The sequence below is a fragment of the Gymnoscopelus braueri genome (assembly GCF_963280865.1).
Source record: "Gymnoscopelus braueri genome assembly, chromosome: 5".
Classification (NCBI taxonomy): Eukaryota; Metazoa; Chordata; class Actinopteri; order Myctophiformes; family Myctophidae; genus Gymnoscopelus; species Gymnoscopelus braueri.
The window spans coordinates 41,352,023-41,613,374 of record NC_137606.1 but is presented as its reverse complement, the minus strand read 5'-3'; the positions used below and the strand labels follow the sequence as shown (position 1 = coordinate 41,613,374).

At 41.4% G+C, this 261,352-nt stretch overlaps 6 protein-coding genes and 1 long non-coding RNA gene across 11 annotated transcripts in view; 4 read left to right on the top strand and 3 right to left on the bottom strand.

Annotated features, from left to right (window-relative positions):
- The first annotated feature begins 14,393 nt into the window (after nucleotides 1-14,393).
- On the top strand, nucleotides 14,394-28,461 carry nek3 (NIMA related kinase 3). 3 transcript variants are annotated; one of them, XM_080428524.1, is made up of 13 exons: nucleotides 14,394-14,696; nucleotides 17,078-17,165; nucleotides 17,623-17,720; nucleotides 20,009-20,092; nucleotides 20,810-20,877; nucleotides 21,267-21,353; nucleotides 22,195-22,249; nucleotides 23,202-23,402; nucleotides 24,337-24,463; nucleotides 25,314-25,454; nucleotides 26,657-26,788; nucleotides 27,427-27,544; nucleotides 27,876-28,461. In XM_080428524.1, the coding sequence occupies exons 1-13, from the start codon at nucleotides 14,580-14,582 to the stop codon at nucleotides 27,940-27,942; spliced, it is 1,383 nt and encodes a 460-aa protein (XP_080284650.1). In that variant the 5' UTR covers nucleotides 14,394-14,579; the 3' UTR covers nucleotides 27,943-28,461. The 3 variants fall into 3 exon arrangements, with proteins under 3 accessions (XP_080284650.1, XP_080284649.1, XP_080284651.1); XM_080428523.1 differs by having other exon boundaries at nucleotides 17,072-17,165; XM_080428525.1 differs by lacking the exons at nucleotides 14,394-14,696; nucleotides 17,078-17,165 and having other exon boundaries at nucleotides 17,690-17,793.
- A 32,260-nt stretch (nucleotides 28,462-60,721) lies between these two features.
- LOC308085335 lies at nucleotides 60,722-61,739 on the bottom strand. Its single transcript, XR_013933157.1, has 2 exons — nucleotides 61,160-61,739; nucleotides 60,722-60,934 (listed from the first exon to the last, which is right to left on the bottom strand). It is a non-coding gene; the product is annotated as an uncharacterized lncRNA (long non-coding RNA).
- An 89-nt stretch (nucleotides 61,740-61,828) lies between these two features.
- Nucleotides 61,829-65,091, bottom strand: lpar6a (lysophosphatidic acid receptor 6a). The gene has a single exon (XM_080428418.1). The coding sequence runs from the start codon at nucleotides 64,138-64,140 to the stop codon at nucleotides 63,004-63,006; it is 1,137 nt and encodes a 378-aa protein (XP_080284544.1). The 5' UTR covers nucleotides 64,141-65,091; the 3' UTR covers nucleotides 61,829-63,003.
- A 26,116-nt stretch (nucleotides 65,092-91,207) lies between these two features.
- Nucleotides 91,208-116,030, bottom strand: rcbtb2 (regulator of chromosome condensation (RCC1) and BTB (POZ) domain containing protein 2). Of its 2 annotated transcripts, XM_080428416.1 has the most exons (13): nucleotides 115,825-116,030; nucleotides 114,836-115,003; nucleotides 111,896-112,046; nucleotides 110,948-111,114; nucleotides 109,990-110,148; nucleotides 109,482-109,589; nucleotides 108,464-108,606; nucleotides 105,815-106,005; nucleotides 103,975-104,101; nucleotides 100,665-100,804; nucleotides 99,715-99,845; nucleotides 95,051-97,352; nucleotides 91,208-94,626 (listed from the first exon to the last, which is right to left on the bottom strand). In XM_080428416.1, exons 2-12 carry the CDS (start codon nucleotides 114,959-114,961, stop codon nucleotides 97,212-97,214), a joined length of 1,584 nt encoding a protein of 527 aa, XP_080284542.1. In that variant the 5' UTR covers nucleotides 114,962-115,003; nucleotides 115,825-116,030; the 3' UTR covers nucleotides 91,208-94,626; nucleotides 95,051-97,211. The 2 variants fall into 2 exon arrangements, with proteins under 2 accessions (XP_080284542.1, XP_080284543.1); XM_080428417.1 differs by lacking the exon at nucleotides 91,208-94,626 and having other exon boundaries at nucleotides 97,254-97,383.
- An 18,143-nt stretch (nucleotides 116,031-134,173) lies between these two features.
- On the top strand, nucleotides 134,174-245,534 carry fndc3a (fibronectin type III domain containing 3A). Of its 2 annotated transcripts, XM_080428413.1 has the most exons (26): nucleotides 134,174-134,225; nucleotides 140,239-140,384; nucleotides 167,599-167,674; nucleotides 198,657-198,733; nucleotides 200,905-201,142; nucleotides 203,632-203,961; nucleotides 204,950-205,008; nucleotides 209,113-209,279; nucleotides 212,289-212,348; nucleotides 213,669-213,807; nucleotides 215,168-215,221; nucleotides 215,337-215,461; nucleotides 216,312-216,486; nucleotides 218,042-218,128; nucleotides 222,231-222,369; nucleotides 222,996-223,064; nucleotides 224,392-224,510; nucleotides 226,741-226,846; nucleotides 227,621-227,778; nucleotides 229,106-229,219; nucleotides 229,831-229,980; nucleotides 232,215-232,582; nucleotides 233,318-233,530; nucleotides 234,893-235,059; nucleotides 237,587-237,711; nucleotides 242,479-245,534. In XM_080428413.1, the coding sequence occupies exons 2-26, from the start codon at nucleotides 140,274-140,276 to the stop codon at nucleotides 242,806-242,808; spliced, it is 3,756 nt and encodes a 1,251-aa protein (XP_080284539.1). In that variant the 5' UTR covers nucleotides 134,174-134,225; nucleotides 140,239-140,273; the 3' UTR covers nucleotides 242,809-245,534. The 2 variants fall into 2 exon arrangements, with proteins under 2 accessions (XP_080284539.1, XP_080284540.1); XM_080428414.1 differs by lacking the exons at nucleotides 134,174-134,225; nucleotides 140,239-140,384 and adding an exon at nucleotides 158,669-159,080.
- Nucleotides 245,535-250,059: 4,525 nt separating this feature from the next.
- Nucleotides 250,060-254,084, top strand: mlnr (motilin receptor; the record flags this gene model as incomplete). Its single annotated transcript, XM_080428258.1, has 2 exons — nucleotides 250,060-250,852; nucleotides 253,531-254,084. 2 exons carry the CDS (start codon nucleotides 250,060-250,062, stop codon nucleotides 253,839-253,841), a joined length of 1,104 nt encoding a protein of 367 aa, XP_080284384.1. The 3' UTR covers nucleotides 253,842-254,084.
- A 7,210-nt stretch (nucleotides 254,085-261,294) lies between these two features.
- LOC308085328 (capZ-interacting protein) overlaps nucleotides 261,295-261,352 on the top strand; it is a 32,443-nt gene continuing 32,385 nt past the window's right edge. The window contains exon 1 of the mRNA XM_080428420.1: nucleotides 261,295-261,352. This exon is cut by the window's right edge and continues 77 nt beyond it. The gene's annotated coding sequence lies outside the window, so the exon portion shown is untranslated.

Genomic DNA, 261,352 nt, shown 5'->3' with positions numbered 1-261,352 from the left:
CCCAATGCCACAGATAGACTGATGCAGCCTGAGGGGTTTCTTTACAATGTACAAACACAGTGGAATTTATCACAGTAAAACGCTCAGCGTTCATTTAACCACTTGAACCATAGTGTCCCTGTTCTGGGGGGCATTCGGCAAAAATAGCAGATATAGAATCTAGAATCTCACAACATGTCGCCTTCTGGACGTGTTGTGTGCTTGCAGATCGGCTACTTTTGCCAAAGAGATATGGTGTAGAGAGAAGAAATTCAATGGACCAAGTATAGCTAAATGTAACGAAGTGTAAGCGGTTAAAGGTGGTGTAAGTGATATTTTTTGGGTTAAAACAAAAAGGCTTTTGTTAAAAAGTTAAAGCTCTATGTTATGATAGTAATCATTGCTGTTATGTTTGTTCAGTAAGAGGGTAGGCTACTGCTCTTTAATAAACAGAAAATACATTTTATGGGGCTTTGCCAATTTATACTATCAGAAGAAATATCACTCACTGCTCCTTTAAGCTGCAATTCATAACTTTTATGTCCAACCCCAGATTTGGTGTGTGAGAGTCCAAACGCAGCAGCAGTACTACCAGTCAACCAGTAGGCATCCTACCTGACACCAGGGTCTATCTCTCTAAATGGAGAGTGTACGAACACTCTCAAAGTTACAGACCTGTAAGGGTCCATTTGGAACCCCCTCAAGGAACCCTGAGGGTCCTTGGACCCCACTTTGAGAACCACTGCTCCATCATACAGATTGGTTAAAATCATCTCTTATTCATTAGGTTCAGATTGCAGCTTTAACACTGAGAGTTTATAAATGGATACATTAACCGTTCACAGGATTTTTACAGTGAACAAGGCACAGTATGGTGCTATGGGATTTGCAGTTCTTATTATGCTTACCAGTGACTGCAAAAGAATGGAGCTTTCAGAACCACTGACAGATCATATTAGCGCCTGCCTTCCCACTAAGACTTGTATTTTGACATGTTTGCTAACGATGCATTTCAAAGTTGCAACTGCTTTTCCTTCTTTTTTTTAGAGGGCCAAGCACAAAGTTAACATTATGTTGAGACGCTGTTTGCTCGTTTGCTGCTGCCCATGGCAAATAATAAAATAACCTGCAATGAACTTTACGAGAGTGCCGGTGATCTTTTCCTTTTTATTGTGAGTCTTTCTGAACCGTGCATTCCAGTAAGACAATGGTTCTCAACCTGTGGGTCAGGTTAAGTGTTCAAGGTGGGTGGGCCATGGATGCTTTCAAGATTTTCAAGTGGGACCTGATCCAGAAAAGATTGAGAACCACTGCAGTAAGAAACTATTGTTTAAGACGAGTGCTTGCATTCCTTGTGAAGTTATTATTACATTTTTACACACATGCCTTTCCTCTCGAGGAGCACATGTACAGTATAGGTTCCGCCTCTTGCATATTACACCATTTTGAATTATAGGAAGAACACTTCATCCCTACGTCTTCCTAGGAGTTTTGAGCAATCTGCACCTAACTGTCTACACACAACCTCCCAGTTGACAAAAGTTTTGTATGTCCATTAATGAAGTCTCCATGCGCAATGGCTATTATAAAGGGCTGGGCTTTTCACAAAAATGTGAATAACACAAATGTCTTCACTAACACTATACGTCTATACTACACCCCATCCTTTGGAGAGAGAAGTGATCACACCACATGCGATGAAGTCCTTCACTGCTGTCCAGTTTGTGTACTTCCAGTAAGTGATACAGCTCTGTGAGGAAACATAAAACATGTTTCAGTATTACTGATATCATTGCTGTTGGGCAGAAACCTCTTATCTCTATGTTTTTTTTTAATGTTTTACTTTTTGTGTTTTTTTCATAAATTAATGCCCTACTTGATAATACTAACTACAGCATCACAAAAGTATCAAAAGTAGCAGATCTACAAGCTCGCGCCGCGTTTTGAGCTTGTAGATCTACTACGTAGTAGATCTACAAGCCTTAGTTATATACTTTATTATAGATTTGAATTATTATTACAAAGCACACATTATATATATCCATAGTATACCCATGGATACATTCTCTGTATACATTTCGGACATTTGAAAATAGCTGATCTACAAGTTGTAGATCTGCTATTTTCAAAAGAGTGTTATACATTTTAAACCTGTGAAATAGGACATTTTGTATAATGACTACTTTTACTTTTGGTAATTTAAGCATATTTAGATGCCGCTATTTTTTTTTTTTTACTAAAGTACATTTTACGGGACGGGAACAGAGTATATCTACATTGCAGTATTGATACTTTCGATACTTACTTTTTGTAAAACATGCGAATACTTTTTCCACCACTGTTTACCTGTACTCTGTCAGACTGCAGAATGTGCAGATGTCTTGTTGTCTGATTCCACAGCTGACCAAACTGAACTCTCGCTTCTCATCCTTGTTCTTCTAATCTAATCGGTTTTCTGTCTTGATTTGGTGAAATAATAACTTCTGAATCGGAATTTGTAACCCTATTTGATGCGCAGAACGCCACACAGCAGCTTCATTGTGGCTCATTGACAGCTGATCAGATCCCCACCAGTCAGTCAGTCAGTGCCCCCCCCAAACAAACAAAAACAAAAACATCAATATATTTACAAACTGCTTTACAGAAAAAAACGCCGTCGCTTATAAGCAGACATGGCAACACTGGAACACAAGCACAGGTAAACCGGATGTGACGTTTGTTTGTGGGCGTTGCTCTGTATCGCTAACAAACCAATCTGGGAACCCATAGCCAAATGAAAACGAAAAATAGCGCCCTCTGCTGTTTTTGACTATCTCAGCAGAGCAGAATCTGTTCTTGAGAGATTACTAACCAACAGATTTGAAGTTGCAAATACAACAAAGTTAGTCAGTGGTGTAAAGTACATTTACTCAAGTACTGTACTTAAGTACAATTTAGGTATTTTTGACTTTACTGGAGTATTTCTAAAATTTTCAGTAGCCTACTTTTACTTCTATTTCTACATCGCGGTATCGATACTTTTACTTAAGTATGTGAGTACTTTTTCCACCACTGAATTTAGTTTCCTTGAACAAATACAGGAAGTGAAGTTTGTGAATCTTGCTTTTTGTCATTCTGTCTTTGATGTTCACCGCACCCGGCGCATCGTCCACACTGCAGTGCGTGTGGCGCCACACTGTGGTTACCCAGGCAACAGCAGTGTGGACAAGCGCTCTGTATACAATGACGCGCGCTGCGAGACGTTGGCCGTGACGTCACGTTACATCGCTCCATCGTGGAGCTCTGACGTGGGCTATTTAAACGGGTTGCACGTTTGCTGTTAATGTCAGTATTTTGTTGACGTCTTTCAGAGGAGAGCTCTACATTTACATTGTGTTGGAAGAAGAAATACGTTTAAGTAGCTTAATTCATTAAATACATTTCTTAAGATGCAAACCACTATGGATTTTCACCGGCCTAGCCCACTTTCAGCTATTTATCAAGCTAATACAACAGCATACAGGCAACAGTCAGGCTATGACAGCTACAGGAAGAACAAGCCAAAGGTCTCTAACATCTCTGGCCAAACTAATGGCCCTGACTCACTTTCAACTCATTTCCAAGCACTTGGTCCTGAAATGAGTCCTTTTCCGAAGGAATTTGTAATTCATAAGTGTGAAGATGAGGCCACTGAGGTGGTTGCAATCTATGGAGCCGATCTAAAGGAATCTATGATTGATGAGGATGAGGGCACCAAGGTGTTCAGAAGCTATTATGGAGCCATTCTCTGTGGAATTCCAAAGGAATTTATGATTGATAATAAGCATGAGAACAAGGGCAACACAAGCTATGGAGCAGATCTCTTTCAAATGTTTCCTGAAATGAGTCCTTTTCCAAAGGAATTTCTGATTGATAAGCGTGAGGATGAGGGCACTCAGGTGTTCTATAGTGACGCAAGCCCTCGCAGTCCTGGGATTATTTTTCCTCCAAAGAAAGTTCTTATTCAGGGAGAAGAGCAGGAGGTGAGAAGGGCTGCATACTCTGCACTCACGCAGCGTTGTGACACTCATCGTCGTTCCATCTCGACAGTGAATAAACGTCGCCATGATGAAAGCGAGGAGGCTGTGATAGAGGAAGACGCCGGCCACAAACGACGAAGACTGCAGGAGACAAATGACCGCAGCAGCAACACATCTGTGACTTCTGTGTTTCCTTATGTTGGACCAATACATGGTTCATCTCCTGTCTGCATTAGGCCAGTGACAAGAGGAAGGACCAACAACTCTTACCCAGCTTTTGTGAGTGCCTACAGCCACCCTTACTTCAAACCACAGCCGTCCTCTTACATGCCACCATTGGAGGCTCCTGTGCACCCAGCTCGAGAGAGTGCCTACAGCCTCACATACTTCAAACCACAGCCGTCCTCTTACATGCCACCATTGGAGGCTCCTGTGCACCCAGCTCGAGAGAGTGCCTACAGCCGCACATACTTCAAACCACAGCCGCATGCGCCGTTCAGAACACCTCCCGTCCCGCCATTCGCACGTGCACCGTTTGCCCCACCATTCCACCCGCCATTCGAGCATGCGCGGTTCCCCCCGCCATTCTACCCGCCATTCGCTCACGAAGAACTGTTCCCCCCTGGGACACAACGATTACGCCCGCCATTCGCGCATGAACGGTGCCCACCACCATTCCTCCCGCCATTTGCAGATAAACGATGGCTCCCAACACCATTCCCCCAGCCATTCCACCCGTTTCATCGAATGTCCTGAATTTGGCATATGAAGGCCAAGGAAGGAGCACGGGGCTGTGAAGGCCTAAGTCAGCTGCAAATGCTTAGGGCTGGACAAAAGACAATACGACATCAGAATGTTGACCAGCGCTATTACTAAAACAATTCCTACGAATATAACAACTGAGTGACTTCTTAGGACTGTCGGCATGGTGGAAAAGAAAACTGTACATATACGTATTTGTTGATGATGGCTATAGGTATAAAGTATGATATGGGAAGTGACTGAACCAATAATTGTGAAATCTCTTGCTTATTTATTATTTTGGCTTGTTTCATTTATGTATAAATAAAGGTATTTTAAATAAATATATTCTTTCAATCCTCAAAATGTATTTTTGTCTGTTAAATCCCATCAACACAAAATGTATATTTGGTACATTGAGAATTTTATGAAATTACTGTATCAACAATTTGTATTCTTGATTCAATATTAAAAGTTTGGGTAATATGGCATCAGAACAGGTTAGACATTATTATAATGATGATTATTACCAGGGTTGGATTTGCTCAGAGGGATGATGGGGACAATCCATGCCTTCATGACTGAATACATGCATACATTTCCTTTTGTGAAATGTAGACTGCTTAATATGTTTGTTTGATAATTATATTTGATAATACATACATTCCAAAACCCTGGCATCCCTATTTTGGGCACATTTTCAAAAGTTATTTAGCATAGGTCCACAGTTATATATCTATCTATTGTAGGGGAGTTCCATCATATTCTAAAACTAGCACGTATATTATAATGTACATTAGTGAAGTAAAAATGTGAGTGAAAACTATAAGGGGGTATTTACAGATTGAATGCAGTTTGTTTTGTCAGGCGTGGGTGAAATATGACGTCAGCTTTTTGCATACCTGTACCCAGTGTTATTGCATGGTAGTTCAAGGTCAGTCTATGGTGTCAATCATCGATGAAGTATGAAGTCAGCACTTTTCCTTTTATAAAACAAAATTATGAAGAAAAAAGGGCTGGGTTCTTAGATCTTCGAAGCAAATGTATCAAACATACACTTTGAAATTCAAAGTTTGATACATTTGCTTTGCTGTATTTTTGCTGAACAAAATGGAACCTTTTTGGCAAAACTAGTCTGCCTGGTGCTGTGAGCAGATGTAAAGGGGGTGGTGGTTCTGGAACGGCAGAATTCACTGCTGAGCCTTCTGCAGGTATCGAGGGAGGGCTGATTCAAGAAGACATCTGTGATGGCAGGTGCCAACATGATAAACCTAATGATATATACAGTACCCCCCTTTCTTCAAACACAAAAGGATCTCAAGCTTTTTCATGTCATGCCAAATTGATATGTATTTGGCCACAGACCCCCATCTGAAAAGATGTTGTGCCTGGGACCCCCTTAGAAGGTTTGTGATGTTACAATGTTTAAAAAATATAAAAAATTCCTCAAATATGTTCACGATTTTTTGAAAATGGCAGATATACTAGACACATTGTGCATGAAGATCCGCTATTTTCAAAAGGCCAATAGGGTTAAAGTTATGATAATATATTATCTAATTTCGCTGGGGACCCACTGGAGCACCGTCAAGGACCCCCTGGGTGTCCCCAGATCCACTTTGAGAACCGCTACTCTAACATCCAAGTCAGGTTTCTATGGAGACCCTGGTAGTGGTTAGTTTAATCACAGACGTGCCATCAGGTCCTGTTTGTATTAGCTAATGAGAAATCTGGCATGGGAACGTGTGCAAGCAGTGCTTCTGAAAGTAGTGTCCGGGGACCCCCAGTGGTCCTTGAGGTTGCTTCAGGGGGTCCCCAGCTAAAGTATTCATAGTCAGGAACTTACAGCTCTCACTATGAGAGTGTACAAATGGAACCAAATGGAACCATAAGGGTCATTCGTATGGGGGTCTGGCCTAATGCATGCCAAACTGGGTGTCCTTGAAATAAAAAAAAAGTTTGAGATGTAAAGGAGTAAACCAAATTTCAGCTTTTAAAGGTTAGCCAATTTCTCCATGCTGGTTTTATCTGTATTGATGGACATTTATCTATGCCATGTACCACAGAAGACAGTGTTGGCTGGTTCATATACATACAATAGCTCTCGGAGAATGAATTGAAACGAAAATGATTATAGAATTCAAGATTATTTTTTAGAGATCAGGGTAAACTTTTAGTTTAGAGATTGCTTTTCTATAATTATGAAGCTCATTTTGGAATTAGTAATGTTCAGATGAACATTGCACCATGTCCACAATGTCAAACTGCAGAGTGGCTTCAGATGTAATATTGCAGTGTGCGTGAAGATGCAGTGTTATTTGGCTTCTGGCTTGCAATATATCAGTTATGAAATTGACCTTAATCTTTAATGACTGTCTTCATCATAAAACAAAATGTCCTTCAGCTAGTAAATAAATCATAACATCGGCATAGATTAATGGTTGTAGCTCAACTATGAAATCAATTTCAACAATATGAAAATGTAGTGTTTTTGGTTGGTTTTGTTCTTTATGATGTTATTTTGGGCATTTCTAGGCTTTATTTCAGGGTAGGTCAGTGTAGAGAGGAAACAAAGGGCAGAGACATGCAAGACAAGACGGTTTGGGTTTGAACCCAGGGCCTTCGTCGTACGACGGTGCTGCGTTTAAAAAATAGATGCCGCAGATGCTATACCAGAAATATCAAGGGGCTTCTGGTGGACTTAATTATTCTGCTTCTTATCCACTGGGTATATTTTCCACTCAGTCAAGTGCTGTTTAATGGCTTTGAATCTAGTTCAAGATCTTTGAAACTGAAATAAATGAAGAAATACATAGAAAATGTATAGTTATTTAATGTTACAGGCATGTCTTTTATTGATGAGCTCATATAAGCGTTGATGCAACTCACAAATCAAATTTCTTGGTGATAAGCTTGTGCTGATTGGACATGGTAAAATGGTTTAAGCTTTCAGTTTCAATTTGCATTGCTGCTCCATTACCAGAATGAAAAAGAAAAACAAAATACTTATTTTATATTATAATTTATATATCATTATTAATATTAATACAATATAATAATATTAATATAAGTATTGTGATTTAGAATCCCCTGTTGTGGTCCTAAAAGCTCTCCTTTATTAATTCAGTTGAATTCCTCATTTGTAAGCAAGCCTGAGCTGGGAGATTAAGATCTTAAGAAAAAAACACAAAATGTTCTGAAGACACGCAGACACACAGAGAATAATGTACATTTGCACAAGCTACATTATGTGGTTGGAAGATATGAGAGTCATGACCGATAAGTAGGCGAGATAGGATATAAAAAGGAATAGTTAGAAAACATGACGTGATATTGTGTATTCTTGGTCCTGCAGTATCTTGGAGGAACGCCAGGTTGATTAAGATGTGATTAAATATAATTATAAGATTATACGATTTTGTACTGACAGTGGAATGTGTGTCACGCCTGGTGTGTATTACAATATGAGGTTCATACAATGATTTACAATGTTGGTGGTTGATGCAGTGACACAACATTGATTAATAATGATTAATATGCTGTACTGCATTTCAAAAATATGTAAAGTATTCCAGAAGTGGGTTGTGACATGTTCAGACGTGGTGGAAGAAGGTCTTTGGCAGAGGAATATTGTGACATTTAATACACTGCACTCTGTGCAACATTCACACCCTTCTACCCTAAGAAATCAGTTGAAAACCACTGACCCCGAAACATGCCACAGTCCAGTAAAACATGATCCGTCTTTCTAACTAATCCCCCCAAAAATGAAATGTTGGAAGTGTGGTAAAGCCTCAGACACACTATTCTGAAACTTTCTATGCTACTGTCTTGACCAGGACTCCCTTGTAAAAGAGATTATGAATCTCAATGGGAAATAATTCTGACAAATTCTGATAAAATAAACAACGTGCATAACATTGTTACCCTCTAAAGGAATCCATATATGGGCATAAAAGTGACATGGACTGACAGATACAGAGATCTCCATATATGGGCATAAAAGAGACACAGGTAGACAGACAGAAACAGACATCTCCATATATGGGCACAAAAGGGACACAGGCAGACGGGTACAACAGGTACTCTGACAAAGCCCCTGACACTATGACTCAGACATCAGTGGTGCGACGTAGCTTTGAGGGCCACGTAGGAATAGAGAAAGAAAAACAAGTCATTTTACGAAAAGACACTGTCAAATACACATAAGGAGCCTGCCTCATGGTTAGCATAGAATAAAATGAGGCAGAATATCGTTGTGGTCTTAAATGTCCAAAATTGTCACTTTTCAGGATTCAAATAAAAAAGATCTACAAGCTCAAAACGTGTCACAACGCTTTGAGTTTGTAGATCTGCTATTTGCTACTTTAGTTTGACACTGTATAGGACGAAGTAGGATAGTACAGCACTGATTTACAGAAGAAAAATAAAAGTTAAAATATGGAGAAAATAGGTTTCTGCCCGACACCAACGATATGCATTGTGTGCAAGTAGAGACAACATTTGCAGCAGGTATAAATAGCAGAAGTCTCTTGTGCAGATGAGAGACATCACTTACAGATATCAAGCAATGTTCCACACGTCCCAGACTCTTCTCCCTTCTGGCTCCCAAACTGTGGAACGAACATTGCAGTTAGAACTGCAGACTCACTACCAATCTTCTGCCGTAATCTGAAGACTCACCTCTTCAGACTTCACTTTAGCCCGTAGCACTTGCCCTAGCCTTGACGACCTTGCAGGCTAATGCAAAGGCTAAAATGTAATTTAGATAGCATGTTATGTAGACTAGCCAGGTTCATTTGTAGACCTGGCATCCTATAGTGGGTAATAGTAATAGTTTCAATGTACAGATTATTTTTTTATTTTATTATTGATTATGCTAAATGACTAAATTGTATTGTGAATTGTAAGTGATAGTGCCAGTGTATTCATAGTCATACAGAATAATATACATTAAGTGCTTGTGCGACGAACCTGTGTCACCATAGCTGACATGACGGCTCAGGGCCGACTTGTCCCATCGACCATCAGGCCTATCACTGTCGCGTTGTCAACATGCTGACAACCTTTGGGCTTTGCGTGGCCACACAGTGTGTGTACAGGGAGACGGGTGACAGGCCCACAACAGAACTATTGTGTTAAATGCAGCACTGTATAGTCAACATAGCCTATAGCCTTCATACACAGCTGTTCCTCAGCTGCAGGTGAGAGAGGGTGGTGTGAAGAGCCATGGCAATTGCATTATCGGTACGTCATAGGCAGATTATGAGACAACAGGCCCCTAGGCACGGGCTTGTAAAAGCCCCCTCGCCCACACTGACTTGCAGCCAACATCACAATAAGCTGTTATTGTGGGGATCAGACTACACACAATTAACTGCAAAACAAATGCGTAATTAATGCTCCGTCATACAATGGTGTCGAAAATAGCTTTAACTTTAACTTGATGCAAATCAAGTACGGTGTGGTGTGTAAGTCAGGAACGACGGTAATGTATGTCCCACCTGTTGAACTTGTTGTGATTGTGGTCAGAGTACCCAGTTGTATCCACTACCATTCGACCGATCGACCAAATATGGAGATACAGGGATACTTAGCATATTTGGAGTTCTAATGGGCAAGCGACCACTTATACTGGTGTGCGTCACATGTATATTTTGATCCCTATATGGATCAAAACATTGGTAATCGGTGGCCTAGGACTCTCCAAAGTCGGGGTCGGCATCCGACCCAAAAATCTGGCATCTGTCAGGCTCTAATCAGCTCGAACATCGCTGTTAATCCGTTGTTTCTGGTCAGGAGAAATCCATGGCTACATTACAGCCTTACTGCCTCAGAAGACTGTAAAACAGACACTTCACAGTTGTATGCGTTTTCCCCAATGGATTAGACGTCATGTATGACAAAAAATGGCATTCCTAATACGCTGGCCTGATAGAGAGTGCATACGAGATTATCTGAAATTAGATTTCAGTTTCCCCCGTCTGACAAGCATCATTGACTGCTTCGAAATACGAATAGAGCGTCCGAAGAGACTGAAAGCTCGGTTGCTAGACCAACATTTCAATTCACTACTATTCAGTCAAAAACTCACACATGGAATTGAAATGTTTTTAATGAATATAAAATGAGCAATATATTTGGTTATATTTGGTTTGGCGATGAATGGATTTGCTTTTAGGTAGGGTGCACACCGCATCTCCCCTACCAAACAGGAGGCCTTCTGAATCTCCCCATAGTACTTAAAAGAAGGTCCAAAACAAGCTGGTGTGCGGTGGAAGGTGAGTAGCAATTCATAGAGGGTCAGAAGCAGCAGCGGCGGAATGAAACAACACATTAAACAAGCAAATGAACAATGCAAACTTCATCGTTTAACCACATGAACCCTAGCGCCCCTATTCTAGACATGTCATAGGCGAAACATTCTGCAAAAATAGGTGAACATTTGACATAAATTGTAGATCTACAAGCTCATGACATGTTGTTGTGTGCTTGCCGCCATGTCCTCCTTGCCACCATGTCCTTGATCCTGGTTCAAAAAAGTTCATTTGTGAGAGTGTGACAGTTTCGTTGCTGCTTCCTCACCGCAAGACAGTGAGACACACATCATTTTTAAATACTGTTTTATCAGCTGCTCCCACTCTGTAAACCTCTGTTCTAACTGTCCATGAAGTAGCATCACTCTGTTCCTCTGCTGGTCCCTGTCCAGATGCCATCTCTGCCACCACCACATCCTATGCTGCTGCCATGACTCCTGTCCATGACTGCACTCTTGTGGTTTGCTGCTGTTTCCGCTGCTCATTGCCTCAAGCTCCATTTATAGCCTACTCTGTAGGTACAGAGTGATTGATGTAGTTTATTTAGAAAGACATGAGAATAGTACATGACAGTACATAACAGTACATGGAAGTACAAATTCACAATACAAGGTCTACTAAACTGGAAACTCTCATTAAGCACTAAGCTTGTTTAAGATGAGAACCCCATGCACACAAATCATGATGTCATATAAGAGGCAGACAGATATACACACTACTATACAGAATGTCATACAATCAGCTTTCAGGTTACTGGTATGACGAGAGAAAAAAAATATATATATATATACAAAAGAGGAAAATGAAGGAGGGGGGGTAGGTTAAGACTTAGACAGGGGCCATTTTCGAATTGCAGCCTCCTGAAGGTGTATCTTTAGGGCAGTTTTGAAAGTGAGTAGGGTTTTACACTCCTTTACTCCTTTTGGTAGGGCATTCCACATTTTTGATGAATAGCATGAGAAAGAGTTCATACCCTTAGTTGAGCCAAATCTGGGTTGAACATGATTTGTGGAGCTGCCTCTGGTGTTATGATCATGGACTGCATTAACATTTTGGAAGTATTTTGACAAATACAGGGGGATCCCAATGTTGTGGTGTATCTTGAAGACCAGGCCCATAGCAAGTTGCTGTACTCTGTCCTCAACCCTAAGCCATCCAATCCTAGCAAAATGAGCAGGGGTTAGATGGGTTCTGTGATTGAGGCCAAGAAGTAGCCTTAAAAGTTTGAGTAGGCTATATTTCCTATATAGGACCCCCAGTTTGGTATACATTAGGGCCATGTAGCCCCATGACTCTCTGAGTAATAGACCTGAAAGGATTCATTTAGATCCTAACTATTAATTAACTATCAATCATTATGCTAAATGAAGAATGACTGGTGCTAGCCATTTTCAACCTGGCATAACTTTTGGGCTTGTTTTCAGGAATTTTCAGAAATGTGATGAGATGGGAGACATGGTGCTATTTTAGAATTGTTGACCATGTTTTATTTAGCCACTTAACCACTGAGCCTCCAATTAACCACAAAATAATTCTAGATGATTTTTAAAAAATTGCTGATGTACAAGTTTATGTTTATTTCCGCTCATAATGACATGCCCAAACTTGGGATACCGGGGTTAAAGTGATGTAATGGAAATGTGCGTGCGCCTCTGACTTCAGCAAATGGGCAGGGGCAATGTTTTGCCACTGCAGGAAAATATACGAATGAAATTGTATATTTTTGTATATATTCCTCTACCTCAAATCTCAGCACTTCATCCATCCAGCAATCCTGCCCTCTTCTTCTCATTCTCTCTCCCCAGCAGGGCTGCCAACACTCCTGGATCCCGCAGGAGTTTCTTGGTTTTTGACCTGGTTTTTGAAGTGGCAGCGGTGGCCTAGTGGTTAGAGGGGCGGCCTTGATACCGGAAGGTCCCTAGTTCGATTCCCCAATTCATCACATCAATCATGAATCACCGCTGAATAGCCCTTGAGCAAGGCTTCCATGCAGGGCCTGGCTGTAAATAAGTGTTAACTTAGTCCAACACCCTGGGTAAACAACAAACTTTGCTTTGCTTTGCTTTGCTTACTTTGACCACGTCTCCTGAGTCCTGACACTCTCCTGGATCGTCATTTCTTCTGGTTTTCTGCTGGATTTGGTGTCAAACTCCCAAAATTCACCAGAACACAGGAAATGACATCTACTATGTTTAAAAGTTTCTGGGGGAAGACCCCCAGACCCCCCAGTTCGGGGGTGTGATCAGTGCATGCCATCATACAGAGATATTAACTTTTAAGTAATGAATGGTTATTATTAAAGATGGGTCTTACATTGCTTCAGTCATCAAATCAATTTCTGTAGGCCTACTTTTTTAATGGATTAAATTGTACACATTATTTTCCAATGCTAGTAGCCTAAAGCAAGCCTGATAAAAGTATCAAACTCACAAAATTCACCAAAACACAGGAAATTTCATCAACAAAAATTCGGGGGGAGGACCCCCAGACCCCCCGCTAGACACGCCCTCAACCAATCTCGTGGATTCTGACAGTGCAATGTTGGCAGCCCTGCTCCCCAGTCCCCAGTCCCTCACTCTCTTTTTCGCTTCAGCCAGCTCTTTCCTTTTTCTTTCTCTTGCAGCTACTTCTTGCCGTACTGGCTGTACTCCCTCTCGCCACCACTCTGTCGGGTCTGCCCACTGACTCACTCCCCCAGGGGGTCCCCAGTTAAAGGAATATAGCGTCACAATCATTGTAACTACTTTATCCATTTATATGTTGGCTAATGGCTAGTCAAAAATAGCAGATTTACAAGCTCACAGCGCAGTGACGCACTGACGTCATTTATTTATTTTTGACGAGGGGGCCACCCTGACCCCACCCCGCCGCGGGAGGTGAACTCGAAGAAAACGAGCACTCCTTTTTCAATCTGACTGGTTTTTCAATCATACTGTAACATATACAATACATTTTACTAACATACTGGGTTGTGCTTTGCTAAATAATTAATAGGCTACAGCAATTGATGTTTATTAAAAAAATCTACTGAAAATGTGTTAGATAATTTGTTTATTTATGTTAATGCTTGAAAAATAACATATGTCTCAGACATAATTTATGCAATAATACAGACATAATGTCAGTATAATAATAACACAGACATAATGTCTGTATTATTGCATTGTGAACTTGTATGCAATAACGACAGGCACGACGATGTACATGACGTCATACAATAATAAGGAAGTAGAGCTCGGAGCTCGGAACAAGGGACTTTCTCTTTCTTTGGTGCTTCGCCCAGGTAGGCGTGGTTATAAGCCTAAACCCAACCTAAAGACCGCGCCCACCTGGGCGAAACACCTGGGATAGAGAGAGCCCGCGGATAACCATGGGGACAACTGGTCTGTTGACTCGGTTTCATTTTATGTATATTATCGCGTATCTCAAATCTTAAAATACAGCACAGCAAGCAGTCCTTTTGTATGAAAAGCCAAGGGGCTGCATGCGTAAATAAATCCATGTGGTTATTGTACTCTTAGTGGGGTTTGTTTACATCAGTATAATGGAAGGCTACTCAGTGCAACGTGTGGTTGGTGAGGGGTCTTTCGGCAGGGCTCTGGTGGTCCAGTGTAAACACTCTGGTGACCACTATGTACTCAAACAGATACGACTTCCAACGGTAAGCAACAATAGCCTTGGGTCGGATCAAGATTATCATAGATGTATTTTATAGAGACTGACTTTTACTTTCGTATCTACATTAGTCTTTCTTGGGCTTCACCCACGAATTGTCACTGGACATCCGCACGGACGGCCGTACTTCTCGTACATATACAAAATAATATTTAAAAAATCATATAAAGTGCTGACGCTGTAGCCACGAATGTTAACTCGACATTCGGATTCAGTGTGCACTGTATTAGTCCATATTTGTCAATAGATATGTGTTTTAATCCAGTCTGTGTCGGATTCTGTCGGAAGTTGTCTGTATTCCTAATGGGTGGTACTTAAGGGAGCGCATCCGGTGAAAACCGGAATTACACCAAATAATCTCTTTGATTACACTCAATATAAACAGGAAGTAAACGAGGGGGGGAATGGCGTTCGGCCACAGACGGGATTAAAACACATAATTTATTGAAAAATACGGACTAATACATTGCACAAAGATTCCGAATGCCGAGTTAACATTTGGGGCTACCGGGTAATCACATTATATTTTCCATTTGTACGCTCTGGGGGGTGCTAGCCAAGACTATCGTAGATATAAAAATGTCAAAATTGATAAAATACACCTATGATGTTGAAGTAAGTAAGTAGTACATAAGTAAATGTTATGTACCTTGTTCACAAGACGTAACAAAAAAGGGTAACAGGAAAAGTTGGCACTAAGGAAGAGTGGGCACCTCAATGTAAAATTGGCTATTTGGTCCAAAATGTTTAAAAATAATATTGGAAAACGGTCTTAGGTAATGTAAAGTATACATTATTAGAACATTATTGAACATTTCAACAATTAAGGTCTTATACTACTTAATATGGCTACAATTAATCAAATTGCAACAAAACCTGTACATCCAATTATGTTGGGCATAAACAAAGAAGCTGAAGGTTAATTTAAGTCTGATAATGATGTACTGTGCATGTTCAAATCATGTATACTTTACATGACCTAAAGACCATTTTTCTGATATTTAATTGTTTTACATTTTGGACAAAATAGCATGTATTACATCGAGGTGCCCACTCGTCCTTAGTGCCCACTCTTCTCGTATCCCGATAAAGAACCATGAACCACAATGTAGAACATAATCTGTTTCAAGTATTCAAATTTAAACAGAACAAAAGTATTGTCAGCGAAATATACTTACAGTACCAAAATGTGAAAGTAGGTTACTCATTATGCAGACATCATAATGTCATAATGACATTGTATTGTAATTATTAGTGCATTAATGAGTTTGTCACTTTAATTTTGCAGCTGGTAAAGGTTGGGCTGATTTTAATTACTTTATTTGCTGCTGCAGTGGCTTAACATAGTAATAATACATAATAATGTATCGGTTAATTTATGTTTAGCCTATATGATCTAAATCTGCAAAGTAACTAGTAACTAAAGCTGTCAAATTATTATAGTGGAGTAAAAAGTACAGTATTTGCCCCTGAGATGTATTGGAGTAGAAGTATAAAGCAATTTAAAAAAAAAAGGTCAATACTCAAGTAAAGTAATAACCTAAATATCAGAATCCTATACAGTAAATGTACTTAGTTCCTTTCCACCACTGCAAATAAATAGCACAACCATCAAAACTACACAGTTTAATTCTGAGTGGACCCTTATGCGTTCACACTGGCAGCTACCATTCGTTTTCAATGGCAGCCAGTGACATGAAGATACAAAGATTAAAGCTACATCCGACGTTTGTAGCTGCTACAAAAGCTACAACAGCTGCAAAGCTACCAATAAGTTGTACTGGTTTCAACTTCAACTACAAAGCGACAGATGTAGCTTTGTGTCTTTGTAGCGTTACAGGTCCATTTGGTTACATTTTGTACACACTCAGAGTTACAAATGGATAAATGAACATACAATCCCATAGAGTAGAAGTATAAAGTAATTCAAAAAAAGAGTAAACAATCAAGTAAAGTAAGTACTTAAAAAAAAAAACTACAGTAAATACTCAAGTAAATGTACTTAGTTACTTTCCACCACTGCAAATAGCACTACCATCAAAACTACACAGTTTGAGAGTTATACTGACAAGGAGGTCCCCAGCAAAATGAGTTAATATAGCATCACAATCATTTTAACCACTTTATCCATTTATATGTTGGCTATTCAAAAACAGCAGATGTACAAGCTCGCAGCGCGTCACTTCCTGCTGCGCTGCGAGCTTGCACAGCTGCTATTTTTGAAAAAGTTTGTAACACAGTTATAAATGGATACATGAACGCTGAGGATTTGGCTGTGTACTTACAGCTATACTGTCTGTCTGCAGGCAGCAGAGTGTTAGTTTTGCATGATGACAAACAGCATTCATTGCATTTTGACAGAACCAGTCCAAACGGGGGAACTCACGGAACGAAGCTGCACTGTTGTCCCGAATGAAGCATCCCAATATCGTTACCTTCAGGGAGGAGTTTGAAGGTAGTTCAGCCATTCTCTTCAAATTAGAGATGCAAGTTATCGATTATTTTCTTTGCGATTATTTTCTATAGATTACTGTTTTTATTATTAAAAAATAAGCACTCTTTACATTTATTTTAAAGGCTTTATATATCAATAAATCGATTAACCACTTAAGCGTTATTTCATTCTTGGTAGCACAACGTTGTCGTGCACAAATAGTAAAAAGAAAAAAAGCAGATAGTCTATTTGAACTCTTTTTGAAGATCTTAGAACATTTTTGAAGCTTTTTGCACAAAATAGGGACAATTATTAATCGATTATTTTATTCAATTATCAATTATTTAATCATCAATTAAATCAATTATCTGTTTCGCATCCTTACTGAAAATGTAATATTTGGAGTGTTTAGACATAGTTATGTTCATAATATCTTGACTTGAGGTATTGGATGACTGTGTTGTTTGTGTTTGTTCAGCTGATGGACACCTGTGCATAGTGATGGAGTACTGCAGTGCTGGAGATCTGCTCCAGAGGATCCGGCAGCAGAAAGCCACACTCTTCTCTGTGGACCATGTAGGTGTTGATGACTCTGTCAATCTGTTCTCTAAAATCAGGTGCTTCTCAACCTGTGGGACTGGACCCCCAGGTGGGTCCCCACATGTTTTTTTTTTAATGGGGGGGGGGGGGGGGGGGGCAGATGACAATTTTAAGGACTTTTAAGACAGTTTTTAATACCTCAGAAAAAAAGAAAGAAAAGAAAAAAGACCATTAATGCATTAACTCTTTGACTGCGGACGACGCGATAACGCGTCAAGTGCTACTTTGTCCAGTTGGCCGTCGACGCGCTGGACGCGCGTTCATTGTTTAATCTCTGATTGCGCTATGCTGCTTAATATTCAATGTTATTCTCGAGTTCCACTTACTTCACGGACATCTGCATCCGGTTTCATGACCTGGATTCCGTTTCCGGTTTTTGATTCTTTTCCCCAGTCATTTTCGTCCAAAATAGGTAAATAAACGGTCTTTCACACGGTATGACGGACAAACGGACAGTTTCTCTTCTATAATCTATGGTCTGGGTGACGATCAGTCATCGCCGTCGTGTCTCACATCGTAATTTTGGCGATCAAAACAATCTGGGAGGACGTCACATCCGTTTTCATGTTTTTCCCTGTCTAATCTATCAAGAAGGGTGAGAGAGACCTAACGACCTGATCAAGCAGTCATGTGCTGCACTCTAGTGGCGGATTTGTGCTGGGTCTTTATATTATGTGCCCTTAAATTATTTTCATGAGAAAAATTCAAAATATAAAAATAAAAAAACACGAAAATTGCTGGCACTGGGGGAGTACTTTATGAAAATACTCTGGCAGTCAAAGAGTTAAAAGTAATCAACAAATTATACTATAAAAACTGGTCAAACATTGGACAAATTGTCAAATAAATATAAGAAACAGGCAAGCATTTTGAAAATAGCCGATCTACAAGCTCATAATGCCTCGCAACGTTGTGAGGTTGTAGATCGTCTATTTTCACAATATGTATCTGTGGAACAGAGTCAAACAAAATGTAATGCCTCAACTCCTACAATTCCAAGTGCTTGTCAGAGTTCAAATATGATTATTTTGGGGGGTCGTGGCCTGAAAAGGTTGAGAACCACTGCTCTAAATCAGTGCTTCACAAAAAGTTTGAAATAATAGTGATATTGATTTGAAGTCATATTGCGGCCCAGCCCTACAGTGTAGTTCCAAACACTACTGTATTGTTCCAGTGTTGAATCTCTATGGGTGTTCATGAAGCACGCTCTCTACATGAACCACGTGGTCGCGTTGTGGTGAGATCAAAGAGTATCATAACTCTGTTCCAACGGGTCTGGGCCAGACCAGTAACTCTAACCACCATAATGTGGGATGAATATCATGCCATAATTTTAAACTGGAAAAAAAGGTTTAAACACTGTTTGAAAGCTTGAAATGCACACAAAAAAAAAACGCTTTTGCAAGATTGCATTTTTTTATTTTATTTAAAATTTTAAAGCTTGTATAAAGTTTTGATAGGCTGAACATTTTTCAAATCTCTGCAAACATGATTTTGAATTTGAGTTTCCCGTGACATTAGCGTGACGGTCCTGTAACAGAACAATCCTAGGTTTAATTCCCAATTTTATATTGTATCAAAGTTTGATTCAATAAGACTGAACCCCTCCCTGACCATTGTTTGTCATTTGCCGTGTATAAATAGATAGACAGATGTTGTACGGCAGTAAGCATTATGTACAGATGCTTACTGACACGTACAGACTATCAAAAGTGGAGATGATGTGAGGCTGATATGCATGCAGTCTGCAAAACAGCTTGCTGCTCCAACACTTTCACTGTGAAATGGAGGCAGTTTTGCTTGTGTTTTTGCACAGTAAAATTGTCAGCAAGCTGTTGTATGGACTTTTTCCTTTTGATGTTTATTCTGTCCTGCATCAGCGATAAAACGGATATCGCTGCTGTCAGGCAGAAACCTCATATCTCCATATTTCAACTCTTTATGTCAAGAGTGTCACACAAAAATACTGGAAATAGCAGATCTATTTCTTGCTACCTTTGTGTGACGCCCTTGTATGACGAAGTAGGGCATTCATTTAAAAAACATAGATGAAATATAGAGATACAAGGTTTCTGCCCAACAGTGACGATATGGATCGATGTGTACATTCAATCTGCAATGAATAAAGTGAGCAATATACAATCTATCGACGGTGGAACATCTACAGCCGTTAAAGTGTCAGCTAAATGAGCTAAAATGTGATTTGTTGGTTTTGACTCATTTATGTATTTGAAGTTTGTTATCTCCCACCCCCCTCCCCCCAGATTCTGAGGTGGTTTGCTCAGATGTGTGCAGGCACAAAGCACGTCCATGATGAAAAGGTTCTGCACAGAGATCTGAAATCCAAGGTAAATTTACAATCCTGTCACACAAATAAAGTCAGTTCAGCTCTGTATAGCGCAATAGCATGTTTGACACGCAGGCTTCACATTATGCTTCCCAGGACATGCATGTAAAATAACCTACATTTATTAATAATAAATTAATTGATTTATGTTAACCACTTATACCCTACAGGATATACTTTGGTGACCGGGGTTCCCCAGGGGTCTATCCTTGGCTCCCTCCTTTTTAACCACTACACATGGCTTGTAGATCGGCTATTTTCGCAGAATGTTTGCATTTTATGACATGCCCAAAATAGGGACACTAGGGTTCAACTGGTTAATTTGTTTCTCACGGGTAAATGCTACACAAACCACATTTTAATTTGTTGCCAAATCCTCCATATAACATATTTTAACACATTTATAGTGAAGAATTCTATTCGCAGCAACAGAAAATCCAATATGAGAATCCTCTTGATGTTTGTACCCTCAGAGCCATAACAGTCACCAGCAGATATTTTGGCACTCTGTGTGCAGTGAGTTGACAGAATCTCATCAGTATGTGCACAACATAACACAACAAAACAAGCAATGATGGAATTGCTGATGGAGATAAAGTTACTGCATTATCTCCACTTGGACACAATATCATCATTGTTCCACGGCTGGCCGCCCTTCTTTATACTGTATCACCAGTGCGTTTAGTTATCATTTCTTGTCTTGTTTTTCTTTGCCCAGAACATCTTCCTGACAGCTAATGGAACGATTAAACTCGGGGACTTTGGCTCAGCGTGTGTTCTGAATAGGTAAAAACTATCACTCCTTGAATCCTGCTCGAAAATCTGCCAAGTGATGTCAAGAATAAATGTTCCTCCATTATCACTTTATGACACTTCATTGCATTGTTGGTCAAACCCCCCCCCCCCCCATATGAGAACAAATTGCCGATCACAAGCTCACACCGCGTTGCATCGTGACGCGTTGTGAGCGTGTAGATCGGCTATTTTTGAAGAGTGTTTAAACTGTTCCTCGTTTTGCTGTGGACCCCCTTGTAACCCCCTCAAGGTTCCCTAGGGGTCCCCAGGCCCCACTTTGAGAACCACTGCTTTATAGTGTCTCAAAAACAAGAAATATTACACTCATGTTATTATACAGAGACAACATACTTTGTTTTTCTTAATGTGTGCTTTTGCAGCTCAAGGGCCTATGCTAATGCATATGTGGGAACGCCGTATTATGTCTCTCCAGAGATCTGGGACAATAAGCCATACAACAATAAGAGGTATGATCATGTTCCCTGGGCTATTTGCTTGGTCTGGATAAATAACGTGCATTCATTCATCAGTGTAGATATCATACCATAATTGCACGACTAGTTGGCTTTCATTGCTCACTTAAAACTTTGTGCTGATTCTTGTGTATTTTGTCTCCTATTGTGTGCTTTTCTCTGCAATCTCAGTTTTTTGTTTGTACCAAGTTTTCATCCCCACCAACAGCTACGGTGATTCCCCCAACTTTGTCCTGGAATTTGTGCCGATGAACCACTTTGAATCTGGCATCCTTATGTCATTTAACATTATATGTAAAAACTAAAAGAAAATAAAAATATATTTTTTTTGGCAAAAACACCGTAAAGGGAATTCAAAATAATTCATAATCTTTCAATAAAAGAATTATGAAAATAGCAGATCTACAAGCTCAGACCGTAGACCAGCTATCTTTTTTTGATATAGTGTTTCAGTGGTTAATGAAATCTGGGTTGTGTTTGATTGGAATGAAAAACCTGTACACTCTTGGCCCCTCACGTCACATGACACCACTGTTTGATCCAATATACATAATAATATCGCTGTTGTCGGGCAGAAACCTCTTATCTCCATATTCTAACTTTTTTCGTTTTTTTTCCAGTATATAAACGCCCTACTTGATCATACTACAGCGTTACTCAAAAGTAGCAGTTTCGCGCCGCGTTTCGAGCTTGTCGCTCTGCTACCTTTTGCCGTTTTTGAATTTGAATCCCGAAAAGTAACAGTTTTGGACATGTGAGGTTTCCACCCGACAGAGACGATATAACTTGTGTGTAGTGAATGACTAACCTGCTGTGTTCTCTGTGTGTTGTGTAGTGATGTGTGGTCTCTGGGATGTGTCCTCTACGAGCTCTGCACCCTGCACCACCCGGTACTTCCCCATATCCCCCCCGTCCCCCCCGTCTACCCTCCACAACACGCCCTGGGCCGCCACCGCAGGCCCCTCTCCAAATATTGTCAATGAATCATTGTGCGCAAGACGAGTTGACAAGACGTCTCCCTGCACAGTGGGAGATACTGTGAGCTGTTGTTGTGAAATGACAGAGGGAGGACGGTGTGCTCTCAGCTGAGATGAATTATCTCACTGTGTGTGTGCTTGTTGTTTTTTTGTGGCTCGGATGTTACAGTCGGGGCCAAGTCAAGACAAACCTTGTTATGTGTGTGCTGCACATTTTTATACACAGGCTTCACGGGAAGGAGGTTTTTGTGTAAAATACACGAAAACCCTGCGAACCGCCATGTAGATGGAAGAATATAGCATACTGATACTGTATAATATCGCTGTCGGGCAGAAACCTTATATTTCCATGTTTCATCCTTTAAAGTTTTTTTTCGTAAATGAATGCTCTTATTTTATAATTCGGCATGAAGAAAATGTTCTGAGCTTGTAGATTGGCTATTTTCACTATTTTTTAATCGTTTTTTGAAAAACATGGATTATTGACATGCTTAAAATAGATATGAATTAGATTAGTATAGATGTAGATCAGCTATTTTTGAAAAATGAACGTGGCTAAGACAAGTTTGTCTGTGGATTTTATAAATATTTAACTAATGAATAGTATTAACATGAGCTTCTGACTAAATATGCATTGGATCCATTGCAACGTTGCATGTTATTTTTTCCATTTCCTATAAGAGAAGGGTAGGGATGACATTGGAAATCTGTTAGATTTCCAAACAGATTAGTTTGTGTGTCCAAAAGATCCTTCAAAACGTTTACAAAAGCACACATCAATGGACAGAAGAACGTGTATGTTTCTATTTTTCGTCTTTTCCCAAAAGACCCTTCCTCACCCAGTCCATTCTCTCCCTGTGTGCAGTTCCAGGCATCCAGCTGGAAGAGTCTTATTCTGAAGGTGTGCAGGGGGGCCTACCCTCCCCTCCCCAGCCACCTGCCCTATGAGCTGCACTATCTGCTCAAACAAATGTTCAAAACCAACCCCAAGGACCGGCCGTCCCTCAGCACCATCCTCACCTCTCACCGGGTAGCCAGGCTCCTGCGCGCACATCTGCCTGCCCAGGTAATAATGTTCTCCCCCTCTCTAAAATGGCATTCCTGGCAGAACAGTGGCACCTTGTGGACAGGGAAAGTAACTACATCAAGTGAGCCAAACATCACAGTTGAATAAAGTAAATTTAACCACATGAACCCTATCATCCCTATTCATTATAGGGGAAAATAGACAAACAAGCGGCAGAAATACACAAACATTTGGTAAACAAAATCTATTCAAAATGGGCACATCTTCAAGCTCATGACACGTTGCAATGCGACACAACGTGAGCTTGTAGAGCTCATGAGAACAACAGTACATGACATGAGACATGAGAACAACAGTACATGGAAGTACACATTCGCAATACAAGGTCTACTAAACTGGAAGGCTCATAAAGCACAAAGCTTGTTTAAAATGAGATCCCCACGCACACAAGTCATGATGACATATAAGAGACAGACAGATATACACACTACTATACAGAACGTCATACAATCAGCTTACAGGTTACTGGTATGAAAAGTGAAAAATATGAGAAAAAAAGGAAAAAGTTCGCTATTGACGTACAACGAAGTATGCAGGGTTCAAGTGGTTAATGATGCTCTAATGATCCCTAAAGTGTAATAAACCAGCCACAAGAGGAGAGTTTCTCCACTCACACACTCACTCACTCACTAAACCACTCACTTCTGTGCAGCGCTCTCACCAGCACACCTGTTTGTCATGACGTAAAGCCGAAATGGAGAGTTTCAACTTTGCACTTGGCTTATGGGGTCACGAGGGGTGAGGGGTGGAGGGGGAGGGGGGGGGGGGGGGTCTCTTACACAACAGTCCCAGCTGTGGTGATCCCATGTGGGAGCTGACCCTGGACAAGCCAGGCTGTTAGCTCAGGTGGTTGTGTGAACTGACGTGATGTTTTTCTCAATTCCACCACGTTCCACTTTGATCCCTCCCGCAGGCGATGGAGGCAGGGCCGCCGCCGGCGCGGGGCCGACGGCGGTCGGGTGGATGGAGCAGAGAAGAGGGCGAGAAGGTGGTGGCTTTTCTGGCACAGAAGAGCTTAATAACCACGTCCACGTCTGGAGGTGAGGTAGCAACGTCCCAGAGATAAGACTGCTTTTAACCCATTAAGACCTGGAACTGTGTCATTTTTAGATTTGAGCTAAAAAGCTTTATTTTACACTTTGGCTATTCAAAAATAGCAGATATACAAGCTCATAGCGCGGCACCGAGTGCCGCGCTACGAGCTTGTAGATCTGCTATTTTTGAAAAATCGTGAAAATGTGTGCAAATCATTGAATATATATATTTTTAAGCGAACATTTTTAACTCAAATCTTTGCTTCTGGGGGGTCCCTGGAACCAAATATTTTGATGGGGGTCCGCGGCCAAATACATATAGTTTTGGGGGTCCTTGACATGAAAAAGATTGACCACCACTGATATAGAAACATACGTTTTTCAGAAAACTGTTGAGATTTAGGAGACATGTAGAATCGGCTTCAGGTCTCAATGGGTTAATGCACTGATTATTAAGAAGGGAAATGGGGAAAACAACTCAGTGCGGTCTGGGACGTTTCTCTTACTGGAGTATAACATTTACCGTCATTTATGAGCCTATAACATGTCACACCCCTGAAGCCCTTGATTTAAAAAAAATACTGTTCCTGTTTTGTTTTTGCAGCTACATGGTGTACATAAAACAACGTTACAACATGTGTTACTTATTTAAGTTGGTGAATGTAATGGTGTACTGTATATGCAGCCCTGCTATGGACTGACGTCTTGTTCAATGTATCTCCTTGCGTTCTGCTCAATGCATGCTGGGATAGGCTGTGGGGGGGGCCATGACCATGCAGGCAGTACAGTGCAGTACAGTAAAGTCAATACAATAAAATAATGAATGATAACAGAGTATCTTCTCTTCTTCCCCCAGGCATAGAGGCCCATTGTGAGAGTGAGGAGCTCGGCGCTCGAAAGCACTGGTCGGCCGTCCCCTCAGATACGGTGCTACAGGTTCTGGGCGATGCCAGTCTCTTGTCTGACAGCGTACCATCTACCAGACAAACACACACAGGTTCTACTAACCTAACATTTACCCTGTCATCTGTCTTACATTCTGACATGTGCCTGCACCTGATCTAACTATGAATCACCTCATTCAACGGAAAGGAATTGCATCCAAATTTGGTGATTTATTGTGTAACCCGGTTGAGCTGGGTTGTAGAGATTGTGCAATTCCACCCGATAGAATGGGGACATTTGGATGCAATTCCTTTCCATTGAATGAGGTGATTCATTGTAGATCGGATGCTGCCTGAGCAAACCGTTCCACCAGAATCCACTGGATGTCTGAAGCTCGGTGGACAAACATTAGATTGTAGGTCACAATGTTTTTGGAAACTTTAACCACCAACAACAACAAAACATTTATCACATTTTCATCTATAATGACGTGCCCCTAATAGAGCGTCGCAGTTCCCGCCCACTTCCTGTTTTTTTTGGTGCCGGAAGAAAAAACTCAATGCATTTTTCCATTGACATTTCCAAAAATATTTATATCTATTAATTTAAGCCTCGAATCAAGCCATCACGAGATGACATGAATCATGACCATAAAACGGTTTTTTCTGTGATTTTTTTTTATTTTATATTTAATTATATGATATACTATATTTAATAAATACCCTTTGTTTTGCCGTTTTCAACAAAAAAAAAATCACAAAATCAAACGTTTATGGTCATGATTCATGTCATGTCATGATGGCTTGATTCGAGGCTTAAATTAATAGATATAAATATTTTTGGAAATGTCAATGGAAAAATGCATTGAGTTTTTTCTTCCGGCACCAAAAAAAACAGGAAGTGGGCGGGAACTGCGACGCTCTATAGGAATGCCAACGTGAAAGAAAGTGGTTAACCACATGAACCCTAGCGTCCTTATTCTGGGCATGTAATAATAGGTGGACATTCGGCGATCTACACGCATTGTGAGCTTGTAGATCGCCTGTTGTCGGCAAAGAAGTTTGATGTAGAGTGGCAAAAGGAGGGTTTTGCTGGCTATTAATAAAAGTTAACAGTGTGTAATGTTATACAGTATGAAATGTAACATGTATTACCGCAGTTCAAAAGAATACAGACTAATATTGTTTTTTTGTCATAAAGCTGAGACTCTGTTTCCTAGGCAATGCTTTTCAGGCACATCCCAGCGATTTTGATAGTACTGGTCACAAATAAATGTGCAAAATATTGTATTTTGGACTGTTTAAATGTCCTCAGGGGAGCAACAGGAGGCCAGACGGAGGAGACAGTGGGACAAGGATCCACCAGCTCGACTTCTGAGTCTACTGGAGAAGGTCCAGCTTAGCTCAGCCTTCAGAACCTACTCCATCCACAGAGAAGAAGAAGAAGGTCAGTGGAAGGTCCATGGAACATGCAACCGTGTGACAGAGGCAATTGAACTTCGATCAAACTACTTTATACATTAACCTACGTTCAACCTGGCATCCCTATTTTGGCCATATTATTATAGCTGAAAATGTTCAGAAGCTTTCCCAAATTTCCAAAAAAAATCCGAAATATTAAAAACTAGCAAAAATAGCAGATCCACAAGCTAACAGTCACGATGTGACGCATTGTGTTTCACTAACTGCTGTACGATGAAGTTTACGTGGTTAAAATGCAACACAATGCGCTTTGCATTAGTGTAAGTGAAAGTTCATAGAGGAAAAGTAGGTCATGATAAAAGAATAAAACACAGGGAAGGAATTAGTAATTTAAATAAATTAGAATAGCCGTGTCCATGCGCTTATGCTTGCACGTCCTGTGGGTTTTGTGCGTTACACTGTTTATAGTGTTCCCAGAAAACATTAAAATGTTACGTTTACGAGTCACTGTTGTTGTCCTTTAGCAAGTTTAGCCAACATGATAAGAATACATATAAATGTTGTTCATTTTCAAACCATCAGTCATTGTTGCATGCATATATGGTCATGTATATGCTATGGTTTAACATCAGTATGTATCTGCTGTATCCCCCCCCCCCCCAGGTGACAACCCTCTGGTGGGGCCTCTGTCCCTGCCGTGCATTGATCAGACAGATGGCCCAGAGGAGGAAGTGTCCCTAGAGGAGGACAGGCTGGAGCCACGCTCCGATGACGAGGACACGTAAGCATTTACAACTCACACGTCATTTAAGCATAGATTGTCTTTCCTTCGAATGGAATTGTGATAATACGCAGAAAATAGTCTTACTTACTGTATCTGAGCAAGTGAGACGTAACTCATATTCTTTGATGAGTAAGAATTTGTGCCAATTGATTTGTAGTCCAGGGAGTCTGTAGTCTCTATATAAAAAGAGTCTCTCACTATAAAAAAGTCACATAATATAATACAATATACAATATATAATATAATATGATGAAAAAGAATTACCACCTGCTGCAGTTAGGAAATCGCGGTGGTCAATATTGCCACCAACCAAGCTTTCTCTCCACAGGGACTTTGAGGATGAATGTCCTTGTGATTGGATAGAGGAACTCCACAACATGTCTCTGGAACACTGATGGGTGCATGGAGGGTCCACATGGCTCTACACTGCTGGACATAAAGAGATACGTAGAGAGATACTGTACAACAAACCGGTCATTATTGCAAAATAAACCCTGACAAGGTGAAACAGGACCGGCTTGAAGCAGACATTATCTCACTTACAGTATTACAATACTTGACTTTTTTTTCTTTCTTTTTTTAAGAGTTCCGATGCCATCACGTAATTCCTAGTGACCCAAAAGTTCTCCGTTATAATAATAATGATATTACTATCAGACACTACAATCTCTTAGCATGCCAATATCACTGTTTGATTTAAGATTATTTTTTCTTTTTGGTATTGTGTTTTGAAAAGGTAGTTTTGAAACTGATTACAGAGCAAGTATGCACTATGTTTTTTTACCTCGTACGCTTTGATTGTAATTACGTCAGTGCAGGGAAAACTATGTTCTGTTTGTTAATTATTACTTGAACGGTTTCAAGCGGTGCACACATGTCCAATACTCGGACAATAAAAACTCCCACTGATGGTATCAGGATGTCTGGTGTTTGTGTGTAAATGCTCCACACCCCTCATATTACACTGAACAGCTGCTGCGAGGCGTTCAGGTTGCCTGGGTAATGTCCACGCCAGATTGAAATCACTGGACATCTGGGGATTGACTTGGCTCTGGGAGGCAGGAAATCACGGAACGGCCCCCGGAGCAGCTGTCTCTCTATGGGGTCACGTGGGTCCCCAGCCCTAGCCGCACTTTTTGATGCTTATTATTATTTTCTGCACGGTATCTGTTTGAATCAGTGATTCTCAACCGTGTAAATTTCAAGGAATCCATAGTTGGATATCGTCTCTGTCGGGTGGAAACCTCATATGTCCAAGACTGTTACTTTTCAGGATTCAAATTCAAAAATATCAAAAGTGGGGATCTACAAGCTCAAAACGCGTTGCTTCGCGCCGCGTTTCGAGCTTGCAGTTCTGCTACTTTTGATGCTTTTGTACGACGCTGTAGTATGATCATGTTGTAGGGTATTCATTTACGAAAAAAGACAAAAAGTTTAAATACGGAGATAAGAGGATTCTGCCCGACAGCAACGACATGCATACCATTAGGCCACCATGGACCCCCATTCTTAAAATACGTTTTCTCTCTGGGACCCCAATCTGCACACCGTAAAATCCTCAGTGTTATTTTAACTCTTGAGAGTTACATACCCATAAGCGTCCATTTGGTTCCTAACACTCAATGATTTAGCTGGGGACCCCCTGGAAAGAAACCCCTCGAAGGACTCCTGGGGTGTTTTGTTCCCCTGTTGTTCTGTCCCTTTATATTATTCTCTGTGAGACAGTACCAATTGACGCCTTCAGTTCAAAACTACAGCCCCCACAATACTGTGTCCCATACTTCCTCCTCACCCCAATTTTTTGACATTGTGACACACAATGGGACCGCTAAGAACCAGAAGAAGCTTAGAGGATTTGTGTACAGTAAGCGAAGGCTCTGTTGGGATTCGATCGTAATCCAGTAGAGGTGCATGTGGTCCCTGATTTTGGGACCCTTATCTATTGAACTCTGGGCCCAGAATTGATGGCCTTCTCTCCATTTCATTTGCTCAACTCATAAAACATCTGTGTCCTTTGATTTATCTGCATCAGGTGTGACGTATACATTGCTGCCCGAACCAGAGTTTTGTCACCACCTTAAAATATATATCGTATTTGTCATATTTTCAAGTAAAAAACTAAACAAAAACATAATAAACTGAACGATATAGAATTCAATTATTCAACAACAACACAACTACAAAAAACGGTTTGCATCCTAGTCCAAAGTCCATCCAGTCTGTCGTTGTATCCCAGGAGAACGCACACTGTTTCTGTTGTTTTTTCAGCCCACAACACACCACCAGGGGGGGTTGTTGAGGCCAGCGATGTGAAACACTTGTATATGGAGTGCAGACAAAAGTCAAGACTCATCCTGGGAGAATGGACTCAGACATAATTAAGACTTCATTCGGTAAAACCCAAGACCGAGATCCTTGTCATCCAGCCCCTACTCGATCCCGGCTGTGAAAGCTTTTTGTTGGCAATTGTACTCGTCTGAAACGCACATTCAAAATGTCAGTTAAAATTACAGAGCACGTGTGTCTACTGTATGTATGTATGCGTGTGATGAAGCAAGACAATGACTTACCACACAGTGGGGTGTAGCCTTGCCACTGTGGGCTCAACAGGATGCAGTTATATTTATAACAGTGGTTCCCAACGTTCGGTCCAGGGGTCCTTGACGGGTTCCAGGGGGTCCCTGGCTAAATTGATTTTTTGATTGAATATTTTATTAGGCAAAAAATGTAAAACAGCACAGTTACATTTAAAATACTTTGTCTAACAGGTCCGTTCATAAAAGTCCTTGCGGACTTGTTTCCAATGAGGGCCTTGGTATTTAATTCATAGGCATATATAGTGGCACCACAGTTCAAATATCATTACAAAATAAACAGCCAAAAACAATATATAACACTATGTACAACAAAAAAAATAAAAAAGAGGGGAAAAAAATGATTGAGTTAGGAACCAAATGGACCCATATGGGTGTACAAATGGAACCAGATCGGTGTCATTTGTGCACTCTCAGATATATGATATGATAAATAACACTGTGGATTTTATGGTGAGGATTTTGGGGGTCCCAGACATAAAAAAGCGTTTGAAATGGGGGGTCCTTGAAATTAAAAAGGCTAAGAATCATCACTGATATACTGTATAATACACACAGTGGCTTCAGTGAACAAAGTCCTGATGTTGCTGATTCACTAACACTTTTAGCAGGGAGGGAGAGAGAGGGAGGTTGTTATCCATCTGGGAAAATGATGTGACTCCCTTGGGGAGATGGAGGGAATCATTTGCCCTTCCAGATAACTCCCTGTGGCTGTGAGAATGAGGAAGTCTGGGACTGCTGTTTATCCTTTATCTGAAACACACATTGGACCCCTACCCCCCTACTACCCCACACACACACACACACACACACACACACACACACACACACACACACACACACACACACACACACACACACACACACACACACACACACACACACACACACACACACACACACACACACACACACACTAGCCCCCTGCCTGCGGTTTTTCGACACATCTCATAAACGCGGCAATTGACGATTTGCCGCGTTTGGTTTCACCATGGTTGCCGTTTCATTATCCACTGACGAAGACATGACTGACATCAGCATTTTGTGCCTACAGTATATAGTGCAACATGAGCAATGTGCCAATTGTGTGGGTCTATTACTTTGGATGCAAGACACTTCCCATTGCAAATCCTTTTTGTTTGTTTGCAAACAACTGTACAAATTACAGTAACCCTCCACCCACAGAAAATGGAGCATTTAACCAGTTACACCCTATATTACTTAGTTGACTGGGGTCCCCCAGGACTCTATACTAGGTCTGCTTATTTTTTCCCTCTGCATATAAAATAGCCGATCTACAAGCTCACGACACTTCACAATGTGACGTGTTGTGAGCTTGTAGATCGGCTATTTTTGCCAAATGTTTGCCCCTAATAGGGAGGCTACGGTTCATGTGGTTAAAAAAAACCCATCATCCATACATTCCCACTCCACCCCACAACCCATATGGTACATACTGTACATACTGTACACAGGATACAGCAATGCCACACAGACACACAGACAGACAGAGACACACACACGCGCGCGCACACACACACACACACACACACACACACACACACACACACACACACACACACACACACACACACACACACACACACACACACACACACACACACACACACACACACACACACACACACACACACACACACAGAATAAACAGAACAGACAATGGGGTAATTACAGTACAGTGTAAGTGGCCTGTTGAGAAATGTGGCATTAGAAGCTGTAATTTAACATTTGGGGAGCGGGTCTGGATGTCAGGCTTTTGGATGCTTCATTATCATCTCTCTGATGATCTTCATTTATCCTTCATGTAACCGTGACGCCACCTTTCAGGACAAAAGTCTCCTGCATCTCCACATGAGACCTGGCAGGCCAAGAAATGATGTCAACATCTATACAGCAAGCATTAGTGTTTCAGACAAAATGACATCTAGTAATATACAGCAGTTCATATTATATGATTTTGCTTGTGGGGGTCCTCGGACTCCACTTGGAGAACCACTCTCATAGGCTTTAGTAAATTCAGGGTGACGTCTATATGGAAGTTGGCTAAACAAAGTAGAAGCAGCTCGCAACATTGTCATGGCCAAGGCCCTTTACAAGGATATGTACACTATGTACAGTACATAGCAAACTGTGGAAACTAGGGTGACATTTGACAGAACTACACGACGGAGAACAAATGAAGTTCAGTTGTGAGAATTCCAAACCAGCCAACACCTTGTTTGGAGAGTTGGGTTTGATGTCTTGGCTGTGGATAAAACAGTGGTCGAGGGTGGGGAACCACGGTTTAGTGTTGATTATGAAATCAGAACTCAACGTTAAATAAACTCAATATTCTTTTTTCCCCAAAGTTGTTCTCAGCGAGGTGATCTTGTGGTCAATCTTTTTTTGTGGGGGGGGGGGGGACGCCACCTCTGGGATAGGTTCCAGTGGGAAGTTTAGAGTAGCCAGTGATGTATAGCTCTGCTTTTGTATAAAGTTGTACATCAGAACAGAACTCCTGCAATAACACACAGGCAGCTTAAGTAGATTAACAGCAACTTCCTCCTACAGGAAGTCATGTCTGTTGTAATCCAAGCACCAATAAGTGAATCAAATGACTCATTTCTCTTTGAATGAATTGTTCCTTCACTCAGGAATAACGATGGGGGCCAAGAGGAGGCTGCCATTATGGGGGGGACTTTCTTTAAATCCGATAGCAAGCAATGGTGGAAAGTAATGTGCTTGAGTGCAATTTTGAGGTACTTATACTTTACTTGAGCGTTACCATTTTTCAGTACGTTCTGCTCAACTACATCTCAGAGGCAAATATTGTACTTTTTACTTTGCAGATTATTATTACACAACAAATATTAAGCAGTCACATTGAGAGTTGGGGAGTCGCACTTCAGTTGAACAAAACTTAAAAGAGCAAACTTAAAAGAGCAACATTGAATGTGAAAATGTGTGCAAATCTTTGAATATATATATATTTTTAAAGCGAACATTTTTAACTCAAATCTTTGCTTCTGGGGGAACAATATATTTTGAGATGGGGTAGCAGATATACAGGCTGATAGTGTGGCACTCGGTGCTGTGCTATGAGCTTGTATATCTGATATTTTTGAATAGCCAAAGTATAAGATAATGGTTAAAGTAACAAAGTATCAAAATATATTTTACAAAAGTAGAAAGTAGTCATTATGCAGAATGTCCCGTTTCAAATGTTTAAAATCGGAGTACTTCTTCCACCACCAAGTCAAATGCACAATTCCACTGCGACACCTTGCAAGCTGCAGCACACCACTTTGCTCAAGGTGACCTCTACCACTGTGTGTTGTTGTGTTTTGTTTTGGAGGGGGTGGTGAGCAACAGTTCTGCACTGTGCTCGCTCACGTGTAGCTCAACGGCTCTCAGAACAGGGAACTTAAAAGAATCAGTCACACTGGGCTGAGTGTTAACAAACACAGGCGACGATTTCCGCTCTGCACGTTTTGTTCGCCTACAACAACATATATACCTCAGATTTCTCTGAACTGCCAAGCGTGGTACTGCTACTTGTTAACCCACAGGGGTTTCGATATCAATCATCAATCCCCTCATCAAACCCCTCATCAAGTTTGAAACTGCTTTTGTTACTGTCGTCTTATTTCCCCCACCATATAGCCGTGAACTTTACTGAATAACCAAACATATCCACTTATTCAATATCAAATATCAAACCATTTATTTATCATCATCATCATCATCATTTATTTAACTCAAGACCATGTTCACATGGTATAGAGCACAGATTAATATATAGACAGTATACAACACATAACAATATATTCGTACAGATGTAGCAAAAGGCATGGCATGCATTATTTGAACAGAGGAAGAACGTTTTTCAGAAAAGCACCCAATTTACAAATACTTTTTTTGTAATTTACCACTTAAACCTTTTATACTTGACCAAGATTTGGATCCTTGTCCCCTTCAGTATTTCCCTACATCAAATATCTTTAAAAATACTTTCTTACATGTTCACCTATTAGGAGCCATAATATGAGTCATGGCCCTGAATAGACACGCTATGGTTGAAGTGGTTAAACCACGGTGGCTTTCTGTTTCTCTCATCACATAGCCTACTCCCTCATCACGTTTGAACCTGAACGGTGTGTTATTGTTTTATGTCTCCTACCTCCTGATAGACTTGACATAAAACTTGACATAAACAATATCACTATGCCAGTGTACTGTAGGCCTACTGCATATCGCATGTGTGCGGTACAGCAACCGCAGTAACTGCTTGTGACGTTGGTATGTGGTCATGATGCTGAGGCACCGTTGCCTCATAGACTGAACGTTCTAGCATCAAACCTGACCTGGGCTTTTCTTTTCTGCATGGAGTTTGAAAGTTCTCCCTGTGTTCACATGGGCTCACCTGTTGTGGTTTCCCACCATGTCCCCGTTAGGGACATATACTCCTGCCAGTGAGCTGGAGATCTGGGCCCCAGGAGGCTGAGAAATTGCTGCCCACTATCAAAATATAATAAATAATTTTTTTTCAAGAGAATCAACTTTAATTGTCACATCACTGGTTTGGTGTAACTGTAAAAAGGGAGAATAAGAAAATGGGGGGGGGGGGGGGGGGGGCAGGGAGAGGCAGAAAAAAATGGAACTGCGAGGGAGAAAAAAATGGAACTGTCAAAGACAGCATAATAAAATCCAGATACCTACATAATACACATAGCATGAGACCAACACAATACAGTATGTTAAACATAGGTAGGTAGGTCCACATAGTGGCATGTATTTGCAAACACATATAGGGCAATAACTACACAGGTAAAAAATAAAATCCACATGGCAGGTTCACAGGGAAAGTAGAGTCAAACCTTCAAGTAAAGTGTTCCAGGTGACAGGCCAGTCTGGTGACAGGCGGTGATCAGGCCTTGTTCAGCAGTCTGATGGTAGCCAAGGGTGGAAACTGTTCAGATAACACCAGAGAATGCAAAGCAATAATATGCAAAATCCATATCCCATCCAATTTAGCACAATGTACAAAATGACCAGGTATCACAGGAAGGCCCTTACGGGTCCATTTGGTTCCATTTATACACTCTTTAATTTACAATTAGGATTTACTGTGTAGAGACCCTGCCTGTCTGTGGCACAAGTTCTCAACATCAGGGTCAAATGGACCCTTACGGGCCCTCGACTCTCAGTTTGTGAACCTTGTCCTTGTCTGGTGTGTGGTGTGCATGCGGTGTGGTGCATCCATCCATCACAGTGCTCTGTGTGTCTGTCATCCTCAGCCTCTCTCTGTCAGGAAGGCCTGAACAGCTGCAGGCTGACCTGCTGATCTCTGTCTGGCTACCGATGCACAGGAAGACGGTTTGTGCCCATAATTTAGTTTTTATTTTTATTGGTCAGTTATCCTATTAGCGTCTCTCACTGAGAGAAAATTACATTTGTATATCACTATTCTGTTGTGACTGACTTGACAGTGTGACTGGGTTTCTTGTTGTCCTAGTTTAGTCTTCTTTGTTTTCTCCTCTGTTTTCTCTTTCTCTTTCCTCGGCCTGCACCCCAGGCCAGCGTAATAATAGCTGCTTCATTTAGGATTTCAGTTTGCCATTTGAGTTCATTCCTTTATTATTTACATTCGATTTGTAAAGAAAAAGGTGGGAGACATTTTCTTAACCACTGAAGTAAAAAATAGCACATCTGCTCCTAACACGCACTGCTTGTAGATATAGTATTTTCACTATTTTTGAAAGTTTTTATGAAACAGCCTTCATTTCCCAAAAGGAAATGCATGGTCTTAATTCAATCTGACCAGAAGCAGAGATAAACATTTCCCCACCGGTGATCAAAAATTATGACCAGCGGAGGGAAATAAAAATGGTTCTGAGACTCTGCACCTGGGGATTTCAGACTCCTTAACCTTTTCAGACCAGGAAAGAATCTGTGTCATTTTTTAGGTTTCTTTGGGCTATTCAAAAATAGTAGATCTACAAGCTCATAGCGCAGCACCGAGTGCCGCGCTATGAGCTTGTAGTAGATCTGCTATTTTTGAAAAATCGTGAAAATGTGAGCAAATCTTTGAATATATATATTCTTCAAAGCAAACATAACTCAAATATTTGCTTCTGGGGGGATTCCACAAATGTCTTCTAAAAACATTAAAAAAAAAATATATTATGTTGCTATAATCAATGGTTCTCAAACTTTTTCATGTCAAGGACCCCCAAAATTATGTGAATTTTGGCCGCGGACCCCCATCTCAAAATATTTTGTACCATGTCACCCCTGGAGCTCATAGCACGGCACTCGGCGCAATCTGCTATTTTTGAATAGCCAAAGAAATCTTAAAATGACACAGATGCGTTCTCGGTCTGAAAGGGTTAAATCACCTCATGATATGACGGCTTGGACGAGAACCAACGGTCGTCTGGGTCGGGTCCCCAGCACAGTAACCGGAGGTGGGAAACCCAGTGGTCTGTACTGCACAGAGAGCGCGACACAATGAAATGTAGCTCCCCGTGACTCACCCAGTGAAGTGGCTAACGTAACGGGGCCCTCATGGGAGCCGCCCTTCCCTTTAATAACACGCCACTTAGGCTCTGAAGCTGGAGTGTGTGGAGGATACTGTAAATAACCTTACTGTCATTGTTATGATTATTCCCAGTCCCCTCCGTTATGATGTGTTGACCCTGCATTGTCTGGCTACTGCCAGGGTTTTTGTTTCTCCTGTCCTTTATAGACAATAGAGAGGCTGGTGTGGTCGCGCGGGGCTCGTCGTTAGACTGGGTGTAATTCATCAGGCGCTCGCGAAAAAGAAAGAGTTTGTCGGCGGTTAAATATGGACAGTGAGCTATGAGAAGTGGGACAGGGCTGGCCCCCATGCTGGGTCTCAGGGCCACTGGCAGATAATGCACTGCCATTGTTTGTGTCTCGCACGCCTGTTGACTCCTAATGGGGCCATCCACCCCTTGGAACAGACTGTGTTGTCTTCTGCATCACTGTCTCTGTTGACCCTGTCCCTGTGCCTTCCTTCCTTTCAGCCAATAATAGATCAATAACAGACAAGGTTGACCGTTGACCGGAGGCTCTCGGCGGCGAAAGAAGCACTTAGATTGCAAAGATAAGCATTTTATGGTGTTGGTGGCAAAAAAAACACTTCTTAGTTTAAAACTTTTTGTTTGGCTACTTTCCTACAGTGATCTATTTCTGTCCATCTCAAGTGGTGGTCTCAAGAGTGTGTATGCCTTGTCCAGTGTGGTTCTCAAACCTTTTAATGTCAAGGACCCCCTCATTTAATATCTATTTGTCCACTGACCCCCATCTGAAAATATTTTGTGCCAGGGAAGATGTGTGTTTCAATAATAATAATAATGCTAGTTGAAAATCACCTGTTTAGACATTGCACATGATGCTAGGAGGCAGCAGGATGTTGCGTTATTGAAAATGAGCACTTCCAAACTCCAACACTTGGAAAAATAATCACCTGCACAGACTGTATTGACCGAAAGTAGCTCATAACATGTCTACGGTGGAATTTTATGAAACAAAAACTTTGCAGATAGAAAGAGGATAATTCAAGCTTTCCGTACAGCTGCAATGTTGGTGAGTTTAACGTTGTTTAATACAATCAGATAGGACTTTTCTGTTTGGATGTATGGGCTGTCAAGGTATTGCAACTCTAGATTCCAGACATTCAAAATAGAATCTAAGAGTTGCTTGCGGCTATACCTGATGTTAGTTGTACAGTTCAGTATGTGCAATTTAATGACTGCAAACATACCAACTGGTTTAAGTCAAAAATTGGAGCATACCTCCTAATCTTGTTCAAATGTATCTTATGAACTTGGTGCAATAGAGTGCAGGCCTTTAGTGCAACAACAACAAAAAAAAGCACATACCGCATAAAGCCAACGATCGCACATTCATGTTCTGCTGGAAAAGAACGCTAAATCTCCCCCACATGTTTGCACTTCTAGGCTATGTCACGCAAACCTTAAGCCAGGCCTGGGTGTGTGTGCAATCACAGAACGTTTCTGAAAACAACAGCTGTAGTGAATATTTGTTCTACTCACAGTTTGATTGTTCAGTGATTATGCTGCACAAGCTGTTTGGAGTCATTTTTGTTGGAACTCCTAAGATATGCGTGGTCACCACTCACCACTGACTTCAGTTCATTTGGAGAACGATGCTGCAGCAAGGCTCTGCTGGCAAACAACTCGTCTTGTCGTGTGGACAAAGAAACTCTCTCTGTCTTTCAGGCAGTGGTGGAAGAAGTACTCCGATTTTGGACTTAAGTGAAAGTAGTAATACCGCGGTGTAAAAAAGACTTTGTAAAAAGTCCTGCACTAAAAATCTTACTTAAGTCAAAGTACAAAAGTATTCAAAGTTCAGCATCAAAATATATTAACAAAGTAGGAAAAGTAAAAGTACTCATTATGAGGAATGGCCATTTCAGAATGTTAATTGTCATGTTATTGGACTATAGAAGGTCCTGGGTTCGATTCCCGCCGGGGATGCTGTGGGCGCTGGGGGCGTGTCTTCTCCTCCGCGTCATCAGCGCCCATACCCTATAGGCCTGTGACAAACAGCCAAAAAGGGCTTTAGTTTTCGAGATACCCCTACCGGAGGTAGAACCAAACACAACATAGTTTTTCTTCATCTTTAAGGCCTCCCATACATGAAATGGATTGTTGTGTAAAAATATTTTACTGCAAAAGTGGTGAAATTGATATATAAAGTTATAGTAGGGGAGTTTAGAGGCTCCGTGAGCACCCCAAAAACACATCTCTGTAACCTGTTTTTTTAGGACCCTAAAGGTGTCTAGTTATGATTTCTTCTTGTTGCCGTTGTCAACTAATGTCCCATGGGGTTTATTTTTAACCCTTTCTGACACCTACCCCCAACCCAAACCATAACATGGAGATAACAGAGAATACCAAAACTCTTGAAGTAACATACAGCGACAAATGAACAAATTTCTATATCATTTTGACCCAAGGAATTCATTAAAGTGGTTAATATGAAGATTCAAGCTCATTTTTACTCTATTTCAGGACAGAAACAGCAAAATAAAAAAGCAGAATATTTTGAAATCACATCTATATTTCTCTGTACTACATTTTAAGGTGTATTCTTTTTTACCATATGTCTTTTAGGACCCTAAAGGTGTCTAGTTAAGTTGTAATCGTGTTGCCCTGGTCAAATAATGTCCCATGGGGTGTATTTTAACCCTTTCTTACCTATTCCCAACCCGAACCATACAATGGAGACAATAGAAAATACCATAACTCTTGAAGTAAACGACATACAGAGACAAATGAACACATTTCTATTCATCATTTTGACCCAAGGAATTCATTAAAGTGGTTATTATTAAGATTCAAGCAGGTCCTGACTCTATTTCAGGACAGAAACTGCAAAAAACGAACAGAAAATGTTCAAATCACATCTATATTAATCCTTGTATTAAATACTTAAGGTGTATTCTACTTTACCCCATGTTTTGTAGGACCCTTATGGTGTTAAGATGGTTAAGATGTCTTCTTGTTGCCCAGGTCAACTAATGTCCCATGGGGTTCATTTGGTGACCATTTTAAATCGATGTCCACAGGAGTGGCGTTTTCATATCTGAACCAGACAACGTACAAAGACAAATAAACCTACTTTTTCATAGAATGTTTACACCAGGAATCTAATGGAAAGGTCACTGACATGGTACAACCATTCTTTACTGGTGAAAACACACATATATCAAATTCTGGCTTATATTTAGGCATAACATAACTTTCTTAAATAATCAAAACACAATTTCACTGATCAGTATCATCCATCTCATCATCAAACTCCACCTCATCCTCTTCCCTCTCATCATCATCATCCTCACTGATGACACCAGCAGCCAACAGGTCAATGAGAGATAGGGGCAGAATTGGCCCACAAGACCAGACAGGCTCCAAAATCCCTCCTTCCGTCTTCTGCCACCCCTGACCATCATCATAGGATTTAGGCCTCCAAAAGATTGGCTCAGCTGCTCGCTTGTAACAGGTCACTCTATAGTTCACCCACTGGATGTGGGGGATGAGTGTGTCCTGGCATGGGGGCAAACAAGCTGGTCCACGCCTCAGCCTCTACTGCGCCTTGATGGAATCAAGACTCAGTATGGATGGACCACTCTTGATTCCATCAAGGGCGCAGTAGAGGCTGAGGCGTGGACTTTCGGAGAAATTCATAGTGCAAGGTCCAGCCACCAGGAAACCCCAGGACTTTAAGTTCTTTCTGGGCAATGAGGAAAAACAGCTCTGCCAGTTGATGCTCAAGGTCTGGGGGAGTAAGGAGGCAGCATCCCGGCTGGTAAAATGTGAAACAGCTGCTCTCATCGTGGAAGGAACAGCTCATAAACTTGTGGGATTAGATTGAGAAGTGAGTTGATTGATCAATACCTAGATAACTTTGGTGAGTTCTTGTGTTAGCAGATTTGCCAAGAATGATTGTTGATGTTAATGACGACATCAACCTGCTCATCTACCTTGACACTGGCACAGGCAGGCACCGTCAGCTGGTAAATGTCACGGAGCTAGCAACCTCTCTTGGGCAGCCATACTGTAGCACCCTGCTTGGGTACCATTCAAGGGCAAGGGCAAGGGGGCACCACTCAAAAAGCTCCAGAAGAACCCCAAATTTCAAAAGGCTTTCAGGTTGGTGTATGATCATCCTAACAATATTTAATGATGATGATAAGAGGGAAGAGGTTGAGATGGATGATACTGATCAGTGAAATTATGTTTTGATTATTTAAGAAAGTTATATTATGCCTAAATGTAAGCCAGAATTTGATATTTGTGTGTTTTTCACCAATAAAGAATGTTTGTACCATGTCAGTGACCTTTCCATTCGATTCCTGGTGTAAACATTCTATGAAAAAGTGAGTTTATTTGTCTTTGTACGTTGTCTGGTTCAGATATGAAAACGCCACTCCTGTGGACATTGATTTAAAATGGTCACCAAAAGAACCCCATGGGACATTAGTTGACCTGGGCAACAAGAAGAAATCTTAACTGGACACCATAAGGGTCCTAAAAAACATGGAGTAAAGTAGAATACACCTTAAGTATTTAATACAAGGATTAATATAGATGTGATTTGAACATTTTCTGTTCGTTTTTTGCCGTTTCTGTCCTGAAATAGAGTCAAGACCTGCTATTCCTTGGGTCAACATGATAAATAGGAATGTGTTCATTTGTCTCTGTATGTTGTTTACTTCAAGAGTTATGGTATTTTCTGTTATCTCCATTTTATGGTTTGATTGGGAATAGGTGTCAGAAACGGTTAAAATGAACCCCATGGGCCATTATTTGACCAGGGCAACAAGAATAAATCTTAACTAGACACCATAAGGGCCCTAAAAAACATATGGTAAAAAAAGAATACACCTTAAAAGTTTAGTACAAAGAGAAATATAGATGTGATAATTGTGATTTGAACATTTTCTGCTAGTTTTTGGCTGTTTATGTCCTGAAATAGAGTCAAGATGTGCTTGAATCTTTAAAATAACCACTTTAATGAATTCCTTGGGTCCAAATGATATAGAAAAATGTGTTCATGTGTCGCTGTATGTTGTTTACTTCAAGAGTTATGGTATTCTCTGTTATCTCCATGTTATGGTTTGGGTTGGGGGTAGGTGTCAGAAAGGGTTAAAAATAAACCCCATGGGACATTAGTTGACAACGGCAACAAGAAGAAATCATAACTAGACACCTTTAGGGTCCTAAAAAAACAGGTTACAGAGATGTGTTTTTGGGGTGCTCACGGAGCATTATACACACTATTATACACCCCAACCAAAAAATAAAGCCTGGCCGTCTGGGGGTTGAGGCATAAAAACTCATGTAGATTCACAATGGAAGCTCTGACAGGTTTAAAACTTGGCACAAATGAAGTCAGGACATTCCTCTACATTCTAAAAAAAGACTGAATGTCAATATCTGAATGTAAATAGGAGATACAGTCATTTGAACACATACCTACATAGGCGGAAATGTAAATCTATGTAGAATGTTCTCTTTACCTTGTAGTGACTCTGACATGGATTGTCATAGCAGGACCTATGATGTCTTGTTTGAAAGTGGTTCTACTGAATCCAGCAATATCAATTGTGTAAAAGTAGCTTTAATACTCATGGAGTTATGTCACTAAACGTATATGGTGTCCCAAATGGGGAAAACATGAAACAGTCCTAATGAAATCTACAGTATCACACAGATTAGTTTTATTTTCAATTCACTTATCAAGGGTGGAAAATATTAGCACATTCACTTGAGTAAATATATAGTCCATACATAGGGGGTAACGGAGGTCCCTGACAGCCGGGCGCCTGATGGAGGAGAAGGGAACTGGTTGGAATAACGTGTTCCTTCCACGCGCTACGTCCTACCAGGGAAACTCCCCCCTGTCAGCTGACAAGAAGGTCACCTGAAGGAGGCATGAGCTCGACCCTGCCTTCCCTAGGCTGGTGAGGGGAGTGTAGTGCCCAGGATCACTTAGAAAATTGGCACCAGGTGAAAAATAAGGGTTACAAAATCGCGGGATAAAAAATGTAAATAAAAAAATAAAAAATAAATGTTATTGGACTACAATTATTGATCATTAACCACTTAAGCCCTATTTTGATTCAAATAGCCGATCTACGAGCTCACAAAGTGTCACAACTGTGACACGTTGTGAGTTTGTAGATCAGCTATTTTCTTTGAAGATCTTTGATAATTAATAACTAATCAAATGATTCATTAAATCTGAAAAGTAACTAGTAACTTAAGCTGTCACATAAATGTAGTGTAGTAAAAAAGTACGACATTTGCCTCTGGGATGTACAGTAGTGGGGCTGAAGTATGCAGTATCACGACCTGGAAATACTCAAGTAAAGTAAAAGTGCAGTACCGTGAAATTGTACTTTATTGCAGTACTTGAGTAAATGTACTTTACACCACTGCTTTCAGGCTGAGTAGATAATGACATTTTGGGATGAAATCATTCCTGATACCTGGAACGCATCTGTGTCACTTTAGATGTCTTTGGCTATTAAAAAATAGCAGATATACAAGCTCATAGCGCGGCACCGAGTGCCGCGCTATGAGCTTGTATATCTGCTATTTTTGGAAAATCTTGAAAACATTTTTTTTTGATTTTTTTCCAAAAACTGCTATGATTTAGATTTTTTTTAAAGAATCGCCTCAGGTCTTAATGGGTTAAGTTGCTCAACTGACATGTTGCCTCTCTCTTATCTCTACTACCTGGGTAAAAAAAAAGAAACCCGGTTCCCAGCATTCCCGGAGTTCAGATTGAGTTTTGATTTATTGTAGTGATTGTATCTGTTAGGATTGCTGTGAAAATAAACACACACAGAGTTGGCTGCCTTTCCTTTGCAGATAGTCGCTGTCGGGCAGAAACCTCCTATCGCCACACCGAGACATAATCACGGTGGTCTGTGGTCAAACCAAGGCTGCTATTGCGCAGACGCCCTGATGGCTCAACCTGACAACATAATAGCAATATCAGGGATTTGAAACAAAGTCAGGATCTGTTTGGCATCTCGTTGCGTCTCCTCTTTTCCATGATCTCTTTCCCGGTTTTGCAACAAGAATTGTTACAAGTAAACAAGAACTGTTACAAGTAAAAGGTATTAAAGTAAAGTATTGGCATCAAAATATACTTCAAGTACCAAAGAAAAAGCACTCAAACTTTCTCAAAAATAGATCTTCAAGCGGCACAACTAGAAAATATGGGCTTAAAGGGATATTTCACTTTCAAAAAAACTTTTGGTCATTTTATCATCTACTCAGGCCTTTGTGAGCCCCCCAGACAGTTTTTAAGTTGCTTGATTCAGTATTTAGATATTTGACATTCATTTTAACAGACACGCCCCCTTCCTATACAAACCCATTGTAACTTCAAACTTCATTTTAACCATGTTAGATTCATCAAAAACACCCGTCCTTGGTTCTGGTGACTCACCCTGCCCTCCTAATGCGTGAGGGGGCCGTGTTTTTCCGATAATTTTTTTCATTTATTTTATTAAATTTTTTTATTGTATTATATATTTTTTGTTTTCCCAAAAAAATATAAAAAATAAATGAAAAAAGTAATTGAAAAAACACGGCCCCCTCACGTATTAGAGGGGCGGTATGAGTCACCAGAACCAAGGACGGGTGTTTTTGATGAATCTAACATGGTTAAAATGGAGTTTGAAGTTACAATGGGTTTGTATAGGAAGGGGGCGTGTCTGATTAAATGAATATCAAATATCTAAATACTGAATCAAGCAACTTATAAACTGTCTGGGGGGTTCACAACGGCCTGAGTAGATGATAAAATGACCAAAAGTTTGTTTGAAAGTGAAATATCCCTTTAATTGGTTAATGCAATGTTTTGTAAGAATACGCTAAATCTGCAAAGTAACTTCAAACTAAAGTTTTCAAATAATGTTAGTGGAGTATGAAGTACAATAGGTCTATTTACCTCTGAGATGTAGTGGAGTAGTATGGAAATATTCAAGTAAAGTAAAAGTACCTCAAAATTGTATTTAAGTAAGCACAGTACTTGAGTAAATGCACTTAGTTACTTCTGCTGACAGACATACGGGTATTAAGCTAGACAGTGTGTGTATTATCAATGTGTGTTACACCGGGCTAATTGTGTGGTGTGTTTTTTTTTGGGAAGGGTGGAGATAACCTATAGGATGGTACCAGGTCCTTCCAGTGGTGTAAAGTAACTAAGTACATTTACTCAAGTACTAGACTGTTACTTGTTACTTGTTGCTGTCGGGTGTCCATATTTTAACTTTTTGTGTTTTTTCGTAAATGACATATGAGGTTTCCACCCGAGCCATTATGCAAGTGACATTTTTAATACAGGCCTTTTACTTACGCAATACATTGTTTGTGTAAGTTGTGCAAGTGTGGTGTGTGTGTGTTTTTTTTTGGGGGGGAGGGTGGAGGTAACCTATAGGATGGTACCAGGTCAAGACACAGATTTACTGCACAGTCAAATCCTCAGTGCTGAAGTTACACTGTATATTGTGTAACCAGTGGTTCTCAAACTTTTTTAATCTCAGAGTGTACAAATATGTACACTCTGAGAATTACAGACCTTCGAGGGTCTATTTGGAACCCCCTCAAGGAACCCTTTGAGAACCACTGGTCTAACCCTTTAAATTTTCTGTAAACTATTTTTATTTGTGAGTGTCGGCGCCCGACACTCACACGTGACACGTGAGTGATGTAGGTACCAGAAATGTAGTTTATTTATGTATTTTACAGTTAATAAATACCGTTTCCAAAATATCCGCGGGCACTATAGGACCCCAACAACATTCCTTGTCACATTCAGGTCAGGATACCTACAGTATTTTGATCCAATCAGGAGAGAGAACTCTTACAGGAAAAAGGACAAACAAAAGTTGAAATTGGAAGCAATGAAACCCAAACATGAGCAGACTACATTTGAACACATTTTAAAATTGAAGCTGATAAATGACCTTTGGGGAGTTCTCTCTCTCCTGCTGACTGGATAAAATTGTTATACCAACCTGAAAATGTATTTTCTGTTTACTTTAAGAGCAGGAGAGACCCCTTGTTACTGAACTAACACTCTATTGCAATGATTACTATCAGGATATAGAGCTATAACTTTTTAACAAACACATTTTTTTACGTTTTATGGCGTCGGCAGCCGCAGGAGTCTAACCGTCTAGAAGAGGGTCCGTGGGTCTGGAGCTAATCTCACAAACCCATCAGAGCAATGTCTTGTGCACACACACTGCCAGTAGGCCACAGAAATACCTCCATTACCCTTTTCCCACCTTACATTTGTACGTTCTCAGAGTAACGGATAGATAACCACACAATTCCCTCACACAATACGGATGCTGGGGTTAAAGTGGTTAATTAACACTGAGCTGCCTGGGATCCAGCATGCAACAGCACAAGAGGATGTTGAGGCATCAAATTAGTTCTTTTAGATTGTGAAGCTGTTATTTCACACAATAGTGGAGTGATGACGGAATTATAAAAGTAAGTCAATAAAGCAATACGATGTAATGAAGTCAAATTAGCAGTCCATACTTTGCCGTGCACTTTCAGCTATACTAGGACAGCCCTGTGACATTTGGCACGCTTTTGAGTTATGAGGAGGATACAATTTCGATATCAAACCGCAACCGTTGCCATAACCCAGTACTGGCAACATCACAGAAATTTCAGCGAAAACAGGAAACCAAATGCGCAACCGAAAAACTTTGCTCTGACACGACCAGAGGAGCCAAATGTATCTTTTTCTATTGGATTACAGAGAATAAACCCAAACGGTATAGCTGGCAGTAATCATATAATCTTTAACCACTTAAGGCCTATCAAAACTAGCTTGTAGGTCTGCCAATGTAGCTATAAAATATATATATATTTAAAATATTTTTGTTGTTGTTCAAACCTTTGCCTAGATACTGACATGGCCAAAATAGGGATGCCAGGTTGAAGATGGTTAAGGCCTCAGTCTCCATCTCTCATGGGTACCAGCTGCTGTGTCTGGGATTTAATTCCCTCTCAGATTTCAGTCAAAACTAGAAAAATTTGCTCCTCGGAGCACAGGTCTCCACCAGGCCAGGTAGTAGAAGTCAATCTTAGCCAATCAGGATATGAATATTCCGTCTTGAGATAAGTGTACCGATTTGCATAATGTTTGGACAAAATCTGTAGGAGTAATACTGTAGCTAAAATGTGTTTAGCAAAAACCGGCCTCCTGGTGGCGCTATAACAGTCTAAGGTGAAGTTTCATGGCAATCGGACGCTGCGCTCATGATTTGAGGCCTTTTGTTCAAAACGAGCCACTCCTGCAAACTTAAGATGCTAATCTTACCCAATCAGGATGGAATGAAAAATTGGACAGAGCCGTCTTGATCACATGACTATAGAGATAATGTGTACCGTCTTGCATGATGTTTGGACAAAATAGTAATATCCAAAAATTGCCTACTGGTGGCGCTTCAACAGGGCAATGTGAAAATGGTGGCATTTCTTCCTCGGCCTAGTGGGAATGTGCATGCAAGATTTCACGGAAATCGGACGCTGCGTTCAGATTTGAGGTATTATGCAGTTATACTAAACGGGCCACTCCTGCAAACTTTGGAAGCCAATCTTAGCCAATCAGGATGGAATATGAAATATCCAACAGATCCGTCTTGATCACATGACTATTAGAGATGATGTGTACCGATTTGCATGATGTTTGAAGAAAATGTGTAGGAGTAATATCCAAAAATGTGTTTTGTCTCGGCTACACCTTCGGCCTGGCGGAGACAATAAATGAATAAAACCAAGATGACAGATCTGGGGAAAACTGCACTTTCCTACTATGCACCTTGGGCATGGAAAAAGACCTAAAATTAGAGACATTTATGAGACATTAGAGACATTGTTAGAGACAATTAGAGACATTGAAGCATTATGCATTTAAGCCTTTTAAATGCACCGAGGGCATAATAAAGGATGTGGTGATGGAGGCATGTGATTGTTATCGCCATCAGGCCAGAAGACTGTGAGGTGGAGATTATAATTTACCCCTGTTTGTGTGTCTGTGTGTGAGAGTGTGTGTGTGTGTGTGTGTGTGTGTGTGTGTGTGTGTGTGTGTGTGTGTGTGTGTGTGTGTGTGTGTGTGTGTGTGTGTGTGTGTGTGTGTGTGTGTGTGTGTGTGTGTGTGTGTGTGTGTGTGTGTGTGTGTGTGTGTGTGTGTGATGCCGCAGCTTATCTCCGAAACTGTTGGACCGATTACAGTCAAACCTTTTTGTGCACACTTTTGTGTGACAGTTTGTGTGACAAGGAAGACACTCCACCCCAAATCTTCAATATACCAGGCCACTTTACGTTTTGGCCTATACCTCTATATTGTACAATCACAATGTTTGATTCTCTGATTCCTTGCATCATGACGTAACTGCTCATATAGGCCAAGGCTATTTCTTCCTAACTAGATTCATGTGTTTTCTTAAAAATACACCTTTTACCACTCTTTTAGATTTTGGCCAAAACTCTCGCGCACGCACGCACGCACATATTTCAATTTTCCATATTCCATTCGAACTGGCTATAATTGCCTTCCAAAGTTTGCAGGCGGGGGCCTACTTGATAAAAAATACCAGAAATCATGAACGCATCGTCCAATCGACCCCAAATTTGAATCACAAATTGAGGGGCCTCTAAGCTACACTAAACATCTTCGTCGAAAATAGCCGATCAACAGGCTCTGCTGTTTTTGCCAGATAATCCCCCCCAGAATAGGGATGCTATGGTTTGTGTAGTTACGGGGACTTCCTGGCAAAATGAAGGTAAAATTAAATAAATACAAATAAATTGAACAGAGTGACTATATTCCTCTTTAAGGGTTAGGGTTTTATGTTAGGGATGAAGCACCACAGAGTTGTGTACAATACAATGCCAGAACTCATCAAGAATCGATACTTTCTTCAGATGATATTTTCTGTGAGGTAAAAAGGACTCTGCATTCTGCTGAGGTGAAAATGTAAAGTATGCATTGCAGGGTGTTACAGAGTCATTATGGGAATTCCTCATGGGGAAGCAGATGACCTCAGTGCTGACCTGTACAATTCAAACTTTATGTGTGGTTTGTGCCAAGGGAAGTGTCATGGGAATCTGTTTACGAGTTCACATGTAGAGTTCTAGGGCCTCATTTATCAAAATACATTCTAAATGACATTATATTACGTGAAAATGATGTCTATAGCATGCAGTGTTAACAGACAACAGCTTATCTGTTGATGCATTACCAATAGCTGAGGAAAATCGGCAGACTGATATGAAATTGCTTGAAATTGCTTGTGAGCACAACATTGGTATGAAAGAGCTGTTTGTGTCTGTCAAGTGGTGTAAAGTAGCTAAGTAAAGTACAATTTTGATTTACTTTTACTTTACTTGAGTATTTCCATTTTTCAATACTTCTACACCACAACATCTCAGAAGGGAAAGGTTGTGCTTTTTGAAAACTTGAAATGGGACATTCTGCATTATGAGTACTTTTACTTTTGGTACTTAAAAGTATATTTTGATGCCAATACTTTTGTACTTTTACTCAAATACAATTTTGAATCCAAGACTTGAAAAAAAAAAAGAACAAACAGAGTATTTCTACACTGTGGTATTGCTACTTTTACTTCATTGAGTACTTCACTGATCCAAACATGTGTTCAGCAGCACAGCTGCTGTGTAAAACTTGATATTTGTGGAGATCAGCCTCTTGGCCAATCTGCTTCCATTCAATCTGGCAGACCTGCAGAGGAGGGGGGGGCCTGAGGGCTCATCATGGTTAGAGGCCCAATGGAAGAAGGCCCACTTGCTTACTATACTTTTTATTTGTGCTTTTTTGCGATGTGGTACTATATAGGGGCTAATCTCGCAAACTGCTGGCCCTATCTGCGCCAGAGTTCTTGTGCACGCTGCCAGTAGGTCAAGGAAGAAAATCCCAGAATATTTTTCACATAATATATCAATTATGATATAAAGATTCTTCCTTTTGTTTTTCACCTCTGCCATTATGAGTGTTCTTCAAGAGAAATTTCAGTGTGAGCTGACAATAAAGGATTATCGTATCGTAATTAATGAATGAAACCTGTGTATGCATCTGTACTGTATGTCTGCGTGTCCTGGGCGCCATCCGACTGAACGGCCTCAAACTTGGTGTGTTTTACAACACAAATCTTCTCTTACTGTATGGGGGGTCCCTGGCACAAAAGCTTTTCAGATTGGGGTCCGCTGCCAAACACATATTAATTTGGGGGTCCTTGACATAACAAAATTGTTGAGAACCACTGCCATAACCCCTACCACAAAACCCTTATTTATGAATGATGCAATTTTCTAATAAAAATGTGTGGGGCTCACCATTTTAAGTGTTCATGAGCCCTGGTGCATTGAGGCCTATGCAGGCTTATTGGGGTCTGCTCTGGCCCGGGTTAATGTGACTGGTACAGGTAGCCGCGGGGTGAGGGCTAGTAAGGATACAACAGCAGTTGTCAGTCACTCCCTCAGGAATTTCCCATGACAACACTCACTTCCAGGAAAATCCCGACGTGCCACCAGGCAGAACACGCCTTATCAACGGCTGTAATTTGTTCCACGGCTCCTGACACGATAATGCTTCTAGTCAAAGAGTCAGACTAAGCAGTAAGCACTACTTTTATGTTGGCTTGAATTTCTATTGTGCTACTGCGCTTCACCACTCAAGCCCTGTTTTATGCTTCGTCATACGGCGGTTTACAATAGTGAAAACAGATGGTGTGTACAAGCTCACTGTGAGCTTGTGGGAGCTGCTATTTTGAGTGATAAAATGACGTGCCCAAAATAGGGACACCAGTTTGGAAGTGGTTAATAAAGTGCATTACTTACCTACAGGTACAGGTGATTTCTATTAAGAACATTAATTCTCTAACTCCTAATCCCTGAACCTCACTACTCCATTGATCTCATTCCGTGAGACTAGTAATTCAGCCTTATGGAAAACCATGGAACCATTTATTTTCACCAAAATGACTGTATCTTCAAGTCAAATGAGCCATTGAGCAGGATTACGCGCATGGAAAAAATTGTTCCTTTCAAGAGCTGTAAAATCTTATCTTGAATATGTATCTTAAAGGCACAGTGAGGGAGAAAGCAGGTAAGTTCAGAGAAGTTTCAATGAATGAGAATGTAAACATTCACAAAACCTACAAAGGGCATTTATGGAAAAGTGGTCTAGGAGGTTGTGTATGTGGTAGAGTTGTGAATAGATGATGACATGTAGTGTTGCTGCTGTGGTCCTTTAACGGGATTCTAACCCCAACCCTATAGTCTCATCTCATGTGTCCAGCCCGCCAATCTCACTTACTCTTATTCTCTTTGTTTTGTGTATATTTCTTTTGCTGTTTTCTTTGTAAAGCACTTTGTAACCCAGTTTTGAGAGGTGCTATATAAATAAAGTTTTATTATTATTATTATTATTATTATTATTATTATTATTATTATTATTATTATTATTATTATTATTATTATTATTATTACTCTGGATGGAGTTCTAGTGATAGAATGAGTGAGCAGCTCACTCACTCTGGCGTGGCTAAACTGCGTTTGAGGGGTGACGTATTAGAGCAGGGCAACCTTAGGCACGGGTGCCAACATTGGCACAGGGGAGGGTGATGATCACTGGCATATGTGTGAGAGAGAGGCGTTTTTCTTTTAGTCAGTTAAATTAAGTTCCCTAGTCTACAGTATATACAAATTACATCCTGCACATAATTCTACATTCATTCAAACTCCTAAATCTGACTGGGGATGGAGTCTGGGTTATTGCTCTAATGAGTCTAATGATCATACAGTACATCCTGATGTGAAAGAAAATATTTCTAAAGAAGAAAAGGTTGTTATGTAATAGCCTATGGACAATCAAAATAAGTTGGAAATATTTTATTTTGATGGTGTCATACTTCAATTTAATGTTGATATGGCACACTGACTATCAAGAAAATGAAAACATGGCACTTCATGTCAAAAAGATTGCAGACCCCTGTACTAGAGCAAGGGTCCTCAACTATTTTTGCATCAAGGACCACTTCCATGTAGTACATATTTTCACGGGCCATCTGTGTTTGTGTCTGTGTGTGTGTGTGTGCGTGTGTGTGTGTGTGTGTGGGGGGGGGGGGGGTGTCCCAAATGCATTCCATGCACTTGGAATGGAATGCATTTCATCATGTCCAAGCCATTTTAAAAACAGACGCAAAACACTGATGTCAGGTGGTCAGGGTTTAACATACTGAACCTGACATCATAAAGTTGGATGGAATGGAATGCTTGTCATTTTCATCACTGAACGTCCAAAAACTATAGCACGGAATGGAATGGAATGCATGTCATTTTCATCACTGAACGTCCAAAAACTAGAGCACAAAGCACATGGCCAGTAGTACCAGTGCTTATGCATCTTCCAGGTGAATGGGGAAGTGAATTACTAATGATTACGTTGCAGCATGCAGCCTGCAGAAAATGCATACATAAAACTGCACACTCAAGGACGGAAATAAGCAGACACAATTCTTTTTATCAGATTTATAAATCCTCATGTTCGCCTGACTATGGTTTTATACATCTCAATCATTGCGGAACTGGTCACATTACACGCGCGAGTCGGCTTGACATTATGCACGGCTGTCCATTATAGACTGTCCATTATGTCCATCACATGCACATCACGCTGAGTGACTTGAAATGACTATGAATCTCCAGTTATACAGGTATTTGGTGACTGAGGCCAAATCTTTGAATATATATATATTTTTTAAAGCGAACATTATTAACTCCAATCTTTGCTTCTGGGGGTCCATGGAACAACATATTTTGAGATGGGGGGTCGATGGCCAAATACATATAATTGTGGGGGTCCTTGACATTAAAAGAACCCCCCACCACTGATATAGCAACATAAGTTTTTCAGAAAACTGTTAGGATTTAGAAGACATTTTGTAGAATCGGCCTTAGGCCTTAATGGGTTAAGCGTTGGTCGGAAATGTGTTGACTTGTTGACTCTTGGCAAATGCTGCACAAGGTTGGAAAGTCATCAGCAACAGACTGTCTTACTAGGTGGTGCTTGTTTTTCTTGGTTATGTAACCCACACCACAGCTATTGTTGCCGTAAGGTTACTTGTTGCAATTGTTGCATGTTTGTTTCACTAGAGTCGTTGATTTGCATAACTAGATGAGCCCGTAATGCCCTTACCGCCAATGGCCCACGCCCCATTCTATCTCGCTTAATGATTCAAAATTCCCCAGGCTTTCCTTTTGAGAAAGCAAGCGTGGGATCTGAGGTTACCCAAACCCACTGGTTTTAAAACCTTTTAATTTCGAGGACCCCCAGTTTGTTATTATGTCACGGACCCCCATGACTCTGAGAGTGTAGAAACGGAACCAAAATTACCTCACTCTCTGTCACCCTTACATGACTCTCAGTCATGACTCGGCCACGTTTACACGGTAACGATCAGAAGTTCTGTTGTGTTCTCGCTTTTTAGTCTGCGTTTACACAGAGACCCAACAGTGATTGAAAACGCTGTAGTATGCATGCCAGGTGGCTAGGTGGCAGAGTGACGCGCTGCCAGATAGACTAGTCACGCATGCGTAGAACCACTTCCGTTCTACTTCCTATCACAGCTGTTTGTTTACACCGATGTAATAGCGTACGCGACGTGAGCCATAACGGCACACGTTTAGCGGTTTCCCCTGTATTGCCTGTTTACATGGAGACGAGAGGCGGAGTGTTTTTCCACGCTGGAGATTTCCACTCTGGATGGGGGTTTAACCTTTTTGCGTTTTCAACCCCCGAAAATGCGGTTGCCGTCTAAACGGAAGGCACATCTGATAATTATTCATTTTATTTTGCCATTTTCTCTAGAGACCGTTGTCGTCTTAACGGGGCCAGTCTCAGCTCCTTGTCAAATACAAGACTCTCAGTCATGTAACGGTTCCTACCTATCACTAATTTAGCTAGAGACCCCCTGGTACCCCCTCAAGGACCCTTGGGGGTCCCCAGACCCCACTTTGAGAACCACTGCCCTAAAAGAATCCTATGAACATTGAGGTCAGACAAAATGTGCCCTCACTTTTCAGGACTGACCTCACGTGTCCATATTATATCCTTGTGTGCACTATCATTATTATGAGTAATGTCACCCTTCCCGGACGGGAACGCACACGAGCCATCAAGCTCACAAAAGTGAAAGTAAGGCGAGTGCGAGATAACGCGCGTGACCTTTGCAACCACATTTTTTCGTCCCTATGAGGATAGACACGTTGGTGCCATACACTCCCCCTCTCTTGGTAAACATGAAGGGCCCTAGGCCTCGCCCTGTGGAAGAAGGGGAGTGTATTTTATCAACACTTTGCTTATGCTTTCTGTTCCATTCCGAAGCCGTTACGCAACGGAGTGCTGATCTGTTCAAATAACTCCTCCAGGGATTGATAAGGCCCACCGAGACAGACAGAGTTTGGGGAGGAATTACATGCGACTAGGTTCTGTGCAGTTATTTTGTCTCCATCACTCCCTCGTTGCACATACTCAGCCCATTCCGAGGCCTTCGAAATTAGTCTGGTGGTGCCTCTGATTTTGGAATGAGCGGAGACTGCTGTGCTCGCACGACCGAGGGCCTTGTTTTCCTTGACCGCTTCCTGACAAAACCCATTACTTAACACAATGTTCTGTCTCCCACGCGGCCCAGCATGTTTTTATTGCATACTCTTTCCCAGTCGAGGGAACTTGTCCTCAAGGTTGTGAACAAGCAAACGATGCCCCCCCCCCCCCCCCCCAGGAGGTTGGCAAACATTTTTATAGACCATTAACTACTGTTTACCGAAAAACACTGGGCGAGTCAGAGGGGGCTACTATACTGTGATTGTCTGAGTCGTGGAATGCAATTCAAGCGCATAGTTTATTGTGGGTCAAGGTGTATCCGTGTGTCATCTTTTCCACCACAAGGAAACTCAAGTGTGTGCAAGTTGCTACACAATTGTAAAGCCTAGTATAAGCCAGCCCTTAAAAGAATCGTGTCTCATACAATATATGTACACACAGATAGTTACACAGCCTAGATGTTTTGTTCCTAACTCCTATATACATTTATTCCTATTGAATTTAAATTTGTATCTGTCTGTCTGTCTGTCTGTCTGTGTATCTCTATCCATCTGTCTGTGTATCTATCTAGCTGTCTGTCTGTCTGTCTGTGCGTTGCATGCATCACATATCACAAAGTGCTGAAATCCTAGGTCTAAACTGGACACAGCCCTCAGTCTTATCTGCCAAAAATAATGCACATTTCCTGTGTGAGTCCCTCCTGTGACCCGAGGAAGATAGGTGACACACACACACACACACACACACACACACACACACACACACACACACACACACACACACACACACACACACACACACACACACACACACACACACACACACTCACACACACACACACACACACACACACACACACTCTTACTTAGTGGAGTGGGTGTGTGTGAGGCACCTCCACCGCCTTCCCCACCCATCATGTGATGTGAGTCAATCTGGGGATGAGGACACCCTCCCCCCCCACCCCCACCACCACACCCTCCTCTTGAGAAAAGCAGAACATATGCAGAGGTTCTTCCCGGCAGATATTTACTCTTCTTGACCCAAGTTCTCCTTCACACTTCTCCTTCACAGGCTTCTCCGGTGAACTAGGACAGAACTTCAAAGCGGCGATTTCGAGAGGTTCATTTGAGAAACATGCTACATTGAACCACAAGGGAATACAGCGCTCCGGTTGAGGTTAACTTGGGGATGCATGATCGCTTCCCCACTTGTTTTCATCTCCTCAAGCACTGGTCTTTGTAGCTGGCCTACATTAGTATTATTCATATCAGGCTAAAATGTTGCCATGGAAATTTAGAACCCTGAAGGTTTTTCTTTTGTGTGTTGTATCTCTTAACAATCACAGCTTTTGTATAGTTTCTTATTTCACTTGAGAAATCCTAAAAGGTGTAATTATTTGGTCGATTAATTCCAGTGGTTCTCATCAAAGTGGAATCGGGCGACCCGACCCCCAGGGGGTCCTTGAGGGTGGTTCCACTTCCAGGGAGTCCTCAGCTAAATGAGATCACGTAGCATCGTAATCAGTTAAACCACTTTAACCCTGTTATTTGGCTATTAAAAAATAGCCGAACTACAAGCGTGTTGTGAGCTTGTAGATCCACTATTTTTGACGGCCAAATACATATCAATTTGGGGGTCTTTGACATGAAAATGTGTGAGAACAACTGCATTATCAGGTTTTTCAAAAAGTTGATCGAACGCCTAAACCCCCCCCCCCCCCCCATGTGTGTTGTACCAGAGTATAATTGCTCTACAGATCACCAGCCAATATTACCCACACATTGGAGAACAGAATGTATGTGATGACGTCCAATGTCTGCGTTTTCTCACCATACTGCCTGCTGGGACAGAGAGGTCAGTGTGATTAGATAACAGAGACACATGAGACGCAGTCTGCCGCGGGCTCACATGAGGGGTCCCGTCCCTGAGGCGTGATGATGATGATGAAGATGATGATGATGAAGATGGGGGGGAACTTATACAACCCTGCCCCCCCTGCATGGCACACACACAGTCAAAGCTACGCTGAGCCATATTTTTCATAGTCACACAAGGACTGAAACTAAAATGCACTGTAAGGGTGTTTCATTGAGACTTTATGGTATACTGCCCAATATCTGTGCACAATATGTCAAATTCCAGTGGCACCTCCACCTCTCACACACACACACTGTGATGTTTTTAGGTAGACATGGGGAACACAATGGTGATTCCCCTGGTGTAAGGCTAGTGGTTAGCTTTATAAGACCACAATGGAAACCAGGGACCTTTTCGTGCTATCTGTACCACGTGCTGTTTACATTTCTGACTAATAAAGTATTCAATTAATTCATCAAAAATGTAATAATAATGTCAAAAATGAGGACCAGGAAAAACATGGTCTATTAAATAAAGTCCACACACACGCACGCACGCACGCACGCACGCACGCACGCACGCACGCACGCACGCACGCACGCACGCACGCACACACACACACACACACACACACACACACACACACACACACACACACACACACACACACACACACACACACACACACACACACACACACACACACACACACACACACACACACACACACACACACACACACACACACACACACACACACACACAGGCTTAACAGCACAGCAGCTGTTTGTTTTACTACGGTATCAGTGTCATCGGGTGACTACCGTACTGTCTGTCTCACTCTTTAGGTCACAGTGACAAAGAGTATAATCATGCTATGAATAAGATTACGGAAACACTCTAAACAATATTGAACACCAACCACAAGAGCAGCCGTTTGGAAATGATCACTGTGTTTGAGGAAGCATGTGCCTCCTGTCTCTGGCTAAATGTGGAAGCTTGGCATTGTTGAACTTCTGTTAGGAAGCCTTGTCCACATGGCACATCATTCATCTGGTTGGTGGGTTTCAGTTTCGTTTTGGCACCTGTCTGAATCATAGGCAGATTATGGGGGGTTGTAAACTCTCTGACCCCCCCCCCCCACCCCCACCCACCCCGCCCACACTGACTTGCAGCCAACAACACAATAACTACAGTTACCTGACCGATAACTAACAGGATCAACAGCGCAACATGCACACAATTAACTGCAAAACATATTAACTAACGCCTAATTTATGCTCCGTCGTACGATGGTATTTGCGTGCCGAAAATAGCTGATCTACAAGCTCACAGCGTGTCGCCCATGCAGCACGTTGTGAGCTTGTAGATCAGCTAAAGTTCGTCACCTTCACATGACGAAGTACAGTATAAATCAGACTTAAACACTAAACTCTCACTTAAATGGTGTCGTGAGGGATTTGTTCAAAGTGAATGTTTAGGCTATTCCTTCAGTTTTCAGTAGCTCTGTTATTGACGTGAATGACTAAGCCCTTTAGACGAAGAAATATACATTTAATAGCCGTGACAATCGTGCAAAGGCTGTGGCTTATAGGAGGGGCCCGCTGAACTCTTGGGCCCCTGGGCCAAGGCCCCTTCAGTAATCCACCCCTGGTCTGAATAAACAACCTGCGGATTGTGCTACTCTGTAGTTTATCAGGAGTGATGCTTGTTCTTATGCTGGATGGCATAATGAAATACTGGGTCTATCCATGCTTAGCATAGCTTGTCAAATGTTAGTCCTTTTATTCTGGTGATCATCACAGTGGGTGGGCTATTTTAAAGTCCACTTCCCTGTGTCCCCTGTTGTGGTTTAAATCCTTTAAAAAATAAATCATCTCTGTTCAATAAATGTCTTTGTCTGCCCCCCCCAACACCCCTACAGGAGCTTTAAAGTAACATTGTCCTCCTCTAATATGCCAGGATCTATGAACATGCTAATGTAGCAAGGCCCCGCAGTCCCATTCATATAAAAATCAATAATAATAATCCCCCAGGAACAAACATCCAAACAGAAAAACCAATTGAGACTAACACCAAACGCACTGTGGCAAAAGTCACTTCCTCATTGATCCGAGTTGTATGGCCTGTGCCAAACCTGGATCCAGTGAGTTGGCAAAATACCAGATTTTGTTACAGAACACTACTATATCAACGCTTTGGAGATGTGCGGAGCTCAAGAAACTACCAGGATTTTCCACAGGGAAGTTTCAAAAAGAAGGAAAAAAAATATTCTTGGCAGAGCGGGTCTTTAAGTGAGGTAATAAGTATTAATGACACCACCACTGTAAAACGATTTAATTAAATAATCATGCTGTCCCTGTCTCTTAGGCTTCCTGGGTAGCGGAATGGCTCTAATGTCAGCCTGCATGTAGCATATTGAATTTGTTGGTCTGTGGGGAGAAGGTGTGGGTCTAGTAGTGGTCAGAGACAACATCCTGTGTAATATAGGTCACCGGGTTGACACATAACAGCCAATATTATCCATCAACAACAGTCAAAGCGTCCTTGAGCAAGACACTGAACCCTGAACCCCCCGCGCCCCCCTGCTGTAGCAGTTGATAAGAGCTTCTGATTAGACCACTTACTTACTTCTGATTCAGAAGTAATGCAATCAGGATGTGGTGCAGTCTTTTGTCAAGTATAAACAATGATGACATAGATAACTGGACAAGATTTCACACAGAAAACATGATGTTTTGACATTGCTTACTGTATGTGTAGATTGCATTGTATTGTACCCATTCTGGTAATGAGTAGTCTGAATCAGTGAGTGGTCTTGAATGAGGCAACATTAATGACACATTAAAAGCCTTCACCCTAACAGTGAAAATAGCAGATCTACAAGCTCACAACACGTCGCGATGCGAAGTGTTGTGAGCTTATAGATCGGCAATTGTTTGCACGACACAAATTATATAAAAAAAAGGGGCTTAAGTGGTTAATGGCACTTCAAACCATGCCAAGTAAACAAACAGTGGCCTCTTCATTTCAGTGCAACTTCCTGTGAAGATTAGACACCACCAGCCACAAATGTTTTTAGTCAAAATTTGACGTTTGTTCACACAGCTGCTGTCTGCGCGCCGCTTGTCCTTGTCACGCTAACTCACATGGTCTCAGAGACACAGGAGTTATGTGGAGAGAGACCTTGAGGTTATGTCAATAGTAAATGCTGTAGCAGCGCCATGTGCTTCATGTTATACCCTTCCTCCGACATACAAGTTGTCGCCTCGCTGACGCAACAAACATCTTTGTCCGTGTTTTCAAAACATTTCTGTTCTGAAACACTGATGTTCTCTTTTTTGCACTCTGTCTCTTTCTTTTTTAAATCTTTTTACGGTTTTATCATCATTATTGTTGTCATTATCTATGCTGCCGCATTGTCTGAAGGAAGCCAAACAAAAATTACGTTTTACTCTTATGTACCTGTACGCAAGATGTACAGTAACAATAAAGCACAGCCTTGAACCTTGTTTGGGCTGCGAGTGCCTTCTATTATGTAAAACACAAAATGCTTTTTTTAATGTTACAATACAACTTTATGACTTTCAGAGTATGTTAACTGTCCTTTTTAGAAGTTTGCCTTGCAGGGAGGCTGTACGGAGCATCTGTGATTGATTTGTTCACCAAAAGCGCGTTGATTTATTGAGCAGACATTAGATGTTGCAGTTTTAGTATAGGGAGGACCACACGTGTCAAAGTGGAGATATTAAGTGTAGAACACCCCAGAGAACGCTATGTCCTCGGGAGGGGGGGAGACAGCACACATTAAGTGATGGAATTCTTGTCTAAGTGGGTTTGACATGAAGTAGCCTGTTACTTACTGCAGGGCCTTTGTATAGTGCACTACTAATCCATTGTGTAGGTTTAACACACTTATTTTTTATGTGCACTGACTGAGCAGTGCATATATACTCTGTCAGTTTCCTTAACAAGATGGGGCGAGAGGTGTCAAAGGGTGCTCTTTACACTCTGACAAACATGTTACCTCACATTAACACATTGTATTTACAGTTTATTTCATGCATTTAACCACATGAATTTCCCTATTCTGGGGGACCCCAGTCAACAAAGTATACAGGGTTTAAAGTTAGTACATTTACCATAGCAAGAAGGAGGCCTATGTGTTAGTGAGCTTGAACAGTTTTAGCTGCCTGATAAGCAAGCTGATTATTTGTACTGCTTGTAATGAGATGTTTTTAAAATAGCGAGAACATTGGGTGAGTCAGTGTTGATAAAGAGGCGGCCGAGTGTGTGTGCCTGAAAAGTTTACTTAACTCTTGCATGTGCACGTTATGTGCAGCAACTAGATATGTACACACACACAACATTTTTATCAAAGCCTGGCTTACACACAGTACCTCTCCTAATAATAAGAGTAATAGTAATTATCCTTTATACAGTATTTGTATAATGGGATGCAATAATGAAATAATCTTAAATCATGAAGGTTCTGTGTAGACTATTGTACAGTATGATGCCCTATATTTACAACAGTGGTTCAACTATAACAGAACAACAGGAACTTTGGACATGGCTGTCTACATGGTGAGGTCATTGTCACCCTCTTAAGTCATAATGCATAATCATCTCAGTCTGTCAGGCTGGTAGGCTATAGGGCTACATTTAGGTGCACGTGCACGTGCACTGTCTGGCAACTGCCACTTCTCTTCCCCGCCTGTCTCTTTGTGTGTCAGCAGTGGTGGAAGAAGTACTCAGTGGCTATACCACAACGTAGAAAGTGAAAGTCCTGTATAAAATATCTGACTTGAGTATCTTTAAAAATGCTATATAAATAGCATATCTACAAGCTCACAAGGTTGTGAGCTTGTATACTTAATATATATATATATATATATATATATATATATATATATATATATATATATATATATATATATACTGAAAGTACTTAAAGTACCATAAGTAAAAGTGTTCATTATGCATAAATGTCCCTATTTACACGTTTTGTCAAAGTTTTAAAATGGTCAAAATCTTTTAAAAATAGCATATGCACAAGCTCACAAGGTTGTGAGCTTGTATATCGGCTGTTTTAGAATGGATGAACTATAAAATAGGGCTCAATTGGTTGACATAACGTTTTGTAATAATCAAAATCTGAAAAGTAACTTGAAACTAAAGTTTTCAAATAACTGTAGTGAAGTAAAAAAAAAGTACAAGATTTGCCTCTGAGATGTAGTGGAGTAGAAGTGTAAAGTATTGAATTACTCAAGTAAAGTCAAAGTAGACCTCCAAATTGTACTTAAGTACAGTACTGGAGTAAATGTACTCAGACAGTGGGTCAGACACACAGGAGCTGTGGGATGTTAAGGCTGATACTGTCGTCCAGCTTGTGGGTGGACTATTTTAAGCGCGTGACACCGTTGTGTGACGGAGCATAAATATGCCCGACAGCCCGTTGCTGTCGGAAAGAAACCTCTTATCTCCATATTCTAACCGTTTGTGTTTTTTTTGTAAATTAATGCCCTACTGGATCATGCTAAAGCGTCACACGAAAGCAACACAAGTAGCAGATCTACAAGCTCGGAATGTGGTGTGAAGCGACACGTTTAGAGCTTGTAGATATGCTACTTTTGAATTTGAATCCTGAAAAGTAACAGTTTGGGACATATGAGGTTTCCAGTCAACAGAGATATATACAGCTATTTGCTATTTTCATACATAGAAATCCTAAAGAGTAAAGTTACATCTGCATGTTGTGAAAATCAAGTCCATATTATCAAGATTTCAAAATGTATGCCGACAGTAGGACAGCATCTGTAAACTGACTGTAAAAAAACAACAACAAGCGTTTGCTTTTTGTTCATATTTTACAAAACAAGTCTTTGTTAGGACATTTAAATGTTGTGTCTGTGTTCTTCCTAAGGAACAAAGCAGGCAGTTTTTCCCATTAGAGCTAAAGGCATGTTAACCTGACTGTCTTGATGGAATGGAATGTTTTAAGTCATCTGTGTTATTTCAAGTAGGTTAAGTAACAGTCCAACATTTAAAATGACATACTAGCCTACTTTCCCATTGTAACAGCAATCCTTTATTTAACTGACAAAAGGTCTCACGTGCATTCCAATTTTTCCAAACAGTTTGTGACTTTTATTCATTATTTGAAGCATGAGAGTGCAGCATTTCGAATTCTGTCAGTGCATTCAATTGCAAATAAGGACGTATAGGTTCTATAGTTATGTGCCCCCCTATAGCAAAATAAAGGCACTTCCGAGACCATTCCATTCATGATTCACAAAGCAAACCGGCGTCAGATGTAATAACCTACTGTATAGCTTGATATTACTTTACATTTAAATTAATACATACTAGAGTGAGCACCACAACTTACCACAAAAACGCACAGATACATTGGTACATGATATAGCATTCACTATGATGGAAGTCCTGCTCCTCAGTGTTCACACTCCGTTCCAGTTTTCTGGCACAACACTGCGCAAAACACCATATTATTCCACCAGGTGCGTTAGTAAGTGGTCATATTAGATCCATTAATGTGAACAAAAAAGAAAAGTCAAAGTACAGTGTGCAGCAGAGCAGGCAGGATCAATAAGACAGATCCGTGCGTTTGCCCTGAGATTGAACAATGGAATCATAATACTTCTTTGGCAGGTGCTTTACAAAGCACTCAATAAAAAGCCACTTCCGCCTCCATTTGTCCTGGAAGTTCAGTCCAAACCACTTGGATTTGAATACCCTGTGTACTGTCAATACGAACCCAAACAGTCAGACTGAGGACTCATTGTGGAACACCTTGGCTTTCAGAGTCTTCAGGCTGCATTGCAGGTGGGAGCTGTTCTCCGTCTGCAAGGCCTCTGAGAACTTGTGGTCGTACGACCGGTTCCCCTGCTGTGAGTGTGACTTCCGCTTGATGGAGTTCTGAATGGTCTCTGAGGTGAAGTAGTACACGATGGGGTCGAAGCAGCAGTTGGACACGGCGATGCAAAGGGCCACGGGGTAGATCGTCCGCACCACGGACTCTGTGAAGCAGCCCTCAAGGGTCTTGGTCCGGACCAAGGCGTAGAAGACCAGGTTGACGTTGTACGGGATGAAGCAGAAGCAGAAGATGAAGAGGTGCACGATGATCATGCGCAGGATCTTGGTCTTGTCGAGCTTGCTGCCGCGGCTGATGGCCTGGGGCCGCCGGAGGGTCTGGAGCACCATGAAGGAGCAGCCCACGTTGAGCAGCAGCGGTATGAGGAAGCCCACCGTCTCGATGAAGATCACCACCTTGGACAGGTGGGACTTCCACGCGCTGGACGAGAAGTTCTCGAAGCAGAACGTCTTGCTGTGGTTGTTCTGAGGGAAGGTGGTGTCCAGCTTGAATCCCGTGGGGAGGCTGCCGGCCAGCACCAGCACCCACACGGCGGCGCACACGATCTTGGCGTTGCGCTTGGTCCGAATCGCCCGCGAGCGCAGCGGGTGCACGATGGCCAGGAAGCGGTCCACGCTGATGCAGGTGAGGAAGAGCATGCTGCCGTACATGTTGGTGTAGAAGAGCGACACGGAGAGCTTGCAGAGGACGGGGCCGAAGGGCCAGTGCTGGTTGATGTGGTAGAAGACGCGCAGCGGCAGCGTGAAGACAAACAGCAGGTCGGACACCACCAGGTTCATCATGTACGTCGTGGTCTCGTTCCGCAGCTTCAGCGTGCAGGTGAATATGTACATGGCCACCAGGTTGGTGACGAGCCCCACCACAAACACGATGCTGAACACCGTGCTGTACAGCGGGTATTTGAACCCGTCGTTTTTGGTACAGTTGGAGCCGTCCAGAGGGGTGAAATTCCCCAGCAGCGGGGGGAGACTGACACCGTCCCCCCATCGCGGGGGGAGACTGTAATTGAGGGTGGTCGTATTGTACATTATTTGGTGGGAACGAGGCGGCAGAGAGGGGCGTCTGTTATGTAACAGCTATACAATGAGAGGCTTGCCCTGCACCCTGAATGCACCATGAATGGACAGTTGAACACAACAGCACGTCCCCCAACACAGGATGCCTTGAAGCCCTGCAAGATGTTCATCCGAGAGCGTGGCCCGTTACACAAGGAGGATGTCTCAGTCCAACCCTAGGATTCATGAAAGTGAAGATCACACATTTTCCTTCCCCATCTGTGTTGATGTCTTTGCTGGGGCAAAGTTGAGGGTCAGTTGCTCATGTTGAAAGGACCCCCTCTCCCTCCAGACATGAGGCCCACACTACCCTCCCCCTTCCTCACCACCCCACACACACAGCCCCTCAAGATGCAGAGGCAGCTTTACTTACTCAAATGTTCAGTCACTCATTCAGTCAGTCAGTCAGTCAGGCATTGTTCCCGTTTTGGCAAATCACAGCTCAAAAACACCGGGCAAATCCACAGATTGATATATCCAATTCCACCATGCAGTTTCTTGAGGATAAAAGTCTTCTTTTTGAAAAATAAAACTAAACAATTAAACAACTTAACTGTATATCCTTGAGAGTCCCAAGAAGTCCCAAGAAGTTGTTAGTCCCAGAGCTGTTAGTCAGTGCAAGTCACTTGGCATGATCCATAGGTCCTTTTTCTTTTCTTTTTTTTAATACCCCAGAGCAGAAGCAAGGGTTCGAGTGCAGCCTCAGCTCTCTGTCTTGTACTGTGACAATGTGAGAGCGTGTTTCACTGTTTCTGTCCAGCGTCTGTTTCCTGCCCCCGCCCCTCTCTTGACTCACTCAGCATCATCTACTTCTCTCTCTCTCTCTCTGTCTCTCTCTCAACACACCACACACTCTCTGCTCTGACTGTCTCTGACAGCCCCCAGCGTCTCTCTCATATACATCCAGGTTGGGGAACACAGTCAGACAGACTGGCTGCTTGGGCAGTTTTTCTTTTTTCTTTTTCTGGTTGGAGAGAAGGAGGAGGAGAGGCCAGTTGCGGGAACTCCTCCCTCTGCCTCCCCTTGTAACTCCTCCTTCCCTTTGTCTGTTGCTCCCAAGGAGACATCAAGCCACGGGGTAAACAGGCCTGTGTGTGTGAGGTCGATATCTGTTTATGTATTATGAGCAACTTAGTGAGGCATAACATGCATTCATTAAACCCTTCATTTGTCATATCAAGGACTGATGTATTTGGCCGCGGACCCCCATCGGAATATATTGTGTGCCAGAGACCCCCACACAAGATTTGTGTTGTTAAAATGTTTCAAACATATTCCACATTTTCCAAATAGCCGATGTACAGTATAGGGTTAAAGTGGTTAAACAATGTTTTATGCTATATTAACTCATTTAGCTGGGGCCCCACTTTGAGAACCATATGGTATTAAACCAATGATTCTCATCCTTTTTTATTTAAAATGTGTTGTTACTTTGATACGCATTAGGCCACAATCCATGCACCCCAAGGACCCCTGGGGGTCCCCGGTCAGACCCCATGTTGAGAACCACTAAACATCACAATGGTAGACGTTGTGCACGTGAGCATGTGGTCGTAAGTCGCTTAAAGTCAGTGGTTCTCCACCTTTTCAGGCCACGACCCCCCAAAATAATCATATTTGAACTGAGGACCCCCCCACCCTGACAAGCACTTGGAATGTAGGGGTTGAGGGGCATTACATTTAGTTTGACTCTGTTCCACAGATAAATATTGTGAAAATAGCAGATCTACAAGCTACGAGCTTGTAGATCGGCTATTCTCAAATGTTTTGCCCCCAAAGTTTTACCAGTTTTTATTTTACTTTTGATTACTTTTGATGCAGTAATGGTCTATTAATTTTTTTAGATATTAAAAATGTCTTTAAAGTCCTTAAATTGTCACTTCACTGTCATCTGAGGACCCCCCCAAAATCATGTGGGGACCCCCCTGGGGGTCCCGACCCACAAGTTGAGAACCACTGCCTTAAGTCCCCATTAGGAATGGAGGGGGAGACAAAAAGGGAGTTTGTCCATCAAATCTGTCATCCATCATCCGTCGCTCCGAGCTCAACCTGACGTACAGTATTACATTCATTCTTAAACACTTTTATAACATGTTGTTCTGATGTGGAAGGTTATGCAATGTGACAGCCAGGAAGGGAAAGGGGGGGTACAAGTTCACATAGTCCATACTGCAAATCAATAGAATGACAGCTTACTGACAGCTACATTATTTGTGGAGCGAGGTTAAAACATGCGGGAAGCAGTGGTGGATTAGTAACTAAGTACATTTACTCAAGTACTGTACTTAAGTTCAATTGTGAGGCACTTTCACTTTCCTGGAGTATTTCAGTTCCTTGATACTTTATACTTCTATTCCACTATATCTAAGAGGCAAATGTACATGATCCAATAACATGATTGTATATCATTCTGAAATGGGCCTTTTCATAATGAGGACTTTTGCTACTTTAAGCATGTTTTTATTCTTTTGTACTTTGACTTCAGTAAAAATGTTAATGCTGAACTTTTACTAAGTACATTTTACTCTGTGGTATTGCTCTTTTTAAGTCCAAAATGTGAGTACTTCTTACACCACTGGTAGGAAGGTAATACAGCTTCCTCTTTCACAACCCGTCACTGAGCTGTGAATCATGTTGATATGAAACTGTACACATGGAAAGCTATCAAAATATTCATTTCAAGATATTGTGGATCTGAGGAAGCACCTGCGCTCTCAGTTTGAATGAACACAGTGTGACTGCAGAAGTTATGGAGGCACGCACACTATGAAATCAGGGGTACACTGGGAGAGGGATGCTGAAGATGAAACCGCCAGGTACAGTAAGAGGAAATGAAGAAGGCCAAAGAAGAGGCTTATCCGCTGTGGCGACCCCGATGGGAATTAGCCCGAAAGAAGAAGAAACACATTGTGGAATTACATTTTAACACCAAGTTCACACCAAGCCTTACTTACCCCTTATGCCTAAACTTTTTTGGCATTTCTTTTTACTATTTTGAAAAAAATGAAAATAGCTGATCTACATCGTCACGTGGTGAGCTTGTAGATCGGCTATTTGAACAGTTTTAAAAGGTTTTTCAAAATAGTAAAAAAAAACAAAGGTTTAGGCCTAAGGGGTAAGGCTGCGTGCAAGATGTCAGATGTTGTGACACACTGAAAGTGTCAGTTCACTTGCATCATCAAACATTGTTTTTAACGGCTGTAGCCACACTGACTGGAGGCGTCGAGTGGACGCGCCAAAACCTGCTGACGACGCATCATTTCAGAGCATGGGTTCTATTTTGGAGCGGCTACATGCGGCACAGACCACCAGAACACAATGTCAGGGCCTTAACCACCGCATCAAGTTGATCACTACAGTATCTGTTTAGAATGTTATGTTCAAAAGGACAACAGTTCATTTGCATTTCTTTCTCATTCTCAACCTTCAGTTTGGGAGAAGTAAAATCTGTGTTTGTGTGTGAGTGTGAGTGTGAGTGTGAGTGCGAGAGTGTGTGAGAGAGAGAGAGAGAGAGAGAGAGAGAGAGAGAGAGAGAGAGAGAGAGAGAGAGAGAGAGAGAGAGAGAGAGAGAGAGAGAGAGAGAGAGTGTTAGTAGAGTATAGGATAAGGAAGTATTGCATTTAACGGTATCCTTGTTTTTGACTGGCTTGGCTGTGCTGGCAGCTGCTGGCTTCATGTAAAAGGGGATTTTTTTTCTCCCTCCTTGTTCTTTGCATCTGAAAGGAACATTTGAAATAATAGAATAAAGAGCTTTTCTATTCTGCTCAGTCCTTCAGCTGCCTTTGTCAGTCAGTACAGCCCACAGTTCTAAAAGGTCCAGTGAAACCGGCCTGCATGTAGGGTCCCTCTTAACAGAAAGTGGAGCTACTTTGCAGTCTGTAAACACATTGGCGTCTTTGTTATGAATGAAGTGGCTTATAGGGCCGGAGGGGGGGGGGGGGGGAATTCTGGGTTTACAATGAATTAGTCCCCCAGGCCTATTTGAAAGTAGCTTCAGCTTCTTGATCTACACGACAGTGTGCGAGTACTGTAAATTGTTTGAGCTGTGTTTGCGTTGGATTACAGTTTATTTTGTCACATCATGGGCGCAGTGAACACTGCTGCTCTAGTCTGCTTCCGAGCAGGAATCAGGCCACGACGGGGTAAAACAGGGCTCTGTGAAGTCTGTCAATATATTTAATGTATTATGAGCAACATGACAAGGCAGGAAATGCTCGCAACACGTTGCAACGCGACATGTTATGAGCTTGTAGATCGGCTATTTTAGGCTAATGTTCGCCCCAGAATATGGATGCTGTGTGTCAAGGGGTTAATTTTCATTTCAATTTGATATGTTTTTTAGGTCACAGACCCCCATTTGATATACTAGATCGGTGCCAATTGGGCACCAGTCGGTAATGATGCAAGTTGGAAATGCATGTCCCACCCGGTTATGCAATACCCATTACCTGTGTCAGAATACCTGTTGTAACCGCCTGTCGGTGTCCCTTTTATGCCAATATATAGAGATTTCTGTATCTGTCTCTCTGTGTCCCTTTTATGTCCATTATAATCCGTGTCAAGCATGCTTAAATATGGAGTCCAGGCCAGTCTATGACGGCAGACTATGACATCATATTGATGCCATTAACATACTCCATATATAGGGATTAGCGTTTCTATCAATATTTTTTGGAGATCCGCTGATCCGACCAACGTCCCACTTGGTGCGTCACGTATCTTTAGACATTTTAAATATTTTGAAATAATATATATATTAAATGTTTTAACTGCAGGAATCGAAAAAAGGGGATTTGAACTTGTGACCCATAAAAAACTAATGTGTCCCAATCCAGTGTTTGGTAAACACTGATAAGCTACAGTAAATTGTGTTGGATTTAACCTAATGCGTGAGTAGTGTACACTACTGTAGAATGGGAGCATTTCATGTCAGCAAGCAATACTACATACTATCCAAATCGGACAGAAATCTAGTATGTCCAACAACAATTTTACTTTTCAGGAAAAGGGGGAAAAAACCTTCCTGTTCCATGTGTCCCAAGGAATCCGATTATTATTTAGTCACAAGCTCTTAAAAAGAAGAACATCAAAAATATGGAGATACAAGGCTTCTGATCACCAGCAACGATATTTGGCAGAAATGAGAGTGTAGACATAGAGGACAGTGTGTCCCCTCTCAGGGTCATTGTAAACACTGGTGACAGCTTGTGTGGTGGGTACACAGGAAATCTTTGGTCAAATTAACCATGTATTCACAGAAAATGCTTGTTACTGTTTTTTATAGCAGTCCTAGAAGGAGTCCTAAGTGCCGGTTAAAGACCCAAAGCAGTAATAACATGTATTTTCAGTTTGTCACACCACATAATCATGTGTTAAACCACCCAGACAAATTTGAAAGATAAAAAAGAAATTGGCAAGTATATAAAATTCAACAACAATATCTATGTAACTACAAAAATCCAGGCTCTAAAGAGCGAGGGATGCGTGATCGGGTTCAGAAGAATGCTCCAGCATGTGGAGGCTGGTAGTAAGTAACATGCGTTTCTGTTAAGGGGTTGATTTGGACTTCACAGAGTATAGCCAAACACATGAAGGAACATAATCTGCAGACGATCAAAGAGACAGGGGGTGTTTTATGACCATTGTCCCCCCGCTTTGTTGCTTGGTCTGCACCAAAATAAACATCATCAAGGCCACAGCGAAATGTTCAAGAAAAATACAAAAGCACACACTATTGTCCCTTCACACACACAGAACTCTTCCATCCAGCACATAAAAAACAAGTTCTTGACATGCAAGCATGTGGCCCGCTAAACAAAAACATGAGCTCGGAATCCCTGGACCGTTGAACTTACCACAATGGCAGGAAACTGTCGGTAGAACCCCCGCCCCACCCCACCACACCCCCCAAGGCCTTCAAATACCAAGGCGAAATGCACAGCACATCTCATATGACATAATGTCTTATGGACTGTCACTGGCTGCGCCGTGCGGGCCAAAGCAAATCCCTTGTATGGATCTGAGACTTTAGTAATCAAATGTTTCTGATTTGGATTCTGATCGGTACCAGTGTGTGTGTGTGTGTGTGTGTGTGTGTGTGTGTGTGTGTGTGTGTGTGTGTGTGTGTGTGTGTGTGTGTGTGTGTGTGTGTGCGAGGCCTTAATTCTGCAGAGCCTGAAAGACATGCTTTCTTTCGTCTCTCTTGCGGGAATAGATCTGAGAGTGGGATCATCTGACCCACCCAGCCAGATGCACATTGATATATAGAGGCAGATCAGATTCAATAAAGCTGGGAAAGAATCATGACAAACTCCCTCGTTACAGCATCTGGGCAAATGAACTGACTGGATATACATCACAGGCTGAAGCAATCAAACTTCAATACCTCCCCTTAAATTGGACCAGTAAGGGTCCATATTTTGACTCTCTCAGAGTTAAATTAACACTGTGGATTTAGCTGGGTACCCTCTCTATAATTCTATGATTCTAATTTGCATAGACATTTCTACAATGTTTGTCTTTTATTTTGTATGTATTTCATATGAAGCAAACTAACGTTGACTGACTGTTTAACTTGGCGAAAACGTTCTTCTCAGATAACCCATTGCCAGGTTGAAAACGGGCCGCTTGTTTTCACACGCACGCACACACACACACACACACACACACACACACACACACACACACACACACACACACACACCGAGGCAACTGTGACTTGGTCCTTCCAGCGTCTGCCAGGTAGATGCTGAAGGTAGACTCAACCTAGAGAACTTAATGTGAAAATGTGCAGAGGTAGGCAGAACGGCAAGCGTGAACCGCTTCAATAACACCGACTAGTACCGTAGCACATGTATCTCTGCAAGAACACAGAAGTATGTAGGCTTACATAAGAAGGGACCTGGTGTGTGTGCATGCGTGCGGCAGGGGCAACAGGATATGAAAAGAAGAACCCGAACTGAGACATGTTTTCACACCTCTTATCACCAACAAAACAAACTCAGCATTTTGAAAGTAAAGTGCAGAGAAACAGGAAGAACTGCAGCGCAGAGAGAAAGGTATGCGCCACACAGGCCCTGAGCTACATACTACATCCAAGGAAGTGTGATTACTATGCAGTAAGTGCAGTAACCTGGGGGAAAAGGTATGCGTGACACAGACCCTGAGCTAACATACATCGAAGGAAGTGTGTTTACTATGCAGTAAGTGCAGTAACCTGGAGGAAAAGGTATGCGTGATACAAGCCCTGAGCTAACATACATCGAAGGAAGTGTTAATTGTACACTAAGTGCAGTAACCTGGTGGAAAAGGTATGTGTGACACACCACATTCACATCACAGGAAGTGTGATTATGCAGAGTGCCATAACCTGAAGGAAAAGGTGTGCACGGCACAGGCCCTGAGCTAACACACACATACATCGAAGGAAGTGTCATTGTACACTAAGTGCAGTAACCTACAGTATGCGAGTGTGACACAGGCCCTGAGCCACCACATTCACATCACAGCAAGTGTGATTATGCAGTAAGTGCCATAACTTGAACTGCATGGAGGGTACCCATAAGGTTGCAAAATTCAAGGTGGAAACCTTCCATGGCGATTAACAGGAATAAATAGGGAATTAATGGGAAATAATGGGCATAAAATGGAAATACATGGAGGCTATTTGCTCAGGCTATATTTACCATGTCATATGCAGATAGAAACTTAGGCCTCCGTCGGTCAGTGTTTGGTTGGTGCAGCCTACGTGTCTGGTCTGGAGTAGTGGCAGTGGCAGTCTCGGCCACAGAGGTTGCATCGGTGTGTGGTTGTGGCAACTTGTGGGTCTGGTCTGCATTGTTGTGCTCTTTTCGCCAGTCCCTCTTGTCTGCTGAAGCATCTGACAGTTTCTGTTCCCCTGTTGGGTCCTTCATGTCTCTCTTACAGACATTGTTGCAGTCCATTAAATAGTCCATTAAGTTGCCAAATAAACCCATTCATTTGTAAAATAATTTAATTTGAAGTTTGCCATGTGGTGAGTAAGCTTACTAAGCTAACAAGCTAAACTTAACTAATGGGGAAAAGTACTTTGCAACTCCACAGTGTTGGCTGTGTGCAAACGTAGGGTTTAAAGAGAGCAACTCATTTAAAAGAAATGTTTTACAATATAATGAATGGAAGCAGATGAATTAAAACTCCTCAGTTAGAAGAATGCTCAATCAAGCTACATGCCACATGGTAACAGCTAGCTAGCAAGAACTTGAAGGAGGTGTCAGTTATAAACTGTACTTTGCGTTAGGCTACCATCTGCTGAAATGGTATAATAAATATAAAATATATTCACTCCAGTAATATAATCAAAACATTCCCGAAATAATGTAGTCCTTTGGCTCAGTACCAGTACAGTATTGTAGCCAGAAAAAATAATTTGGGTGTGCATCAGAACAACTGGGTGTGCCCATTTTCTCTACAACTTAAGCTTCATAAGCTTTCATTTGTATCTGTGCGTGTCTGTGCACGATTATGACATTGATCATTTGTTTATTTTGTGTTTAATCATGGTCTAAAATATACTATTTACCAATCTAATAGGCCTATATTGAGTACATACTGTTCTCCTACCCAAGGGAGGAATGCAGTCAGGAGGTATCTCGGTTATACCATTTATGAATACAACCAGGCTGCTGGACGGCCATAGCCTAAGCCAAACAAAACAGTAATGTTATCAAAATGAGAGTATGTTCTAGCATTAGCTGCAGGCGCTGCATACACTCTTGCCTCTTTCTTTCTTTGACCTATATTTATTCAGGGGAGGCTATTGAGAGCGAGCTCTTTTTTTCTCTTCGCTGATCAAAGCATGTAAAACAAGTACAGTTATAAAATACAATACACATAATGAATAACAAACATTAAAACCTCCTGTGACGTTTGTTCCATTTGTGTGGACTGGAGCATACTGTAATAAATGAAAGCAGTCTTTCCTTTCACTGGTCATGTGTGGACTGTTATAGCAATATTAATAATAATATTCCATTCAGGTGAAGTTTTAGATCATTTATTAGGAAGATGTCAGCAGAGCGCAACAGCATACACAGATCGGTAGAGCCAGGCCTCCTGGCCTGACCAACAGCCCATTCGGGGCACAAGCCTCTTGAACCTCCTCTAACACAGTTCTTTATACTCCACATTGTACCAAAGATGCCATTCTAAATGGTCTTATAAGGTATGGACTAAAGATAAGAGAGACACAACCATAGCTACACAAATACACATAGCTGACACAGTGAGAGTAGCATGAAGGATTCAGATCAGCTGTTAGATTGACAGCTGTACTAAAGACCCCTGCTGTGAGTTTAAACCTCTTTAGTTCAAACACAGTTAGATAGTACAGAAATGATCGAAGAACAGGTTGGCATTCTAATTTATCCATTACAGGACTGATACATCTAATGTATGTCTGTGAACGTGTTGAATGTCCAGTAACATTTGGTTTTACAAGCGAGGATAGATACAAAGGAAGCTTACCATACAAGGCCTTATAAATAAAATACAACGTTGCTCTCTACAAACTGCGAGAGAAGGCCAACCCACACTCAGTGGTTCTCAAAGTACCAGGGACCGTTGAAGGGGTGCCAGCCCCTTGCACTATACACGTAGCAAAATGAGTTATTATTATAGCATAACAATCAGTCTAACCACTTTAACCCTAAATACATGCACACACATACATGTATATCAACTTATGAAAATGATATTGGTAGGCAGGATGTGCATGAAAATTTGTGGATGTTATTTTTTGACTAAAATAATGTAGAAGTGAGTTTGAAATAAGCAGTAGACCGCAATATCCTAAGTTTTGATAAACACTTTAAGGCTACAGTAAATAATATCGTCTCTGTTGGGTGGAAACCTCATGTCCAACACTGTTGCTGGTCAGGATTCAAATTCAAAACGGATCGCTTCGCGCCATGTTTCGAGCTTGTGGATCACACTTTTTTTTGGGTAGGGGGCTGGGCGGGGCTGTGCTGTGCCACCCATCAAGGCCGCTGGCACCTGGCCCACCCTATGCTAGTGGCTCGCAGTCAAACAATGCCTTAGTGTGGGCCGCACATGTGATGGGACAATGCACTGTGCATGCAGAGGGTTGTACTGGATTCCTATGGATGCTGGCAAATTATCTGTACATGTGATGGAAGAGTGTGCTGCTGAACGCAGCATATGGTTACAATTCAATTAAAGGGATGAACAGATTTTCAGCCTATATCCCATTGTTCTGATGTGAGGAGATCAATAATATAATGTGGCAAAAAATATTAAAAATAAATGTCTTCTGTGTATTGCTCAATGAAATGGATTTAGATTTAGGGTGAATATCGGTAAAGTCTACTACTTTTTAATTAGCCCCATTACGAACCTCTCACTCCGCTATACAGCTCTGGGATGAGGTTCCACTGCGAGCTCTACCGGAATCGGTGGAGCGGCCGCAAAGGGTCCGTGGATTACCCTTTTCGCCACATCGTATCCAAAAACTAATGGTAGCTGACGCTTATTTGGTCAGCCTGTGGCCATGTTTCCCATTGTAGCCGAACCGGGAGCAGTACTGGCACCTGGCGTAGGGTTTTTTTCCCGGGTTGAACGGGAAACATGGCCACAGGCTGACTAAATAAGCGATTTTAAATGGTTGTTGGACCAAAAAGTTAGGGTGCCGGACCATACTGTACCTCAAACATCTGTACAGTTTGGAAACTACCATTAGTTTTTGGATACGATGTGACGAAAAGGGTAATCCACGGACCCTTTGCGGCCGTTCCACCGATTCCGGTAGAGCTCGCAGTGGAACCTCATCTCAGAGCTGTATAGCGGAGTGAGAGGTTCGTAATGGGGACACTTTTTAATGTGAGTAAAGGTTTTCCGTATGTTTGTGTGTGTTTTTTTTAATATGCTGTTTTTGTCTGAAGGAGGAAGTCATCAAGGACCTCATCATGCGTCACACCACCACATCAACCCTCACACCACACGTAGTAAGAACAGTAGTAGTGAGAGGGAAGTGTGCTGTGTGTGCATGAGGTCCACGCACGTGGACCGTCTCAGGATGTCATGTAAACGTCTCTCACTGTCTCTATGTCATTTGTTCTCAAAGTAGGGTCCTTGGGGGAGGAGCCGGGAGGTACAAGCGGGACCCCAGCAAAATTATTTAATATAGCTTCACAGTAATTTTAACCACTTTAACCATATTTCATACTTTGGCTATATTAAAAAATAGCAGATATACAAGCTGCACCGAATGCGCGGCACCGAATGCCGCTCTATGAGCTTGTAGATCTGCTATTTTTGAAAAATCCCTGGCACAAAATATTCTTGAGATGGGGGTCCGCAGCCAAATGTGTCGATTCAATGTGTATGGACATAATATTGATGACATCAGGGATCTCCATACAATATGTGCATAAAATATAGGCCAAAAGGAAGATCCGGTTGTTCAGAACCGCCGAACCGAGCGGCATGATGATATAGCCTGTGTGAGGGTGGCCGTGGTGTGGTGTGAAACTCTGACGCATGATGAGGTACTTGGTGACTTCCTTCACACAAAAACACCACACACACACACACACACACACACACACACACACACACACACACACACACACACACACACACACACACACACACACACACACACACACACACACACACACACACACACACACACACACACACACACACACACACACACACACACACACACACACATTAAAAAGTAGTAGACTTCACAGATTCACCCTATAGCCTATATCGAGGTCAAATCATGTTAGGATGAGTTAAAATGCTTAGAGTTATGTGCCGTCATGCAGTGCCGGTATATTAACCCATTAAAACTTGGCTATTCAAAAATAGCAGATCCAGAAGCGTACGGCGCGTCGCTTCGTGCTGCGCTGCACGCTTGTGCATCTGCTATTTTTGAAAAATCTTGAAAGTGTGAGAACTACTGATTCAGAAGGCATTTGTAGAATCGCTCTCAGGTCTTAATGGGTTAAACTTACGTGAGGACAGCCTCATTACGGTACTTAAGCATTAAGGACGGCATGTGAGAAGGATCCTTCCTATACCAGAGGTTAATGTTAAGCTATTTCTCAGCCAACGTCCAGTAGCGTCATTCAAGTGTGTAAACACAGCTTTGGCCCCCCTGAGCTACCAAGGACCAGCCAAAGACTTGCGTCAGGCCAGCGCCATGCAGCCAAAGTCCTACAGGCGTTCCATGCAGAGCCATTCATGTCCAGTCCAGGGTCATTCAGTTTCCTGGCACCACCGGTCCACACAGAATGTTTGGAATTCAACAAGACATTCCTCCCATTCTGCTTACATTCACATTTTCCCTTGTTTTTGTATTTTTTTTATGATTTGTCTGTTTGCATGGATATTAGAACTATTTTTGTATAATATGCACGGTATGCGTCTTCATGTTCCCCTTGAAGCACACTGAGATTTCCTGTATACAATATGCTATAGTGTGGGGCGCCCTGATAGTCAAGTGGTTCGGGTACATACCATATGGGTTATGGGCACAAAATTCCCCGATCAGCGCATTCCCCGTTTGATGATCCTGGCTGGACCATTTTGCTGTGTAATTCCCCTGGTCTACTCTCCCCCACTATGTCTGTCAAATAAAGGCTTAAACAAATTCCCCTCCCCCAAAATGTTTAAATAAAATAAAAAAAAGTTTAATTTACATTAACAAGACCAACCGATCAACACTGCCATCCTTAGATTCAAGATTATTATTTTATCTCATATGCTTTTACATGAAAGTCACATTCACATTCCTTTCCATGACATAAATAATAAATGTTGCATTCATATAGCGCCTCTTATCCAAAGCGCTTTTACGATGTGCATTATTATGAGCCATTGACACAGGATGCAGATAGGTGGGCAACATGCCGCTCTGCATGCCGCCATTGCCAGCGCAAGCAGAGAGCCAACAGCGTCAAAAACAATAAATAATGGCGGCCATCTTTGTTTGTACAGTATTGCAATGACCTGAGCTCTGCCCACATAAAGAACAAGCCATGCCAACGACTATTTAAGGAATGTGTTCTTTATTATGGCAACTGCACACAACAAAACCACACAAACCAACATGAACTCAACATGAATGGGAAAAGGGTGGTGATCAGAACCAGTGCATCACAACGCGTCGCAGCTTGTAGATCGGCTATTTTCAAATAGCCAATGTATACAGTATACAGGTTTAAAGCGCTCATGTGGCCCATTGTGGCTTCTGTTGGGCTCGTTTTCATAGACCTGGATGCTTATTTCTCTCACAAAATCAACACTGATCAGAACACACAAACATCACACATATGGTGTTACCAAAACACATACCAATCAGCATGAATCACCAAATGGACACCACAATACAAGATTTCACTTTAACAATAAACACACGTTCCTGTGCGCTGTGCTACAGTATTATCCTGGCTAACATAGTGAGCTATTACTGCCTGGTAAGGTAGATATCAATGTTGTAGTGCTTATTTAGCCTATTTGAAACAAAATATGTTGAGATGGGGAGGGGGGGTCCGGGGACAAATACATATCATTTTGGGATAACAGATTAATACAAAATATCAGGCTTTAGAAGACATTTGTAGAATCCGCAGAGCTTGTATATCTGCTATTTTTGAATAGCCCAAAGTATAAAACAAATGGTTATAGCTAAAAATCGAAAATGACACAGGTATGCGTTCCCGGATTGAGTGGGTTAAGTCCCGTCCACTCTCTCTCTCGCTCTCGCTTTTAAGGCTGTGCGTTGAAAGGTCAGCGGTCTGGTGCGGTCAGTGTTGAATAATGGCTGAACTTTTGAGTGGAGCGGCAGACAGCGGGCAGACCCGTCACAAGCAGCAAACCACTCGTCATTGATGTCGATGGCACTTGCGGCCTACCCACGTCTTGTGTGAACGGCCCTTTTCACACACACTTTCACATTGTGTGTGTGTATTACTATACTTGTGAAAGATCTGCCCCACTGACTGCTCATCCAGGCCTTAACCACTAAAACCCTAGCATCTGTATCGTGGGGAAGGCTTTAGCAGAAAAAAAGCAGATCGACAAGCTCACAACGCATCGCATTGCGACGTGTTGTGAGCTATGTCGACCGGCTACTTTCGTCGAGAAAAAATACATACTAGCATAGAGTCCTGAGGGACTCCGCCCAACCATAATAGGGTTTAAGTGGTTAACTCTTTACCTGCCATTTACATTGCCATTGAGAAAAAAAAAGGTTTTTTTTTTTTTTTTTTTTTTTTGTCATTTTAATTTTTCGTTTATCACAAAGGAAGCAGGAGATAATGCGATGCAAAGATTTTCTGCTCCATTCACTTCAATGTTAAAAAATAAACTGAGACAAAATTCACATTTTACCTATTTTTGCAATGTATTGTCTCTGGCAGGGAAGGGGGTAGATTGTGTATAACTCTGGCAGTTAAAGAGTTGTTAAAGTACCTCTGGTCAGATGGCAGGAGCTGGAACAGTGAGAGCCCCACACACTACACTCTCACTTAAAGAAAGATAACATCCATCATTCAACCTCACAGCCTGAGGGGTGCATACAGCTACAGGAAAGGTCACAGGGTCACCAAAGGCAGTAAGGGTCATCCTCAGGCTCAGGCAAGACTGTAGTTTATCTTGTTTGGGACCAAAATGTTGAATATGTTACAGATATTCTTTGAGGCATGTATGATGTAATGTAAAGAGGTCTTGTGTCTGGCTGGTGTATTTGCACGTGTGTGTGTGTGTGTGTGTGTGTGTGTGTGTGTGTGTGTGTGTGTGTGTGTGTGTGTGTGTGTGTGTGTGTGTGTGTGAGTGTGTAAAAGTTACTGTTGAATTGAGGGGAAATGAAATATGAAACAGGGCTGAAGTGGTTAATCAGAGAAATGAATTAGTTGATTATAAAAACAGATGATTATAAAAAACGATCTATTCTAAAATGTTTGTGTCAATTCATTGATCAAAAGATGTGCTTCTTGATAATTCGATTAAGCAAAAAAGTTATCTATAAGATAATCTCTAATCTTTAAGAAGTTAATGGTTTTTGCAGCCCTAGTATCCGTTTCCTATGCATTGCGGTATAGTCAGATAAAGTGTGAAATGTCCTGGCATGTTGTGAAAGTTGTAAAAAAAAAACTAGTTTCTCTCTCTCTGCTAACTGTCATGCCAGTATTGACAGCAGTATTGACAGACAACAAACCTGTATCTGCACTTTACTTTCATTTAAAATGGTAGGAGTTCTCAACAGAACTGTGGGTCAACTATGTCAACTAAGTCAGGATGCTCAAGTTGTTCTAAACTAAAGCATTAGTTCACGATGAGATGAAACCCTTTCGACCACTTAAAGTCTTAAACCCTTTATTCTTAGTAAACTAATACCAGTTGATCGGGTCTACTCTGCACTAGGTCCGCCCTCCCCCCCCCCCCCCCCCCAATACACACCAAATCTCTTTGCCGAAAATAGCCGATATACAAGCTCACACAGCGTCACAATGAGACGTTTTCAATTGAAATTGAAAAGGTGTTCATTTTCCTATTTCACTTTAAAATGTTCACAATAACCACATACAGTGATGACCCGAAACAGTACCAGTGTAGCGTTGACAGGCTTGTGGAATGGTGTGACAAAAATAATCTGATTGTAAACACTAAGAAAACTGAGGAAATTATATTTGGTCCTGCTCCCGGTGATAAGACACCACCGGTGACAATCCATGGTTCAGCTATTGAGTCCCATCTTATAAATATCTGGGGGTGATGATAGATGCCACCTTATCATGGTCATCTCATATTGATTATATTTGTAAGAGGATACAGCAGCGTATGTACTCCCTACGCCGACTTAGATCGTTTGGTGCTAGCAGTCAGATCTTGTCTCTTTTCTATATACGTCTGTTGTTCAAACTGTGATGTTGTACTGTAGCACGGCCTGGTTTAACAGCCTACCATTGGTATATAAGAACAAACTGTATAGCCAAATTAAGATCTGCGCTAAAATTGTTGGTAGGCCAGTTGAGGTTGTGTTACGTTCCTTTAAAGAAGCCCAGATCAATAGCATGCTTAGACTGGCGAAGAGCATCTCCTCTGACCCCTTACATGTTTTAAATGATGAATATCAACTGTTGCCCTCCATGAGGCGGTTTAGAGTCCCAAAATATAAGAAAAACAGACTAAAGAACTCTTTTCGTACACCAGTCTGTTCTGCTTTTAAACCAAAATCGGTAAACCAAGAGGATATGTCCTATTGTTCTTGTTTCTGTCTGCTTCTGTGATGTGGGTCCTGTAATGTACCTTGTGTAATGTATTGTGTATGTCCTGTCTGTATCTTGAACGGTGACGTCATGGACACAAAGCAAATTTCAGTGAGAGCTGACAATAAAGTTGTATCGTATCGTATCGTATCGTATACGGTAAATGCATTGTGTGACCACTTCTCCAAATACTATATTTAGTCGGGAGTGTCTGCCTTTGTCTTCCTGCTACAGTCCTGCCAAAATCACACAGATAGGCACTGACAGTAAATAAAGTGCTGCTTGGGCAGTGTATTTCTTCTTTCATTTGTCTTTTTTCCCGGAATTGTATTATTAGCGAAGCCAGCAGTAAAAACAAGCTACAGAATGAACAGATGCTGTGATGACCACGTATAGCGAGGTGTTGTGGGGAAAAAAAACACTCCAAAAAGCTAAGTTACACAGCATGACTTCAGCAAAAGAAACAAACAAGACGCCTTGTCCTTAGAGTCTTCTAGGTGAGGAAAGAGTCCCAAGAAAAAAAAACCCTAACAGGAAAGGAAAAGGGAAAAAAACTCAGGAAAGATCACAAAAGAAAGGACAGGCGTGCAATGGGTGCTGAGAGGATAATATCCAAATGGAAAACAAACAAAAGAACAAAACAATTAGTGATTCCCAACCGGTGGGCCCATTGGTGGGCCGTAAGGATATTGCAAGTGGTGCTCAAACTTTTTCATGTCAAGGACCCCCAAAATTATATGTATTTGGCCGCCGACCCCCATCTCAAAATATTTTGTTCCAGGCACCCCCCAGAAGCAAAGATTTGAGTTAAAAATGTTGGCTTTAAAATAATATATATTCAAATATTTTCACAAATTTTCAAAAATAGCAGATCTACAAGCTCGTAGCGCGGCACTCGGTGCCGCGCTATGAGCTTGTAGATCTGCTATTTTTGAATAGCCAAAGTGTAAAATAATGCTTTTTTAGCTCAAATAAAAAAATGACACAGCTGCGTTCCAGGTCTCAATGGGTTAAAGTATAATAAAATAAACATGCTCGGAAAATGCACAGACACGACCCACACAACACAGCAGCCTATCCACTGCCGTGTCGAGTGTTATCTGCCCACTGGTGGGCCACGAATGCTTTCAAGATGTTCAAGAGGGCCCTGATCCAGAAAATGTTGGGACCCACTGTTCTACAGTATACTAGCAAAGTATTTTTTGGGGGGTATAGAATGTGAATTTAATGGGAAACGAGTACTGATATAGTATATCGTTCGTATTTTTTGGTATACTTGTATATATTATAAATGTGTGTGATTGTGACAACATTCAAAGACACAGCTGGACTTGTCTCATCATGGCACACTGTTTGGGAACCGCTGGCCTAGATTCCATATAAAAACGTGACACAGTCAGAAATGTCACGGTCTCACACAGACAGGGAAGATGACACACCCTCACGCTGACTGTGAAACACGCCATATCAGCCACAAGGGAAGCCACCCACTGAGTAAAAACATTTAGCTTAAAAATATTCAAAGAAAATTCACAAACGTTCACAATTTTTCAAAAATAGCAGATTACAATCTCATAGCACGGCACGAAGTGACGCTCTATGAGCTTGTACAGCCAACGTATAAAATAATGGTTAAAGTGGTTAAAATCAAAAACGGCACAGCTGCTTTCCTGGTTTTAATGGGTTACGGTTTGTAATTCATGTACAAAATGTGTTAATGTGTTACACCTGCGCTACCCCTTTACCAGACCACTGGTTCCCCCCAGTAGAAAACTGTATAATATATAAGCTCTCAATGTGTCGCATGTTGGCACGTTGTGAGGTGGTAGATCAGCTATTTTCAAATAGCTGAAAAAAATAAAAAAAGTTTAAACTGTTCCTCATTTTTCTGGGGAACCCCCTAGACCCCCCTCAAGGACCCCTGTGTGTCCCCGGACCCCACTTTGAGAACCACAGGACTAGACCACAGGTGTAATGTATTAGATCATTTATTATGGACGACACACGACAAGAGGAAGAGTCAAAATGAGAAGGTGTAACAAAGGCTGTAAACCGTTCTCTCTCAACAATCAATCACACTTGTAGCAGGTTTCTTTACACCTCTTCAAACTACTTTAAAAAAATTCTGTTCACAGCATAGACTAAACTAGACAGGTTTAACTATGTCACCTTTGCTCTAGGCCTAGGGGATAAACGACGAGTAGCCCAGCATACCTGAGCAACTCAGCCACACAATTACTTCACTAAAGTTCCCATGGCAGACACTATAGGATGAAACTAACAACAACAACAAACAAGGAATTTACCCTCATGTGAACCAGTGTGTAGGATGTGCTGTGTGTTATTGTCTAGAGGGGATGAGCCATGCGGGGGAAAATATCCAGTTGCAATTTTCAGACCAATTTTGTGATTGCGATTCAATTCGCAATCTGAGCGTCAATTCTGTTTATTGTTTATTAGATACTGTCAACATATATTGATATTTAAAGGACCATGCTGGTGTTATAGCGCATTTAGCCCACTGAATACAATGTGTATACAGTAGCATTCTGAAATAAATGGACATTGGAAACCAATGGTTTCTTGGAATGTCAAGAAACTAATTATTGTCAGCAGTAATGTATACAGTATATGACTTCTGGACAGCGATCTAAACATGTTAATAAAAAAATTGTTTTAGTATATATTTAACAGTGAAATTAATATTTTACTGTATTGAATTAATGGACAGAATATTTTCTGAAACACTCGATTAATTGGCGCTCAGAAGGGACCTTTTTTTTTTTTTGTGACTCCCAACTTTTCCACTATCCACTATCCATATATTATTTGTTACACCTCACTGTACTCTTTTTCTGTATCTATATCCTGTGTAATGTAATGTTTCATAACTGCTGTAATGCCATGACAATTGAATCTCCCCAGCGGGATCCATAAATGTCTATCTAACAATAACTAACCTTGGCGAGAACAGAAACCGGTTGTAAAATCAAACAAGCCAAATAAAGACAGCGGACGAATATAAAAAAAAGATAAGCGCAGTCCTCTTCTATCAAACTGTCAGCTTCATCCAAACAGAAGCACTATTAATGCCCAACATTTCATTTTCAACACAGACACGTCTCCATGCAACAGCAAGTAAATCCAGTTGAACCACATGAACCCTAATGTCCCTATTCTAGGCATGTCATAAAAGGCAAACATTCTGAGAAAATAGCCAATCAAGTGAGTTGGTGTAGTAGTAGGGGGTACTAAGTGAAAAATCGTTACGCGGCGGATAAAAGCATGAAATTTGATACAGATGTCCCTTGGGTCATCCTAAAACATCCTAGAAGGGGTGCCCAAAAAAATCTTAAACAGGAAGTGAGTTATGGACAAAATCCAAAATGGCCACCTAAACTGTTGACCGTTGACTCAAAAGACACCAAAATAATCTCCAAAAAGCATAAAATGTGGCACACATGTCCTTTGGGTCATCCTAAGACATCCTAGAAGGGGAGCCCAAAAAAATCTGAAACAGGAAGTGAGTTATTGACCAAATTGAAAATGGCCGCCTAGTGTTGTCGATTGACTCAAAAGACAACTAAAGAATCTCCAAAAAGTATAAAATGTGTCACACATGTCCCTTGGGTCATCCTAAGACATCCTAGAAGGGGTGCCCAAAAAAGTCTTCAACAGGAAGTGAGTTATTGACTAAATTGAAAATGGCCGCCTACAGTGTTGGCGATTGACTCAAAAAGCCTATAGAATCTCCAAAAAGTATACAATTTGGCACATATGTCTCTTGGGTCATCCTAACACATCCTAGAAGGGGTGCCAAAAATAATCTGAAACAGGAAGTGAGTTATTGACTAAATTGAAAATGGTCGCCTACAGTGTTGAAAGATGATGCAAGATACCTACAGAATCTCATAAAAGCACGAAATGTGGTACAAATGTCCCTTGGGTGATCTGAACGCATCCTACAAGGGGTGCCCAAAAAGGTTTTAAACAGGAAGTGACCGCCTAAAAGCAGTTGACACAAAAGAAAACATAAGGGGACGTCATAAAAGTGTATAATTTGGTACGTACATTGAGTGCTTCTTAATATATCCTAGAAGGGGTTATTTATTTGTTTGCTTGTTTATTAAACTTTTTAGGAAGGGACCATGTTGAAGAAATTCTAAATGGCTGTTTAAACAGTTGACCATGGCAGTCTGCATATTATGCAGACTCAATACGACAGGTTATGCAGTGCATAACTTGCCGTATTTTGTAGTCTACCTTCTGTTTTCATTTCTACATCACTTATTTATTTTACTTTCTGCATAATTTTTTTATTGTACTCTTTGAATCTTCTTTATTTATCTAACTCTCTGCATATTCTCATTTATTTTACTCTGCATCTTATCTTACTCTGCATATTCTTATTTTACTCTCTGCATCTTATTTATTTTGCACTCTACATCTTCTTGCTTGTTTTACACTCTATCTTCTCATGTATTTTCTTCTTGATCATTACTGTTTTTTTGTGATTAGTGTTTAGTAACTACATGTATTCATGTGTGCCATTTCGCAATTACCAGCACATTGGCATAATGCTCTGCAAGGTAACCCAGCATCCCGGCATCTACACTTTCTCGAACAGAAGGGCTCAGCTTTGCAGCCACACTTGAGTTCTCTACAAACTTAAGCAGCCTCTGGCAAGAGTGTCCATAAAGGTGTCCACGAATCAGCGACTTTAATTTATTTGTCAGGAGATGGTAGAGATTGCATAGCTTTCAGGCTTCTGGACCAAATGCTAGATTGGCTGCTCGATTTGAATATTGTAGCAGTGCAGCCCGTGTGGGAGGAGTGTTTTCCATTGAGAGACTATTCAAACTTTTTTTGGCACCCCTTAGGATGCATTCAGATCACCCAAGGGACATTTGTACCAAATTTCATGCTTTTATGAGATTATTTTTTATGAGTGTCTTTTGCATCATCTGTCAAGACTGTACACAGCCATTTTCAATTTAGTCAATAACTCACTTCCTGTTTCAGATAATTTCAGGCACCCCTTCTAGGATGTCTTAGGATGACCCAAGGGACATGTATGCCATTATGAGATTCTTTAGTTGTCTTTTGAGTCAATCGACAACACTGTAGGCGGTCATTTTCAATTTTGTCAATGACTCACTTCCTGTTTAAGATTTTTTTGGGCACCCCTTCTGGGATGTCTTGGGATGACCCAAGGGACATGTATGCCAAATTGTATGCTTTTATGAGATTCTTTAGTTGTCTTTTGAGTCAATAGATAACACTGTAGGCGGCCATTTTCAATTTTGTCAATAACTCAGTTCCTGCTTAAGATTTCTTTGGGCACCCCTTCTAGGATGTCTTAGGATGACCAAAAAGACATGTGTGCCAAATTGTATGCTTTTATGAGATTCTTTAGTTGTCTTTTGAGTCAATCGACAACACTAGGCGGCCATTTTCAATTTAGTCAATAACTCACTTCCTGTTTCAGATTCCTTTGGGCACATTACATTACATTACATTACAGTCATTTAGCAGACGCTTTTATCCAAAGCGACTTACAATAAGTGTATTCAACATAGGTAGGGAACGAAAACTACTAATCACCAGAAGTCTTTAGTGCATTTTCTGCATAAACAAGCAACCAAGAGTATACCTAGCGCTAAGGTAAAAGTGCAATATATCAGCTACCTATTTCCTTAAACAGATGAGACAAAATAGCTAAATCAAATGAGCATGAGCTAAAACAAATAAGTATATCGACTAAACAAGATCCAATAAACAATCCAATAATCCAATAAACAATACAGCAATAGAAAACAAGCGTTCGTACAACTAGTTAACAACAAGTAGGTCAGGCAGGGAGGAAGGGTAGTGTTTCCTGAAGAGGTGAGTTTTCAGCCTGCGGCGAAATATGGGCAGTGACTCTGCTGTCCTAACATCAGTGGGAAGTTCATTCCACCACTGTGGGGCCAGAACAGAAAAGAGTCGTGACCGTGTGGATCGGCCAGAAGGACCCTTGAGTGACGAGGCAATCAGTCGCCCCGAGGTGGCAGACCGAAGTGGTCGGGCAGGGGTGTAGGCATCGACCATAGCCCGGAGGTAGGAAGGAGCTGTTCCTTTCACTGCCCTATAGGCTAGCACCAGGGTTTTGAACTGGATGCGAGCCGCTACGGGGAGCCAGTGTAGAGAGCGGAGAAGGATGGTTGTGTGGGAGAACTTGGGGCGGTTGAACACCAGACGAGCCGCAGCTTTCTGAACAAGCTCCAGAGGTTTGATGGCAGATGCCGGAGCACCAGCAAGGAGGGAGTTGCAGTAGTCCAGGCGGGAGATGACGAGAGCCTGGATGAGCACCTGGGCTGCCTTCTCCGTGAGGAAGGGGCGAATCCTCCTGATGTTGTAGAGCAGGAATCTGCAGGACCTCGTCACTGATGCGATGTTTGCCGAGAACGTCAGTTGATCGTCCAGGGTCACACCCAGATTCTTTGCAGTCCGAGTTGAGGTCACCACAGCATTATCAATGGTGATGGCCATGTCTCGGTGCGGACAGCCCTTCCCCGGGAGGAACATCAGCTCGGTCTTGTCCAGGTTGAGCTTCAGGTGGTTTGTCGACATCCACTCCGAGATGTCAGCCAGACAAGCAGCAATGCGTGCCTCCACCTGGGTATCAGAGGGGGGGAATGAGAGGATTAGCTGGGTGTCATCGGCATAGCAGTGGTAGGAAAAGCCATGGGAGTGGATGACAGCACCCAGAGATGTAGTGTAGAGAGAGAAAAGAAGAGGACCCAGAACCGAGCCTTGGGGAACCCCAGTTGTGAGCCTGTGTGGTTCTGACACAGACCCTCTCAGCATCACCTGGTAGGAGCGACCCGTCAGGTAGGATGCAAACAGGGAGAGTGCAGAGCCTGAGACACCCATCCCCTCGAGGGTGGAGAGGAGGATCTGATGGTTCACCGTGTCGAACGCTGCAGACAGGTCCAGGAGTATCAGCACGGAGGAGAGAGAGTTCGCTCTAGCGGCATGGAGCGACTCCGTCACTGCCAGGAGGGCAGTCTCTGTCGAGTGACCCACTTTGAACCCCTTCTAGGATGTCTTAGGATGACCCAAGGGACATATGTGCCACAGTTTATGCTTTTTGGAGATTCTTTTGGTGTCTTTTGAGTCAACGGTCAACAGTTTAGGTGGCCATTTTGAATTATGTCCATAAGTCACTTCCTGTTTAAGATTTTTTTGGGCACCCCTTCTAGGATGTTTTAGGATGACCCAAGGGACATCTGTATCAAATTTCATGCTTTTATCCGCCGCGTAACGATTTGGCCATTTTTTGTGCTTAGTACCCCCTACTATAGAGAGAAAAAAGGAGGGGATGAAGTACAGAACAGGCCCCTGGGGGACCCCGGTCAACTTAGTACATAGGGTTTAACCCATTAAGACCTGAGTCCTATTCTACAAATGCCTTCTAAAACAGTAGTTCTCAAACTTTTTTATGCCAAGGACCCCCAAAATTATATGCATTTGGCCACGGACCCCCATCTGAAAATGTTGTGCCAGGGACCCCCAGAAGACAATATTTGTGTTAAAAAAATTCTAAATTATAAAAAAGAAAATTCAAACACAATTTTTCTAAATATGTTCAAATATAGCAGACGTACAAGCTTGCAGCGACGCACAAAGTAACGCGCTGTGAGCTTGTAGATCTGCAATTTTTGAATAGCCAAAGCTAAAATCTAAAATAAAACGGATGCTTTCTCGGTTTTAATGGGTTAAGTAGTTAAGAAAAATGGGTGATGAACCACCTCTCCTTCTTTGCTTGAGTAAGGAAAAAAAAAACTACTCATATGTCGTGTGGCATTGTGCCAATAAACACTGGCATCTCCCTGCGGTTCACCGCTGTCAGTTAACTGTGACCATGTCTACTTCCCTCTGTGGAAAACCGTTGACCAAGTAACAATAAACTGCACTGCTCAATTTTGACAGAACTTGTCTGTTTCAACTAGAGTTCCAATTCTTCTTGTAAAATACCTGTAGAATTCCATTTTCTCTACGGCGAATTGCTGTTTACAGCTAAAATACTAACAATAATAATAATAATTTCTCTTGCACAAACCCCATACATTTCAGCATCACAATGATCTATTGCTAGACAAGGATAGTCAATAGTCAAACTCAATAATTGGGTACGGGGACCACCAGCGATCCTTGACGCCGGGGTTCCAGGGGGACTCGTTAATCTTTTGTTAATATAGCATCAAAACCTTTTTAACCACTTTAACCCCATTTTATACTTTGACTATTCAAAAATAGCCGATCTACAAGCTCACAACACGTCGCAATCCGATGGGTTGAGAGAGTATATTTGCCATTTTCAAATAAATTAAAATCTTGAAAAATGGAGACACATTTTTTATAATTGTAAACCAGTTTAACAAAACAAATCTTCTCCAATGGGGGTCCCCGGCATTTTTTTTTCCAGATGGGGTCTGCGACTAAATGCATATCAATCAGGGGGTCCTTGACATGAAAATGTTTGATAAGGACCATGCACTGCCCTCTGATCATCAAAGGAAAGAAAGAAAGACAAATCAGAGGGAATTATCTTTTTACTCAGCCCACACAGGTCGTCATTGAGGCCATTTGTTTTGGGAGAAGGCATTAGGGAGTAGCAAGAAATAGGATTATCCTCTATGCTGCAGATCTGGCATGCATCACAGTGTACCAAAACAAACTGTCTGGCTCAGCGACTGGCACTGAGACTTATCATGATCCACAACTGAGTTACTGCCAACAGAAGTCATTAAGAGATATCAACAGACAGTGGTGGAAGAAGTAATCAGATTTTACAGCAGAGCAATACAGCAATATGAAAAATGCTCTAAATAAATACTGTTACAAGTAAAAGACTTGTATTCAAAATGTTACTTGAGTAAAAGTGCGAGAGTATTGGCGCTGTGAGCTTGTAAATCGGCTATTTTCGAATAACTGAAGTAGCCTATAAAATAGGTCTTACAGTATGTGGTTAATGCATGTTTTGTATTAATCGAAATCTGCAAAGTAACCAGTAAAGCTGTCAATGAATTGCAGTAGAGTAAATGTAGTGGAGTAGCAGTACAAAGCATCAAAAAAAAAAAATACTCAAATAAGTCAAAGTACCTCAAAACTGTGCTTAAGTACAGTACATGAGTAAATATACTCAATAGAGCAGTGTTGCTCAACCTGTGGGCCTGTAATTCAACAGTGGGTACCATTAGTTCTGACAGGAGTGTGGGCTCAGAAACATATTTGATAGAGAAATATATTGAAATACAGTGCATCCTGACTTGCTTGCTTGGTTGATGAAAAAAACTGGGGCCTCCCCATGAACCAGATAAGCACTGCAATACGGACCCAGCACTGAACAGCAAAGTGCTGCATGGGTCCGCTATTAATAAACTGCTATTAATGCATGATTTAATGCAGTATTTAGCTGCACACAGTGCTAAACATTAAGTGGTTTGGAAGGAAAACGAGTTGGGTTTCATTATGTTGCATAAACAAAGGCACTTGCCTTGCAGATTTATATGAAACATTTATTGGTACATTTAGGGAATACCAACTCCAGCAGGTAAGAGCATCTCTATGCAAAAGAATATTCCTTGCAGATTGATATCTTCGCTGTCGGATGGAAACCTTGTCCAAAACATTTTAAAGTAGTAAAAATAGCTGATCTACAAGCTGACAACGCGTTGCATTGCATCGCAACACGTTGTGAGCTTGTAGATCTGCTATTTTCACTACTTTTGTGCGACACTCTTGTATGATGAAGTAGGGCATCAATTTACAGGGGGGATAAAAACATTAAAAGTGGAAATATGGAGATATGAGGTTACTGCCTGACAGCAGTGACATGACACATTTCTTGGTAAATTTAGGGAACACCAAATCCAGTGAGTAAGAGTAGCCTATGTCTATAATAACTTGTTTGAGCAGGCAACTGTAAGCCTATTGCAAAACGCACACACTTCTCTGGAAGCTCTTGAGCAATTGAATTTGAACATTGCCAATGTAAAAATATGGCAACATGTATGGCAACATGTACATACTGCAAGCTCTATCATCACCAAATCCAGTGAGTAAGAGTAGCCTATGTCTATAATAACTTGTTTGAGCAGGCAACTGTAAGCCTATTGCAAAACGCACACACTTCTCTGGAAGCTCTTGAGCAATTGAATTTGAACATTGCCAATGTAAAAATATGGCAACATGTATGGCAACATGTACATACTGCAAGCTCTATCATCTGTAAGTCAGAGCTATACAGCTAATGTATGTTACATCTTCTATACAATGGGAAACACTGCCTCTCTATGGCTCAGAATGGTCAGTGCGGTCCCCCAGTTTAGATGTTTTGTAGTCAAGACCTCATTTGCATTTAAATGCAACTTTTTAGTCATCCAGAGTCATTAGTGGTGCTTTAAGCTGTGGCCTCATTGCGGAACATTCTGCGCCTGAGGGTCTGTTTGTCAATCACTCGTTGCAACATGCCCTGTGATTGTCTAAATGTTGAACTGTCTTTCACTGTGCCTACTTATATTATTTTAATTGGGTTAGGCTAGGAATCTAATTTCCTCGTTGTTATTCGGACTTGCCTTCAGTCTGTCAAATGCACCCAGTGCTACATGTGAGGCTAACGTACATAACATACAACATTTTCAATGAGAACACAGACAACTTCATATTTATCAAAATGTTCAAAATGTTTTATTAATTGGCTTGTTTAAGTAAAAGCGTTTCTTTATATATAACATTTGATTTAGCGGGAGAGAAGCCTACAGTATGATGTGGAATCACTTCTAAACTGAACCAGTTGGTTCCTTCCCAGACATGGACAGCATTCAACAAGTTGGCAATTACAACAGGCAAGCAGTCATATTGTAGACTCAGCACAAGCTGCAGGGAGAGTAATACAGTCACAGTCATACAAAACACCATGGGTAGGATGGGGGGTGTTATCTATGTTCCCTAAGCCCCATGTTAACCCAAACCCTAAACCCACTGCTTCTCAATGTGGGGTCCGGGGACCACCAATGGCCCTTGTGGGTCTGTAACTTCTCAGTTAAATTAACATTCTCAGTTAAATTAACAATTAACACAACAAAAAAATTGTATCAAATAGGCATCCTTGAAATAAGAAGAGTTTGAGAATCATTGAACTATACCGGAACCCTATTCTACACTGTCAAATCGTCTGTGTTTATTTATATTAACTCTGAGAGAGTTCAAGACCTGTAACGGTCACTTTGGACACCTGGTGGTCCCCAGACCAGACTTTGAGAACCAGTGGCCTAAACCCCAACCCTAGGGAACACGGGACCCTGAGAACATAGGGATGACCCCGGCTACGACGCTATCCTGTAAACAAAGGGCGTGAAACCACAAATGAACCTCTTTGTAAACATACAGAAATCTCCAAGCACATTCGTTGCGTTTGTCCTACACTGCAGCATCACAGACAGGTAATACATGAAGACAGTATGCATGTGTCATCTAATTAGGAACAACATATAGCATTTCCACCTGCACATACAGTAGAGCAGGGGTCTTCAACACGGGGTCCGGGACCCCTAGGGGCCCTCAGAGCTACTGTAGGGGGTCCGCCAAATCTTTGAGTGATAGGATGTTTTTTTTACATGAACCACTTGAACCCTAGAATCCCTTATTCTGAGGGGAACATTAGCCGGAAATAGCAGATCTACAAGCTCACAACGGCTCGCGCTGCGAGGCGTTGTGAGCTTGTAGATCGTCTATTTTCGGCAAAGACGTTTGGTGTAGGGGGGGAAAGGAGTGAATCAAGAACTAAGTATTGAAGGTTTAAGTGGTTAAATGACTGAAATGAACAAACAAAAAACTGAATTTACACAACAATGATGATAGTCAATGAATCTATGAAATCAATGAATAAGTTGAATCTGCAAAACAATGTTATACAATTTTTGGGTGAACTACTCCTTTAAACCCTATATAATTTATTAACCAGGGTTTCCCAGGGGTCTGTACTTGGCTCCTGTACATTTTTCCCCCTAAACACCAAATGTCTTCGTCAAAAATAGTCGGTCTACAAGCTCACCTCGGGCACGTTGTGATTCCTATAATGACATGCCCAGAATAGGGACGCTAGGGTTCATGTGGTTAAAATGCATCCTCCCAGGATAATAAGACACATTTTGTCCATGTTGACAGCAAAGTGTGAATCACAATTCCACATACAGCTACGGTACGTGCATGGAGATAAATGAGATAAATGTAGGAGTTAATACGTGAAGTGCATTGCAAAGTAAAAACTAGCGAGGCAACTGATTGTGACCAAAACTAGGTACTGTAGGTAAATTGAAAATATAACTCATCACAAAATTAGATGAGATGACAGCGGGATAAGGGATGCAATTTCCTGTGTGCCTGTCATCTTTCTACAGGATGTAAATGTGACAATGAATTGACGGTGGCAGTCTGTTTTGTGTGGGAAGTCTGATTTCCAGGAGACATCTTAATGCTAGCGAAATACCAACAATATCCATTATAAAACGTGGATATGGGAGGTGTGTAAAGGCCTATACATGACGTCGGAAAAGACTTCCGTTTCGGACGGGCTTTCCGAACTAGTCCGGACAATCAGGACATCTGGGGGTGCAGGAGTGTCCGAAAAAATTTGATCAGAAGTTCTCAATGATGTCAAAATGTAGTAATCTCACCTTACTTTCCAACACAAAGTTCAGACATCGGAAGGAGCATGTTTTGCGCTTAAATGGATGACGGACTGATTGCGACTTTTCCTGCCAGCCTGCTGACTGTGCGCAAAAACGACAGCGTAACTAAACAGTGTGTGAACATTAATCGAAGACAGTGATAACAAGTTTGGATGGCAAAAGCAAATAGGTACACAAAAAAAAGTGGCTAAATACTATTTGGACATTCATGAAGGACAAAAAGTTTTTAAAAAAAAACAACAAAACAAAAATCAAACAAGCAAAAGTAAAAATGATGTAAAATACAATTACATTATGAATCATATCCCTACAGTAATGAACCAGCTTGTATGATTTGATCACAAAAATGCTACTTCTCAATTCAAAATGTGTTTGAGAATAAAGGCAGAACAATGTCAAGGCTCCAACATGACCAGCCCATTTAACACCCCCTCCAGCTCTTGTATGTATTACAGTACAGTATATAATGTAACCTTTTTGCATTCATTAGATAGGGCAGTAGATAGAGGGAATATACAGTATTTCTCTCCAATACACTTAAAAGGATATAAACTATTTCCAAAATAGCCGATCTACAAGTCAAGATTCTGAGCTTGTACATCGGACATTTTCTAAAATTATAATTAAATTATTAATTTATCATCACCCATAATGACATGCCCAAAATTGGGATGCCATGTTTAAAGTGGTTGATAACTTTAATATCGATTGTACAACAATTTTAAAGCGATGTTGAACTTTGTAGAAACTTGAGTTGTACAGTTGGCTATCTTATAACATTGTATGGCCAACTAGATTTGTCCATCTAGCATCTATCTGTGACTTCTGTGCTCTGCGACCAAGGAGGAGTGGTTCCATTCACCCTCATTGCATGGCAAAACAAATCTCAAACTAGCACATAAACGAAAGAAAAGCTGATTCTGCCAGACAAGGCCTTTTACTTAAACTTGACCACTTAAACCCTAGTGTGAACAATCTGCAAAAACGTGTCGCAATGTGATGCGTTGTAAGCCTGTAGATTGGCTATTTTCCCAAAAGTTATTTGGTGTAGAGGTTAATACTAGCGGGCCAGTATCGAGCCCTGGGGGACTCCCTTCAACAAGTATATCTCGGGTTTAAGTGGTAAAGGCGTAATCATCATTGGTCTCATTTACACACGTTATTTTGTAGATGTATTGCATTTTGTGGAACTAGAAGGGTAATATACCATGAATACAGCCATTTCACTTTCTCAAAAATAAGAACCATTGAAGTTCAACATCACTTTAAGAAAGTTTAAGTGACCGAGGAAGGGTTTAAATTTGAGTATGCAGCATCTCAGTTCACCTTGCGACAATCTGTAAACATAATTTATATATACGTATCTGTAGGATTTATTCACCTTATGTAAAACTATTAGACCACACAGTGCTTTATATGTTCATAGCTGTAAATAGTCTTGCAATCTATACTGTGTCTTAGGGGTGTGCCGATATATCGTCCCGCGATATATCGCGATACGTTTTCGTGGCGATATGTATCGTTTTGGGAAAAACAATATCGTTTTGATTTTTTTTTTTTTTACAATAATAATAATCAGGCATGCAAACAGCCCCGAGGTGAAAAGGGTGACAACATGTTTTTTTTTTGGGTCAGGTGTCACACTATTGCCCTATTTGGATTCAAAACGGCTATTGTAGCTGAAAAGCTACAAGTTTGCATGTCTGAATAATGCAAAAACTGAATTATTTGTTTGCATTTGTTTGCTGCATTTTTTCTCCCCCCTATATAATTTCATAATAAAAAAGTGCGTATCGTATCGAAATCGTATCGAAGTTATAAGCCCAATATCGTATCGTATCGTTTCGTGAAATTAGTGTATCGGCACACCCCTACTGTGTCTACATGTACAGGGCAACGAAACGTGTTCAGAAAAGTTCCGGCATCCCAATATTCGTGAGACTATTCAAGCTTTAATATTTCTGGAAACTAAACAGTCAAACACTGAATGATTCAAAGACTTAATATCTACTATATCAAAATCAGTCAGATGTTGCTGTAGCTTATAAAAAGCAATGACAACAACATTTTATGTCAAAATCCGGATTTTTGGCTTTGAGGGATTATGGTCCGATTTCATCCGAGTTTTGTCATCATGCGTAAATATGTATGCGTGAGAGATCATTCACAGACATAAACACGCTCCAATGACAACAACAACTATATTTCATGTCAAAAGCTGGATTTTTGGCTTTGAGGTCTTTGTGTGGTGGTTAGATTTCAACAAAGTTCTGTGATTATGTGTAATGTGTTCGTGTGAGAAATAAGCCACATAAGCATTTCATGCTAGCAAGGTTCCCACTCCAATGACATTCCAAGTTTTACATTTAGTGCTTGCAAAGTTAACACTCCAATGAAACAACAAGGTTTCCATGATTCTTCCATAGCTTTTTAGCCAAGGTTCTGCATTTATAACTCACAACTGCTTTAATAATGGACACATATTGGCTACACCTTGAATAACAAATCCATCTGATACTGTAAAATTAACCTTGAGATTTATTTAAAACTCTCAGGCCATTTGTAACGAGGATCTAGCAGTACCTAGTGGTATCTACGTAGATAAAGCCTCCCTCACAGGTCCACCATGACACGGATTAAAAAACTGCTATTTTAGGAAGACAAGTGGGAATTAAATCATGAGACGAATCAGAACTATCTTGGCTCAGTACATTTAAGTAGACATAAAAAAGAATGAATGCTAATGAATAACAGTAACTGTGATTACTCTCGATCTGTTTAACACATTGATTGCCAAGATCGAATTAATGCATTCTTTAAAATCCATCGCTTGATATGCCTAGATCGAATATATGTGTTCTTTCATTTTTGGGGGGAAATTCCACAAGGGGCGACCTAACACAGCTTTGGAATGATCGATCGTCTCTCAGAGAAGAAAAATGCGGATGTGACATCATTCCAAAAAACAGGATTTTCAGAAAAACGGCTGTAATTCAGTTTATTTTTTTAAAATTGAAAACCACAGATCCTTCCGCCTAATCACAGGAACCTTTTTTTTCGTGTTTTTTTTAACACAATGTCGGTTCCACGGAGTTTCAAATATCATCGGATTTAGGTAATTATACGCCGGCACGGGATAGAAAATTATGTTTAATATCTTGGCAATCAATGTGTTAAAATTAAAAAACACTTTAGCAAAATATCATAGATCATTATGTACACCTTCCCAAACTTTTCTAGGCCTGGAAAATCCCATAAAAAAATCCATTATCTTTTCCAGGATTTTCATGAGACCGTGGGAAGTGGGAACCCTGTAGCTTATCAAATATGAATATCGTTGCTGCTTTGTAATGTGGAATGGGCCAAGCCTCTTTAGACTCCTCTTCCCTCCGATGCGTAAAGCTCAATACGTGGTTTTCAGTGACATCTGACTGATCTTGGAAGACCCATTCTTCCATTCATGACTAGAGCAACAGAAGGATAGGAGTGTTGCTTCCATATCTTTAAGGGCGAGTTATACTTATCCGCACGCCGATGCCGTGCACCGACAATAGCCAATCTACAAGCTCACAACGCATCGCAGCACGTTGTTGACATTAAAAATCCTTTTGATAAACACTCTTGTGAGATGAGATGAAGGCCAGCAGTAGTCTTCTCCATTTCTTCTCATATTTAACGCTTTGTTTGTCTTTGTTTACAGTCTTGGCTGTCTGCCGCCTGTAGCTCTCACAAGCATCAAGCTCTCCACAGTAACAACTAACTTGGCTTGTAGACATGTTATTTTCAGTGCGCCACATCGGTGAGCAACCAAGTACACAGTATCAGGGGTCATCGTTCTGCGCTTTCATCTGGTGGTGTAACCCTGTATCTGTACCCAAACAACATGTCCATGCTCAGATCACCAAAAGCCAGGCTTCATGGTGTCGAATCGCTGGATGTTATAGTCTTTAGATGTAGGGTCGGTTCTCTGCTTTGTTCCCATCCCCTCCCGTGTCGTGTCTGATCGCCCCCCCGGGCGCCACTGCTACAGTCAATTTCTGAAGGCGCCGTAGCGGCTAGCTTTACTGATGAAGTTCTTAAGCAGCTCGTGGTCCATGTCGGCGAAAGCCTGCGTCTGGGTGACCGCCGTCAGGTGGTTGACACAAAACTTGAAACAGAAATCCTCCAGGTCCTAAAAATGAAGAGGGCTGGACTGGTCAATGCTGAGGACGGAGTACAACAGAGAGTAGCATTGGCCCGTAGGAAACAGCACTCAAAGACAACGGGGTTGTGTCTCGAACTGGTCGCTAGGTCAGTAGGTAGTAGTGAGTCACCATGAAGTGAATTGGATTTCAGGTGCTGATTAGTTTATTACTGGTTCACTGGACTTTTAGACTTTGAGGGTTGATCCCGTGTGACAGGATTTTCCAGGCAGCAACTGACATTATCAACAATCTATCAGCTGGATACCTCAAAGTATAATCTGCTGAACATACAGCTGTAACGATACATCTTTGAATTAATTTCAGGTTTTCCGCTTTCAGAAAGTAGGGGTGCACTCATACCAGGTCACAGGCTCATTTGAAATCGAGTGCAAGCTCTGTGCAGCTGGTATGTTAATGCTCAGAACCTTTAACCACTTCAACCCCATATGGTAGTGACCTTTCTGCTTTCTGTTATTGTGGGGAAAGCTTTCGCCAAAAAAAGGCCGATCGACAAGCTCACAACGCGACGCAGCACAATACGGATGTTGGGGTTTAAGTGGTTAAATGAGTGCACTAGCAGAATTTCAGGATTGCAGTTGTCACAGTCAGGAAGGCTACAAAGCATAGGGATCAAAGATGCTCTCTGGGAATTTTCTAGGGGGTTGAACTTCCAGTCCGCAGGAACGTTTACTGGAATGATTTTGGCACTGGGGCACCCTATAAAATGTCTGACTCCCTGAGCAGAGATCACTACCTATAAATAAATAAAGGTTTTCCCCTCCCGAGGGGAAATTACTTTTCTGCATTTGACCCCCGCAGTGAGTTTACTGCTCAGGTGAGCGCATGGGGGAGCAGTTAGGGGTTAAGTGTCTTGCTCGAGGACACTTCGACACAAAGTCTGGAGGAGCCAAGTATCAAACTGGGGATATTCCAATTTCCAGTCAGCCACTCTACCTACGGAGCCACTGCCACCTCTACAACCAGTTTGAGACACAACCAGGGTTGCAGTTAAAAAATACACATGTTTGTTGGGGGGAGCGGGTACACTTAAAACAGCCAGCACTCAATGAATGTCCTTTTCACATAGATTCATTATGCCTCACCCAGCCGCATTTCAACCTAATCGGTCTTCCTCAGCGTTGAGTCAAGACAACAGGAAGTGAGGTTTAAGTAGTGCATGATGTTATCAAGTCCAAGTGAAAACAGGTGCATACTGTCATCACCTCGAAAGCGGACCCTCATTTTCTATCAAACGTTTAACACCTCTACTCTGCTGCCACAACTGGTGAGCAAATGTATCGCCAGAGCACATTTCTTCACATACCAATTACGGAGCTTTGTAGCCTCCTAATTTAAACGTTTCTCTCATCGCCCCATTTCTCTATTAGACTCCATTTTTTATGTAAACTCAAAGAATATATGAGCTTATAGAATTACATAATTAGGAGTAGGTGGGAAGAAGACTTACATGAATCATTCCCAGAAGAAATTTGGCATAAACTTATTAGAAGAATTCACACTCATCCTCAGTACCACTACCAACTTATTTTCAAATTTACAATTGTAAATTGTATGCCCTCTTCAAGGGTCCATATTGACATTTTATACAGTATAATATGTTATTTTGTTGGTACTGTCTGAGGAGTGGATGGAGTTTGATACTCTGTTTTGTATACTGTCAATAATATTAAAAACACCTTCATGTGAGGGTATTATTTTTCTGTGCTGCTTTTGTAAGTAAATATTTTAAGCTACAGAAATGTGACAGCCTACACGCTGAAAGCTTAATTTGCTTGAACATAAAATGAAATGGAACCAGGTTTGGATGCGACCATGTCTGATTTCGCGCTATTTAGAGGGATTATTATTATTGAGCATACATTTTCAATGGCACAGATATATATTTATCAGATACCCAGCCTTCATTTTCCATGGGCGAGGGGAGTAATAAAAGGACTGAGCATCAAAGCTTGTGCTGATTGGTCAACTGCCATATCTTCCCTTGGGGTCACTCACACACACACACACACACACACACACACACACACACACACACACACACACACACACACACACACACACACACACACACACACACACACACACACACACACACACACACACACACACACACACACACACACACACACACACACACACACACACACACACACACACACACACACACACACACACACACACGCTTAAATTAGTGGCTGCTGAAACTAGCCGACTCAGCCCCTCGGGGAGCAATTAAGTTCCATCGTATCACGGTGACAAAGGCGCTTCCATCCGTGGCGCTGTTGACTGCGGCGTGGCGTGCGTGTGGGAAACAACAGAGTGACTCACCCGCGCCTCGTACTTGACAGCGGCAGAGAGCAGAGTGATGGCGTTCTCCTCAGAGATGCCTCTCTTGATGGTCTCCTGACACAGCCTCTTCAGCCTGCTCTCTCGGTAGTACGTGGCCAGATCCAGCAGCCCTGCACACAGCCCACAACAACCAAGCCACAACGCTCACAAACAGCATCCGTACATTATTGTTATAAAGTCTCTGTCGGGTGGAAACCTCATATTTCCAATAGCGGTTACTTTTCAGGATTCAAATTCAAAAACAGCAAAATTAGCAGATCTACAAGCTCGTGGATCTGCTACTATAGATGCTTTTGTGTGACGCTGTAGTATGATCAAGTAGGGCGTTCATTTGCGAAAAAACACCAAAAGTTAGAATATGGAGATAAGAGGTTTCTGCCCGACAGCAACGATAAACTATGTTCCAAATGTGGTGATGAATAGTGGAGAAAAAAAAGGGGAAAAAAGAAACGTTGTATCTCAATATTTCAACTTTTCTAATGCCCTACTACTTTGTCATACTATAGTGTCACACAGCTTAAATAAAATAAAATAATAACTACAAACACAGGTTCATTTTTGGGACTTGAGGTTTTCCGACCCACAGCGACGATGTTGAGGATATTTGCATATATCTGTCATAGCATTTTAGCATGATAAATATTTTTAGGTCAAATGTTAAGCGAGGGTGTCTGAGAAAAAGTGTAATGTAGTTTCCAGCAGTGTGCCTACAACTGGCTGCATGTAGTCTCAAGTCCCTGGCTGAGCTTGCCTATAGCGTCCTCTGGTGGCTGAACTTACCTATAGCGTCCTATAGACCATATTGGCCATTTTGGAATTTTACCCAGAGAAAACAAATTGGATCGAATGGGGGTCCTTGGCCTAATGCATATCAAACTGTGACTAAAGGTTGAGAACATACAGTATAGTATGTATATGGTCGAGGTTACCTATAGCGTCCTCTGGTGGCAGGCTGATGCTGTCAGTGTACAAGTATTCTAGGAAGGCTCTGTACACCAGGTAGGAGAACTGGTGGATCTCTATGGATTCCTCATCGCTCTCATTCAGCAGTGCACGGAAATGCTCACACCTGAAACACATATCAAGGGAGACTCTGAGGAGGTTATATTGATATTAATATAACATCACATCCATTTGTAAGTAACATTCACTGGCTCCTTCATTGGACATGCCAACTGTAGCCAGGAGGTGTAGATAATAAAGCCTAGCCTGGTAAAGCCCCTCCCTCCGGAAATCTCATTTCCATTTGATTTCAGGAAGGAGTCTGGCATGAGAACCTATGTGTGTTTTTGGCTGTGGGCTGGCTCAATCACAGAACGATGAGCGAGGAGGGGCTTTACCAGGCTAAGGACGCCGATAGGCTCGTCCACTTGGTGGACGACGAAAAAAAAGCCAAACAAGCCCTCATGCCAAACTCCTTCCTGAAATCAAATGGAAATGAGATTTCCGGAGGGAGGGTAAATAAAGCCTGCCCCCCACCAGCTATATCTGCTTCATAAATTCGACACATTGCGTTCAGAGATGTCCCTCTATGCATCTTGAACGAGCGTGATCATTCTTCTCTGACAACTTATTAACAAGGCGTTGACTCTTTTGAGTTATGTTTATCACCAGTGCTGTAAAGTAACTAAGTACATTTACTCAAGTACTGTACTTACGTACAATTTTGAGGTACTTTTACTTTACTGGAGTATTTCCAATACTTACTAATTATTTGAAAACTTTAGTTACTTGCAGATTAAATTATTATATTATGAAACACATTAACCACTTTAGCCTTATTTTATGCATAGGCTATTTGAAAATAGCCGATCTACAAGCTCACAACGCATCGCGACGCGTTGTGAGCTTGTAGATCTGCTATTTTCAAACATTTTGGTACTTTTACTTTTGATACTTTAAGTACATTTTGATGCCAATACTTTTACTCAAGTAACATTTTGAACACATGCCTTTTACTTGTAACAGAGTATTCCTACACTGTGGTATTGCTACTTTTACGTAGGTAAAATATCTGAGTACTTTTTCCACCACTGTTTATCACACAGTTCTCTGTGAACTCTAGAAACTTGTAGTTTGCAAAAAAAATATGTGCCAATGCACAACAGGGGGGCGTCACAAATGTCAAAACATTGTTTCATGAAAATACATCTGCAAGCTCTAGTCTAGACAGTACAGGGGCATTTATCAATTAATGGAATTGTCTTATAATTGATATACTGTATGAGGTCCTTGTTACACCATATCCAGTGAAGTTACTATATTGACAAATGCAATAATTATGAATGCGTAGTGAATAGTGATACACTGGTGTTCATCGACCCCGGAAAATAGTTCTAAGATACAGTGATGGCTCTGTGATCAGTAGCAAATGAACAGGTTTGTACGGATGGTTAAAATGCTGTTGTTGGCCGACCCAGTGTGTGCCGCTGTTTATTTTTCTCTGGCACGCTGTAAAAAGAAGGATTATTTAATTCTCCATCTCTGCTGATCATTAATTGTCTGACCAGATCAAAGACGATCAAGCGGATCGTGTTTATGTGTGTTTGGACGTGGACTGAGCCGGTGTCTGCAGACAGTGAGACTCCTTCCTCCTAGCAGCAGTAGAATGCGGACGCGGCGCGACTCGCGAGCCATGTGTGTTATAAAAAGAAAAAAAGGGGAAACTATAGCCCTGTCACCGCATCCTTGTGACATCAACAGGAAAGGGTAGGGTGGCCATAACACCCAAACCATGGGCCCTTAACCACTTCACCCATTAAAACCGGGAACGCATCTGTGTGACCACTTTAACCATTATTTTATACTTTGGCTATTCAAAAAACGTTATTTTTTTTGCAAATCTTCAAATATAAATATTTATTTTAAAGCGTACATTTGTAACTCAAATCTTTGCTTCTGGGGGGGGGGGGGCTGGAACAAAATATGTTCAGATGGGGGTCCGTGGCTGAATACATATCATTTTGGGAGGTCCTTGACATGAAAAAGTTTGATCACCACTGATATATAGCAACATACTTTTTTTTTTCTCCAAAAAACTGTTGTAGAATCCCCAGAAGCAACAAGATTTGAGTTACAAATACCAGAATACTATGCTAGGGTCTAAGTCAGGGGTAGGCAACCTTTATTATCAAAAGAGCCATTTTTGGCCCTAAAGATGTGCTTTTTCTGGTGTTTCAATATAACTTTTTTTTGTATTGTTTGCTAATTTCTCAAAGCAGATCAAGTATACCAGTAAGCCAGCAACGTTGGTGGTGAAAGCAAACAAACCAAGCATTAATAAATTCTTTATTTTCCTTCAAATGATTAGTTTCTTATTTTTATCTGGTGTATGGGCAACACGTTTTCTTTACTAATAACTTTACTTTAATAACTTAACTTTATGCCTAAAGTAAAAAAAAAACAGAAAGAAAACCTCTTATTCCTTTGCATACTTCTTTGCCCAAGCAACTGGGAGCCACGGCAGAGGGCCCAAGAACCACATGCGGCTCTAGAGCAGCAGGTTGCCTACCCCTGGTCTAAGTGGTTAAAAGGACCACTTCATCCATTTTCAACAATCATTTAATTGGTCCACTCCTCACCAATGCTCATTAATAAAGATATCTCCATTTTGTCTACTCACTACGTACTGTGTGTCTCAGAGGACGACTGTGGACAGTTCAGAAACCTGCCTACCAGTGACATCATCGGTAAGGCAGGTTTTATAAATTCAAACAAAATGTCCTTTTATGCATGAACAATGGCTTCCATTTCAACTTGCTAACTTCCCAGAAAGAGAGAGGCACTAGGTTTTTCTATTAGCTTGGAATCCCCATTGATGATGTCATTATTAGACAAAAATGAATATGTATTTGGCAGCGGACCCCCATCTGAATGAGAGAAGATTTGTGTAAAAAGAAATCTAAATTATTCAAAACTTTCAATTTTTTTAAATAAAAATTGTCAAAATAATTCAAAAATAGCAGATTGTAGCTTGTATATCTGCTATTTTTGTATAGTCAAAGAATAAAATATAGATAAATGATTGTAATGCTTAACTTATTTTGCTGGGGACCACCTAGAACCCCCTCAAGGACCCTTGGGGGTCCCCGGACCCCACTTTGAGAACCGCTACAGTAGGGTACAACAACATTAGTGGCAACACAAAAGTGTATGGGGAGGGTTAATTGGCACAACGACTAAATTGGGAGAAAAAAGGGGTAAAATTAATTGGCTACCTCAGTGTCATGGTGTGTGTACCTGATTTTGAGCAGGGCTTTGTGAACATGGATGCATTTCCCGTCAACCAGGAACTTCAAGTCTGAAATCTCTGGGCTGTCGAATTCCCTCTTTAGAGACTGAGCCACGGTCAGATAGTCATCTCCATCTGCCACACAGAGAAGAAAGCATCTTCATAAAAAATACAAAAAAGTGAAACAAAAATCTATGAAAAATCTTTTTCAGTGGTGGAAAAAGTACTGTTTTTTACTGAAGTAAAAGTATCAATACTGCAATGTATAAGTACTCTGTTACTTAAGTAAAAGTCCGGAATAAAAAAATTACTTGGGTAAAAGTACTTAAAGTCCCAAAAGTGAAAGTACTAAAATGTTTGAAAATAGTAGATCTACAAGCGATATTTTGACGCATTGCGACGCGTTGTGAGATTGTAGATCGGCTATTTTCAAATAGCCTATGTACAATATAGGGCTAAGGGGTTAATGTATGTTTTATAATATAATAATTTATGCAAAGTAACTAAAGTTTTCAAATAATTGTAGTGGAGTAAAAGTACAATATTTGCCTCTGAGATGTAGTGGAGTAGAAGTAAAAGTATTGAAAATTGGAAATACTCCAATTTTTGTGAGGATTGCAAATGAGACGCATGATGTACCACGGAGCAGAATAAATGCAAAACACTATCAGGTTATTTCACCAATTAGCACATCTTCAAGCAGAGAGGGAGAAAGTAATTAGTGGAATCCTCTGAGGCTTTGTTGGAAACCATTATACCATTAGAAACACACAATCCAGAAGACTTACTTTGACTGGAAACGATTATCTGACTCAGTGATTTCCCATGAGCAGGTTATATAATACCCATTCCAGAAGGATACCATAACTGTGGGTTTGTTTTAGCGCCATGGACATTTAATAGTTTTGTCCTTTTGTTTTGTTTTTCCATTTGAAAAAAATCCCCACTCTGCACCTATCACGCCCCGGTACCCCCTGGAACACTGGATTTCTGCAATATACAATATTACAAGACACAGCATTTAAAAGAACAATACTTCATGTTGATGTTTTTAATTATCTAATGTATTGTATTGAAATGTTATACATTGGCAGATTTAGCTTTGTTTGCGTTTTTCTTTTTGCTAAAAGAGTGACTTTCAGACCTGTTTGACGGCCCATTTTGAATTATATTTCATAATCAGTGAAGATATACAACTAATATTTGGAGTTGAATCATAACGTATCGGTAACTACACAACACAAAGCTCTAACAAAGTGTAATTTTGCTTTAAATATGTGAATCCAGTGGTTCTGTCTGTAACTCTGAGAGTTGTGGGGGCCTGTGGCCTAATGCAGTGGTTTATAACCAGTGGTCCGGGGACCACCAGTGGTCCTTGAGGGGGTTCCAGGTGGTCCCCATGATGGAGAGTTGGTAACCAAATGGACCCTTATAGATCTTTAACCTTGAGAGTGTAAAATGAAACCATTTCATTTTATGCTCTCAAGAGTTAAATTATTGTTAAACATCTGCATTACTTAATTAAAGAATTGATATTTTGATCAACGTTTGCCTGTTATCTCTCCTATGGAACCACATCAATACAGCATGGAATTGTGGACAAAATCTTATCCAACGACAACAAAATATCCTACGTTTTGGGTCTGAGAGGCTAAATCTCAGCAAATGGTGGTCCGTGGCTCAAATGCCAAATAAATAACGGACCTTGGTATGAAAAGGGCTGAAACCCACTGGCCTAATGCATAACAAACTGGGGGTCCTTGAAATCCAGATTGTTTTAGAACCACTGGTGAGAATCATCAGCAAAGGATGCTGAACTGGACAGTGGACACACCATGCCACTCTTACCCACGGTGAGCAGGTGCCAGGTGACAGCTGGCGTGGCGAAGCAGGCGAACACGTCGTCAGTGCTGCTGAAGTGGGTGAGGTGCGGGCTGGCCACGGCCTGGCCCCGACACTGACCCCACATCAGAACCTGTCCGCTCTGGGTCTTAGCAGCAGATGTGTGGCTGGTGTGACAGGCAGCCACCTCCACCATCCTGGAACAAATAAACATCCATTAAACCCTCAGTGATATTCAACTGGCGGCCCGCGGGCCAAATCCGGCCCCAGCTGAGCTTTCTTGTGGCCCCTGGAACACATTCCACATTACAATGTAAAAATAGATGTACAAAATTATTATTAGATGGTTGTACAGAATGACTATTTTCAATGTTTTTCATAACCGCTAACCGAAGCTCGTTAATAGTTAACCAACCAATAGCCCAATAAGAATAAAATGTAGGCTACTGTTTAGAATGGTTTGGGACTCACTCAGGGTCACTCAGGTTAATTACAGTGTCTTGACTGCATTTGCAGTCAAGACACTGCTACAACCCAAATGCGGGTGTATGTAATCTTTGGTGAGTAAATTGTGGAGACCATCCACCACTCTGGGCGGTATGTTTCCTAATATACTACTGTAGATCTGCTGTGCTGCGTGTTGTTGTAGCACATCTGGGGTAGCTAGATTAGGCAGGGGGCCACAAATTACTTGAAGTTGGGGGCCACAAGACCGTGACAACACACATGAAAAAAAATATTCATAGTTAAACGAGACCGTTGAGGAATTTGTAACTGGTTGGTTAAAGGGTTCACTTATTATGCTATTATTTTATTTATTTTTTGGTGCAAAGGTACATACTGTATCTTACCTATGGATGGCCAACCGATAACCGTTAACCGTTAAGAAATCGGCCACCGATTAATACTAGCGACTAGCGATTAATCGTTTTCTTCTTCTTCCTCGTCTTTGTATTGGTATTGTTTGTGTGGAGCGCCTCAGAGCGGCTGCAGAGTTCATGTGCAACCTCTTCCAGAGAGAGATAGAGACACTAGAAACTCTGCTGGAGACACTAAACAAACTGTGTAGACTTGGCCCTTTGAAATAAAATGTATTTTGGCACAAAAAAAAACAAAAAAAACACTTAACACTTTTTTTTTTCTTAACGGTTATCGATTAATTAATCGGTAAGGCCTAACGGTAAACGGTTAATAAAATGTCTCCATTTGGCCATCCCTAATCTCACCCCTGAGAAAATCACTTGTAAAGTGTTCAGGTAGCTCATCGTATGTACTTAAGAAAAAGTGTTACGATGTATTTAAGTATCAAAGGTAAAAGTACAAGTATCAAAAGTAAAAGTATTAAAAACCTTTTCATGGGTACAATGAAACCAAACAGCCAGAAATGTTGTCTACTTCTCTCTACTTTCTGAATAATGTATCTTTCAAGTAGTTCAGCAGTTTTTTCAGGTAGCTATATCACTACATTTCAGTGGCATATCAACATAAAAAAGCACAACAGATGAGTCCATTTCATCCATCACATGGCATCCATTTGTAGCTATTTCTGAGTTTTGAGTGGCTTTCAATTGGTTAGTTTTGAGTGGATTTTGTTTGATTGTTTTGTTTGATCTTCCATCTTCTACATCTCCATCCACTTGTAGGTTTTACAGATTCATTTATCCTCAATAGTGCCCTGGGCTGAATGATGGTCTAACTCTCCACTATTAATGAAATACATCATAAGAGCTTTTGCTCTTATCAGCCGGATGCTCAAAAACAAAAAAAAGCCATAACCTTTCCTTCATTCGAACATGTTAACACTTCACCTTCCAATTCTCTTCTCACAAAGACACTTCCATGCGAGGGACCTGTGCACAGAACACTGACATATCTACTTCCTATTTTCTCAATATCGAACACGGATTTGTGGCCCCCGACATCAAGTCATTTTACAATTGTGTCCCCCTGTCTAATCTAGTTGAATACCCCTGCCCTATATCGTCTCTGTCGGACTGGAAACCTCATAACTGTAACTGTTACTTTGCAGGATTCAAATTCAAAAATAACAAAAGTCGAAACACGCTTGGAGCTTGTCGATCTGCTACTTTTGATGCTTTTGTGTGACGCTGTAGCATGATCAAGTAGGGCGTTAATTTGCGGGAAAAAACACAAAAAGTTAAAATATTGAGAGAAGAGGATTCTGCCCGACAGCAACGATATACTTTGTTGACCACATTATATTCAAATGCCCGTTCAGACGTACCTTAACCTGAATTCTCAAAAATAGCAGATCTACAAGCTCATAGCGCGTAAGCGCGGTACCGAGTGAGCTTGTACATCTGCTATTTTTGAAATATCATGGACAATTTGTGCAAATCTTTGAATATATATATATATATATATATATATATACACGTTTTAAAGCGAACATTTTAAACTCTGATCTGTGCTTCTGGGGATCCTTGACATGGAAAAGTTGGAGCATCAATGATACACGCTATGTATAGCTGCTATTTTTGAATAGCCAAAGTATAAAATATGGATAAAGTGGTCACACAGATGCATTCCCGGTTTGAATGGGTCAATGCACCGCAACTCCTTACTTCCAAATCCCCATGTTGGTGTATTACTTTAAGTCATATATTCTTTCAGCCACACACACACATAACTAACCTCTCCTTGTCTGTGTTGATCTGGGTGGGAAGAGCCTGGTTACTCTTGTTACCGGTTCCCAGCTGCCCGTAGGAGTTGGCACCCCAGGCGTAAACGAGCCCCTCATCTGTAAGAGCCAGTGTGTGGGCATAGCCACAGGCAATCTGTACAGTGAACAATAAACAATATTAATAAACAGTACATAATAATAAACAATGTTAATTTGACAAAATCTGTAGGACTAATATAACAAAACGTGTTTGGCATAAACAAACCCCGCCAATTGTAATATAGAATGTGCCCAGAGTAGGGACAGGATTCATGTGGTTAATAAACTAACTTAATTTAAAATCTACATTTTTGTACACAAATATTTGTTGTCAAATATGTTCTGATAACCTTGCTTGTGCTCTCGCACACAGTGGCAAACATTTTTGCCGCCTGCTCCAAACGCCATAAAAAACACTTGTTTGATCAAGTTCTTAGAAATTCTGAATTTTATCATTTACAAAACAGAATAGGGATAATAGTCTGGAAACATAAACATTTTTCCAAGCTTTCTTTTTTCCAATACTTATTCAGACATGGATATTACTCAAATCAAATTCCAGACTTTCCATACTTGTGTAGGAACCCTGTGTTTAAACTGTGTAAATGTTAACTATTCATGCTATAGCTGGACTATTATAACAGGTAGTGGACTGTAATCATAGTACTATTAATGAAATAGTAGTACTATTATTTTTGCTATAATATAAAGCTGCAATCGGGAACTTATTTTAATGAATAAAACATGATTTTAACCTATCTGTATGGTAGAGTATGTTACGCTATACAATATAGCTAGCATATCGTGTCTGTCGGGTGGAAACTAGCCTGGCATTGGCCAGACTCATATGGTTGTTGTGTTGGGTAGGACGCCTACTAGCTGACAAGTAGAACTGCCTGAAGCTCATACGCGCAATTTCAAGAAATGTGTCTCTCATGCGGGAAACTCGTTAGGTCGATTGCATGTTTAAAATGATAATGTGGCGCTCACTTGGACAACGTTGACACCCTGAAGGGCAGCGATCCTGCAGGGGGTCTGCTGATTGCCATTGTTCCCCAGGCCTAGCTGCCCGTTACAGTTGTAGCCCCATCCGTAGGCCTGCAAGTCAAATGGAGCACATGCAAGGTCAGGTGCAACAGTTAACAGAACTAATCAATTTTTATCCGTTTATAAAAAAAGAATAAATTTTTTTTTTTTTTATCCCCCCCCATCTAAATCAAATATCAAATATTTTGAATGGAATGGATTTTTTTTTAATCATAAACATTGGAACAAAATATTTTGAGATGGGGGTCGGCGGACAAATACACAATTTTGGGCGTCCTTGACATGAAAAAGTTTGAACACCGCTGTATAATCAGTGCACAACATACATAGGATTTAGAAGACATCTTTTTAGAATCGGCCTTGGGTCATGGGTTAACAGAAGGGGAATCTGCTAAAATGCCTAAATGGTAAATTGTTATTGTCAAAGAAGCGGCTCATGAGCTCGGGTTACCTCTCCATTGTCCAGCACGGCCATAGAGCACAGTTGGCCGCACGCTATGTTGACCACCACCTTGTTCTGCAGACAGCTGCTGACCCGGCGTGGCGTGGGCTGGTTGGCGGTGGACCCTGAACCCACCTGGCCTGAGTTGTTGTATCCCCATGCAAACACCTGGAAAACACACACACACACACACACACACACAAGGAATGAAACCCCCCCTGTTCATATCGTCTCTGTCGGGTGGAAACCTCAAAAACTGTAATTTTTCAGGATTAAAATTCAAAAGCAGCAGATCGACAAGCCCAAAACGCGTAACTTCGCGCCGCGTTGCAGATCCGATACTTTTTATGCTTTTGTGTGACGCTGTAGTATGATCAAGTAGGGCGTTAATTTATGAAAAAAACATATTAAAAATTGTTTCAAACACTTTCAAGGTTTTTCACAAATATTCAAAAATAGCAGATGCACAAGCTTGTAGATCTGCAATTTTTGAGAACCACTGTTCTAAATCCTAATGATTTTTCTGAAAAACTGATGTTGCCACACACACACACACACACACACACACACACACACACACACACACACACACACACACACACACACACACACACTAGGGCATTAACGAATAGTGATTTATGGTATTCGAATTATTCGACCCAAAAGTATTCGAATATTCGATTAGATTATAAAAAATTAAAAAAATATTTTTTTTTTTTCTTTTTTTTTTTTCAATTGCATTGATGACTCGACTCAAGGAATGCGAGTTGACGTCACACCAGAGCTCACAGCTGCATGTCTGCTCTAGAAAAGCCACTATATAGCCTCTTCTATATATATATATATATATATATATATATGTAGCTCAAATCTAAAATGAAACAGATGCTTCCCCGGTTTTAATGGGTAAAATATAGTCTGCTATTCATGCTTCCATTAGTTGCGGTGTCACTGGACGGTCGGTCACCTCTCCATCTGCTGTTAGTGCAATAGTGTGATGGGAGCCGCAGGCCACCTCCGTCACCCTCTTGCTGAGGAGGTTGGTGGAGACCAGGGCCGGGGTCAAGCCGTGGTTGGTGGTCCCATTGCCCAGTTGGCTGTAGCCATTGTGGCCCCATGCATACACCTCTCCATCTACAAGGGGACAGAGAGCAATCTCTTCTTCAATGTTGACTCTGTGGTTAATATTTGACAAGTACAGCATAAATGTATAATATAAAATATCTGATATCTGATTCAACATCTGAACAATAGGTTGTAAACAAGCATGTAATCAGGCTACCAGTTACGTGTGTGAGTTAGCTTGTGCTTACAGATCGCACAACATATTTTTTCATAAAGATTTTAAGGTTAAATAAAAATTATCAGTAACACTTACAAAATCAGCCATCATGTCTTTTAATATATTTAGATCCATGTTAAAAGTGTTTTGAGTGCCCTCTCAACCAATCAGGACACAGGGATAACCATCAATCAAAGCAAAGCTTGAACAATTAGGACCACCAACAGTGGTGGTTTATGCTAGCTGCTTGGTTGCAACTACAAGGAAGTGGATTGCAGACTAGACTTGAGAAGCAGGATTTTAAAATGTCATTGGTTTGAATCCCCGGTCTCGTCTCCATCTTCTTAATTTTTTTGGAGAAAAAGTATCCCCATGGGTTCAGTGTACCAACACAGGGAGTTGTGTGAACCTGCATTGGGTTCCACTGGAACAAATAGGGTCATGTTCTAATTCATTTCCAGGCTTCAGTGGATAAACAAAATTAAACAAAGGAGAAAAAAAACGAAAAACAATAGCAGCTAGTTTACAAGATGCAAAGTAGCTTAACACTAATCTCATTATACAACAATTGCAAAAAAAAACAAGACCTGGAGAAGTGCTAATTGCATCCTGCACACCATAAATGTATTTCACCTGCTGTAGCGATAACCATATGGGGTCCTGTTCCGTAGCTGAGTGACACAATCTTTTTCCCACACAGCACATCAATTCTGCGTGGCTCGATGGTGCTCTGAAGGTCCCCAAGTCCCAGGCAGCCGCTGCAGTTGGTACCCAGAGCAAAGACCTGAGAATAGAATAAAAAAATCAATAGCACCACTAATATAACACAATAAATCTGCTTCAAAACATCACACACACAGTGCCACAGGCAATTGAAGATAGAGAGTCTAAATGAAAAACATATGCGTAAAGCCCTTAGCCAGCAGTGGTGGAAGACAATCAAGAGACTACTAGACGAGCATCTCAACCACACTACCAAAAGGCACTCAAGAGTTGTGTTTTGAGAAGCTACTTTTGTTATCCAGGAGGCAGACAGCTCTGTAAGCCGTGGTATTAACTCCTGGGGGCTGCAGGAAAGATGAGGAATTTGCAGACAAAATACAAAAACGGACCGGGATCTACTGGATGATTTAACATAAGTGAGACAGCACTCCAGACCGCCGCAGTAGCTTATGGCTGTTGAGAATTTATTGTAAAAACAAGATTAGTCAAGCCCACTTGAGCCAAACCCGGGATACTACTGGCTCAACTTGACTTCTCCGTCGGGGCAATTACCTAGACAGCAGAATTTACGCTGTCCGGAAACACAGAGCGAGAGAGAGCATGAAGCTCTGGTTAAACCATATAGATTTATGGAGGCAACAGTATGGCAAAGGGGGGCTAATTATACATTTTACAGACATCATTGGGGAAACTATTCAATAAATACCTGTAGGATAGCCATTCCAGAGCCTCACCTCAGTTTTGAATTTAAGCTCACACATTAAAATCACTGGCTGTGGGATAATGGAGATGCATATTGTGTTTCCATGTTGAGTTTGTATAAAGAACGTCTGCTAAATGGAAAAACTAATTGTCTGGATGCATAGCAGTATTTAATAGACAAGGGATGGGGAGACAAGGAAAGGTGCTGATGCTCAAGAGGAAAGCTGTTCGTTAACAGGCTCGTTAATGTAATTCCCCTCGATTATAATTATGTATTTAAAGAAACATTCCACCTTTGCAATTACATACTACTACTTCTAATCACAATATTCAGCCCCCCCAAATTGCAATATTATGTTTTCATCATTAGGGTTCAAAAACTATACAGTTCGCACAGTGGATCATGTTCCAAAGTTTTTGTTTTGGGACTCTGACCTCTGCCCAGCACCTGGTACTTTAGTGCGTAGATGTACGTGCTTTATTGTTCGCTTCATCATTAGGTTTCTCATGTAGCGCTACAGCTAAAGCGAGCTGGACAAAACAGACTGCTCCACTCCACTGACCAGAATGGATTGTTTTCCTGACCCACAATAAATACTCGAAATAATCATATTTGAACTGCGGACCCCCCACCCTGACAAGCATTTGGAATTGTAGGAGTTGAGGCATTGCCATTAAATATTGTGAAAATAGCCAACAACTTTTGATGCAGTAATGGTCTTTTTTCATTTAATTTCTCTCTCTTTTTTTTAATCAAAAAGGTCTTAAAAGTCCTTAAATTGTCACTTGACTTCTGGGGACCCCCCCCAAAGTCATGTCGGGAGGACCCTCTGGGGGTCCCGAACTACAGGTTGAGAACCACTGTTGTAAAGGAAGTAGCGGAGTAAGGACGCTTCTATTACAGCTTCCTGCGGAACACAAACAAGGCTCACTCGGGTATTAGGCCTCTGACAGTGACTAAATATAGCCTCATTTGATCTGCTTATACCTGTGTTTGTGTTGGGGGGGGGGGGGGGGCAAGAATACCATTGAGTGAGATGCCTGTTGCCATGATTGCTTTCTACATTCATTCATAAGAGGAAAGTACAATACAGTAGATCAGCAATTCTCAACCTGTAGGCTGTGAGGATTTTGCAAGTGGGCTCCCAAATAATTGGTAAAACAGTAAGATTTTATTATAAAAAAGTTTATTAATTTTTTTGTTTTCATATACAGATAAATAAGTATACTACTACGTTAGTTCCATTGATCCAAGCCGGAACACAATAGATTTGATTTATCGTATTTATGAAATAAACGCGTTCTGAAAATTAATGTGGCCCACCCATCTGACCCATTAAAACGGCAGCCAATCGGCTGCTGTGTTAAGGGATATTTCACTTTCAAAAACACTTTGGGTCATTTTATCGTCTACACTGGCTTTTAAGAGCCCCCCAGACCGTTTTTAAGTTGCTTGATTCAGTATTTAGATATTTGATATTCATTTTAACAGACATGCCCCCTTCCTATACAAACCCATTATAACTTCAAACACCATTTTTAATATATTAGATTCATCAAAAACACCCGTCCTTGGTTCTGGTGACTCACCCTGCCCTCCTAATACGTGAGGGGGCCGTGTTTTTTCGATGACTTTTTTTTAATTATTTTTTTATTGTATTACATTTTTTTCATTCCCCCCCCCCTTTTAGATCGAAAAAACACGGCCCCCCTCGCGTATTAGGATGGGAGGGTGAGTCACCAGAACCAAGGACGGGTGTTTTTGATGACTCTAACATGGAGTTCCATAAAAATAGAGTTTGAAGTTATAATGGGTTTGTATAGGAAGGGGGCGTGTCTGATAAAATGAATATCAAATATCTAAATACTGAATCAAACAACTTAAAAACGGTCTGGGGTGCTCACAAAAGCTTGTGTAGAGTAGACGATAAAATGACCCAACGTTTTTTTAAAGTGTAATATCCCTTTAAGGGGTCCGATGGGTGCTGACCACAAGTAACGCATTTGAGATAAGTGGGCACTGATCCAGGGAAGGATCAAGGATGGGAACCGCTGCAGTAGATAGTGATGATAAAAACCTGTTAAAAACCTGTTTTACATACCCCTGGGGTGTAACGACCCGTCTCATGACAGTCACACAGGTCTTACCTCATCATTAAGGGTGACATAGAGGGCTTCGTTTGCAGCGCTGCCAAACACACACGCCTGGCGGATCAGTCGTAGCTCCTCGGGGAGAAGCAGAGCAAACACTGGCCACTTGCCAATGTCCAGCATGCTCTTCTTCTGCTGCTGCTGGAAGACCAGGAACAGCAACAACTGAGCACAGCACAAGTAAGCCCAATGAAAAGAACAGATCGATTGCCTGTCAAATATTTAGGAGGAGACTGTGGATCTGACAGCTGACAGCTTACCAGATGCCTGCCAGAGCCTTCATAAAGCAGTAAAAGTGATGGCTAATGGGGGGGGGGGGGGGTCAACAGTATTATCCACTTAAACCCCTATAGGCCTATACTTCATTGACCGGGTCCTTTTTCCCTTTCCAACAAATTTCTTCAGTGAAAATAGCCAATCTCTTAGACGGTGTAAGAAAAAAAAAACTATGCACGTTTTAAGGGGGGGCCCTATAAATATTCAGTGTCTTCTTTTCATGGGGCACAGAATTCCGGCCCTGATAACATGAATACATTCTACCTACAGACAGATATTTTAACATCATTCACGTGCACGGCTCTGCTGTGGTGCAGACAATTCTATGTCCCTTCAGCATGTAAACAGTTATTAAAATCAATTATGTTGGTCTACTTCTGTCTTTCTCACTGTCTCTCTCTTTCTCACACACACGTCACTCACACACACGCACACGCACACGCACACGCACACACACACACACACCCCACAAAAAAGCACTGAGTGAGGTGAGACAACTTAGGAAAACAATGCCAGTAACAGGCGTTCAGCATACCCAAGGAACAATAATACATGCAAATAATGTACTGTACTGTAAGTTAACTAGTAACTAGTAGTAGTAATTATGTCTATAAAAACATGATGCATTAGGTTTGTTTACCTTGTTCCTCCTATACTAGCTTCTAAAAGCTGTTTGTTTACCTTGTTCCTCCTAGCTTCTAAATGTTTACCTCGTTCCTCCTACTAGCTTCAAAAGCTGCTAGCGACGTGTTTGCAGATCTCCCGCTGACATCTCAACGAATCAAGTGCGTTGATGGCATCGTCTTTATGATCCAGCAGTGTTGTTTTTATGGTTGTGACACAGCAGAGACATCTTGTTATGTTTTTGAGTGGTTGTCTGTCTTGTCTCTCCCTGTACAGTTTGTGAGCAGCCGCAGTCTACTTTACTTCCTGTAATCCTGAACGGAGAGGCAGAGAAGCTGAAACGTCCCAGCTGTCAATTGTTGCCCTGAACGCACCCGGGCAACACTCTTGAAGCTGGGAAGTTTCAGCTTCTTCCTTGAAAAATCTAGATTCTAGATTAAGGTAACAGGATTGGTGGGCACCATGGGCACATCGGTGTTAAATTGGCTATATTTTTTCCAAAAATGATTTTAAGTATAGTAAAGGCCTATACATGATTAGAACATGCTTAAACATTTGACAATTAAGGTCTAATATTTCTGCAATTGCTTCAAATTGCTACAAAACTATGGAGTTACATTTGTGTCTTTATTAACCAAACAAAAGAAAAACATTTGAGAGAGAAAAAATATAAACAGAGCAAAGAATAGTTTTGAATGAAAATAGTTTTGAATTTGCTTACAAATAATAATTTGTAAGCAAAGGAAATTATAAACAGAACAAAAAAATATTTTTAATTAAAACAAATTAAAAACGCAATCAAAAAAATATATTTGCAAGCAAAAAAATATAAGATTTGAAAGAAAATAAAAAATAATTGAGAACAAAACTTTTAAAATTCAAGAGTAAAAAAATAAGGAAAAACTGTTTAAACTACATAAAACAAAATACTTAGTAAAATGTTTGGGTAATAAAATGTGTTGTGCTAAATAAAATGTTTTTAATGTTTTTTTTCCCTCATTTGCGAATGAAAGTTGTTTTTTTCTGATTGCAAAATGCCTTCTCTCTCAAAACCTATGTCTTTGGTCTCGATTTTTTTTTCTCTCTCTTGGATTTGTTTGTGTGAGGGGTTAAAGTTCAGAAGGCGGGTCCTACGCTGATAGATGTAAGACACCTCTCCATTGGTCACTTGGAGTCTGAGTGACAGCTCCCCCTTCCTTATGTAGCTTGTTGAATGCAGGGATGGAGGTGTGTTACGGCCAGCATGGTTTTTTGATTGATTGAATTATTAGCAGTTTGCAAAAAAAACATGAAAGTATAATGCAAGGTCAGCTAAGAGTATTTAAAACCCAAGAAAGATGACTTGTTTCCATTGGGGTCCTTTGTACTCAATTCATAGAGACATTTAATGACAGACAGATATACACTACTATGCAAAACATCATAAAAACAAAAACAAAAAAAATATGTACAGTAAACAGTTTGAGTAAACAGATTGATGGAATACTTTATTAACAGTAGGATACAGAGGTACAATGATTGTTATAAGGATAACACAAAAAGGCTTGTTTCCATTGTGGTCCTCTGGGACTGAGGTCAGAGCTCCATCCCAGCTCTGGACGCTACACTATTCGTTACAATATTGAGCATTTTAGGCTATTAGCAATTCAGATGATTCCCTAATGTTAGGTTTCTGTTCTACTTACAGTTTGTGATCTGTATTTAAAATTGTTGTTACTGTTATAGTAGGCCAGTGGTTCCCAAACTTGGGATCGGGACCCTCAGAGGGGGTCCCCAGATTAGCTTAATGGGCAACATTGTTTTCTCTCTCAACAGTAAACAAACCAACCTATACAGTATAAGTGTATACAGGGTAACACATTTCTAAAGTGACAATTTAATGACTTTTAAGACCTTTTTAAGGCATTGTGCGCTTGTAGTTCGGCTATTTTCACAATATTTATCTGTGGAACCGAGTCAAACTAAATCTAATGCCTACAATTTCAAGTGCTTGTCAGGGTGGGTGGTCCCCAGTTCAAGTATGATTATTTTGGGGGGTCCCCAGTTCAAATATGATTATTTTAGGGATTCACAGCCTGAAGCACACTATCAGACGAAACGTTTCCAAAGCAGTCTATCTGGAATGGGCCTGGCCAGTAGGCCAGTCACTTCAGCCTTGCCTTAATTAGAATAACGAATATAACATAAAATAATGTAGCTTTATTTTATAACTTCAAGGGTTCCCAAATGTTTCAGGCTACTATAACAGTAACAACAATTTTAAATACAGATCACAAACTGTAAGTAGAACAGAAACCTAACATTAGGGAATCATCTGAATTGCTAATAGCCTAAAATGCTCAATATTGTAACGAATAGTATTCTGGCCCCAGAGTTGTAATTCCCAGTTCTGTAATTGTACCAACACTGCCCCCTAGTGTTAGGGTATTTAAGCCTCCAAGTGTTAGAAAATGCTCATTCATCATTCAGACCCAGAGAGGGAAGGAGTGTGTAATGCTGCCACTGCTTAATTGTTTTCTGTTGGAATGTTTGCCCTGATTCCGGCACAATCTGTGAGTAGATGTACTTTGTTGTGCTTTTGTTGTGTTTCTTGACATGATGTGGGTTTGGGGTTTAATTCATGTTTGTGGGGATATATTTCATGTTAAAAGTTTGTTTGGTTGATTGACACACCCTGGTATGATTAGCGCACCTGTGCCCAGTGAGGGACTAATTTGTAGCTTTGTACTATGTCACTGTGACCCTTTAGCACACCTGTGCCCAGTGAGGGCTTAATCTGTTGCAATTTACTAGGTCATGGTGACCCTCTGAGTTAATGTCATGAGAAATGTCATGTTAGTGGATGTGTGTTAGTTCATTGACACTCATTTTCTGTATGTTTCTGTTTATTTACAGTTTCACAATATAAAGTACCCATAAGGAATCTGAAGCCTTGTCTCAGCGTTTCTTTGCATGGATACTACTGTTTAACTCCCTGTCAAGGCTGACCTAAGAGCTAAGGACAGTAGAAATAGTGTAGCGTCCAGAGCTGGGATGGAGCTCTGACCTCAGTCCCAGAGGACCACAATGGAAACAAGCCTTTTTGTGTTATCCTTATAACAATCATTGTAAGTCCAAATGTTGTTCTGGGGTGTAACACTTCATAGAATTAAATTAAAATATTATGGGTTTGGATCATATATATGGTTCAATATATATTTGTTGATACAGCGGAAATACAGAGGAAAAAAATGCAATTATAAAATTGCGTTCTATCAGTGACAGATGATGGAGGGTTTTCAAGTTGTGTCTGACTCTGCACTCACTGTTTTTCTCTCTCTCTCTCTCTCTCTCTCTCTCTCTCTCTCTCTCTCTCTCAGTGGGAGAGGGGTCCCAGTCTTCTCAGACTGGGAAAAGTCTGAAGAGTCTGAAAAGACACTCAAAACAGGTCTTCTCCTGTTTTGAGTGTCCATACGCCTTCACATGTCAGGTATTCCTCCATGGACACCTGAAGAGAAGCCACAACGACCGCTACCGTCAAATGCTGAGGAGTGGAGAGATACAAATGCTGAGGAGTGGAGAGATCCTACCAGCAGCCTGTCAGCAGACATCCACCACCAGCTCTGTACCCAGACAGACACAAGGAGACACTGGACACACTGGAGAGAAACCTTATCCGTGCACACAGTGCACCAAGAGATTCAGTCATTCACGTGATCTCAAGACACACCAGCGTGTCCACACTGGAGAGAAACCTTACCACTGTGAACAGTGTGACAAGAGTTTCAATCGCTCAGGTAATTTCAGGAGACACCAGCGTATCCACACTGGAGAGAAACCTTATCCGTGCACACAGTGCAGCAAGACATTCATTCGATCAGGTGATCTCAGGATACACCAGCGACACCACACTGGAGAGAAACCTTATCCGTGCACACAGTGCAGCAAGACATTCATTCGATCAGGTGATCTCAGGATACACCAGCGACACCACACTGGAGAGAAACCTTACCTCTGTGACCAGTGTGACAAGAGGTTCACTCGGCAACATCGACTGAAGTCACACCAGCGAGTCCACACTGGAGAGAAACCTTATCCGTGTACACAGTGCAGCAAGAAATTCTCTCGGTCATGTGATCTCAAGATACACCAGCGTGTCCACACTGGAGACAAACCTTACCACTGTAATATATGTGAGAAGAGATTGACTGTGTTACAGAACCTGCAGAGACACCATATTCAGGTCCACACTGGAGAGAAACCTCACCACTGTGAACAGTGTGACAAGAGGTTCTCTGTGTTACATAAACTGAAGACACACCAGCGAGTCCACACTCGGTTGAAAGACAAACCTTTCCACTGTACACAGTGTAGCAAGAGATTCACTGAGGAACTTCACCTGGGTCTACACCAGCGTCTCATCCACAGTAGAGACAGACCTTTCCACTGTACAAAGTGTAGCAAGAGATTCAGTGATCCCATTAACCTGAAGACACACCAGGTGCGAGTCCACCCTCGAGAGTCTTGGTACAACTGTACACAGTGTACCAAGTCATTCACACAGTTATGTGACCTGCAGCTACACCACAGCAGCTGCAGGTACACCACAACGATATCTAATCTGAAGCCACACTGTGCGTGTCTGTCCACACTGTAAAGAAAACCTTTCCATTGTAAACAGTGGTGTTACATGTGATTCCAAAATTGGTTAGAGTCTCTGAAAGAGACATGAAGAAACATTGAGTTTCCATTGTAAACATTGTGACAACAGTGTTAGGTCACCAGAAGAGACCCCCTTTTCATTAATGGCCCATGTTTGTTGTTGAATCTGATGTTAACTTGTGTTGTTTTAATCTGTTTGGACCTGGTGTTAATTTGATGCTGTGTTTTTTTTTTTTTTGATTTTTCAAATTTGAATTTGGAAATTTTTGGCTTTGTGTTATTTTACAGATTTGACAACATAACATAGTAGAGTAGAGTAGTAGAGTTTTCTGTCATTTAAGACAATATTATAATACAATATAGTATGAATTTTCTTTTACTTTTTCATGCTGTAATCAATCTATAGAGTAAGATGATTTGTTTTAACATTGTTAGAATTGTTTTCATAAATTGATGTCATAACATTATTTTAGTTAGTTAGTTTAAGTTTTCATTTTCTGGACAACATAATTTTGTTTATATTACTATTTATTAAAAAAAATGTTTTATGACATCGTATTGTATGACATTTGTTTTGTTACTTTGTACCTTCTTTCTGAGAAGTATGACTTATGTTAACAGGTTGATTTGATTTGGAACAAATAGTTTGTTGTTACCTTACTGTATATAGAGTACTGATGTTGCTGTTTCTGTTTGTTTCCTGGTTTTGACTGAATTGTATTGATTGAATCTGATGTTAACTTGTGTTGTTTTAATCTGTTTGGACCTGGTGTTAATTTGATGCTGTTCTCTAATATTTATTTAATATGTTTTTATCTCGTTGCTGTCGGGCAGAAACCTCGTATGTCCATTATTTATTTAAGTTTTTTTTAATTCCGTAAATTAATGCCCTATTTTGTCATATAAAAGTAGCAAAAATGGCTGATCTACAAGCTCACAATGTGACACGATGCAATGTGTTGTGAGCTTGTAGATCTGCCATTTTTGCTGCTTTTGAGAAACATTTGAAGTGAAAGTTGTGAAGTCTGTCCATTAGAACACATATTTTTTTTCAATTTCCTGAAAAGTACCATTTTTGGGTTAGGGTTAGTTGCCCTGTTAAAATATGTCCAGTTACCTTTTCAATTGTTTATTTTTGTTCTTGTTACAAAGGAAAAACTTACTTTACTTTACTAATTAATAAAGTGTTTGTAATGAGTGGTTTAACTGGTCTATAATCTTCACTGGTGTGGGGGGGGGGGGGGGTTACTATATAACTATACAGTAAGTATATTTGCTACAGTAACAGCTTCACTGCTATAACAGAGTCAGTAGCTACGCCTCCTGAAAGCTGTACAAAGCTGTCATCTATCTGTCCAGTCATTTCTGTTCACCAACTGAGAATTAAAAAACACATTTTAAAAGATATTTTTGAATTTCCATTTCTGCTAAAACCTTTTTTTAAGATATATTCATACATGTATGTATACATGTTAATATATATATATATATATATATATATATATATATATATATATATATATATATATATATATATATATATATATATATATCATTCAGCTGAACACAATAAAATCCTCAGTGTTTACTCAGAGTGGAAAAATGGACCCACAAGGGAATTTTTTTTTCACACTATCAGAATTAAATAAACACTCCAGATTTCTCGGTGCAGGGCTGGGTTCAGCAAAAAAGTTCATTTTCAACTCAGTGTTTCAAGAACTGCATGTTCCATTTAAAACATATCCATTTAAAAGAACGATTGAGAATGAAAGCTTTGTTATTAGCCAATCATCTGCAAGTGTTACTTAAGCTATGAATGGAAAAAAGTGTTAATGGAAAGTGATATGATACAGAATTATCTTTTGTTATATCTATCATCGTGTAAGACTTTAAATTACATCGTAAGATAAGGCTATAAAATAATTAATGATTTGGTGTCATGCGTGTTTGTTTGTTAATGAGTAAATTTGTGCTGGTTGCTCTATATATAGCTGCTTACACCTTCCTGCGTGGAACGCCAAGTGGTTTGATGGAACAAAAAAAGGAGAGGCAAAAAAAAACAATAGCGATGAAATAAAAAATGAAACTGAATGAGCCAGAGGGGGAGGGGACGAATGTTTGAAACACTTTCTCATAATACATCTTAGCTGCATAAGACAATCCAGAAAAAGAAAGGAAAAAAATACAAAAAAAATAAAAATATGTATTACTATTAATTGAGTTGAAGGTCTCGTTAGAAGGAGTGCCCTGTATCCACTTTTTGATGTCAGGGCACTCCTTCTAACGCTATGGACCAGTCCAGAGCTAGTGCCCACCTATCCTGTATCCTTCTAGAACAGTGGTTGGTTCTCAAACTTTTTCACGTCAACTCAAGGAAGGACCCCCAAATTAATATGGATTTGGCCGCGGACCCCCATCTGAAAACATTTTGTACCAGGGACCCTAGCTCTGATCCCTAGCGTTAAGGAGTTCTCCTTGACTCCTTCTAACGCTATGGACCAGAGCTACAGGGACCCCCACGTACAAGATTTGTGCTGTAAAATGTTCCAAAGATATACTACACTACTGACAAGGGAGGTGCAGTGGTTGAGCAAAACAAAGAATCCTATAGGAAAGAAATATCGATACAGCTCAGTAATGGAGAGTTTTACACTCCTTTGAATGGAGACCCCACAGTGAAAATTTCACAAGAAATTGAATTATTCTTGACGAGAGCCTTAAAAGTCCTTTATCTCTGGTGAGTTCAACTTTATGTTTCAAAAACATCATATTCGACCTGTTTTTCATATATTACCTCAAATTCACAAATCCTAGAACCTGTGTACCTGGCCGTCCCATATACAATCTGTTATGTTATGTAGGTAAAACCATTAGAGAAATTCAAACTAGATTTTCAGAACACAAGAGCTCCATCCGGAACAATGATGAGAGATCATCGGTTGCCAGGCATGTCAATGCTGCGGGTCATGATGTCTGCACTTTGAGGTTTCAGGGGATAGAGATGGTCAGCCCCTTAAAGGAGGAGTTCACCCAAAAAATGACTTATTTTCTATCAATTACACACCCCATGAAGCCTTGATTTCATGGATTTATTTTTGTTTTTGTGGCATTCCTAATACAATAATTTGATGACCGTGTGTATTTCCGATAGGAGCCACAAATAATCTACTTTGTGTCTCCTACCGGATACATTAGCCGGTAGGAGACGGGAATCAAATTATTAGCTTAAGAATGCGACAAAAACAAAAAAGAATCCATGGATTCAAGGCTTCATAGGGTGTGCAATTGATAGAAAATAAGTCATTTTTTGGGTGAACTCCTCCTTTAAAGAGAGGTGGTGATAGGAACAAAGCATTACTCCAGAGGGAGGTCTACTGGATCCACACAGCACACACTACAGACAGAGCACCCAAAGAGTCTCATTGAGGAGCTTCTGCTTTTTGTAAAGTGTCAGATATTCAGTCAACCTACATTGGTGTTTGTAAATTGACACAATTAAATTAGAATTTTCTAAAATAGATTTCCAAAGTAAGAGAGCTGACACATTTTAAACACGTCCATATAGGGGTGTACTGTATGTGAGCAATGTTGCAGTGTCTCCAATGGCCTCTGATAGCTTTATTTTTCCCCTAATAAATACCGGTCCATATCTATCGGTCAGATGTGAATTCATTATACCAACAAATGGAGGAAACTTCTAGTTATAATAGTATTTGGGTTTATTCCAGAGAAGAGATCTTACAAGCGTCGGAAAAGCATGGTTCCAGATATATTCTTCTGAAGTTTAAACAGATAGAGTTTTTTACACGGGTTTACGCCTTCCATCATCATGTCAGCAGTTGTCCGTGGCCCCATCTTGCTTCGTTTCCTTGGCAACTAGGTTCACGGCGACCTCGATACTGTACACAACTAGACGCGTCGCAATTCAGGGCAATTGCAGAGTGTGGTTGCACCGACGCTAGTCGCGGGTCGCTGCCGCCGGGACTCGAGGAATACGCTGGGAGGAATACCGTCGGAGGCTGTGCCAATTACATTGTCACGTAACTCCTGAGATCACTTGCGTTTCATTTTGAGAGGATTGATCCCCCCAAAATAAGGTTTTTGCATCAAACGGTAAAATTTTGAGCATTTGTGGCACCCCCTATGGATCAAAGTGGAAATTATTTTGGGGATTTGTTGAGTAAACCACACTTGACATGTGATTCAAATTTGGGATTGACTGGACGTTTTGTTCGTGATTTGTGGGCTTTTTTGTAAAACGGGCCCCTCCCGCTAACTTTGGAAGCCATTTACGGACAAACGGTATGGACTATCAAAATTCTGTTTCGGTCCAGATTATCGCATGGGTCCAGAGATCATGTGTACCGATTTTTGTAAAATTTGGACAAAATATATGGGAGAAGGAGTTAAAAGTGTGTTTTGAAGAAAATTCAAAATGGCGGAAAATCTATCCTGGCGCAAATGGGCGTGGCCTATATGGGGAGTTGCGTCATGACCCAAGGAATCTAGGGGAAAATAAATTTTGATTTTACGACCTACGGTTGAAGAGTTATAGGCCAAAATGTAAAGGGGGCTGTTATAGCGCCACCATGTGGCCGATTAGTGTAATTATTTTTTCAATACTTTTGGACTAAATTATGAACCTCCCCTCCAAATCTGGTAACTCTAGCTCTTACGGTTTCTGAGAAAAAAATACCTGAATTTGAGTTTTTTCACTTTTTCATTAAAGTGGATGGGGAAATTTAATGCACTAATAACTCAATATCAATAAAACTATGCAACCAATCTCTTAGCAAAATACAAGCACACGATTCCCGATGAAGCCGGTCATTTTGACATATGGCACGACATTGGGCGAAACTGTGGGAGGAGATGCGGTTCAAAGTATTGTTTATCTAGGAAAATAATAAAGTGTGAAGATTACTATAGTCTGGTTGCCCTGTTAGGGCAACCACACTAATTACGAGATTAACCAACTATCTTAATATTGTTGACTTATACTAGGAGCCATCAAACAAAAACAAAGTTGCAGGCACTGCCTGACCTTGGAAGTTCAACCAAATTGTCACAAGAGAGGCAGGCTGGCTAGCAAATATGAACAAGCACATACAAATGAAACATATCTTTATCAGATCTATAAAGACATATTTATAGATCTATCAGCCTCCCTCCTATATTTTCATTTCATTTTGTATTTTTTGTAATTTGTCATATTATGTACTGTTGAAGTCACATGTTTATTAGGTTGACTAACCTTTCAGGCACTTATAGGCCCTGTAGTGGCCTGCATTATGTATACAGAGTTGGCTCTGTGTGACCCTATGAATTGTATGTAATTGCATTAGTATTTCACATTGCATCTGTCCTTTCCTGGTGGTACCCTATGAATAATATCGAGTCTTCAGTCTTCATGTTAGCTTTCAAGGTGATGACAGCACCTGTATTCATTTGGACTTGATTTATACCTCACTTCCTGTTGTCTTGTCACAACACTGAGGAAGACCTGTTTGGTTGAAGCGTTGTTTCTGTTCGTGAGAGGCAAATAAAAACATGTGAAAAGGACATTCATTGTGTGCTGGTGTAGCATGATGGGCGTTGGTTCCCACGCTACCATCCTCCCCTCCTCAGTGGGCTGATTGGTACCAGTATTAAGGCAGCGCACCTCCTTCCTGTGTGTGTCTGTCTCCGTTCGTTTGTGGGTCCACTCTCTTCCTCTAGGATTTTACCTGGTTTACCATTTTAATTGAATGGTTTATTCTACTTTGTCAGTGTCTTTTGTCAGTCTTTTGCCCATGACGTGTACCACAGCAGGTCAAATTGCTCCTGTGAAGTGTACCACAGCAGGTCAAATTGCTCCTGTGAAGTGTACCACAGCAGGTCAAATTGCTCCTGTGAAATGTACCACAGCAGGTCAAATTGCTCCTGTGAAGTGTACCACAGCAGGTCAAATTGCTCAATTCAGGCCATACAATGTTTGGAAGCACTTTGCGAGCAGTGGAGGCGAGACACCTGTCAGGTAAACTATTCAAAGTACTAAAAGAAAATTACATAGGTTCAGAAGCCTATAGACCATATTCACACGGCGGCCATGTTGCTATTAAGTCAATGAAGTGCCACCCCGTTTCCACGGCAACGGGGTGGCACTTTCAATGTTAAATTCCAATATGGCCGCCGTGTGAATATGGTCTATAGCCGTGGAAACCATGCAGAGACAAATTGCAGAGCTTGAAGCCATGGCAAGCTTATAAGAGGAGAAAGCTGGATTACTCTTGATCAGAAATGTAAGCAATATGTCATTACTTTATGGAGGGAAAAAAATAAATATGGAGGTACAAGGTTTCTGACCGACAGCAACAATGTTACTGTGAAGAGCTAATGCTGTATATACTGTAGATGTGTGGCCCTCGGCCCGACACAGGCTATTTAAAGTGCCCAGTCGGCTCACACTGCCCGTCTCTGCCTCTGTCTGCTCTCCACTCGTCTGTTACTCTCGGCTCCTTTCCGTCCTTTCTCTCTGCTCGTTCTCCTGCTGTCTGCTCTCTCCTGTGTGTTCTCTGCCTGTGTATCGTTCCACTTTTCCATCTTGGCGCATCTCTCCGACCTCCTCCGCTCCTCGCCGTCGGACCTGCGACTTGGCCCTCCTCGGGCGGCCTCCCACAGACGGGTCCTCTCACAGTAATTATTAAAAAATAAAAGCCCTGTCTGCGGCCCCGTCCATGGCCGCTCTCCTTCCGTCCAGCCAGGCCGCAGTGCTTGGCTTCCTTCACCTCTACCAGCTCCTTCTCACAACAACCTTCTCCAGCTCAGCAGCTGACTTCTCTGTCTAATATATAGGGCTCTTAATTAGGCTGCCACACCCAGACTCAGGTGCAGGTCCTTATCACTCAGCCTAGGGTTAGTGCAGGTCAGTGGAAAGAAATATAACTAGACATGCAACTCAACACACTCAGAAATAAATCACAGCAAATATCACTCAGAAAAACAATAATAAATAATCTCACATGTTAGGAATGTAAACACGTGGACCGGAAGTGCAGGGCTGAGGGCGGACCTAACGGCCAACATCATTCATCATGATCCACATTCTATTGGGAGGTCCCCCCAGAGTCAAATTCAAAGGAAAGAAAACAGCAGAGGGCGCTGTTTTTCCCCCCTTTTTTTTTACTATGGGTTCCCAGATTGTTAAAGGAGGAGTTCACCCAAAAAATTACTTATTTTCTATCAATTACACACCCCATGAAGCCTTGATTTCATGGATTTATTTTAGTTTTTGTGGCATTCCTAAGACAATAATTTGATGACCGTGTGTATTTCCGGTAGGAGACACAAATAATCTACTTTGTGTCTCCTACCGGATACATTAGCCGGTTGGAGACGGGAATCAAATGATTAGCTTAGGAATGCGACAAAAACAAAAAAGAATCCATGGATTCAAGGCTTCATAGCGTGTGCAATTGATAGAAAATAAGATTTTTTTTGGGTGAACTCCTCCTTTAAAGGATCTACACCACGAATCAAAAAAATTATAATAATATTTAATATCATATTGTTTATGTCCCTCAAACGTTTTTCAAAAGGTTTGAGCCTAAATCAAGCCTCAGATATACTCATTCCAACTAACTTCTCTCTGGCTTATAAAGCACTTTTACCTGCAATACCACAATGTCCTGTTTGGCACGGGGCGCTATTGAGCCAGTTTGTATGCATGTTATCTCCTGGTTCTGTGTGGAAAAAGTTTTAAAAAAATTATAAGAAAAAAATTAAAAAAATAAAAATATATATATATATTTTTGGTTGGAACTGAAAAACGGGAGGGATTGTACCCTGACGTGACGTCACGTCAGGGTGCAAATCAGTTTGGCCTGTTTTGAGACCAATTTACAGCAAACCCCAGATTTGCTGTGAAAGCCTGAGTGTATTTTTGGGGATAGAAGAGAGGTAGGGGAGACCAAAAACACACAAAAAAGAAGAAAAAGTTCAAATTCATGGTGTAGTCCCTTTAAACAGTAGGTTAACACGGCCGCCTGTAATTTCAGGGCCGGTGACACAACTGCTGCTTGGTTGGGTGAAGTTTCACCATCGAGATTGAGAACGTCAGCCCTCGTTGGGCTCAATTCTACACACACTCCCATTCATAAAACGGCCTACGGTGACTAGGGACAAGTGTGACCACACAATAGCCTTGCTGCTTGATATTATTGCCTAATATGATTTAAAGGTGGTTGTCCATCCATTGTCACCTCTGTCCTCAAACTCCAGAGCATTATTGATTCATTTCTTAAATATTTGTGAGTTATTGTTTTGGGTTTATTTCGTTATTTTGTATGAGACTATTGGGCACCTCGGCCTATAACAGACGCTTCCTTTTACCTGTGGTAACTGTATCTGAAAAGTATGTAATTTTAATATATTCTGTGAGTAAAAAACTACTGTTCCCATTGCAGGACTGGTGTGGGGATCCTCGTTGGGACCAGGTGACGGCCGCTCCAGTGGTAGTGGTAACCCCCCCTATTCTGTTTTGCTATTACTAATTATTTTGTTGTTTTGGTTTGCTGTGTGCCTGTGATATTGGGATGCCACTACCCTGGGCCGGTCGGCCTGCCCATCTTCCCCCAGCACTGACCCATATATGCATTATGCACAGTATAGTTTATTGTTAACACACTGTTGTGACTACTCTTCTCCCATTGAATGCATTCTCTTTTTATTGATAACTGATGATATTAAATTGTTAATTAAAATAAAGCTTTTTGTACTTTTGCTAACTTGTACAACAAACTGTGTGACGAGTCACATATATAAACTGGTATCTTGAAGTAGGCTTATATTATAATTAATATTCCCTAGGTGGCGTAGTTGGCTACCAGTCCTTATACCGCCCTGTTACACTGGCTATTTCCTGAAAAATATACTAGCCTGGTAGATCCCGGTCGTGTGAATTCACATTAGCATGATGATGTGGATTCACGCGACTGGGATGGTTTACCAGGCTAAAAATACATTATACGGGGATAAAAGGAAAATAGCCGAGCTTGTAGATCTCATAAAAAAATCTAGATTCTTATTTTTTTTCTGTGAGAAACTGATTTTGATCTTTGCTGGGGACCCCCTGGAACCCCAAGGACCCAGACCCCACTTTGAGAACCACTGTTCTAGAAGAATGACATCATCACCAATCACCTTGTTGGCTTATGATGGATGTTTTTTGTCAAACAGCCTACCGGTGCTAGCAACAATAGTTGCATCTTGAATCGGATGACCCAGAAGCAAAGAGAGAGGGTTCATATGCAAAACCACACCCAATGTCTTGCATATCTTGCAAAATATCCATCCAATATGCCTGTATTTTAGGACAAGACCAGACACAATGAGTGTAGGTCCCTACTGAGATTTTACATTCTAGGCACGGAGGTGATAGCTTTGGGTTCGTATTATGTCTTTTATTAGCAGAGATTTGCAACGGTGCAGGACTTTAAAGTGGTCTGAAATTTTCTTTACACGCCCCATATGACATCACACAATGTTTACTCCTAATTCATTTAGTCATATCTGGGTGACCTTCTGTACATTTTACATATGATCCCGTATACATAGCTGATTATAAACGGTTATATGGATTTCTTTGGTTTGCCCTTGAAGAAATGACTGCTCTACCTCTGATGCTGTGGCAATAATACCACGAGTTGTTTCTTTAGTAATGAGGTCTCGAATTTGGAGGTATCTAAACAAATGCTGTCAGTGAAGACCATATTTTGATTGAAGTTGTTCAAATGATAAAAGGGATGAGCCCTCATATAAATCACCCACATTTTTTATTCCCAGGGAGGTCCAAATTTTATACACGTTTATCAAGCCTGGTGGACTCAATATAGGGGTTGAATTAGACCTCCCCTCTAACTTTTGTATAATAAACCATGCTTTGCATGTATTGCAAATTATAGGGTTGTTAGACTCCCAACTGTTTTCATCTTCTTGCAAGATAAGAGGCCCAGCAATGAACCAGAAGTCTGTGACTTTTCTAGGTCCAACCAAACTGAGGTGGGAATGGGATCCTCCACAACCCTTTCTGCTATAAATCTCAATTGGGATGCCAATTGGTACCATCTAATGTTAGGGACATCCAGACCTCCCCTTGAGCTGGGCAGCTGTAACATTCTAAACCTAAGTTTTCTTTTGTTCCATATACATTCACTCAGCCAAAGTAACTTCAGTACCTTGTTGGATATAAGCAAAGGGATCTAATGGGTATTGCAGCCTAGGAAGGATATTAATTTTAATGACAGAGACCCTGCCAAACATGCTCTTCTTAATTCACTTCCAACAAAAAGTATTTTTTACGAGTGATTAAATATTTTCCAGTAAATAATCTGAGCTATGCAAGAAGATCTCCCCCAGTGTGCATATCCTTACAGATTGTGACACAAACATTTCACATATGAGATATGGACATTACACATCAATTTCAAATGTTTCAAGAACTTCCCCACCAATTTATTTTAGCATAAATGATCAGAACTCTAACTAATAAGAAAAAAATAATAAAACCAGCCAGAAGCAAGGTTTTAATCCAACTTTGAATGCTCAGGCAACAGCATTCTGCAGCAGTCACTCCACACACAACTGCAATCATCATTAAATATATATATATACATATAATGATGAGTCAGATACAGAACTGTTCTTGAAAAGTGCATTCAGTGAGTCATGAACACTAATGCTTGTCATGAGTCATACGCAGGCCCAGGGCCGGGTTAAATCAGCATGTGGCTCTGGGCTAATCATTTTTGTAGATCATAAATTGCCCTTTTGCATTTGTGAGCCTTATACCGTATATATACAATGTAATTTGTCCTGCATTGATCCTGTAATGTCAGTAGTGACTGAAATGCTACATTAAATAGATTTTGTATCTGGTATGGGGAATGTAGAATTTGGATCCATCCCACAACATATCAGACTGAAAACCTAGTATTTATTCATCAATAAACACTAATAACCAGCACAGCACTGTCTCTCTTGATATCTGTCTGACAAATCTTACACCTCTATTTGGCAGACCTGTTATTGCCTATAGTGGGAAAGTTGGCTTTCCTACATACAATGTACAATTGACATACACTCCAGTAGATGGAGACAGAGAACAAAATGTCCCTAAAGCTCTGCCAAACTACATCAATGTCATGATGATGTTTAGAGGTGATCATTTAGTTTAGTTTTTTGTATTGTTTTGTTTTATTTTGTTTGTGTATAACAAGCTCTAGAAAAGGCAGGAATGTTGGCAAAGTGATACTTAATCTTATAGAGTATACTTTAATGCTACTTCAAGATTAAACTGGAGAAGCACAAAACGTATTTAAATATTTTCCTGAAAATTTTACCTGTCTCTTCTTGTGTTTTCATTCTCACTGCTGTTGTTGCTATGGTACCTGAAGTTCTCTCCCGGGATCAAAGATTTATCTTATGTTTCTGTTTTAGAACTGTCAGAAATGGACAGAACCTTTGTTTTGTGTTGTGTTTGACCTATGTTAGGGCGGCATTTTCTTGTTGAAAGGTTCACTTGCAGCCAAGACTCTGAGATTTTGGTCAGTGGGAGCAACATTAAAATGTCCTGATACTTAATATAATCCATTATGCCATTGGTCTTGATAAGAGCCCTGTACTACAAAAAATGCAAAATAGACCAAAATCATTTGTAATCCACCACCATATATAAGCTTTTGCATTTATTGCTTCAAGGAATCTTTGTGTATTGCCCTTCCAAATAGTCCATGGGCATGATTGAAGCGGGCATCTGATGGTTAACTGGGAAACTTGGGCAAGGTTCAATGTGCTTTATTGTCACATGCACATACAAGCCAGCTGGTAGCAACTTTGCACGTAGTGCAATCATTGTGTGCCAAGCTTTCCTCAACACTGTGGAAAAAAAATAAATAATAATAATAATCTCAAGCTACAAAGTAAAAGTAATGAAAATTGTAAATACTCCAGTGAAGTAAAAGTACCTCAAATTGTAATTTGAGGTACTTGTAAAATACAGTACTTGATTAAATGTACTTAGTTACTTTACACCACTGCCTACATGTCATGTTGCCTATTTTGCATATAAAATAAGAAGTACCTGGATGCACAGAACATGAGTGCTGGCTATCATTCTTTACATGATAGATTATTTCAAAAGTGCCAATAACTCCAAAAGTGCCTGTATTTCTTTCTCTTCTTTTCTTTTTGCATATTGTTAGAATTCTGATCGTGAAGTACATTCAAGTTCATATCCCTGACAGTTTGGCAGTTAAAAGCACTGGAAATCAAGATCCATGATCATATAAGTCAACAATTTACAGTTACAGTTAGATTACAGTTTATAGTTTTCCTATCAGCTTGTTGCATAATCAACCATGATTTGGCTGCATTATGCAGGCAGGGTATACTGGGTATTGTAGTAGCGACATAATCCAGTCTCCATCGCTTGCTCTGTAATGTTTTCTATTTAATGTTCAGTGCTCATATCAGGGCCCGTAACTTCCATAAGTAGTTTCAAGATATAAAAAGCAGATCTACAAGCTCACAATGCCTCTCATTGCAATGCGTTGTGAGCTTGTAGATCGGCTATTCTCAATGTTTTAGACCCTCCAGAAAAATGAGATTATGCGATCGCATAATTTATCGCAAAATCAGCCAAATGGTGCAGATTATGCAGGGGTAATCTTTTTGCCAAAATGGCGTATAATCGCATATTTCTGCACAAACTTCCCGCATATTTCGCAACTTTTCGCATATTTCGAATTAAGCTTTCCGCATATTTCGCACTTTTCTGAATATTTCGCATATTTCGCAACTACCCGCAATTTCACCACATAAACTCACATACAAAACCCTCATTTGTCATTCAAAATCTAGGATTTTAGCCCGCATAATAGGATTTTTGCCCGCGTTTTCCTGGAGGGTCTGAATTTAGTGTCAAAGTGGTCACACTGATATATTAACTTTTAACTTTTAATTATTATTATTATAATTGAACTATTAATTTTGCTGTTGGGGGACCCCCTGGAACCACCCCAAGGACCCAAGGAGGGGGGGGGGGGTCCCCGGCCGTTATATTATACCTCTATGGTCCCCGGACCCCAAGTTTGAGAACAACTCTGCCTCAGGGAAGAAGAAGACGTCATGCTCATGCTGGTGGTGTACTACTGAGTAGAACGCATGCGCAAGGAGTTCCTGAAAGTGATGGCGACCGTCCAGCCTTGTATTGACGGTGGTGAAGCTTCAGCAGCAGACAGAGCAACACAGGGCTGCATGCCATGGCTGGAAACAACCGTCTAGAACACATCGGCGATTAAAAAGCTATTTATCTCCGAAGCGTCACGTCTTGTCGTTTAGCCCTGGTTTGTTTGCACGGAAGGAAAGGAAGGAAGGAAGGAAGGAAGGAAGGAAGGATCCGCTTCTGAGCCGCTGCCACTCCAGTCCGCACTCTACGGTTGTCAAGAAGACCCGGAGGAAGAGAAGAGAAGAGAGAGAGGAGAAAAAGAACAGCTCCCATCTCGCGTTATAAACTATTAAGCTAGGTTAGCATTAGGCTAGCTGCTGCTTCAATGTTCCTCCTCCTCCCCCGTTGACTTGGCTGGGGTTGTTTTAGCTTTGGCTATTACGCTAAGCTAAGGCTAGCTGTCCATATCGGCGGTGCTGAAACTGCAGGGCAGGCTGCTTATCTGATCGTCTCGGTGTGTGACTGTGTGTGTGTGTGTGTGTGTGTGTGTGTGTGTGTGTGTGTGCGCGGAGGGGAAAAGCTCCGCAGGCTGGTTCGTCCCCCACTGTGAGACTGACTGCTGCTGCCGACCGACTGACGAGGTAAGCGGCTAACGACGTGCTGGTTGTCTGCCTCTCTGGTGGTTAATGGGGGAATGCTATGTCTGAAGGGAAATTAAACTTTTTTTTTTTGCTAAAGTCAACATTGGCTAATTGGGTGTAACATTATGCGTCAGCTAGCGTTTAGGACATTTAAACACACACACACACACACACACACACACACACACACACACACACGTAAACATTAGGTCTGGACTGTCTACCTACAGTACGAGCCAGTAACTAAATACCATATGATGACAACATAACATGGTGGCTGTGGCTGCTCTTCTCTCACACTGGCAAATAACCCAATTCAGTCAAAGCTACAGTATATTATGGATCATGATCATAACTGGTGGATGGATATTGGTTGCACCCAAGAAAGACAGGGTCGAGGTTCACTACTTTAGCCAGAGCAGCCAGCTAACAAGTTAGCCAGGCCCATATCATCATCTCTTTACTTAATGAATTGAATACACAGACAGGACCGCAATGGAAACGAGCCCCCAGGGCTTTTTGTGTTATCCTTTTAACAATCTTTATAAACCGCACCTCTGTACAATCGACAAACTGTTTATAAAGTATTCAATGCATCATCACAGGAGGAAAGGTTCTGAAGTCAACATATGTTTGGTTTGTAATGACAGTTAGAATAGTCACAGGAAAGCATGTCTCCACATTTGGTCTCTTAACAGGGTTGATGATGATTGATGGATGAACACTTACACAAAAGTAAAGCCTTGATTTTTAAATCCTTATCATCACCAAGGCCATCTATGCTGTTCCAACTCATGACACTTGACAGTGTAAACATGTTGTCTTGTCTGTATACCCTTGTGTGATTCAGTCCCAGGTGTCCCCTCACTGCCTGCAAAATGAAATCCATAACTGAAAAACAGTTGGTTTCAGGTTACTGGCTGCTATCTAAAGTGACAGTCAAATGTGACCTGAGTTGACAATCGGAGCAAAAACAGATGTGGTGCTAATTTGGATAGATACTATTTTGCTTGTCTCACTGAAACAAAAGTACTGCGCAGTAATGAGTGAATTCTCATTCATCCACAGCAGATGGGGGGAATGAGTTACAAAGCTTAAAGATTCTAATGCTATGATTAGTATTGCTACCCGTGCTTGTGTTTTTATCTTTGGGGAGATAAAAGCAGCCACTGTAGACAATTACAGTTGATTCAAAGGTGGACTATGCAATTCATATTTAATAAATTGACTTTGTTTATGATATGCCCCCCAAAGCCTGTGGCTCCTCACGTCTACAGGAAAATTGTCATCATTAGAGTATAATCCTGAAATCCTCCACCTTCTGTTTAGTTTACCCCAGGGGCCAAAGGTGTGTGACCCCACTCCCTGCACCTACTTGACAAGCCTTAATACCGTTCACTGCCACCAGACACAATAACGGTTTAGGGCTGCAACGGTCGATTATTTTCTTAGCAATTATTCTATCGATTACATTTTTGAATAGTAGAATAATACAAAAATAACAGATCTACAAGCTCACAACGCATAAAATCATGACGCGTTGTGAACTTATAGAGCCGCCATTGTCGCTATATTTGAAATATTTGGACATTTTGTTTTAACTTTCCCCCTATAATGACATGTCCAAAATATGTATAGATTATTAAGCAATTATTTTCTTAAGCTATCGATTATAGCTTTTTGAATAATGGATTAAATTGATTATGTTTTGCACCCCTATACCAGTGTGTGACTTGTAGGCCTAATGCCAGTCGAAGCAGCCTGTCACCACCACCACCACCCTCATCTAAAGCCAGTCAGTAATACTAGGCTAATCTCTTGCTGCACTTCTACTGTAGCAGTAGCTCTCCTGAATCTCCAGTTCATTGGCCGTAAACTGACTTTGTTTAAGCTTAAGCAGGAGGGGGAGTGGCTACAGCCAACAGATAAGCCAGATCACTGCAAGGTTTAGGGGCGCATGCGCTACGTCATAATTAAGTTCAAGGACATATGTTCCGTTTCCCCCGGCGCTTTGCTCCTTGGGACACGTTTGTTCTCCAGTCAACATAGTGGTGTTGACTGTTGAGTAGCTTTTTGATTCGTTAGTATTTTGTTTTTAATCAGTGCTTGTCGGCAGCATCACCCTCCCTCCCCACACACACACTCCCCCTCCTCTGGATCTACTCGCAGCACTATGCTTGACTTGAGCTTGTAGATTCTTCATAATCTTCCGACATGTGCTTGAACGAATAAAGCATGAAGATGCCAGTCACTCAAGGCTAACCTTTTGAGACGTACTATGTGTGTAAATGCAGCCGAAATACTAGCTGTATTATATTGACTGAAAACTTGGGCTGGGAATGGCATTATATTGACACTCGAATATCACAATCACGTTTGACTGAATAACTAGATACTGATGGTAATGTGGGGATGTTTATACACAAGAACATTTTGAGAAACAATCGTTAGTAATGTGCACTTGATGACCAAACGGATAGTGTTTGGTTAGGTAGTGTGTTCATTTTGATCAGCTGGTACAGTGTAATAAGTTCAGAAAATTGTAGCCTATCTGTGAAAGCATCTGTGTCATTTTAGATTTTTGCCTCGGCTATAAAAAAAATAGCAGATATACAAGATCACAGCGCGTCACTTCGTGCCGCGCTGCGAGCTTGTACATCTGCTATTTTTTGGAACATTTTAGAAAGAAATTGGAAGTGTGGTTAAGGCCAGGAAAAGACAACATTAGGAGTGCAGCAGTTAAGCTCACAATGTATCGTGATGTGACACGTTGTGAGCTTGTAGATCAGCTATTTTGGGGGATAAAAATGTAATACGGCTTAATTATTTGACCACACTAATCGATACTGTATATGTTAATTATCCAAAGACCTTGCTTCTCTATTATCCGATTAATCAAAAAAGTAATTGTAATCGATAGAATAATTGCTAAGAAGATATTTGATAGTTGTAGACCTAGACAACATTAACACTATCTATTATAATCAACGTTCCAGATGATTATCTAGTTTAATCATGATATATCAATATATTGCCCTGCACAATTGTGTTATATTCCCTCTTGTCTCCTGTCATACAGTACTTTTCCATTTCTCTTTGCACACAAAGAAGTGAAAGAAAATCCATTTTCAGTTGGCAAAGGTGTTTCCAGGCAAATGTGCTAGAGTTACTCACTCTTACCTGACTAATGACAGTCTCTGGCACATTTACATTTACTTTCCATCCAACTACTGGTGAACAAAGTTGCTGGTAGGGGAGCTAGAAAATGTAAGGGAAAATATAATGTCATTTAACTTTGTTAACCCATTAGGAATGCATCTGTGTGTCATTTTTTGATTTCTTTGGCTATTCAAAAATAGCAGATATACAAGCTCATAGCGCGGCACTTGGTGTCGCACTATGAGCTTGTAGATCTGCTATTTTTTGAAGAATTGTGAATATGTGTGCAAATCTTTGAATATAATATATATATATTTTTTAAATTATGTTGCTACTGTATAATATCAGTGGTTCTCAAACGTTTTCATGTCAAGGACCACCCAAAACGATATGTATTTGGCCGCGGACATCTCAAAATATTTTGTTCCAGGGACCCCCCAGAAGCAAAGATTTGAGTTAAAAATGTTCGCTTTAAAAATATATATATTCAAAGATTTGCACACATTTTCACGGTTTAAAAAAAAAGTTGCAGATCTACAAGTTCATAGTGTGGCGCTCGGTGCACTCGGTGCCGCGCTATGTATATCTGCTAAATAAATCTTAAAATGACACAGATGCGTTCCCGGTCTTAATGGGTTAAACCTGGTTTCAAATCGGTAGGCCGAGGCTACAAAAGAGTGTTGTGAAGGAGGTTGTGTTGTCTAGACTAGAGGCTACAGGCTACTAGACTGCATGAACACTAGTAGTGTTTTGTCTGACACAGACCATGGCAAAAAGGATAGCAAAAACCCCCAAAGATTTGCCAAACCTAAATGTCATTTGTTGGAGACAACGATCATATTTACTTTAGCTTTCCAATCATAAAGAGTAGGATTTTTAGATGCAATTTCTCAAAATGGCTAGGGAAGGATTTTTCACATGTAAAAAACGTTTAAAACCCAGTGAGCCTAATTTATTTTAATAATAACATAAATAAAACAAAAAGCCTTCCAGTGCTTAATTAAACCTGGGCACGTATGGATTTCCAATAGAGCCATTTTTCATGGAAGCCCACTGTTACTTGCCGACTGCTGCTGTCTTTTAGGAATTGGTCTGGTCCCATGGATAGATAGATAGGCTAAATCATGTGTTTGCTCTGCAGTTCATTATCTATTTATATGTTGCATCATACAAAATGAATCCTCCCAGAATGGAATGACTGCAATGGGCAAACTGAGAGCTAAACCCTTATTTAGACTCGTTTACGCACTGGTGTCGCACACCGAAAATAGACGATCTACAAGCTCACAACGTATGGCAGCATGATGCATTGTGAGCTTGTAGATCTGCTATTTTTGGTGCATGACACAGTGCGCAACAATACAGTATGTTCTTCTGTATATCAAGCCCTTTATAACCCTTGGTCACCCTTTGGTGAATCGGGGCATTTTCAGGACAGGCTGGTAGCTCAAATTAAGCCTTATAGCTAAGGTTGAGAAGTAACAGTCAACCGTTACGAATGCTCATGCGATTTTATAGTGCAGTGGAATAAATGAACGTGTATTAATAATCATGAAACCATAGAAACTGCAGTTTATCCTCGTCCAATCTGGGAACCCATCGCCAAATAAAGAGGAAAAACAGCGCCCTCTGCTGTTTTTTACTCTTTCACTTGGCTCTGGGCCGAGCTGAACGGAGCACCCGTGCGCAAGGAAACCGGGGTTTTGGTCTGCCCTCAGCGCTCCACTTCCGGTGGTGCGCTTATGTTTTCATTCCCACTAACAATATTTCTACACGGAACACTAACACCACTTCTCCCAGAGAACATGGCTCGTTTTGGTTATAAGCCCACTTGTTTCTATGATGAAAGAGCAAGTTAAAATGTGAATATCTTTCCGTGGTTTTGTCTACTCCAAGGACGCTATTGTTAAATGAGTTTCGGTTTGTTTTCAGTGGGAAGGGAGCGCAGAGACCGTAAATCCCGTCCACTACATTTGATTGGGTAAAGCGCGGCCTGCTTCCTGATCTGAAGGCACGCCCACTTGTAAGCTAACGCGCACACGTTCTGAACGGGGCTCTCGACAGATTCAGTAGCGTAGTTCTGAATCTGTTCTTGAGAGATTAATCCTCGTCAGACTATAATTCATCAATACATACAAAATACATTAAAATCTATGATCGTTGCATGATTGCATCCCTAGTAGTTGGAATGAAAAACCTGCTCACCCTCGTCCCTATAAGGCACGTTTGAAGACATGTGGCCTCGCTGATTTCATTTTAACCCGTCAAGACCGGGAAATAATCTTTAGATTTCTTTGACTATTAAAAAAATTGCAGATATAGCGCTGATATGGCACCGAGTGCCGCGCTATAAGCTTGTAGATCTGCTGTTTTTGGCAAAATCTTGAAGATTTGTGCAAATCTTTGAATATATATATTTTTAAAGCAAACATTTGTAACTCAAATCTGTGCTTCTGGACATAAAAAGTTTGAGAACCACTGATATTATTATAGCAACATATATATATTTTTTTAACGTTTAGGATTTAGAAGAATCCCCAGAAGCAAAGATTTGCGTTACAAATGTTTGCTTTAAAAATATATATATATATTCAAGGATTTGACAGATTTTTAAAAAAATGGAGCAGATCTACAAGCTTGTAGCGCGACACTCGGTGCCGCGCTATGAGCATGTATATCTGCTATTTTTGAATAGCCAAAGATATTCCAAAAATGACACACCGATGCGTTCCCGGTCTTAATGGGTTAACCAAGGCCTAATGACACGCACCGGTACCCCTCTTAATCATGACACGTGTACCACACAGGCCTTTAGCATCGACTGTTCTGTTAATAATCTCTTAACGTGTCCTTGTAGGAGTACCTCTTCAGTGGTGTGAATGAGGGAAACATGGCAGACCACACACCACCTCTGGAGTCCGGCCAGCTTCTCAGCCCTGAACTCCCTCTCCTGGCCTCACCACCGCCCCCATCCATGGTCAATGGAGAGGGCCCCCAACAGGTAGGCTTTACCACTTTCTCCCGGGGTCCCTGTTTTGGACGTGTCATTATATACTGTTGGTGTGTCATTATAGCCAAAATAGCCGATCTTCAAGCTCACAAGGCAAGCTTGTAGATCGGCTGTATTCGCCACGTGACACCGTCGGACGATGATTCGAAGTATAGACCCCTTAACAGACGACGTCACACTGGTTGCAAGCGTCATACTGGTTGCAAATGAAACCCATTCTATCAGGTCTCGCTAGGACGCGCAGCCCTGGCCAACACACAAGAGGGGGTTGGGGTGTGCTGAAACCAGCGCACCCCGAAACAACAGGTTGAGAATTGATTGCATGAAACAATCACCTGAGTGTGCGTCCAGTCTCAATGTTGGTAAACAAATAATTGGTCTATAGCATTTGGTCTTAAGGGGTTAAAACTCTTCACTACATCACACACTTGATTTGTAAAGATACCTGCAAACGGAAATTAAATTGATTGAATAAATTGCCTTGTTCGGTTGAAAGAAGTACTAGGCCTGGTCCTGTTATATTTGTGTTAGAGGTGGTGTTAAGTGCTTGGCTCAACCTAAAGTGAAAAAATGCATTCTCATTTTTTTCCCCAGTTGGAATCTGTCTGGAGTTTAGCATTGATTTAGGGCAGACAAATATGTTGAATTTATTTTGCACTCAAAGGATGAAACCACAGAATATTTCCAAAGCACAGTTTGTCAGTCTTTCTGTCAATTTTCACACCATGCTGATGCTGAACATAACATGTTGACATTGAGAGGTGTCTGCCAGACAGACTGGGGCTAATTTATACTACAAAAAGCAAATGCACACTCACACAGAAAATAACATGTACATTTATTTTCTCATTGCATTGAAAGTACTGTAGGGGTGCACAATTACTCAAAAATAATCCAAAATTGTTATTTTTAGTTTTCACTAATATATAATAATATATGATATTTGCCAGTTGATTCATGACATCCATTTTGTCAGCTGTCAGCAGCGTGCTCTCATCTCTTCACCATTACACCAGGATCAATAACTTGTCTCTCCAATCAGGCTCACAGAGGAACAATAAAATCAGTGATGAAATTACATGCGACAGTATTTGACCAAAGACATGACACTGAGAAGCACAATGAGCAGCAAAGGCATTATTATTTTAAATTATTAATGCTTATTAAAGTATTTTCTTTCCCACCATAAGTCAGTGATCAGTAATCACCAATAACCGTGATTTAATAATCGTGATTACAATATACCGCAAAAATAATCTGGAAGATTCTCATTGCATTTGCGGTATCTGAACAAATTTGTCCACCCTGTTTGTACGCCTAGATTGTCCCAGAGTCTAGTGTGGGTGTGATGTGTTGGGCCAATGTAAATGAGCCACCTCTGGGGAATTACACGTGAAACCTGATGCCTTTTTGGAGGCCCGTCCGCTTCAGGTGTGAACTAGAAATGCTCGCTGCCTTCGGAGAGTTCCAGAGTGTAACTCTGTACCGAGAGCATTCGCTCTGTGATGCTCTGTCCGCTTGATCGCCTCTGCAGAGTAGATTTGAGGTGACAGGTGCTTGTTGACTATCAGCCCTCACTCTGTCTGTCGTTTTTGTCCTGATACTAGCTGTCAACCGTCTGAGTTAAAGATAGAAGGTGATGCCTCCCCGTTCATCTCCCTTCGGTCTCTGGCCGAGATTGAGTGGCCATGACAAGCCTGGGTGATTTCCCTGTCATTTTGACGCTCATCACTTTGATTTGCTTAACGCATTAAATCCGGGGACGTGTCCGTGTCATTTTAGATTTCTTTGGCTATTCAAAACACGGCAGATATACAATCATTGCGTGGCACTCGCTATTTTTAAAAAATCTTGAAAACGTGTGCAAATATTTGAATATAAATATATTTTTTAGACTCAAATCTTTGCTTCTGGGGGTCCCTGGAATAAAATATTTGATATCAGTGGTTCTAAAAGTTTATATATTAAAAAAATAATATAATCAAAGAATTGCACATTTTCAAGATTTTTCAAAAATAGCCAAATTGCCAAAGAAATCTAAAATGACAGAGATGCGTTCCCGGTTTGAATGGGTTAAGTGTCCGTGACTGCCTAGGGGGGCGGCACGGCACCCACAGTGGGGGGAGTGTCTTTTTCCACTATTTCCCTCTCCTGTGACTCGCGTTTGCACAGATAAGGCTCTCACTAATATTAGCATTGCCACAACAAACAGCGCTCTCCAACTGCCCTGTCGCCTTCCACACGGTGGAAATTCCCCACCTCCGAATGGCCTTTGTTCATGTAGTGATCAAATTGTGCCTGTTGTGTTGCTTTGTGACGGCTGGTGTTCCTGCATGGAATGTAGAAACCTTATCATCTCACTGTGGTCACGTGACCCTTCGCCTACATAAATGGTCTGCATTTCTGTAGGGCCTTCGAAGTGCTTAACAATGTGTGTCGCGTTCTCACATTCACACACCGAAGGCAGTGGCAACATGCATCGGGAGCAGTTAGGGGTTCAGTCAGTGTCTTGCTTAAGGACACGGGAGATCAAACCAGGAACCTTATGGTTCCCATATGGCCACTCTACATCTTGAGTCACTGTCGCCCGCCCCCAGGCCCCATGTACCTATCAAAGTTTATTGGGAACTTAAAAAAAAAGAAAAGTCGAGCGCTCTTCTTCCCTGCCGTGTACTATTACTTCACTTGCTGCTCGGGGCCAATTACATGCTGCGTATATTTACAAGGGTCGTCATAACTCGACGAGGCTTCTGATGAGGACTGGAGGAACAATACATTTTTCTAAACGCAATGTTTTTATCGACTTAGTTGGTTTGTGAGTTTACTGCTCCGGGTTGGCGGAGAGTCTTTATTGGCACCACCAGATAAAATGGCATCTCTGATTTAGGCTGCAAGCTTTTCACTGCTGATTGCAGGATGTGTACATGATTATGGGTTTTGTTTTCACGGCCCGACCTCAGAAGCTACAAGAAGAACCGGCAGGTATACCTGACTTTGAGCACCCACCTGGCCCTTGTCCGAGGTCTTGGGAGGGTCTTGTGTGTGTGTGTTCGAGTAGGCGTGTGAATGTGGTGACAGCTGGGGAGTGAGGAGTAGGGACCACCGGAGGGCTCTGGCCCCTGACAGAGTGATGCAGCACTGTAGTGACAGTGAAGAGGATTCACAGCGATGGCTGACCCCTCCATCTTTAACCCATTAAGACCGGGAAAGCATCTGTCATTTTAGATTTTAACCACTTTAACCATTATCTTATACTTTGGCTATTCAAAAATAGCAGATCTACAAGCTCATAGTGTGGCACAGAGTGCCGCGCTATGGACTTTTTTGCAAATCTTTCTATATATATATATATATATATATATATATATATATATATATATATATATTTATTTATATATTTATATTTAAAGCGAACATTTGTAACCCAAATCTTTGCGTCTGGTGGATTCTACAAATGTCTTCTAAATCCTAACAGTTTTTTGAAAAACGTTTGTTGCTACAATCAGTGGTTCTCAAACTTTTTCATGTCAAGGACCCCGAAAATGATATGAATTTTGACTGCGGACCAGGGACCTTTTGCTTTAAAAAATAAAATAATAATATATATATATATATATATATATATATATATATATATATATATATATATATATATATATATATATATATATACTGTATATTCGAGCTTGTATATCTGCTATTTTTGAATAGCCAAAGTATAAAATAATGGTTGTGCGTTTTGAGCTAGTAGATCTGCTAATTTTGAAGTGGCTACCCAGACAGATGTGTTCCCAGGTTTAATGGGTTAAGCTTTTTTAGCAGGGGCACAGTGCAAGGACACCTCATTCTTTGTATGTATGTAAGTAGGTCGGAGAGGCTTATTGTCGGTATCAGCCGAGAACGCGGGAGTCTATCCCCCGTTACAATGCGCTAGCGGCTAGACCCCTGGGAGATGGATTGCTGAGGTGGAGCGCCACACCTACCATCAGCTCCCAGTACTTGCTGCACAACTTGCCGCACCCAAGCCGTGCTACTCATACGCTGAGTTGGCGGTGCCCCGGGATCGACCCCATGATGACCTTGTGGTCCAAAAGCGAGAGCTCTACTGTCTGAGCCTATCCATACACTAATTCATCTCTTTGTACCTGGTGCAGCCTCTGGTTGCCGGCTGCTAGTGATGTGCATATCGATACTTGTATCGATATATCGATCGAAATATCGATATTTGTTTATTTATTTATTTTTTAAATGTAAGCCCTAATTTTGTAGAAACCACAACCGTGGCGGGCGGTAATGCAGCATAGCATACTGGTGCGCCAGTATATGTTTTATTTATATATATATATATATATATATATATATATATATATATATATATATATATATATATATATATATATATATATAAAATTCTTATTATATAAGAATATATATTTATATTATATAATATATAAATTATATATAAATATATTATTGATTGATTGATGTAATATGATATATTAAATATAACGTATATATTTATTATTTAATATATAAATATTCTTATATATTTTATATATAAAAAAAATGACATACAAAAAAATATATACTTCCGGTTCCGTTTCCGGTAGCAGATCTACAAGCTCATAGTGTAGCACAGAGTGCCGGACTTTTTTGCAAATCTTTCGATATATATATATATATATATATTTGTTTTAAAAGTGAACATTTGTAACCCAAAGCTTTGCGTCTGGGGATTCTACAAATGTCTTCTAAATGTTATATTAAATATATGAATATAACATATATTATATTATCTATTTATTATCTATTATATAAATATTCTTATATATTTTATATATAAAAAAAATTACACACAAAAAAATATATACTTCCGGTTCCGTTTCCGGTAGCAGATCTACAAGCTCATAGTGTGGCACAGAGTGCTGCGCTATGACTATGACGCTATGACTTTTTTTCAAATCTTTCAATATATATATATATATATATATTTTTAAAGCGAACATATATTTGTTCTTGCGCTATATTTATTATCTAATTAATATATAAATATTCTTATATATTTTATATATTAAAAAAATGGCACACAAAAAAATATATACTTCCGGTCCCGGTATCGGTATCGGTATTAGAAAATCGGCCCCAAAAATATCGGTATCGAATTGAAATAATGTTGTATCGGCACATCACTACCGGCTGCATGATTTGGACTAAAATGATGATCAGTTATTTTGCAGAATATTGTAATCACCATTAGTTATGATTGACGTGATTATGGCTTATCAGTGTCATATCTCTGGCCAAATGGTCTGTAATGGCCTCTGTGATTGTATTGTTCCTCTGTCAGCCTGATGGATGGTGGAGATGGGTTGTACAGTGTTGTGGTTATCAATCCTTGTTTAATGGTGAGGAGACAAAGCTGAGGTGCAGCAGCTGGCCAGTTGAGAAGTTTCACGATTATATTAATTGTGAAACATAATGAAGAGTTTTGTTTTATTTAGATCAGTTGTGCAGCCCTACGTCATGGCGAGAAAGCTTTGCCAAGGGGGTCATTACTTGAGATAATTGCTTTTTTTTAGATGACTTTGGCCATGGCATGATTCACTGTTTCCATCCATTTAATCCTCTCCCAGACCAACATTTCTCCTGCTCTGGCCTTTTAGTTTGTGAGCGAGTTGGAAACTGATGAATCCGTCTGTTTGTCAATACTTGTGTATACTAATGGATTAGTTACCGAGCTGTTTCCCCCGGCTGGTATGGCCCCCAATGCCCTTTTACACTTGGAACTGATGTATACGACAGGAATGTCATTGTTTCGTCTGTGTGTGTGTGTGCATTTGCATTAGTTGTCCAACGTTGTGGACCGATTTGTCTCTGTCTCGCTTCATGTAAAGCTCTCGTCTTGACACTCGTTGCACATTAGCCAAGTCAAGAGTCTTAAATCCCCAGCGTGGGAGATTCTGTCAAGGGCAATGAAAATAACATTGTGACAGATTGCTAGCAGGTGCAAGTTGTTTTCTACCCAATTATGGAAAACATCTTTCAGGCAATCGGTATATTTGGTACAGCCTTGCTCTGTGCTGCTGTTCCGTGAGCAATCCCACTGTGAGGAGCATTCAACCGACCAGTGGAACTCTCGGGAGGGCGTGGCACGCTCCTGTCACTCCCTAGACTTTGTGTGTCACAAGCCACCCACTAGGAGATGAGACTTTGCACCTGGACCCCTATAGGTCCAGTGGTTCCTATGTCCAGGTATGTCTTGGGATTTTGACTGACAACCACACATTATTTCTTACAATACACAACAACACAAAAAGTGATGAATTCTTTTTTAATGCACTATATCAGTACTTTGTCATTATCTAGTACAGATGCAAATTATATATCCTAAAAATTCTATATTTTAAAAACTTTCAACCTGGCGTCCCTATTTTGCGCATTGTATTTCTTTTGCAATTTTTGATTTTATTTGATTCAAAATGTATTTATTTCATTTATTGTTTTACCCCTTTTTCTCACAAATGTAGTCGTTATGCCAATTGATTCCTCCCCACACACGTGTGCTGTCACTGCTGTTGTATCCTTCTGACTCACCTGCCAGTGAGGAGCCTCCACCGGGAGTACGAAGAGCCCTCGTCCTATTCCTTCCGCCCAACACTCCTTGCTTACAGGTGCCGCCCCAGCCCCTGGGTTACGTACAGTGACAAATATCACCCGGGCCAATTGTGTTCGTGTAGACCATCAACTGGCGGCCCGCGGGCCAATTTCGGCCCGCGGGGAGTTGTCTTGTGAACCAGGAACACATTCCATATTCCAAAAAATATATGATTATCTTGAATGGTTGGTTGTACAGGATGGCCATTTTGAAAGTTTTTCATAACCGTTAACCAAAACTCATTAATTTAAAAAAAAATTAACATTGCAAAAAAATTTAACATTGCAAAAAAATTAACATTGCAAATTACACTGTGATGAGTCATCACAGTGTAATTTGCAATGTTAATTTTTTTGCAATGTTAAATTTTTTTGCAATGTTAATTTTTTTTAAATTTTTTTCTTATTTCCACACAACTCCTTTATGCTATATTAATGACATAGTTAAATATTGAAAATGGGTGGATTTCCCCTTTAATGGTTAATAATTAAGGGGAAATTGTGTGCTATAGTACAGCATGGTGTCCATTGTTATGTGCTACAGGTCCTATAGGACGACCATATTCTGTCCATTTTGGTGACATACTGCGTCATACTGAATTTATGCATTTTGATGTTGAGAGGATAATATCTGTGCCAGACCTTAATACTGCACAGGCTTTGATTTTGGATTTGAGAAAATAGAAAGTAGGCATTTCAATTTAAAAAAGAACGTGGGTTTCTTCATATAATTGGTCCTCACTATGCTTATTATTCTTTATTCTTTATTCGGATCCCCATTAGCTTCCGCTGCCTGGTCTTCCTGGGGTCCACATAAAACATCACAACATAAAACAACATACAATATACATACAAACAACAACTGACACTCGTCAGTCCAAAACTAAGCTACATTAAAATGCCAATGATATAGACACTACAGGAACATTGGTTAAACATCATGTACAAAAACATATTGATCATTCTAATTGTGTGATCTCTCTCATTAATATGTTTAATAGATTTTTTGGAATATATATTTGCTCTTAATTCGTTTAATATTTGCGGATAATGAGTTCCATTGTTGGGTGGCTCTATAAATAACTGTTTTTTTTAAGTACTTCTGACTTTGGTTTTGGAAGTTCCAAATACCCTGAGCTTACCTGTCTTGTTTGATATCTATGTTTTAGACCTGCATTAAGTAATTGTATTATAAGATTGGACCATTCATTTTCTGTCTACTTTCTGTCTATTTTCTGTCTAGAGAGAGAGAGAGAGAGCACACTCTTATGTTGCGTTTCATGAACCATTAGTTGTCAGTTAGAGCATCTTGACATCCAGCCTGTGATGCTATTGGGTGATTGTCCACTCAAAACTCAAAAATAGGTAGCTACCATGCCATCTCCCTAATTTTTTTACAAATTGAGGGAGATGGCATGTAATGGACATACTCAAAAATCTTGTTTTTGTCAAGCTTACAACGCGTCACTTTGTGACGCGTTGTAAGCTTGTAGATCAGCTATTTCGGCTATTTTTACATTTAAAATCATTAAATGTTATTTGTCATATCTGCCCTGTGCAATTTGATTACGAAGCCTAAAAGGCAAACAGAAATTAATCTTTTCATATTTTCCAATGTTCAATGCCAAACAATTAAATCGTTAATCGCAATTATTTGAGTGACAATTAAACGTCAACTTAAATTTGTAATCGTGGCGGCCCTAATTGTGTGTGCTAGGAAAAAGGCTTGAGCCAGACCGTTACCCGAGAGCTGGCAGCATACTGAATCCATAGGATGTTGTGCATAATAGTTGCAGGTTGAATAGTGACCTACTGTCTGCCACGGAGTTGGCCGCTGCTGCTGCTGTGTTTTATTACCCCAGAGAACAGGGCTGCTGCTGTGCACATTCACGGCTGTTAGGCTCTGACGTCCCTCCCTCGCCGGTGACTCAAGGGCTCAGGTTTCTCACTATTTGTTCCTCTTTAATTGTTTACCGTGCGCTGATGTGGCACGGCAGCTGGGCGGACGGGAAACTACAGGAAGCCAGTGACGTGTGTGGAGGAGTGCTACCGACGTAGGAGCCTAGGCAGGAACTAATTCTCTCTCTCTCTCTCTCTCTCTCTCTGTCTCTCTCTCTCCCCCCCCCCCCCCCCCCCCGATGACACAAGCTGAGTTAATGCAGAAGTCATTTAGAGCAATTTAATGAAGATAATTTGAAAAGAAATAAAGCCTGCTGGCTGCCCAGCTTTGGGTGAAAGGTGGAGAGAAGGCGGGGGTCACGATTATATTGTGCGATGTGGACACAATGTAACGCCAAGGAGTGAACCGCAAGCTTGTTAGTGGCTGGAAATGTTTAACTTTGTCAAAACATACACCTGCCTTTTAGCCTGCTGACTGTATCTCTAAGGTTTCGGATTGCTTCGTTTTCTTTTACCAGATTGATCTCTCTCTATATCCGTCTCTAATTTTACATTTGATTCTTTTCAATCATTGGTTTATGTATTGTAGAGTGACAACCAGAGTGATATTCTGATCAGAAGTCTGATTTAGTGATTTCAGTACAAAAAACGACCCTAGGAATCCAGACACATTGCTGAAATGTGTGATTGATTGAGGAAGTAAAAAAATAAAGATGAGTGCAAATATTAATTCCATTTATGGTCTGACTGTTATACATTATATATGACTTTAACACCCTAAATACTTTGTTGACAGTAGTCCCCCAGGGGTCTATACTACTCACCCTCCTTTTCAAGTTGTGAACTTGTAGATCTGTTATTTTTGCTAATGTTTGCCCCAGAATAGGCACACTAGTCTGCTTCATGTGGTTAAAAGAAGTAACTTATTTTTATCTACAATCTACGTTCTGTGGAAATTACCATTTTCACCGGTGAGCTTTGAATGGTTTTATCTCAAAAACCCACTTGGGGACTATGGTAACAAAACACGTTGAAAGAATTTAGATTTCTTTTCAGAGATGAATCTAAAAATGCAGAATTTTTGCTGGCTTTATTGCTGGTTGTTGTGGACTGGCAGATCAAACACACCGAATTGCCACCGTTTAAAAAGGGTCCGAATTACTTCAGACTTTTCTTCTGATTGCAGCATGCTGGAATACTTCTACCATTGGTTCTCAAAGTGGGGTCTGGGGACCCTCAGGGGTCCTGGGGGGGGGCTCCCCAGCTAAATTAGTTAATATAGCGTCACAATCATTTTAACCACTTTAACCATATTTTATACTTTGGCTGTTCAAAAATAGCAGATATACAAGCTCATAGCTTGTAGATCTGTTATATTTGAAAAATCCCTGGCACTAAATATTTTTGAGATGGGGGTCCGCAGCCAAATACATATAATTTTGGGGGTCCTTGACAGGAAAAAGTTTGAGAACTACTGTACTATACTACTAACATTAGTGTCTGTGGACACAGAGATGTGGGAGCATTCTGCCCCTCCCACACCCACTCACGAGTATAGAAATAGACCGACTGCTCTAATATGCAAGTTTTAATACAGTGGTTGTCAAAACCTTTTTAATTTCAAGGACCCAATAACTTTGAGACCATACAAATGGAACCCACATGGACCTTTACACGGGTCCATTTGGGTGCATTTGGAACCCCCCCAAGGAACCCTGAGGGTCCCTGGACCCCACTGTTCTAATCAAATTAACCCATTAAAACCGGGAAAGCATCCGTGTCATTTTAGATTTGAGCTAAAAAAAAAGCATTATTTTATGCTTTGGCTTTTCAAAAATAGAAGATCTACAAGCTCATAGCGCTTCACTTCGTGCCGCGCTACGTGCTTGTAGATCTGCTATTTTTGAGAAATTGTGCAAATCTTAATATATATATGCAGTATATATGTTACAGGGAAATTGCCATTCCAGGGAAATTGAAAAAGGGGCGCTCATTTTCACCCCCCCCCCAGGCAATTCTGTAGAACCAACACTAGAGGGCAATGCAAGCCACACTAGACTAGAACGTCTATGCAACGTGCATAGACGTGCATAGACATGAACGTGCACGCGCACACACGCACGCACGTGCGCACACACGCTCAGCGGCCAAAAACTCACATAATTTTCAGGGTCCTTGACATGAAAAACTTTGAGCACCACTGATAGTAACATACGTTTTTCAAACTGTTTGGACTTTGAAGGCAATTGTAGAATTGGCCTCAGGTCTTAATGGGTTAAATATGGATTTTAACCAAATATTCTTTGGCTGGTGGCAGTGAAAAACCCTGCGCTACGTTTTCTCTGGTTTACTTGATTAGACTAATAGAAGCTGCCCACATTAAGCCGCACCGCTTCCTGTTTTGTATGTTTGCATGCAATCTGGTAACCATCGCCAAATGAAAAAACGGCGCCCTCTGCTGTTTTTGACTATCTCACTTGGCTCTGGGAGGAAGTCGACGTAGCACACCTACACAAGGAAACCGGGGTTTTGGTCTGCCTTCAGCCTTTCACTTGCGGTGGTGCGACTATGTTTTCATTCCCACTAACAATATTTCTACACGGAACACTAACACCACTTCTCCCAGAGAACATGGATCGTTTTGGTTATACGCCCACTTGTTTCTATGATGAAAGAGCAAGTTAAAATGTGAATATCTATCTTTCCGTGGTTTTGTCTGCTCCGAGGACGCTATTGTTAAATGAGTTTCGGTTTGTTTCGAGTGGGGAAGGATCGGCGGACACGTAAATCCCGCCCACTACATTTGATTGAGTAAAGCGCGGCCTGCTTCCTGATCTGAAGGCACGCCCACTTGTAGGCCAGTGCGTACGCGATATGACGAACCCCCCTGACACATTCAAACGCAGAGCAGAATCTGTTCTTGAGAGATTAGTTTGCATGTAACCACAGCTTAATTGTCAAAAACTGGAAGACGTGAAACTAGAAATGCCTTCTTAATCCAAATCCTCTCCCCATTGTTAACCTTGACAATGGGGGAGGAATCCAGGACAACTGCAGTCAACAGCAGAATGGCTATTTGAAACCATTTAGCTGTCACAGAAAAAAGGGGGCAGCAATTTGTTGCTTTTAGGTGTAACGTTATGTAGACCAGTGTCTATCAACCTTTTTTGTGCCAAGGCACACCTGGCATAGCCAAAAAATCCCAGGGCACACCTAGATATACGGTATATATATATATATATAATTATATATATATATATATATATACGGTATATCTATATACACACACTAGGGGTGTGCCGATACGATACGATATTGGGCACACAACTTCAATACGATTTCGATACGATACGCACTTTTTTATCATGAAAATATATGGGGGAGAAAAAAGCAAATGCAAACAAATATTTCTGTTTTTGCATTATTCAGACATGCAAACTTGTAGCTTTTCAGCTTCCACTAGCCGTTTTGAATCCAAATAGGGCAATAGTGTGACACCTGACCCGAAAAAAAACCAGCATTTTGTCACCCTTTTCACCTCGGGGCTGTTTGCATGCCTGATTATTATTATTGTTTAAAAAAAAAAAAAAAAAGTTTTTTTTTTTTTTTTTTCAAAAAGATTTTTTTTCAAACCTCCTTCAAACGGCGCGGCACACCTCAGCAGTAGCCCCGGCCCAAAATTGGGACGTTTGCCAGGGTTGATAAACACTGATGTAGACACTAGCCTGCACCCACAAGGGAAGACATTTCTCTATGGAAACCTTTACATTAATTTCAAGGCAATTTCAATGCATGCATTTATGTATGTGTGACTGTCACACAGTATATATGTTACAGGTAAATTGGCATTCCAGGTAAATTTGAAAAGGGGCGCTTGTTTTCACCGCCCCCCAGGCAATTCTGTAGAACCAACGCTAGAGGGCAATGCAAGCCAGACATGAGTCCCACACCACACACACACGCATGCGCACAAACGAGCATGCACGCGCACACACACCCGCGCGCGCCGACTAGCAGACCATCGGCCGGTCGGCGCGGGCACTCGCGCCTGGAGGCGCTCAGGCGCGCCTCCTTGGCCTCAAGGTCTGCTGAGTCGGCGCGCCTCCGTCATGGTCCAAAACTATACTTAATCGGCGAAAAAAAGTAGTCCGCGGTTGTTTGAAAAAGTACCACAAGCGGGAGTCAAACCCAGACTCCCAGTGGTAGTCCAATGATTATCGAAGTGCGCCACTGAGGCCGGTGCTGAGATTGGGGTATTCGGGCTGTATTAGAATGTGACGTCCTAACTATTCTAATCGTTAGCTATTATACAAAGCTAGCAGCTAATGTAAACTGAGAGCTGGCTAGGCTAGAGCACTATAGCTTCTTGGTTGCTATGTTGTTGTTGTCGTCGTCGTCGTCCTCGCATCAAAGCCCCGCCTCGCAGCCCCGGCCCGCGCCTAAAAACAAGCGCTCCCCTTCCAATTTCCCTGGAATGCCAATTTACCTGTGACATGTACATGCACACGCATGCACGCACGCACGCACGCATACGCACACACATACAAGGGGACGGGGTACAACGGATCAAACTAATTGATTATAAAAGATGATCACAATGCAACAGTTTCGCTATTTTCTCTATTTGTTTTAAGCATATAGAGCTTAAAGGAGCACTTCACCCAACTTAACTTCATATAATTGCTCCTTACTAATTCTCATTAGAAGATGGCACAATTTCCATCTACTGTATGGACCGTTCAGAAACCTGCCTACCAATGACATCATTGATGGGGATTCCAAGCTAATAGAAACTACAGTCTTTCTCTAACTGGAAAGTTAGCGTGCTGAAATGGAATCCATTGTTCTTGCATTAATAAAAAAGAAATGTAACAATAACATTTCTAACGCGATCCGCCATTGCAGAGTGATCGCCCGTCGAAAATGGCTCGTTTTCACCACGGTAAAAATATATGGAGATATGGAGCTTTTTCTCAAGATCCTATTGTGGGAGTGGACGGGAGTTAGGTTTTTTGGACAGGATTCACATCCGTCCATTCCATTTTACAGGGTCCGCGGATCATTCCAAAGTTGCATTAGAGCTCCCCATGTGGAAAAAAAAGGCTTTTTGTCAACGGGGGGGGGGGGGGGGGGGGGACGGGATTCACTGTTTCTGCAGTGAAATGTCAGCAGCACTAGGCATAGGCCAACACCTATGTTGCACATGAACTCTGCAGCCGCACTGAGGCCACTGCTGGACAGCATCCCAGCCCAAACTTTAGTAACGTAACTAATAATTGGGCCGCGCGACCCGGAAATGACCGTAATAATCCTAAAACGGGAGCAAAAAAAAAAAAAAAAGGCCCACCGGGTATATGCCCTGTATGCCAAATGGCCAGTCCGCCCCTGGCCAATGTGCACACGTTTTGATGACCGTCCCGACAGATTCAGATTGCGAAGCTCTGAATCTGTTCTTGAGAGATTACCCGTAGATCTATGGTTATGGAACTCAACGCATGTATTTGCAAAATCGTAGATCTCCGGTTTTGGCACTCAATGTGTTAGAATGACCAAAGTGGCCCTTTAAACATAATGGTGTCCCCGATTTATTAGTAATTATTTCTAGGCTTGAGTACTTCATAAGTACTTTGTAATCATACATAATTATCAATTGAATACACACACACATACACAAAATTCACAGAAAAGCATAGATTTTGTCACTAAAAAGAAATTCAATTCGTAGATGTATAAAATATATTTAAAAAAACGTAAATTCAATTATTTTATTAATATAAAAAGTAATCATTAGAATAATCAGTAAGACAATAATCGATAGTTGCAGCACTAGTTTAGACCAAGCCCCCAGAACAGAGAGGGAGAAGTCAAGCGCTAAAGTCATGGTGGCCGATTCTGGTACTGCAGCTTAACATAGCTGGTGGCAGATACATGAACAAGCTAAAACGGTTTTGACCAATGGGCTCGACTGAGCCCATTGATGAGCTCGTGCACGAGCTTGCGCACGGGGTTGCACATGGAGGTGACACTACTTCGCAAGTGCGCATGCGAGTCGACGTGAAACGACGCGGAGGAGTGCCACGATGTCACCGTCAACAAACACGGAAGAAGGGGTAAGAAGGGAGCAGCAACTCCATAGTGAATGAGCAGGGATCTCCGGTTACCACTCTAGTTCTTTTTATACCTCTATGGTTTAGATATTTGGTTGTCTCCGTTCTTTTTATACCTCTATGGTTTAGATATTTAGATAACTTGACACAACTATTAGTCAGAGAGCATGTCAAATGAAAGTTTCTGAATCTCGCTGCTCTTTCTGTTCTAAAGAGTAAGATATAACTAGGCAACTACGCACAGACTGGGTGGGAATCTCAGGATTTGCCTACCAAAAATGTTCACCATGATTTCATCTCATATTGAGTCACAGCGGTTGTATGGGGCTAATTGGAGCACTATGACTGCACTCTGAGCTGACTGACATTCACAGAATGTGCACTGTGGTTTTCTTAACACATCGGGTGCCAAACACGGTCTGAACCGTGTTTGCGCAGAGTAGCGGTCCGGTGCCGAACACGGTCCAGACCGTGAAATATGTCTTTTTGTTTTTTTCGTTTTTCTCCACACGGGCGGGGCTAGAGCAGCTCTGGGAGTACCCATTGTGATCTTGAGAAGGATAGGCCAGATAGATCACCGGAAAAACAAAAACATGGCTCCCATCCACTTCCTGTCTATTTCCTTCTTTAAAACACCTATATCTCCGAATCTGTTTCCGGTGGGGAAAACCGGTCATGCGCGATGCGCGATCCCCCCCCATTGTAACTCGCGAGTGAAATGTTATCGTTCCAGGCTGTAGCCAGGGTCATCGCGCAACATGAATGGATGTTTTTTTTTACATGGATTTGCTCCTCGTGGAGTCTAGAGCTTTAAACAGCAAAGCGCAGTCAATGGGGAGAATGCTGGCACCCAACGTAAGTTGTTATGAAAAAATGCTGGCACCTGATGTGTTAAGTCAGGTAATTGAAGGTGAAGACTGAAAGTCTTCGAAAAAGTTTTGTAGTGTATACCTGCCTTAAGCAATCCTCCCAAAAGCCTTAAGGAATGCTTCCAGGCTTTGAGTGATAGAAGGTGAAGACATTTTCATAGACCTGACCACTTATTTCTCTCGCAAAATTTGGCAACCCATTTTTCACTCTCACTTTCACTGCAAAGCGGTGGAAAAAGATCAGATCTACAAGCATACAGCTTGTCTCGCGCAGGATTGGGCACATGTGGAAACATACCGACGTGTTCACGTGTTGCGCTTTTGTCAGCGACGTGGAGACAGAGGCTTCAGTGGTTCATATAGGCTATCCATGTTTCACTGAAGAGTTTAATGTGACGCTACAGATCGTGCTGTTTTACACGCTTTTTTTAATAAATATTTTACATACAGGATCTGCAGTTACCATTACAAGTTAGCCTATAATGTTTCTGCCTGCCTGCAACAACATATAATGTGAGCTCACTGAGAAGAGTGGATAGGTATTTAAAAGACAATGGAATCCCCCGCTGTGCCCCGCAGCACGGGGGAGAAGGTGTTGGGATCGTCTGAAGCCAGAGGGGGAGACACTGGCCAATGGAATAGCAGGAAACGAACGGTCATTATGATATTAACTCAGGCTGTGTATGGGATGGGCTGACGGCCGTCGCGGGAGTGTTAAGCGATCGTCCCAAAAGCATTAACTCATTTACTGCCAATAACGCATATATGCGTTCTATTGAATACATCACTTGCCTGCCAATAACGCATAAATGCGTTCTATTAAAAAAAAAAAAAAAAAAAAAAAAAAATTTTTTTTTTCTTTTTTTTTTTCGTTTTTTTCTTATTTTTAGACCCAAAGACCAAGGAGATATGATATATCAAAGATTTAAACTCCTATCCACTTCCTTGTTAACTTAAAACTTAAAAAATCTGTATCTCGGCTCCTGAGTACTTTTTGTTTTTCAATTAAAAATCTCTGGCAGCCAACAGCTAAAAATCTGAAATAACTCTGGCAGAAATACAGTTAAGGAATGCTTTGGGTGAACAATGGACAGATATTAACGGAATATTACATAACATTACTTACTCCCTCAGCTTGCCGTTTCATGTCTGTCTACAGTAAACATCTTACCAATTCGCGATTTGCGAGTGGGCTTGTTTGCCGGGGGAAGAACTCCCGAGTGACACGTATGGGATTCTTGATGCCAGCCTCTGAGCTGTGTGATCAAACTCCAGAATTTTCGCCACCTTGTCTCTACTCACATCTGCGAAAAGTATTAATAGAAGGTGTATGTATGGCATTGCGTTCTGTGAATGGGAGTGAGTCTGAGCTGGCGGGGGGGGGGGCAGAGCAAGAGGAGGAGGACAAGAGGAGACTGTAGTGTAGTCATATATTTCAGCCTCCGTAGCTGCGTGGGTCTCTCAGCCGCGTCTCGTCATTGTCGTTGTGGGCGGAAAAGAGGGAGAAAAAAGGCAGAACAAAGGACTCCCCCAGAAGGCTACAGAAGCCTATTTTTACCAGCTTGCAAAGCACGCTGGTCTAAGAAGAGACTTGAGTCTAGTCAACACTTTCTCAACACTTTTTCATCATTGGCTGTCCTTTAAAGGATCTACACCATGATTTTTTATTTATTTTTTATATTTAATATATTGTTTATGTCCTTCAAACGTTTTTCAAAAGGGTTGAGCCTAAATCAAGCCTCAGATACTCATTCCAACTAACTTCTCTCTGGCTTATAAAGCACTTTCACCTGCAATACCACATTGAGCCAGTTTGTATGCATGTTATCTCCCGGTTCTGTGTGGAAAAAGGAAAAAAAAGGGAAAAAAAACACACAAAAAAACGATTATTTTTTTATGTTGGAAAAACGGGAGGGATTGTTTCGCTTGTGACGTCACGTGCGGGGGCAAATCAGTTTGGCCTGTTTTGAGACCAATTTACATAAAACCTCAGATATGCTGTGAAAGCCTGAGTGCTCAAACTGGGGTATTTTGGGGGATAGAAGAGAGGTAGGGGAGACCAAAAACATACAAAAAAGAAGGAAAATTCATGGTGTAGTCCCTTTACTTTCCCATACTCTGAACTCCGAAGCTATGGTACTAGACACGCCTATCGCCTCTATGGCAGTGTTGCCAGATTCTGCGAGAGAAATAAGCAACAGGTCCAAGCCAATGGGGAGCCACTAGCAGTGTTGCCAGATTCTGCGAGACAAATCAGAGAAAACAGAAAGCAAGCTGGTATACATGACTGAGCCATGTCTTGTTTATTTATTTTTTTCTGTGCCGGCTCGCTTTCTCCAGCTGTGCTGTTAACAGCCACTGGCGGAATGCTTCCGAAATCAACCACGTTAATGTACAAGGCAGTCACTCCCGAGAGCACACGCAGTCGCCGCTGAGAGAGGCAAGGAGGAAACTGAATAAAAAAATGAAGTAGACCCCCAACCTCCAGCCCCCCACCACTCCCAGACTACCTGATTTGCTTTTCCTGAGGCTTCGTCCTCTTCTAAGCTGCGGTCCCTCCTGTGACGGCGCGGTGTGGTGCGGACATCACCGGGCTTATTTGTTGAAGGGGTTGCCGGGGAGACTGGCTGTGTGGGAAGGCTGCGTTTTGGAGCCCGGAGGAGGGAGGGAGGGTGTGAGTAAGCGAGCGAGAGAGAGAGAGAGAGAGACAGAGAGAGCCGTCTGCCGCTGCAGAGAGCAACCATCGCCGCGGAGCAGACGAGGAGCTGAGCCAGGCTCTGTAAACATGGGCTCCGTGCCACAACACGTTCCGTGAATGCCGCCGCCAGTCAGCCACCACGCAGGAACTGAACCCCGTCCTTGTCCTCCTGCCCCCCTGCACCATCACCACTACCACCACACGCTCCGTCAGCCTTCCTGGACACTTTGTGCCAGAGTCCGTGGAAAGCGGGGTGAGCAGCAGTATCGAGAGGTTGAACCCGGGGCAGATGTGGCTGCGCGGCAGGGTCATGTGGTTTCTCATGAGGGCTGGTTGAAGAAGTGAAAGAGGGCGGGGGGGGGACGAGGGTCTGTCGGACCCAGGAGCACCCCTGGTCCTTGTTTCGCTGTGACTGCATGACCAGCCGCATCTGAATGAGAAAAAAGCTATGCGGGCAACAGTAAGTAAGCAGAGAGATTATTTAAAAAATCTGTTTTACAGTTATCTCTTTTTTGTTTTGGTTTCATTGTCTACTGTATATCGAGGAGCGGCACATCATTGATGTCTTATTGGCTGCTTAGTGCACGTTAAACTGGAGAAGAGGCGGACAAAATGAAAACAAAGGCATTTTCTTCACGTGGGGGGGGTAGGGGGAGAGATGAGAGAAAGAGAAAAAGAGGCGTGACTTTGATTCAATCAGACCTCCCTCTCCTACACCTCACCCCCCCTCGCTCACGACACCTGCACGCTGTACACTCGCGACCGCGTCTCTTGTGTGGGTGTGTGTGGGTGTATGTGTGTTTGAGTTGCGTGCACTGTGCCGTGGCAGTCGGGAGTGCTCCCACGTCTCCCTGCAGAGTTCATGAATGGAAGTGGCGATGTCAGAGATGGAAGTGCTAATGATCGCCGTGCTGGAAGAGAGCCACGGCCGTAGCCCTTTGCCATGGGAGCGTAGGTGCTTTCGTGACGCCGACTTCCACAAGAGCGAGGTAAACGGGCTGCCATACGCAGCATGGCACAGAGCCACGTAAGCCTAATTATGTGCACCGTTCTGGAGTAGATGTGACCAGAGGAAGGATGTGGTTCGTTGTAAGTTGGAGGAGGCAGGCAGAGATTTTTACGATCAATCTGGATGAACTGAACAAGATGATAAGGAGATAAACTGCCGTAGTTCCTTTTGTCTCTATTGTCATGAGAATTGCCTCGCACTTTTTTTTTAAGAAATGGTCATACATACAGGGAGAATAGTTTCATTAAAGCGCAATTACACTTTGGTAGAGATTTCAGGTGAGATGTTACCATGCCAAGATGTCTTTCTCCGTTGATTAGAAAATGTCTCTAAAATTTGTCTCCTCATATTGACTTACATTGCACTGTAAAATAGCTCTCAAAGTCATTCTTTTAGCACACAAATGAACACATAAACAAACCAGATTCTGCCAATCTACAGTACAACATCACAGAACCCAGAAGGGTATTTTTTAAAGATACAAATACCAAAATGTATATGATTTATTAACATTTTTATACCGGTACTGGGTTTTGTGATGTTAAATATTTGCAGAATCTGCTTTGTTTGCATTCGTTTGTGTGCTAAAAGAGACTCTGAGACTTATTTCACCATGCAGTGTAAGTCAATGACTATGACTATTTGGTATTTTCAATTTCTAATCAACAGAGCAAGATACCCTGACAATATTTGGAGTTACATCATTACACAACCAAAATCTAGGCCTGTCACAATTATTACACAATTGCCTAATCGCAATTATTTGAGATGATCTCAAATCATTTTTGCATAATCATCATAATTGTGATAATCATTTCCATGTAAAAAAAAAATCATATTTTCAAAAATAGTGGAAATAGTAAGCTCAAAATGGACCGGCTATTTCCACTATTAATGTTTATTTTGAAGTATAAAGTAATTAGATGTGTGTTACTTGTCATATCTGCCCTGTGCAACTTTTGTTTACAAAGGCTAAGTAAAATTTCAGAATGGTGACGTGACGTGGCGGTACCGAAACCTCTACCAAAGTGTCAAATGCGCTTTAAGCCTTTCCTTTGGTGATATATAATAACCTTTAGAAAAATGGATGAAATGTTCGTGATTATGCTTGAATCTAAATGGGTTCTGTTTTGATTTTGAAGGACTCGAATATCGCTTGGATTTTGAGCAAAGTGCTACACAGGCATCTCTAGAGAGGTGTGAGATTTTAATTGGATGGCACTTAAATAGGTGTTGCTTGGGGGAAAATTGCTTCCACCTTGAATTGAACTTGGATTGTGTCGCGAGTTTGTGACATGAAAGTAACTTATGAATATGAACAGCTGTGTTTGGATACTGGTTCTGTGCCTTCAGTTTAGGCTAAAAGCTGCTGTTTTGTCATTGAAAAATAAAAGTTAAGTATCATACTTTGATAGTTGTACATTAAAACCGGGAAAGCATCTGTGTCATTTTAGATTGTAGCTATGTAGCATAAAGTTTTTCAGAAAACTTTTAGGATTTAGAACAGTGGTTTAGAACAGTGGTTCTCAAAAATAGCAGATGTACATCTGCTATTTTTTAAAACATCTTTTTTAACACAAATCTTCTCTTCTGGGGTCCCTGGCACAAAACATTTTCAGATGGGGGTCCACGGCCAAATACATAAGTTGGGAAAGTTTGAGAACTACTGATTTAGAAGGCATTTGTAGAATCGGCCTCAGGTCCTAATGGGTTAACACCATTTGGACACCTTTTCAAGAAATTATGAAGGCTTTTTTTAAGGCTAGAAACTCCATCCTCTCATTAACTTGGATTCCATTCCGGTGATGGGGAGAACTCCATGTCGTGATGATTCTGTCGGTACAGTTTATTGCCGTTGACCACATGGATAGAGTTGAATGAACCTCACTGCTTCATTTATTTAAAGGGCCATTCCAGCACTCTGTTTGGTTATGGTCATTTGAGCATTTGAATTGAATATGTACATTTTCCATTCCATTCCATAGATTAACAAAAGCCCTGGCTTTTAACTCATGCTTAAATGTTATTGCTATACTAGATAGTAGCCACTAAATGTTTATGGCATAATTGTCCTCTTCCCCCTTGGTTAGAACACACACACACACACACACACACACACACACACACACACACACACACACACACACATATATACATATATACATATATACATATATACATATATACATATATACATATATACATATATACATACATACATATATACATACATACATACATACACTCCATTCCTCACCTACACTTATCTACCCAAGTCTCTGCGTTAACAAATTATTAGAATGGAATAAAGTAACCATCCGACTTGTTTGTAGTTATGCAAGTACCATCATACAACATTTTCCCCCTTAACCAGTGGTGGAATAAGTACTCACATTTTAAGTAAAAGTACCAATACCGCAATGTAGAAATACTCTGCTAAAAATAAAAGTCAGGTATTCAAAAGTATTAGCATTAAAATATACTTAAGTGCTGAAAGTAAAAGTACTCATTTTACAGACTGTCCCAAGTTTCCAAATGTATTAAAATGCTTTGAAAATAGCCGATCTACAAGCTCACAACGCGTCGCAAAGCGGTGTGAGCTTGTAGATCGGCTATTTTCAAATAAGTATGCATATGGCTAAAGTGGTTAATGTATGTTTTGTAATAATAATAAAAATCTACAAAGTAACTAGTAACTAAAGTTTTCAAATAATTGTAGTGGAGTAAAAAGACTATTTGCCTCTGAGATGTAGTGAAGTAAAAGTATTGAAATTTGGAAACGTGCAAAAGTGTACTAAAGTACAGTTACTTGAGTAAATGTATTTTGTTATTTTACACCACTGCCCTTAACCACACCTGGTAGCTCTCTTTACACAATTCCCCATCGTTTGATCAAGAGGCTACGCAATCAACGTGTCACTGTAAAGTAGTCCGATACCTTCAGGTGTCCAAAGCACAGCTGTCTTGACTAATTTGAAATTTTCATTCAGGCTGGTAAGAATGCTTAAAATCATATCTCAGATAGTCTAAAGAGAGAGAGGGCCCTTTAACACCACACAATATTTACGAGTTTTCTGTGCCTTCAGTTTAGGCTAAAAGCTGCTGTTTTGTCATTGGAAAAGAAAAGTTAAGTATCATACTTTGATAGTTGTACATTAAAACCGGGAAAGCATCTGTGTCATTTTAGATTGTAGCTATGTAGCATAAAGATTTTCAGAAAACTTTTAGGATTTAGAACAGTGGTTTAGAACAGTGGTTCTCAAAAATAGCAGATGTACATCTGCTATTTTTTAAAACATCTTTTTTAACACAAATCTTCTCTTCTGGGGTCCCTGGCACAAAACATTTTCAGATGGGGGTCCACGGCCAAATACATAAGTTGGGAAAGTTTGAGAACTACTGATTTAGAAGGCATTTGTAGAATCGGCCTCAGGTCCTAATGGGTTAACACCATTTGGACACCTTTTCAAGAAATTATGAAGGCTTTTTTTAAGGCTAGAAACTCCATCCTCTCATTAACTTGGATTCCATTCCGGTGATGGGGAGAACTCCATGTCGTGATGATTCTGTCGGTACAGTTTATTGCCGTTGACCACATGGATAGAGTTGAATGAACCTCACTGCTTCATTTATTTAAAGGGCCATTCCAGCACTCTGTTTGGTTATTGTCATTTGAGCATTTGAATTGAATATGAAATTAATATTGAACAATTGGCTGTTATGAACAAACCACTTTGCATTTTCCATTCCATTCCATAGATTAACAAAAGCCCTGGCTTTTAACTCATGCTTAAATGTTATTGCTATACTAGATAGTAGCCACTAAATGTTTATGGCATAATTGTCCTCTTCCCCCTTGGTTAGAACACACACGCACACACACATACACACATACATACATACATACATACATACATACATACATACATACATACATACATACATACATACATACATACATACATACACATACTGTACACATACACATACACACACTCCATTCCTCAACTACACCTACACTTATCTACCCATGTCTCTGCGTTAACAAATTATTAGAATGGAATAAAGTAACCATCCGACTTGTTTGTAGTTATGCAAGTACCATCATACAACATTTTCCCCCTTAACCAGTGGTGGAATAAGTACTCACATTTTAAGTAAAAGTACCAATACCGCAATGTAGAAATACTCTGCTAAAAATAAAAGTCAGGTATTCAAAAGTATTAGCATTAAAATATACTTAAGTGCTGAAAGTAAAAGTACAAATTTTACAGACTGTCCCAAGTTTCCAAATGTATTAAAATGCTTTGAAAATAGCCGATCTACAAGCTCACAACGCGTCGCAAAGCGGTGTGAGCTTGTAGATCGGCTATTTTCAAATAAGTATGCATATGGCTAAAGTGGTTAATGTATGTTTTGTAATAATAAAAATCTACAAAGTAACTAGTAACTAAAGTTTTCAAATAATTGTAGTGGAGTAAAAAGACTATTTGCCTCTGAGATGTAGTGAAGTAAAAGTATTGAAATTTGGAAACGTGCAAAAGTGTACTAAAGTACAGTTACTTGAGTAAATGTATTTTGTTATTTTACACCACTGCCCTTAACCACACCTGGTACTGTAGCTCTCTTTACACAATTCCCCATCGTTTGATCAAGAGGCTACGCAATCAACGTGTCACTGTAAAGTAGTCCGATACCTTCAGGTGTCCAAAGCACAGCTGTCTTGACTAATTTGAAAATTTTCATTCAGGCTGGTAAGAATGCTTAAAATCATATCTCAGATAGTCTAAAGAGAGAGAGAGGGCCCTTTAACACCACACAATATTTACGAGCACAATTTAAAGGAGAATTCCGGACAAATTAAGTGTTATCTTTGATGTCTCGTTACTCACCTAGCGACGTGAAAAGTGGCGTTCTTTTTTTCCATATATTCCCCTGTCGTCATTTTTTAAACCCCCTCTGTTGTCATAATGGGAGCGCGTGGGTAAGCGAAATTCGTCTATTATAACCGACGCAAAGTTGTTTTTTTCTCTACTAGTATTCATAGTAGAGTCTCATGATAGTCAAACATGCGTTGAAACTATCTGCGAGGCTGCCGTCAATGGCGAACGATTTAACACTGGTTGCTTGTTTCCAGATTCTGGCAACACGAGTTGCCAGGTTCTGGAAAGAAACAAGCATCCAGTGTTAAATCGTTCGGCAGTAGCGCTAGCCTCTCAGGCTAGCTACTCTCATGTTTGACTATCATGAGACTCTACTATGAATACTAGTAGAGAAAAAAACAACTTTGCGTCGGTTATAATAGACGAATTTCCCTTACCCACGCGCTCCCATTATGACAACGGAGGGGGTTTAAAAAATGACGACAGGGGAATATATGGAAAAAAAGAACGCCACTTTTCACGTCGCTAGGTGAGTAACGAGACATGAAAGATAACACTTAATTTGTCCGGAATTCTCCTTTAATACGGCCAGGCGATATGCCTTCAATGATATCACCATATTTCCGGATCAAATGCCCAATAATTTTTTATCAGTATTTCCTTTAAACAAACACAACTTCTCATTACCGCTATGTGCTTCCTTCCATATTATATTGTATTTCTCTTTATTCACTTAGAATATCCCAATGTCCAATTAGGCCTACTGTATGCCAAGAAATATTGTTCAATGAATTGAACACAACACACGGCGCAAAGCTTTGAGGCTGATTCTCCATACTGTGACTGAGTGCTTTGCTGCTGCATGAAAGTATGTTTGCCATGAAAACGATAAAATATACAAAGCTAAGCTTCGAATCTATACCTTAAGACTTTTATCCCACGATTTTTGTAACCAGTGCCAATTTTTCAACCAGTGCCAATGCCTAAACTGTAATCCTGGACGCTACTCTCCCTGACCAGGGGGAGGCAGTATAGAGACCAGGATTACTGCATGTTTTTTGTGAGGGTACCTACTCTAGGGGACATGGGGAGAACATGCAAACTCGACACAGAAAGGCCCATTCGCCAACCCCACCTAGGGTATGGGCACTGATGACACGGAGGAGAGAACACGCCCCCACCGTCCCCGGCGGTAATCAAACCCAGGACCTTCTAGCTGTGAGGCGACAGCGCTACCATGCCCCTAACTTAAGACAGTTTTGTGGCTGTATATGGAAAGAATCAGAGTGGTCATCCAACGTGTTGCAGACCTATACTAGGGCAATAGTTTCACTTGTATGGCCATTTGGGGCGGAACTGGTTTAAAGACAGCCGTTCTTAATGTCCATGTTATCCAGGTTAGGTTCACTGTTCAGAAAAAAAAAATCCCCTTCAACCCCCTGCTTTACACTCATACAAGCAACACTCACTCACACCCAGGAGCTGAAGCAGTTGGGGTAAAGTGCCTTGCTCAAGGGCACTGTGGGAGTGGGGTGGGTGTGTGTGTGAGGGAGGTAATGAGTAAGGGCCGAGGTGGGGAGGCAGGGGTGTTGCTCATTCACTCACTTGTTTTATGTTTCTGCTTTTCTTTTTAGCTTTATTGTTAAATTAGTTGTGACATTGTAATGTGATTCAAATGTTTGTTATCAGGGCGTCCTTGAAAAAGAGAGCTTGTTTCCCTGAATAAATAAAGGAAAAAGAAAAGAAAAAGAAAGAACTTCCCCACCCAGATTTTTGCTGCCTGGGGGGGATTAAACTGGCAACCTTACGTCCACAAGCACGCTCCTCTAACAGGACTCTGAAGTTCATCTGTGACTTTCTGTCGAACATTTCTGTGCAGACTAGCTCAGTGCCTCATATTTAGCATCACTAACACTAAAAACATCTTTCTCTACGGAGGTGATAGGGAACGTATATCTTCAACAATAGGTCACTGCTAGCCTGGTAAACCAGGTCTGGTTTACCAGGCGAGGTTACTGCACTTGTTATCACCATTCTATTTACAAGTGGTCTTTTCATAGGGAATGCAGTGGGAGAGCAAAGCCACCTGTGTGATTTGATTAACATTAACCGTGGCGTCCCTTAATGTTAAACAAAATCTAAAATGATAGCCAATAGCCAATCTAGATTATCTGCAAAGCAATTTGGTGTACATCGAAAAATGCAGTGGATGAAGTATATAGGGTGTAAGTGGTTAAAGTGTCTTTATAGGTGAGGGTGAGTGATAACGATTCTGAACAGCAGAGAATATTCTCTTCTTTATTATAAGTAGATTCTGTCACAGCTTTAGAAAAGCAGCGATATCACTCGACTCGAGTGTGTCATTCCACATGATTGTTGGCGATTTTTTTGGTGTGTTTTTGGTTCTGCAGGGCCTCTGAGTGTTAAGGCTGGTGTCCATGTTTGTAATGTGTTGCTGACTGGTTGCTTTTAGAATTTCAAAAGGGCTCTTTCACACTGGTTTTTGCTTGCATCCCCAAGCAATGAACCAGCACGTAGAAACAAAAAGACCTGCTTGGACCACTTTATTTTTTCTTTTGAATTATAGCCCAATATAATTATAGCTCTGAACTGAACTGAAATGAAATTCGGCACTGATCGTGTAAAAAAGTGAAAAAAGAGGGGGGAAACATATTCTTGGGTGTTTGATTAACCACTTTTAACCTGCCGGTTCTATTTTGCGCATCATGTCATTATAGGCGAAAACTTTCAAAAATGTGCAGAAAATCTTTTCAAAAACAACGTCTGGAACAATAATATTTCTAACGCAATCCGCCATTGCAGAGTGATCGCACGTCCAAAATGGCTTGTTTTCACCACGGTAAATATGGAGATATGGACCTTTTTTCTGCAGATCTTACCATTGGAGAGGACGGAAGAGACGTTTTTTTTGGGCCCTTGTCACATCCGTCCATTCCATTTTACAGGGACCTAGAATGATTCCTAAATTGCGTTAGAGCGCCCCTTGTGGAAAAAATAGAAAATTAAAACATTTTTATTCAGTTTTCTAGTATTGTTGTTGAACTGTCCCCTCTTCGTCTCTACAGGTAATCCTGGTGCAGGTAAACCCAGGTGAGGCCTTCACTATTCGACGAGAGGATGGTCAGTTTCAGTGTATCACAGGTAAGAACGTCCTCTTACTAATCTCATGTTTTAATATGCTGGCTCCATACAGGTGTTGTTGTGTTTAATCTTTTTACGTAACCAAGATTGAAACTTCTGGATCTTGGACTTGACTCCAAGGTGGATCTCTGACTTGAGGTGGCCGGCCTGTGTCGTCAGTCATCTATGACATAATCTACCACGTGGGAAAGGTTTCAGCCTGATCAGAGCTCTTTTGACTTCCATATTTCAAAAGTATTAAACGTGTGAAAAAAACTAAACATTAGTGGAGGTACTTCTGTAGCCTATTGGTAGCGTGCATATCAGGCCAGCTGGGAGATTAGCAGCTTTAACACAGGTAGACACGCAGACTAGTGCTGTCAGCTTTCCTCTATAGTCCCATTCCGATGTTAATGCTTTATTATTTGTAATATTGGAATATCGGCGTGCACAGACACACAGTCGCACACACACACAGACGCACAACACAGACGCATAGGGTGGCACCATCAACGTTCATATTAACTTGATAGTGTGCCTTGCATGCACTGACACTTTATTGTCGGTCATGCGTGATGTGATAAAAGCGTTTGTTTTCACATCAGTAGATCAGGAAGTGAGTAATTCGTTACTCAGCACATTTATGGTGGAAAAAATGAAAATGATATTTGAAAGGCAATTTCAGCATTGGAGCGGGATATTCCGAACCTCCGACAGCCCTAATGCAGACAGACACTCGTACACGACGGTGAGCCTCTTGTAGAGGCCACTTAATGTTTTTTCTTTCACTGAATACACAGTTCAGAATGTGGCACAGGTTTTACGGCACCGCACGCATCTGCAGGAGTCATTTATAAGAGGCTTTCCCTGTTTGTGTGTGTTTGTCCAGAGCTAATCTGACAAACCGCTGGACCAGTCAACAAGCACCACAATGTCTGCAGTATATGTACTTCCACGATTTTGTTTCACATACCGAATGTTTTTTAAATTTTGTAAGGGAAGTCATTGGGGGTTTGGAATCCGGGCTGAAACCTGGCACCAAATATGGAGACGTCATAGACGTCAGACATCATCATAGATGACTTGACGTCACACGATGGCCGCATGAAGTCTGAGATCCACATTGGAGCCATATGGATCCCTAGATCCCACATGATTCGATTTGTTTCCATCAAATCCAGGCAATAACCAAAACAAACGACAATCCATCCCATTTCAGTCACCGACTCTGCCTCCCCCCGTATTGTTCGGCACCGCCGTTCAATTTGACAGATGATTGAGCAAGCTAGCTGCGAGCTGATACACTATCATGATGTAAAATCAACGTTTGCTGTAATTGCAGTGTGCTGGGGGGTGGGGGTTTAGCTCCGGCATGGCATATAAAGGATGGGTGTTTGAGTGAGATGTGTTACACGCGGTTATTTGTCCTGATGGCAATCAAGAAGCCCCATCCCCCCCCCAGCCCCTCCACCACCACCGGCCCCCGGATGTCTGTCTGTGTGAGCACGCTGGCATCGTGACAATGAAGTCTGACGCCCGACAACGATGTTGGCACAGCAGTCAATGGAGAAGGCAGCTGGGGGGGAGTGGCGTGACAAGTGGAACCGTGGTGGGGCTGTAATTGTAAATCGTAAATAGAGGATTTTGATGAACTGTAGTCGCCGCGCCCCCCCACTGATATTGATTCGACAATGATGTGTTTTGTGCGGGTGATTTGCGGCGGTCCTCCTCTTTGTCTAACCCGTTAAGACCCGAGGCCCGATTCTACGAATGCCTTCTAAATCAGTAGTTCTGAAACACTTCCAAGATTATTTTTTTTAAATGATCAAAAGTAGCAGATAGATGTACAAGCTCGTGACGCGCCGCAAGCTTGTAGATCTGCTATTTTTGAATAGCCTACGGCTAAAATTTTAAATTACATAGACGCATTCCCGATGTTAATGGGTTAATTCAGTGTCCAGCATAGCGCCAAGAGGCTGCAATTTGTGTAGAAGCTCGAGAAGGAGCTGTGTCTGGAATCTCAAGTCTACAATTATTTACGGGGTTTGTATTGTTATCACTCGCCCCACTCGCGTTCCTCCTCGTATTCATATTTTCACCAGCCTTTTCAATCTGATTTAATAACACATGTTAATAAACACGAGGCTCTGCATTGCTTGACAGCCTCGTCGTTCCTCTGAGCTCACGCTGATTTTAATTTAATTTAACCACTTCAAGCCCTATATACTTGCTTTGTTGATTTCTGCGAATGTTCGCCCTGGAACAGGGACGCAAGGATACAAGGGATTAAACTGTCCCAGTACGAGGTGCAGTCAGACATTAAGGCTGAAAGGACAACACAAAAAAGTCCTGTGGACTTGTTTCCATTGTGGTCATATATATTCAATTCATCAACATTAGCATAAAAAAATTACAATAATACATCAACAAATACAAAACACTATGGGCCCTATTTTCGCGGGTGCCTTACCCATTATCCCTAAACTTCTTTGCCATTTTTTTTACAAAAAAAAAAAAATCCAAATAGTTTGAATAGCCAATCTACAAGCTCACAACGTGTCGATGTAGGTCGACACGTTGTGAGCTAGTTGTACTATTTGAACATGTTTTTAAAAATGACAACGAAGTTTAGAGATAATGGTTTAGGTGAAAATATGGCCCTGAATGTACAAAGGAGAAAAGGGAAAAACGTCAGCAGTGAATGACACGTCCTTTCTATGGGAAATTGCCGTTACCTCCCCCTGGTCTCCTAATAGATATTTTTCTGGCTAGTTTTGACAGAAACCAGTGATACACATCCTTTAATGCCACGGTTCTCAAAGTGGGGTCCGCCGGTCCGGTCCGCGACGCATAGCCAGGGGGTCCGCGAAATAATTCAGATTATATATATTTATTTGTATAATTTTTTTTTTTACATATTTTAAATTTTGTGATATGAAATGTGAGCTTACCATAATCACAGTAATCCTTAATCATATTCCATCATATTTAAGGGCTTTTGCAGAGAAATGAGACAGAGAAATTAGAGTACTGCAGAGGGCAGGTGTTTTTGTCTGTGTCCAGCTGACGCTCGTTGACGCTCGTTAATGTTATAGGCATCAAAGCAATTATGCTTCTGCACTGTCAAATAGGCCAATCTAATCTAAGATTAGTGGGACTCATTCAAATGACCACCAGTGAGTCCCGGGACTAATTTAATTGAAAACCTAACAACATCACTGTATTATAGTAGATGTATTAGATACTTATTAGATATTATATTGACATTATAGCTATTTTATTTGATTAGATATGTGATGTTGTTTACTGACAATTAGTTGACTTTTGGTGAAAATATACCGCATATATCTGTATCGGTTGATATCGGAATCGGAAATTAAGAGTTGGACAATATCGGAATATCGGATATTGGCAAAAAAGTCAATATCGAAAATCCCTTACAATAAGTTTATTATTTAAAAATTGAAGCACCTACTAAAAGTCACCTTTAGACTGGTCATTTTACATGTCTATTTTTATTAGGACATAAGTGTTCATTTTCTGAAGTCTGAACCATTAAGATCAGTTACTTGAAAAGTGTGCCGTAAAATTTTGCACAAAAGCAATTTGAATAAAATTACTATCGGCACATGATTCATATAGTAGTAGTGGTTTCTGTTTATGACTATGAAATGGGTCTGAATGATTTTGATTGAAACATTTTTAATACAAATAGTTCCAATGGCATCTAAATGTACACATGTGGTTGTAAGTATATATTTATCGATGGGGGGGTACCTGGAAAAAAATTCTCCCCTCCAAGGGGTACCTGGGCCAAAAAAGTTTGAGAACCCCTGCTTTAATGGATGGTGTCAGGGCAGAGATGTTGTTGAAGATCTTTGTGCGCAACCCTTTGAGTACCATATTATCTTAACATGATTCTAAACTTGACTGAAATCAGAAAAAGACACTTGACAGACTGACAGACTGCACGCGTCATGTGATCAAATACCCTACCATAATGCAACTGCTGCAGCTAGGGCTGTCACGATTACATTTAAGTTGACGATTAATTGTCATGCAATAATTGCGATCAACAATTTCATTGTGTTTTTGGCATTGAACATTGGAACATATAAATTTGCCTTTTAGGCTTCGTAATAAAAAATTGCACAGGTCAGATATGAAAAATATCTTTAATATACAAAGAAATCTGCTGACGTATTTAATAATAATGAATTGCATTTTTATAGCGCTTTTCCAAGTGCTCTAAGCGCTTTACAATGGTTCATTCGTTCATACAGGTGGGGGACATTAATCATTTTATACTTTCAAAAACATTTAAAAATAGCGGAAATAGGCGCTTATAGATCTGCTATTTCTGCTATTTTTAGAAAATAATGTATTAACATTTTTCAACATGTAGCCGATTATGACGATTATGCAAAATAATTGCGATTATGTAATAATTGTGACAGTGACATGTATTAAATAAAACGCGCTTCTCGATTATTCTAATTAGCTAATTTAGTCTATGAAGAAAATAATAGATAAGCTGCAACCCTAATGTGCAGTGTTGCCATGTCTGCGACATTTGGGCTTGTTTTTCTGTAAAGTCGCTTGTAAATATTGGCAGTTGGGGTTTTCTGTAATGTCGCTTGTAAATATTGGCAGTTTTTTTTTTGGGTGTAGTTGCTTATTTGGGCTTGCCTCCTAATGTTGTTTCTCAAGCATTTTCATGTCAAGGATCCCCAAATGAATATGTAATTGTCCACGTATCCCCATCTGAAAACCCTGTGTCAGAATTGTGTTAAATTCTTCACTTGCGATGCGTTGTGAGCTTGTAGATCGACAATTTTCAATTAGCCGATGTATATATGGGTCTAAAATGCTCATGTGTTTGTCGCTTCTTTTGGGCTTGTTTTTATAGACCTGGTTGCGTATTTCTCTCGCAAAATCTGGCAACAATTCTAATGGACTGCAAACGCACACCAGGGGGATAGATTCACCCACCTCCATCCCCCCCCCCCTCCCCCACCCCCCCTTCCCCCCTCCCACGTCAGCCCCCCGGAGATGAGCTGGAGCAAAGCTCCCCTAATAGGGAGGACGGACATAAAACACGGCCCCTCCATCGGTGAAGCCGAGACAGGGACCTGTGAGAAGAGGAAGCCTATAGTACACCCGTGTGACTGCCGCTAACTGGCCTGTCACAGGGTGCACTCGTCTCTCTCAGTGACGTGTGTGGAGCGATGACTCACCGCTCGCCGTGTGTGTGTGTGTGTGTGTGTGCAAGGAAGGGGAGGAAGAAGAAGTGTGTTTATTACGTGCGTGGTAGGGTTGAATTTATGGGTGAACTCATATGTGTGTGTGTGACTGAGTGCGCGCATGCTTGCGCTTTTGTGTATGTTTGTGCGGATGAATTTTGTTGTGTGTGTGTGTGTGTGTGTGTGTGTGTGTTTGTGCGGAGTAGGTGTTTTACGCACGCATGATTTAACCTTTAACCCTGGAATGGTGAAGCCAGAATGAACCGGCTCACACCGGCGTCTACCTTCCCCCCTGCTACCACCCCTTACTGTTCCATCCTCCACCTATTTGTGTATTCATTCATGTATTTTTAGCAGCCTGGATGTGTGTAATTGGTACGTGTTGTTGACACGGGACATACTGCTTAATGTGAATAGGCAATTTCTTTTTAACCCATTAAGACGTGAGGCCGATTCTACAAACGCCTTCTAAATCGGTAGTTCTCACACTTTCAAGATTTTTCAAAAAAAGGTTGAAAAATAGCAGATGTGAGCTTGTACATCTGCTATTTTTGAATGGCCAACGCAAACATCTAAAATGACACGGTAGCTTTCCTGGTTTTAATGGGTTAAATAGGAACTTTGAAATAAACAAGCCCTTGGCCTCAGATGCTTAGGTGAGCGGGACGCTAATTAGAAAGGGACAATTTAGCACCCTTCCCCCTCGGCTATTATTCTCCTCTTACCACAAAGAGGCCTTATAAACGCCCACACGACCTCACCGGAACCCGGGCCATATATTAGAAGGACGATGTCGTAGGCAGATATCAGCCTATTGCAGGTAGCTCTTTATTGGCAAATCTTTCGACCAGTGAAGCAAAGTGAGAGAGCGGCAGAGTTTGATTGATTGATTGATTGATGTAGTTTATTTAGAAAGACATGAGAATAGTACATGACAGTACATAACAGTACATGGAAGTACAAATTCACAATACAAGGTCTACTAAACTGGAAACCCTCATTAAGCACTAAGCTTGTTTAAGATGAGAACCCCATGCACACAAATCATGATGAAATATAAGAGGCAGGCAGATATACACACTACTATACAGAATGTCATACAATCAGCTTTCAGGTTACTGGTATGACGAGAGAAAAAAAATATATATATATATATACAAAAGAGGAAAATGAAGGAGGGGGGGGGTAGGGGGGGGTAGGTTAAGACTTAGACAGGGGCCATTTTCGAATTGCAGCCTCCTGAATGTGTATCTTTAGGGCAGTTTTGAAAGTGAGTAGGGTTTTACACTCCTTTACTCCTTTTGGTAGGGCATTCCACATTTTTGTTGAATAGCATGAGAACGAGTTCATACCCTTAGTTGAGCCAAATCTGGGTTGAACATGATCCGTGGAGCTGCCTCTGGTGTTATGATCATGGACTGCATTAACATTTTGGAAGTATTTTGACAAATACAGGGGGATCCCAATGTTGTGGTGTATCTTGAAGACCAGGCCCATAGCAAGTTGCTGTACTCTGTCCTCAACCCTAAGCCATCCAATCCTAGCAAAATGAGCAGGGGTTAGATGGGTTCTGTGATTGAGGCCAAGAAGTAGCCTTACAAGTTTGTTTTGGGATGTTTGGAGCCTTGTTTTTAAGGCCTTGGAGGTGTTGTGGTACCATGAAGTGCATGCATAATCATAATGACCTTGAATCAGGGCCCCTGCAAGAATCTTCAGAGTATTCTTACTGACTAGGCGATCAATCCTCCACAAATAGCGTGTTGTTTGGTTGACAATTTTGATCACTTTTTCGGCGTTTTTGTTACCAGAGAGGTTTGCCTCCAAGATGGAGCCCAGGTAGGTAATTTCATCCTTTCTTTGGATGACATCATCACCCACTTTGATCGTGAAACTCTCTGCCTTGCTAAGGTTAGGACTGGACCCAAAGAGGATGGATTCTGTTTTACCCAGGTGTAATGAAAGTTTGTTGTCAGAGAGCCAGATGCAGATCTTGTTGAGTTCGGAGCTGAGAGTTTTCTCAACCTGCAGCCTGTCCCTGTCCGAGACTAGCAGGGCCGAGTCATCTGCGAACAGGAACAGCTTGCAGTCGCAGGCTGATGACATGTCATTCACATATATCAGGAACAGTAAAGGTCCTAGTATACTTCCTTGTGGGACACCACAAGTCACAGGGAGGGGGGGGGACTGGGTGCCGTTTACTTCCACCACTTGCTCCCTCCCTTCCAGGTAGGATCTCATCCAGTTCACTGACGTATCATCAAAACCTATTGCTTTGAGCTTATTGATCATAATTGGGTGATTGACGGTGTCAAAGGCCTTCTGGAGGTCCAGCATGACCATGCCGCAATATTTGCCCTTGTCGACATCTTGTTTGATAGAGTCGTTCAAATAGAGAAGGCATGTGTCAGTGGAGTGGTTTGTTCTGAAGCCAGATTGGAATTTGTAGATTAGATTTTTTTCGGCAAGATACTTATCGACCTGTTCATAGACTATTTTCTCCATGACTTTCGAAATGGAGCTAAGAATAGAAATAGGGCGGTAGTTGCCAGGGTCTAATTTGTTTCCTTTTTTGTACAGAGGGGTCACCCTTGCTTTTTTTAAATCGTTAGGGACCCGTCCCTGTATGATGGAGAGGTTTATTATGTGGGTAATGATTGGAGCAATGGAGGCGGCTGAGTCTTTTAGAAATTTGGCGGGGATATTGTCGAGGCCTGTGGCTTTGTGTTGATGAAGAGCACTCAATTTTTTAAACACCTCTTCTGTTTTCACAGGGGAGAGTTTAAAATCATCTTTGCGTACACCCTGTTTTTTGTAAAATGAGTCAATATGCTCTTCACCATAGCACCCAGAGTGAGGGGGTAGTTTTTCAACCAAATCTGAGGTTATGGTCGTGAAGAATATGTTGAGGATTTTACTCACTTCATGTTTGGATGTGAAGAGAGTGTCATTCACCTTGAGGCTTATGTTTGTAAACCTGGTTTTCAATTTCTTGCTGCAGCCTAGTAGGTTGTTGAATAGCTTCCAAAGCTCTCGTGGTTTGCTTTTATTTTCCTCAATTTTGTCATCAAGGAAGCTTTTTTCTGCTAATTCGAACCTTGTTTCTTAGCTTGTTTCTTTCTTTTACAAGTTTAGCTACGTGGGATTCGAGACCTTTGTTAAAACACCTGGCGAGTTTGATCCTACCTTTATGAAGCTCAGAACACTTTTTGTTTCTGACCTTCATGGCAGTAAGGATGTCCGAATTCATCCATGGTACCGGGCGGGTTTTGACCCTGATGGTTTTCATGGGAGCCACACTGTCCAAAATTTGAATGAATTTGGTTTTGAAACCAAGCCAAGATTCGTCTACCTGTGTGCTGTTTAGTACGTCGGACCAGTCCAGTTCCTCTAGCCTGTGATCTAAGTCCTCACTCTTATAGTTTTTGAGGTTCTGATCGTGACTGATTTGTGGTAACCGGTCTTAGGTTTACGTTTCTTTCTGGTGCAGAAGATCATGTTATGATCAGATATGCCACAGGTAGAAACACCACTATTGAGGATTTTGTCCTTGTCCGTTGTTAGAATGAGATCTATGGTAGTTTGAGTGGTAGCACACAGCCTTGTGGGCTGAGTGATCAGCTGGTGGAGTGAGTGCCGATGACAAAACCCCTTGAATGACTTATACACTGACGCTTCCTTACGGATCATGTCTGTGTTAAAGTCACCAAGAAGTATCGTCTCCGCACACTCCACCTTAGCTAAACACTCCTCAAGTCTTTCATAGAAATCAGTCTGGTTAGGAGGTCTGTATATGGTACCGACTAGCACAGGATTGGCATTTTTAAAAATGATCTCGACCCACACAGCTTCAATGGCTGCATCCTTCAGGTCTTCGCGAAGGACGCAGTCATTGTCCTTATGTACATACATGCATACACCACCTCCGTTTCTCCCATTAATGCTCCTATGATTTCTGAAAAGTTTGTAGTTTTCAATTTCAATCTCAAGAGTCCCTTATCGTGTGATCAAGTTTTGTTTCAGAGAAAGTTAAAATGTCAACCTTACCATCATAAAACATCTGCCTGATTTGTGAATCATGTGCAAGCCAACACCGAACGATTTGATCAATAGAGAGATGTTTGTCCACTGATAGATCAAGTTGAGGAGCAGTATCGAGGGGGGAGGGGGGTGTTGTGGTGTTAGCGTCCATCAAAGAATCTGTTCCGTCGTAGGCAACCAGCTGTGGGGGTTGGGGGGGAGGGGTGGGGGTTGGGGGGGGAGGGGACCCTGCTCGGCCTCTGCTCGGACGCTGGCCGTGGAAGGAACCGTAGGTTGAAAACGGTGCTTCAGGGCCTCTGCTCCGGTAGAAACAGCTAGGCGACTCCTTGGTTCCGCGTCCTCAGCTACGCTGCATCTCCCGGTTGATCGCCGTAGTACGTCGGTGCAAGCGTCCTCGTCGACGGCTGCGGTGGAATCAACGTGGGTGTTTCGGTTGATCATCGGGGTTGATTCGCCTAGTTGAGTTGGCGGGGAGCCATCGGTGTTGTCGACGTAGCTAGCGTTGGTAGCAACATTAGCTCCTGTGATCCGGAAGTCCTTTGTTGCAGTTTGGCTTTGTTTTTCCCCGTTGCTGATGGCAACGTTAGCCTCAGCTGCTAGCCTGTTAGCTTCAGCCGTAATCCGAGCGGATTGCCTTGTGGTTACTGGGCCAGGGTTTGTGGCAACGTCTCCGGAAAGTAGTAGTATTATGCAGAAACAAGTCTTGCGATTAAATCTACCATTCAGGGGTTTGTTTCTTCGCTTCGGGTTGGCTGTGAGGATCGAGTGGATCGCTGTAGTGCCGTAGCCAGGATGTTTCTTCTCGGATCCAGTGGCTAGGTAGAAGTCACTGTGTGATTCCACCTTTTCTTCCTCGTACAATTCCTTATCCCTCTGGTGTACAGTCCATGCGGAGTTGAGGTAGGAATCCATAATCCACAGGATGAGAATAAGGAATATGACGGGGGACGCAGTTGGGTTCTCCTCAGAAAGACTAGCCTTTTTGTTTTTGTTTTTCTGGAGAGCTCGCGGGAGCTCGCGGGAGCTCGCGAGAGCGCGTTTTTCTATGCGACTGTTCATGTCGGCTGCCGGAAGCAAAGGGTAAAGAGTAAAGAAGTCATTTTGAACAGCATCATTACATGGTTTGCACACCAGTGCTAATCGGCGTTATCTACAAGCTCACAACGTGTTGATTATGATCAAATAATGTGATAAATTATTAAAGGTAGGGTAAGTGATATTATTTTGTCAAAATAAGTGTTAACCGCCAGAGTAAACATCGTCTATAGCCGATCTTGCCAGCATTTTTGAGCATTTTTTACTAACCTTTCAATTCGTCCACTCATAGTTTGGCGAAGAGCGCCATCCAGCGTAAACACTGAAAACACACTGGCGGTGTGGGCGTTGGAAAAAAACATGTCAAACATGTCATTGGCAGTGAATGAGTTAACTCTTTAACTGCCAGAGTAATGGCGTAATAGTGTTACGCTGCTGCCAGCGAAAACGAGTGATTTTACCAACCTTTGAAAAATCATGGAATATTTTCTGTGAATGATATCCGCACGGTGATCCCCTCATTACACACACAGGGGTCTCGTAGAATGGGGGGGGGGGGAAATATCCGATAGCGGTAATCCGTTCCATAGTTGTGGCAAGTGCAATAGCATGTTTTGCCAAAAATATACAGTATTTAAAAAAAAGTACACAGGAGCCGAGATTTTAAGCAATAAGTTAACCAGGGAGTGAATGGAGCAGCACATCTTCGGATCGCGTTATCTCTGGTTCTGTGTGAAAAAAAAGAAAAAGATCTGTCAATTGATCTGAACTTGCACACGGGCATTTACCATTAGCATATGCACACAACCACGACGCCTGTTTTTCACTTTGCCAAAATGTAAGCTTTTTATTACCGTTTCTGTGTAAACACCTGAGATTCGGAGTCCGGGCTTGCCACACACAGACAACTCACAGACGCTGGGAGAATGGCATACTTAAGTCGTTCAGACCTTCGTTCTATTCAAATCAACTACGATCGTCACTCTTAACATCTCTCTCCTGCACACCGACTGTGTCACCAGCTGTGTTCAATCGACAATGCCATTAACACGCAACACCGCAACAAACTTGGTGTGGAATTCTGCTGTAAAAACTTTGAGTGCACACATCCCCGGACTAGTTGTTAATAGCTTACATTTTACAGTTTTACAGTTCCAATTTTGTCTGCTCATTTCTTTGTGTCATCACCTCCAAATTCACTTTGTCCTGTATCCTGTGCGAGTTCTCTCCTGATTGGATAAAATTGATATCCCGACCGAATGTGTTTTCGGTTTAGAGCTGGAGAGACAAGGAGACTCCTGTTACTAAACACTCTATAGCAATGAGTACTATCAGAATAAAGAGCAATTTAAGATGTATGTATGTTTTACATTACAAAGATGATCACAACAGGTAGGCCTGGCTATTGCAGATACAGCATTACAGGCAGATACTATCTGCCTGTAATGCTGTCTAACCTGTACCTACTCACTGCCAGATACAGCCATGACGTCCTGCACAAATGATCATTTAAAAGAATTGCGATTATAACAGCAAACAGTTAACAACTCAAGTAATGTTCAAACATGTGCAACTAAAAGCCCACGTCCTCCTCTTCGATTATTGTCTAACTACAGCATGAGACAATGGGGCTTGCACTTGAAATTATATAATTTAGTAACAAAAATTAAGCATTAAGATTAATGCTAGGAGACAGAACTTTTTTGGTGACTCGTGTTTGTGTAGTCTATACTGAGTTGTTGTTGAGTGCGGGAATTGCATTAATCTTTTGTTAAGCAATTAGCGATTAATCACCGCGGCTCTAAACAGACATTTGCATGAAGTTTGTGATGCTCCAACAGTGGAGTTTGACATGTTTGGAGGTGTCGGAGGAAGGCGACCTGCTGCCCGAGTGCCTGGTCCATCTATCGTTAAGCATAGATGTCGGGTTATTATTATCATTTTTCGGTCCGTCTTTCAGCAGCGGGTCAAGGGCTCAATCGGGTGGGCAGCTGCCCGCGTTGCCCAGCGCAGGCTGCTATGCTTCTGGCTGGGGCTACTCAGCAGCACCGGGACCATTTGGGCTGATTAGTATCTGACTTAGTCCACTGGTGAATCACGTCACCGTGGATGATTCAGCCTGCGCTTAGTGGCTGAAAGCATCCTCCAGCTCCTCCTGAGCTTTTTATTGAGCCTGATAGAGATGTGCTTTCTGCCACAAACGCCAAGACAGTCTCTCTGGCACATTGACAATTGAGCTAAAGAGAACACTGTGGCTTCTCCCTCCCTCCCTCCCTCACTCTCTCTCACACTCTCCCTCCGTCCGTCCGTCCGTCCCTCTCTCTCTCTCTCTTTTTGTGTCTCTCTGTCTCTGTCTGTCTTTGTCTCTCTCTGTCTCCCTCGCTCCGTTTCATCACTCTCTCTTTCTGTCTGTCTGTCTGTCTCTCTCTCTTTTTGTCTGTGTCTCTTTTTGTCTCTCTGTCAGTCTCTCCGTTTCTACAGTATCTCTTGCTGTCTCTCAGTCTCCACCACATGTGTGTGTGAGTGCCTGGCTAAAGGTCCTTACACACCAGAGGCGTTTTCTTTAGTTTTTGAATATCAATTTTTTTGAACAGTTGTCTGTCTTGACTATACTGTACATACGTACACACGGAACGCAAATATTACATTATGCAGCAATAAAGCGACATGATTTCTATTCAGAACAAGGTCGATTTTCCTGAGCTTCCGCGAATAAAGACTTTTTTTTTGTTTGTTTGTCAGGTCCTCGGGTCTTAATGGGTTAAACTGTAGTTGGTGGAACTGTGAATGTCACACATTAAGGTGTCCATAATGACCCCGCAGTCAGAACTAGCCAGAACATCCCTGCTGTAATCCATTAGATAGACTTGAGGCTGCCGTGCGCTGCCAGGATGGTGCTGTGTTGAACACCTGCCACACTGGGCAGGCAGAGAATCAACCGTCCATAATGCCCAGGAATTACACCCAGCACTGGCTGTTTAACCCAATAAGACCCGAGGCCGATTCTACAAATGCCTTCTAAATCAGTAGTTCTCAAACTTTTTCAAGGTTTTTCCAAAAATAGCAGATGTACAAGCTCGCAGCGCGGACAGGTTTCCACCTGAAAGAGACGATGTACTGTAGCAATTTTGTAATCATGGATTGACGATACTGTTGACTACTGTATTCTTGCACATTGGAAAACATAAATATAACACACCCATTAATTTTATGAGCTGCAGAGCCAGTGATGGACCACCAGCACTCAGAGACTCCACCAGCCCAACCCATCAAGGCACATAGAAACAGACGACAAGCCCTTAATATCACCAAAGCAATATGAGCAATATCTCTTCATATTCTGTATCGGGGGTTTTTTGACCCAGGGACCACCATCCTGACTAAGAGCAACCTGGGGACCACCACTATTGTGTCGGTTGGGTCCATCATAAACCCACCCCACACAGTAGTGGGGGGGTTTATGCACCACTGGGAGCTTTTTGCAAGTTACAGTGTGCGAACTTCTACTTATTTATTTATATTTATATATATTAATCCACTGTTGGTCCTGCACCTGCCGTCCTGTGGATGTGCCAGGGTTTCATGCACCATTCTATGGTTAAGATTAGTTTTTTCCCCCCTACTTGTTACTCACTAATTACAGGCTACATTCATGAGCTGGACAAAAAAGCATTTTATTATCAGTAAAGAGTAGGGATGTTCGCTTTTGACTTTTTTGCCGATATCCAATATTCCGATATTGTCGAACTCCTAATTACCGATACCGATATATGCAGGCTTTTTCACCGAAAGTCAACTAATTGTCAGGTAACAACATCACATCACGGCGCCCGCACGCTCTAATCGAGCTAATTTGACACTGTGTTATTTTAGGCCTGGGATTCTTAAATCCTGTGTTGAGGGTCACACAAGGCCAGGGACCACCTACAATACCACCGGTTGAAAACCCCTGTTCTATATCACAATGACATTTGTTTTTCAAGGCTTTAAAGAAAAAATACCATCAAAATACCACACCGTCATTTTAACATGGTATGTTATAAAAACCAAACCTTTTCAAGGACCCCCAAATTCATATGTATTTGGCCGCGGACACCCATCTGAAACCCTCTAGAAAAGATTTATGTCGAAAACAAAAAACAGCGCAGCACGAAGTGACGCTCTGTGAGCTTGTAGACCTGTTATTTTGGAATAGCCAACATTCTAAGTTAACCACTTTTGCTGGGGACCCCCTGGAAACCCCCCCCAAGGACCCCTGGTGTAGAGTCATTGTGGGCAGTCGACAGTTGAAGCGTCTGTGTATGTGTGAGTTGTAGAATACGTGCATTCACCTACTAAACACATTCCTACACAGATCAATAAATGCTGGAGTGTATCAAGCGATTAATGATCAATAACTTGGAACCGCGTAAGCGTACCTCGGGTTGAACATTCTCCCTTTAACCATTGACACTCCCTCTGGGCATGGTTGAAAGGAAACCTCCCATTGACGCTCCCTCTGGGCATGGTTAAAAGGAAAGCTCCCATTGACACCCCCTCTGGGTATGGTTAAAAGGAAAGCTCCTTATCGCTGTCTTTTCTCATGATTCTCAGGTGTTCATGACTCAAAGATGCTCGGCAGAGGTATTGATCATGACGATATTTACCTAACGAGGAGTCTTGTTAGAAGACCTCTCTTGTGTCTCTCTAAACCCACAAAGAGGACCAACAAAAATGAATATGGTAATAATCCTACTGCTAAAACTAATAGTAATAAAATTAAGTGATAACAATAACGGTAAGATTAATCATCATAATGATATTGACATCAGTTCAATACACAATTTGTGACATAATGTTACTTAAATGGCAGATAATCATAATAATAATCATTAATAATAATAATATAATTGTAATAATTAACTCATTCACTGCCACTGACGTAATTGACGTAATTATTCCCGTTTACCAATCCTGCCACTGACGTAAAAAACGTAATTTTATTTTTTTCATTTTTTTCATTTTTTTTTTTCAAATTTGACCCAAAGACCAAGGAGATATGATTTTTCGAAGATCTAGACTCCCATCCACTTCCTTGTTAACTTCAAACTTAAAAATTCTGTATCTTGGCTCCTGAGTACTTTTTTTTTCGATGAAAAATCTCTGGCAGTGGGCAAACGTGGCCAGCAATAATTGTGGCAGTGAATGAGTTAACAACAACAACAATGTCAATGATAATAATTAGAAAATAATTAGTCTTCCTCACCCTTGCATTCACATTAGAAACCCTTGAATATCCGTGGTAATTAACCACTTGAACCCCAGCATTCCGGTGGGAACATTAGTCAAAAATAGCAGGTCTACAAGCTCACAATGCGTCAATACTGTATATTTCAGTATTATTTTAGTTATGAGGCAAGACCGGTTCAATTGTCACACGATGGATACTGAACTGGCTTTGTGAAAACAAATAGTTGTGTGGCTTAGTTGGTATTTCATGTGATATTGAACTCTGTGAATAGCTATCTGGCCATGATATAAGTCGAAAGATTGTCCATCTTCAGTTCTCCTGTGCTCCAGGAGGGCGGTACCCTGAATTGTCCGTTGTTGTTGTTTATTTAATTTCCTTTTAGTTAACTGTCATTGCTTGTTGAAAATCATTGTTTTAGCACATAAACACAAAAGGTGTCTTCTCTTCTTCCAGTGTATGAAAAAAAAGTCTTAATAATTACTTTCGAGAAAGTGAAATGGCTCGATTCACGTTGCATCATCCTTAAAATGAAAGTTACACTGAAAGATGTGACACAGAATAGTGATTATAAATAAATGGAAGATGGAAGAAGGCAGGCCCACTTAGCCATAGAGGACAGGGTTTCATTGTTATTCAAGTTTAAACCAACAAGCCAGAGTGTGATTGGATGACTTGACAAAATGAACACATATTTGTTTTTTAGTCGTTTTTTTCAAATGATCCAGCGATCGCCTCTGAAGCCCAGCTCTGTATATTGTCATCACTTATTAGTGCAAGGAATGCCACATGATTCAGGCTTCTTTCACCACTGCCTCTGATACCACTGGGGATTCCTTTAATGCGTCACAGAAGCCACGAGGAAGTCACAGATTATTTAGCATTCAAAGTTTACTTACACCTGACGTACAGAGCTATTTCTGTATGTTTTAATTGTTCTGTTGTTTACAGAGCAGCTTTTCTTCCTTCCCTCCCGGCGGCACTGCTGCTGGCCAAACCCAACACATGCCTGTCTCACCTCACCACTGCCTTCCAGTGTTATTATTAGTGTTATACAGTCACTTATTAGAAGCCACTGTGGGCTTGTTTTTTTGGAAAGTCAATTGTAAATATTGCTGGTTGCGGTTTTTTTTGGGCTCGTTTCAAAAGGGTAGTTGATTATTTGGGGCTTGCTTCCTAATGTTGTTTTAAACTAGTTCAAACCGGTGCATGGTTCTCAAACAGTATTTTATGAACCCTGTACCAGATTTGTGGTGTTTGAAAAAATATATATATATTTTTTTTTTTCAAATGGCAGCAATGCGCTGCGTTGTGAGCTTGTAGATCTGCTATTTTCAAATATCCGATGCTCATGTGGCCTAGTCCTTCCTTTAGGGCTCGTTTTCGTAGACCTAGTTGCTTTTTTTTCTATCGCAAAATCTGGCAACACTGCTGCCTTCCCACTTCACACAGCTTGTCTGTCAAGAGTTTGTGGGCACCATGTCGGACCCTCTGATAGGACTACGGCAGTGGTTCCCAACCTGTGGGCCGAGGCCTCCCAAATAATTGGCAAAACACTACGATTTTAATAATATAACATTCATGTTTGTTTTTTTGTAAAACCTTGAAAAAGAAATTATCATATTGATACCATTAAATAAGAGCTTAAAAGTGTACTGTTGGTTCTTTTGATCCAAGTAGGAACTTAATCGATTGATTGATCATTCAAATAAAACATGCTCCATCTGACCACTTAACACGGCTGCCGACCGTGTTATGTGGTCAGATGGGCGGGCCGCAAACGCTTTAAAGAAATAGCAGATCTACAAGCGCTTGTTTTTGAAGATTTGTGCAAATCTCTGAATATATATTTTTCAACATTTGTAACTGTCAAATGTCTCAACAAATGTCTTAATTCTTCTGAACTGGTGCTCAAAGGTTTTCTTGTCAAGGACCACCCAAAATTATGTTTTTGACCGCCGATCTATATAAAAATATGTTGTTCCAGGGAAAATCTACAAGATCTGCGCTACGAACTTGTAGATCTGCTATTTTGAATAGCCAAAGTATAGAAATAGTGGTTATAGCTAAAATCGAAAATGACACAAATGCGTTCCTGATTGAATGGGTTAAAGAGGGCCCTGATCCAGAAAATGTTTACACAATATGTTTCGATGACCAGTTATTGAGAATTTAGTTCCACACCCTTCAGTCCATCTGCTAGGCAGTTTACAGATTATGTTCCGTTTGCATTTTACACCTTGATAAAAAAGTCCATTCTTGTGATACATCTGGTTGAGGCAATGGAAAAGTTAATTCCGTGTCTTGCTACGATGCGAGGAGAAATAAATCATCTCTATCTCGGCTGCTTCCCCTTTTGAAGAGAGGTCAACAGATAATGTGAAACACTGGAAATTTAAATAATGTGGAAGACGAGTACCTCTAGTATTATATTGCATTCCCATAAACAATTTGGTTTTTTTTGGTCGTTTTCAATTGTAATGGAACAATCCATCTGTTTTATACATTATGCCAGCCCCTTTTCTATTTCCAAGTCTGGATGTCAGATGGAGGAAGTAAACCTGCCAAAGAAGCTATCTTTAATGACAATTTACAGCTCATTGCATGACGCTCGACTAAAACAATTAGTGTCAACTAATAAATAATGTTGATACAACTCACACCGTCTTTTTTTCAGTTGGAAATACATGACTAAAACAACAAGGAAGGACACTGTTATTTTATATTGTTTTTACGTGTGTGTGTGTGTGTGTGTGTGTGTGTGTGTGCGCGTGTGTGTCAGTCAGTCAGTCAGTCAGTCAGTCGAGTATGCATGTGTAGAGTATTTGTAACCCCCCCCGATCTTCCGAGAGGGAAACCAAACATCTACCCCTAAGACAAGAGGCAGTGGTGGAAAGTAACTAAGTAAATTTACTCAAGTAATGTACTTAAGTAAAAAGAAAATGTATTTTCTTACTTTACTGGAGTATTTCAAATTTTCTGTACTTTTATTTCTGCTCCACTACATCTCGGAGGCAAATATTATACCCTTACTCTTATACTTATACTCTTAGAATTATTTGAAAACTTTAGTTACTTTACACAACCACTTCAGACCTAATATAACTTGTATAATATATATATATATATACACACACACACACACACACACACACACACACACACACACACACACACACACACACACACACACACACACACACACACACACACACTTACTTTGGCAATTTGAAAATAGCCAATCTACAAGCTCACAACGCGTTGCAAAGCGACATGTTGTGAGCTTGTAGAGCTGCTATTTTCAAAGGATTTTTATACATTTTCAAAACGTGTGAAATGGGATCCTCTGCAATGGGACCTTCTACATAATAAAAGTACTTATACTTTTGGTGCTTTAAGTATATTTTGATGCCAATACTATTTCTACAATAGGGTATTGATACATTTACTGAATAAAAAAAATGTAGTACTTCTTCCATCACTGCAGTGCGCACCGTGCTTCATGTTGTGTGTGTGTGCTCATGTGTGAAAAACAAAAAGCCTGCATAAGCCTACAGTATGTGTGATAGATAAGTGGCCAGTAAGTGATTTGAGTTATGTTTGGTTTTATGGCAATTTATAATTTGGCAATGTTGTAATTTGAGTAATACACACTAAATGTGTTCAAGCAGCAAGCTAACGTCAATTAAAGAAGAATATTGCAATAGCGTCATACTGTATGCAGGTGTGTACATGTTATTTATAAACATTTAATTAGTATCATATGCAGCAGGTGTGTGCACAACGGCGTTTCGCCGTGTTGGCTTCATCAGGTGCTATATAGCACCTGATGAAGCCAACACAGCGAAACGCATCGTGCAAATAAAGTTAAAAAAATGAAGCATTAACTGAGTCTGAGTCCATCGTCATTTGGAGTGTGCGGTTCCTTCCAAAGAGAAGCAGTGGGAAGGTTCCTTTCTTTCTTATATGCATTATCTTGCCAAACCAGCACCTCTACCCTGGATATGCACGAGAGCTACCTGATATATATATATATATATATATATATATATATATATATATATATATATATATATATGTATATGTATACTTTTTTTTTTTTTCCCCGAGTTGATAAATATTGTTATTTTTTTAAGTTCATGACATTTTTTAATCAGTTCTTAATCGGCTATCGGCCTCTTTGATCACTACTAATCGGTATCGGACATGAAAAACCCATGTCGGTCGATCCCTACCCCCGACTCCCCCGCCCGAGGTGAAGTCTGACTCTTTTGTGGTCTCTCTTTTCTTCTCTCTTTGTGTATACTGTGATGTGGCCTCTCTCCTCCGTGGACATGGTTAAAGTGCTCCTCTTTCAATCTCTTTATCTTGTTAAGTTCAAATGTACCTTCCGTGAGAAACCTTTCTCACGGAACTTTATCATCCAGACACACGTGCTTCGCTTGCTCAGCTCGGCAAGGCTGTTGAGCCTCTCTGGCACTGATAAGTACCGTGGGTAAGTGTAAGACGTGCGTGGACACACACACACACACACACACACACACACACACACACACACACACACACACACACACAGCAGCATTAACTATGGTCTCCATCTCGGATCCATTTTCAGGCGCAGGGCAAAGTGTTCACGCGTTTCTTCCCAGCTGAAAGCGCCAGGCGCAGGCGCTCGACTAAAAAAAGCTTCTAAACACCCTAGTTGAAATTATTTAAACCCTCAGCAAGCATATAAAAACAACACACATAAAAGGCGCAGCGCCAAAGAGACATTCAGTGCCTCGTCACGCCGCTGACGTTTCCAGCATAGCGTAAATATGCGGCGCTCCCATTGAAAACAATTAAAAACATGTACACTGCCCTCAGGGAAAAAAACATCTTGGTGGACACGGCCCCTCGATCTTGAAAGTGGGGCTTCAGCCAAAGATGGTTAATTTATGAAGATACGCCATCCCAATTTGTGCCACTAGAGGCGAAATAGTGCACACAACCGGAGATGGTATGTCTTTCATTTGTTTTTGTCTTAGCTTCAGCACAAGCTGACATTCCCCCAACTACAGGTGTTTGTAGTTGTTATTGTATGTACTGTATGTCTCCCCAAGCGGTAACACTCCTCCTCTCAACCCGGGACACCTCAGGGGGGCGCGGGGTCGCTTACAGAGGTCTTCAACAGGGGGTCCGCGACCCCTAGGGGGTCCGCGGAGGTACTGCAGGGGGTCCGCGAAATTGTTGTTTGATTAAACAATATTTTTGTTTAAAAATAATAACTTTTTTTTTTTTTTTATGTCAAATTGTCTTTAAACATAACATGAATCCATAGCAAACAGATAAATGGAGGCACAATGCACAATAACATGGTATGTTTATACATATTTTGTAGAGAATTCTTATTTTGCACACCTACTGGGGCAGGTGCGTATAGGAGCAGTCAATATAAAAAACAATTGTATACATAAATATACAATATATGTGGTAGCCCCCCCTAGGGGGTCCCTGCTCCATCTCCCCATCAGTTTGGGGGTCCCTGGCCTGAAAAGGTTGAAGACCCCTGGCTTAGACCATGTTGTCGATGCTGACGCCCCCTACCCTACCCTCACCTCACACCACCACCACCACCCTCCCCTCGTAACGTGTGTTGCAGCTCTCAGCCTGTTTACACTGCCATGAGAGCGAGCCAGAGGTGGCCCGGGCTTTGCTTTTTGTTGCTTGTTTTTGTGTCTATTCTCGGCTCAGTCTGGGAAGCACGCAGGCGCTCGCGCGCGCGTGTGTCTGTGTGTGTGTGTACAGGCCTGATGTGTTTTTGTTTTGGTGTATTCTTTTTTTTTTCCTCTTCCTCCTGTGGCTGCAGGCAGGCTGCTTGCTGGAGCTGATGGCCACGTCAGCTCCAGGAGGGGAGAGGGGGAGGGGGGAGGGGAGGGGTTATGTGGCCTTTTCTGTCTGATCCCTGTCAGCACTCGTACGTCAGTCTGATGTAAAAGCGTGTGGGTGGGTTTTTTGTTTTGTGTTTTGGTGGTTGTATTTTTTTTTCTCCTCACCTCCTCTTCCTCCTCCTCCCCATTCTCTCCACCCCACACCTATCCTACTCTCTCTCCTCTCTCTCTCTCCCTCTCCTCCCCCACCCTTCCTCCCCCAGTATTTTCATATCGCACTCGGCTCTCGCTGTCTGTCTCTCCCTCCTTCCTCCCTCATCCCTGCACCGCACTGTACCAGCGTGCTACACAGATTAGAACACGCAAAGTGTACGACGGTCTGAGCAGCAAACAGAAGCCGTGCTGTACTGGTCTCCCGGCCGAGTTGCTTTCACCTGGCCTGGTTAGACATGCGTCTACGCTGCTCCTAATAATAATGATAAATATGAATGGATTTATTTGTAAAATTTATTTGTAGCATGTAGCCTAGCCTCGGTGAGATTAGACGGATGCAAAACTGAGCCTTTAACAACTTAAACCCCTTTATACTACTTAAGTTGACTGAAGTCCCACAGGGATATGTACATGGCTCCCTTCCGTTTCCCTCTTAACTAAATCTCTTGCAGAAAATAGTCAAGGCGCAAGGGTTCATGTTGTTAAGCCTAGTTTGAACATGATGATAATAAGGAAATGATAATGAACTGATTCTCCTGGTAGAGCATGAATAATGATAACATTAATTTGAATCGAATGCTACTCAAAGTACTTCAAAGCAGAGTCACTTGTAGGGATATCGGTTTGGTAATTTTTTCAGTATCTGCAGTTATGCAGCTACTTTGAACCTGGCATTTTTGGCATGTCATTTAACCCATTAACTCATTCAGTGCCACATGACGTCTAAGACGTCCGTTTTATCGCCATTGTTAAGCCCTGAGCGCCACGTGACGTCTAAGATGTAATAAAAAAAAAATACATACATATATATATATTTTTTCTTTTTTTTCTTTTTTTTCTACTTTTTTTTTTGGGGGGGGGGGGAATGTTCTGAACCCAAGATATCATGATTTGAAAATGTGCTGCTCCATTCACTTCTTGTTTAACTTCTTACTGAAAAAGGCTGTATCTCGGTTTTCTCAAACGTTCTCAAAGGAGCCCCAAAATTATGTATTTGGCCGCTGAGCCCCATCTCAAAATATTTTTGTTCCAAGGACCCCAGAAGCAAAGATTTGAGTTAAAAAAAAAATCCATGTGGAAAATGTTCCGTCATTTTCAAACATTTAGAAAAATTGTAGAAAATGACGATCTACAAGCTCAAAACATGTCACGATGTGACGTCAATCACTATCGTCAATCGTAATGATTTGAGCAACAATGAACAGCATTACCCCTATGCGCATCCATGCCGTTCTCTCTCTCCCTTTGCCCACCCATGTTATGGTGTTGAGTCGTCCTTGCCGGGTCTTTGTTCTCAGCCTCTTGTGATGACTCACCGTCCATCAGTGTATTGACTCAGCCCGCTGATACAGGCCTTCAAAGGTCGGCCTTCGCTGGGATGGAACGCAGAAAATCCATCAGTCGTTTTCCGCCTCTGTATGGAGACGACAACGGCGGAGTTTGATTATTCGGTCACAGTGACACATTCCCTTAGGTATTCAGGGTGAATTTCAGGGGCTGTTTTGTTAATTCACTTATTCACAAAATTGCAAGAAATTAAACCCATGAAATGGCAATACAAAATTTGAATTAACAGCAATTAACGGCAAATGCACCTTGACGGCATTATGTTCCGAACCACTGAACAACTTTCTATACATCGTCGCTGTCGGGCAGAAACCTCTTATCTCCATATTTTAACTTTCTGTGTTTTTTTTGTAAATTAACGCCCTACTTGATCATACTACAGCGTCACACAAAAGCATCTAAAGTAGCCGATCCACAAGCTCTAAACTTTTGAGCTTTTTCCATGTCAAGGACATGGAAATGATATGTATTTGGTACCCCCATTTCAAAATATGTTGTTCCAGGGACCCCCAGAAGCACAGATCAGAGTTAAAAATGTTTGCTTTAAAACGTATTATATTCAAAGATATGCTACATTTTTCCACTATTTTTTTTTTTTTTGCAGATCTACAAGCTCATAGCACGGCACTCTGTGCTGCGCTATGAGCTTGTATATCTGCTATTCTTGAATAGCCAAATAAATCTTAAAATGACACAAATGCGTTCCCGGTCTTAATGGATTAATAACCGATATTATCTTGTGTAAATTATGTCTTGCAGACGTGACACACCGATTCCTATATCCCTGCTTGTGTGTGTGTCTGTATGAGTGAGTTACAAATAAAACCTTGTTGATTCTTGATTCAACTTGTTGTACCACTTCTGGCCCTAAGACTGAGTCCCATCAGGGCTTCGCTTGTTGTGTGTTTTCCTTGCGCTCTCCCCCTCAGCTTCTCACTCTATTTAATAAAAAATAAAAAATAAAGTCCCCCAATGTCTCGCTGTTTTCAGTTTTGGTCCTAACAGAGTGTTTTATGTCAGCAAGGGATGCGACTCGCTGTCTGTTCTGCGGCTCCTGATAAGTACCGTCAAAGTCCTGCCCTTAGTTGAAGAGAGGAAGAGGAACAAAATGAGTCGTTGTGCCTTCCACAAAATGCATTTCTACTTTAGGCATTCAGATGATGTACTTTATACAGAGCCACTTTAACCGCAAGTACAATACCACGGAATCGGCGTTGGTTCCAACTAGGGCTGGGCTATGTGTGACTTCAAATCAACATCACAGTTATTTCAAACTTTTGCCTCGATAACAATTATGACATGTAGTGAACATATCTACAAGCTCACAATGCGTTGCAATGCAATTAAAAAATGCGTTTTTGCTGATTTTTGTATGCCACCATTGTACAACAAATTATAATAGAATAGTATATGAGCTTGCATATCTGCTATTTTTGAATAGCCAAAGTATAAGATAATGGTTAAAGTGGTTAAAATCTACAATGACAGATGCTTCCCCGGTCTTAATGGGTTAATTGCACAGCCCCTAGTTCCAACATTCATAAGCAGTACCAAGGTGCGCACGGTCCCAGAGTGTTCTTGTGAGCTCAGGAGAGATGAGCAGGAAGTGCCAGTATCCTATCGTCACTGTTGTGGTGTAAACCATTACTTGTCAGGAAATGATCAAAATAACCTGTTTTCCAATGGATAGTTATTATAGTATTTTAGTCACAAGCACTTGTTATTTTTAATTGGTTAAATATTCAACCACTTTGAACCTGGTGTCCCTATTTTGGCCATAGGTAAAGAATTTTTTAATGTTAAAACAAAAATGGTGAAAGTACCAGATATAGTACAAGCTCTCAACGCATCGTAATGCGCCACGCTGACTGAGTGCTTGACTTTTGTGCAAATGCAATATGACAGAGTTTAAAATAGGGCATTCATTTCTGAAAATGAATGAATAAAATATGGAGACGCGAGGGTTGTGCCTAACAGCCATGATATCCACTATGGTAATCACATGGAAAGTGAACAAGACACAGCCATCTAAGATCGTGGGTGGTAAAAATTGGTCTGACGAAGAGCCGGTAGGCTCGAAACGTCACAATGATGTTGTAAAGGAACCAATAAATGTTTTAGCTTTGGAGCATGACCCAGTGTGCCGACTTTATTCTTTTTGGTAAAAATTGGCACACACTCGCTCAACACAGCGTTTCATCCGAGTTCCATGCAGGCGCTAACGGAATCTCCTACCAGTGCTGAAACTGTTGCTGTGTCAGGGCTGGGTGATATGACTTCCAATCAATATCACCATTATTTCATCACATTTGGCTCAATTGTGATTTTTTTCTTTTCTTTTGTGAGACCTTTTTCAAACAAGGGCTGCACAATTAGTCAAAAATGATCAAAAATCGTATTTTTTTTCACAATCATGAAACATTGTGCCATGAATTCGTATTTCTTTGATCAGCTCAGTGCTGTTGCACCTTGGTCTCATCTCACCAGTACACAACAGTTAATAACCAGAAGAACATTGTATAGCCCATCTCCCCATCCATCATGCTCCCAGAGGCACAATAACAGAGGCCATTGCAATATTTTTTTTACTTTTTTTAAAAAACATTTGTTTATTGGATTTTGACAGAAGCATTTCTTGCATATATATCAAAAATATATCATTGCATTGCCCCATATATAGCCCAATGAATCATTTATTTTGTTTTTCTCCCCCCCAAATGAAAGCACAAAGGACAAGACACAATACACAAATACACAAATACACAAAACCAAAAACAGGAACTTAAAAAAAAAAAAAAAAAAACTACACATTCAGCCAGCTGAACCATACAGAAAAGTTAGTGCACATTGCAATACCTTTTTAACATCAATAAGCACAAAGACGAGAAAATGTTAACATAAAGTACTGTACATACTGTAGTAGAAAGAAAATAACTGAGCCCAGATCTTCACTCCAAAGTGGGACAAGTTATGCACTAGCACATAGCAACAGTATACCAGTGGTACTGGACTTAAAGGAGAATTCCGGACAAATTAAGTGTTATCTTTCATGTCTCGTTACTCACCTAGCGACGTAAAAAGTGGCGTTCTTTTTTTCCATATATTCCCCTGTCGTCATTTTTTAAACACCCTCCGTTGTTAAACTGGTTGCTTGTTTCCAGAATCTGGCAACACGAGTTGCCAGGTTCTGGAAAGAAACAAGCATCCAGTGTTAAATCGTTCGCCATTAACGGCAGGCTCGCAGGAATTTTCAGCGCATGTTTGACTATCATGAGACTCTACAATGAATCGTAGTAGAGAAAAAAATAACATTGCGTCGGTTATAATAGACGAACTTCACTAACCCACTCGCTCCCATTATAACAACGGAGGGTGTTTAAAAAATGACGACAGGGGAATATATGGAAAAAAAGAACGCCACTTTTTACGTCGCTAGGTGAGTAACGAGACATGAAAGATAACACTTAATTTGTCCGGAATTCTCCTTTAAGTACAATTGAGGTATTTTTACTTTACTGGAGTATTTACAATTTTCAATACTTTTACTTCTACTCTACATATCAGAGACAAATATTGTACTTTTTACTCCACTACAATTATTTGAAAACTTTAGTTACTAGTATTGGAAGGTTTTGAATATTATTACAAAACATACATTAACCACTTCAGCCCTATATACATTCCGGCCATTTGAAATAGCCGATCTACAAGCTCTTTATGCATCGCATCGCAACGCATTGTGAGCTTCTAGATCAGATTTTTATACTTTTTGTTGTGAAATGGGACCTTCTGCACAATGAGTACTTTTAATTTTGGTACTTTAACTATATTTTGATGCCAATGCTTTTGTACTTTTATTTAAGTACATTTTGAATACTGGAATTTGACTTGTAACAAGAGTATTTCTACATCGCAGTATTGATACTTAAGAAAAACATGTGAATACTTTTATCACTGCAGTTTACTTTACTGTATGTGTCAACATAGAGGTTGTCATCACATACCAAAATGTAATAATAACCAGAAGCAGAGTAGTCTCATCTTAGAGAGAGGGAGATGAGCAATGATATATCATTCATCATCCTGTTCTGGATGGCTTGGCCATCTAAAGCAAAATGGGACTGAACAAGTAATCACACAGCAATCAAATTCACAATATTGACTGTTGTAATTTTCAAGCAAAAGCCTGCCAGAAAAGCCTCCCTTAGGCATCGTGGTGTTGTGCAGAATCCCTGGCCCCTTAGAAATAAGAAGCATTGCCAGGGCCGGCAATCGAATAATAATATTTAGTTGTAATGCGATCCATTTGAATGTGACTTTGTTATGGTCCAAAGGTACTATATGAAAGGAGGTCTTAAATGTCTTTTAAAATATACAAATATGGACGTTTGGACACCCCTGAACTAAAACCACAATATGAACTTTTTATTAACATAGCAAAATGTTAATGTTTTTTTCTCTAGAACAGAGGTCTTCCACAGGGGGTCCGCGACCCCTAGGGGGTCCGTGGAAGTACTGCAGGGGGTCCGCAAAATTGTTGCTAGATTAGATAAAAAATGTCCATTTGTCTTTAAATATTTATGTTTAAAATAAATCATGATTCTGTTCATTTTGAATAGCTTCTATACATGATTATTGTGCAATTGACAGATTCTTGATAGTATTGACATTGGTTCTCAGTTAATAAGGTATGTTTATAAATGGCAGTGGTACGGACACCCTACTCACTGTACCTTGTACATGTATGTTTAAAATAAAAGCATGAATATTAATCTGTCTATTATTTTAATAAATTTGTATTGAATGAACAATAACATGGTATGTTTATATGAAACAACATTTTATACATAATTATACAATATATGTTGTAGCCCCCCCACCCTACGAGGTAGGGCAATGTTATTCAACTGGTGGCCCGCGGACCAAATCCGGCCCAAGCGGAGCTTTCTTGTGGTCCCTGGAACATATTCCATGTTCCAATGTAAAATTAAATGCAAATCATTTTTACTAGATGGTTGGTTGTACAGGATGAACATTTTGAATTTTGGTTGGCATGGAAGCGTCTCAGTTTTTTTCATCATTTTTGAGCACCTGGGTAATAAGAGCACAAGCTCATATGATGTGTTTGAATTGGATGAAGATGGAGAAGATGGAAGATGGAAAAAGTCCACACAAAACTAACACATACACGCTAGTGGGTGCATAAGGAGAATAATTTATTTGGTGTAATTAACAACATCCACTCGTGATGGATGAACTGCACTAAAAGCTTGTGCTCCTTTATGTTGATTAGTTTTGTGTGGATTTTGTCCATCTTCCATCTTCTCCATCTTCATCCACTTCAAACACATCATATGAGCTTGTGCTCTTATCACCTGGGTGCTCAAAACTAATGGAAAAATCACACCCAGTGTGAAGTGGGCGGTGTCTTGCTAGCTAATCACGATACTGAATGGAGTCAACCAATCATGTACAAAAAATAAATACATTTATTGAAACACTCTTTATGAAAGTCATATTCCGATGGAAGCTCACTTAAAAGAATAATGTGGTTTTTTTTATTTAATACCCTTTCCACCCACAATGTGTGATTCACTTAAAAAAAAACATAAATGTGTTTTTTTTTAAGTGCATAGTCCTATTTATAGGGCTATGCACATGTGTCATGTTTCACTAGCCAATCACAGTCCTGAATAGACTGTGATTGGCCAATCACGGTGCAGGGTTAGGGGGGTACACTGGTGGCCAATCACAGCGCAGGATTGGGGGTGCAAATATCCAAACCTCACATATAGAAAAAAATGTCATTAACACGAGACACTTCTATGCCAGTGACCCGTGCAAAGAACACACTGACATATCTACTTCCTATTTTCTTAATATCAAAATCTAAGCCTCTGCAGTGTGCACCAAGGACTGACACAGAAATGTTCCTATCAAACAGCAAAATGCATGACTGCAGTATGAAGCAGGCCCTAATAAGTTACCATAATGGACATAATGTGTCCATTTATTTTGTTGTCACGGTTTTGTGGCCCCTGACTTCAAGTCATTTTACAATTGTGGCCCCCTGCCTATTCTAGTTGAATATCCCTGAGGTAGGGGGTCCCTCCCCATCAGTTTGGGGGTCCCTGGCCTGAAAACGTTGAAGACCCCTGCTCTAGAACTGATCTCTCCCTCTCATTTCAATGAGGCTATACGCAGCTGGAAAAGCTCACGTTGCCAAGCATTGTTCCTCCCGTGTCTGATTGAGGATTCTGCAGGTGTGTAAACCCTCTACGCTTCAGAGAGGAGTCATTTTCTTTTAAAGGTCCCCCATAGCGTATGCCTTCTATAGGAACTGACACTCACGTAGCGCTTGTTCCGGGTCAGCTAAAATGTCTTAAAATGTTTTTCTGAATAGTTGAGTCAACCCTGGTTCCGTGGTGTCTGGAGTTTTGAGAACACGGACTGTGTTTCAGTGTTATCATCCTTGGTTTGGCTGTACTATGGCCGCTCTGTGCTGAGGTGCATTTCCACGATCACTTGTTGCACGTTTCTGTTCCACCTCTGAAAGGTGGAGCCTGGAAGTCTCTAGTGAGAGTGGAGAGCTGGAAGGGGGAGGGCAAAGTCTCCCGTTGCAACAGAGGCCAGTGGCTGCCTTTGTAGGCCGTATACTCAGGGCCTTGTCCAGTGACTAGCCACCTCTCTGCTCCTCTGTTTCTAAGTGTACGTCCACACAGCATGAAGGAAAGCCCTCCGTCCACCGGAGAAGCCGGAGGTCAGTTTTGAGCGCCGCAGATCTCTCCCCTACGCTCGGTTGTCTTATTAATCTGGACTTCGGGCCTCCGGCGCTTCTCCCCCCGGAGTTTTTTTTTGAAGAAGGAATGTGTGAATGTGCGAGCTTGGCAAAGGCCTCCCTCTCTCCCAGGCTTTGTGCTGAGCTGTCACTTCTCTGAGGCTGAGCTGAGCTAAGCTGCCGCGCTGGCCCCCCTCTCTGCAACAGAGGAACTTTGTTGTTTTATCAGCACTTTTTTAAAGTTGTCTTCTCCTTGTGTTTGCCAGTAGTCTTTTTTCTTTAAAGGGATAGGGTGGTTTATTTGGCAGCTCTCACCCCTCGTAGGTATTTTAGGAATGGAGTTGTTCGGGCATGGGGCTGAAAGCGCTGAAAGGTGCACAGTATATCGGAGGGATATTGTGCCGGCGTGAGGTCTTAAGGTTGGCTCAGAGAGATTTTGCCTGCTGCCTTTTAAACCTCTGTTCATATGCACCAGGCCTTTTAACTAGTCAAGCAAACTTGACTTTCCCGATCATATTTTGATTACATTTTTGGGATCACATGTATCAAGTGCGCTTGCATTTACATTTGTGGTTTGTTCTGTGTCACTGCTGCAATGTTCCTTAAAATGTCATCATGTGAAAGCTTATTCTACAAAGTGTGCATGTTGTTCTGGTAAAGATAAAAATACTAAGATTCAAATGTTAATACATCCCAATTTTAACATCTAAACAACATAGCTCACACAACCTGTTGAACCAGCACAGTGCATGACTTTAAATATAGTATTGTCATGTGAAGTTTCTTGTATATACTGTATATACTTAAAGACACAATGTGCTGATTTGATACTACAACATGTACTACAAACAAATTCTTTCTACTTTTTTCAATGGCGTAATGTTTATTTCTTGAAAAAATAAAAAGTGTCTTGTGGGAGTTAATCCACTAACAAATTGAAAAGGAAAGGCTCACAACAACTCACTTTTCTTTTTTCTTTTCTTTTTTTGCTCGAACACAGTTTTTGCTTGAACACAGTTTCGTCAAGTACACTTCGTCAAGTACACTTGACGTAGATCCAGCAGGATCAAAACTTTAGTTTGTAGAAACAAAGTTTTGTACTGAGTAAAAAAACGAGTTGTGAGCCTTTTCAAATTGTTTTAACTGTGTTGTTGCAGTTCGGCTCAGCACCAATGTAGGGGGTGTGTGTGCGAGAAATTGTTCACAAATATCAATGGACTAACGATACATGGTTGTGTTTTTGTTTCTCCAGGTCCTGCTCAGGTTCCCATGATGTCTCCAAATGGTTCAGTGCCTCCAATCTATGTGCCTCCTGGATACGTTTCACAGGCACGTTCCTTCAGCTCTTCTCCTCCCATGCATTTAACTAAACTTGTTTGTCATGCATCTGCCCTGTGCACTTTTGCTTTACAAAGACAAATGGAAAACGTGTTGTTTATTTAAATATTTCAATGTCAAAAGACAATGAAATCATTCATCACAGTTATTTGTATGACAATTAATCAACCCTATTTGGACACACACACACACATCTAAATCACTGGTTCTCAAAGTGGTGTCCCCATGCAGGGGTCCTTGAGGGGTTTCCAGGGGGTCCCCAGCAAAATGAGGAACGGTTATCCACTTGAGCCTTATTTCAAAAGCGAAATATCCGGTCTACAGTACGCGCTCACAATGCAACGTGTTGTGAACATGTACATAGATCTGCTGAATGTACTGTATAAGACTAACTATTCATACAGTATCTGGGATTTTTTTCTCCCCACATTACCTGCAGTATAGACATTTGTAGAGTTCTGTACAAAATATTATGTGGGTCCCTGGGACAAAATCTTTTCAAAATGGTGATGCGTGGCCTAATGGGGGTCCTTGACATGAAAATGTTTGAGAACCACTGATGTAATTTACCAGACAAACACCCCTGATGTTCAATGACTGATTGAAATGACAACACTGCAACGCCACTGCCAAGTACAGCTGGGTCTGTGTCCTAGAACTAACGCAGCTTTCTCTCATAATTGTAGCAGTGCTCATGTTTGTCCAGCTATTAGGTAGACTTTAGCATAACTAATTCACACACATTTATACTCTGAGCTGTTAATATTTAATATTTGTTTTCCTTGAAGCTACATTGCCCGCCCAGCGCAACACATCCAAGTCTCCTCAGACTTAAAACAAAATAACTGTTATTGTCTCCGCCAGGCCGAAAGGCATGTTTTGCACCCTGTGCGTCCGTCCGTCCGTCTGTCTGTCTGTCCGTCCGTCCGTCCGTCCGTCCGTCCGTCCGTCCGTCTCTCTGTGAACAGCTAATCTCCGTCACCGTTGGCTTGATCGCAGCAAAACTGTGCACACACACTCCCTGGATGCCACAGCAGAACCTCTGCCCCGATTTTTTCACATGGAGGCCGACTTATGTAAAACAAATCTTTTTATATTACTCCTTCAGATTTTATCCATATTTCAAGCAAATCGGTACACGATCTCTGTAGTCATGTGATCAAGATGGATCTGTTTGATTTATCATATTCCATCCTGACTGGCTAAGATTGACATCTAAAGTTTGCAGGAGTGGCCCATTTTGAACAAAATGACGCAAATCATGAACACAACGTCCGATTGTGGTGAAACTTTGCACACACATTCGCATTACGTTGAGGAACAAATGCCACCCTTTTAACATTGCCCTATTATAGCGCCACCAGGAGGCCGGTTTTTACTCCTACAAATTGTGTCCAAACATCACGCAAATCGGTGCACGATATCTCTATAGTCAAGTAATTAAGACGGATTCGTACGATTTTTCATATTCCATCCTGATTGGCGAATTCCGAACATTGCTGGCCCACAATAACCTACCTGACCTGGCGGAGACCTGTGCTCAGAGAAGCACTTTTTCTAGTCTGGAGTTTGTCTTAAAGGGATACTTCACTTTCGGGTCGGGGAAACATTTAAAAAATATATTAAAAATAAATGAAAAAAGTAATGGAAAATTCATGGCCCCCTCATGCATTAGAGTGTCCTACTAATGTGTGAGGGGGCCTTAATTTTGCCATAACTTCTTTCTTTTTTTTTTTATATATATTTTTAATGTTTATTTTATGTGAAAGTGAAGTATCCCTTTAACAACATTAAAACCAGAGAAAACTAGCAATCAAATACATGTTCAGAACTATTTTCCATAAACCCTAATGGTCTCGGATATTTCATAAAAGCAAAGGTTAAATCCTCAATCTGTTATATTCCACAACTGGTTGTGGCTGTCCTGTACGTAGAACAGCAGGAACGATAATACCTAAACATTTATAATTCTACATATTGTGCCAATTGTTTAGGAAACAGAGCGCTAGTAGTGTGTGTGGGACACCCGTCTTGCAGTTTCACAAATTAGGACCCGACCTGGCAAAATGTTTCAGTCATGAGTGATTTTCTTGAGCTTTATTCCATGTTCTTGCTAATGTCCCCCCTCCCATCTTTACCCCCCCCCCCACCCCCACCAGCAGGTCTTAGAGGAGAATGGAGTCCGCCGGGTTCTGGTCCTACCTCAGCAGCCGGAGTTCCACCCGGGCGGCCACTCGCCTCTGCACCACCCGCCACCCCACCACCTGCCTGCCTTCATCCCGCACCCCGCCATGATGCCCCCGCCGCCCCACCTGTACACGGGCATGGCGGGCGGCGTGGGCGACATGGGCTCCCAGTACATCTCCCAGTACCACCCAGCTCACATCTACTCAGAGCAGGGTGAGTGCTCTCTCTCTCTCTCTCTCCCTCCCTCTCTCTCCCTATCTCTCGTACATGGTAGCTAACGATGAAGTATCACATTGTCGCCTCGCCGCCTAACAGTTGTGGGAAGAAGTACTCTGATTTTGTACTTTTAAGTAAAAGAAGCAAGTCCTGTATTTAAAGTTTTACTAGTACTGTAAAAATACAAAAGTATTGGCTTCAAAATAGACTTTTTAAAGGGATATTTCACTTTAAAAAAGAAATTGGGTAAATTTTGTCGTCTACTCAGGCTTTTGTGAGCCACGTCCCCTTCCTATACAAACCCATTGTAACTTCTAACTCCATTTTAACTGTGATTAGCCTGGTTCGAGACGAATCTGCCATTGCAAAAAAATTGCCCTCTGCAGATTAGGTCTGGCCCCTCTCAACAGAGATTTGATTTATCTCCCTCCGAAGTTGTGATGGACCAATCAGGGCCCAGTATGCAAATATGGGGCGGGTTTATCACCAGAGGCATTTTTTTAATTTGCGCCTTGGAAATGCAGGTTCCACACAGAGATTCCAGACTAATATCTACGCAGTGATATTAATAATAATAATAATAATAAACTTTAATTGTATAGCACCTTTCATGACATGAAATGCAGCTCAAAGTGCTTTACAGAGCAAGAATACAATTACAAAACAAAAATAAAATAAAATAAAATAAAAGCAGTAAAATGCAGTAAAATGCAGTGGCCCTCGCCACTACACAACTACAACACAAATGGATATAACTTAAATGTAGTGACCACTGTCCTCTACAACACAGCTAAAGAAATATCCACACTTCACACAATTGCCAATATTACATGTGTACCTTGTGTACCTTAGTAATATATCTTCACACAATTGTCAATATTACACCTTAGTAATATATTTTCACTTAGTAATATTACACCTTAGTAATATATTTTCACTTAGTAATATTACACCTTAGTAATATATTTTCACCATGTTTACCACGTGTGGACTAGCCCAGGGGATCTGCTAACTTATCACATCCAAACCACACACCGTACACCCCTGAGAATGATATCGGGGTTATACAAGATATATAGACTAAACATAGACAAAAGGATCTGCCCTGGAGGGTCCACCACGTTAGTCTGGCCATGCCAGGCTAAACTGTGATAGATTCATCGAAAGCACCCGTCCTTGGTTCTGGTGACTTGTACTGCACTCCTAATACGTGAGGGGGCCGTGTTTTTTCGAAAACTTTTTTTCATTTATTTAATTTTCATTTTTTATTTATTTATGTATTTTTTCCCCAAAAAAAAATATTACAAATAAATGAAAAAAGAAATTGCAAAAACACGGTCTCCTCACATATTAGAAGGACAATATCGGGGGCACGGTGGCGCTGTCGCCTCACAGCTAGAAGGTCCTGGGTTCGATTCCCGCCGGGGGCGCTGGGGGGGCGTGTTCTCTCCTCCACGTCATTGGTGCCCATACCCTACAGTAGGTGGGGTTGGCGAAAGGGCCTCTATGTGGGGAGTTTGCATGTTCTCCTCGTGTCTCCTAGGGTAGGTACCCTCACAAAAACATGTAGTAATTCTGGTCACTATACTGCCTCCCCCTGGTCAGCCGGGGCGCCTGATGGAGGGGAAAGGAACTGGTTGGAATAACGGGTTCCTTCCACGTGCTACGTCTAACCAGGGAACCTCCCCCCTGTTGGGTGATAAGAAGCGGCTTGCTAGCTCTCTCATGCATTGAAGGAGGCATGAGCTCGGCTCTAGGCTCTCCCTAGGCTGGCAGAGGGAGTGTAGTGGCCAGGATTACATAGGCAATTGTGTGTGAAATATCCCTTTAAGTACTCATTATGCAGACTATCATACCATTGGCTCGTAATTAGTAATGAATTAATGTGTCCCTCATGTTTTCTTTAATGTTGCAGCTGGTAAATGTGGGGCTTATTTTAATAACTTTTTGTGCTGCTGGGTGGCTTAACCAATAGAAATACATAATTTGTCCCTTATTGTATGCTTAGTTTTAATAATCAAAATCTGTAAGGCAGTGATATTCAACTGGCGGCCCGCGGGGTAAATCCGGCCCATGGGAAGCTTTCTTATGGCCCCATTCCAGATTCCAATGTAAATATTTATTATTTTATAACGTTTTTGGCGCAAAGGTAGCTAGCTGTCCAGCCGCCATGGTGCAAAGCTGCAACTGCTTTATGATTTCTGCCCAATTTTGCCTTGCACCTGCCTTGCAAGCCCAACTGTGTAACGGTACAAACTTTGTCAATCAAGTAGGCTAGTAGTTTACATGAATGACAGATTATGATACTGAGGATTTTTACTGTGTAGACTGCATGGGGTCCCAGAGATGTAAAGAAAAAGGTATCAAATGGGGGTTTGTGACCTAATGCATATCAAACCGGGGGGTGCTTGAAATCTAAAAGGTAGCTAGAATCACTGCCGTAACACATCTCCCTCCGTGTGTGTTCCCTCCCTTCTCTCTCGCAGTCTCAGCAGATTCCCACGGCCAACACGGCCGGCCGCTGCCGTTCGTCCACCGGGACGAACGGACGAGCAAAACCTACGAGCGTCTGCAGAAGAAGCTGAAGGAGCGGCACGGAGGGTGCGGGGGAGGTGTTGGAGGCGGGGGAGGAGGAGGAGGAGGGGGGCAATTGAAGGACAGCCCCCCTTCCTCGCCGCAGAAGACGCGCGGCAGCCCCACCACCGCGGCGGACATCCACAACGGGGTGGGAAAAGGGCCAGAGGGCGAGCATGGTGGGCAGGCCGCCACTGGCTCCGACAAGCAGGCCAGCAGGGGCAAGAACGGCGAGTTGGGAGGTAAGGAAGGCGTGAGAGAGAGGAGTCATAATGAGCTCTGTGCTAGTGTGTGTGTGTGTGTGTGTGTGTGTGTGTGTGTGTGTGTGTGTGTGTCCGTCTGTGAACAGCTAATCTCTGGCCCCGTTGGCTTGATCGCAGCGAAACTGTGCACACACAAATCTTTCACATGGGCCTGTTATAGTGCCACCAGGAGGCCGATTTTAGCAAAGCCCCTTTTTTGACAGTACTCCTACAGATTTTGTCCAAACATCATGCAAATCAGTACACAGTATCTCTATAGTCATTAAACAAAACGGGTCTTTCCGATTTTTCATATTCCATCCTGATTGGCTAAAATTGGCTTCCAAAGTTTGCCGGAGTGGTCCGTTTTGAACAAAATGCCTCAAATCATGAACACAGCATGCGATTTCTGTGAAATTTTGCACGCACATTCTCACTAGGCCGAGAAATGCCACTTGAAAATGTTCAAATCAGCCTCATGGTGGTGGCGCTATATCAGGCCGATTCGTGTTTTTACCTATAAGTGCACCAATCTGTGTAAAACTTTGTATGCACACTCCCTAGAGGCCAAGAACAAACCTTTGCCCTGCATTTTTCACATCTGCTTTTTATAGCGCCACCAAGAGGCCGACTTATGTAAAACATTTTTTTATATTACTGCTTCAGATTTTTTCCAAATTTCACGCAAATCGGTAAACACATTTTCTCTATAGTCAAATGATCAAGACGGATCTGTCCGATTTTTCATATTCCATCCTGATTGGCTAATTCTGAACATTGTTGGACCACAATAACCTACCTGACCTGGCGGAGACCTGTGTTTCAGTGTGGAAGGAGGAGTCTAAGGCTCTGTTTTAATATCATTCTCATGTGTTCTCAGTGCTGGTTGAGGAAGCCCAGGCTCTGTTTTAATGTCATTCTCATGTGTTTTCAGTGCTGGATGAGGAAGCCCAGGCTCTGTTTTAATGTCATTCTCATGTGTTTTCAGTGCTGGATGAGGAAGCCCAGGCTCTACAAGCACTACTGAGTACCATCTCTAAACCAGTGGTTAGTATTCCTACCCGCCGTCTGCATCATATCTATCCCTAACATTTGATATTAATCGCATCTTTACAAATGAAGGCAAAGCAGAGGCTCTTATCCAGAGCGACTTAACAAGTGTGAGATCCAGACTTTTCTATTTTTGGGGGTGGGGGGGGGGGTGTTTTGAGGCTTGTTTAAAGAAGGTTATTAGCTATCAAGCGTTAACAGCAGTCACGCATCCATTTGATGCTTGGCTTGATGCTCAACCCCCCCCCCCCCTTTTTAGATATGCAACGGGTCCAACTCAGCCAATTTGTAATGTGACACGTAGCCAAATATTTGGAGTACAAAAATAAATAATAAGCACTAAAGACGAGAATCATCATAAATGTTTAGGTCGAGCAGGTCCTATTTCTTTATCGGGTGGAAACCTTGTATGTCCAAATCCTTCCTAATGCATCCAATGTAGTTATTATTCTGTTAATATTATTCACGACAGACTTGACCACTTTCACTTTAACTTAAAATAAAGTTCTGTGTCGTGAGATCGGCTATTTTTGCTACTTTTGTGTGACACTGTGTAGCGTGACGAAGTAGGGCATTAATTTACGGGGGGAAAAAACTCTGCCCGACAGCGACAATATTATGATGTGCACGTGTCTCTTTATATCGTTTCTGTCGGGCAGAAAAACCTCTTTATCTCCATATTCTAACTTTCTGTGTTTTACGGTAAATTAACGCCCTACTTGATCGTCCTACAGCGTCGTACAAAAGCATCAAAAGTAGCTCGGAATGTGGTGCGAAGTGACGCGTTTTGAGCTTGTCGATCCGCTACTTTTGCTATTTTTGAATTTGAATCCTGAAAAGTAACAGTTTTGGACATTATGAGGTTTCCACCCGACAGAGATGATATACACATGTGACGATCACATGAGCTGTTCATCCAGCCATTCATCATTTAATGTAAAAGATGCTAATGTATGTCATTAACCCATTAAGACCTGAAGCCGATTCTACAAAATGTTCTAAATCCCAACAGTTTTCTGAAAAACGTATGTTCCTATATCAGTGGTGCTCAATCTTTTTCATGTCAAGGACCCCCGAAATTATATGTATTTGGCCACCGACCCCCATCTCAAAATATTTAGTTCCAGGGGACCCTCAGAAGCAAAGATTTTAGTTACAAATGTTCGCTTTAAACAATATATATTCAAAGATTTGCACACATTTTCATGATTTTTTCAAAAATAGCAGATCTACAAGCTCGTTGGGGTAGTTTTTAGCTCAAATCAAAAAGTGACACAGATGCGTTCCAGGTCTTAATGGGTTAAGCATCCTATCAGCGTCTCTGATGAATTCTTGCTGACGGCTACAGTAGCTAATTGAATCGAACCTGCTGACTGCAGTCCATGGGAGAATATCTATTCCCAAACGTACCACCAAACATCTGCATCTGCTAATTATTCAACTGGATGGTCATTATTTCCTGTTAGTTCTCCGCCTCCCTCTCTTGTCATGTTACACCACTTTATTTTGCCACAAGATACAATTACTTTGGCCCGGACCGCTGGCGTAGCGGTCCAGGCACAGTGTAGCCTGACAGCGTGTCGCGGGTTCGAGTCCCGAGCCTTTGCTGCATGTCGCTCCCCAATTCCTGTCAGCCTACTGTCCTGTCAATAAGGCATTATAGGCGGTATAGAAAGTTACTTTCTATACCGTAAATTTCGGACTATAATCCGCGATTTTTTTCCCCATTTTTTGACCCTGCGGCTTATATAACGGTGCGGCTTATCTATGGATTTTTACAGCTAACGGCCACTAGGGGACCTCCTAAATCTATGGATTTTACACCCGCGGCTTATAGTCCAGTGCGGCTTATATATGTACAAATCATTCAATTTAGCTTCTGCGGCTTATATTCAGGTGCGGCTTATAGTGCGGTAATTTATATTTATATATATCGTTTCTTAAGGGTTTTTTTTGTAAATGAATGCCCTGTACTTAGTCATACTACAGTGTCACACAAAAGTAGCACAAATAGCCAATCTGCAAGCTCAAAATGTGTGTCATTGCGACGTGTTTTGAGCTTGTAGATTTTCAATTTGAATTCTGAAAAGAAACAGACATATGAGGTTTCCACCCGACAGCGGTGACTATATACTGTGCATGAAAAGTTCTTAACGCCGATCTGAGCTTCTGGGGGTCCCTGGAACAACATATTTTGAGATGGGGGTCCGCAAGCAAATGCATATCCTTTTGGGGGGTCCTTGACATGAAAAAGTTGGAGCACCACTGATATAGCAACATACATAGGATTTAGATTTTTTTATTTAGATATGTATTGGCCGCGAACCCCCATTTGAACTACCCAATGTAGATATTATTCTAGTTCAGTCTTCTGGGAATCTTCTCTGGTCTGCCTTGTGTTTATGGAGCTGAGCGCACAGCTGTGCTCAGAACAATATAAGCGCTGTTCAATCTGACTCCTGTGCTCTGTGAAGGCCAGTTGTAGATTTTCAGCTAGTAGAACTGAAACTCCCTTGACCTTATATAAGATGTGATTTGTACCACTCCCCACCCCCGCCAACGTCCGTGGGCTCCTTGTAAAAGTACCAAAACAAGTGTTTTTGAAAGGTTGTCGGGGGGGGGGGGGGGGAGGGTATGAAACATGTCAAATCACAGCGAAGGGTCGGCTCTCACGTCACATCCCAATGGTTAAAGCGCAGTTTGATGTGAACCGTCGGGAGCTGCAGAAGGAGGTACTGGGCCCTGGGATGGAGGCGCACACAACACACACTTGACCCGGTTGAGTTCTTCCACACAACGAATCGCTCCCGCGGCATGGAAGAGGCTATTTTTAACACAAACACACACACACACACACACACCAACCCTTTGCATAGCAGCTCTGACAATAGGAATGACCTCCGCGTTAGGGAACCTCAAAGTCAGTCATCTTTGCTTTGCTACTACAGTATAATTTTTTAATTTAAATGTTATGCAACTACATCTAAACGTATACATACAGTATAACATTTAATGGCAAAAACAAATGAATTTGTCAAGTTGTTTCTTAGTTACACACTGAAGATTCCAGTAGACTGACCATAACAAACCCTACTACAGACTACTGCACAATTACTTGGAGCAGTGGTTCTTCCCCCAAAAATATATAAATATTTTGGGGGTGTCCCCAGATGATTTGATGATGTGCAACATTATTTTCTCACTCAACAGTAAAGGCAGTATAAGTGTATGTGGGTATCTGCACATTTCTAAAGTGACAATTTAAGGACTTTTAAATTTAGGACCCTTTTAATACCTCTAAAATAAAATAAATAATCAACAAACTGTACTATAAAAAATGGTCAAACATTACCCAAGAAAGAGGCGAACAATTTGAAAATAGCCGATCTTGTATATCGGCTATTTTCACAATATTTTTCTGCGGAACCGAGTCAAACTAAATGACTCTTACAATACAATGACTCCTCAACTCCTACAATTCCAAGTGCTTGTCAGGGTGTTGGGTCCCCTGTTCAAAAATGATTCTTTTGGGTGGTGATGGCCTGAAAAGTTTGAGAACCAGTGATTTAGAGGGTAATGTGCTGAATTAATTTATCAAGAGCAGTTGGCACGTATGCATCCAAATGATGCTTGGGAATGTGTTTTCTTTTTTTTTCTTTCTCCATTCACGATTTTCAACTTGCAGACAGGGCTTGTGGTCCGCTCCTGTGTGCTTATAGAATAAAGATCGATGCTTTCCCTTGAGGGGGGCGATATGTAGATTGCATCTTAAACACGAATGAAGGGATTTATTCAACCTGTAGCTGCTTCCTAATGCAGTGGTTCTCAAATTGGGGTCCAGGGACCATAACGAGGTCCCAGGGGTCCTCAGAAAGTTAATATAGCATTAAAATCAGTTTGCTATCTTGACATTAAAAAAACAACATTGTAACTACACAAACCTTATATCCGGATCCATGGCACAAAATATTTTCAGATGGGAATCCACGGCCAAATACATATTAATTTGGGGGTCCTCGACATGAAAAAGTGTGAGCACCGCTGTTCTAATGTCATGAACGTGAGACACTGAGCTAACCCTGACACCTCTACTGCCGCTAGGTGTCGGACATCCAGGCCAGAGGGGCGTCGCTGAGTTGGAGCGCCCCCACCAGTCCAGAGAGCAAGGAAGGCAGTGCAGACGATGACGCCAGCCCTCCGGAACCCTTCAGCTACGAGGTCTGCATCTCCGTCAGCGGAAAAGACGGGAAGTACAAGAGCACGTACAGGTGAGCGGGAGCCGTGGAGCCTGATTTGAGTTTGTTTTCTGTTGCACAATGGCGTCGTCTTGTAGAGCATACCTTTGGCATTATACTTCGTTGAACGCCGGGGTCCCTCGCCAAAAATAGCTTATCTCATGGATTAAAGTTCTCAGTCGACAGGACTGATTTCAGTCATTTGGACTCCATAGAAGCCATCATGTCTTCTATTAGCCTCGCGTGGCCAGACAATATCACACGACACACTGCGTGGATATTAGTCTGGTCCCTATCAACGATCGATTTTTTTCCAAGGGGCGGTTACAAAAAGATCCAAACGGACTCTATTGGTTAGACCTAAAACTAATCAGAGCAGTGCTTCCTGCTACGTCACACACAAGCGCCGGTGCCTAAATTGTAAACAACGAAAGCTAGCTCCACTCGTATTTAGTTTGGTAACCAGATGAAACTATTCTTAACTCATTCAGTGCCCAGCTTATTTATGGAATTAGTGCCACAGCCAAAATTCATTGTAAAAAAAAAGTGCTTAGGAGCCGAGATACAGCCTTTTTCAGTAAGAAGTTAAACAAAGAGTGAGCAGCAAATCTTCAAATCATCATATCTTGGGTTCTGAACATGTTTTTCGACGTCTTAGACGTCATGTGGCGCTCAGGGCGTCAGGCCACGTGACTTCTTAGACGTCACGTGGCACTGAATGAGTTAACACATCTTTCTTTCCAACGAAAGCTTTAAGGGCAATTGTTTGTTCGTCTTTTAGAAAAGAAATATTTTCTAACGCGTTTACTACCGATGCTATGGCGGCGTCCATCTTTGTTGAGAAAAACTGAAAATGAGTCTCCTGCATTGTACGTCATTGCTCCAAATAAGGTGATAAGCCCGCCTACATTTGGATACTGGGCCCTGATTGGTCCCTCACGACTTCGGAGGGAGAGAAATGAAATCTCTATTGAGGGGGGGCCAGACCTAATCTGCCGAGGGCTAAAGTGCGATGCAATTTTGCAAAGGCAGATTCGTCTGGAACCAGGCTTGTCTTCTATGGAAGCTTGTTGCGCAGCGAAAATATTATCGGTTATTATTTTAAGATTGGAGCATTTGAAGTGGTCAAACTAGCAACATGTTTAGAAGCATCTTCATAAAATCTTAATAGTGTTGGATATTTAATCTAAAAGCAAAGCTTAAAGCTTTCTTTACCTGGTTGACAGCAGGAGCAATATTACTAGGCACATCATAATTTGACATAATTGTGTTCATTGTTTAAGAATCCGCGGTAGTGTGTGGGGATCTCCTTTCATACTGTTTCACAAGTTGCACATTAGGACCTTGTCATACAGTCGTGAGATTTTATTTTGCTTTAATCCATGAATTTACAATGCATTGTGCAGTTTTTTGTTTTTTTGCGTGGTACAACAGCGTATGATTAGGCATAAAAGTCACATGAGGCTGAACAGCAGGTGTTGTTGGTTACTGTAAGTACCTGTACTCCACCGCTGAGTTTAGGGGTTCCAATCCACCGCGGTGCATCCCGGCTTGGACAAGCGTCTAGATACAAACGCAATTTGCCGTGTTTGGGGGAGGGAAGCCGGGTGTCGCTGCACTTGCGTCTCCCATGGGCTAGGGTGGCGCCTGTCGGTGAGGAATGTTGCGTTGGAGGAGGAGGACTCCCGGTGGGTGCTCCCCACTGGCAGGTGAGTCAGTAGGGTACAGCAGCAGTGGCAAAAAGGGGTAAAGGTAATTGGCTACTCTAAATTAAAAATCACAGTGGTCATCACAGTGATGGAAGCTCACTTTTAAAAAAAAATTGTTTTTAAAGTGCATAGTCCTATTTATTAGTTATTATTATTTATTTAGTTATTAATGTCATCATGTGTCTCGCTAGCCAATCACAGTGCTGGATAGAGTCAGCCAATAGAGTCAGCCAATCACAGTACAGCTAGGGGTGTACTAATGAGCCAATCACAGTACAGCAAATGTGTACTAATGAGGTGTCCCAACCCCACTTATAGGGGCGGCTACACCGCCCAAAAACAAAAGGACCATACCGATGATCGGGCATGTTTGACTTATTGACCTACAACTCACTGACTTGACATTAATGCTGCCCATTTTCCAAAGCATAATGTTGCTTGTTTGCTCCTTGAGGAAGCCAAGTCACATTTCCTAGACCAACAGTAGGGGTTGGCACTGACAGCGACTATACACACACAGGAGGAACTGGCATAATGACTAAATTGGGGAGAGAAATTAAAAAGATCAAAATAAAAATAAAGTTTTATGAGGCTTACATAGCAATTAAGATAATTAATTTAATGTGGCCTGTGAGCTGGTGTTTAAATGGTCTTAAAACACTATAAATCATTTAATGTGACAACGGATTACCTCTGTGCCCTGAATTTCAAGCAGCTGGGCTGGAAGCAGCTGATTAGGGAGATGTGTGACAGTATTCAAACGAGGCGTCAAGTGCTATCATCTCCGCCTTTAAACAGTGCACGTCATTTAAATGCCTGGCGCTCATGTCTCGACCAGGTGTTGACTGTCCTATATTTTTTTTACGTGACCCCGCTGGAAATAAAAGTTAATTAGTGCCATTGTTGCGAGAGAGCATGGACTTGTGTTTGTTTTGACAGCTGTTTGTTTTGACGCAGCCCTTTGATGACAGATCATGTGCGAACAGGACCAGCTGATTGACGCTCACAACGCGCATATCTGACCAGTGGACAGCCAGATGAGTCAAGGCGACTTGGCTCACTTTCCAATTTGCCGGGCTGTCAGCAGCACAACCACCACCACCACTTCTCCCCAGGAACAGTGCATGCCCGAGAAACTGAGCAGACTCAAAGCGGAATTGAGCAGATTTGCTGACTCCCCCAGAAATTGTCTTTTTGTTTTCGCGAGCTGCAGTAATAAATGTCTGGCCCTCTATTCCAGTGGTTCTCAATGTGGGGGTCCGAGGATGAGTCATAGACCATGTTCCTTTTGGTAACCTATTTAATTTTTTTGTCTTCTTTTCCCTTGATGCAGTGGAGAAGAACTAAGTGCAACATTAGAAGATCTTCGACCAGCAACAGACTATCATGTCAGGTTGGCATATCTTGTTTATTTTATTTGTGTTGATGTATTTCTAAGGTTGGGAATGAACCTGCATTTGGGACAATCTGTCACATGTAGCTTCACCAATTTCAACCTGGCATCCCTTTTTTTTGGGGTGTCGTTACAGGCAAAGACCCCCCCCCCCAAAAAACAAACAAACAAAGACAACATAGTATGGAGAAAAAAGGAAAAAGATGATTAATGCCCACACACTGTAAACAAGCGTACAGCCAAATTGTATAATAACAGTTGTAGCTTTTGAAGTGGATGGTACTTCACTAAAACGGCCAGGTATACTGCAATATCCTTGAAAGTGCTTGAACGTGACTTTTGGAAACCTGTGCTCGACCTGGCATTCAAAGCATGGCTTTTCAGATGTGTGGTTCTAGCCATTAGGAGAAATGCCTTACATTACGAGCTGTGTTATACTGTATGTTGCACGCTCTGTATGAGCTGATCTGACTGTGTGCTTGTTATATATATATCGTCTCTGTCGGGTGAAACGTGTCCAAACCTGTAACTTTTCATGATTCAAATAAAAAAATGGCAAATGATCCACAAGCTTAAAAAGGCCTCGCTTCGAGACGCGTTTCGTGCTTGTGGATCTGCTACTTTTGATGCATTTGTGTGACACTGTAGTATGATCAAGTAGGGCGTTAATGTACGAAAAAACACAAACAGTCGTTAACTGTCGGGCAGAAACCTTGTATGTCCAAAACCATTACTTTCCACAAAATGGAGAAAAGAGCCTGTGTTACAATGGATCCAATGTAGTTATTATTTTGCTCACAAACTCTTCTTAACACATTCACTGCCTGAATTATTTTCACTGCCTATTATTATTCATGCCAGAGATTTTTCAATGAAAAAAAAAAAGTACTCAGGAGCCGAGATACAAAAAAAATGAAGTTAACAAGGAAGTGGATAGGAGTCTAGATCTTCGAAAAATCATATCTCCTTGGTCTTTGGGTCAAATAAAATAAAATAAAAGTAGAACTTACTAAAAATGAGTTAACTCGTTCTTGGCAATCAATGTGTTAATACTTTTCATTGGTTAAATGTTTATAAAAGCCACAGATAGACTTAACCACTTTCAACCTGGCATCCCTATTTTGGCCTGATAATCGCAATTATTTTTGCATAATCGTTTCCATGTTGAAAAGTTTTCATACATTTTCAAATATTTAAAAAAGCAGAAATGGCAGATCTTCAAGCTTCTACAACTCATTATTTGAGTGACAATTAATCATCACCATGTACAATGTAATGATCGTGACACCCCTAACCACCAGCATGTGTCCCCCCTACCAGGGTCCTGGCCATGTGTAACTGTTTACAGGGGAGCCCCTCGGAGGCGGTGAGCTTCACTACACTGAGCTGTGAACCAGAAGCCCCCAACCAGCCGAGGAAGGCCAGTGGGAACAAGAGTACCCTGGTCCTCCAGTGGAAGGTACACATGCACGTTCAACACCGTTCATCCTCTTCGGCCCCACGACCTTCTTCAGTCCAATCCACTTTATACTCAGTAAACAAATCGGGGAATGAACTTAACTGCAGTGTTGACCAAACAATTGGTTGGGACCCATTTTAGGGTCATGGACCGTTTTTATGGGTCATGAGTAAATATCCCATTTTTATGTTTCCTACAATTTTCTTTTAGATTTTTTGATTTTCCATAAAAAAATCTACTTTTATAAACGGTCTTTCAGATTTTTCGTATTCCATCCTGATTGGCTTCCAAAGTTTGCTCCGTTTTGAACAAAATGCCTCTAATCATGAACACAAACACTCAAATCAGCCTCATGGTGGCGTTATAACAGGCCGATTCGTGTTTTACCTATAACTGCACCATTGTGTAAAACTTTGAATGCGCACTAGAGGGTAGCTCGGGTCTGCCCGGAACCGAAGATCCGAGGCCCGAACCGAACCGGGTCGGATCCATTTGAAATGGATGGACCCGTGAGGACCCGACAACCAGCTTTTTATTATTATTATTATTATATTAATCTCTTTAACCTTTGGTTTTAAAATGAGACATATGTGTTGTAATTACGCCATCCATATCATCTGTTCTCGCATATTGAATGAGCACCATTTAACGTTAACAGCCGATTGAAACGCAGCCAATCTCAAGCGCACTGCACTACTGCTGAAGTTGAACACCATGGAGGTTTTTTAGCGCGGTGAAACACAAACCAAAGCCACCGGGAAGATGCAAGTTGGAACGTCATCTGTGTGTGTGGAGCATGTTTATGGACATAATCTGCGGGGACGGGCGGTATAAAGTCGGCGAAAATGTTCTCTGTCTGTCTGCAACACAGAGCAGAACGCACGCGACGCACCTCGTCTGTGATGACTCTGTTGGGGTGGGGGGAGCTGGAGGTGACTGACACACATGGCTAATCTGAATACCACAGTGATTTTAGCAATAAATGAGCTCTGGGTCCAGTACGGGTCTAGAGACCCGCAAATCGGTACACATGATCTCTATAGTCATGTGATCTTTTTTATATTACTCCTACCAAATTCGTCCAAACATCACACCAATCGGTACCCATTTTCTCTATAGTCAAGTGATCAAGACTGATTTTTCAAATTCCATCCTGATTGGCGAATTCCGAACATTGCGGCTCACAATGACCTACCTGACCTGGCGGAGGGAGACATGTGCAGCGAAGAGCACTTTTTCTAGTTAATAATGCATTTTTGTAAGTTTGGGTCCTGGAGAGACACCACATTTGTATTTTGGGTCTCCAGCTGAAAGAATTAGGGAAACTTTGACTTACTTTATACTGTATGTATTTCCACAGGCTCCATGTGACAACGGTTCCAAAATCCATAACTACATTCTTCAATGGGATGAGGTATAGTTTGCTTTTATTCTTTTTGTATTTTTTTTATTCCTACTTGTGGTGGAACTGTTATGGAGTTGCTACCTGTTCTGAACTAAAATACTTTTCTTTTGTTCTTCCCCCGAAGGGCAAGGGCACTGACGAGTACGAGCAGTGCTACTATGGACCTCAGAAGCAGTACAGAGTAACCAAGCTTTCACCAGCCTCAAGATACTCCTTCCGTGTGGCAGCCAAAAACGACATGGGTGCAAGGTGAGAGTCTTCACTCGCTATAGCGCCGTTTTCTCCTCAGTGGCCATCTCCTCGCTCTCCATCGTAACCGCTTGAACCCTAGCGTCCCTATTCTGGGATTTAGCGAAAATAGCTCTCAGGCTTGTACTGTAGATCTGTGATTTATTCCCCCCTAATAATAGACTAAATTGATTAGTCTGATTTACGACTTAAGCCCTATTTTATACTATGTCGTACGAAAGTAGCAAAAAGGGGGGGATCTACAAGCTACATGTTGTAAGCTGGTAAATCTGCTATTGTCAGTATTTTTGAGTGGTGCTAGCCACTCCAAGGAGTGACTTTGTCTGTGTGTCTGTCTGTGTGTCTGTCTGTGTGTCTGTGTGTCTGTGTGTATGAGCACGGCCTCTCTGTATGTTTGAGCACAGCCTCAACAGCTGCAACACAAAGATGCAACCAGTTACACTAATTATACACACACACACACACACACACACACACACACACTCACACACACACACACTTTTGAGTAAAAATACTTAACATGAGTAAAAATACTTAAAATGAGTAAACATACTTAAATATTAGTAAAGATACTTTAAAGTTCCTAAACTGAGTAAAAATACTTAAAATGAGTAAAAATACTTACAATGAGTAAAAATACTTAAAAGATGTTAAAATGAGTAAAAACACGTAAAAATCAGTAAAAACATTTTAAAGTACTTAAAATGAGTAAAAATACTTTGAAGTCATCAAAGTCTGTAAAAAGTAACAAACGAAATGAACTCATGAAAAGCACCACTCTCTTCACATTGGGTGTGATTTTTTGAAGATCGATACATATTTTTTTCCCCGTGTCTTTCCCCCGATGCAGTGAATTCAGCGAAGCGGTGGATCTGTTCACCTCGTGCAGCGTGCCGTCCCCGCCCCTCCCTCCAGAGCCGGTGAAGGCGGGGGTGACGTGGCTGTGTGTGCAGTGGCACCGGCCCACCGGCTCCCCCAAGGAGGACGAGATCTACTATGTCCTGGAGATGGAGGAGGAAGGCACCGTAAGGAACACTCTGTTTACATCCCAAAAGTTTTCAAGCTGGGGATTTGCTGTCAGTGTTGCCAAATACAATTAACCCATTAAGACCTGAGAAGATTCTAGAAATGTCTTCTAAATCCAAAAAAAAATTTGGAAAAAAAACCCAAATTTTTTTTCCCGCGGTTTTTCAAAAATAGCAGATCTACAAGTTCATAGCGCGGCACTCGGTGCCGCGCTATGAGCTTGTATATCTGCTATTTTTGAATAGCCTAAAGAAATCTAAAGTGACACAGATGCGTTCCAGGTATCAATGGGTTAAGCCTACCTTGTGGAAATCTGTGGGGGTGGGAGGGTCTCGCCATACTGTTGCTGTCGGGCAGAAACCTTGTATCTCTATGTTTAAGCTTTTTATGGTTAATTAATGCCTTATTTCTTTGTACAACGATCTATACTGTAGAGCTGCTATTTCTGCTACCCTTGAAACATTTTGAAAGTGAAAGTGTGTCTGGGTTTTTGTAAATATTGAACCAATGAAAAATAATGATTAGCAAGAGCTTGTGACTACATAACCACAACATTGAATCCATTGGAACACAGGTTCTTTCTTTTTTTTTCCATTTCCAGAAAAGTAACTGTTTTGGACATACAAGGTTTCCTCCTGAGAGCGACGATATCGGCCCATAATCCGGTCTGGCCGATCGATATGTAGGTCCGGCTCTACAGTAGACGATAACAGTGGTTCCCAAGCTGGGGGTCCCCAAATAATTTTGGGGCTCTCCATATGATTAGGTTAATACCAAATTGGCCAAAATGTCAAATATTATGTTAGAAAGAGGCAAACATTGTGAAAATAGCCGATCTACAGCTCACAACGCCTCGCAGTACGAGGCGTTGTGAGCTTGTAGTTTGGCTATTTTCATTTATCTGTGCAACCGAGTCAAACTAAATGTAATCCCTACAATTCCAAGTGCTTGTCAGGGTGGGGTACCCAGTTCAAATATGATTCTTTTGGCGGGTCGCCGCCTGAAAAGTTTGGGAACCCTTGGACTACAGTATAAGGCCGATTTATCGGCCTGGTTCTACTAGTAGACTATAAGGCCTTGGGGGCCTGTTAATTTGTCACTTTTGTTCTTTTGTGTCTCAGCCGTCACTTGCCCTGTGCCGCCTCAAGCAACACATCCTAGACACATAAATATCCACCTGCCGCAGACAAAAATGCGTCTCTCCCAGTGGTGGAAAAAGTACTCAGATTCTTTAAGTAAAAGTATCAATACTGCAATGTAGAAATACTCTGTTACAAGTAAAAGTCCGAAATTAAACATTTACTTGACTAAAAGTACAAAAGTATTGGTATAAAAATGTACTTAAAGTATCAAAAGTACTCATTAGCAGAATGACCCATTTCACAAGTTTTCGAATGTATAAAATGTATACAAATCTTTTGAAAATAGTAGATCTACCTACAGGCTCACAATGGGTCGCGATGCGGGTTCTGGCCGAAGTCGCATTCTTTTGTTTCGTCTTTCCAAGTAGTCATGCTTTACATTCACGTCCGCTGTCCGACTCTTGTGTCCCAGGGATACGGCTTCCAGCCCAGCTACGATGGAGACGAGCTCACCTGCACCGTCAGGAACCTTCACAGGAGCACCAGGTTCAAGTTTCGGGTAAGAGAGACAAGACAGATGGAGAGAGAGAGAGAGAACCCTGTGATGATGTGTGCTGATCTGAAGCTCAGTCAGAGGGCGAGACAGAGCCGCAGGCTTAATTAAAATTAACCCATTAAAACCGGGAAAGCACCTGTGTCATTTTAGATTTTTTGCTATGTATAGCAACATAGAGTTTTCAGAAAACTCCTAGGATTTAGAACAGTGGTTTAGAGCAGAAGTTCTCAAAAAATAGCTTGTACATCTGCTATTTTTTGGGGGGGAAACGAAAAATCTTGAAAATGATTTTTTTTAACAAATCTAATCCACGGGGGGGGTCCTTGGCACGAAAAAGTTCACATTTTGTAGAAACGGACTCAGGTCTTAATGGGTTAAGACTGCAGATAGGGTGGGTGTGTGTGTGTGTGTGTGTGTGTGTGTGTGTGTGTGTGTGTGTGTGTGTGTGTGTGTGTGTGTGTGTGTGTGGGAGATAGAGAGAAGGGAGTGGGACTTGCTGAGATCCACTGAGTACCCTAGTCACTATGACTCATCTGTCTGCGGGGCTCTAATGGCATTCATTCCCCCGGTGCCAGCGGGATGGCAGGTTGCTCTGACAAACACACAGCTCATCATCACACGCCGTACTGGCCAAGTCCCTATCAGGGACTTCAGAAGCACTGGGAAATTGGGGGGGTCCTGCCTGTCGGATCAAATGGAATTTTATTGAAGAAAAAAAAAAGAATTGGTGTAAAGCTGAGGGATGCGATCAGCCACCTGTCAAGATTGGCTGATTTTAAAAAAAAGAAAGAAATTGGGCAATCTAAGAAGGGGAAAAGAATTAAGCAGATTTTGCCTTCATGTTGGGAAAGGGGTCAGGTGTGAAATATCGTCATGGGACTTTTTGGCATGTTGAAAACATCAGAAATAGTCAGTGTGCAGACAAGTGTCCTCATAAAAGTTAAAAATTATACATTTAAAAATCTCCGTAATCTTCAATTGTTGTAAGCATTGCAACAAAGAACCAAATGGATTCTCACTTGGGCAAGATAGATAAGACACTATGTAACTTATTTTTTTATTAATAAAATATATTTTTTCTTCTTCTTTTCCAAGGCCATTCACAGTCATATCTGTCATGTTTTTCCTGTGCCGTTTCATCTTAAGATTGTTAATTGTAAGGTTTACAAGGGTTAACCGGCCAGCCCTTTTCTTCCATCTGCACACCAGCAGCAACTCAAATTTGTCACAATTAAGAAATATCTCATTTGCAGCACAGATTATTATCAGGCCTGGCTAATTACTGGCATGAAAAATCAAAGAGATGGATTTCGACCTCCATTGTTCTGTGTGAAGCCTCCCTAGAGACGCTGTGAGGTCCATTAACACATCCACCGCCAGAGGTTAATCTCATAATGTACTCACCAGTGCCAAGGTGTTTTTGTTGTTTTTGTTGTTTTTTTCATGTCGCCATAGATCTTGTTAAAATCCTTAAGATTGAGCCGTGAACGGTCTGTTTACATCCGCGAGATCTCCCTGTATCTCCCAGTGAAGACCGCATGTCAAACGGAGTTCCATGATTGTAGTTAGAGCGGATTACGTTAAACAGTGAAATGCGAGGAGAAAAAACTACAGGAAGAGAATTGAGTTTCAGTTTCGTCTGTAGAATGGGAGCGGGCGTGATCGTCGAAACCGGATCCCAAATAATTCTATTTCCTGTCATCAAACCGGAAACGGAAGTGGATCAAAAAAATTCCGAAAGTGCACCCGGACCGCGCATGCGCGAAAAGACCGCAGCCCGTAGGACTACGGGCTCGGCGCTTAACCGTTGGATTTAACGGCCCGTAGAACTACGGGCCCGGCGGTAAAGGTGTTAATACTTTGTATCAAAGCTTCCTCAACATGGGGCATGAGGATAGCAAATTTCCACCGAAATACATTCCCATCCGTCACCAAAAGCACATTTGGAGTAATGCTGCACTGCAGGAGCATCCAGACAACATGACGTAGATCTGCTACTTTTGATTCTTTCGAGTTTGAATCCTGAAATGTCACAGTTTTTGGACACCCGACAGACTATATCCACTTAACCCATTGAATCCGGGAACTCATGTCTGTCATTTTAGATTTCTTTGGCTATTCAAAAATAGCAGATATGCAAGCTCATAGTGCGGCACCAACTGCCGCGCTATGAGCTTGTAGATCTGCTATTTTTTTTAAACGTGAACATTTTTGCAAATCTTATATATTTTTTTATATGTATATATATATATATATGTATATACATTTATAATTTTTTTAAAGCAAACATTTGTCAAAAATTTTGTTCCAGGGACCCAGAAGCAAAGATTTGAGTTACAAATGTTCGCTTTAAAAATATATATACTGAAAGATTTGCACAACTTTTCACGATTTTTTTATAGCCAAAAAAAATAAAAAATGACAGATGTGTTCCCGGTTTGAATGGGTTAACCCATTAAGACCTGAAGCCGATTCTACAAATGTTTTCAAAATCCCAACAGTATTCTGAAAAAACTTGTGGTTCTAATTTTTTTTCATGTCAAGGACCCCCAAAATTATGTGTATTTGGCCGCCGACCTCCATCTCAAAATGTTTTGTTCCAGGGACCCAGACACAGATGCGTTCCAGGTCTTAAAGGGTTAAGAGACTTAACACATTGAATGCCAAAAACGGTCCGGACCGTTTTTGAGGATCCAAACGAGAAGTGCCGAAAACGGTCCGGACCGTTTTTGACCCAATTCTATTTTTATACATGTGGGCCACGTGGGGCGCTAAAACGAAACTTTGACATCACCCAAGGAGTTTCTGAGATGAAGAGGCTGGATCTGGCTCCATGTCAAAAATCCTTCCGGTCGGCGTTTTCAATGTTATCTCCTTGACTAAAAGCTTAATATCTCCATTTCTTTTTAACGTGGTGGAAACGAGCCGTTTTCGATCGGCGATCACGCTGCAATGGAGGATCGCGTTAGAAATATTATTGTTCCAGGCGTTAGTCGGGACCCTCCGCCGTCTCGCACGCACGCTTTGTTTACATGCACTTCCGCGTCGGGGCTGCTACAGCACGAAACGTATAACGCAAGTGGATGGAAGAAATGCAGGCACTCAACGTATAATATTTTAATAAACCTCTGGCACCCAATGTGTTAAGTTAGTTTTTCGTGATATGCGATGGGCCTCAAATCTAATTCTCTCCCTCCAAATGAGCTCCAGGGACATCCAGCCGATTTCAGCACGGTTCCCAATTCCCCCACACTGTGTGACAGAGAAGGCTGACTGCCGTGCACGTTTGTCTCCCTATTTACGCTACAGGGATGAGCTCCTGGGTGGGTGGCTGGGTGAGGGATTTGCATTATGGCAGCAGATGTTTGCCACGCCAAACTGCCGACACACCACTGAAGCACCATTCCCCTCATTGCCTCCTCTGCTCTATTATGGCTTTTGTTTGCCGTGTCTAAGCAGTTCTGTGTCAAAAGCGTATATGGCGGAGGAGAGAAAGGAGCCCGAGCTATATGCTGTCTGTCATGTCTCACACAGAGGCTGTTATTACAACTGCTGGCAGACAGACAGAGAGAGACCTTGGGAGAAATAAAGCAATGGTTCTCAAAGTGGGGCACAGGGACCCTTGAGGTTCCTTGAGGGGGTTCCAAATGGTCCCTTACAGGTCTTTAACTTTGAGTGTGTACTAATGGAGCCAAATGGGTCTTGTACGGGTCTGTGAAATGAAAAAATGTTTGAGTACCGGTGAAATAACAGGGATATGCAATTTTACTAAAGTGTACATATAAGGGCTTAAAAGCAAGGGCATACATACTGTGACTAGACGCTTAACACATTGACTGCCAGAATTATTTCAGATTTTTAGCTGTAGCCTGCCAGAGATTTTTCATTGAAAAAAAAAAGTACTCAGGAGCCGAGATACAGAATTTTTAAGTTTTAAGTTAACAAGGAAGTGGATAGGAGTCTAAATCTTCGAACAATCATATCTCCTTGGTCTTTGGGTCAAATAAATAGATCTGCGTTCTTGGCAGCCCACGTATTTATTAAAAATAGAACGCAGATCTGCGTTTTTGGCAGCCAATGTGTTAACTGCACTCCCTTCCTCCAGGTGGCAGCGTACAACTCCGAGGGGAAGAGCAACCCCAGCCAGGTGGCGGAGTTCGTCACGCTCCCTGACCGACCGTGCTGTCCCTGCAGGCCCGTCATCAAGGGCAGAGTTCTGCCCAACAGCTTCAAGATGGCCTGGGGTGAGTCGAGTGAGCTCTGCACCAGGCAACCTCTCGGCACTGCCTTGGACTCCGTCTTCTCTTCTCAAACATACAGTAGAGTAGATGCAGTGGTGGAAAAAGTACGAGATGTCTTTACTTAAGTAAAAGTATCAATACTGCAATATACAAACACTCTGTTACAAGTCAAAGTCCGGTAATCAAAGATTTACGTGAGTGAAAGTACAAAAATATTGGCATGAAAATATACTCAAAGTACCAAAAGTAAAAGTTCTCATTATGCAGAATGTTTCACAAGGTATCATATGTACAGTATACAATTTATTAAAATCTTTTGAAAATAGCAGATTTTCAAATAGCCAAAGTTTAAATAGGGCTGAAGTTGTTGATGTATGTTTTGTAATAATTCAAATCTACAAAGTAACTAGTAAGTAAAGTTTTCAAAAAAAAATTTAGGAGTAAAAAGTACAATATTTGCCTCTTTGAGATGTAGTGGAGTTGAAGTAAAAGTGTAGAAAATTTTAAATACTCCAGTTAAAGTAAAAGTACCTCAAAATTGGACTTAAGTGCTGCAGTAAATGTACGTTGTTATTTTCCACCACTGTGTAGAAAATGTAAAGAAAAAGCTTCTGTTTCTCCTTCCATAGAGTCACCAAAAGACGACGGCGGAGCTGAGGTCACCAAGTACGTGGTGGAGCTCTCGGAGGGCTTAAGCGGTACGTCAGGAAACGACCATCGCATTTAGTGTTGTTGACCAGGCTATTCAAAAAATATATTTTTGAAAAATCTTTCAAACATTTGTGCAAATCTGTGAATATATATATATTTTTTGTTAAAGCGAAAAAATTATTCTCCGATCTGTGCTTCTGGGGGGTCCGTATCATATTTTGAGATGGGGGGTCCGTGGCCAAATACATATCATTTTGAGGGTCCTTGACATGAAAAAAGTTTGAGAACCACTGATATTACAGCATCATAAGTTTTAAAAAAAAACTGTTCCACGCTATGAGCTTGTAGGTCTATTTTTGAATAGACCAAAGAAATCTTAGAATGACCGGTCTTAATGGGTTAACCCATTAAAACCGGGAAAGCATCTCTGTCACTTAAGATTTTAGCTATATATATATATAGCAGTTTTTCAGAAAACTCTACTTAGAACAGTGCTTATCAAAAATAGCAGATGTACAAGCTCACAGTCCGTCACTTAGTGCCGTGCTGCGAGCTTGTACAATTGCTATTTTTGAATTTTTAACACAAATAGACTTCTGGGGGTCCCTGGCACATTTTCAGATGGCGGGGGGGGGGGGGGGGGGTGGCCATGGCCAAATACATAACATTTTGGGGGTCCTTAGCACGAAAAAAAGTTTGAGAACTACAGTACTGATTTAGAAGGCATTTGTAGAATGGGCCCCAGGTCTTAATGGGTTAAACACTTAAACCCCAGCATCCGAATTCCGGGAACACTTTTGCAGCAGATCGTCAAGCTCTCAACACGCCGCTTTTGCGACGCGTTGTTATTGTTGTTATTGTGCGATCAGCTATTTTCAGCAAAGATATTTCACGTAGAGCGAACACAGAAAGGTCACTAGTATAGAGCCCTGAGAGCCCGCTCAACAACGTACGGGTTTAACCCATTAATACCTGGAACGCATCTGTGTCACTTTTAGATTTCTTTAGGCTATTCAAAAATAGCAGATATACAAGCTCATAGCGCGGCACCGAGTGCCGCGCTATGAGCTTGTAGATCTGCTATTTTTGAAAAATCGTGAAAATTATTTTTTTACATTTTTTTCCGAAAAACTGTTAGGATTTAGAAAATGTTTAGAAGCGGCCTCAGGTCTTAATGGGTTAAGTGGTTAAGCCTGATTTATAAAAACATTTTTTTACTGATCTGATCTCGTAAAATGGGCGTAAAATGTTCAGCTCGCAGCAACGACCACGAGATGATTATTTTCCTGCTTTGATGTGAAAACGGATGCAAAACTTGTCTTTATCATCAGTATCAGGACTGTGAATAAGATTGTCACTTTCTCCCACACCCAGGCGTGTCGTGGGAGCTGGTCTACTCCGGACCGGCCACGGAGCACGTATGTGATGGCTTGAAGCCAGGCTGCTCCTACCAGACCCGAATTTACTGCATGAGTGAGGGAGGGCAGAGCCCGGTGAGTCATGCAGCATCAATACATACACACACGCACGCACGCACACACACACACACACCTAAACCTAATGTCGATGCATTTCTAATTTTACTTTGAAGAGAAGAAAGAGAGATGAACATAAAAGGAGAAAAACAAAACTAATGTGCTCTCTAATGGAAGGCTATGCTTGAATGAAGGCAATGCTAGCTGTAGCATTTCGTTTAATTAGCACCCGGGAGTCCTTGCTAATGAGAGGTTCCTTGGCATACAAATGTACTGTAGTGCTTACGGAACATTGTTGATGTCCAATCTGTCCGTGGTCTCCAAACCCAGCATCCATATTCTGGGGGAAACGGTAGCCATAAATAGCAGATGTACAAGCTCATGTTATCAGGTTATTTTTGGCGAAGAGATTTGGTGTGGACGGGACTGGGACGGGGGGGGACGGGGGTCCAAGTACAGAGCCAACTCGGGTCCAGTTTACTAAGTCTAGATGCTTTAAGTGGTTAAAGATCCTTTATGAAAGTCATCATAAGTGAAAAGTTTCAAAAATTGCAACAAAAAAAAAAGCAGTTTTGCGTGACACTGTTGTACGATGAGGTATAAAATGGGGCTTAATGGTTAATCTGGTTTATCAAACTAATTGATTTAGTCCATCGTAAAAACATACATTCACATTTTTCACGTCAATTTGTTGATATAAAAAACAAAACAAAATGATAAAAACAAAAACATACTGAAGGGTTATATGATTAATCAAAAAAGGAATCGAAATAATCAATAGCTGAAGCCCTACATGATATAGCTGGTACTGTAGCATCAGAAGGAAAACTGTTTATTGTCTAAGTTCTGGGGTCCATACAGGGAATTTGCTTCGGTACGTATGGTAGTATCAGAAAGCCAGCAGTGCATGGGCATGAATGACACGCATACAGTGCAATCAGGCAATTACTGTACAAGGCAAGGAAGGACAGTAGATCACAATTATGTTGATAGATGGGCGGTTAGATGTTTATTTGTTTTTCTTGGTGATATTTCTCCCTCCATGAGTCAGAGTCTACACGCACACACACATACACTCAGACACAGACAGACACAGGCATGACGGCCTCAACATCTCGGTGGCTCTCGCCGTTGCTGGATATATTAGACATGAATAATTCTTGGTGTTCGCTCTATTTATGGCCCCGATTTTAATAAGAAATCTTCATTCAGCGGCGGGAATTAGTCTCCCCTTCCCCACGTGTTAGAAGAACAAGACCCCCCCACACACACGCACACACACACACACGCGAGCGCCACCTCGCCTCACATGTGACGCAGGATGTGTTAGTCTTAATTGGTTGCGTTCACAAACTGCTCTCCATTAATGGCTTCGTCAGCTGTTGGCACATGCATGTTATTCATGACGGGACTTGTAAAGAAACATGACTCATGTTGGCGTCTTGGCGATGCCTCCTGCTGCCTCCGTTTGGCGCACGCCGCCACGTGTCATAGCCCTCACATGCCTTCCTCCAGCTGTTCATCCTCCCGATGAATCGTAGCGATGACGCTCTCTTGGGAAGGATGGAACCGCATGACATCAATGGCTTTGTGTGTCCTGTGTTAACATGGCCTACTTGTGAGAGTCAGATGAACGCCACAAGTATTGCAGCATTTGAGAAGCAGACGTGGGGGACCCTTTTTTCCTGTTTCTCACTAGAACAAATTGTTGTTTTATGGTTAAAGATTTGGGGAGTTAGGCTTCCAATTAGGAATTTAGGGTTAGGATTTAGAGGTTAGGTTTAGGGGTTAGGGTTGGACTTGTGCCTCGTGCAGTAGCCAATCCACTGCGGTGCGTTGTGATCTTGTAGATCGGCTATTCTCGGCTTAACCCATTAAGACCTGGAACGCATCTGTGTCACTTTAGATTTCTTTGGCTATTCAAAAATAGCAGATATACAAGCTCATAGCGCGGCACCGAGTGCCGCGCTATGAGCTTGTATATCTGCTATTTTTGAAAAATCTTAAAGATTTTTTTTGACTTTTTCCAAAAAACTGTACCAATGTACTAATGTACCAAACATTTTTAAGAATCGCCTCAGGTCTTAAAGGGTTAAGTTTAATAATGGCACCGAGCAGTATATATAAAAAATAGCAATAATAAAATCACCATCCTAAACGTTCATGTCCTCACAAGTAATACAAACCTGTGTGCGTGTGTGTGTGTGTGTGTGGGTCTTAATTGGTTTGTTGTCCTCTCCCCCACTAGCTGTCGGAGACCCTGCAGGTCCAGACTCCTGCGGTTCCCCCGGGTCCCTGTCAACCCCCTCGGCTGGTGGGCAAGCCGAAAGCCAGGGAGGTGCAGCTGCGCTGGGGTGAGTCATGAATCATTGCTCTCTCTCTCTCTCTCTCTTTCTCTCTCTCTCTCTCTCCCGACTCGGATAAACGTGTGGGTTGAATTCCAGCCACCGTCGATGCATTTGTCTGTGTTTTGTAAAACGATGCCTCGAAGCGCAGTATGTCGTGTTTGTGTCAGCGTGTGTGCATTTCACATCGGCCATCTGTCTGTGTGTTGGCCTGGGTACTTTCTTTTTTTTTTTGCTTCCGCCGTGCCACTTCCTGAGTCAGGGGAGCCCACTTTATTTTGAAGGATGTTGTGCCTGACGATAATGCTGCGGTTCATGTGGCTTTTCAGTGGAAGCAAACCACAAGCCTTCAACCGTCACACCCTGTCAGTTTCCCTTTTTGATAAGAGGGCGTTATGCCTGATGTATACTTGGTTTCGCTGCATGTCTCACACACGAAAATAGCCGTTCTACAAGTTGAGAATGCGTCGCAAGCTTTTTTTTTAGATCTGCTATTTTCGGTGCGCAACACCCGATGAGTAACCTAAGTAAATAAATCACCCTTTGAGCCTGATTCATACTTAGTTGCGTGCCGGTGTCGTGCTCAGTAAATAGCAGATCTACAACTTGTAGATCTGCTATTTACAGCAGGCAACACCAGTGTGCAACTAAGTATAAATCAGGCTTTAGAGAAGGAGGGTTGCTGCCCATGCCTTCAATTGCGACAAGTTGTTGTACTGACTATATATATATATATATATATATATATATATATATATATATATATATATATATATTTCCCAGGGCCCCCTCAAGTGGACGGTGGCAGCCCGGTGTCCTGCTACAGCGTGGAGGAAGACGACAGAGAGGTGTACCAAGGCTCTGAGATGGACTGCACTGTGGGCAGCCTGCTGCCCGGCAGAACCTACAGCTTTCGGCTCAAGGCGGCCAACAAGGCTGGGGTGAGGAAGAACACAAATGCTCACCTGAAAGTTTTTTTAGTAGAAATAAATAAAAATGATAATTTACAGCTTTTCGGCTAAAACTGCTATAATACTGTATAAGGGCGTCTATGGCCTAGTGGTTAAATCACATACCTCATAGGCTCTGATGGAGCCTGACAGCGAGCCGCGGGTTCGACTCCCGAGCCCGACAGCCTGCGTGACACTCCATGTGTCGTTCCCTGTCTCCCTCTCCCTGAAAAGAAAATTATATTTTAACACTTATACTGCATTTTAATGCCCATTTTTCCGATTGCGATATGATGACTGATTAATCGTGCGTCGTTATGTATTTTTGGGGGAGAGGTGGGGGGGGGGTTAATTACAGGTTAATTACTGTCAACCAGGCGGCTCCTATTTTGGGCATGTCATCATAGGCGAAATATGTTTGCCTGTAATTCCAACTGTTTGCCTGTTTTGTCACACTAGTTGTCTCTAACAGTAACAGGCAGGCTGCAACTCCAACTCCAATCGCTCCTCTGTTAGCCATGGAATTAATGAGATGGAATATATTTCTGGCAGCGTCAGATAATTCACAGTGATAAAGCTTAATGAACATGACTCAGAGCATCGTGTTCAGAGACACATCGCAAAAGAACAGATCTGCAGTTAGAAGCCTATTTTTTTTCTTCTTTTTTTTTCATTATATTCTATGAATAACTGATGACGGATTGGCTTTTGCTAAAACATGACACCACCCGCATGTTGGGTTGGGATCCTTTAGGATTCTAACGATTCCGGTTCTTAAACGATTCCCTGTTAACGGTCCGATTCCTTAACGGTTCACTATAACGATTCCTATACGGGGTTCCAAATGAACCCTTACAGGTCTGTATCTCTGAGACCCTTACGGGTCCATTTGGTTCCATTTGTACACTCTCAGAGTCATGATGGTCCTTGAAATTAACCCATTTAGACCTGGAACTCATCTGTGTCATTTTAGATTTCTTTGGCTATTAAAAAATAGCGGATCTACAAGCTCATAGCGCGGCACCGAGTGCCGTGCTATGAGCTTGTATATCTGCTATTTTTGGAAAAATTGTGCAAATCTTTGACATTTTTTTGTTTTATCTACAAAATCTAAATATTTTGTAGAATCGGAACCTCGGGTCTTAATGGGTTAAAACGGACCACCGGTATTGTAATAGTATAGCAGAGTGAAGTCCACATACCAGCTCTGACAGTGTGTGATAAACCCCAGTTCCTGAAACGGTTCCAAATGTGATTCCTCGATGTTTGGTCCCAGATCCCAACCCTATAACTGCATGCTCTCTCTTTGGCCCAACAGTACGGGCCCCTTTCGGAGCGCTGCGAGGCGACAACGGGCCCCGGGGCCCCAGAAGCCTGCAAGGCCCCCTGCACCACGTGCAAATCGCCCAGCTGTGTGGTGATCAGCTGGGAGGTAAGACATGGCTTTTCCCTCTACAGTGATCCTTAAGTACCGATACAAAATAATCATATTATCGTGCAATAATAACTAGGGCTGTCACGATTACATATTTAAGTTGACGATTAATTGCCACTCAAATAATTCCGATTAACGATTTCATTGTGTGTTTGTCCATTGAGCATTGGAACATATGAAGGCTTTTAGGCTTCGTAATGAAAAAAATGCACAGGGCAGATATGACAAATAACTGACATATATAAAGAAATTATTGACATATTTAAAAAAAATATATGTAAAAAAAAAAGACAGAAATAGCTGATCTACAAGCTTGTAGATCCGCTATTTCTGTATTTTTTTAATATTTGAAAATGTGTGAAAATGTTTCAACATGGAAATGATTATGACGATTATGCAAAGATAATTGCGATTATCTCAAATAATTGCGATCAGACGATTATGTAATAATTGTGACAGGCCTAATAATAACCACACAACGGTAGACATCTAAGGCCAGGTGTTCTGGTAGATTATACTGTAAAGTTTTACCGTGTTCAGGTTTTAGTGGTAGGTCTAACGGGCGACATGCTCTTTTCTTCCCGGTGTGTGCGCGCGCGTCCCTCTAGGCTCCCCCGTGCAACGGAGCCCCCGTATCGGAGTTCCGGGTGGAGTGGGGGGCCGCCGAGGGCGTCATGCAGGCGTGTTACAGCGGACCAGCGTTCAGCCACGAAATGAAGGGGCTGCTCCCTGCAACCAACTACTTCTGCAGAGTACAGGTGAACATTGCACCCTATACAAGCTCCCTAAAGCAGTGGTTCCCAAACTGGGGGGTCCCCAAATGATTAGCTTAATGTGCAACATGGTTTTCTCACTCAACAGTAAACAAACCAACATACAGCATAAGTGTACACGGGATATCTGCACATTTCTAAAGTTACAATTGACTGACTTTTCAGACCTTTTTAATGCCAAATTGGCCAAATGGTCAAATATTACGTAAGAAAGAGGCAAATATTGTGAAAATAGCCGAACTACAAGCTCACAACGCCTCGCAGTGCGGCTATTTTCACAATATTTGTCTGTGGAACACAGTCAAACTCGTGCTTGTCAGGGTGGGGGGTCCCCAGTTCAAATATGATTTTTTGGGGGGGGGTTTGCGGCCTGAAAGATTTGGGAACCCTTGCTCTTACGGGTGATTAATACTTTAAAAAATGTGCTGATCTTCCATCGTAGATCTGCTATTTTCAGTATAGTAGTATAAATCAGGCATCATTAACTCCATGTAGCCTATTAGGAGGGTAAGAGTTTTGCAACGTTGCATATTATCTGGGTTGTTACTTTTTGGCCAAACTGCAAAATCTGAAGTAACATAACATTTCCTTTCAAAAAGTGTCTCGGAGGAAAAACAACCAATTCTCTTTTTACTGTAGAAAGCCAAAGGAACTGAATTAACTCACTGAGTGCCAGCATTATTTCTGGCTATTTCTGGCCAGTACGATTTTGATTTTGATCTTCAGATAATGATATCTTGGGTTCAATCTTGTTTTTTTTGTTGAAAAAAGTGTTCAGAACCCAAGATATCATTATCTGAAGATTTGCAGCTCCATCCACTCTTTGTTTAACCTATAACTGAAAAAGGCTGTATCTCGCTTCCTAAGCACTTTTTCTTTACTTTGAAAAAAAAGAAGAAAAAAGTTGGCATGGTTCGCAATAAAAAAAATAATAATTGGCACTGAGAGAGTTAATGGCACTCAATGAGTTAACAGGCTCTTAGCCATACTGGGCGTCTGCATTTAGAAAGTAGGATATCACAAAAACAGAGTCTACAATGCAGTACTTATGGGCATAACACTATGCCCATTATGCACTAATTTGCATCAATGGGGTGAAATATTATTTGGCCAGAATGTGAAAACCAGATCCCAGGTGTGGAGACTCTAAAGGATCGCTGGGTATTTTATACGCGACACCTCCACCTTGTGTTCCTCTGGGATCACTACACGTGTGGACATTCACGTGCGATCATCCATTTTATTTAACAAACCATCTCTGAGGATTAAAATATTACATTTTCCATTGCTAACTGATATTTATAAAAGTTTGATTAAAATGTTTACATGTGTGTATTTTACAATGGGCAGGTTACATTATTTGGACTGACTTTATTTGGAAGTTTGCGTCTTTGAAATGTTTTGCCTCAATGAGGCCACTACACAAGTGAACAACCGTTTTGGATATAATTGTTGATATGATTTAAGTGCAGGGGTCATCAATATGTCCGTAAACGGACAAATGACTTGGTCTTGGACAAAAGACTTGGTCTTGTCCGTGGCAAATTTGAGATTTTCTGTTTTACACTCCATTATAATGTTCTTATTTTGATCATAAGACCCACTTACTGAATGTCAGTCTCCAGGTTTTCTTCAGAATATGTATGACACTGATTTTCTACGACACTTTGTATGGCACATTAGGAGTCCACTCCTAATGTGGTTCTCAAAATGTTATTTGCAAGAACCCCCATAACTCTGAGAGTGTACAAATGGAACCAAATGGACCGTTCCATTTCCACAGTTACAGATCTGTTATGGTGATTCAGGGCTAGCTCTTTGTGTTTCTGGTAATTCAAATTTTGTACAGTATGTCCGTGGCAAAAATTGAATGTTTACAAAAATGTCCACCACAAGCCAACATGGCAATGACCCTTGTTTAAATGTGAAAAGTCATTCTAATCGTTTTGGGTTTTGTCAGTACTTGTTGGTGATTGAAGTTGTAGTTTCAATTTACAGATTATAGATTTTTCGACATTATACTGCTTAGACTGATGATAGGTTCTTGGTTTACCTATGATCCTATTACTATTTCTATGCATTTGATGTATGTTTTCCTTGTTAACTGTGAATCGCTCTGGATTAAGAGCGTTTGCTAAATGCCTCAATTGTAAATTGTAAATTGAAGAGATGACAGAAAAGAAGAAAAATCTGACCTCATATCATCCCCTTGTGTACAGGCTGTGAACGTGGCCGGCCCGGGCCCGTTCAGCGAGGCCGTCCTGTGCCAGACGCCGTGCTCCGTGCCCGCGGCGGTCAGCAACATCCACGCCCTGAAGGAGGCAGAGCTGCTCGGCTACACGGACGCAGAAGAGGAGGAGGAGGAGGAGGAGGAGGAGGAGGAGGAAGATGATGAGGACGGTTCCCGGGCTCCGGCGGCTACGCTCTACTCTCCCTCCACCTGCCTGGGTCTGTGGTGGGAGCCTCCCTGTGACCACGGCTCTCCTGTCACCTCCTACCTGATCGACCTGGGAGAGCGGCAGCCCGTCTCGGTGGGCCCCGTCACCAAACACATCATTCAGCACCTGCAGCCTGACACCAGCTACAGGTAGGGCTGTCACCAGTGGTGTAAAGTAACTAAGTACAATTTTGAGGTATTTTTTACTTATTTCCAGTTTTCAGTACTTTCACTTCTACTCCACTACATCTCAGAGGCAAATATTGTACTTACTAGTTACTTTGTAGATTTTGATTATTATTACCATACATACTAGGGCATTAACGAATAGTGATTTATGGTATTCGAATTATTCGACCCAAAAGTATTCGAATAGTCGATTATTCGGTTTGATTATAAATTTTTTTTTTTTTTTTTTTTTTTTCAATTACATTGATGACTCGACTCAAGGAATGCGAGTTGACGTCACACCAGAGCTCACAGCTGCGTGTCTGCTCTAGAAAAGCCACTAAAAAAAAGAAAATCTAAAAAAAAAAAAAAAAAATGCTTTTTTTTTTTTTTTTTTTTTTTTTTCGAATAGTCGAATAGTGGTTTGATAGTCGAATAGTCGGTTTGATATTCGAATATTCGAATATTCGACTATTCTGTGAATGCCCTAATACATACATTAAACTCTTCTGCCCTATATACATTTCGGCCATTTGAAAATAGCCGATCTACAAGCTCACAATGCGTCGCGATGCGACGCATTGTGAGCTTGTAGATCTGCTATTTTCAAAAGATTTGTATAAATTGTATTTGAAAATTAGATTTGATCTGCTATTTGATTTGATCTGGAGTCACGACGACTTCCTTTCCGTTCTCTCTCTGTGTGTTTCGGAGCAGGATCCGGATCCAGGCCCTGAACAGCCTGGGAGCGGGCCCCTTCAGCCACAGCTTCAAGCTGAAGACCAAGCCCCTGCCCCCGCCCCCGCCCCGCCTGGAGTGCACGGCCTTCAGCCACCAGACCCTCAAGCTCAAGTGGGGCGACGGCCCAGCCAAAGCAGCCGCCTCCGACGCCCTCCAGTACCAGCTGCAGATGGAGGACAGGAATGGCAGGTATGTATTGAAACTAAAAAACGAAATCATACCTATCGTCGCTGTCGGAATGGAAGTCTTGTAAGTCCAAAACCGGGAAAAAAAAAACGTTGATTTTTTTCAATCAACGATTAACTCTATAACTGCCAAAGACGTTTATAAACGTCTTTGGGCCTTCAGCTATTGCCTGCCAAAGACGTTTAAAAACGTCTTTGAAAAAAATAAATAATAATAACTTCTCTAATTATTTAAGATTGACACCTTTTCGATATTCCAAACGAATAAGGAGATAACAATTCCCAAAGATTTGCTGCTCCATCCACTTCAATGTTAAAATTGAAACGGACAAACAATTCACAATGTTTTTTGGTTTGAAACTACTGGTTTTGAGCTATTTTCAAACATCAAACAACACATGACAACAAGGTCAAATTGACCTCGTTGACATTTGTGAAACCACACCTGAATCTCATCTGTGATTAGAAATTATCTGGGATCAATCATACTGGAGAAAAATATTCTGTGGCTATGCGAAAAGGTACCAAAATCGGTCAAAACCCTGGCAGAGGCTACAGACTTTTTGAAAAAACTCTGGCAGGGTAAGAGTTAAACATAGTGATATCGGCTATTTTCACTACTTTTGTGCGACACTCATGTATGATGAAGTAGGGCATTAATTTACAACGAAACATAAAACAAGTTGATATATGGAGATACAAGGTTTCTGCCTGACGTCAACGCTATGTTGTTTTGCGTGTGCGAAAACGCACACACACGCACGAGCAAACGGCGGCCATTATGCCTGTTAGTGGTGGTAATGGCTGCACCTGTGTCCATTTGAATAAAAGGAAAGATGCGAGGTCACTAGATCAGTGTTAGGCCTGAGATTCTGGTACAGCGCCGGGATACTTTGTTTAGGAAGCAGCCTGAGACATTATGTCCTGTTTTATAATAATAAATAACTTGCGTTAAGTATTGCATTAGCCAGTGTTGCACATTGTACAAAATATAGATACAGTATAGTTATAGATCTAGCATTACGGGGAGGTACTGTGTGGTGCTGATGGAAAAAGAGGAAATCTCGGACCAGTTTACTAAGTCTACAGGTTTTAAGTGGTTAACCACTTGAACCCCATATGGTTGAGCGGAGTCCCTCAGGGCTCTATACTAGTGTCTTTTTGTGGGGAAAGCTTTCGCAGAAATAGCCAATCGACAAGCTCACAACACGTCGAAACGTGTCGCGTTGTGAGCTTGTCGATCAGCTATTTTATTTTAAAGATGGGAGGCTTATTTGTCTTTGTTCTGTTATTCATCACCTTCACGCCTCTCTCTCTCTCTCTCTCTCCCCCTCCCCCCTCGCCCTCCCTGTTCTTGTCATTACAGATTTATCTCCTTGTATAAAGGACCATGCCACACTCACAAAGTCCAGAGGCTTAATGAGTCTACCTCGTACACGTTCCGCATCCAGGCCTTTAATGAGGCGGGCGAAGGACCCTTCTCAAATGTTTACACCTTCACCACCCCACGCTCTCCCCCCGCCCCCCTCAAAGGTACAGTGAAGAGCTACACAGTGTCTTTCATTAGCGTCTGAGTGTACCGCATGTCATGACATCTGTGTCCAAAACTCAAGTACCGTTGGCTTTGAAGTCAGCGGTAAGTTTTTCTTTAACCCATTAAGAACTGAGGCCGATTCTACAACTGTCTTCTAAGTCCTAACAGTTTTCTGAAAAACGTGCGTTGCTATATCAGTGGTGCTCAAACTTTTTGATGTCAAAATGATATGTATTTGGTCACAGACCCCCCATCTCTCTGCGTCGCAGACGCGTTGTGAGCTCGTAGATCGGCTATTTTCAACACACAGCTAAGTATTAAACAGGCACAACACACTGAAAGCGTTATCGATGCAAGTGTCCCTGACGCACTCGTCTCGTCGGTGTGTCATCACACATCGTTGCTGCTGGGCAGAATTGTAATTTGTACACTCTCAGAGTTATAAATGGTTAAATTAACTTAACCTGTATGGAGTGGACAGTTATGGTCCGGCTCCCAGACCACAACAAAGAAGGGAAACAGGCAAGGGATAAATGCAAAAATGTATATGTTTATTAAATAGATAAGGAATTTAAATAGATAAAGCAAATGTCTCCAACAGAAACCTGGCAGGGAAACTAAACTGCCATACAAACTAAGGGACTGAATCAAACAAACAATATGCTCTGTGTGGCCATGCTCGGGTGTGGCCCAGGTGGAAGAGAAAGAAGCACTGGGCAAGGTGTCTCTTTTATAGTGATTGGAGGCCCTGGCCAGCTGCCTCCAATCCTTGATTGCCACCACTCTCCAACCAGGTCCCAGCACACTGAAAGGACATTGAGATTAGCAACTTGCACACAAACCCTGACATAGGCCATGGGGCCGTCACACTTAATGAGTCTACCTCGTACACGTTCCGCATCCAGGCCTTTAATGAGGCGGGCGAAGGACCCTTCTCTAATGTTTACACCTTCACCACCCCACGCTCTCCCCCCGCCCCCCTCAATGGTACAGTGAAGAGCTACACAGTGTCTTTCATTAGCGTCTGAGTGTACCGCGTGTCATGACATCTGTGTCCAAAACTCAAGTACCGTTGGCTTTGAAGTCAGCGGTAAGTTTTTCTTTAACCCATTAAGAACTGAGGCCGATTCTACAACTGTCTTCTAAGTCCTAACAGTTTTCTGAAAAACGTGTGTTGCTATATCAATGGTGCTCAAACTTTTTGATGTCAAAAGACCCCCATCTCTCTGCGTCGCAGACACGTTGTGAGCTCGTAGATCGGCTATTTTCAACACACAGCTAAGTATAAAACAGTCACAGCGTGACAGACTGTCACAACACACTGAAAGCGTTATCGATGCAAGTGTCCTTGACGCACTCGTCTCGTTCCGTGTGTCATCACACATCGTTGCTGCTGGGCAGAATTGTAATTTGTACACTCTCAGAGTTATAAATGGTTAAATTAACTCTGCAGATTTGACTGTGTGCTGTCTAAACAAAGCCTGTATGGAGTGGACAGGTCACTCTTTTAGAAGGTGAAATAAGTAAATACATCGTTTTCATGCTTCTGACATGGGTATTAGAGGTGTGCAGAAAGACCTGTGGTATTTTTTGCTCCAAGCTGTTGTTGCTAAATCCACCGTTTTCATTTCATATTATCTTTTAATTGGATGTTCAAAAGCAAAAAAAATAAATCTGATTCCAATAAATGTACGGTATAACTACTTATGTTATATTCAACGTTTTTTAAGGAGTTTAGAGGAAACATGAAAATATCATGGCTTTTCCAGATTAAATGATTATCTAGGGGTAAACATTTTTCACTATAGATCAGTGTACTGTATGTCTGAATGATCTATATATTTTTTATTCGTGCCCAGTATTTTCCCACAGAGCCCAGTCAGTTGATCTTGTTGATCAGAATGACACTCCTTTAATACTCATTTAATCTGTTTACCATAAATTAATTCTTATCTCAAATGGAAACTTTAATCAAAAGTTTTTTCAAGTTTGCAAGTTTTTGACAAACATGGGTGGTCGATCATGGGCGGTCTAGGACTCTCTCCAAAATGGGGGTCGGCATCGGACAAATCTATCATGGGTGGGGCTGTAATGATTGTAAATCAAGTGTGAGTGACACAGCCACAACACTAGAGGGAGCGACCATGATCTGGTGCTACCCACATTTAGAACAAACATGGGAAAATTCTCATTCTACTACAGTGACTCTGATTTCTTTCAAAATTGACCCGAAAAATCATCTATCAGGAGACCACAAGGGGAGGTAAATGTAAATTCCCATTGAAAGGAGCTGTCATTCACTCCTTTGTGTATATAGAGTTTTTGTGCAATTTTTTTAATGCTACTGTATGTTGATTAATTGAATACATAGGACCACAATGGAAGCAAGTCCCAGGACCTTTTTTGCGTTATCCTTTTAGCCTTAATGTCTGACACAATTACAAGTACAATGTGCTGTTTACATTTCTGACTAATTAAGTATTCAATCAATCAATCAAAAAATTAATGCTGTGTGTCCCTCCTCAGCCCCTAAGGTGGAGCGTTCAGAGGACCACTCCTGTGAGGTCACCTGGGAGTCCCTGCCCCCCATGAAGGGAGACCCCGTCATCTACACCCTGCAGTGCATGCTGGGAAACGCCGAGTTCAAACAGGTATATCCACCTTGTTATGCTTGATGAAAAGTAGGCCTGTCACGATTATGACATTTTGCTTGACGTATTTGACTCAAATACTTGCGATTAACAATTTAATTGTCGTTGAACATTGAAACATTATTAATACAAAATGCATTCATTTTCTTTTTGGCTTTTAGGCGTCGTAATAAAAGATTGCACAGGTCAGATAAGACAAATAACTTAATACAAAGAAATTACTGACATTTAATAATTTTATAATTTCAAAAGAAATGTAGAAATATTTCTGCTATTTTTGGAAAATCTTTGAAAATAATCGTAAAAAGAATGATCATTAAGTAGTTGCAGCCCCACTAATGTTGCTGTCAGGCAGAAACCTCTTAAAATTAAAGCAATGCTCTACTTGATCATCCTACAGCAGTGATATTCAACTGGAGGCCCGCGGGCCAAATTCGGCCCCTGTGGAGTTTTCTTGTGGCCCTGTAACACATTCCAACTGGAACACATTCCATATTTCGAAAATAAACATTGGATGGTTGGTTGTACAGGATGACCATTTGTTATGTTTTTCATAACCGTTAACCTCAACCATAGTCACGCCATAGTACAAAATGTATGTCCATTGTTACAGTATGTGCTATAGGTACTACTATAGGACCATAATGGACATGGTGACGTACTGCTTCATACTGCATTTAGATGTTTGAGAGGATCATTTCTCTGCCAGACCTGTATAATGCACAGGCTTTACAATTTCAAGAATATAGGAAGTATACATGCATTGTCATCAAATGAGGCCAGTAATGGGGGCAGGCTGACGTGTTTCTATGTTTGTATAAATTAAGAGGTTTTTGTTTTTATATTTTACCCGGCTGAAATGGGCACAGGCTCTTATAATGCGTTTCATGAACCATTCGTACCATTAGGGAATTAGTGCATCATGACATTGAGTGCTTGGGTGAAACACATGACAGTGTAACTAATGGATGAGGTGGAGAATTATTTCTTTGGTGTTGTTACGATCCCGTCTAGGGGAAATGAAAGGATCGTGACATAAGGTTGACAAGTGAATTGTTTTATTAATGACCTCGTTTTGGTTTCTTTTAGGTTTGAAATTATTTTTTACATACAATGGATTTACAAATAGACAATTTTCAAGACATGAATTTAACCTTAAACATACACAGAAAATAAGCCCCGGTGCAAAGCAATAACCAAATAAACCAAGCTAAACCCATACTTACCTTTAAACGTAATAAAGTAATAAGTTAACCAGGAAGTGAATGGAGCAGTTAATCTTCGGATCACGTTATCTTGGGTTCTGGACGTTTTTCCCAAAAAAACGAAATGACTGAGATATCCGTCAATGGCGGTGAACGGGTGGATTTTAAATGACAGAGATCTCCGTCAATGGCAGTGCATGTGTTAACATGTCACCTTAGCAAGTTCAACATTTCACAAAACAGTACCAAAACAGAATATGTGCGGATTCAACAATTCCAGGAGGGTGCACGTCAAGAACGCGGTGTTACCAAACTTTTGGACACCACATTTAGACCAAACATCCCCTGAGCACCATCTCCATGGACAGCGTGTAACACCATGGGCAGCGTGTCACACACTGCCAAAGCACACAGGTGCTGACAGCTCTTAAATAGAAGGCCTTCTTCAGTGATTGGTCCAGCATGATTGAAGGTGCCCCACCAATCAGTGGTAGCCAGGTCTCCTCCACAGCAGGACCTGAGCTGGATGAATAATGCATGTCAGGGTTGCATAGCAATGCAACAGTGAATACAATAGAACCCTTACATAGAACACAAATATGTAACAGGTGTGATGGACCATGTCCACCCAAAACTCAGAAGTAAGTAGCTACAAATAGAGAGAGATGGCATGTAATGGACGAACTGCACTCAAAACTCTTGTTGTGCTCTTTATGTTGATATGTCACTGAAAATGTCGCAATGTAACTTTTGTCAAGCTACCCAGCTACATGGTGAAAAAAGTAGCTGAGCTGAGTTGAGAAACCATTCTGAGAAGCCATCTCTGGCTGTTTTGTTTCTTTGCACTATATGAAAAGCATGATACTAATGAGTACATTTCATGTAAGCTAATTTAACAATTTGACCCAAGTGATTTCATGGGTGAATTTAACTTTTACTGGAGTAAAAATATATTCAAAGCAAGACTTACGTTCTCTTACTCAAGTGTGGCTTTTAAGTACTTTATAAATCATTGTTTATTTCTCTATGTATAACTTGTAAGGCAGAATTGGACAGCAGTCATGGAGCAGTTGCAGCTTTGTAACATGGCGGCTGGACAGCTACCTCCAGGCGTCACTTTTGGGGGGGGAAGTACACTAATGGTCATTATAATATGGTAAATTGTTTGTCTACTCACTCTGTGTCTCAGAGGAGGGCTGTGGACAGTTCAGAAACCCGCCTGCCAGTGATATCATTGATGGGGAATCCAAGTTAATTGAAACTTCAATCTTTCTCTTCCTGGAAAGTTAGCATGCTATACTATCAGCCATTATTCTCGCCTATATGAGAGGAAATGCAACACATTTTATCTTGTTTGAAATGACCAAACCTGCCTAGATAGGTTTAAAATGGGTGAAGCGGTCCTTTAAAGTTTTCCAGTTCGGTCAAGCATGATTTTTTTCCAATTCATTTAAAAAGAAAATTTGTCTTGTGGCCCCCGGCTTCAAGTAATTTTACAACTGTGGCCCCCTGCCTAATCTAGTTGAATACCCCTGTCCTACTGCGTCACACAAAAGTAGCAGATCCACAAGCTCGAAACGCGGCGCAAAGCGACGCGTTTCGAGCTTGTGGATCTGCTACTTTTGCTATTTTGCCATTTTGAATCCCGATAGGTAACAGTTTTGGACATATGAGGTTTCCACCCGACAGAGACGATATACAGTAGTGCTATTGTATGGAAGTGGAGATACAAATGGGTCCAAGAGGCATGAGGTTCTGACTGCAGCCAGAGCGTCACAGCGCTCTGTATTGGTCATCGCTGCCTTTAAATTGGCCATTATGTAAAGGTCATTGATCCATGAGCAGTCCCAGGTGTCTAGCGTGTGACAACAAGCTCATCTCTCTCCGCGGCCCCCGGCGGTCTTAACCAGGAGTAATGGCCGCCACCAGCGTATGTACGTACTATTATGCTAATATCACTGCATCACACAGCTCAGTCGGGTGAGTGCGTTGATGTATGACGTTGCCCTTCTGCACGAGCTATATAGGTGCCTGTGTTTCCATAGAAAGCGTTTGTTTGTTTTTTAGCTGAGGGGCGATTTGGATGTGGATTATCGTTGTTGTCTGGCAGAAACCTCTTGTCTCCGTATTGTAACTTTTTGTGTCTTTTTTTGTAAATGAATGCCCTACTTGATCATACTACAGCGTCACTCAAAAGTAGCAGATCCACAAGCTCGAAACGCGGCGCGAAGCAACACGTTTTGAAGTCTTTACCAACCAGCCATTCATTTCACCTTTAGAAATGAATGGCTGACTGGCGCTGCCATCTCAAAAGTACAGGCAACATTCTCAAATTGGAAATGTATTAGGATTCATTCACACTATGCCTGACCTGTAATGTTTCCCCCGTCTGCCTTTAGTCAGACTGGCAACAAAGTCAAATTATTTTCAGTTTTGGCAGGTCTTGTCGAAATGAACAAAGTTCTCTGAGAACAAAAGTGTTTTCTACTCGCTGTGGCAGAGTTCTGAATGTTGGACCCACCCACGGGTCTCTGCTCTTTTTTTAAATTGTGCTTTGACATAATTTGTCTCAGATTTTGCTACTTCTGGTGACAGACACAGTAGACAACATGTGTGCTGTCTCTCTCCATTATTGCTTACACACAGGTTGTGTTTGTAGTTGCTCAGAGAGAAACGATAGTTTGTACCCTCTTAACCTCCTCAGACAACCTTTTCTTCAAAACTGTCCACAGTACGTTGGCGGACAGATTGCGGGATCAAAACAATATAAATCACGTGGTTCTGACCAATCGAACACGATGTTGGCATTAGTGAACTGCCAAAACCAACAATGAGTGTGTTAGTTTGCTTTTGCTCCACAATGACTTCATTTTATTCTTATTGACCAAATAAAACCCGAAAAGCTTAACCAGGGCTTTATCCTTTTTTTCCCTCTACACCAAATCTTTTCAGCGAAAATAGTTGATCTACAAGCTCACGACAGATCACGTTGCAAGCTTTTAGATCTTCCATTTTCAATGAATGTTGGCCTATATTGACATGCCCAGAATAGAGACGTTGACGTTGTTAACCCATTAAGACCTGAAGCTGATTCTACATGTCTCCTAAATCCCAACAGTTTTCTGAAAAACCTATGTTTCTATGTCAGTGGTGCTCAATATTTTTCATGTCAACAACCCCCAAAATTATATGTATTTGGCCACGGACCCCCATCAAAATATTTTGTTCCAGGGACCCCTAGAAGCAAAGAATAGAGTTAAAAATGTTCGCTTAAAAAATATTTATATTCAAATATTTTCACACATTTTCACGATTTTTCAAAAATAGCAGATCTACAAGTTCATAGCGCGGCACTCGGTGCCGCGCTATGAGCTTGTATATCTGCTATTTTTGAATAGCCAAAGTGTACAATTATGCTTTTTAGTTCAAATCTAAAAATGACACAGTTCCAGGTCTTAAAGGGTTAAATAACATGTGAAAGATCATAAACATGGCCACTTGTAGTCTCTCTCTCACTTGTCTTTCTCTCTCTCCCTCTCTTCATTATGTCTGTTGTTCTCAGGCCTACAAAGGTCCCGCCACATCGCACCATGTCCACAGCCTGCAGCCCAACAGTGACTACCGCTTCCGGGTGTGCGCCATCAGGCAGTGCCAGGACGCCCCGGAGCTGAGCGGGCCCTACAGCCCCACGGTGACTCTCTTCCCCCAGCGCAGCGACCCGGCGGCGGGCAGTGGCGCCGCGGGCCCCGCCGGCGGCGCCCGAGGCACGTCGGAGGCCGGCCGGCCCCGGCGGAGCCTCAGTGACGAGCAGTGCGCGTTCCTCCTCCTCATGGTGTTCGCCGTCATCGCCATCCTCATCGCGTTCGTCATCCAGTACTTTGTCATCAAATGAGGCGACGTCCCCCGAGCAGCGCGGGTTATTAGCTTTATTTTCCCCTTCATTTCTGTTTTGATTTATTTGTTTTCTACGTACTTTGTCTTTTTTTTTTATTATTATAATTTTTTTCGACTTCAACAGATTTGATCGCGTTAGCCGTGCGCGCGTGGGAGCCTAGGGGTATAGAGGCAGAAGCAGAAAGGGGCAGCCTGAATAGCGGTAAGGGAAAATAGCAAGGAATCGTACGAACACTCATCCCGAAGCCTGATTCTACTAAAGTTGCGCATCGTGTGTCTCACACCGAATATAGCAGATCTACAAAGCTCACAACTTGTCGCAGCGCGATGCTTTGTGAGCTTGTAGATCGGCTACTTCTGGCGCGAGAAAAAGCAACGCCCACTAAGTATAAATGAGCCGTGACTCTTGTACTTTGATTCACCCCCACTGGGCACACACCAGTTTTCAACGAAGCTCTCTTATTCCATTCTGATTGGCTTCCCCCGCACATGGACCCTCGGAAACAGGAGGGTCGGGATTAAAAACCTTATGCAACATAAACCATATGATGTGTGCATAGAAAATAATCATTATTTATAGTTATTATCGTACTAGACGGGTTGTCTAGTATGAAACAAATGTTTTTGATAGATGTTCCAAAAATGTATGTAGGTATGACCGCGGGGGGCGCCAATGTTTGCACAGTGGGGGAGGGTGTCCAGATGCGGTATTTGTAGTTTGTGCCACAAAGGGTACATTACACGGCCAGCAGGGGAAGTCAGAGGCTCCAGGATCAGGTGAAGGGAACCCCCCTCCCCCCCCCCCCCCCCGTACTGGAGGCTTAACCACTTAAACCCCATATGGTTGACCGGAGTCCCTCAGGGCTTTATACTAGTGTCTTTTCTGTTTTCTTGTTATTGCGGGGAAAGCCTTCGCTGAAAATAGCCGATCGACAAGCTCACAACGCGTCGCGCTTGACGATCTGCTTATTTTCTGCGTTAGCCTTCCCCGCCCGCATAAGGATGCTGGGGTTTAAGTGGTTTCGAGGCACAGCGAGATGAGAAATCTATAATTGTTGTTCGCATTATAGAGCATTCATTTAGCACTTTCCAAAACCTTTTTGATGTTAAGAATGTTTAAGGATGCAAAAATGACTGGAGAAATGTTAGTATATTTTTGTACAGTAAGACACGAGGACCTGTAAGTTTGAGGAGAAAAACTAAACAAACAAAAAATCGCTCGGTAGAGAGAGTTGGAAAACGAAACAAAAAAACGAAACAAAACAACAACCAAACTAACACAATAAATTCTAATACTTTTTACTATCATATAGTTATACTGTAGCTTCTTTTTACAATCATGCAGCTGCTTTACTCCAAAATTACATTGTTCAGCACAAAACAATTTATGCTTACCTGTATGTTCTGTTGTTTTTCTTTTTGTTGATTTTTTCTTTCTTGTTTTTTTTCGTTCCCAGTAATTGATTTTGCACCTTAGTGAAAGAAAAGAAGAGCCTTGACTGGTTGTGTCTTGGTCTTGTGATGCATTTTATATAGAACACATTTTGAGATTGCGTGAGCCCTCATGTTTTTTTGTTTGTTTTTTTTATTTTGGGGGGGGGGGGTGTTTTTAAATGTTGTAGTATCCCATCACGTGTCGCTGAAACAGCCGATCTGTCTCAAGAAAAGAGAAGGGTATGAGGAACAGGTGTTTCAGAGGCCTTAATTGATTAAAGAGGGGGGGGGCATCTTGGGAGCATTTTCTTGATTTATCTTAAGTTTTCCTAATTATTACTTTTATTTTATGTTCTTTTTTTTTCTTTTAGTAAACACTAGCGTTTTATTTTTACTCTTAAGCAAAACATTTATTTCGTGTTAGTGAAGGTGCATACCATGAGAATATAAATTTGAAAAGTTAGGTTCTAGGCATTAATTTTGTTTCTTTTTTTCCGTCAGGTCATACATGTGTGAAGTCTATTTTTTATAATATTGAAGTTAATATAAGTCAGTAACTCTCCAGAGAAAAATAATCCTTGAGTACTCATGCACCATGGAAAGCGAACGGCAGATACAAAAATTGTGTTCTCTCATGTGCTTCATGTGAATCTAAATTTTTGCCTTTTTCTCTCTGTGTGTTTAAGTATTTGTAACAGATTGCTAACGCTGAGTTTTCAGTAGTAATCTGGCAGTAGGGTCTAGTGTTGTGTTTGGTTAATGGGCAGGAAAAAAAAGCTATTTAAAAAGAAATAACTGCTGTTGCAACCGTCAATGAAATGCAGGTACCTTGCAAAACGTGTTGGAGAATTACATGATTTGGTCTTTTCAAGACATTCTGCAAAAAATGTCTTCTCTTTGTCATTTAAAGAATTAAAAAACAAAATCCTATTTTTGATAGTGATTGCAACGTGTGCCATTTTAATATCTCCTCGCCCCGGAGGTGAAACTACCTTTTGGCTGTGGAGACGTACAAAAACAAAACGCTACAAAAAAATATATAAGAATAAAATAAAATATGCACAAAAAGAGACCATTTTTATGTAATTTTAATGTTTGCAGTTACCTCATACACCGTACATTCCAAAATGAAAATTTGTTATACTCTACATAATACCAGACATATCACTTTAAAATGTTCGTTATGGGAAAAAAAATGTATAATCATAGGTATGTATCTAAAGTGTATCTGTATAGCCATGATATCGACAAAGGATCCATGCACAATAAAAGATTTATAATTCTTAATCACCTTTTGAAGTTCTGGCTTTTTCTTATGTTTTAAGTATTGATACTTTTACTTAACCCTTTGAGACCTGAAGCCGATTCTACATGTCTCCTAAATCCCAACAATTTTCTGAAAAACGTATGTTTCTATATCAGTGGTGCTCAATCTTTTTCATGTCAAGGACCCCCAAAATGATATGTATTTGGCCGCGGACCCCCATCAAAATATTTTGTTCCAGGGACCCCTAGAAGCAAAGAATAGAGTTAAAAATTTTCGCTTTAAAAATATTTATATTCAAATATTTTCACACATTTTCACGATTTTTCAAAAATAGCAGATCTACAAGTTCATAGCGCGGCACTCGGTGCCGCGCTATGAGCTTGTATATCTGCTATTTTTGAATAGCCAAAGTGTACAATTATGCTTTTTAGCTCAAATCAAAAAATGACACAGTTCCAGGTCTTAAAGGGTTAAGTAAAAAATGTGAGTACTTTTTCCACCACGGCTTAGGTCTTGTTGAGGGACAGATTGGGGGGGAAAGCATGATTCAAGAAACGGTCCTACAGGCTCTGCCTGTCGTGTCACTCAGACCTGAGTAAACACTTACTCTGTCTAGCAAACAGAGCTGGGAGCTTTCTGCTGCCTCCTGCTTCTGAGGTCAGGCTCATGCCATGGGACGTGGCTCTGGTAAGACTCAACCCTCAAACTGTGCATGTTGCTGTGAGTGGTGGCGTGAGACCGCAGTAAACCACACTAGCGGTCACCCGTGGTCGTACACGGACTTTGACTTGTAAAAAGAACAGAGCCCACTCTAGCCCTTCCTTCTCCTTTTTTCCTTCATTTTCATCAAACAAATATCCAACATATCAGACAGTCTACATTTTCCCAATAGTAAATGCATGTATTTAATTCAGTCTGACCAGAAGCAGATATAAAACATATCCTCACCAGTGATAAAAAAATGAATGACCAGAAGCGGATATCAAACGCAGAACAGCCCCCCCCCCCCCCCCCCCCCCCCCCCCCCACAATTTGAGCGCCGGTCATAGGTTGCTTTTTCATCCTTGAGTGATTCAGTCAACTTCCTGAACTTTACCAGAGGTTTGAATTACAGTGGGCCCAGTGCACATCCACGATGACAGGTAGCTCAGAGTTGGACAACGGAGAGTGACCTCTCTGTTGTAGGGATCTGTGGGGTCAATGGGCCTGTTTGCTGTTGTATGTATCAACTTAGTGGAATGGCTCAGTAACTGGGTGGGACGGTGTCGTTTCACAGTAGCGCAAACAGTGGTTTCAGTTTCAGCGGCTACTTCCTGACAGCATGGCAGACAGGACTGCACTGGTTGATGCGTTCACTGCATCATCCTCATACTGTATACCAGTGATATTCAACTGGTGGCCCGTGGGCCAAATTTGGCCCGTGGGGAGTTTTCTTGTGGCCCTGGAACACATTCCATATTCCAATTTTTTCATAACCGTTAACCAAAACCCGTTAATGGTTAATAATTAAGGGGTCATTGTGTGCTATAGTACGGCATGATGGCCATTGTTACAGTATGTGCTACAGGTCCTATAGGACGATAATGGACATATGTCTATTTTGGTGACATACTGCTTCATACTGCATTTACACATTTTGATGTTTGAGAGGATAATATCTGTGCCAGACCTTTTATACTGCACAGGCTTTGATTTTGGATTTGAGAAAATAGGAGGTATGCATTTCAATGTGTCCTGTGCACCTGACCCTGGCATGGACCCTTTGTGAGAAGAGCAGTGGAGCCAAGCTGGCATGGTGAAAGTGTTTCCGTGTTTGCATGGAAAAGTTTTTGCTTTTTGTTTATATTTGAGTACCATGGCTGATAAGGCCACTGCTCTTATGATGCGTTTCATCAGCAATCTGTTGAGAGTCACAGCATCATGACATTCAGCTCGGGATGCTCTTGAGTGATTGAATGAAACATACTACTGTGTAAAAGCTATTGGATGTACATGGAGAATTATTTATTTGATGTGATGTCAAAATCCAACCAACTCAGAAATAGCTACAAATAGATGGAGATGGCGTGTTAAGGGACCACTTCATCAATTTTCAGCCTATCTTCATATAATAATAATAATAATGGATTTTATTTATAACGCACTTTACATTTACAAGAAATCTCAAAGTGCTTACAGAAGGCAATGCATAAAAACAAACATCACACCAATCAATAAAAGAAAACGGCAACTAAGAAACTGAAACAAAACAATTAAAACTGGGGGCATAAAGCCTAGAGGTAAAACCAGCTAAAAAAAATGCTTTGCTAAAAAGGTAGGTCTTTAATCCTCTCTTAAAGCAGTCTTAAAGCACTCACTATGCTCATTATAAGATTGGACCATTTGTCTACTTTCGTCTTAGAAGGAGGGCTGTGGACAGTTCAGAGAGAGAGAGAGAGAGAGCACAAGCTCTCATGATGCGTTTCATGAACCATTAGTTGAGAGTTAGAGTGTCATGACATTCAGACCGGGACGCTAATTGAGTGATTGGAGTCCACTCGAAACTCAAAAATAGGTAGCTACAAATTGAGGGAGATGACATGTAATGGACGAACTGCACTCAAAACTCATGTTGTGCTCTTCCCCTGTTGATGTGCCACTGAAAATGTAGGGATGTAGCTTTTGTCAAGCTACCCAGATGGTGAAAAAAGTAGCTGAACTACTTAAAAGCTCTACATAATTCTGAAAGTAGTGAATCTAGCCACAAGCTACTTGGAAATGTAATGTACATGACAAATGTAATATGTCAGATCATTCACCTGAAAGAATGGTACTGGGACAAATCATCCAGTCTCTTTATTGTTTTAACATTTTTTTAAAAGTTAAAATCAGGCGAGGAGAGGAACAAAAAACACATTCTGGCTGTTTTGTTCCTTTGTACTATGAAAAACCTGATATTTGTACTTTTATTTTAGATTATTGTAATTTTACAATTGTGGCCCCCTACCTAATCTAGTTGAATACCCCTGCTGTGCCTTCTTGCACTAACTGTATGAACATATTCTGTATTTATTACTGTACCTCATTTTACACATATAACCTCTATGTATCCTTGCTGCAAGGAATGCTCGCACATTGCACTAATTTCACATTTTTCTGTTTTATAGTTTGTAGTTTAATGTTTAGCCTAAAAGAACTTCACTCCATATGCAAGAGACATTGTACATGTGTTATGCTTACATCGATACCAACCCAACTGTGTGTAATGAGTGCAAGTCATGGGTGTCCATTTTGCATTCAACATTTATATTCTTCTGGTTCCGTAGAAATCCATGAACTGGACAGTGAGGGGTCTGATTGGTGTGGTGTATAGCATCTCCTATCCCCTGCTATAGTCCGTTGCAAACCATATTTTAACCTGTCACTGTTGGAAGAAGAACAGTGGATTAAGAACAGTGGCAGTTTAAATCATTGGGGGTCTAAAGTGCTGTTCAGAAACAACTAATCTACAAGCTCACAAAGCTTCGCAATGCATTGAGAGCTTGTAGATTAGCTGCTTTTAACAAAATGTGACAAATCTTGACAAATCTCTTATGGGGGAGTCCCTGGCACAAAATCGTTTCACATTTGGGCCCGTGGCCAAATACGGTGTACATATCAATGTTGTGTTCCTTGGCATGAACATGTTTGAGAACGACTGATAAAATGAATCTTTGTATAATTTTCCCAATCTCTTAATCCTTGTGAGACTATTTACTCCTCACAAAGACACACACACACACACACACACACACACACACACACACACACACACACACACGGGGGGGGGGGAGGGGGGAGGCTGCTCTTTAACTGTTTAGGGTGCATTGGAGGAGGTGCTCTATCATTTAGCCTCTAGTCTCGCCAGAGCTCGGCTGTCTTCTCAACACAACGGATCGGCTGTGCCAGCCTCTCCATTTATCTCTCTTACTCCCACTCTGTTCATCCACACACCGAAAGGGAAGACCACCAGAGACTGGGGGGAGAAAAAAACCAAGAGCCTTGTTCTTTCTCAAAGGTAAAGACACCGATCACTATTTACATCTTTTCAGTCTCTCTTCTTTTTTTGGGTGTGTTTTTAAGGGCATCACGGTTCAAGAGTTCTTTATTTTTACTCAAAGGTCAATTTGTTTTGCAGCAAGGGAAATACAGCAGTCCAATTACAAACAAGATATCACCATAATATAAACCTCAGACATTAAAAACAAGACAAATACAAAATATGTCCTAAAAAGCAGGTGCTTTTAATGAGTAACAGTATTTTCGCACACATCGCTCACCTACTCAGAGCTTAAGTGCCATGCCTAGCAATATCATTTTTATTTTATTTTATTGATGGTTTTCCTGTTTGATCTCTCCTTTCTTTCATTGACGTGGAGCCCTTTGTACGCTGTAATTGTAATATTAATAATAATTAAGTTTTTTGAAAAATCGTGAAAAAATATTTTCCAGATTTTTTTTTTTTTTTCCCCAATCAGCCCTACTCCTTCTCAAAACTTTGCCATCACGGCATCTTGCCATCCAAGCGGCATGCCCTGGACCGGAGCCCAGGTGGAGGTTCACTCCGGCGGACCGGAGACCAGCGACCCCTACGCCTACGCCATCGACGCCCACCACTACGAGGGCTCGCTGTTCCCCACCTCCACCCTCGTGCCGGTCACCGTCATCTGCATCCTCATCTTCGTCGTCGGCGTGGCGGGCAACACCATGACCATCCTCATCATCCAGCACTTCAAGGACATGAAGACCACCACCAACCTCTACCTGTCCAGCATGGCCGTCTCCGACCTGGCCATCTTCCTCTGCCTGCCGTTCGACCTCTACCGCCTGTGGCGGTACGTGCCGTGGCTGTTCGGCGAGGCCGTGTGCCGCCTCTACCACTACGTCAACGAGGGCTGCACGTACGCCACCATCCTGCACATCACGGCGCTCAGCGTCGAGCGCTACCTGGCCATCTGCTTCCCGCTGCGGGCCAAGGTGGTGGTGACCAAGCGGCGGGTGCAGTACGTCATCCTGGCGCTGTGGGCGTTCGCCCTGGTGTCGGCCGCCCCCACGCTCTTCCTGGTGGGGGTGGAGTACGACAACGCGACGCGCCCGGACCACGACACGGGCCAGTGCAAGCACACGGCGGACGCCATCAGCTCGGGACAGCTGCACATCATGCTGTGGGTGTCCACCACCTACTTCTTCTGCCCCATGTTCTGCCTGATCTTCCTGTACGGCTCCATAGGCTACAGGCTGTGGAACAGCCGGAAGGACCTCCAGGGCGGGCCGTGCGCCCTGGCCCGAGAGCGCTCCCACCGGCAGACTGTCAAGATCCTGGGTGAGTGGTTATGAGAAGGGAGTAGGGCTACCACTATCCATTCTTTTCTTAGCGATTCATCGATGAATATTTGAGAAGCGAGCGTGTTTTTTTTTTTAACCCATCGAGACCTGAAGCCGATTCTACATGTCTCCTAAATCTCAACATTTTTCTGAAAAACGTATGTTTCTATATCAGTGGTGCTCAATCTTTTTCATGTCAAGGACCCCCAAAATGATATGTATTTGGCCGCGGACCCCCATCAAAATATTTTGTTCCAGGGACCCCCAGAAGCAAAGATTTGAGTTAAAAATGTTCGCTTTAAAATATATATATATTCAAAGATTTGCACACATTTTCACGATTTTTCAAAGATAGCAGATCTACAAGCTCGTAGCGCGGCACTCGGTGCCGCGCTATGAGCTTGTATATCTGCTATTTTTGAATAGCCTAAAGTGTAAAATGCTTTTTAGCTCAAATCTAAAAATGACACAGTTCCAGGTCTTTATGGGTTAATACATTTTAAATGTTTTACATATTAACAAATTGATTAACCTAATGATTAACGCTGTCGTGAATAAAAGTGGAAATAGTAGATCTACAAGCTCTACAATGCTATTTCCACTATTGCTATTTTCTGTTTAGTGTTTTTAAGTTTTTTCTATTTTGTTCACTTACAGTATAATGTTTCTTTTTGTTCTTCTTTATTTGTCTTGTTGAAAAGAAAAAGAGTATGGATGTACATTGTACTCTGTCAATACAAATTGTAATAAAATGCAAATTCTGCGAAAATATCAGATCTAAGAGCTTACAACAATTGTGACACGTGAGCTTGTAGAACAGCTATTTTGTTGAAGAGATTTGGTGTAGTCTGAGGAAGGGGACCAACAAGTATAGACCTTTGGGGACCCGGTCAGGGAAGTATAGGGTTTAAGTGGTTAATGCATTAGAGTAAAGTGGTGTAATTTTCTAAACTTACCTTTTGTAGCTGTGCTATTATTTGCCTTTACCCACTCAATTCTCTCTCTCTCTCTCTCTCTCTCTCTCTCTCTCTCTCTCTCTCTCTCTCTCTCTCTCTCTCTCTCTCTCTCTCTCTCTCTCTCTCTCTCTCTCTAGTGATTCAATACTAGGAGTCTGCGTTTATGTGAATTTGTTTTCAGTTTCCTCTGAAGCTAATGATTATGCCCTTGTCTTCATTTGCAGCTCTGGCATGTTGTGCAGGAAAATAATCTGTTTTTACAGTAAACAGGCTGTAACCAAGCTACCGTAATCCGTATTCCCCAACTATTTAATCAACTGTACCTGTTATGATATTAATGTGGCTCATTAGCTGGCTGCACAGAGCTCATGCCAACGGGTCTGCTTGCCTTTTATGTCCACATTTGTCGAATCCCTAATTGGATTGTCATCAGAGGCCTCCATGAATCAAGCCTAATGAAGAGTTCCTCGGCTGTTTTTTTTACTGATGTGTCGTCACACAGTCATCATCCCTCAATCCCAAAATAGGAGAAAAAAAATAGGATTCTGGTATCAAGAATTTGCTTCTATATGTCAGATAGGCCTAAAGATCAACTTTTAGAAATTAAAACAAATTCACCTGGTTGGCTATCGTTTGTCAACTGTGTCATATTTTAAACCTTAATGTGTATACAATCTCCACTTGAAACATATTTATCCATACTTTATGTTTCTATAAGACATCGGTTCTCTAACCTCCAGTCCTGGGGACCAAGGCACCTGCTAGTTCTTTTTGTTTTGTTTTTTATTGTGCAAGGCAGGTTCTCTGGTCTGAATGAATCATCTTTATTTCCTGTCAGGTACTGATAGTCACAAACGCTGCAACAGGAAATTGACTTGGACCCATTTAGAATGCTGTTGTTGTCAAGTGTGAAAAGGTCTATAACAGCACTGCTGTTCTAAGACAAAATGTGTTAATTAAATAGCACTTCTTCAGTCAGAGAGGGAATTAAATTGTGAAAGCAGGTGGTGAAGATGGCTTCAGATGGAAGAAAAAGTGCATACTCTTCCTCATTTGAACTCTACACAGTAAATCTCTATCTCTTCTTCTCACAACAGCCATCTGTTTACTAGTTATTTTAGTTGTAGGGGCGGAAGTGAAAATTGTGAAAAGTGTCATGTCATTGTCTATTCAGACCTTTAGCACAGCTTCCATTACAGTGCCCAATGTTATTGATGTTTGGTATATTTCATTTGGACTTTTGTCCAATGATATAAAAACTTTACCAAACATACCTAAGTAATCGTGTCAGGAGCATATTCCCTCAGCCCTATGCTCCCTCGGCTTTATGTTCCCCCAACCCTATGTTCCCTCTGCCCTGTGTTCCCTCAGCCCTATATTCCCTCTACTTTATGTTTCCTAAACCCTATGTTCCCTCTCCCGGATGTTCCCTCAACGTCAGTACTATGACATCATATTGATGACATCAGGAATCTCCTTATATGGGGATTTGTGGATTTAAAAATATATATTTTTGGAGAACCACCGGGCACTATGCACAGTTGCACACTCCCTTGGGTCCTCTGCAATACAGTACATGCTCTGTTTGAGATATTGTGAAGGACAGATGTGCGCGCGGGCACACACACACACACACACACACACACACACACACACACACACACACACACTCACACGTATACCCTTCTCACCTTTCTGTCCGTCTGTCTCCTGTCCCCAGTGTTGGTGGTGCTGGGCTTTGCCATCTGCTGGCTGCCCTATCACATCGGCAGGAACCTCTTTGCTCAGGTGGACGACTACTACGAGGCCAAGCTCAGCCAGGACTTCAACGTGGCCTCCATGGTCCTCTGCTACCTCAGCGCCTCCATCAACCCTGTGCTCTACAACCTCATGTCCCGCAAGTACCGCGCCGCAGCCCGACGCCTGTTCCTGCTGCACCAGAGGCCCAGACAAGCCCGCCGCGGCCAGAGGCAGCTCTGCATCATAGACGACATTACGACCCTCAATGAGACCACCCTGACTGGGGTGTGAAAGACGTTTTTATCGCCCCGCTTGCCCGTGTTTGTAAATTTGTAAAACAGGCCTGCTCGGCCCGCCGCGGCAGAGGGTGTGACAGGTTTGTGGTCGGTGTTTTTTAAGGACACAATTTGCAGTTGTTAGGGGAAAATGTGGAGTGACGTTATTTAGTAGGCTATACTGCTGGCAGCAGACTGCACAAGAGGAATGTCTATTTGTGTTGTGTTTTAAGAGGCCAGGTCAGTGCGAGGCTAAAGACATGGAGCACAATCAAATATTTCAACCGAGGCAGTTTAACGACCCTTCTGCCCCTAGATGTCTTTATCAGAAAATAGTTTCCAAAAAATAGTTTCTGATAACATTTTAGGTGAAGGCCATGCAGTTTCTCGATACTGATTATTTTCACATGTAAAATGACTAGTTTAAAAGCAGAAACACGTTTCCTATCCACATTTCTAGATGCAAACGTTATCGACTCAACATTGTTTACTTTACTAAGTACTAAGTACTACTGTATGTGCCATTCTGAAATAGATTATATACTGATTCTCACACTGTCGGTGTGCAACTCGCCCCCGTCTGGGTGTCTGTTTGTTTGTCTGTCTAGGGGTAATCTCGCGAACCGTTTGACAGATTTCCTATGCATGCTGCCAGTAGGCCACGGAAGTGGCCACGGAAGCCACCATGCGTTTCTTATTGTGTATATTTGGGGAAATATCTAACTTTAATTTTATAATAATGGAAGTCAATGGTGTTTGGATTGGGTTGAAACCTTGCCCAAATATGGAGTCATACGTCGTAGATAAATAATATGGAGAAATATGGAGTTCAACCCAGCCTGGCGGAGATACGCGTTCCACTGAGTGCGCCTTTCTATCTAGTTGACATTGTCAACCAGTAGGTGTCCTCCTCATGAACACCAGGGTCTCTCAATGGAAGAGTATTGTAGAGTATAAACCTATAGGCTACCAGTGGTTGGTTAAAATGACGTTTTAATCATTAACTTAACCCATTCAATCCGGGAACGCATCTACATGTCTTCTAAATCCTAACAGTTTTGTGAAAACCGTCATGTTGCTATAATATCAGTGGTTCTCAAACTTTTTCATGTCAAGGACCCCCAAAATCATATGCATTTGGTTGCGGACCCCCATCTCAAATTATTGTTCCAGGGACCCCCAGAAGCAAAGATTTGAGTTACAAATGTTTGCTTTAAAAAAATATATATATTCAAAGATTTGAAAAAAAAAAAAAAAATAGCAGATCTACAAGCTCATAGCACTGCACTCAGTGCCGCGCTACGAGCTTGTATATCTGCTATTTTTGACACAGATGCGTTTCCGGTTTTAATTGGTTAATTGATCAGATTGTAGCTTTAATATGGTTATTTGGGCATGGGTCATGAAACTGTGCTCCAGGTGTGCCTCCCCATATAGGTCAGGTCAGTGGTTCTCAACAGCCAGATTACTGCTTGTTTAACCACTTAGTCTCTACAGTATATACTTCACTGTATGACCTATAGCGTCATAGTGTACATCGCGAAACATTGTGAGCTTGTAGATCTCTGCACAAAAAAAAAAATCTAAAAAAGAAAATAGATTTTGAAAAAGTTTGAAAGGATATGAAACATTTTGAAAAGTTTTGACTGTGGTGTTTTCTGTTTGGGGAAATGTTTCAAGATTTTTCACTATTTTCCCAGAATGGGACACCAGGTTTTGCTCACAAACTTTCAAGTGTGTTTTTTTGTGTGTTTAACATTCTACTGGCCCATTCTAAATTAGTTCTATTTGATGGCTATAATAAAACCCATTAAGGAAGACTCGGAGTCTCTGTCCACACGGTCAGAAGGGAGAGCCACTATGATCTTGGGGCAAAGAACCCCACTACTGTTAAATGCAAATTAAATGTAGGCATTTTGCTCACAAACTGGTACATTTCTAGTGTGTTTTTAGACATATCTGTCATTAGTGGGTTATCCCTTGGCCTTGTAATGCAGTTTCTGTTATTTCATTGTTCATAGATGAAAATATGTCGATGTATCTTTTCTGCTTTTAAGAGCAGAGTTATTGTTTATGTTATCAAGAAAATAGATTTTTATATTCATAAAAGGTTTACATTTTCTTTGTCAGTGCTAAGGTATGTATTGTTGAGGTATTTATATGTATATTATGGACTGAGACTTATTTCCAGTGCTTTTTGTCAATGTTTATTGACATTTGTACACTGCTCTGAGTTATGAATGGCTAGATTTACTGATTTTACTGTAAACACCATTTCACATTTGCTATTCTGTTATCATTCATCCATGTCTATGACATTTTGCGAGGATCCCCCTTCATTATGAAAAGATTTGAAATGAATGATCATTTATAAACTCTTAATAGCAGCCTGGGTGACGTTTTGATGTAACGTTAAATTCATATGAAATGAGCTCTGTGGTTAACGGTTGTGCACATGTCCTTTGTTTGGTTGTATCTCATAAATCATGGATAATATACCAGTAAACCCATTAGCGTTGGCCCATTTGTCGTGTAGATGTGTTTGTTGTGGTGTTCTGCAAGCAAATAGGGGTGTGTGTGTGTGTGTGTGTGTGTGTGTGTGTGTGTGTGTGTGTGTGTGTGTGTGTGTGTGTGTGTGTGTGTGTGTGTGTGTGTGTGTGTGTGTGTGTGTGTGTGTGTGTGTGTGTGTGTGTGTGTGTGTGTGCGCCATACGCACAAGCGCCTACTCCCCTGCATTATCGTGTGCAGCATAAACTCAATAAAGAGGAGATAAATATGAAAATGTGATCATTATCGTCTATATGTGTGTGCGTTGATAATACATAGGCCACCTGAGCCCTGGGGTTTTGGCTGGCTGTGTATGTGCTGCTGCTCATTTGATGTAATCTGCCACTGATATTATATTACATGTCCCCCTGAGCTAGATTTACACCGGCAGCAAGTGTTCCCTGCATCGCCATATTCAAAATAATGGTCGCTCTAAGTGCATTTCACACAGAGAGAGAAAATGGAGATGGCAATTTTTTCAACTGCCGGAGAGTTTATTGCCATTAGGTCGATCGCTGGCATAATCTCTACAACGCCCTCACTTTGGGTTTTAGATTTTAAGTCTTTCTTTTAAGAAGTGGACAGCTTGTCCTTGTGGTTAGACTGTCTGTACTGTAAACAGAACTGCTCAGGTTCAAGTCCTGCTTGAACCTCCTGTTCCGTTGAGCAAACATAGAACGCCTGCACACTCCTTTTGGTGGCTCTGGATAAGAGCTTACAGGCCTAGTGGTGGAAAGTAGTTAAGTACATTTACTCAAGTTCTTAAATACAATTTTGTTACTTTTACTTTAGTATTTCCAATTTTCAATACTTGTACTTCCACTGTACCACTACATCTCAGAGGCAAATATTGTACTTTTTACTCCACTACAATTATTTGAAAACTTTAGTTATTTTGTAGATTTTGATTATTATTACAAAACACACTAATCACTTCAGTCTTATATATATTTCGGCCATTTGAAAATTGCAGATCTACGTTGTAGATCAGCTATTTACAAAATAATCTGTATATATTTTGAACTTGTGAAATGGGACATCCTTGGGACTTTTATTTTTGGTACTTTAAGTATATTTTGATGCCGACACTTTTGTTCTTTTACTCTGTATTGCAGTATTGATACTTTGACATAAGTAAAACATGTGAGTACTTCTTCCATCACTGCTAGTAACCACATGAAACCTAGTGTCCCTGTTCTGGGCATGTAATCATAATAGGCAAACATTCTGCTAAATAAAGTAGGTGAACATTTGGCAAAAATATACGCCTGTTGTGACCTTGTAGATGTGCTATTTTTGGAGCACATCTACAAGAGTTTGGTGTAAAGGGAAAAAAGGAGGGGACCAGGGGCCCTTTCGTACTACTATACAGTAGGTAACCCAGAAACTTCCATGACCTGAAACTTTCCAGAACCCATGACGTTCTGTGATGATTTTGTTTAGGTTTCTATTATAACAACAAGGTCAACAAAGTATATAAGGTTTAAGAGCTTTAGCTAACATTATCATGTGTGGTTGTCATCGCAATGTGTTGTGTTTTTCATTTAGTGCACTTTGAAGTTCACATGTAGTGCACACACACATGCACACGCACACGCACACGCACACGCACACGCACACGCACACGCACACGCACACGCACACACATACACATGCACGGATGGTCAGGGCTGCCCACCCTGATGACACATCATCACACTGTTCATCTGTGCCAGAAGAGGAGCTTTTAATGTCAGAGAGCACTCGACCTCAGACCCCAACAGTCTGTCTGCTACTCAGGAACCATCAACCAGCAAGCATGGCTTAACTCTTTGTTAGTCCTTGGCTGTGGTGAAGATCACATCTGGAAAGCTCTCGTCTAGCATCATCCTCCTTATGTGACCTTTGTGTCAGAGTCACAGATACACTTTGATTGCTTTAATCAGACAGTCTGAAATTGCGTTGACAGATGTCCTGGCAGGGCTATATGACCAATTGGAAAGAAGAGGAAAATTGCTAAAATAAATAATAATAATAATAAATAAACTGAAATAAATTTAAATTTTTTTTTTATAAAACTATATAAAATCATTTCAATTCAAATTCAATTATAAGATTAGTGTGCCAGTTTATCCACTTTAAAACCTGATGTCCATTTCGAAAATAAATAGGGGAGGAGAGGAGAGGAGATGGGGAACCAGTGCAGTGAGTGAAGGATGGGTGTGATGATGTGCTCGCATTTACGCACTCTCATCACGATCCTAGCAGCGCTGTTCTGGATGTATTGGAGCTACTAGGGCTGGGCGATATGACTTCAAATTAATATCACAAACCTCCTCTTGCAACCTCCGCTCTGGAAACACTAACCTCTTCCACCCAGCCCCAAGACCAAGCTCCACACCATAGGCGACTGGGGCCCTCTGCTCAGCTGCTCCTCAAATGTGGAATGCCCTCCCTGACCACATGAGAGCACCAAAGGGATGTTTTTAAGAGAGGACTTCCTTTTTGACTAAGCATTCTTTTAGTTTGAATGGTTTTAGATTTTTTTTTGCCGCCTTCTTTTTAGCCATTTTTCTTCAGATAGAATGTTGTTTTATGCCAATGTTATTACTCAGTAGCACTTTGAGATTAGTTTCAAATGTGCACTACAAAAAAAATTTGCAAAACAAAAGCACAACGATGGGGCATACTCCAGGACCAGGAGTGCAAATTTACGGACACTCCATGGGTGTTGACATATCAGAGCCCCTCAAAGACCCTCACAGACACTGTTTCTGGGTCTCAGGCCTGGTTGTCAAAGTGGGGTCCGGGGAGCCCTAAGGGTCCGTGAGGGGGTTTCAGGGGGTCCCCAGCTAAATTACTTTGTATAGCATCAAAATAATTTTAACCACTTCAAAGGCATGGTATGTAACTTTGTGTTTACATAACAAAACAATATATACTTTTATTACCCATCATTTATCATACATATCTATATCAGCAGTCATCAGCCACTGGAGTAGTGTGGTAGTGTTAACCTGCAGAAACACATTGCCCTGTATTTTGGCGTTTCCATTGTTTTGGTTGTCCAAAAACATCCCTGTCTACGGAAACAAGAGTGGAAACATCATAATACAGCAGGCAATGAGTTTATGCAGGTTTAACACCACCACACTAGTGGCTGATAACTGCTGGTATAGAGGGAAATGATTGGTAAAACAAAATGCATTTATTGTTTTGTTTACACAGGGAAAAGTTATATACTATGTAACTTGTAACTTGTATGTTGTGCTCTTTTTCAACAGACTGCCGACTGCTAAACAACAACCACAAACATTCTGCTTTTTTCCAACCGCCAGACACTTCCTCTAGTTTGAAACGATGAAATACTCTACCATTTCCTGTCAGATAGATATCCACCTCAAAACTGTTTCTTACCGTTTAGTAAGATTTAATTTTAGACTAAAGGAAACTACTTACAGGTTGTGGTGGTGGAGAAAATACAAATTCTTTAAAGTAGGCTATACCTTTACTCCAACAACTTGTTCCATCAGTTCAGTAAACAATTTCCACATAATTAGGTCTAACTGTGTGCCAAAATGTTCTTTCTGCTAGTGTTTCCAATTATTCCCTAATACTAGAACTATACATTGACCAATAAATATATTTTAAAATAGGAATATCATTATTAAAATATATTATATTATATATTAAAATAGAAATATATTTCCAGGGTCCAACATAGGCTATTATTTTAAAATATATTTGTTATTGATCCAGGAACATTCTTTTCTCTTTTTTTCTGTGTTGTATCTGTTGGATGACTAGTGTTGCTGAAGAAGATTGTATGCAAGCATGGAGATCACATTTTTCACATCAAAGCAGTAAGAATTCCCATCGATTAATTAACTAAACCTGTCTGTCTGTCTGTCTGTCTGTCTGTCTGTCTGTCTCTCTGTCCTGGGCAGAACGCACGGCCTCAAACTTGGCTTGTGTGTCCCATATGCAGAAGGGAAAGTAACTTAGTACATTTAGTAAGATTTTGAGGTACTTTTACTTTACTGGAGAATTTCCAATGTAATACTTTTACTACAGTCTACTACATCTCGTAGGCAAATATTGTACTTTTTACTCCACTACAATTATTTGAAAACTGTAGTTACTAGTTACTTTGTAGATTTTAATTATTATTACAAAACATACATTAACCACTTCAGCCCCATTTAAAGTTTGGATATTTGAAAATAGCAGATCTACAAGATCACAACTGTGAACTTGTAGATCTGTCTTGTAGATCCGTCCGTCTGTCCTTCCGTTCTGACCTTGGGAACACAATATCTCACCTTGAGGGAATTTGATGACACTCAAGGACACACATTGGCACAACCATCAAGGATGAACTGACTAGAAGTAGGTGGTCAAAGGTCAAAGGTCACCTTGACTTCATGTCCGTCCCAACCTCATGAACGCGATACAGTATCTCAGGGTGAATTTTATGACATTCAGCACAGATGTCCACTTGGACTCATGGATGAACTGGTCAGAACTGTGTAGGGGTCAAAGGTCAAGGTCACTGTGATATTCATACAGTAGCTCATAGGCTATCAGTTTGGTGAAAACAAAACAAAACAAAACAAAACAAATACAAATAATTAACAGGGAGATGACAGTGGTGTCGAGGTTCAAATTAAGTTATTTTATCAATTTATTAATTCAAATAAGTGCCTAAAAATATAGGCTTTCATTCCACATTAAGTTTTTTAAATATAGCCTGTACTTGAAGCAAAAGTTGCACCCACATTTTTTATTGTATTTTTTCTTTGAAACACACACACACCAGTTCACACACACACACACACACACACACACACACACACACACACACACACTCCTCCTTCTCAACTATAGCTCCGCCTCCGGCATGTTCCAGGCTGCAGATATAAACATACCCTCCCTTCCCCTTTTCACACACACTTTCTCTCTCTCTCTCTCTCTCTCTCTCTCTCTCTCTCTCTCTCTCTC

Bases quoted from the DNA above. Each gene is read 5' to 3' on its own strand.
- rcbtb2 (XM_080428416.1), bottom strand. From the start codon at position 114,961: ATGCTGGACATTGGCAAGTGGCCAGTGTTTGCTCTGCTTCTCCCCGAG. The intron at 109,590-109,989 runs GTAACCCGAGCT...TTTGACTTGCAG, and splicing joins CCGTGCTGGACAATGGAGAG to GCCTACGGATGGGGCTACAA. The intron at 104,102-105,814 runs GTAAGAGTGGCA...TCTGTGTGGCAG, and splicing joins CTGGCACCTGCTCACCGTGG to ATGGAGATGACTATCTGACC.
- lpar6a (XM_080428418.1), bottom strand. From the start codon at position 64,140: ATGTACAATACGACCACCCTCAATTACAGTCTCCCCCCGCGATGGGGG.
- nek3 (XM_080428523.1), top strand. From the start codon at position 14,580: ATGGAAGGCTACTCAGTGCAACGTGTGGTTGGTGAGGGGTCTTTCGGC. The intron at 22,250-23,201 runs GTACTTCCCCAT...CCCTGTGTGCAG, and splicing joins TCTGCACCCTGCACCACCCG to TTCCAGGCATCCAGCTGGAA. The intron at 23,403-24,336 runs GTAATAATGTTC...TCCCTCCCGCAG, and splicing joins GCGCACATCTGCCTGCCCAG to GCGATGGAGGCAGGGCCGCC.
- fndc3a (XM_080428413.1), top strand. From the start codon at position 140,274: ATGGCAGACCACACACCACCTCTGGAGTCCGGCCAGCTTCTCAGCCCT. The intron at 227,779-229,105 runs GTGAGGAAGAAC...TTGGCCCAACAG, and splicing joins AGGCGGCCAACAAGGCTGGG to TACGGGCCCCTTTCGGAGCG. The intron at 233,531-234,892 runs GTATGTATTGAA...TTGTCATTACAG, and splicing joins ATGGAGGACAGGAATGGCAG to ATTTATCTCCTTGTATAAAG.